The sequence below is a fragment of the Lepidochelys kempii genome, chromosome 6 (assembly GCF_965140265.1).
Source record: "Lepidochelys kempii isolate rLepKem1 chromosome 6, rLepKem1.hap2, whole genome shotgun sequence".
NCBI lineage: Eukaryota > Metazoa > Chordata > Testudines > Cheloniidae > Lepidochelys > Lepidochelys kempii.
The window spans coordinates 107497845-107786202 of NC_133261.1; the positions used below are offsets into that span (position 1 = coordinate 107497845).

At 41.4% G+C, this 288358-nt stretch overlaps 1 protein-coding gene across 4 annotated transcripts; it reads left to right on the forward strand.

Moving 5' to 3' along the window:
* The first annotated feature begins 5672 nt into the window (after positions 1 to 5672).
* Positions 5673 to 124729, forward strand: VRK1 (VRK serine/threonine kinase 1). Of its 4 annotated transcripts, XR_012159554.1 has the most exons (16): positions 5673 to 5795; positions 12781 to 12942; positions 14831 to 14886; positions 21617 to 21686; positions 22477 to 22564; positions 27013 to 27121; positions 27255 to 27347; positions 28401 to 28533; positions 30099 to 30219; positions 32823 to 32881; positions 34465 to 34643; positions 44348 to 44453; positions 44954 to 45029; positions 56887 to 59934; positions 95175 to 95280; positions 124472 to 124729. XR_012159554.1 is itself a non-coding variant. In XM_073349604.1 (14 exons), the coding sequence occupies exons 2-14, from the start codon at positions 12786 to 12788 to the stop codon at positions 56972 to 56974; spliced, it is 1335 nt and encodes a 444-aa protein (XP_073205705.1). In that variant the 5' UTR covers positions 5673 to 5795; positions 12781 to 12785; the 3' UTR covers positions 56975 to 65294. The 4 variants fall into 4 exon arrangements, 3 of the variants coding, with proteins under 3 accessions (XP_073205705.1, XP_073205708.1, XP_073205707.1); XM_073349604.1 differs by lacking the exons at positions 95175 to 95280; positions 124472 to 124729 and having other exon boundaries at positions 56887 to 65294; XM_073349606.1 differs by lacking the exons at positions 5673 to 5795; positions 95175 to 95280; positions 124472 to 124729 and adding an exon at positions 6667 to 6784 and having other exon boundaries at positions 56887 to 65294.
* The last annotated feature ends 163629 nt before the right edge of the window (positions 124730 to 288358 follow it).

Below are 288358 nucleotides of genomic sequence, written 5' to 3' on the forward strand. Positions count from 1 at the left end.
TCACAAGCTTGCAAATCTCACAGAGAGTTTTCAGTGTTTGAAGGAGACAAAAAGTATGCTGCAGGGGTACAGCTCCCTACCTGCAGATTTAGGGGTTCCCCCCCATTTTGCTTCCCTGCCCCCAGTTCACCTAGCAGAGTAGAATATGTGACCCAGAGGAAGGCATTTGAAAAACTCATTTAATTTGTAGTGGGATGAAGTCCTGCAGAACATTTTCAAACAGTTATAAGAGCTGTCTCCCTCCCTCCATTAGCATTTTAATTGTAAACTCAATACACTTAGAGTTGAGCTATTAGAATGGTCTTGTAATTAGGATATAGGATTGGGAGTCAGGAAATTTGTTCTTTTCCCTGTTCTGTTGCAGATTTCCTCTGTGAACTGTGGCAAATGTCTGAACTGTTCTGTACCTCAGTTTCTTCATCTGTAAAATGGGGATAAGTGACTTAAGCTTCAGCAGGATGTTGAAGCTTAAGCCACTATTTGTAAACTGCTTGGAGGAGCTTGAGTCGGTGGTGTTAGAGACATGAAAATTATTCATTTCCATCATTCACTTTCCTTTGAAGGAAAATATCTTTCATTACGGGTTAAGGGCGTTAGCACTCTCACCCTACATTTTTTTTTTTTGGTAGAGTTGGATAAAAACGTTAAACTGTTGTCTAACATCTGTTTACACATCAATTATATTCATCCTCTGCACAACGTTTTCAGTTTCCTCTGGCTTCTTAATCACTGGAAACAGTGTTCTTCACCTTGTAAAAACTTTAAGTTCAGATATAATCAAATGCAATAATTTGTCTACTTCACTAGCTGCAGCTAATGAAAGGAAACATGGGGAAATCCTTAAACATGTGGCAGGAATAATTTTGTTTCTAACTAGTTGTTAATAGCATTCAGACACAATAGGATATTGTACTGACCTATTAATATATACCTTGGATGCATCATGAGGGCTGAGGTTACTGGGCAAACTGCCTTACATACTCTTAAATTGTATACTAATGGAACAACAAAAAGTCTTTGGAGTGTCCTGTTGCTATTATACTATATTTAGTCTTGGAAGAATTAGGTTTATCGGTAAATGTTGGTAAATGTCTATTTTACCGTACACACACAAACTGAAGAAAAAATATTTAATCTAATATTGAAATTTTGGATAGGCAAAGTAGTAAGTTCTCAAGCAGCATTTATTCTTAGTTTGCTTTAAGGATGTTTACTTGGTATATTTTGTGTATTGACAGTTTGTGTTTTAACAGTTAAAGCTTTATAACTTTTTGAACCACAATTTCAACTGTGATTAAATTGTCTGACTCCTCCATCATTTCCAACAACTGTGAAAATTTAAATAAGAATATTTTCTATTTTTATTTCAATAATTTTGCACAACTGTGAAAATTTAAATAGATAAATCTAAAAAAGCTTAAAAATAAACATTGATATTATGTCAGAATTATAATTTTAAAAAATCCATTGAATTCTGCCAAGTCTAAATATAGTATGATTATTATTCTTTTAAAAATAAAAATTAAAGTAACTGCTTCTTGTATACATTCTTTTCACTGAGGAAAACAGTATAAAATGGAAAGGTGAGAAAAAAGTAGAAAAAGAGTGCAGTAAGTGCATTTTTATAGCATTAACAAAACCTATCATAGCTATGAATGGAAGCATCATATATATCCTGAAATGCAGTTTGAATGCTCACAAGTGAGCTTGAAAAGCCTGGATCTACATGCACGGGTACACGGATCTGCATACACTATGCAGTGCAGACATACCCAAAGTAACAGTGCACTTATTGGAAAACTCTCTGGGTGTGAATGGCAGTGCTGTGTTGTATTTGGCAGTTAAGATTCACTATCACTGTCTTCTCACAAGCCTTGCTCGCACCTCTGAGCTAGTTTTTCGGCCAGGATTATAATCCTATCTGATCCAAGCCATTTTAACAACATATTAATAATATCTTTATAGTACTGTACAGATGTCATTCTAGCATCCCTGTGAGATATGTAAGAACTGTTCGCATTATGAAGATGGGGAAAGTGAGGCAGAAAAGTTAAGGGAATGGTCCCAGGTGACAGAGGAGTCCTATGGAACCAGTGTCAGGAGTTTCCAGCTCGCAGTCCTGTGCTCAGACCGTAAGACCACATGTTTCGCAAGAACTTTCTCAAATTCAGTTATGCAAAAATTAGAGATGGACCAAAATTTGCATTTGAGGTGCCACACCTTTGAATTTCAGGAGGAACAGGATTTGGGGTCAAAATGCCACTCACTGAGATTTGGCCCATCCACCCCACCGTCATAACCATAAGAATGATCTTATGGGCAAAGTGCTACAGTGTGTAGCATCTTCTGCTTTCTTTACCTTTATTTTTCTGATTTTTCTATGAGCAGGTTGTAAGATATAGAATTTAAAGCAGTAAAGGTTATTGAAAAGCAGCAGAAATATATTATATGGGAGCAACTGAGTATGTGGGGTCAACCTAGGTTTTCAAAGGGAACAGGTATCTAGGTACTATAATGATGGGCATATTACAGTTTGATTGGTCTTAACACATTCTATCTTTGTTTGGCATCCCTAAGAAAGGAACCTCTTAAGAGCACCCATCAAATCATCTCTCTGTTTAAGAAATCATTGAGCTGAACCCCCATGCCCCCCCAAACAAAGCAGTTTCTTCCTCCCCCTCTTGGCTTTCCTTACATTCCAATCTTCCTGCTATGTGTCTCTCTAAGTTCACAGCTTGAGAGAAGCAAGGGTGGGTGTGTTTTGATTTGTCTCTGACAACAAAAGAATGAAATGTAGTGATATCTGCTGACACCTGGATCAGAGCTCCCAGGTGATCAAGATTTGACTCCCACAAAACCAATATGTGATGAGGAGGACAAATCTGCTTTGACCCTATAGAAGGTCTGAAAGGGGGCAAACTAAAATGTTTCCTTTGCAATTTATCCCTTTATCTCATTCTGTAACTGTATAATCCATTCTATAAAGTGATTTGACATATATGAAAAATATTATGTAGAATTGGTATTTTTTTAACACGAACTGACTTTAAGATTGAATGAAAAGGTTCCTCAGCCCAGCAAACAAATGAAACAATTTACCATAATTATTTTTTGTGAAATTCTTAGTAGTAGGTGTACCCCTAGAATCACAGGAGCTAAAAAGATCTGTTTAGATTAACTAGTGTCCAGTTATGTCATGAAATTCATCCATGTGCCACTGCAGAGCCTGGTATTGGCATGGAAGGAGAGGAGAGTGGCATTTGGCCTTGACATGGGTTAGGGCAGCCCTGGTTGGTAGCCTAACTTGTTTCCTGCTGCCTAAGGCCCTAATGGGGGGAATAATCAGGGTGCAGTACTGCCTTACTTCCTTCTATCTTCCCTGACCGTACCTGACTTGCTCTGTAATGTGTCCTGTGCTGGAGTCCAGTGGCTCTGCACCTGACTGGCAAAAACTGTATGCTGGGGGATAATCCTTGTGGAAGCACTGTGTTCTGCAGCCACTCTGCACCAGCATAGCTGACACAAATGGCACAGAGCAGCCATGACTTGAGCATATAGTTTAGCTCAGCCCAGTTTTAACACGTTTCAAGGATGGGTCTTCCACTACCTTTCTGCTTCAGCCCGAAAGCTTTTGCTGTAGGAATAAGGATGGCAGTGTTGCCAGCTCTTGCAGGTATTTCCTGGTAACTGGTGTTTTTTTTTTTTTTTTTTTTTTAAAGTTCTGGCTCCAGGAATCACATGATTACATGAAAACAAACAAGGAGTACTTGTGGCATCTTAGAGACTAACATATTTATTTGGGCATAAGCTTTTGTGGGCTAAAACCCACTTCATTGGATGCATGCAATGGAAAATACAGTAGGAAGATATATATACACATAGAACATGAAAAAACCTACATGCCTCCAGCTTTACCAGAAACCTACTGACCGCTATACTTACCTACATGCCTCCAGCTTTCATCCAGACCACATCACATGATCCATTGTCTACAGCCAAGCTCTAAGATACAACCACATTACTCCAATCCTTCAAACAGAGACAAATGCCTACAAGATCTCTATCAAACGTTCTTAAAACTACAATACCCACCTGATGAAGGGAAGAAACAGATTGACAGAGCCAGAAGAATACTCAGAAGTCACCTACAACAGGACACGCCCAACAAAGAAAATAACAGAACACCACTAGCTTTCACCTTCAGCCCCCAACTAAAACCTCTCCAGTGCATCATCAAGGATCTACAACCTATCCTGACGGACGATCCCTCACTCACAGATCTTAGGAGACAGGCCAGTCCTTGCTTACTCACAGCCCCCCAACCTGAAGCAAATACTTACGAGCAACCACACACCACACAACAAAAACACTAACCCAGAAACCTATCCTTGCAACAAAGCCCACTGCCAACTCTATCCACATATCTATTCAAAGGACACCATCATAGGACTTAATCACATCAGCCACACCATCAGAGGCTCGTTCACCTGTACATCTACCAATGTGATATATGCCATCATGTGCCAGCAATGCCCCTCTGCCGTGTACATTGGCCAAACCGGACAATCTCTACGCAAAAGAATAAATGGACACAAATCAGACATCAAAAATTATAATATTCAAAAACCAGTTGGAGAACACTTCAAACTCCCTGGTCACTCAGTTACAGACCTAAAAGTTGCAATTCTCCAACAAAAAAAACCTTCAAAAACAGACTCCAAGAAACTGCAGAATTGGAATTAATTTGAAAACTGGACACCATTAAATTAGGCTAGACTAAAGACTCAGAGTGGATGGGTCATTACACAAAGTAAAAACTATTTCCCCATGATATTTTCCCCCCTTACTGTTACTCACACCTTCTTGTCAACTGTTTGAAATGGGCCATCCTGATTAGCACTAGAAAAGTTTTTTTTCCTCCTCCTGATAATAGCCCACCTTAATTAATTGGTCTCGTTACAGTTGGTATGGCAACACCCATTTTTTCATGTTGTCTGTGTATATATATATTCCTACTGTATTTTCCACTGCATGCATCCGATGAAGGGGGTTTTAGCCCACGAAAGCTTATGCCCAAATAAATTTGTTCGTCTCGAAGGTGCCACAAGTACTCCTTGTTTTTTTTTTTTGCTGATACAGACTAACAGGGCTACTACTCTGAAACATGATTACATGAGACTCTCAGCATTCTTCTTTAGAAAAGTTTCCAGCCCTCATTCTTCCGGAAAATTTTAAAACGTGACCTTTAAATGCTCAAACACCAGCGTGGGTGGGGGGAACCTCCCATTCAGTGTTTAAAATCTCATGCTTTTAAGCCAGTCCCAGGATTTGTGAGTGGGGGGGCGGGGGGTTCGGCAATTCTGCAGATGCATCCTCCCTGGCTGTATTTTCCACTTGCCTCCTGAGGTTTTACTCATTAGGTGGATGGTGGCCGAACTGGCGTTCCTGAACACGGCTGCTCCTTTGCACGGCTGCCTTCGCGCCCCCCACCGTGCGGCTCGTGGTCCTTTCGCTCTGGGACAGCACAGGCTGGCGTTGCCGAGCCAGCAAAAACTACAACTCCCAGGGTGCACCGGGCTCGGGGGTGGGGCGGGAGCGACGGTGGCCGGGGAGGTGCGCCGCTGGCGCTGTTCTCTTGTAGGCGGGCTCTGTCGGGTAGGTAGCCAATAGGCTAGGGCGATAGTGGGATATGCGTAGCCCGGCGGGCGGGCTGCCTGAGGGTTTCATGCAGTGCGGGAATTTCGGACGGGGAAGAAGGAGCGGCTGGGTCGGGCCCGGCTCCTGAGACCCAGCAGGTATTTGAAGCTGGGGCTCTGAGGAGGCGGGCTCGGCCGGCTGGAACCGGCCTCAGCCCGCCCCCTCCCCGCGGCGCAGGGCTCCGGCCCGGGAAAGGGGCGGGAGAAGCTGCTGTGTCGCGCTTTGCCCCGCGAGAGAGAAGGGGTTTGGCTCCACTCGCTCCCCGCCGAGGAACAGTCCCGCCAACGCCCCCGTCCCCGCCCGCGGGCAGATCACGGCTCGCTCGGCGCGGGGCTCACTCCTTCTTCGGGGGCTGCCCGGGTTCCCCAGGGGCCCGTTTCTACCCGGGGAGACGTTACGGAAAGGTCTCGAGGTTCATCCCGGCCCCTTAACGTCGGGCGGGGCCTGCCCAGCTGTGGAGCCCACAACCCCGCAGTGCCCGGCTTCTGAACCTGCCCCCTCACCCCCCCCCCCGCCTCCGTCAAGCGGCTTTTGATGGCCGTGGGGTTGGACGCGGGTAATGCTGTTTACTCCAAGGTGTGAGTCATGGGTGGGGGAAGCCAGCCCAGCCCGTGCAGAAAAGAGTGAAGTGTATTTCTCATCTCTTGGGGAGGAGAAGTGTCACGGGGAGGTGGCGGGCAGGGACCATTTGAAATCCATCCTCACTTAGGAGGATGAAGATGCGAGAGAAAATAAGTTTTACCTTAAAAAAATGTATCCTTAAAATCCTGCCTAAATGGGTTAGGCTCGGGCAGGTCCATCCTATTGTGACCGGGATTGTGGAGATGAGTTGGCTCCATTTTTCTACTGTTTATAGGACTCAACTTGCACAGGTGTAGCCTCAAACCTGTTGTCCCCATGGATTTCGAAGGAGAGCACTTCAAGGCATGCCTCACGTTCTCTATCATTCATTAGGAATTTTTGAGACTCTTCTGCTGGTGATAAAGGTTTTTGTGATGTTTGGAGACTTAGTCTTGTTCCTGAATCAGTTTCCCACATTAAAGTCATCGCTGTTTGACACAGACTTTGAGATACCACTTAATTCTTGGTGAGAATCAGCATTGACTCCCCAGGTCATAGAGTGCCCCAAATGAATATCAAAACAGCAGTCCTCACCCTCTGCAAAATCACTTCAAATACCTCAAACTTAAGGACTTCCTGGTTGTCGTGTAGGTGTCTATTGCTGGTCCAGAGATGTAGAGATTTGGGGGTTATATCTGGTCTGGCTTTTAGACATGTTCCCAGATAATAGAAATATATGAAGGGCTTTATCAGTCTGAGAATTGTATGAATGAAAGTTAGAAAGTTGAAGAAGATTTTAAATCTAATTGATGTACAAAGTGTTAATGATGGCTGGAGAAGATAGTTTAAACTGGTTTAAAATTAATCCAGAATCAGGGAGGTTGCCTCTAGAAAGAACTAGACTTGGCAGGTCTAATTCATTCTGCACTGAGGGATTCAAAAATAAAATCTCTTTCCCTCTATGTGAAGAGGTCTGTGTCCAGTTTTCCCAGCTTTCTGCTTGCTTGACAAAACATTATGAAATCCACCAATATAGGTTCATCCTGTCTATTTTGAACATAAATACTGAAAGGGAAAAACTTTTAAATAGCTGTAACTAAAGCAATTACTTTGCTACCTATTGATTTTTAATAACTCTAGTTAATCTGAGATGTGTGGTGTTATTCTAAACATGTAACAGAAGGCCTGAAGGAGGGAAAAGACTTTCTCGCATAAATTGCTGTAGAAACTACCTGTTTTGGCACTAGAAATATCTGAAATATCAGTGGCCATTTTGGTGCCTTTCTCTCTGAAACGAGCAAAATTGTGTTCATTGTTCTGAATAAAACCAAAATCCCAAACCTGCAAACAGTTTAAAATATTTTTAAAGAAAGTGTTTTTGTGGAGAGGAGGAAGGTATTTTTTTCTTCTTTGCTGGCAGACTTGGAGAGTTCTGCTATGAGTAAGGATTATTAATGACGCACAGATTTCATGTTTAGCTGGAACTGCCTATTGACTGAAAGGATCACAGGTCAGCAGCACTGTCCTCTCTCTTCTGAAAAATAAAAAGCAATCCTATTGAGATAAACAAATCTAAAAATGACAGTTTGTAGAAAATAAGAAAAGAACCAGGAAGGAATTCAACAGCGTAGTCATTCTGAATGGCCCCATTCAGAAATACTTCCTTAAAATGAATTTGATTTATATTCATGTGACTTTTATTGAGAATGGAAGAAAAAACAAACTGGGAAATGTCTACTCAAGCTTATTTAAGAGTACAACAGCAGTAACCAGAATACTATTTCAGATTGCATTTATAAAGATCGCTGATGGGGAGACTGAATTGCTAAATTGTGTGCATACCTCAAGCATAGCATGTGGAGAAACAGACAGTCACCTTGTACTCACTAAAGAGGTTTTGGAGAAGAGTTCAGACAAATAAACCTCTACTTCTGTTGTAATTTTTCTATTTGTTAGGAGCAAAATCTAAACTATTCAGTCTATGCAAATTCTGAGTAAACAGCCCTATAAAGTGGTGCAACCATGCGCCTTAAAAATATGTTCCTGTCAGTAAGCAGGGTCAAATCTTTTCAGTACTTAAGAGAGAGTATATTATTTGACATCTACATAGCACCCTACATTCAAGGATTTCAAACCAGTTTGTGAGCACTAATTCAATTAAGCTTCACAATACTGTGAGATAGAAAATATTTCCATTTACTGATTGGGGTGAAGTGGGGAGTGGTAACACACACACAATGATGAAGTTGCAATGACTTATGATGGAGAGGGAGAGAGACTCTAGCATCTCCAGGCGATAGACCATCTCTCCTCTCAAAAGGTATGTCTACGCTAGAATAAAAGGCCCGTGGCGCAGCTGTGGCTGGCTCGGGCTCACTGGGCTCAATCTGTAAGGCTAAAAATTGCTGTATAGATGTTTGGGCCCAGGCTCTGGGACCATCCCCCCTGATGGGAGAGTTCAGAAACTATAAAAAAAGCTACGATGTAGGTAATTTGAAGTCTTCTAAAGCTGTACTAAATGTATGCCCAAGTGTGGTGTTAGTGGGTATTGTGCTTTTTGGATGAGAGATAAAACTGATGTTCTGTCCTTAGTATGTATTGTGCAAGAGGAATACTGTTAGTGCTGGTATTCTGGCAAACTTCTAATCTGAGTAAATTGTATTTGATTATATCTAAACACTCCCCCATCACTTTCATTTTGTTATAATCTTAACTTCCTGCCCTATAAATTCTGTTGGTACTATATTGTAAAATAGCTGCAGCATTCCTTCCTAGAGATGAATGATTTTTGTGTATCATTTTGTAAAGCATTTTAAGATCAGATGGAATGAATGTTTATTTTTTAATATGAAAATATTAGCTGGTGGTTAGTAGTATCCCAGTGAGAAGTAGGTGCTTTGAAACAAGGGACATCCTCCGAATATGGAGAGGGTAATAGTCTAGTCATATATCTAAATTAAAAGGTAGTGGTCTACAAGGTTTAACAGATCATTCAATCTTTGGGTGGCAAATTATGTACAGTAACAAAAGTAGCAATAAAAGGTTGCCTTTTCCTTCCTTTTTTTTGCTGTTTACCTTCTCTTCAAATTTCATTGTCTTAAAAATGTGTTTCTTGTGGGCTGCTACAACTGCTTCCAATCCCAAAATCTTCCTGTTCTTATACTGTGTGGCTTCTGAGAAGGTACATATCTGAACATATGATCTCAAATGTGAAAGCATGGGGAGCCAGAGCTTCAGTACTTCCAGAGGACAGGTTTTCTGCAAAAGAATGCTTAGCCTTGAGCATGCTGCCCTTTTAAAACTATAATTGCTTAGCACCTATGGCCTAGTGATAGCTTGACCAACTTGTGGCACAATGCCATCCTAACAGATGGGTATAATGTAGACAGTCAAGAAACCATGTATGTGTATCTAGTGTATTTGTTAAGGGCAGGATTCTCAGCTGGGAACAGTCAAACCTCTGCCCATTCTGAGCTTTCACTTTTATGGTTAAGGGTATGTCATAATTAATTCATTTATTGACTGAGTGTCTGCAGGAGTGTAACTTTTGACCATGTTGGATAAAGAAAACTGTGGGAGGAGGGAGCACGCTTCACTAACCCCTCTTGTGGAGTTTGTTGAAATGAGCTGGTTTGTTCCCTGTAAACAGGTTTGTCAGCAGCAGATCTAATGGTGAGGTTACCAGGGTGAAGTATATCCATAACTCTTCATTAATAAAACTAATATATATGTTGAATATAAACAGTTCAAGTCTTGTCTCTGGTTGATAGCATTTTACAAAGAATAATCCCAGGAGATGATGTGGCAGCACAGGTCAGTATAGCATTTTCTGAAGTCAGATATATAGTTGTGGGGAAGAAGCAGTAGTTCCTGGTATCTGTGGACCTCTCTCTCGCTCACTGACTCACTCAAGCTAGCCAGGCTAGTTCAAGGAACATTTGAATTTGTACAAACCACACAAGTCAGATTTCTCCGCAGTTATAAATGGAGGAAAAACTTTAACCTGAACCTGATGCTATTGTATCTCATTAAGAAAAACCTGAAGTGTGAAGAGAAACATTTCAAGGGGACCAAGTGCAAATTATGGGTAAACTTTGTTTCATAAATTTAGATGAAGTGTCTCAAAGCTGTGTCTGGATTTTATATATATAAAAAGAAATTTTTATCTTACAGTAATAGCTAGAAATATTGGAAAGCAATTCAGAGTTAAAATAAATCTTTTTGCGTTTTGGATACTGGAAGGTTCAGATGTGATCGGTGTGGGTAATAGTATTTTAGAAATTTTAAAGGTACCTTTCTCTTGAGGTGGTGATTTCATATTTGTTCTGCTGCTGGTGTGCCTACATCTGCTATGAGTATTCAAGTGTAGTTCTACCATCTTATGAAACTTTGCACATTTAGGAGGCTCTTGAAGAGAGGAACAACATATTATTTCTTTTACTTTGGGGGTGGGTGGGGAATGAAAGCATTTTATTTTTCATTCAGGTGACGCATTCCCTGGCTTCAGACTTATTAGATAGGGGGCACATCTCATTTGCCAGGAAGTGGTGCTGGCAGCTGGTGGGAACATGATACCTGTTGTCATGTCTTCCAGGAGAGTGTTGCAGACTCTGGCATGGCAGGGGGCTGCTTGGGGGAAAAGCAGTGGCTATTCAGACCAGGGAGCTGCGGGGATGGAGCGCAGTGATTGCGGCTGCTGCTAAAAAGTTGTAAGGCCCTCTATCTCTCAGATAGAGGGAGCTGGAGAGGGTCCCAAAAGTGGATAGCAGCTAGGAGGGGAAGCTGATAAGTAGGGAACAGAAGTTCAGCAAGACCAAGAAAGGAAAATACAAGGAAAAGGGGGGCACTGGGGAGCCAGAGAGGAAACTGCAGAGGGGTGGGGCAGAAGGGAGCAGAAACCGGCCAATTCAAGCAATTGTTTCAAGCCTTGCTTCCCCCACCCTCTCACTGCTCCTTCTTTGTAATCTTCACTGTGTGTTTGCCTTTCTCTGGTCTTGCTGAGTTCCCACTTACAAGCTTTTCCACTCAGTGGCGTATTGTCCTAGCTTTAGTGCATATTAGGGACCTCTTCAGTCCTTTTCTCCATCTCCTCCCATAAAAATACGGAAGTGAGCAGTAGCTCTGGCATCCCTTTTAATTCAGCGGTGCCTAGTTTGAATGGCGATCAGTATCCATTTGCAGAGGCCCACCAGATGAGTCCTGGAGAAGGGCAATAGGTCGCAGTTTCTCCCCATTTGCTGATCATCTTCAAAGGTGTCACTTTCCACTTCCTGGCAAACAGTATATGGCTCCTACATCATGGGAATAGTCAGGAACTGTGATTACATAGAAGAAATAAAAATAATTATTCTGCTGTTCAGGAACCTCCCAGATTGAGCATTGTTAGGATTAGAAGACTCAAGGCTAACTGTACTTTTATAAAAGTAAGCTCTGTGTATGGTTATATGGTTTTCTTTTTCTTAGGGAAGAGACAAAGCTCAAGTTCTATGTAAAACAAATTAAGAAGGCCTTTCACATGAAAGATGTATATGCATTCCCTGACATATCATGCCCAAACAATCTAGATAGAAAGAATTGATTCAGTGAAAATTTGGTTCCTGTCCCTGTGTTGGCGAACCCAAAGGGGCTTATTATCTAGTGAAGATCTCAAGTCATTCTGGAGGGTGACATATTTATTTGACTGTGATGAAGCCATTAAGTTATTAGTTTCAAAGTGTTCTCTTTGCAAGCTGGAATTTGAAGGTCAAGAGGCAGAAATAAGATTTATATTCAGCACCTTGAAACAGGAGGTTATTTATTGTGCTGTTGCGGTTTCTGGATTATTTTAAATGCTGTCCTGGGATACAGTAAATCCACTGTTGCATTTGTGTTACATACAGATTTGTGGGAGAACATTCTATGACTACTTGAACGGTTCTGATAGGTGTTTGATCTTTTTGTGGCATCATGCCAATCACAAATTTAACTACTGCAAACATGATTAAAGAGAAAGTTGAGAGTTCTTTTTCAGATATATCTAGCTTCAGGACTCCAGTTTTTAAAGACATAGACTATATGAAACATTTGTAAATTTAACAGGCTTGATAAAGCTTATTGTATCACAGCTAAATATATTTTTCATATTGTCAGATCATAATTAATTATCAAATGGAATAGATTCTGTAATTCTCCAGTATGTATTAAATTATGCAAAGCCTTCTAATACAAAATCTTTTGTTCTGAAGCTTCCTTTTTTGCTTTTTATCAGATTTTTCTTATAATCAGCTGAGAAGTTTTTTTTTTTTTTTTGATCCCTGAAGAAATATGTATTGCTTTTCACCTAGGATTCATGCCAACAGGATTACCTTGCAAATTTCTTACAAAGTATTTTTGTAGTAACAATTTGGCAATTTAAACAACCCATGGTTGCTGTGTAGAAGTCTGTCATGAGCGAAAGAAAGCATAAAAACTGGCATATGGAGTAGAATAAGGATGTGAAAGAAAATCTGCTCAGTTTATAACCCTGGCATTTACTTCTTATAGTGAAAATGCCATATATAAAGAAGACATCTGGAAAAAGAGGTCCTGTGAAGAGGAAGCTTGCGGAAGAGTTTGCTCCTGGAGAGGTGTTAACAGACACATCAAAAAAAGAGTGGAAATTAGGCATGCCTATAGGGCAAGGTGGCTTTGGATGCCTATATCTTGGTAAGTTTGTGTGACCCAAACTACAACTTTTTTAAATGAGTCTTGAAGTGTCTGTCCTTCCCCGCCCCCCAATAAATAAATTGGGGGTCGTCCTGTTGTCTTCCAATTAACAACAGTTTGGTTAGAGCTGCTGTTTAGTATTTTTCTTTCTTGAAGAATTGAGAAGTGTCGGTAGAAAATAGTTATTAAAGGCATTTAAGATGCAGTCCTCAATACGCTGTATTTGGAAGCCCCTCCTGGTTCTTACTCTAACCCCAACTACGTCATATGACCGATCATATTTTTTCTTAGCTGAAGTGACATTCTTTATTCCCATATAAATCATCCATCATCTTTATAATAGCCCTCAAATGTTTGTAGACAGATTTCATAATTCCCCCTTTCTCATATTTAATTAGTTTATCATCTTAAAGGTCATTCATGCACTTTTAATTTAAATTTAGTACTTGTGAGAGATGCCAGATTGTTGGTGTGCCCACCAGCACTTCAGGCATCATCCCCACATTGCCTTGCCATGGTATTTCAACTCTGACTTTGGAGGACCTACCTGTAGAGGTGAGAGGATAGCTCAGTCTCCATGCTAATTTGATCTTTGGTCTCTGTTCTGATGGTATTATTTGTCATGAGGATACTTGGCACCTAAATTCTAAACTGAGACTATTGACTCATTTGATATAGGATGCTGATCAGATGACAGCTCTCCATATCGTCTCTGCTGGGTTGCATTTGAACTGACATAGTCAAGTGCTCGATATTATATAACTAATTCCTTGCAATATCTATCAAGTCCAAGAATTTCATTGTCAGGATATCATTTCATTTTGTAGTACTATCTATTGAGTGTGAGAAAACGTGTGAAAAATAGTGCATTTTTTCTTTAATACGGCACCTAATCCTTAAATGTATCTGTGATCTGAATAAATGGGCAGTGTGAAGGTGGTCCTATCATAGCTATCATTCTACACACCAATGTTGAGGGGATGGAACTTTAGATGAACATTCTAGCTAAGAGCCCTTTTGACTATGTGGTGCCTTCATCCAAACTGTGTGACAAGATGTCCTCCCTCTCCTCCCAATCTGTGGCATGATTGCGTTGAATTCTGTGGCATGCAGTCACTTATTGATTACAAAATCATTTGGTAAGCCTTAGTGCTCTTAAAATGAGCTAGCAACAGTAGGAGGGGATTAAGCATTGTACTGAAAGAAGGTAGCTACCAGTGGGGTTTCTAGCCTTGCCATGGTAGGCCTCCACTCCTTCATGTTTTTGCCCATTCAACTTGTAACCCCACCGGAGGTGGAACTCTGCTCATGTTATGCACCTGTGCATTTTAGTAGTTACCTTTTCAGGAACGACTAACCTTGTTCCCGCTCAGAGAGTGCTTAAGTGCCTTCTCCCACTGGTACAGATGTATGCCCTGGCTCTCTGAGTATCTGGTATTTTAAAACTGCCTGCCATGGAATCCCCCATTAACACATCTCCTGTGGAGTTTCTAAAATGGCAGTCAGACAAGCTGAGAGCTGAAAGATAGAAAAATATTTTTTGGATATATATGGTATCTTCGTAAAAAGGTAAATGATGGCCTCCTGTGTGTAAGCCATGTTGTAAATTAGGCCTTCTCTTTAAGTCACTTGAGAAGGTACTGTTGAATGGCAAGAGGGTGGGGGACTCTTTTATCATTTAGTAAGTGGCCCCATTCGGAGAAATCAAGACTGGAAATTTAACTTGGTTTTCTGCATAATTCTGCCACCAAGCTACTGAACGTTATATTCATGTTAATATTTAATTACTTTGTAGAGTAGCTAACCAAGTGACATAACAAGTAGTAGCTGTATGTGTTTTACAATAGTTGCCTCTCATTCTACTGATAAATGCTTCATATTTTAACAGCTGATGTTAATTCTTCAAAATCGGTTGGCAGCGATGCACCCTACGTTATAAAAGTGGTAAGAGAAATTTTGAATCTGTTTATCTCAAGATATCAAATGACTTCTCTCATATAGCATGTACAACGTTGAACATCCCCTCAGCTAGAATTAAGACATATAGTGCGAGCTTCATTAATGTACATTAAATAATAATTGTGATAATACCTAAAAGCCCCAATGTGGCTCAAGACCCCATTTTGCTAGGTACTGTACAAACATGTAAGACACGATCCTTGTCCCAAACAGTTTGCATGCCAGACACACAAAGCGATATATGAAGAGAGGAAAAGAGAAACAATCACATTTGTGCTGTAGGGAGACTAGAGAAGGCTAGGTTTCTGTAACAAGACAAGAGATGTCAGAATCTGAACTAGAGTTTTGGCTGTCTGGACAGAAAAATTGGAATTGAAAATATTGGATAGGAAGGAATGATAAGATCTGAACACAGCCTGGGTGTATGGGGCAGTTGACGAGAAGGAATTGAAAATGACCTGGAGGTTATGGTTCTGAATGACACTCAGAACGATGGTGTTATTAAAAGCGACAGAAAGGAGGGAGAAATGAGTATTGCAGAGGGAAGATCAGAAATTTAGTTTTGGCCATGTTAAATTTAAGTTAATGGCAAGACATCAAGAGAGGCTGAGACATGAGCCTAGATGAAAGGCGACAGATCAGAAGTGGAAAGGCAGATCTGAGAGTCACCAGCATAAAGTTGGTAGTTGATGCAGTGACTCAGATCATGCAGCACAGTTGTTACTTTACACCAGTCAGGCAGCACAAACTGGATTAAATGTCTGTAAATGGCTATTGGAGAACTTCCTTCTGGTGTAAGACTGATATAGGCAGTTCCTGTGCCAGTTAGCCTCTTCCTCCTCCTGGTGGCAGGAGTAGACTGGGTGAAGGCCAGGGACATGGCAGAGCACAGCTTTTCTACACCAATTATCCACTAGTGTAAAGTCCTTTAGGAATTTTATGGTGGGTGTGAATTAGAGTAGCCCCCTGCCTGCACCAACTAATGTTAGGGCAGAACTGATGCTGAATCAGAGCTTTAACTGACTCCCCTATGGGTCCCTGCCCTATGCCACGATGAAACTCAGACATAGGAGAACTGAGCCTAGTATGAGCATGTAACAACAAAACACCTTAGTTTAAATACTGAAGTTTAAGTGTACATCTAAGCTTTGTTGAATCAGGAAATTGTTGCCACTTAGTTTTTTACCTAGCGATGGGAAGGTAAAAGAAAAAGTATACATTTAATTACATTTGTTTTAATTGCTTGCACTAGAGAAAATAGGCTATATATTAGTTAATGATAATAAATTCATGCAACTATTGGCCAGACTTTGTAATATGTATTGCATTTTAAATTTTTTCCAGTTTAACATGTTCTTTTCCCAACCTTGTTGATATGTAGGTTACATTTGATTACTTTGAATGTGGCCCCTAATTTGGGTACTGACTTTAAAAAGTAGCTCCAGGAACTACTTGAGAAATTGGGAACATAGTAATGGACATACTAGATCAGACCAGTGGCCCATTTGGTAAAATATCTTGTCCATGGCAATGGCCAGGACCAGATGCTTCAGAGAAAGGTGCATGACCTTTTAGTGGAAAATTTTGCAATAACTTGTTAGTATGGACTTTTGTTCCTGAGTCTAGCTCTGAAGCATGAAGGTTTATATCATGCTTTTTCCTCTATCTGCTCATTTGTTCAGCAGCAGTGAAATCTACTGCACTAATAGTTGGTCCTCTGTGAAAAATATAAATGTTATAGTAGATTTTTATTCCAGTTTAAAGATCCAATTAATTTAGAATAAAACAGTCTGCTCAGTGTATCACTTTGGAAACTGACAGTTTCACATCATATGAACTATAAAATATACTTGTTTTTTTGACAATTGGTGGTGAGCCTGTTGTTGGAAATGATCATTTGCTGTGAAGTGACCTTTTACATAAGAAATAGAAGGTATTGTAACAGATTTTTGTCGTTCTGTAATAATGGAATTGCCTTTTTACTGCATTTTGTAGTACCTCTATTGCTAAGCTCCCTGAAAGTTAATTCATCTTTTATTCCTGTCTATGTATTCAGGATGTCTTTGCACCAGTATGAAGTGCTTTGCATGCCAGTTTTTGTACTGCTGTTTTCTTCTCTACTTGTTAAGCAGTTAGTGCTCTTCTTTCTGCTCTCCCAGTCCATGCATTTTGACTTCCTCTTCAACAGATATTTGTTATACCTAAGTGAATGACCCATGACTTGTTGCTTCCCCTCTCAACTGGATGCAACTTCTAATAAGGGTCTGTTTTTGATGCTCTGAGAGCCAAGTTAACTCACAGCAGAGATAAAGAGGTTAATAGGTGAAGGATTATTAATGTTCAATAGTTAAACAAAATGTTTGTTCATCCAGCAATGTTCTTCAAATTGTTAGACTATTAAAGCAGGATAGAAATTGGCTTAGTCTTCTGGCATAGAGTTCTTATGGTTTTGGTATCTAATCAGTATAAAATGAATAATTGTAAAGTTTTTCACAATTTTTTCCGAATGAAGAAATGCTTCTTAATGTATGAACTTTCAGATGCCTCTGGGCAAATGTGGGTGCAAAGTTTATTTAATGACATTTCTTATCTTTTCTAGATGGGACAATTTTAACAATATTTGAAGAATTAATGAAAGAAAAGAGTGGCAGATATGTCTTGAGTTTTGACATATATAGTGTAATGGAGGAGAGTGGTATTTCCTCTAGTCACATTTTAGTTTCAGTTTCTTAAAGCTTGGGCATGAACTTCTAGAGTATGTCAGGTTTGAAATCTAAGTATTTTATAAGGTGCCAATCACTGTGGTATTGAACATCGTTATTATAATACATCATGTGCTTTCATCTGTGTTTAGAATACTGGTCATCAACCAGTAGATCGCGATCAAGTAGTTGATCCTGGAGCCTCTTACAGTCGATTGTGATCCGGCGGCACTTTAGCGGGGCTAAAGCAGACTCCCTGCCCCACGCCACTCCCAGAAGCGGCCAGCATGCCCCTGCGGCCCTGGGAGTGGAGGGAGATGTGTGTCTCCATGCACTGCTCCTGCCTGCAAGCACCACCCTGCAGCTCCCATTGGCTGGGAATGGGGAACTGCGGCCAATGGGAGCAGTGGGGACAGTGCTTGCAGGCAGGAGCAGTGTGCAGAGCCACGTCCCTGCCCCTTCCCGGGGCCATAAGGGCATGCTGGCCGCTTTTGGGAGTGGCGTGGGGCCGGGGCAGGCAGGGAGCTGCTTGCAAGCAGCTCCACTGCCTGCAAGCACGGCCCGAGGTAAGTGCTGCCCGGTGGGAGCCCGCACTCCAGCCCTGAGTCACCTCCCGGAGCCAGCACCCCATACCCCCTTCTGCACCCTGAACCCTGTCCCAGGCCCCAGCCCTCAGCCCCCTACTGGAGTTAGCACCCTGTACTCCCTCCTGCACCCCAACACTCTGCCCCAGCCCATAGCCCGCTCCTGCACCCAAACTCCCTCCCAGAGCCCGCACCGCACACCCCCTTCTGTACCCCAATGCTCTGCCCCAGCCCCGAGCCCCCTCTTGCACCCCAACACACTGCTCCAGCCTGGAGCCCCCTCGTGCACCCAAACTCCCTCCCAGAGTTTGCACCTCTTACCCCCTCCTACACCCCTGCCCCAGGCTCAGCCCAGAGCCCTCTCCCACACTCTGAAACACTCAGCCACAGCCCGATGAAAGTGAGAGAAGGTGGGGGAGAGCGGGCGACAGAGGGAGTGGGGGGATGGAGTGAGCGGGGCAGGGCTTCGGGGAAGGGGCGGGGTAGATCCTGGGTTGCACTTAAATTAAAAAAGTGATCTTGTGCGTAAAAAGATTGGAGACTACTTGTTTAGAATTAACTTTATTATGGACGCAGCTCCATAGTTAAGGCTGAGTTCTGCTTTACACTTAAAGCATGAAGCAACCTCTGTTATGACAAAACACAGTGTATGCTTTGCAAATTCATGGCACTTTCTCTGTACAGAATATATTTTCTGAGAACTTATAGGTAAATCTGTTAGTTTGGGTTAAAATGAATTTTAAAATGTGTGCTTTTAAAGAATTTAGCATCAGTCAGCCTTTTTTGTTCCAAATGATCTTAGTAACAGAATAAGACTCTCTTCAAGCTTCCTATATAGTTGCAGTTAATTGAAATCTTGTACATAGGCTATATTTGAAGAAATTGTTATAATTAAGCTTAATTATTGTATTTAATAGTTATGATTATATAGGCAAATATGTGGTCAGGTCAGCAGCTCAGGTGACTGGGGCTGCTGCGATATCCTAGATAACTCAACCAATCACCACTCTTTTTCTACAGCAAATTTGCATGTCACTGTTCTGTTGGTTATAATGAGCATGATGTAAAGAAGACTGGATGAGTGCAAAAGTTCTCAGTAGTGGATTACTTGGCTCAGCTGTCATTGCTCTTTAAAAGTTCCGCAGTCATCTGCTAGCCTGGGTATCAGTACTTGAAAAGTTACCCATAGCACTACTGCTTTGGCTCTACTGTAAACCAAGGCAGTACTACTGGAGGAACTGAGTTAAGGACCATTTGAGAAACCCTGAAAGTGCAGGAGTATTAGGACTTGGGAACAGGACGAATCCTGTCCCATTCTTCACATAATGACGATCTTAACAGAGCTCTAAATCAATAAATAGTTGCAAATTAAGGATCTGATGAAATTCATCCTAGGGTACTTAAGGAGCTAACAGAAGCAATCTCAAAATTGTTAGCAATTATCTTGAAGCACTCGTGGAAGATGGGTGAGGTCCTGGAGGACTGGAGAAGAGCAAACATAGTATCTATCTTTAAAAAGGGGAAACAAAGAGGAACTGGGAAATTGTAGACCAATCAGCCTAACTTCAGTACCTGAATAGATACTGGAATAAATTATTAATCCTTTTGTAAGCATCTCAAGGCGTATCTAGTGGGGACCCATAAGGGCCCATCTTGGGTTGAGTACAAGTCAGTATTTTCATTAATGACTTGGATAATGGAGTGGAGAATGTGCTTAAAAATCTGTGGGTGACACCAAACTGGGAGGGGCTGCAAGCACTTCGGAGGACAGGATTAGAATTTAAAATGACACTGACGAATTGGAGAATTGATCTGAATTCAACAAGGTAAAGTTCAATAAAGATAAGGACAAAATACTACATTTAGGAAGGAAAAGTCAAATGCACAACTGCAAGATGGGGAATAACTTGCTGGATAGTTGTACTGCTGAGAAGGATCTGGGGGTTATAGTAGATCACAAATGGAATGAGTTGTCAATGTGAAAAAGCCTAATATAATCTGGAGTGTATTAACAAGAGTGTTGTGTGTAAGAGTGGGAGGTAATTATCGTGCAGTACTTGGCACTGGGTGAGGCCTCAGTTGGAGTATTGTCTCCAATTCTGGGTGCCAGACTTTCAGAAAGATGTAGGCAGTTGGAGAGAGTCTGGAGGAGAGCAACAAAAATAAAAGGTTTAGAAAACCTGACTTATGAGGAAAGGTTATAAAAAAAAAAAAAATGTAAGCATATTTAGTCTTGAGAAAAGAAGATTGGGGTTGGGGACCCAGTAACAGTCTTCAAATATAGTAAGGGCTGTTATAAAGAGGACTCTGATCAATTGCTCTCCATGTCTGCTGAAAAAAGGACAAGAAGTAATGGGCATAATTTGCAGTAAGTTAGATTTGGGTTAGATATTAAGAAAAATTTTCTAACTATAAGGTTAGTTAAGATCTGGAATAGGCTTCCAAGGGATGCTGGGGAATCCCCAATATTGGAGGTTTTAAGAACAGGTTGAACAAATACCCATCCCAGATGGTCTAGGTCTGCTTGGTCCTGCCTCAGTGCAGGGGGCTAGACTAGAAGACTTTTTGAAGTATCATAATTTAAGGGTAAAACACATTACATGTAGGCATACCTGAGCTACATGTGTTTGAGCTAGCTTGTTAAAAATTGCAGTGTAGTTGCAGCAGCATGGGCTAGCCACCCAAGTTTATTCCCAGGATCCTGGAGGGGATTGTACTTGGGTGGCTAGCTTGTGCCGCTGTCTATGCCACCATGGCTACACTGCTGTTTTTGTGAGCTAGTTTGGGTAGGCTTACATGTGTTGCTGTCACACCGCCAGATGGCAGGATGGACATACCCTAAATATCTTATTCAATAGGAAGAGCTAATACTAACAGGCATTATCTTGTAAGGACATACAATTGTAATAACCCAGGGCTTCAAGACTTCTAAGGGGGATATACTCTAAGCAAGAATATTTAGAGATCAGTTCTGTATACTTTTCAGTCCAACCATTTCAAGAGTTGAGATTTTTATTAAGAGGACAATCTGTTGTAACGTTGGGGTTCATAATACAATACCCTTAATTCAGAGAACCTAAAGATGATGACAGAAGTGTATTTAATAATGCCTGCTAAAGCATTGCTGTAAACAGTTCATCATATTTTCCGTTAACTTATTCTTTAATCGGTATTGGCTGTGGTGGAGGGATACTTTCCTGATACTCCTAACACTAAGTACTTTCTAAACAGTCTCTGGACTTAAAGCCATTTTTAGTACAGAGGGAATGAATTCTTTTTGAAGTATTAAACTGTCCAGAGTTGGGTGGTAAAGAGTGATATGCTTGTTATGTGGGTGTATATCAGCTTATATGGATTTTAAGAGCTATACTTCTTGATAGCTAAAAAACGGCAGCTAAAGCTAACTAATTTTAAATTACTGTTTTAAAGGAACCCAGCCAGAATGGACCTCTTTTTACTGAATTAAAGTTCTACATGCGAGCTGCTAAACCAGAGCAAAGTAAGCAGTCTATCAAAATGAACTAAAAGACCATGTTTCCTTATAAATAATAATTTGTTGAGTTTTTAATAAAATAAAGGCTAAGTGGTAGCCTTTAATGTTAAATGTGTTGGTTGGCTCATCAAGTCTGTTTAGATCAGTTTTTTAAAAATGACCTTCTTATGTTCATTTACATTTCTTAATTGTATTCCTTAATCATAAGTTTCTTTTTACAATGACACAATTTTTTTTTCTAAATGGATAGTTACTGAAGCTAATTGTTTATAAACAAGAGTCACTGAAGTAGAACCATTGCTCTTGTCCTTTCTCACACCTAAGGTCATAAACCTTTGAGGGCTCAGCCTGTAATGTCACCGGAACAAATAGGATTTTCTTAGTGTTTAAAGCCAAACAAGATTTTAATGAGATTAGAAGAAAAATTAGTAATTTGAAATAAATTAAATATAGTTGATGCATTATTTGGAAAAAAACTGAATCTGCTGTATTAAAATGTAGTCTTGCAGTTACATTTTTTTGGTAGGTAGTTTTCTATCAGTAGTATTAGTATCAGGATTCATTACAGTTGGATCTCCTTTATCAAATAACTGTTCATGTTAGGATATATTTCATTATCAGATTTAGCCATAGATAGAAGAGCCTACTTGTTGTCTGGTATGCTTGGTTCATGGTTTCTCACTATCAGATAATGATCAGATCTTTCATGCATAAATTTTAAATGATTTATAAGTAATCTTTTCCACAAGACTCCTGCAGGACAAACTCAAAACCTTGTTTTTATTTATATTTTTAGTTCAGAAATGGACTAGTTCCCATAAACTGAAGTACCTAGGTGTACCGAAGTACTGGGGCTCTGGCTTGCATCAAAAAAATGGAAACAGGTAAAATACAACTTGTTTAAGATATATTAATATTTTCCCACCCACAACCACTACTTCTTTTATATCCATCTCAGAGTCCAGCTCTTAATTTATAAATCCTTGACCATTATGAGCTGAATTTTTGTTTTAATTCTCCTGAACATATGTGCAGAATTAGTCTTTTAATTCACATATATAAAGAAGGAAATGCACTTTTTTACTATACTTTGCCGCCTTAACTTCAGTTTGTTTACTCTTGGGAGAGAGTCTTTTTATTTAATCTGAGAGCTGGTATAGACAGTCGAATTCTTATTTTATTTCAAAAGTTCAAGGCTAGGTTTTTATACAGTTTCGTGTGAGATTGAGAAATCCATTAGCTCAGAGATATACTGACTTTACATGTATTTATGGCTGGTCTGTAATAGCACAGAATCAGTTCTGTATGCCGTCCCTTTCCCCCACACCAGAGCTTTGGGGGTGTTCTGGATGTGGGAAGGAGCAATAGCTTGGGTGATTTTGTGTCCTGGCTATTTCCAGCTGCTGCAATACCCATAGGGTATTTAATATAGCTGTCTGAAAGTATACCCTTTCCCAAAAGTGGAGTCACAGGTGTCAAATCAAGTCCATAGAAATAATGATGTGGGATATACTAAGCAACTGCTGTATCTCTCTGACTGTCCTTCCTAGCATCCCAGTATTAGAATTGGAAGAAAAGGTGGGAGAGTTCAACCAGGAAACCATCTTAAAGGGGTTATGTGGCCATTGCAGTTCTATGTGGCTTACAGAACAGAGCCTCTCAAATAAGGAGAAAAGAGGAGGCCCATTAAGCAGAAGACTATCTTTCCACTTCTATATCCATGCCAGTTGTGATGAATGGACAAGAAAGGGACAGCTTATACATTGATCTACCCCACTCCCCCCCGAACTGGTGATCAGGGACAGAACCCCCGCCCAGCACAAAAAAAAAAAAAATTCCATCTGTGATCTTCCCTTCAGCGAAAGCTTAGTCTTGGAAATTTTGGAATTACAAATGGGGACCTAGCTGAGAGCTAATGGAGGTGGGATGGGGGTGGCTAACTCTTTGGCAAAACAGTAATGGTTACTCCAGCAGGTTATATGACATCAGCAGGGAAAGGTGGTAGAGGAAGAGAGATCCATGCTAAGCGTGGAACTTGTAGAATCAAAACGAAAAGGAGTACTTGTGGCACCTTAGAGACTAAGCAATTTATTTGAGCATAAGCTTTCGTGAGCTACAGCTCACTTCATTGGATGCCTACTGTGGAAAGTATAGAAGATCTTTTTACACACACAGCGTGAAAAAATGGGTGTTTACCACTACAAAAGGTTTTCTCTTCCCCCACCCCACTCTCCTGCTGGTAATAGCTTATCTAAAGTGATCACTCTCCTTACAATGTGTATGATAATCAAGGTGGGCCATTTCCAGCACAAATCCAGGGTTTAACAAGAACGTCTGAGGAGGGGGCGGAGGGTGGTAGGAAAAAACAAGGGGGAATAGGTTACCTTGCATAATGACTTAGCCACTCCCAGTCTCTGTTCAAGCCTAAGTTAATTGTATCCAATTTGCAAATGAATTCCAATTCAACGGTCTCTCACTGGAGTCTGGTTTTGAAGGTTTTTTTTGTAATATCACAACTTTCATGTCTGTAATCGCGTGACCAGAGAGATTGAAGTGTTCTCCGACTGGTTTATGAATGTTATAATTCTTGACATCTGATTTGTGTCCATTTATTCTTTTACGAGGAGAGTGTCCAGTTTGACCAATGTACATGGCAGAAGGGCATTGCTGGCACATGATGGCATATATCACATTGGTGGATGTGCAGGTGAACGAGCCTCTGATAGTGTGGCTGATGTTATTAGGCCCTGTGATGGTGTCCCCTGAATAGATATGTGGGCACAGTTGTCAACGGGCTTTGTTGCAAGGATAGGTTCCTGGGTTAATGGTTCTGTAGTGTGGTATGTGGTTGCTGGTGAGTATTTGCTTCAGGTTGGGGGGCTGTCTGTAGGCAAGGACTGGCCTGTCTCCCAAGATTTGTGAGAGTGTTGGGTCATCCTTCAGGATAGGTTGTAGATCCTTAATAATGCGTTGGAGAGGTTTTAGTTGGGGGCTGAAGGTGACTGCTAGTGTCGTTCTGTTATTTTCTTTGTTAGGCCTGTCCTGTAGTAGGTGACTTCTGGGAACTCTTCTGGCTCTGTCAATCTGTTTCTTCACTTCCGCAGGTGGGTATTGTAGTTGTAAGAATGCTTCCCTCCGCAGGCCCTACGCTACCAGCACTCCCAGCTACCTTCGAGACACCACTGACTTCCTGAGGAAACTACAATCCATTGGTGATCTTCCTGATAACACCATCCTGGCCACTATGGATGTAGAAGCCCCCTACACCAACATTCCACACAAAGATGGACTACAAACCGTCAAGAACACTATCCCCGATAATGTCACAGCTAACCTGGTGGCTGAACTTTGTGACTTTGTCCTTACCCATAACTATTTTACATTTGGGGACAATGTATACCTTCAAATCAGCGGCACTGCTATGGGTACCCGCATGGCCCCACAGTATGCCAACATTTTTATGGCTGACGTAGAACAACACTTCCTCAGCTCTCGTCCCCTAACGCCCCTACTTACTTGCGCTATATTGATGACATCTTCATCATCTGGACCCATGGAAAAGAAGCCCTTGAGGAATTCCACCATGATTTCAACAATTCCCATCCCACCATCAACCTCAGCCTGGTCCAGTCCACACAAGAGATCCACTTCCTGGACACTACAGTGCTAATAAACAATGGTCACATAAACACCACCCTATACCGGAAACCTACTGACTGCTATTCCTACTTACATGCCTCTAGCTTTCACCCTGACCACACCACACAATCCATTGTCTGCAGCCAAGCTCTGCGATACAACCGCATTTACTCCAACCCCTCAGACAGGGGCAAACACCTACAAGATCTCTATCAAGCATTCTTACAACTACAATGCCCACCTGCGGAAGTGAAGAAACAGATTGCCCACATATCTATTCAGGGGACACCATCACAGGGCCTAATAACATCAGCCACACTATCAGAGGCTCGTTCACCTGCACATCCACCAATGTGATATATGCCATCATGTGCCAGCAATGCCCCTCTGCCATGTACATTGGTCAAACTGGACAGTCTCCTCGTAAAAGAATAAATGGACACAAATCAGATGTCAAGAATTATAACATTCATAAACCAGTCGGAGGACACTTCAATCTATCTGGTCACGTGATTACAGACATGAAAGTTGCGATATTACCAAAAAAAAACTTCAAAACCAGACTCCAGTGCGAGACTGTTGAATTGGAATTCATTTGCAAATTGGATACAATTAACTTAGGCTTGAATAGAGACTGGGAGTGGCTAAGTCATTATGCAAGGTAACCTATTCCCCCTTGTTTTTTCCTACCCCCCCCACCACCCCTCCTCAGACGTTCTTGTTAAACCCTGGATTTGTGCTGGAAATGGCCCACCTTGATTATCATACACATTGTAAGAAGAGTGATCACTTTAGATAAGCTATTACCAGCAGGAGAGTGGGGTGGGGGGAGAGAGAACCTTTTGTAGTGGTAAACACCCATTTTTTCATGCTTTGTGTGTATAAAAAGATCTTCTACACTTTCCACAGTATGCATCCGATGAAGTGAGCTGTAGCGCACGAAAGCTTATGCTCAAATAAATTGCTTAGTCTCTAAGGTGCCACAAGTACTCCTTTTCTTTTTGCGAATACAGACTAACACGGCTGTTACTCTGAAACTTGTAGAATCAGGTATCTTGTAGATCTTGCAAAGTAGTACTAACTTTTCCTGACAAAATGTAACTGTCTCAATCCAAATGAGCTTTCCAGAATTCATGTGCAGAGCTTTTATGGGAATGAGCTTTTATACTAAAGTCAAACTTTGGTGACCTTAGAGATGAATATTAAAACATATTTGATAGGGGAGCTTCATTTCAATAAGTAGAATGCTCATTTAAATCTTAGTAATATTACTTTTAAAGCAGCCAAGTTGTGAAAGTAACCACTTAATTAAAATATAAATGACTTTTGGGAAAAAAATATTGGTCTTAACCAGCAGTTAATACTTGCTCTTTCCTGTTGTGAATGAAACACCATAGTACTTTCTGAGATGGGTGCTTGTTTTACTGCATAACTAGCTGGATCTCAGGAACATACCTTTGATGGAGGACGTTTGCTTTAGGTGATACAAAGCAAACGAAACAAATAATAGGGTTGAAGTACAGTACAAAAAATTCTAGTGTTCATAAATATTTGTTTGCCTGCATAACTGATTTTTATTCTAAAAATAAACATGCTTGAATTCAGTAATTAGTGCAATGGGATAAAATACATGGGTAAAATACTGTATGCATTTTAGTTCAGTAACTTTTTTCCCCCCTGATTTGAATTTCAGCTATAGGTTTATGGTAATGGACCGATTTGGGAGAGATCTTCAGAAAATTTATGAAGAGAATGCAAAGCAGTTTGAACACAAAACTGTCTTAATATTAAGCTTGAGAATAGTAAGTAATAGTAATTCCTGAAACATTTTTAAAATGTAACCTTTTGCTAAAAGGCAGTTTATGCTGAATAGTGGTCCTCTGCTGGCTGGAGTTGAGTACTACGCTGATACTCCTGTATATTGTGTTTTGTTAGCTTGATATTCTGGAATATATCCATGAGCATGAATATGTGCATGGAGACATCAAGGCCTCAAACCTTCTCCTGAGCTACAAGAATCTTAATCAGGTATTTGTGATATCTCTGCTTCATTTCTCCTATTTTAATCCTCTTTGACAACAAACTGAGGTGCTTTGAACCTGTGAACATTAGCAGAAGTCTTTTATTTTTAAGAATGAATACAGTGATATTTCTGCTTGACATTTATATTTAATATTCTACATTTTTGATGCAATTTCCTGGCAGTTTATCAAGTTGGCTTTCTGCCCTAAATAATATTCAGGAGGAGTGCTTGTGATACAAAATGAATTTCAAATAGCTATTTGGGGGTGGAAGCTTAAAATTATATAGTACACCAGTAAATTATGTTTGCCTGTCTGCTTTGTCACTTTTTTTATTTCCTTTGTTCAAGGATCCATCAAATACAAGTGTTCTGTTACTTGAAAAATTTGGTTTCTTCACATGTTGATTGTTCAAATCAATTGATTTACAGAAATATATTTAGTTTTCTAATTTTTTTAAACCCTTTAATGTTTGGAAAATGTGCATTTCATTTCCATAATTCTACAGATTCCCTGTCCAAATAGTTTACCTTACAAAGTAGATTAACTATTGCCAATATATTTAGAAGTAGCCAGGGGATAATGAAGACTACTACCTGGCATCTATTCTTTTGCAGTACTCCTTTTGTGGTAATAGGACAACAACACTAGCTTTACATGAATACTCAAGAAATACAGTATGGTAAATTTATTCTAATCTCTGATATCAATACTGCGAGCCTCTTTTGCTGTTGTCTGATAGACCATTGTAATCCAGTCTGCTCCTAGATAAGAACTGAACATTTTACTTGGCACTACCACTAGATCAGCAGTAAATGATTTCTAAAACTGGTTGTCATTTTTCATAGTGCGTTAAGTGACTGAAAACTTGTTGCAGTTTTCAAAATTTTATATATGTGTCTTATGTTTAAGAATGAATAAATGAACTTTTTAATCCAAAGAGCTGACCTTTTTAGACTTTTTCTTCTGAAGAAGTTCTGAGTCACTCATATTTATTTTTATATGAATTCTTCTGTATGAATAGTCCTTTGATCTTTGCCTGGTATATGGGATTTAATAGGTGTACTTGGTTGATTATGGCCTTGCATATCGATACTGTCCAGAAGGAGTGCACAAAAAATATAAAGAAGACCCCAAAAGATGTCATGATGGTACAATTGAATATACTAGTATTGATGCTCATAAGGGTGTGGGTAAGTAGTCAAAACTTTAATTCACTTTGTTCCATACAAGACTGTTTTTATTTTAATCACGAACATTTTATAGCAGACATATTTTAAAATTCCTATTTACTGAGGAGTCCTAACACTGTTTAGAAAACTAAATGTTCCAACTGTATAGCAGAAGTTCAGCTTTGTTTTTTCTGAAATTTGCTGGGCAACAGAATTAGAGCATTTACTAATTTTTTCAGCTGTTACTTTGCTGTAGTGTTGGAAATCATTTGTATTTCTTTGCATATAGACATGATTAGATCTACTTTATGTAAGAAATCCACCTAATTTAAGATTGATCATGTGTATCCGTTAGTGTGAGACATATTTATTGAATTGGTACTAACTGTGTAAGTAGACTGGTGTGTGATGATTCATAGATATTTAGGTCAGAAGGGACAATTATGATGATTCTGGGGTGATTCTGGTTATTTGAGGGAGTTAATGGTCCCTAAATTCAATTTGAAGCATACTTCTTCCATATCTGGCCAAGGCTGAGCCTTAAATCCTGTTTGATGTAAACTACCATCCTTTAAATCTAATCTGTGTCCACTGAAAATAAACAGTGAAAAATATTAAACATTATAGTAACATGACTTTATAAAGAGCAAATCTTGCCAGACCAAGTTTGTTGCTTATTTTGATAAAATTATAGAATTAGTGGATGAAGAACGTAAGAACTGCTATAATGGGCAGATCAATGGTTCATCTAGCCCTGTATCCTGTCTTCTGACAGTGGCCAATGCCAGGTGCTTCAGAGGGTACAAACAGAACAGGTAATCATCAAGTGATCCATTCCCTGTTGCCCATTTCTAGTTTCAGGCAAACAGGGGGTAGGGACGCTTCAAAGCGTGGTTTTGCAATAGAAATGCAGTAGAAGTGTTATATTTGAATGTTTAGGAAAGTTCTTGATGTCTTGCACAAATTTTAATTTAAAAATTAAAATCCGATTGGATGTAAACTCTCATCTGGGCTAAAAATTGACTAACAGACCTTAAAGGGGATTTTCCTGTTGATACGTTTAATACAATTTTAATCAGTATCTTGTGGAACATGTGAAAGCAAATATGTTACATCCCTTGTCTTGTCAACATATAGGATTTCAGAATCTTCTGCAAGCAATGTTTCAGTATTCAGGAAATCTGAAATATTTCCATTTGTGGAATAATAATTTGAAGAGCTCACGTTTCAACTCTATTCGCTGTTTTTGGGGAAAGGGGAAGTAAAAATGTTATGAACATTAAGTCAGTCAGTTCACTCACTCTATTTTGTCCATAATGTGAGGACTTAAAATGTTTCAGATATTGGGATAACTGCAGCATGTCATATTCGTGAGCGGAAGAAAGAGAGATTAATTTCAAATTCCTTTATAAGTCTTCCAGCCATTTGAGCAATAATTCTAGTTTCCTTTCCTTCCTGCTTCCCTCTGAAATAAACTCCAAAGCATACTGTAGTTGTTAATTACTGTTAACTTTGGCTTCCAGTTGTCTTACTGTGTTTACAAACTTTAACTTCAAATGCGTGTATGTATTTATATATATTTGTAGCTCCATCAAGACGTGGTGACTTGGAAATTCTAGGTTACTGTATGATTCATTGGCTCAGTGGCCATCTACCATGGGAGGACAATTTAAAAGACCCCAACTATGTCAGAGATTCAAAAATTAGGTAAGGAACTTATTATATTTTCTCATTTGAAATTGAACCTAGGAATAAAAATATTTCAGTGTAGCAATACTATGTACTCATAAACAATGATTCCTCTTCTGTTAGGAGCTGGATAATACTATGTCTACTCTTACAGGCTGGAATGGAGATTCCAGAGTTATAATGAAGTCCAAAACTGTAGGTTATATTCTCCTTCAACCTCCCCCTTGATTTTCTCTTGAGTATATTCCCTTTCTTTTATTCCTATCCCACCATTTAAGATAATAATTAAACCTTCTCTAATGATACCCCCTTAACTTTTGTACTTGTCAACACCATGTCCCTCTATGTTAAGTATCTTTATAGTAGCTTCTGTTACTCTGAACACCTCACAATCTTTAATGTATTTATCCTCACAGCACCCATGTGAGGTAGACAAAGCATTACCACCCCCATTTTACAGATGGGGAACTGAGGCACAGAAACTAAATAGCCTACACAAAGTCACACTGGAAGTCCGTGGCAGATTAAGGAACTGAACTTGGATCTCCTGAGTTCGTGACTACTGCCCTAAACACTGAATCGTCCTCCCTCATTTCCTCTGCCCACTGTTTGCCATCTTAGCCGAGAGTAAGTTCTGTCATGTGCCTGCAGTACTGCTTTTGCCACCGCTACCTGGCAGTCATTGCTCAGAGCAACTTCTTGTCCCTCCTGCTAATGCTGCTGCCTCAACATTTCTCGGAGCAGCAACTTCTCTGCTCTTTTAGTTGCTGAACTGATAAAAGGCATCAGTGCAAGGAGGAGTGAGGGGGAGTAGTAATAGCTCTGAGCAGGAAAAGCTAGAGCAGAAATTGTCCTTGCATGGATGGAAGAAGGAATTGGCATATGAGGGTTTAAAGTGGAACATCTTCTTCTGAGCCACAGTTTTCTACATCTATGTAGTTTGGAAAGGTTGGTGAGAGAGCTGAAGTCTTTTACATTGACTGGCTGATATATTCACCCATGACCACAAAGGTTCTGGGCTCCCGTTGCTTATTGAATGAAGTGCATCTCAGTATCTTTTGTTAAATTTTATTAAAATAATTCAACAAAAACAAAATAAAAATCACCAAAGCTCTCCACTATTATTATTAAGAATAAAGCAGTACAACTATCAAATCAATGGATTAGTCTCTGCATTGGATTGAAGTTAAGTCATAAAATGAGTTAAATCATCTAATTTAGTCCTAGAAATAATCCTTATAAATGCTAAAGAGAATTATAGGAAGGTGCCGGTCTGAATTCTTTAGTTGGGAGTTATAACCAAAGTCAATCAAATTTGGGACTTAGAGCTGGTTAAAAACTCAGTACTGAAATGAAAATATCTAATAACTGACACATAGCTCAGAGCTAATTGTTTCCTCCTTAGAATTCTGTTCTTGTGTGGTGCCTAATCCTTGATGGTTTCTTGGACTTCCCCTTGATTATTATAGTTTTCAAACTTTGCTTAATCATCCTTGCATCATCTCCCTCCAACGTATATGGACAAATCAGGTGTAAGACCTACCTTGGAGCCATGCAGCAATGTGATCCACTCAGGTTTGAATTAGGTCATTAGCTTGTGTCAATTCTGGGAAAGTCCTTTTTTTAAACTAGTAATTTTAGTTGTGGACATGAAACCACTTGAAGAAGCTGGCATGGTCTTATCTAGGCAAAAGGTCTTTGTGACATGCCATAAATTTATGGAAAATTTATTATGAAAAATGCTATAAAAGTAGCTCATTTTTAAAAAAAAACCAACAGCTTAGCAACTAAATTAAAAATAAATATAAAAATCTTATGACCAATATTGCCACTGTTTTCACAAACAAGACAATTTACAGTAATACTTGGAACTGGGCTATAGGTCATGCAGCTTGCCTTTTGAAAGTTTCATCTTGACACAGGGAAGTTACTTTAAAGCATCTCAAGATGAAACTCACTTTAAATATAAGATGTTCAATTTTATATAGGGTCTGCATTCTTATATTTCTTCTTCCGTTTCTCTCACACCTGGAGCTCAAGCCTCTTCCTTTGCTTATCAAGTCAGGTGCTTGGGAACAGCACAGTGCTGCGACTCTGTTTTCTTAAACAGGGATTTAGCTGGCCCTGCAGAGGGAATTTTCTTTTCTAGGTGAAGTGAAGAGTATGTGATCACAAGGATCCTGCAGAATTTAAAGTGCTTACATTGCACTTTTTTATCCAAAGATCTCAAAGCCCTTTACAAATGTGGATAAATATTCCCCTTTCACAGAAAGTAAGACTTTGATATTGTAAGAACAGATATTGTCATACAAGGAGCCAGTTACCTAGATAGAAACAAAATTAAGCTTTCCAATTTTCCGATTTCTTTCTGTAATCACTAATAAATATAAAAGATAACAGAATCAAAACAAAAGGACTGTAAGAAAAGGATTATACAATATTAGAACTATTTTTATTTACATGTCAATATTTACATTTTTTTCTTAACTTTTAATGTTTTAACGATATATGTTTTGAAAGAAATACAGATCAGCTGTGAATGAACAAGCTGTTTCACAATTATTATTAAATATAATTTATCTGCAATCTAAACAATTGATTCTTCCGCTTTTATTTCTCAGATATAGTGAGAATATTACAGATTTGATGAACAAGTGCTTTCCTGAGAGAGAAAAACCAGGTAGGAAGAGCCTTTTTTTTTAATATTAGTACTTGGGGTTTTATTTTATTAGACAAACAGTTAATCCTTAGTCTCTCAAAAAAGATAAAGCACATTGAAATAAAGCATTAATGATTCATTCTTCAAAGAAACCTGACTGGCCACCTCTACCATACTACTACTAACTTTAATAGGGTTTAGGTAGATTATTCAGTTAGGCCCAGGAATGCACTCACAGCATATCTGAAATTCCCATTTTCATGTGGCAGTAACTACTTTAATATTTGGGTATGTGTAGTAATTTCTATTCTTGAGTTGAATACAAACACTGACAGATGACAATTCAGCTGCTTGGAAAGATTGAGTGGGTGTCAGATTGTTGTCAGCATGTAGTCCATCTGGGAGAGGTGTCTCTGATCTTCTGTTCCTCCTATCGCCTCTTCGGCTATATCTGCACTTGCAGCTATGAGGTGTGATTCCCAGCATGGATGGACAGACTCATGTTAGCTCAGCTTGAGCTAGCATGCTAAAAATAGTAGTGTGGATGTTGCAGCACCCACAGTGGCTTGGGCTGGGCCTCAGCGGTTGGCTAGGTTGCACCTAGGTGGCAGTGTTCTCACTGCTATTTTTAGCATGCTAACACGAGTCCATCTACTCTGTCATACCTCCCAGCTGCTGTGTAGACATACCCTTTAAGTTCTCCCCAGTGACTAGAGCCAGTACCTGCCTCTGCTTCTGCCTTCCCAAACAGCAGTAAAGTGAAACTGATCAATGTTTTGAATAGCAGTAATTAAATTTACAAGACAGGTAAGTTTTCTTTCTGTTATAGGAAAGGTGTGAACAGTAGCAGTCACTAGTTTAATCTGCAGACTAGAAGATATTGCACTGGCTCACGCTCATTTCATATTTGGAAATATCTTCACAACTGTAAGGGTTAGAAATTAATTTTTGTTAAGCTTAGATTCTAAAGAAGCACTTGTCTGGGAAAGCTTGTGTCTCGCCATATGAGAGTTGGCTAGCAGATTTTCAAAGTCCTGACATTAACTATACATGCTTTTTTGCAGAAATTAGAAATGGAAAAATTTTCTTGGGTCACCCAATCCTAATTGTCAATACAGGATTGTTTCATGCTTATTAGTATTTTAGCAACTATAGTTTTAAAGGTGAAATGATGAAAATTCCCTGCCTTTGATTAAAATAAAATGCACGAAAAATAGTTTCTCCTTGACTTACCTGGCAAAGTTCTGGGTTCAGGCTCTTATTTCACCTGTAGTGGATCATCTTAAATGCAGGGAAGAAATATCAGTTGAATAAAAGGCTCACTGTAGAGGAGATAAGCATATTGAAAAATAGTTTTTAAGGGCTGAGTACTTCCTTCAGTGTAATGAATGTAGAAAAGTGGTGCTGTGATAATTTATTAATGAGCCCTGGGATGGTTTTTTTTCTTTCTAAAATATGCTGTATTAAACCGCTATAATTATGTTTAAATATCCATATCAAAGAACCCCAAAAAGGGTGTATACATAATTCTCACATTTTTAGGTAAAACCTATTGATTACCAACTGCTTTAAATAGAAATTAATTTTATGTACCATTCCCTCAGATGAAATAGCCAAGTACATGGAAAAGGTGAAGTTATTGAGCTATGAAGAGAAACCTCTTTATCAGCATTTCCGAGAAATACTTTTGCAAGGTCTTAAGGCGATTGGGAAAAAGGATGATGGCGTACTGGACTTCCGTTTTTCAGAGAATGGAGATTTGCGAACCAAGCCTGTGCAAAAGGTTTCTTCTTTTTACATTTAAAATCAGCTTTTAATGGATCTTGTTTTAAACTAAATAAAAGAATTAAATAAAATGATATGGAAAACGGATGTCATAATTAGCCCAAATCAGAAAGTAAGGAAATAGGAAAGTTAGTCACAAACGTTTGTTAGCTTTACAGCATATTTCATAAGCAGACACATGGGCTAATTTTAATTTAAGTAATTGCTCTGAAAGTTTTTAATATAGCACTATTTTAGCAGGTATACTTTCACATGCAGTAAATAATACCTTGGGAAAGAAAATGTATATTTAGTTGTAATGACATTTGAACAGATGAACATTGCAGTTAATTTACACATTTTTTTTTTCCAAGAGTCTAAAAAATTCCAGATGGGCCAAAGTGTGAGGTAAAATCATAAGTCTAGTTACCTTTTGGTTTCATTTCAGGTTTCTTACCTTACATATCTAGACCTAAATACTTACTTTTAAACGAACATCCTTATGTCATCAATTTGCTATTGGAATTCAGGTATTGTGTACAGTATTATTATTTGTATTATTGCAGCACCTAGGAGACCCAGCCTTGGACCAGGACCCCGTTGTGCTAGGCACTGAACAAAAAGGTGTTCTTTATGTACAATTAGTATAGTACTAGATTAGGGGTATATTAATCTTTTTATTTTGGCTTGGTATATTTTTATTTTTTTATAATTTTGATGTATAATATCAATGTTTGTTTTTAAGTATTTTATCAATTTAAATTTTCACAGTTGGGAAATTGGGTGGGGCAGACAATTATTTAATGAAGTAGATATTGAGATTCAGCAAGTTAGCTTTGTAACTATTAAAATACAAATTGTCAGCATCACATCGGAAGATACAAAGTAAATATCAGTTAATCAAACTCTTAAGTTCTCGAGCAACATTTTTCTTTGCTTATCTGTACATTTAGATTATTAGTAACGAAAATATTTTTTGTTGGTTTATATGTGTATGATGAAATCCATGTTTACTGACAAAAATCTAATACTTCCAGAGGTACTTGTATTTAAGTAGACTGAACTCTAAATTTTCTCTCGCATATGGAATCTTTTGTTGTGCAGAACATTTGCACAAGTAGCTCTTTCCAGTTAGTAAAATGTACAGTCCTACTTGCACAATGGAGGAGATTTTATAATTCACACATTTCAGCAAAGGATCCTAGCATATTAACCCTACAGGTAAATACTGATTTCCTATTGTCAGTATGCAACTGCTTGTGTGGGATCTATGTGGATGTTTATACAGAAGAAACGTATGCTAGTGGGACCAGTTCTTAATGAAAGCTATAGAACTATTCATGTGCAGAAAACCCTCTAGCAAATTTATTTACAGATGTAAATTTAATCATTTCATGAAAACTGCCCCCTAATTTTTTGGGGAAAAGTTAAAATGTGGAATATGTTATGAAGAATGATACTGAGGCAGTCATATAACTAAAATTGAATCTGCATTATCAAATAAGCATTACTGTTGTTGCCCTTATAGGACAAAACTTGATAGACAAAGGTAAGTAACTGGGAGACAGACATTTTAGACTTGGTCCTCACTAACAGGGAGGAATAGGTTGCAAAGCTGAAGGTTGAAGGCAATGTGGGTGAAACTGATCATGAAATAATAGATATCATAATTCTAAGAAAAGAAAGGAGTGAGAGAAGCAGAATAAGGGACAATGAACTTCAAAAAGGCAGACTTTCACAACTCCGAGGTATGTAAGCTCCTATGGGAAGAAAATCTGAGGGATAAAGTAGTTAAGAGCTGGCCGTTTCTCAAGGAGATTAAATGTGCAACAGTAAACTATCCCAAGCCAAAGAAAGATAAGAATAATAAGAAGCCAATATGGCTCCTTAAGGAACTCTTTAATCACCAGAAAATCAGAAAGGAGTCCTACAAAATGTGGAAACATGGACAAATTGCTTAGCAATATAAAAGAATAGCACAAGCATGTAGCGGTAAAATCAGAAAGGCAGAGGCTCAAAATGAGTTACATCTAGCAAGGGACATAAGACAATAAGAAGAGGGTCTATAAATATATTAGGAGCAAGGGAAAGACAGGAAAGTGTAGGTCCTCTATTTAGTGGGGAAGGAGAGCTAAGGGATGACATCATGAAAGCTGAGGGATTTAAAGCCTATTTTACTTCTGTTTTCACTAAAAAGGCAAGTGGTGGCCAGATACTCAACACAGTACTAACAACAACGGGGAAGGAATTCAAACCAAAATACGGAACTAACAGGTTTAAGTGTATTGAGATAAATGAGAGATACTGAAGTTGGCAGGGCCTGATGAAAATCACCCTATGATACTTAAGGAACAAGCTGAAACAATATTGAGAACTCATGGAGTATAGTTAAGATCCCAGAGGACTGGATAAGAGCATACATAATACCTCTCTTTAAAAGGGGGAACAAAGAAGGCCCAGGGAATTATAAGACAGTCATCCTAACTTTGGTACCTGGCAAAATACTGGAACAGATTATATGCTTACAGATTGTTTAATAGAAGATAATTGGGTTATATCTAATAGCCAACATGGATTTGTCAAGAATGAATCATACCAAACCAACCTAATTTCCTTCTTTGACAGGGTTATAGCCTGGGTGGGGGGAGCAGTAGACGTATATCTTGATTTAATAAGGCTTTTGACACAGTCCCATGTGACATTCTTATAGCCAATGTGGTGTAGATGAAATTACTGAAAGGCGAGTGCACAACTGGTTGAAAGACTGTATTCAAAGAGTAGTTATCAATGGTTTGCTGTCAGACTGGAGAGATGTAGCAGGTTGGGTCCATCCTTGGTCCGGTACTAGTCAATATTTTCATTAAGACTTGGATAATGGAGTGGAGAGTATGTTTATAATATTTACGAATGACACAAAACTGGGAGAGGTTGTTAGCACTTGTGAGGACAGGATTAGAATTCAAAATAAGCCTGACAAACTGGAGAATTAGTCTGAATTCAACAATATGAAGTTTAATAAATACAAGTTGAAAGTACTACACTTAGAAAGGAAAATTCATATGCACAGTTACAAAAAGGGGAATAACTAGTTAGGTGGTAGTACTGAAAAGGACATGCGGATTATCATGGATCTCCAATTGCATAAGAGTCGATGTGATGCAGTTGCGGAAAAAGCTAATATTCTGGGGAGTATTAACAAGAGTGCTGCATGTAAGACCTGGCTTTTAAATGTCCTGTTTTTATTCTGTACTGGTGAGGCTTCAGCTGGAGTACTGCATCTAGTTCTGGGTGCCATACTTTAGGAGAGATGTGGATAAATTGGAGAGAGTACAGAAGAGAGCAACAAGAATGATAGGCCAGGTTTTCTAATCCTTTTATGAGGAAAGGTTTTAAACAAACAAAACAAAAACTTGGGCATATTTTAGTCTTGAGAAAAGAAGACTTGGGATGGGGACCTGGTAACAGTCTTCAAATATAGTAAGGGCTGTTATAAAGAGGACTGTAGTCAATTGTTCTCCGTGTCTGCTGAAGATAGGACAAGAAGTAATGGGTTTAATCTGCAGCTAGGGTGATTTAGGTTAGATATGAGGAAAATCTTTCTAACTCGAAGGGTAGTTAAGTAGTGGAATAGACTTCCAAGGGATGCTGGGGAATCCCCGTCATTGGAGGTTTTTAAGAACAGGTTGGACAAACACCTGTCACGGATGGTCTAGGTTTACTTGGTCCTGCCTCGGTGCAAGAGCCTGGACTAGATGACCCGTCAAGTCCCTTTCAGCCCTACATTTCTGTGATTGAGAGATGGGCCTAGGTATTGAAACGTCCTTCTTTGTATGTATTTTGTACAGCCCTATGTCATACAAAGTAATTTTAATCAGTAACATATTTCTAAACCAACTTACAGCAAAAGTGTAAGAATTTTTCACTTTATTGTAGTGAAATAGTATGTTAAAGCTTCATTTAATCTAATAACAAAACAGTGACTTATAAACAAATTGATAAAAACGTTGACTCCACCGATGACAATAAGATCAAGGGTAGTCCACTCTGTTTTGCAGGTGGGATATTTTGGCTGCTCTAACAGCAACAGAATTAATGTGCACAAATGCTTCTCTACAAGTATTGATTGAAAAGATAGTGTCTAATAACTGCTCAGTCAGCCATACATTAAAGATCTCATGCAGAAAGTATGAAACCAAACCAAAAACTACAGGAGATTGAAGTCCTCTGAAGTACTACCTCAAGCTTTTCTAAGGGCTTGTCTACGCTTACATGCTAAATCGCAGCCACTGCATGGATTGCAGCGGCATTGATTTAGCAGTTCTGGTGAAGACACAGTAAGTTGATGACAGAGTGCTCTCCCATCGACTTCAGTATTCCACCTCCCTGAGAGGTGGAAGGTAAGTTGGCAGGAGAGCGTCTCCTGCCAACACAGGGCAATGTAGGCACCGCGTTAGGTCGGTGTAAGCTACTTTGCTAAGGAGGGTAATTTTTTTTCACACCCCTGAGCAACATAACTTACATCAACTTAAGTGGCAATGTAGACCAGGCCTAAGTTATGATTTTGCACTGGAACTAGTCCCCTAGTTAAAAATTGCATTACCATAGTTTCATTGTTAATATTCTGCTGAATCAGGTGTAAAGATCTGCCCAGCAAGGAGAGCTCATTAACATGAGTTCTCCTCCCCCTGTGAATCAATGTGGTTTGGATCTGTGTGCTGAACGAAATCTGTTTCTGTTGTTTTGCTGACTTTGCTGTATTAGGTTGGCCTGCTGCAGAGCTGACATCTGTGACCTTCTGAGTCTTTTGTGTCCTTGTCCAGCACAGAAGACTGTATACATTTCCTATTGAATCAGGCCCTAGGTTTTTAAAACCTAATGTACTTTACTTAAGCCAGGTGCAATCACTTTCATTCCCTAGATGGCGACATTACTTACCTATAGGTGTTTTTGTTTGCATGCATTGAGGTTTTTATTTATTGTGCCCCTTTTTCTGTTTTCTTCTGGTGGGGTGCCATAGGCCTAGTCAGCTTTCATTCATTTGCAGTGGTTTTGTTGAAGTGTTTAAACTGAGAGCAGAATATAGGTCTCATAGCTTAGTGGTTCTTAACTTTTTACTAATGTGACCCACCAACTGCATTTTGTCAGGTTTTTTTGCAGCCCACCCCGGGGCCAGATTCATGTGTGTGGCCCAAAATGGTAGGCCAGCATCCTTCTCTTCTGCCATCACCTCCTCACCCTACTAAGAGGGCACCAGCCACCCACAGCAGCCCAGCACGGCAATTCTAATCCTGGCCCAGCCCAGAGAGGAGGCCCTACAGGGACACGGGGGAGAGTTGGAAAGCAAGCCTGCCTCGCTCACCCTGCAGTAGCAGGAGCTCCTGACCTGCAGGGCTGGGCCTGCTCCCTTCATTGCAACCTGACGCATAAGGTCACACCGCCACTCAGGTTTGACCTGGCTGTGGCAAAGGGTACTTTCTGTTTTCAGTAACATACCATGCCAGAAAGCCCTTGCATCTATGCTAGATTTTGTAGGTCCAGTATTTCAGTTGTGGCTTCAGGATAGAATGGAAGGGACTGTGCTACTCCTACTGCCAAGGGCCTGTCTTAAACCACTCTGGAAGGCTTGCTAGATGGAAAGAGAGGGTTGGTTCTCACCAAGCAAGTCCCCCTTTCCTGAAAGTTGTGTGTTTTGATGGTTGGTAGAACCACATGGTGAATTGCCTGCTGAGTGCAAAGGTAGCAGATCTCCTGATACATCTAGATAGCTTGTAGTAGTGCTTCGGAGGAACCAGTGGTCATGGTACATGTAGATACCAGTGACATAGGGAAATGTAAGAGAGACGTGTTGGAGGCCAAATTTAGGCTGCGAAGTAAGAGATTAAAAGTCCAGGATATCTATGGTAGCATCCTCTGCAACGCTTCCAGTTCCATGTACAGAGCTAGGAAGACAGACTGTAATGCAAGGTCTAAATGCGTGGATAAGATGACAGTGTAGGGGGAAGGGATTTAGGTTTATTTGGAAGTGGGGAACCTTTTGGGGAAGGAAGAGCCTATACAGGAAGGATGAGTGGGTTTCACCTTAATCAAAATGGACCCACGCTGCTGGCACATAAATTTAAAATGGTTGTAGAGGATTTTTTTTAAACTGGTGGCCAAGGGAAAACCAAAAAGTGCAGAGGAGCCCAACGTTTCAGGTGAAGACATCCTTTGATGAATTTATTGAAGAGGGAACTCTGTGTCCTGGCATAGAAGTTGATGGTACAGGTAGGAGCTAGTGAGCAACAGTCACATAAGTCTCATTTAAACATAACACATGAAGGCAAGCAACTAACTATTGACAAAATGTACAAGTGCTTATATACAAAGGCTAGAAGCTTAAATGATAAGATGGGTGAACTAGCACGCCTCGCATTAAATGAGGATATTGATATAATAGGCATCACAGAAACTTGATGAAATGAGGATAATCAATGGGACATAATGATACCAGGGTACAAAATATATAGGAATTACAGGGTATGTTATGTTGATAGACCAGTGGCACTGTTCTTTTTTTGTGTGTTTTGTTTTTAAAAGTATATTCAAATAAGGTGAAAATCTTAAATGAATCAAACTGTACTGTAGAATTTCAATGGATACAAATTCCATACTTTAATAATTAATAGAGCAATAGGAATATGTTACCGACCACCTGACCAGGATGGTGATCGTGACTATGAAATGCTAAGGGAAAACACAATAACAGATTTCAACTATCCTTATATTGTCACCTCAGGCTGTGATGCAGTCATAAAGTTTGTAGACACCATAAAGGGCTGCTTCTTGGAGTACTCTACTCCTGGAACCCACATTGTTGATTTAGTCCTAAGTGGAACACAAGATATGGTCCAAGAGGTAATTGTAGCTGAACCGCTTGGAAATCGTGACCGTAATGTAATTAAATTTAACATCCTTCTAGGGAGGAAGGTACCAAACAAATAGTGAAATTTGGAACCTACACAAGAAGGACGCTGCTTAAATGGAGATTAAAAATAGCAGTCACAAGGGTAAAATGCCTTCAAACAGTATGGAGACTACTAAAAACATAATAGAGGCTCAGATTAAATGTATATCCCAAATCAAAAAAGATGGTAGGACCACCAAAAGAATGCCACAGTTGCTGAACAGCCCAGTGGAGGCCGTTGGAGGCTAAAAGGCATCCTTTAAAATTTGGAAGTCAAATCCTAATGAGGAAAATAGGAAGGACCACAAACTCTGGCAAGTAAAATGTAAAAGTATATAATAAGGCAGGAAAAGAGAATTTGAGAAGCAGTTTGCTAAAGAGACAAAAACTAACGAGATATTTAAGTCCAAAGCAGACTGCAAGGTGTTGGAGGGATCTCACAAAACTGGGTGACTGGGCAACAAAATACAGATGAAATTCAGTGTTGATAAGTGTAAAGTTATGCACATTGGGGGGGAAAAAAATAATCCCATCTGTACATACCCAATGATGGGTTCTAAATTAGCTGTTACCATCCAAGAAAGAAGTCTTGGCACTACCCTGGATGGTTCTCTCAAAAATTCTGCTCCATGTGTAGCAGCAGTCAAAAAAGACTAACAATATATTAGGAACTATTGGGAAAGGAATAGAAAATATTGTAATGCACTATATAAATCCATGATGTGCTCACAGCTTAGAAAAGAGACAACTAAAGCAGGATAGGATAGGTGTATAAAATCATGACTGGTATGGAAAAAATGAACGGAGAAGTTATTTACCCTTTCACACAATACAAAAACCCGAGGACACCCAATGAAATAAATAGGTTAATACACATAAGAGGAAGTACTTTTCATGCAATGCACAACTAACCTGTGGAACTCATTGCTGTGGGATGTGATGGTCAAAAGTATAACTGGTTCAAAAGAGAACTGGATAAATTCATACAGGATAGATCCATCAATGTTCGTTTGTCAAAATAGCCAGGGGTGCAAGCCCATGCTTGGGGTGACCCTCAGTCTTGGACTACCAGAAGCTCAGAGTGGAAGATCGAGGCAGATCACTGCATAATAGCTCTGTTCTGTGCACAAGCTCTAGCATAACAAGAAGATACCAACATTTTATTCCAGAGGAAGCCTCCATAACTTTTAAACTAAACTCCCTAGAGTAAGGGCCATGTCTTATGTTTTTTCAGAGCTTAGCATGCTGACAGCACTCCCTAATTGTTAGAAAATAAACAGGGAAATATGGGTTACAGTGATTCATACTTCCTTCTCACATTCTGTTTCAAACACAAGTGTTGCTTTTGTGAGATGAATACCGCCTGATTTCTGTTGCCATGTGATTCACCTGCATCAAGATTGAGATCCTTTTTTTTATTAAATAATCTTGGAAACAAGATAAATGTACTTTTCTTTTGTGTAGAACGTAATTGATATCTGTTTTTACGAAGAGCGTTTAAAATCTCTCACAGGAGGAATGCATTATCTCCTGTATAAAGGCAATACAGTGCTGAGATATTCCTCCTTAATTTTGGTCAGAACGAACAAAAGCGTCTGTGTTTGTTCCTGCCTAATGCATCACAAATCTGCTGACATGCTAACCTTGGAGTCTTGGCTGGCGTTAATCAGGCCTGTGCACCGGCAGGAAAGATGTACCTAATGCACTCCATCAGTGCAGTTTGCATATGGAAGTTCTCACAGGGGAGCTGCCCTGTGCCAGCTGAGGGTTACCTGCCCACTGCAGTTATTGTATGTAATTATCGAACCAATCTGTTCAGCCCAGCAGGGTTTAGATGGTAATCATGAAGCAACACTTTGGAAAGGAAAGATGTAATGTGCTCTCCCCTTCTCCTATCAGCTATGTGAAGTTGTAACGCTTTTAAAGATATTTTAGGAAAGCAGTACATTCTTATTCAGTTACTAGAAAAGCAAGTTAAACTTTCCCAATGTTTAGCAAAGTTATGTATGTGGGCCAACACATCCTTTACAAAATGATGTGACTTTAAAAAAAAAAAAAAAAAAGTTTCCATAGCCACCTTAAGAATACTTTGCAACAGTGGGATTAATTGTAATACACAGATAACAGTGCTATATATTCAGAAGTTTTAAGATTGTGTCTTGAATAGAGTTCAACATTCCCTTGTAGCTCTCTTTGGAAGAGACCCTGTAGTTGCCATTAGGAAAAAAGAATGTGCTGTCTCTGGGTGTTAGATACTTTTTAGCTGTGCAAAAACAGGCCTTAAGCCTTTGGATTCAGATAAAGTTTGACTTAATACGGTAAATGTTAATTACTAAAAATGAAATTAATTTTAATGTTGGGTAAGAACATTTTCTATATTATTTTAGGGTAGTCAGATTGCTCCTTTGATGATTAATTTTAAATTATTACTAAAATTAGAGAGGCCTTGATTTAGAAATGTGGATTGTTATAATTTAAAATAAAACATTCTTAAAATACGAATAGCTTTTTGTGGAAAGGTAAAACTGAACTGTTTACAATTGTATATTGTAATCAGTACTGTGTCTAACTTTTAGATTAATATTTTGAGTCAGTTGCCTTCTGCATATAGGGTATAGTGAATGTTCAGATCAGGTGTTGTGGAGATTGTGGGACAAATGAGGTTAGATGACTTAGAATCACAGAGTAACACATGTAAATAGCTTCTACCTCACTCTTATTTAGTCAATCTACTTGGAATTTCTGCTGTTGTCTTAACCACTTTCTTATCTTTTTAACAGAAGAAAAGAAAGGCAGCGGCATCAGCAGCAGCCACAACAGAGGAAAGCACTGGAACAGACATGGAAGATGTGGAAAGTCCACGAAAGAAGAGACCTGCTCGTTGTAGTAAGTCAAGAGCCAGACTTCCATTAGTCTGTAAAAAGAAAAGGAGGACTTGTGGCACCTTAGAGACTAACCAATTTATTAGAGCATAAGCTTTCGTGAGCTACAGCTCACTTCCTCAGATGTAGCTCACGAAAGCTTATGCTCTAATAAATTGGTTAGTCTCTAAGGTGCCACAAGTCCTCCTTTTCTTTTTGCGAATACAGACTAACACGGCTGTTACTCTGAAACCTGCCATTAGTCTGTGCTATTCACCCCCACGCTGATGAGAATTAGTCCGACCTTTACATTTTTGGCTTTCATGGCAGATAACTTTAGGAAAATTGAGATTTAGATGTCTGTCTTGCGTACAGCAATTATATGAATATGTTTGCATGTCATATACAGCTGATGGGACTATTCGTTGATAAACATTGGTAGTTGCTGCCTGCCCCTTTTGCCATTGGTCTTTCTCCCCCTTCGTTTTCATTTTTCTCTTCCTGTCTTGTCCAATTCGCTGTCAGGAAACGCTGACTCCTCAGGACCAATTCATCACAGCATGTTACAGCCAGAGGCTAGCAGCAGCAGCAGCTTACAACAGTGAGTGATGTAAAGGAAAGGAGTAGTTTTAAGGATAGAGAATTATGAAAATAGAATTAAAATAATTTGGTACAGTTTGGCATAATTGCTTTTCTTAGAAAAAACTATAGACCAGTACAGGGATCTCAAACTCAAATTACCAGGAAGGCCGCACAAAGACTAATGCATTGGCCTGAGGGCCGCATCACTGATGCTGCCCCCGCCCCCACTCCACCCCTTCCATGAGGCCATGCCCCTGCCCTGCCTCTTTCCAACCCCTTCCCCAAAGTTCCGACCCCAACTCCGCCCCCTCCCTGCCCCTATTCCAACCCCTTCCCCAAATCCCCATCTTTGCCCCACCTCTTCTCCGCCTCCTCTTCCCCGGAGCATGTGGCTCCCCGCTCCTCCCCCCTCCCTCCTGGAAACCTCTAAGTCCTGCCAAACAGCTGTTTGGTGGCAGGAAGCGCCTGGAGGTAGGTAGAGGAGCAGGGATGTGGTGCGCTGCGGGGGGAGGGGCAACGTGCGGGAGCTTGTCAGGCCAAAGCAAATAGCTCCGCGGGTTGTGTGTTTGTGACCCCTGGACTAGTACAATAGGGTTACTGTAAATCAAGATTAAGATTCAGTGGTAGAGCTGTCTGAGAAAATGTGTGTAGTGCATATTCATGCTATTTCTGGCTTTAGCCTACGCTATCTATCCCTCACACTGATGAGAAAAAAAATTCAACGAATTAGAAAAATAGTAAATGATTCTGAAGAATTTTTGTTCCAGATTATATTTTTCAAATAAAAGTGCAAAGCAGTGTCCAGGGTTAAGCACTATAAAAATAACAAAACAGTGGAAGTCAGAGGCACTTGAGTTTTTAACAAGCAAAACTGATTTTATGGCAAATGCAGAAGGGAAGGAAGGCAGGCAGGGGAAAAAGTGATGCTACACTTCAAAGTAGAATTATTTGTAATTTATGAATTGAGCCTGGTATAAATATCTAGATAGCATGACATGAACTACAGGGATCAGACTAGTTTCATACCCGAGTTTGACATTGTCCCTTCATGTTTCAGCTGTTTACATTACAGAGAAGTCTGACCATGAAAAAATGATTTGTGCAGTTTTAATATGAATGTTTCCGTATTGTTGACTTCCATTTATTTATAACTTTTTTTCAGTCCTTCAATGCCTGGAAGGTTGTTAATTAAGTAGATTACACATTATGCAGGCAACAGAGGGATTTAGTTTTATGCTGAATTTTATGCTATAGTTTAAACAGATTTTAATTAAGACCATATAACACAACGTTTTATGATTTTTGTGACCACCAAATCTGTACACTAGCATTGGTTTGGCCACTAATCTGAACCCCAGGTACTGGCCTAAACCTGATCCAAATCTAAAAACTGCATTCTTCGTTCTTCCTAGTTAAAATATTTATGATATCTTCTCTGATGCATATCCTTATTTCATTGCATTGCCTTCTAAAATTTGAGTTCAGTATTAAACAGTTCTTTGTATCAGTTTGGCTCTCTCTGAAGGTGCTCATGCCTCCTGTGCACATGAGCTTGGAATCTTTTCGGAGTAACCGTGTCTGTCTGGGCCATACGGTCCTGTTTCACTTCATGCTTTCATGTGCGGGCTTAAAGGGCAGATTGGCTGCAACACTCCCTCAGTTCCATCTTACCATGTATGCCAGCAAGACAGAACCTGGCAAATGTCTGGCCTGCTATTCTTCCTTGAGCTTCAAACTCACTTCAAATTATATTATGAAGAAAACCCTCTTCAATTCCATGTTTCTAACTGATTTGGATGTTCCAAAAAATTTAAAACAAAACCCAGGTGGTGCCCCACTGTGGGTTGAGGGATTTCGTGCTAACAGTCGTCATGGGGGATTTTTAACCCCCTATGGGTTTAGCTCTGTCCACTGTGAAATGATCTTGTGTCCTTAATTGGCAGGCACAGTCGATGACTTTTCTGTTTTGGGGAGGGACACATCCCCAATCTGTCATTCCTTCTTGGCCCACACTTGAAAATTCTGAGACAAGGCTCAGATTAGACCTCTTTGAGCAAGCCATGAAAGTCATGTCTGATCCATGGAGTCTGAATAGAGGAGACTATCTACAGCAAGTGCTGTAGAAAGCATGCACCTGACCACTTGTTCCAGTCAGAAGTCATCAAAAAGGGCACCAAGACCACTGGCATCAAGACTTAAGACAGTGACTACCCTGACACCTGTACTCTGGCATTGATGACCTGTGAACTGAGTGCTTTGGCACAGACTCCAGGACCAGGAGATTCATGTCATCTGCTTCACAAGGTGCCAAGCAGCAGACCCACACCAAGTGCAAATGCAGCTCAGAGTGTGTAGTGGGTTCATCCTTCAGGAGGACTTAAAACATTCCTCAAAGATGCATCTTCCAAGCCCTCCTTGATGTTGAGGGCTGGGAGCATGGTACTGACTTTGAAGAACATGCAAGAGATGGCGGTACTTGTGCTGATTTTGACACGGGAACCAGTATGGGTACCGAGATATGCCTTGGAGGTGCTGCCATCTCCTGTCTCCTTAGTACCAGGACAGACACCTCACCGGAGGCCCCAGCACTGGATTTACCCCAGCAGGACCACTGTTCCCAGAGGATGTACTTCTATTCACCATTTCCAACTCACTTCTTCTCCCCTACATCATGCAAGGAACCCTCTCCTGTCAGACCATAAAAGGATCTGAGAAGGAGTTCCAGAAATGTTCAATTCTGGGCACTTGTGTGACTGGCAGGGGACAAGTCAACAGCGATCTGGCCAGTATCCTTAATGTTCCACATTGGCCTTTGTGGGCCTACTGATGTTCACCTTCCTGTGTGTCAAGGAGCAGACTATGGTCGCATGTGTCCAGGAAAAGGAGGAGGTTTTGATCATCATCCACCTAAATGGCCAGGCCCCTCACCAGAAATGGAGGAAGCCCCTCAGAAGCAAGTGGAGACTGCCCTCCCCACTGAAGGAGTCTTCAAGTTCTCCTAAAAAGACAGTCATTTCAGCCTCTACACCAGCTGTTGATGAGTCTAGAGCCTTCCAAGACCTGCTCTCAAGAATAGCTGAAACTTTGGATTTGGAGACACTGATCCAAGAGAACACACAAGTTGTTCATCATTCACAGCTACTTAGTGCTATCAAGAATTTCTCTCCCAATTAATGAGGATGTTCTGGACACAGCAAAGTAGAAAGGTACCAACTACCACCTAAGGACTTTTGAACACTTTTATGTGCATCCTGCACCAGGATCATTAGCAGTATTTGTGGTCCAGGAAAAAAAAAAACAGGTCCACTAAGGGGATTCTGAAAGATAAGGATTTCGAGAAATTGGACCTTTTTGGTCATAAATTGTATTCATCTGCCTTGCTCCAGTTCTGTATGGGATTCTGAGAAGTCCAGGTAACTATAGAGGACTTAGTCTTCAAGGGAATGGAGCTGTTCTGCAATAAGACAAATGAGGCACGCCATTCCTTCAAGGATTTGAGGGCAGTGCTGAGGTTCCTAGGGATTTCAAGCCATTTCAGTACCAGCTACTGCAGTGGCATAGAACTCTGTTGTACCTTACAGTCACCAACCAGAATACGCACACTGATATACCAGGAGATGGGATGGTAGTCATCCGTTATCCTTCTCCATTGCACACCAGGCTCCATCCCAAAGGCAGCAGGTTGGATGGGAGCATCAAAAGCCATGTCCGGATCCAACCCAGAGATGACCATCAGAAATTGCTTTTGCCCCTTTCCATTGAGTGTGGTCAGAGATAAAGCCAGCAAATAGGTGGTGGACCTTGTAGCCGAGAGGCACTCTATCCATTTTCATTCTTTGCTTGCTCCCCACTATCCTCCCAGTCCCTCTTCAAGGACCCTTCTCATGAGAAGCTATTACTAAAAGAAGTGGCCTTGTTGTTTCATCTGTGAGCATGGGAGAAGTTTCTTAGGAGTACAGGGTAAGAGGCTTCTACTCCCTGTGTTTCTTTATTCCAAAGAAAGGGTTCTTCATCCTATCCTAGACCTGAGGAGACTGAATATGTGCGTTGCCTCAGATTCAGCATGGTAACGCTTGCCTCCATCATTCCATGTCTTCAGGCTCAAGCCTGGTTTGTGGCTTTTGACTTATAGGATCTGTACTTCCATGTTGCCATCCACCCACCCTATAGGAAGTACCTGAAATTTGCAGCAGAGCCAAATCACTTCCTGAACAAGGTACTGCCTTTTGGACTCTACAGCATGAAGGATCTTTATGAAATGCCTTGCAATGGTGGCAGCATGTCTGAGAAAGAAGAACATCCACATCAATCCATACGTACATGGCTGAGTGAACGGAGAGAGGTCATATCAGGAAGCTCTGACATGCTTCAGTTGTGTCTTATCCTTGTTTCCACAGCTGGGCCTCCTGATACGTTATGAAAAATCATTAATTATCCCATCTGAGATATCAGCATTCATAGGGGCCAAGGTCAGTTCCAGGACAGTGAGACAGCTTACCTGCCAGAGGACAGATTCTCTAATCCCTTTAGGAGCCGTTAACTGTTACATAGGGGTGGGGCTACTCAGGGAGAATGGGGGTTTAAAAAGTCAGCTCCTAAGCAACTAGAGGAGCTAACGAACAGGAGCAGCTAATGGGGGGGTTTTGTGAGAGAGTTCTCCAGGGGAAGGAGGAGCAAATATGTGACCCTTGGAGTGAGTTTGTTGTTTATTTTGTGCTTGCTGCTTGATTAAAGTGTAGAGTGTGGTCTGTTTTGGGGGGCCATTTGCTGAGCCTAACAGCCTGCTAGGCAAGGCTGAGAGCGTCTAAATGAGTCTTTGATCCCTTAGCGCTTCAGGATCCATTAATCAGGGGGCAGAGCTACTTGGACTACAAGGGGTTTAAAAAAACAGCTCCTAAGCAACGGGAGCAGTTAATGGCACATGAGCAGTTACTAGGAGTTTTGTGAGGGGGTTTTAGAGAGGGAGTAGGAGAACCAGATGACACCTGATTAACAATCTCTGAATTTAGGCAATAAACGCCCCCTCCCCTCCCAAAAACCCCAAGAAAAACAAACCAAAAAGCTGCAGAAGTGTAAAGAATGCATGTAGAAGTACAGCAGCAGAGTGGGGGTATCCAGTTCATTGCACTGAATGCAGCATGTGTGATTACCTCTTTTGTAGGCAGTTGGCATATGTGTGCATTCGGTGCAGGGCACTTATGGCCCTCAGAGACCAAGTACGGGCTCTGGAGACCAGAGTGGCTGAACTGGAAGAGCTAAGGGAGACAGAGGTACATATGAGACTTTGTCGTACACCCCTAATCTGACAACCTCTGTGCTGTTGAGGAGGATGAAAGTCTTGGGGAAGGAGAACATCAAACTAGAGCAAAGGGAAACTATCCCATAATTGAGACCCTCCTTCCAGATGAAGTCATGCTGTCCTTTTTCACTGAGGACTCCTCTCTGGGTAAGGAATCCCAGTTATTAGGAAGAGACAGATAATAGTAATGGGAGATTGGATCATTAGAAATATAGATAGTTGAGTTTGTGATGACCAGGAGAAGCGCATGGTGAATTGCCTGCCACGTGTGAACGTTGCAAATCTCTCGAGACATCTAGACAGGCTTATGTGCAGTGCTGGGAAGGAACTGGTTGTCGTGGTACATGTAGGTACCAATGTCATAGGGAAAGGTAGGGGAGAGGTCCTGGAGGCCAAATTTAGGCTGCTAAGTAAGACATTAAAGCCCAGGACCTTCATGGCTGCTTCTAGTTCCATGCGCAGGGCTGGTTAGACAGGCAGAACTGCAGGGTCTCAATGCATAGATGAGACAATGTAGGGATGAGTGTTTAGGTTTATTAGGTGGTCGGGAACCTTTTGGGAAAGGAGAAGACTATACAGGAAGGGCAGGCTCCACCTAAACGGAACCAGATTGCTGGCATGTAGAATTTAAAAGGTCGTAGAGGAGGTTTTTTAACTAAGGGCAGGGGGAAGCTGATAGTTGCGGAGGAGCACATGTATTATAATAGAGGCTCTATTAATGGGGATTTTCTGTATCCTAGTAAAGAGGAGAGGGTAGAAGTTTATAAAGTACAGGAAGGAACTGAAGAAACAGTCAAATGATAGAGTCCCATTCAGTTTCAAAAGTGACAAATGTAATAAATGCTTATATACAAATGCTAGAAGTCTAAATAATAAGTTAGGCAAACTTAAGTGCCTGCTATTAAATGAGGATATTGATCTAATAGACATCACAGAAACTTGGTGGAATGATGATAATCAATGGGACATGGTAATAGCAGGGTACAAAATACATTGGAATGACAGAGTAGGTTATGGTGGTCGGGGAGTGCCACTATCTATGAAGAAAAGCATAGTCAAACATAGCAAAAATCCTTACATAAATCAAATAGTACCACAGAATCTCTCTAGATAAAAATTCCATCCTTAAATAATAAGAGTATAACAGTAGGAATATACTACCAACCCCACCTGACCCAGGATGATAATGGTGATTGTGAAATGTTCCAGGAGATTAGAAAGGTTGTAAGGAGAGAGAACTCAATAATAATCGTGGATTTATATTGTCTCCATATTGACTGGCTACATGTCACCTCAGAAAGGGATGCAGAGTTAAAGGTTCTAGACCACATTAATGACTGCTTCTTGGAGTAGCTAGTTCTGGTACCCAAAAGAGGAGAGGCAATTATTTGATTTAGTCCGAAGTGCAGCACAGGATCTCGTCCAAGATGTGACTATAGCTGAACTGCTCAGTAATAGTGACCCTAATGTAATATCCTTGTGGGAGGGAAAGTACCAAAGAAGCCCACCACAATGGCATTTAACTTCAGAAAGAGGAACTACACAAAAATGAGGGAACTAGTTAAATGGAAATTAAAAGGTTGTCACAAGTGAAATGGCTGCAAGCTGCATGTAAACTTTTTAAAAACACCATAATAGAGGCTCAAATTAAATGAATACCCAAATTAAAAACATAGTAGGAGCACCCAGAAAGTGCCACCATGGCTAAAGAGAGTAAAAGAGGCAATTAGAGGCAAAAAGACATCCTTTAAAAATTGGAAGCCATATCCTACTGAGGAAAATAGAAAGGAACGTAAACTCTGGCAAGTCGAGCATAAAAGTATAATTAAACAGGCCAAAAAAGAATTTGAAGAGCAACCTGCAAAAGTCAAAAAACTAACAGCAAAATTTTTTTAAAGTGCAGTCAGTGGGGCCACTTGAATGATTGAGGTGCTAAAAGTGCACTCAAAGACAAGGCCATTGTGGAGAAGCTAAAAAAATTCTTAGCATTTTCAACTGCCCCTTTCAATTAAAAGGAACTTAGCTTTTGGTTTCTTTGTGAAGCATAGCTCTACATAAAATAGGTACTAGATTATTGTTTTACGGCTCTTTAGGTGAGTTTTTCTTCATTCAGCTAAGACTTACTTATCCAACATTAAGTAATATGGACATGGATTTTGGAGACTATTGGTGACCCACAAGGTACTGTGGAAGGCAGATCATGTGATCCTCTTCTCTCTTGGGTCTGTCTTTGGCTCTACTTGCTTTCTTTTTGAAAAATAGCAATATAAATCTATATCAGGGCATGTTCCAACTGTTAACTCATGGGCTGTGGGAAGAAATTCCTTAAAAGGACAAGTTTTTTCCATAATTATGTTTTACTGGGTTTCTTGCTGCTTCCTTTGAAACACTTGGTATTGGTCACTGTCAGAGACAGGATACAGGAGTAGTAGACATTCCATTGTCCTGATCAGTATAGCAGTTTCTATGACTGTTGTCCAAAAGATTGAGCTCCCCAGCATCCATTTTGTCCTTACCTTCGCTCTCCTCAAAAAGGTTTTGAGAACAAAAGGGCCTTGCAGCATGGCCTGATGATCAATTTTGTTTTTGGCAAAATGAAGCAGGAAGCAAAGTTTACAGTCAAGGGATTTTAACTCAGAATGCTCCATCTCCAGCATCCTCACAGTTAAATCTGTGGGGTTGTAGTCTGTAGTGCCTCAAATGATCTGGCTTTGTAGGTTAAAACCAGCACATTCTAATTACATTTGGAAATTAATAGAAAGCCAGTGCAAGTTGCAGAGCACAGAAATATTGTGCTCACTGCAAGAAATAGTTTCTAACAAACTGTCTGCCGTATTCTGCACCAACTGTATTTAAATGTGATAGGAAGCAATTGTCTTTCTTTTTATGACCTGACCTGAATTTATCTGAGGAGTTTAAAGAGTGGTTCAAATAGAGAAAAAAGCCCCTGGTGTAAGAGGTGTCTTACATTAAAGACCCTTGTAAGTGGAGGAAGGTTGTTTAACTCACTTGAGTCAGTATAAAACTCAACACTTCTTTGTAGTTTGTCCTGGTTAATGTCTTCCCTACACATTTTTAAAAGTGGTAAATATATTTATTGAAAACTGGTTTTAATACACTGTTATAGGAAAAAATTAGACAATAGTTATTTCCAGTATATGAAATATAGGAGTCGTTTTACTCTGTATGTTTGGGAAAATAGGTTTTCTATCAGTCCCCTTATTCTAAGAGCTCTCTGAGACACTAATGGCTTAATTCAGTTTAATTTATAACAGAGAACAGAGCTAGCTCTTGTTGGACCTAATAAAATGTGGAAACCGTTTTGTATTTACCTTCTATTCAAAATTAATAAGGGTAGCATTTTGCATATGATCTGATCCTGTAACCAAGTGCAAAACTTCTGGGGAAAATCTTCCATTGGTCAATATTTTGTGTAATAGAAATTTATGTTCAGCTGAATTGTTTCATAATAATAAATTAATAGTGATCTCTCTTTTGTTAAACCATAGTTAGATATATTGCAGAATGCTGAGTGGGTGTTGCAGTACTTACAGTCCAAACCTGGGTTTAAGGACCTGGAAGTGAAATGTACTGCTAGTGATGGAAGAGGGGCGGGATACTGTACTGACCCTCTGAAGCACTTACAGTGAAATGAAATCTTCTCAAGATTTTATTAAGAACTATATTTAAATAAAATAATTTTTCTGATTGAATTCCCTGCCTAATGGAACGGTTGATTTAAAAAAAAAACACCATACTATATATGGTTATTGACACATGTGAGTATGTCGAATTGGTTGTTGGGATGACTTCAACAAAATAATTGAAATACAGGTTTTCCTTTACAATTGTAAAAGTAGCTTGATTTAAGCTACTTAATATTTTTATTTCATTTTGTAATAAAACACTCGAAACCCCAACCTCAGTCCTATGGCATGTACAGCATAGGATCATGGAATCATACATTGTTTATGTCCTGCTCCTTTTCCCTTGATATCCTCACCTTGTGAAAATTCCAGACAACCTGTGTTATGGTGTCTTCTACCAGGAAACACAGAAGCAAAGAACAATGAAAAGCAGAGTGTGTAAAAACAGACTCTATTCCTCAGTCCTTTTAGTTTTTCTTTGCTTCTTCCTTCCTGGAATCATGGAATTCATTTTTCCACTCTTTTTTTAATTCAATTCCTCCTTTTCCTTTAATGATTTGTGAAAAGCATTAGATGACCACAAGAGAAGATGACTAAATATGGTCTCTTGATCCTACTTTGATTGTATAGGTTTCCAGTGCCTCAACAATCTTGGAGAAACATCGCGCTCCAATGCTTCCTATGTTAATTGTGCAGGCTCTCCTTGCAGGAAAATTTTTGGGGAGAACGCTTCAGGGGAACATATAACTTTTGTACTCCCATTCTTTAAAGGAAAAAGGGCTCTATCACAGATCTTTATTCCTTCTGCCCTATTAATTTGGTTGCAGCTGGTCAGTCTTAATGATATGTCTAGTTCTGGTGCTGTTTTTAGGTCCAGTGCTGCTTTGGCTTTAGCTCTCCCTCAGTCTTTGCTGCTTGACTCCAGGTGCCCTCAGTGCCTGCTGCCTCTGTGTCAGAGAGAACAGAATGTGTGGTGATATGCACATCTGGCCTTCTCTTGCACATAAAATGGCTCCTCTTGTAAGATTGCGTGTCTCAGGCCTGTTCAGTTCAATCTACATTCTAGACACCTTGCCCCTGATTGGGAGCAGCTTTCATTACACCACTGAGTCGTTACTGTCAATGCAGGGAGTTTCCCTATGGTGTATTTTCAGGAAAAGTGTTGCAGTTTGTTCAACAATATTACAGCAAGATGCTTGGATGTTAAATTTCTTAATCTGTTATGACAGTGAGGTTTACGCTTATGTCAATAGTGTTCCCCTCCCCTCTGTCCCCTTTTAGGCTCTTAGAAGATAGGTGTTTAGGACTTCATGACAAAGAAACTTCTTCCCACCTCTTTGTTTTGCTTGATTTAAAAATCCTTGAGAAATGAACTCATGAATGGGGAGCTTGAGAACTCCTGTATCTTTTCCCCACGACCAAAAAGTTTATTTTTCCACTTAACAGCTTCATGCTGGGAGGCCCTCTCTAATATTCAGGTATGGATGAATGGATTCTCTTTACAGCATTCCATCCATCCAGCCCTTCCTTTGAGCAGAAGAAAATATCCCATTTCTCTGCCTTCTTTCTGTGTAAGGGGCTCATTGAATAATGGAGTGTTGCACGTTAAGGAAACGGCTCAGCTAAATCTGGGATGGGATTTTAGTATCTGTCACTGAAAGGGTGAAGATTAGTTTATTTTTCCCTCCAGAAGGGGTGGGTTACTCAGACACTGCTGTTTACCCTTCATCACAATACAAGAGTAAGAAGAACCTCAGTGAAACCGAAAGGTAATAAACCGATAAGTGTTTTTTTAATAGAACACTCATCCTGTGTAAGTCATTGCCACAAGATTATCATTAAATTTAAGAGCTTTGTAGGCTTCAAAAAAAATTAGACACATGTTTTAATGAGAACATCGACAATTACATGAGATATATTTTTTAAAGTTTGGAAGAAATATATACCGTCAGTTAGCAGACGGGCTACTGAAATAGATGGTCACTATTCTGATCCAGTATGGCAGTCCATTTGGTTAATTCACGGGCTGACAAAGCCACCTTACTTGGTAACACTGGCTTCTTCTGGTGAGCAATCAGCCATTCTCTTAAAATGACTTCCAATGAAGAACACAAGCCCAGCTCGACTTAGGTTAGTCACACACACAACAGTAAGCAGTCAGAGGAACTGAGACAAAGTGGATAATTCTGCTTTTTTAAAAAGATCCAGAGGTATACAGTTCATTTCTTGTAGGAGTTCTAGGGAAGAAGTCAAGACCATGTTCGATAAGGCATTAGTAGAGACTGAAGAGCTGAAACAATATAGATTTTGGTTGGTCTCTGTTTTTGAAAAAGGTAACCTATGTTTATTCTATTTTATTTTCCTGTCATGTGACTACCACTGGTACACACAAGTGTGTGGGCATGACCTTAGTCCAGGAGGAAGAAAGGTGTCAGAAGTGATTCTGCATCAATTTCTGCTCCTTTTACACCTGGCAGGCAGGTTATCCAGTTTGCTTCCTGCTTTACTTCAAACAGGAGCTGGAGTCTCTGCCTGAGAAAACATCTTGGCCCGTTTTGTCATATAAGACTGAGCTTTTTATGAAGGAAAAAATGAAACTAAAGAATTTTGTCAGGAAATTTAAATCCTGTTCAGATGGCAATGTTTACCTTTGCTGTTACCGAAGGATTGTGAAGTAACTGATGGAGTCAGGGAGTAAGTGTGGGAGTTATATTTAATTGTATATTGTGTATTTTTAAAGAGCTTATCAAGGATTCCCACAGCCTCGGATTGGGAGCTCCTCTTTAGTTGTAGAGTAGATACGAACTAATTTGAGGTATTATGCTTTTAAAATGCTAATAATATAAACTATCTTCTCATAAAACTTTCCTGCTATCTTTACTGTGTAAAGATAATTTACTTTAATTTTATTCTATTTTAACAAACTACAGATTCAGAAGCCATGAAAACACGGAAGAAGAGTTCGCCGAAAGGCACAAGAACCAGACAGAGAGTCCAGAAGTAGAAGAACTAGAATAATGTGCCCTTGTTCTTTGCTTCGCTTTGTTTGGCTACTGTAGCGCTGGAATCTTTGCTTCTCTTTTTAATGTTTATTTTTACAGGATTTGAAAAATGGCTGTGCTGCAGTTTGTACCTTGTTTGGCGGAATAAATGTTTTATTAAAGTGTATTTGTGTACTCATGTACAAAAATACTATTCATAAATGCAGAAATTTCAGGTTTTGAAGTGAGGTTGTTTTTAATATTTGCATATTTTTTATGCTTTTTGAAGAAACCTGAAGAGAAAATTGTGCCTCTTTTGCTCCTTTAGGATGTAGCAAGAAAACCTGAAACTGTAGACAAATGATCTTTTTTCTGCTTGTTGTTACCTTAAAAAAAGCAATGTCACATCCGGTCTTCCTTGTTTTTGCATGAAGACTTTTTGGAGGCATGAAATATAGACTTAGCATTAACTGAAGGGGAGGGAAAGGGATTTTTGATCATTGCATAGACATCTCTTTTTTTCAGGTATTTCTCAAGTGTTTGAATTAAATAAACATTAACCAAAACAGATTTAAACAGTAAATAAAAATCACTTTCGTTCTCAAGCGTGGCGTACACAACAAAATTTAACAGCGTGAACATAGTTTTGAGCAATCATGTTAGCTGTTTCATCTTGCAACTAAGCTGTGTTCAGTTAGTGTGCATTGCTGAAAACCATTTTTTGACATGTCTAAATTTCATAAGATATTTACTTAATCAAGTTTCATTTGAATGGTATTTGTCTTTGTATCAGTTCTCCAGTTATTCATTATCTTCCAGGAGGGTGAGTAGGCAAGACCAGAATTTCTGCCCCCAGGAATCAAACACACCTCAGGTTTTCTTTTTATATCCTAGGGAAGCAAGAAAGGGTACAAAATTCAATTTGTCCTCTACTTGGACACCTTTTTCCAATTAAAAACTTGGCTCTCATGCTTGTCACATTAGAATGATGCTTTACCTTTGCTTATAGGTGAGATGACATTCTCATTTGAAATTCCAATTTTTTAAAAAAGCACTACTTCTATGCTGAACTTCCTCATGGTAATTCTTAGCCCCAACAGGCATTTTTTGGAAAAATGGAATAAATGGGTATGCTTCATACTGAAAACTAACACTTTTTTGCATTTAGGTAATTCAAAAAAGACCTCTTAATTTGGCATGGACATAGTTCTCAAGAAGGAAATGGTGGTGTGATAAACTGCTTAAGTAGTAGTAATGAACAAATGAAATACTGTACTGTACATCGCCAATTTTTTCTTGCTGATTTAAATACTTGTATAAAGTAGTTATCCAGGTATCCCACACACTGAAATAAATGGGTATGTTAACACACACAGGTCAAAGTGTTCCTTGATTAGGTGATGCACCAGTTTTTCTTCTAAAACAAGGAAATTAATGTTTAAAATTGTAAGATTTTTAAATAGACCAGTGGAAGAACACCTACTGCCTTTTCACTTCTGGCATTATCAATGCGTGAGGGAAGAAATAAACATGAGGCTTTCCTAGGACTCTACTGTTCATAGAATTATGGGAACATGGCTAGATATTTCCAAGTATAGTATCACCATGTGTTAATATTTTGGCTACCTCAGATTTTACCCCTCAATGTCTGTCTAGTGAGCACCTTTCCAGAAGTGAAGGTAAGAGGCTGTGGCAGCCTTTACATTTCAGTCTTTTTTCCAATTAAAGTTTACTATCAAAAGTTAAAGTGAAAGCTAAAGTAATAATTTAAAAGCACAGCACTCGAAAATCCTGCCAGAGAAATATTACAGGCAAGCAAATATAAATTATAATATCTGAATGTGCAAAGCTAGCTTTATTCATGTGTGTGTTCTTTATTGATTATTGAACATTTTAAAAAATTGAATGAAACACCTGTGAATTTTACTGGTATGCCAGATCTCTCTTCCATACCTTCCCAGTCGACAAATACTGTGCTTCCATTTGATGATAACCAAGACCAAACTTACATTCACAGAGACATTTTATGAAGATACTTTCGTTTGTGCTAATTTCTTGATAACAAAAAAGAATGGTCTCTGAGGTGAGGTGTTTATTTCAAAGTGTTCTAGGAAGTGAAGGTGCTTTAGACCCTAGGTGAATGACTTCTTAGGCCCTCTCTGCTCTTGTTTGGTCACAAAAAAGCTAGATTGCAAAAGCACGACTAGAGGTCAAGAATCTCCCTAGGTGCTCCATGTGAATTTACATGATGCTTAAAGTGTGGGCAATAGCAGTGGAAAGCTAAGTGGAAGATTGTGATGAAATAGTGTGATAGTTACACTTGGATGGCAAAAAGGTGGGGAAAATATACCACTTAGTTGAACGAGTGGGGTGGTAGTTTTTGTTGACATCCCATTTGAGTGTAAAACCGGTAACACAAAGGAAGCAAGCTGCCTTTAGACTGCATTTAACTGCTCTTGATGACTCCAGTTGTGTGTAAATATTAGAAAACAGCAGGGTCCTACATTCCAAGAATCACTTGAGCAATGCCATGAAGACAAGTGTCCTTACTGGCATTGTAGTCATACTCCCAAGCTCTCCTGCTGTTTCTAATCTGTGCGCACAGCCGTGAAAAAACTGGACTGACATTTACAGGCACAGCAGGGAGACACTTGAGTAGGGAATGTTAAAGACTCCACTACCTACGTTTCAAAGTGGCCACCATACATGATAAATCTTCACGGGAGAACTAGTGTGCTCTTCAGCTGATGGTGTAATGAGGATATCGATAATGAAGCGGAGAACTCTTCTTTTAGTGCTGAACATTTAGCAGACAGATCGTTGGGGTTTTTTTTTTTTTTTTGTAATGTAAAATATCTGGAGGGAGAATCTAATTTGGGTGCAGGATTTTTTTAGATTGTGCTAGCTTGATGGTCTTACCTTTTCCTGGCTGTTTTACAGGAATATTTCCCAGTAAGGTCCGACATCCCAGAATGAAATCGTTCCTGGAATCTGCTGGTATGTAAAAAAAGAGTTAGTTGCTTTCGTGAGTAGAGTTTGACAGACTTTATTCACTGTTTTGTCCTAGTGAGCTGCCAGATTTGGGATGCCATAATACCAGTAATGCAATTAGGTTTTCTGCACATTGTCTGGTTGACTTCTCAGTTAAGAGTTTCTTTCCCTTTGGGAATAAGACTAGACAGACTGTCATTTGCTATTACTAATTCTGCTTAGCATTATCACTGGAGCTTTTTTTTGTAATTAGCTATCTTAGTTGGCTCTTAAATTTTAATAGCCAATTGAAGCTACGTTTTAGCCAAGTTCCATATCTAAATTGCATTCAGTCCATTAACAAAGTTGGTTAAAAGGCTATTAAAACAAAAGCCAATATATGGTGGTTAGCACTTACATGTTTGCAGTAGAAGCAATGCCAGCTTTCAATGAATTTTCTGAAGAATCATGTTCTTCCTTCTAGTGAGGGAAATGCACAAAGAATGACCAAACTTAGTTTTGGAAACAAAGGCTGATTTTACAAACTACTTTTGAGGCCAGGAAAAAAAAAAGGTGTTTTTATCTTGGGTGGAGGGGGTATTCAGGAGGGGGCAGTTAATGGTCCTGCTTAGATTTGACAGTTTTTTTGAAAAGCCAAATAAATGAAATGTTCCCCCCCACCACCACCCCGCCCCATTTTAGCTGATCAAAATTATTAGCAAAACCATCTGAAGCACCTTCTGGTAGAATTGTAAGCTTGCTGAGTTTAGTTTGTAAAACATCCTGCCAGACATTTAAAAAAACTGTAGGCATGCCAGCACATAGGCTCAGAGTGCCACTTCTCTAATTGAGAGACCCTATTATATTTTTTTATTCTGAAGACCTTTGCTGGATACCTTACCTCCCTTAGCAATTTAATGTAGCATGTTTCTAGATTTTTATCTGTTGTAGCAGTAGTTTAAATTGAAGATTTTGCTTTTTCGAGTTTATAACTTGCGATTAGGACATGGTAGGAGATGAACAGCTTTTGGATCATTCCGTAACCAGTAACTGTTTCTTGGCCATTACCACTAAAAAAAAGTGGAAGGATGGTTGGGCTAGTGTGAAATTAAGGCCTTGGTCCCCACTATAACTTAACACTGAGTTTATCAGTTACTGGCATGGTTGTCTTAAAATATGATTTGACCACACTGTACATGTATAATGCTAGGTTAGTAACCATGACATTTAAGTTTTGCTTTTGCCAGAGGTTGTATTCCATTGGCACAGTATTTGGTTTTTTTGCAGTGTGGGCAGAACCCCTTAACTCTTCTTTCAGTGTTTGCTCATGTCCATTACAGTGTAGGTGTGTGCGTGCCATGTGCACTGCTGCTGGAAAGATTTTCCCTCAGTGGTATCCATCAGGTTGGCTCGGTTGTCCCTTGAAGATGCCCCTTCGTGGCACGGTATATAGGGGCCTGCTATTCCCATGTAACCATTTTGGCTGATTCTTCAATCTGTTATGGTTCCTTTCAATGGCTGTGGCCCTCAAAGGGACAGATTAACTAGCCATCTGTGGAGGAATCCCTGGCTGGCTCTGCTGCTCTGGACCACCTTGTCTCTCAGACATTTTTGTCCTTTGGTTTATTGCAAAATGCCACCACTATGACCATGTATTTATTTATTTTGCCTGATGAGAGGTGCTAAAAAGGAGTTGCACCTTCACTGTGAACTAAACTGAGCTATACCAGGATGTGAGGTACGCTGATGTCCCTTCAGAAGAAACAAAAACTTTCATCGGATGTCACTGAACAGCTGAGGGTTTTCTCTGTTCACTTTACAACGTGTTAAGTTTGATGTCACCAGCTATGTGACCACAATTGTGCTCTTTCATTGTTGCCCATTTATTACCCTACCTTCACCAGGAACTGTCCTTTCACAAGGAAATAATTCATACCCATGCAGGTTTCAGAGTAACAGCCGTGTTAGTTTGTATTCGCAAAAAGAAAAGGAGTACTTGTGGCACCTTAGAGACTAACCAATTTATTTGAGCATAAGCTTTCGTGAGCTACAGCTCATTTCATCGGATACCCATGCAGTTCATCAACCCAAATGTTTAAACTTTTTATGAATCCAACACCTTAAGGCTTATGGCCAACATACAAAAAATAATGTAAGTATTTTCAAAATGGATAATAAGTTCCACAAATTCCAAAGCCACTAGAAAGTTAAACAAAAAGCCCTGAATTTTTGCCTTAACCTTCCAGGAAATTGTGGAAGATACTATGCAAGTCTTGAGCACTCTAATGGGTGCTCCAGGTGGACTCTGGCATATATAGAGAAGGGAAGAGAATTTTGGAGTAGGTGGTCTTTGATGGAAAAGGCTCTGCCTTTCATATTTTTGTCCTCTCTCTACCTTGGGAAGTCAGCAATTCCAGTTCTGCAGACCTCAGGTGTTGTAACAGATTTTTTGTAAGTAATGCTAGAAGAAAAAGTAGCAAGAATACACTAAGACAGTGCTGAAGTACAGTAGAAGCAAAAATAAAGTATGTATTTTATTTATTTAACTCATAACTTTATTCCATTTTTCCGTCCATTCCAGACTGGACAGAAGTTGCACAATAATAATCCATATCCAGAATTTTTAAAATGGGGATAAATGCTACAATTACAAACTAAGCAAAAGAACTAGGGATTAATATGTTCATTAAATAGAACCAGTGCATACACAATAATGCGAGACACATCCAGGAAGGATACATTTAGAAGACAAAACAGCCCTGGAAGGGAAAGTACTTAGCTTTGTTCAGAGAGCATACTACAACATGCAGCTTTGGGAATTAATGAATTGCACTGCAGAATATTAAAAGAAATTGCTTTATACCACAAGGAATGCATGATCTATGTCTTGAAAAACAAAAGGTACTCTCCTATCTCTCTGCAGGTAGAGGAGTGGAATGCTAGATGTGCTTCAAAGCAACAGTCTGCCTCCAGCAAACTTTTAGCTCCTGCCCATGCTAAACCCCAACAAAAGTAGTTTTAGCAATAAAACCAAATCCCTGCCTGAAAGCAGAAAAATCAATATAAAATAAAAGGACCTTTTCTTAATACAGCATGCCTACCAATCTGTCATAAAAAAAATTGTGTCCTTCTGAACTTTAAGGAGGACTCTACACTGGCAAGAATGAGAAGCATAATTTATCACCAACACCCCCTGATAAATTATGGTAGTACCAGTGATAGAAATTACAATGTAGGCTAAGTTCAGGTATAGAGCAGAAGAGTTGTGTAAATTAACTGGTTCACTGGCAGTTCTGAAAAATGTGGAATACAAATTATTTCAGGTCAACTGAAAATTTTCAGAATCTTAAGCAAATGAAAAACTCTGACAATTTCATTTTGGGTCGAACAAAACATTCTTGTTTTGATTTCAGACATTTTTTACTTTTCAATAAAAGCCATGGAAATCTAGACACAAAGGGGGATTTAAGGCCTCATTAACAAAACAAATGCTGGTGGCGGTGCTATGAAAACTTCCTTTTATGCCCATAACTCAGTGATTAGGGCAATTATCTGGCATGTGGGGAACCCAGGTTTGAATCCCCATTCTGGAGAAGGAACTTGAACCCAGGTTATATGGGTAAAATTATCTAGTTATTTTGCTGTAACATGCAAATCCATACCCTATTTATGTATTCTCCAGTTCCTGTTACGGCGTTCCCCATTCTCCTTTTATCACCTCTTCCAAAATTAAAATCCAGAGGTATTGGCCTACTCCTTCTGATTTATCAGATGGCAGTCCTGACATCTTATATCATTCTTGCAGGAATAGAGGGTCTTTCAAGGAATTCTGCTTTTGATTTTTCAGAAGTGCTGAGCATCTGTGGCTGCTGTTGACTTAAAATGAAGTGCTGGGAGCTCAGCAGTTCTGAAAATCAGGCATTCTGTGTCATTCAGTGGAATTCACCCTGACGAGTAAAACTTCCTTTACACGGCGTTCAGAACCACAAAGATCCAAGAATGCATTCTGGTCTGGATATATTCACATACTCCTGTTTACATTAATGAGAGTTCTGCACATCTGTTGAGGGAATACAAGAACTTTTAAATATTTTAATAACTTTATAGTATGATATGAAAACTCTGCAGGAACAAAAATTGTATCCTCATCTTGCAGAGACACCCAGTAGATCCACCGCCACATTCTTTTGTTCAACAGCAAAGTCCTAAAAACAAATGGATATTTAATTAAAATCCCCCCCTTCAATACAAGGCTATACATGAGTCTTGTATGTAGCACAGCAGTAAACTGAACTTCATGCTACAGTTTTTAGTATTTTCTACCACATTAAATATTGCCCTGTAAGGTTAAGAGAAAATTCTGTTCTGTAGTCATGACAGGAAATGGCTGACATATTCAAAATTGTCCTTTTTTGCAATGAGGAATAGAATTTTCAGATAACTGTTCATGTGCACTGCAGTGAAATTAAGTTAAGACGGCACAAATAAGAGTGTTTTTTTGCCATGAAGCAAGTATGTCAATGGACTGTTGGCCTGGATGGTTAGGTAAACTTTGATCCCGCTACTTCCCAGGCCTTATTTACACTTAAAAAAAAATATATATAGGACCTGTAATTCACCACTGATCAGCTCCACCAGTGTTAGCAATGCTATACTAGACCGGCATCACGGATGTGGTTCTGTGAATGGTGCCTAAATACCCTTGTGAATGTAGCCCAAAAAATCAAAATGTTTTCTATCAAAATGAACTGTTTTGACATTTCCAATTTTCTTTTCAACTAAAACAGTTTTTCAAAATCAACACGAATACACACAATATTTTCAGTCAACCCGAATCAGCATTCTTCAGTGAAAAATGCTTTGTGTCCCCCCCCCGTCCCCCCCCCAAAAAAAATTCACCTAGCTCTATATAGGAGACAACACTGGTAAAAATGTCTGAACCAGGCATACCATTAAATATTGTAGTTAAATTTTCAATAGCGCAGAAACTGGAACCCAGGTATTCTCTCTCTCTCTCTCGCTCCAGGAGAGACAGAATGTCCCACTTAGAATAGCCACCTGGTTAGGGCAGTCACTGTGGTTGGAGGAGACCTTATATTTCAAAAAGATAATGGTAATTCATACAAGGGTAATTTTGTTCCCCCAAGGAACAGGCTTTCTTGGAAAATGGAAGTAATTATACTTTATTTGAAAAAATTTGGAAATGTAAATGGGTATATTTGATTGTATCCTCTTCCCATCTCATGTATGTACTTTATGCTGTAAGCTCTTTAGGGCAGGGACTGTCTAACACATTTGTATAGCACCTAGCAAAATGGTGTCTTGTTCCTGACTGGGACTTCTTAGTGCCCCTGTAAGTTAAATATTAAAATAATTGCTTTATCTAATTCCAAGTCTGTATTTCTTCCTCCTGTTTTTCTAAGGCAATCCTCATCTGTTCCAACAAACAGTTACAGAAGCCCCTACAAAAAACTCTTTGGTCTTATTAACTAACATTTTCATTGTGGGTGGTTCTGTAGATAATTTAAAATGACAACAATGCATCAAATGCAGTAACTAAAAAGTATGATTAAGACAGCACAGCACAAAATCAGAAAAAAACAACTTTTAATCGCTGCAGTTCACAGAACATGCTTAGAATCTGCCAGAAAATCTACAGCGCTCTCTCTACAGCAGTACAGTTTTGTCATTGTGCAGTTCTGGATTCCCCGAGAAAACTTCAAGTCACCCTGTAACCCCACTGCCGTAGCAAAAGAGAATTTTGCTGGTGTTATGACAGCTCTTTACCAAGTCTCTTAGCCACAAACTTCTTAGGACCGACAGTCCTAACTTTACCTTACAGGTTAATCCTGGGTGTGTACTTCAGTTTCCAAAGAGAAACTCTCCAGAAGAGTGTCTCTGCAGCATCCAGCTCCTGTCATTGGATGCCCACAGAAATACCAAATCTGTCTCCAAAGAGACAGAATATGCAGCCTGTTGGCTCAGCCGGTGATGCTCACCTCGCTTTAATATACTGGCCCAGAGATGAATTTATAATAAAACAAAAATAAGTTTGATATTAAGCAGAGATAATAGAAACAGAAAAATGGCTACAAACAAAACAAAAATATAATCACGCTTTCTAGTGACTAAATCTTAACAGGTTACAATCCTCGCCAATGAAGTTCTCTCACCTTCAACCACTTCTTAGCATCAACAACTCTCTCAGCCTGGGATCCACTGTTTATGGAATGCAAAGAGCAGTACCTCTTTGTTCCCTCCGTAATGGATAACCAAAATGTCTTTTTGCTTCTCCTTATATTCCCCAGGCTTATTGTCTTTGTCACCACAGTGAACATGACCCCTTGGGGTTCAGACTCCAGTGTCTTCCCATCCTGATTTCACATCCTCATGTTAATTTTCTACTCCTGTTTCACTCCAATACAAATGAACTGTCCATTGTCTTTGGCATCACCATGCTAAATTTACATTAGAGACAAGGAGATAACTGTCATCCCTCTTGTCTGGAAGAAAACCTGTTTCTCCCTTTGTTTAGTTACAGACTTTAAAGCATAATATCACTATGAATCCATAATTCCTTCTACAGTGCTAAATACCTACATTTCAGAACGATATTAATGACCGGTGTGTCACTGGCTTTCATTTGATATCTTACATGACATTCTTTATAAATGGCATGACAACAATGTGTTAGGTGTAGTGAGTTTGTCAGGTTGATAGAAGTTGCTATTACATGGCAGTGAACCCTTTGCCAGTGGGCACGGAGGGGCTCTTCGGGACACAGTCATGGACAAAATTGAAAGGATACCATTATTGTTTTAAAGGGTCATCCAGTTGTGAATGAAGGTACTACTGAGGAAGCTGTTGCTTTTGGGAGACTTATGTCCAGATACAGAGTGCCATTTCAATATCGTGTTTAACTGCCAGAGAATTTCTTCACTTGCTAGGAATGATGGTTTTGTTACTAGAGTATTGACCTGATTATGGTTTCTCATGAGTGTTTCAGAGATTCTCTGTGCTGGTTCCTGAGAGAAAGAATGTCTAGATTACATACCCCTGATTATCTCATCAATTCTCTAGCATCTAGATTGGTGGGCGGACAAAGGTATTATGTTGTCTCATCTCAAATTCCATTGAAAATTTCTTTATTGTGGAAGCTAGTCTGAAAGGCTGGGTAATCTCCTCAGGCCATCAGTCAGTCTGGAGAAGTGGTTAGGACTGGAGAGCATTCAACTTTTTAAAATTAAAAGCTTTATCTATAAGGCTAGGTCTACACTACGTACCTTTGAGCAACACAGCTCTGCCACTAAAAGGTGCACCGTGTAGCCGCTGTTTGTCGGCAGGAGAGAACTCTGCCGCTGACCAAAAAAACTTCCACCCCCAACAAGCAGCAGTAGCTGCTTCTGGCAAAGCGCTGTTTGCAGTGGGCTTTTCGTCAGCAAAACTTTCATTGTTCCGAGGGGTGTTTTTTCATACCTCTGCAGGACAAAAGTTGTGTCAATCAGGTTCCAGTGTAGACAAAGCCTAACTTTCAGACTTCTTGAGAGGAACCTAGGGGGACACTGCTCAAAATGTCCAACAGAAGATCAGTCTTGTACACAAACAGCTAAATAAGGATCAAAAGCTCTAGTAGCAAGGGGTCCTCCTGCTGTTTCAATGACTAGAGAGTGAGTAATTGCCTACTTACAACAGGGAACTTTGACTGAGAAAGGAAATTGGTTAAACTAATTGTTGACACAAGGAGAACAATCTCCATTAGGAAGTTTGACAAGTTGGTTGCATCAGAAAGTAAGACTGCTGGGAACCTCCTATTCCAGGGATGGACATGAATAGGTTCTAACCCAGGCACCCGTAGTAGGATTGGTCAAATGTCCTTTTCTTTGCATTCCCTCCCTCATTCCTCTACCTCTTTTATGTTGAAGACAGAAGATGGAAAGGACAGAATTTTTCATATTCTCTTCTCAAACTGGCTAGGTAGACGATATGGATGTGACCTAGTGTGTATGGTTAGAAACTCATCTTGTAAATGTTTCCACTGTTAAGTAGACCAGGTCCATCCTTGCACATCTGTGGTAAGTTTGGACCAAATTCTGTACTCTGATTTGGGTGCATATAGTCCTCAGAAAATTACAGTGAGATGGATAGGGTTAGCAGAAGGTTATGGGGAATGAACAATGAACAAAGCCAGTCAGTGACAGGTTGTGACATACCAGGGTACAATCCAGACTAATGAGTAGCTGTGTCACTTCTGCCCTGTAACATGGGGTGCCCTTTACAGTGCCTTGCTTCTGTAGCCTCCAATCTGAACTGCTCACAAACAGCTTTTGGCATGTGTCACTCCCAGCTATGTTTGTGTATGCTGCAGCCAGCTAGCCACACCTTGGCTCTTATCAGCCTTAAAAATTACCATATTTCCCCCCAGAAATGTACGTCCTATACTTCCCAGCCCTCTCCTGGCCAGTACGAATATACTGAATCCGTTATTCCTTTAAGAGAATAATATGCAAACAACTTGTTACCCCAAATGGAGTTACCCAGATACTTGAGCACACTGGATTAGATAAAACAATACAACTAGTTTATTAATTGCAAAAAGAGATTTTGAGAGTACAAGTAGCGAGGCATAAAAGTCAGAAATGCTTACAAGAAAAAATAAAACACTTTACTTGTGCCTACCTTAACAAACTATATTAGATTCAAAGCAATTTTCTGACCACATGCGCTTTAGGTCAGGACCCCTCCCTCAGCATCCAACGGCTGCTTCCCTCGTCTCTTCAGGTGCTGTAAATGCGATGGGGGTGTCTTGGGGTGTCTGCCCCTTATTTTTACAGTCTTGTCCCCCTTTGAGAAGAATTTCCAGCTGGGAGCAAGGTGACAAGCAGTCTGTGTGAAAGGAAACTCCATGATGTTTCTTTGCTAAAATGTGGATTTTTCACCCATGCTGTCTTTCCTGCCAAAGAATGGCCATTTAGCAAGTAGTGGCCCACTGGCCTTGTTTACACCTGGCTGAGGCATCAGCTTGTCCCTGAGCAACTGGTTTAGCCATTCCCCAGACTTATCTGGAAAAAATACTTGTAGACCTGATTTTAGCTTACATTCATAACTTCAGCTATAACACTGCTACACGCATTTTGCCATATTATTAATCAGCAAATTATGAATTTTTAAATGATGTCTCAGAAGAGATGCGTTGTACAAAAACTATTACACTAGTGTGCAGGGCATACGGGTATATTCTGTCACACAGGTGAAGGCAGAAGCCTGTCATTTCTTCATTGTGGTGAGAATGAACAAGTGGATGGATCAAATATCCAAGACTTATACCTGGAATTCATTCACATCTTTTGTATTAAGCATTGTATAGTGGTAGGTAGTTGACTCTCTAAACTTTTGTGCCCTTGGCATAAGAGTGCTCTGTGTTGTAATTTATTGCTACTATTTTTAGAATTAATCCCCATTTCAAAGTTAAGGTTGAACCCATTATCTATGTAAATTCTATGTCCTTATCAATAATCCTCATATTTCATTGATGAGATGTAGATAAGAAAGGGAAGAATATGCAAGTTAAAACTCTGAGAACTCCTTTAAAATGTCTTGAATAATAGCTGTTCTGTCCTCACTAGCCTGCAAAAACTAAGCAAGCATCAGGAGAAGGGACTCAATCAACAGCAAACTAAATGATATAAAGAGAGATTATTTTTCACCTGTTTTTTCTGGAAGGGTAATTGAAAGAGACCGAAGTCAACTAAACTGAGTATATTAAAACAATGCTCCCAACCTAATGGATCAAATCTATTGCTTTAAACTGGGGCTGGGCAAACTACGGCCCAGGGGCCTCATCCGGCCCTCCAGACATTTTAATCCAGCGCTCAAACTTCCACTGGGGAGCAGGGTCCAGGGCTTGCCCTGCTCCGGAACTCCTGCCGGGGAGTGGATTCCAGGGCTTGCCCCGCTCCAAGCGGCTCCCGGAAGCAGTGGCATGTCCCCTCTCTGGCTCCTATGCATGGGGCAGCCAAGGGGCTCTGCATGCTGCGCTGCCCCACAGCTCCCATTGGCTGGGAACTGTGGCCAATAGGAGCTGCAGTGGTGGTACCTGCAGATAGGGCAATGCACAGAGCTGCCTGGCTGTGCTTCTGCATAGGAACAAGAGAGGGGACATGCCGCTGCTTCTGGGAGCTGCTTGAGGTAAGTGCTGCTTGGAGCTTGCACCCCTGCCCCCCTCCTGTACCCCTGCCCCGGTGCTGATCCCCCTCCTCCTGCCCTCTGAACCTCTTGGTCCCAGCCCGGAGCACCCTCCTGAACCCCCAACCCCTCATCCCCAGTCCCACCCCAGAGCCCGCACCCCCCAGCTGGAGCTCTCTTCCTCCCTCCTCCCCCCGCACCCTTGCCCTGGAGCCCCCTCCCACATCCTGAACAATCATGGAGCTCATTAAGAGTATCTGGCAATCATGGACCCCTTCATCCCTTCCTGCCATGTCAAAAAGGGCCAAATGTAAATATTATGTCCCATCCAAGGGATTTAAATATCTCAACTCTCATCTTCCCTCTCCCTGGGCTCTCTGTTGGTGTCGGTGGCCAAGGAAAGGAAATGACAGGGGCAACAAGGGCTGACTCCCAAATCAAAGGATGTGCGCCAAAGGAGAAAAAAAAAAGTGGTAGAAAAGTTGCAAGTCAGGACTGCCAGCCAGAAAATGCTTTTGGGTCATTAGGAGTTTAATGTTTGGGACTCTCCTACATTGGGGACATACTGCCAGAGAATGCTTGACAGGAGTTCTCCTTTTTAGTTGATGAGGGGAAATCTGTAGCCAGATCTTCACTGCCAGCTGCACTGGATCCAGTGGTCTTGGTGTCTTGTTAAATAGTAGAAAGCTCTCTACCAAGTCTATTTTCTTGTCAGAGTGGCGTGGTTTTTCTATATGGTCTCATCAATCTAGGGTCTTTCCAATGCAATCCCTTATCCAGCATATCCTGGATTTTCTATTGCACCAGGGTTGGCAATTACTTCTATCAAGGTCCACCTAGCAGCAATATCAAGTTTTCATCCTTACATGGATACTGTTCCATATTTTCAAATATGACAATCAGATTTTTGAAGGGCCTGGAAAGGTTGTACCCTCAGATAAGGGAACCTATTCCATCTTGGTACTTGAACCTAGTTTTGTTGGTGCTCATGGGGCTACTATTTGAGCCTCTAGCAATATGTTCCTTACTACACTTATCACTGAAGGTAAGCTTTTCCAGTAGCTATTACTTCATCTAGGAAGGTGGTTGTGCTGCGTGCGCTGACATCCGAACTGCCTCATGCAATCTTCTTGAAGGATGAAGTATACTTATGCCCTCATCCAAGATTTCTCTCTAAAGTGGTGTCTAATGCTCATATTAACCACTCAGTTTACTTACCCATGTTTTATCCAAAACCACACACCAATACAGAGGAGCACCGCCTGTACACCTTAGATGTTCCTCATAGACAGGACTAAATAATTCTGATTGTCAGCCCAACTATTCACAGCCATCACAGACGGGATGAAAAGTCTCCTGGTCTCTTCACAAAGAATTTCACCTCTGATAACTTCCTGCATTCATGGATGTTACGATCTGCGGCCATTTCCTTGCCAAACAAACTGACAGCACATTCCACAAGATCTCAAGCAGCCGTGGCGGCATTCCTTGTGCAAGTCCTTGTCAAGGAAATTTGCAGAGCAACAACCTAGTCTTCAATTCACACCTTTGCATGCCACATTATGCCATCACTCAGTACTCTAGAGATGATCCTAAATTTGGACAAGTTGCACTCTGGTCTGTGCATACAAGAACTCTGATCCCTCCTCCTACTTCATGGCTTGTGAGTCACCAAGAGTGGAATGCACTCAAAGAAAAAAGTGTTCCTAACCTTCTATAACTTGTTCTTCAGGATGTTGAACATGTCCATTCCATGACCCACCCTCCTAGCCCTCTGCATCAGTGTTGTCTGGCAGAAAGGAACTGATGTGGCTGGGCCCTTTTTACCGATCCACAGCGGCGTGCAGCAGCAGAGGGCACTTGAGCTGCCCTACTGGACACCACTGAGGGAAATATTTCGGACTGTGCACGCAAACCAAGAAATGGAATGGGCATGTACAACACATCTCGGAGAATGGTTACAGAAGGTTAGTAACCCTTTTTTCTGGAAATTCTAATCACCAATCACTTTCCCCTCCTGATTCAGTGATTTATATCCAGTCCCTTTTTGCCTTTGATGAAGAAAAGACCCCTGCTATCCCAGTACATCAAGAGACAACCTGGTAACCCTAGCTCCCTCAACCACATTCTCTGGCCATTAATTGTCACTCCCTCCTTTTAACAAACACTTTCAGTAGCTAGCATGAGTCCTGGCCTCGCCCAGATAGGTTTCCAATACAAGCAGAATACAAGCTTTCTCCATCATCCTTAAAAAGAAAAGGAGTACTTGTGGCACCTTAGAGACTAACAAATTTATTTGAGCATAAACTTTCATGAGCTACAGCTCACTTCATCGGATCCATGCAGTGGAAAATCCGATGAAGTGAGCTGTAGCTCCTGAAAGCTTATGCTCAAATAAATTGTTTAGTCTCTTAGGTGCCACAGGTACTCCTTTTCTTTTTAAGGATACAGACTAACACGGCTGCTACTCTGAAACTTCCATCATCCTTATATCCTTAGAAATATCTTCTCCCCAATATTTCTAGGCTTTCTGTTTTAAGAACCAGTATCTCCCCCTCCCCCCCCCCAAATCTGGGCAACTAAGAAACTTATAGAAGGGAGAAAAAAAGCCATATTCGGAGAGAAGCCAGGATGATCCTTAATGCCAGTAAGTGGTTATTACTGGGAAACTTTGGGGCACCAATGTACGCTGTACCCCCCTCTGCTCAATCACCCCAATTGTTGCATAATACTAACACAAAGGGAACAACTTCCTCTTCCTCCAGCCTATTTTCCCCCTCATAACTAGAAAAGTAGCAGACATCTGGCTTATACTTTTCAGCCTGAAGGAAAGTGTGGGGAAAAAGGAAGCCCCCTTCCTAGCCACATAATTTACAAGGATTAAACTCCAGGGGGACCCTCAAAAACAAAATTAGGTTTTATCTAGCTGGAGAAAACTACCTTCCCCCAAAACCCAAACCTTCCTGAGAGAATCCTTCCTTTCTCCAAAATATCTTTTTGCAACAAATGGTGGGGAAGGTAACATAGTATAAGACCAAACTACATCATATGGTCCAACACTGATTTTTTTTCCTACTGAAAAATGTACATAGTAAGTAGCATGTGCAAGTTAATTACTGAAAGAAAACCTTTGCAGGCTAAAAGGGAACTGGCAAATGAAAAAAGCTGCAGTTAACTACATTTCATAGGTTTCAGAGTAACAGCCGTGTTAGTCTGTATTCGCAAAAAGAAAAGGAGTACTTGTGGCACCTTAGAGACTAACCAATTTATTTGAGCATGAGCTTTCGTGAGCTACAGCTCACTTCATCGGATGTATACCAACTTGATGATCACTTTAGATAAGCTATTACCAGCAGGACAGTGGGGTGGGAGGAGGTATTGTTTCATGGTCTCTGTGTGTATATAATGTCTTCTGCAGTTTCCACGGTGTGCATCCGATGAAGTGAGCTGTAGCTCACGAAAGCTCATGCTCAAATAAATTGGTTAGTCTCTAAGGTGCCACAAGTACTCCTTTTCTTTTTACATTTCATAGCTTTGCTTGTAGTAGTAAAACTTAGTGTCATTTGAAGCAGTCATTCTCAGCCTGGCATTTATGCTATACTTTGTGTCGCCAATTACACAGTGATGGCGATGAATGGAGAATGCCCATTTGCAGATGTTTTTAACTTTGCAATCATGAAAGATGATGATTTGATTTGGAATAAATTCCCAGGGCGGCCAATAGGCATGCTCGGACCCTCTGACTCCAGGGGCCCCTCAATGGAAGCTCAGCTTGAAGTGGGTGTAAGCTTTCAAATATTAAATGGGAGGGAGAAGCTGAGGGTGATTGCATTTGACCTTTAGATTATCACTGGCTAATTCCTGTGCTGCTATAACTATGCTCAGAATCCAAGATTTTGACTGTGCACTGTGCTGGGTTACTGGTAAAATCATTCATGGAGTTGTGACATCCTTCTGCATATATTGTTAGAGGGGAGCAGAGATGTCCTAAGTACATATCCCATTATACATCAGGAGTTCCCACAAAATTATTCTTTGGTTTAAGGATAGAAGCATCCCTCAAAATGTCATGCCTTCATTTGGGAGTCTGCACCCCAAATTAATACTTACAGTTAATATTTCACACAAACACAAAAAGAGCATGTATGTACTGCCTGTTAAAGAGAGAAACCACAGGGAATGAGAAGGACGAATTTATCTCTAGAGTTAGTCTTAATATTGAAAATAATATTGTAAAGAATCTAAATATTACCATGGATTGCTTTGTAAAATAGATGACAGGATTTCTGCATAAAGGCTTTGCATAAATGTGTTCTATATTTGATTTTTAACAAAACAAATATTGGCATACACAGTGATCATTGGCTACTATGGAGGTCAGCAGCATAATATGCAAAACACTCAGGTCTCAAAAATATAGTGTAAATCTAATGCCCCTTTCATCCAAGGATCTTAGTGCTTTATAAATATTAAGCCTCCCAATATGCCTGCGAGTTAGGTACTATCACCATTTTACAATGGGAAAACCGAGGTACAGAGCGGCTGTGTTTTTTTTCAAAGTCAGATGCTAAAATGGATACAAAATCCAACAGAGGACTGTCTCCTGCTCTATCCATTACATAACACTTTCTCTCTTGGTGCACCACACAAGCCCTGGAATTTAATAGTTCTTGGCTGAGTGACAGCCTTAATTATTTTCAAGTGATGTTGGCCTCCTATAGTTGCCCCGTGGAATAAAACAGTTTAGCTCTGTAGCCAAGACTGAGACTAACTATAGCAGAGTTTGGGGTAAAGGGGGATTCCAATTTTTTAACCCTTCAAATTCTTTTATACATGGCACATGGGAGTTTATCCAGATCTGTGCTGGATCAAGTCTCCTTTGTAGCTGCACATGGATGAACTAATAGGTTCAGCATCCAGTACTCTGCTGGACCAGGAATTAGGTTTATCCTTTTAAAGCTGGCAAACATGTATTTTCTGGACAGTCTCAACATTCACTTGACTGCTAGTCCAGAGTCTCCTTTTTTTTTTTTCTTTTGAGTGTTAAAATTGAATTAGCTGGAAGTATGAGGAAAAGGACCGTGACCTGGTCTACACTACAACATTTTGCAGGCATAATGCTATGGCTCTGTAGTGTGAGAGAGTGCTTTGGAGAGCTTTCCACCCACCCTTCAGATCAACAAAATGTGAAGTGTGGAGATTCTCTTTTGATTATCATACAAAACTGAATTGACTCTTAGCTACATCAATGGAACCACACTGATGTTGATGAAGGTAGACTGTAGCCATCTTATTTAGAAAAGGTCAAAACAACAGACTGGACTTCTACATAGTGTTTCCTCCAACATGCATGGGCTGAAATTGTGGAAAAGCAGCATCACTTGTCCCATAACCTCAGCTGTGCAGAACACAGTGCCAGCCACAGCCTCAGAAACAACTCTGACATCATAATCAAAAAGGCTGACAAAGGAGGTGCTGTCGTCATCATGAATAGGTTGGAATATGAACAAGAGGCTGCTAGGTAGCTCTCCAACACCACATTCTACAAGCCATTACCCTCTGATCCCACTGAGGGTTACCAAAAGAAACTACACCATTTGCTCAAGAAACTCCCTGAAAAAGCACAAGAATAAATCTGCACAGACACGCCCCTGGAATCCTAACCTGGGGTATTCTATCTGCTACCCAAGATCCATAAACCTGGAAATCCTGGATGCCCCATCATCTCAGGCATTGACACCCTGACAGCAGGATTTTCTGGCTATGTAGACTCCCTCCTCAGGCCCTATGCTACCAGCACTCCCAGCTATCTTTGAGACACCACTGACTTCCTGAGGAAACGACAATCGATCGGTGATCTTCCTGATAACACCATCCTAGCCGCTATGGATATAGAAGCCCTCTACACCAACATTCCACACAAAGATGGACTACAAACAGTCAGGAACAGTATCCCCGATAATGTCACGGCAAACCTGGTGGCTGAACTTTGTGACTTTGTCCTCACCCATAACTATTACACATTTGGGGACAATGTATACCTTCAAATCAGTGGCACTGCTATGGGTACCCGCATGGCCCCATAGTATGCCAACATTTTTATGGCTGACTTAGAACAATGCTTCCTCAGCTCTCGTCCCCTAATGCCCCTACTCTACTTGTGCTACATTGATGACATCTTCATCATCTGGATCCATGGAAAAGAAGCCTTTGAGGAATTCCACTATGATTTCAACAATTTCCATCCCACCATCAACCTCAGCCTGGACCAGTCAACACAAGAGATCCACTTTCTGGACACTATGGTGCTAATAAGTGATGGTCACATAAACACCACCCTATTACCGGAAACCTACTGACTGCTATTCCTACCTACGTGCCTCCAGCTTTCACCCAGACCACATCACACGATCCATTGTCTACAGCCAAGCTCTACGATACAACCGCATTTGCTCCAACCCCTCAGACAGAGACAAACACCTGCAAGATCTCTATCAAGCATTCTTACAACTACAGTACCCACCTGCTGAAGTGAAGAAACAGATTGACAGAGCCAGAAGAGTACCCAGAAGTTACCTGCTACAGGACAGGCCCAACAGAGAAAATAACAGAAGGCCACTAGCCATCACCTTCAGCCCCCAACTAAAACCTCTCCAGTGCATCATCAAGGATCTACAACCTATCCCTCACTCTCACAGATCCCTCACTCTCTCAGATCTTGGGACACAGGCCAGTCCTTGCTTACAGACAGCCCCCCAAACCTGAAGCAAATATTCACCAGCAACCACACACCACACAACAAAAACACTAACTCAGGAACCTATCCTTGCAACAAAGCCAGTTGCCAACTGTGCCCACATATCTATTCAGGGGACACCATCATAGGGCCTAATCACATCAGCCACACTATCAGAGGCTTGTTCACCTGCACATCTACCAATGTGATATATGCCATCATGTGCCAGCAATGCCCCTCTGCCATGTACATTGGCCAAATCGGACAGTCTTTATGTAAAAGAATAAATGGACACATCAGATGTCAGGAATTATAACATTCAAAAACCAGTTGGAGAACACTTCAATCTCTCTGGTCACTCGATTACAGACCTAAAAGTCGCAATTCTTCAACCAAAAAACTTCAGAAACAGACTCCAACGAGAAATTGCTGAATTGGAATTAATTTGCAAACTGGAGACCATTACATTAGGCTTGAATAAAGACTGGGAGTGGATGTGTCATTACACAAAGTAAAACTATTTCCCCATGTTTATTTCCCCCCCTCTACTGTTCTTCAAACGTTCTTGTCAACTACTGGAAATGGCCCACCTTGATTATCACTACAAAAGGTTTTTTTTCGCTCCTGCTGGTAATAGCTCACCTTACCTGATCACTCTGGTTACAGTGTATGGTAACACCCATTGTTTCATGTTCTCTGTGTATATAAAATCTCCCCACTGTATTTTCCACTGCATTCGTCCGATGAAGTGAGCTGTAGCTCACAAAAGCTTATGCTCAAATTGGTTAGTCTCTGAGGTGCCACAAGAATTCCCTTTCTTTTTACAGATACAGACTAACACGGCTGCTACTCTGAAACCTTCCTAAAACATGTGGCTCTGCTCTGGGTGCTGGGTTAGGAACTAGCATTCTCCTAGGTTCTGTTCCTTGCTTTATCATTGAGTCTCTGGTCCTCAATTTCCCCCTTCTGTAAAAGCTGGGGATAAATAGCACCAACCCACCTTTGTGAAGTGCTCTGAGGTCTATGGATGAAAAGCTCTATATAAAAGTAAATTATTGTTAAATTAGTTGCCTCCCATCTTTCCACTCCTTGTATTCCTCACCACGCAGTGAAATGAACTAATACAACTTTCCCTTGGTTTTTAATGAATTGCATTCTTTTCAAGAGGATGCTTGTTTTAATGCGAAGAAAAAGTTGATAATATATCACCAGAACTGCTATAATTTTTCAGTTTGTGTATTTTGAAGTAGTATTGTGAGTACAACAAATTCATCAGTTGTTGGGGGGGAAATAAAAAGTGTATATTGATAGAAAATACATTACTAAAATAAAAGGAATAGTATAATAGCAAAACGTGTACAACAATCTTCAGTTGTTTATGCAAGTTGGTTTTAAATGAAAGATGTTTTGTAATGCCAACAAAATAGCTGTATTTTACTTTCAAGGTAAAACAAAACAAAACCAACGTTGTAGTACATTTTCTTCAAATTGCGAGGGGAAAAATTAGTTCGGAGGAAAATAGCTTCAAATAGATGTAGAAGCATTGTTAGGAAAGCAAACTACAACCTTCAGCATTCCTACATCTATCAATGTTAAACATAACCTCTATGAGCATACATTCTATGGTCCTGGGTAGGGTGAGCATACATTCCATGGTCCTGGGTAACCTGAATAACTACTGTTCATGCGAAAGTATTCCATCTTTATCTTTCCATTGCTTACCATAGCAGAGTAGAATAAAGTTGACCTTGTTGGCCTGAACTTTATTACTGTGATTTTTTTCTTAATCTTAAATGTGTGTTTTATATGAAAACACTCCACTGTATATTACATTATCCTTTTGAAGCCAAATATTTTGCATACTGTGAAAAGCTACTTTGCAGGGTTCAAGAGAGTGTGGTACAGTAAGGTGGTTAAGAACAGGAGTCTTCAGAACAAATGTTTTGTTGGCAGTTGTGACAGGTGTCTTGGCGGGGCCATGTACATATAATGGAAGAAAATTTTAAATCTGTTTTTTTTTTTTTAAATGTTTCTGTGGATTCCATGTTGCCTCTACAGCAAGGTTCAAGGCAGTGACAGTGCGCTTTTCGGTTCAACAACATTGCAGAAGAAGATTAACTAACAGTCATGATTCCAGACTAGAGGATTCATTGTGTGTATGTGGGAAAACAATGTCCATAAGGCCACAAAGGCAGCTAAAACTTCCCGCTTTTCTGGTGCCCAAACTGCTCCCCATACATAAGCTCTGGAATTGCATCACAGCCCTAAGATACTGCCAAAGCCTGTTAAATTGTAGAAAACTGTAAACATATACAAATGATTTGTCTGCTTGGGGAAAAATTCCAGCCTAGAGAATTCCAGTGTTATGAAAAGACATAGGATAAATACAAAATCTTTTTTTTTTCTTTAAATGAGCATCCAGGTAAAAGATACATGTTTGCTTGTTGAAAGTTGCAGGCACAGCATCATGTAAACACACCCCTGCCTCCCAGGGTGGGAGGCTGAAGAGTTTAGGGCAGAACTAGTTTTATGTTGGAAGTTGATTTCATTTGTGGTGGGGAGTTTTTGAGCTGGATGCAGGAGGATACTCCTATTAGCAGTGTGGCTCCAATTATCTGAGCACCTCATTCATCCAACCCCAATCAGGTATATATTCCAAGAGGTTATTCTCCAGATTCTGAATCAGGTTACTGAGTCAGTCTGACCTGGGTCCATAGATTTATACTCACTTTCCTGATGTTATAATCTCTCCAGTTTATATTTTTAATTATTTCTCCTTATACACTCATATTCTATGGCTGTTTGTAAGAGCTGCCAGAGTCAAACTACCTTCTCCTGGAGGGACAAGCACCCAAACAGTGAGTCAACAGTGTGCCCTTATTGCCAAGAAGGCCAATGGCATTTTGGGCTGTATAAGTAGGGGCATTGCCAGCAGACCGAGGGACGTGATTGTTCCCCTTTATTCGACATTGGTTAGGCCTCATCTGGAGTACTGTGTCCAGTTTTGGGCCCCACACTACAAGAAGGATGTGGAAAAATTGGAAAACGTCCCGCGGAGGGCAACAAAAATGATTAGGGGGCTGGAGCACATGACTTTTGAGGAGAGGCTGAGGGAACTGGGGTTATTTGGTCTGCGGAAGAGAAGAGTGAGGGGGGATTTGATAGCTGCTTTCAACTACCTGAAAGGGGGTTCCAAAAAGGATGAATCTAGACTGTTCTCAGTGGTAGCAGATGACCGAACAAGGAGTAATGGTCTCAAGTTGCAGTGGGGGAGGTTTAGGTTGGATATTAGGAAAAACTTTTTCACCAGGAGGGTGGTGAAGCACTGGAATGCGTTACCTAGGAAGGTGGTGAAATCTCCTTCTTTAGAGGTATTTAAGTTCAGTCTTGACAAAGCCCTGGCTGGGATGATTTAGTTGGGGATTGGTCCTGCTTTGAGCAGGGGGTTGGAGTAGATGAACTCCTGAGGTCCCTTCCAACCCTGATATCCTATGATTCTAAACGTCTATGCTGTTGTTTACCCCTACTAACCTCAGCTACAGGCATCCCCAGCAGAACTGGTCCAAACTTGGAATTCCATGTTTCTCAGGAAATTTCAGCATTTCAAAATTTGTTTTTTGTTTCAAATTGGGATGAAAATAAATATAGTTTTTTAAAATTTGCAATGGAATGAAAATTCTAAAAAAAATTCTGTTTTGGACATTTTTTGCTTGGAATTTTGAACTTTCATTTTGAATTTTTAATGTGGGTTTTTAAATTTTTGTTTATATTTTTTACATTAGTTCATGACATCAGTAATAGTAATGCATACTTTGACAATAGTTGAAATATCCTATTTTTATTTAATTAAAAAAAATGAAGGGCCCCTTCTAGTTAGTACAGAAAGAAAAGTCTTTTCTAGATTCATGTCTCCTGTTTGTGTTGAAATAGTTTGAACTTTGATATATTTGACTGTTACTGCTGACAAGTCATGAAATATAACAATAATATAAAAATGAAAAAATAATTTAAATTTTCAAAACAATGTTTCCTGAAATGAAATTTCAGAATTTTGTGAAATAAACTTTTCTTTAGATTTTTTTTTCCCCATGGAAAATTTTGTCAAAAGTGGTATGACAGATAGTAATAGGCTTAATCTGCAGCAAGGGAGATTTAGGTTGGCTGTGCGGAAAAAAATTCTGATTTAGGGGTAGTTAAACTCTGGAATAGGCTTCCAAGGGAGGTTGTGGAATCCCACCTATCAGGGATGGTCTGAGTTTACTTATCAGCCTCAGCATAGGGGTCTGGATTTGATGACTTCTCAATGTCCCTTCCCGCCATACATTTCTGATTTCACCCCCCAAAAAATGGTTTAATCAAAAGGTTTTTTTCTGACAAAAAAAAAATGGTTTTGATGAAAATTTTCTGACCAGGTCTTAATTCACAGATTATTTCAAAACACAGGTACCCTTTTTGTTGATGACTACCTGAACTCTAATCTAGAATCATAGGACTGGAAGAGTGGGATCAGCTTTTCCATTTTTGCAGGATTAATTTTCTAGTGACCAAAGCTGCGCCCTGGAGCCACACTGCCTTGTTCCTCCATGTTCTTTGTATTTCAGTACTGTCTTGTCTGGGCAACGGAGAAGGATCTGACATGGTTAGGATGCACTCCCTTTTAGTGGCTGACTTGATCTGTCTCTAGCTGTCTAAATAGACCACATGCAGTTGAAGGCATTGATGTAAATTGAGACTGAATATCCCTAAAAGATTTTCTGTAATTCAATGATATTATTGGACTCAGTAGTGTTCACTTACATACTAGTGAAGAGTAATTCCCTCCAGTGTTTTCCCCAGGAATTGAAATTAGGAGGGGTGTTTGAATTTATAGTGGGGGGGGGTCAGGGCTGATGAGGGGTGAGACCATGAGGGTGAAGGTGGCTGTATGGCACTATAGTAAAAACTGAAAAATGTTTCATGACCATTTAATTAGATTTAACTCATGTTTTAAAATCATCACAAAAATTAAAGTTGGCTACTCAAGCCTTCTGTGAAGTACTACATCTTCATCCTTCTTGGTTTCTTGTTATAATTTTGCACAACTCTGTTAATGAACTTCTTGAATGCAATGCGTTCATCTTTGGTGGCTTCTCGTGTGTCCAATACTTCCATTCCTTCAATTGATATGCTCATTAGATCATTCACATGATCAGGCAGAAGGCGACTTCTTTCAGAACACAAAATTCTATTCAATGAGGCAAAAGAACGCTCAACTGTAGCTGTTGTGACTGGGAGTAACAAGAGATGAATTCCTACTTCTTTCATCCCGGGAAATGTAGTACAAAGATTGGGTCAAGCCACCAGTGACGATAAAAAAGAAGTTGAAATCAAATCTTCATTCATTCATCGTGTGATATTCCACTGTGTGTTCAAATTCTCTATTCTGTCCTGAGCACATGGCAGCCCCATTGCTGGTAGTGCTTCACTCCACTCAGCTGTTGGTGTTTTATAAGGACAGAGATCTGTAAAAGCTACGTAGAGGTTAAGTAGAATCTAAAAGTCGCTGTTGTAGACTTTTAAGAATCAAGTCTGTGTACTTTTTCAGTTGTCTTAACAAACGCTTCTTGTCCCCTTCACTTAAGGATTCCATATAAATGCCTTCATTACTCAACTTCTGGACTGAAGTCTTTGCTTCTTCCAGTACTTTTTCAATGGATAGCTCTCTGATTGATCCAAATGTAGCTTCTACTGCTGGACAAAGATCTACTAGTATTGTAGCAGATGCCTGGATGGCATTGTTTAATGACCCAAGTGGTTTCAACAGTAGACTTATAAGGGAGAGAATGGCAATAGTTTTTCTCTGAAAGTAGTAGCAAAAGTAATCCACCAGCCTCACTACTTAGATCCATCCCATCTTGGTAGATACTTTCCAAAGACAGTAATAATGGCTGGAGTAATTTTAAGACAACAGCCAAGGATCGCTCATGAGAAAGCCAGAGAGTTTTCCCAGGTTGGACTAATTTGAACCTCAGTCCCAGTGTATCTTCTATATTTTCCAAGATATTCAGTCTTTTTGGACTCTTTGCTGAAAAAAGAATATAATGAAGACATACATTTATAGCTTTTTAAATGTCTTTTGAAGAGTCTGCAGCTCATACTAGCACTAGTTGTAGTAGATGGCCTCTACAGTGTGTATAGGAGAGATTAGGGTTGCACTTTTCACTGAGCAAAGCTTGTACTCCACCATGTCTTCTAGAGAAGTTTGCAGCTCCATCAAATTCACAAGCAGCCATCTGTTTGGGGTCCAATTGACAAGAATTCAACTCTTCTAAGATGTGGGTTGTCACAGATGCAGCCAATGTGTCTTCTAGAAATGCATCTACTGGCCTACCACTGACGTCAAGATAACATATACAATGACTTAATACTTGATGCCCATTTGCATTGGTGCATTCATCACTTTTTCAACTGTTGAGTCTTTCACTGTTGCACCATATGCTTCTAGCCCAGGGGTCCCTAACGCGGTGCCCGTGGACGCAGTGGTGCCTGCCGGGGAAGTTGTGTGCACCCGCAGGACACCACACTGATGAAATGACACCGTCAAGTGCTGCCACCTGAGAACCACCCACCAAAATGCCACCAAGAAGCGTTGCCATTTCTCTGCAGTATTTTGGCGGCGAGGCTTCTTTCCACTGCCTCTTTTTGGCAGCGGGGTGTTTGGGAACAGGAATGTGCTATTCCCACAGAAAGGTTGGGGACCACTGTTCTAGCCAGTCAGCTGAGTTTCTTGCAGAAAGATAGTGAGCATTTGCTGGTCTTGTTCAGAACCAGTGTTCAACTTCAGGATGAACAAGTGACAATGCACTTAACATTGGTCTCCAGTTTCTAGTGTGTGGTATCTCTTGCTTAAATAGAAAGTATGGTGCCACAGCCATGTTTGTTCGTATGAACTGTGTTGTGTCTCCAGCATTGTTAACAGCCTCGTTAACACTCACCGGTGTTGTCCTTGGTCAGTGGAGACTCAGAGTTCAGAGGTGCTTTCACATGAGTTCACTTCCCAGGTGGGGGGCAAGAAGGCACCTTGCTCGTTCCTCCAGCTGCTCACTGTTTGCTCTGGCCACTGTTGTTCGTTCTGCCGCTGTTCATTCCATCGCTCTGTTGCCAATGGCCCTGCACCGTCACCTTCTGCTGCCACCTGCCACTGTGACCTCTGCTAGTTGGTCTCTTGAGGTTCCACCCAGCTCTCAGTGATTTCAGCTGAGCTCTCAGTGGGGGAACCTCACTGCTAGTGTAGACTGGGCTGTGTCTTCCATAGAACATTGTCCCACAATAGGTCTAAGCACTAAGACCTGATTTCAACTGTAGTGGTCTCTTAACAAAACAAAAGACTGACTATGGAGCCCAATCAGCTCTGTCTTTAAATAGTGGAGAGGGGCAGGTCAAATAGTACTTGTGACTCAGGCAGACCATCAAGCAAAACACCTGTCCCCATCCTCTCTCTTGATGCCTTCAATCAGCACAGGCTAAGTACAGTTCTACTGCCCTTTACTCCTACAATGAGAATAACAGCAGCTCGTTACGCCCCCCCCCAACCCCGCCTTGCCGCATTCAAGTGATTTGTAACCCAACCTCAGCCAAAATCTATCACTTGGGCAATGCAGCTCTGTTTGCTGGATACCTAGGTAGATTAGGTGTGAATGTAAATACAATCTGGTCCTGAAGCCTTTTCCCCCCAGCTGTCAGGGAGAGCTCATTTAGACTTTGCTTACAAATCATAATTTGTAATTGGACTTGAACTGAGCTTTTGGTGGGCTCACCCCACATTTCTTAGTATCACTTTTAAGGCATCCAGATGGGGTGACAGAATGGAATAAGACACTAGCCTTCCATCTGTTAAAAAGAAATTAAATACGAGGTTTCATTGTTCTTTAAGTAAGAACAGATACAGTCTGTATGTCAAGGCCAAGCTATATGCTATTAAATCTACCCTTTGAAGTCTTCCACTGGGCTGACCAAGGACAGATGGTAAACTGTTATCATTTGATATGGGATTAGGTCAAGTCGAAGTTCAAGTTTAAAGGTAACAGTCAGTCTCCACTCAGCCGTCAAATGAATTAGTTTATATAATGAATGGCATATAGTCAGCATCTTTGCTACTGTTCTGCTGATTTAAAAATGTGCGGATTTATTTAGCCACAGATTTCTACATGCTTTAGAAGTTTAAAATGGTAACGAGTTAGTTGCTGTGATTTAATATTTGAATATAATTTTTTTGAGCAGTGGGAGATGATTTCCAGAATTGTGATGTATAATGCATATTTTTATGACTAGCCCATTCATTTTCATTTTTCCCCTTTTGTTTCTATTTTCCTTGCATATCTACCATCACTTGAGAATATAATATCATCATTATAGGGGGTGATTGGTAGTCAGATGTAGTTCAGATTGTGAAACAGTTTCTTTTTTGAACACCTTGTTTTCACAAACAAATTACGTCCCCAGACATTCGCCTTTTAGGTTAAAATGCTCCATACTTGACCTCAGTCCTTTTCCCAGCAAAGGATTTTTTTCAGAAAATGTTAGCACAAGCCCTTCAGCTGTTGTGTTTTGTTTGTTTTTTAACTTTGGCAGAGGATGGGAAAAAAGACTTTATGTATAGAAAGCTAGAGCAAAATTGGCTGATGTTTCCCATCTTACACTTAGCATAGATGGAGCATGCTGAAGTTTGAAGCAAAAAGAGCCTTAAGCGTGCACCAAGTGAATAATGCAGCAGAAAGGAACATAAGAGATCTGGCCCTGAGTCTTTAACCCTTAACTCAAGCTGAATAGCACTCATACAAGTAATCCTGTTACAGCCAAAGGCTCTAATTGTGTGTGCTACTAATGTAAGGGCTGCAAAATCCTCTTCTGGCAAAGTTGGAGCTATATGCCGCTCAAGACAATTTTCTAGATTTTCTTTTCCTTCTGTATACCTCCTTACTCCCTTTTTGCTTAAACCTCTCCCTAGGAAACGAATTGGGGAAATGTTATTCTTTAAACTCAGGATAGCTGAGAATGGGGTGAAAGGTGACTTAGAGCACCTTTCTGCTCCTTTGACCGTTGGTTGGCCAAGGGCATAATTGAAAAAAGCCTATGGGCTGCTTTAAATTACACTGGATCCAGCAGTTCCACGTGACTGCTGTACAGCTGGTGATCAGATGGAGCAGTGTATAGTCTGCTGTGTCCCTCCTACTCCAGCATGTTCCTTCCCTCCCCCTTCGGACAGCTTTCCTTGTAATTTACACTGGTGAGGTGGCCCAAGGAGGGCAGAATGAAGGAATCTAGCCCACAAGGAGGTACAGGACAGATGACAGACAAGAAGTGACGTTAAAGCTTTTTCTTGAGATGTACACTGGATTTGTACCTTCTTCCCTGAAGTCCTGCATCTTGGCAGGAGGTTAGATTAAATGACCCTTGTGGTCACTTCTAACCCTATGGTTCTAAGATTCTACCACACAAAACCTCATGTCAAGTTCCTTAACCCAGTCATCAGTGTCTAGATTGAGAAATCTGGAGGAAATTTCAATTTTACAAACTAGTACTATAGATTTCTGAGATGGAGTAAAAACACCATAAATATAGGTTATTTGGGGTGAATATGCCACAAAGAAAAGATGCAATGAACATATTGATAATTTATATATCTCCAAGAAAGAGAAGTGCATCTTTGAGCACTGACTCGCCTGTCCAGTGAGGAGGACTTTAAATTAGGTTGAAAAGGGGTGTGGTGCTTGCCAAGCAGGTGCCAGCTCATGCCAAGGCCATAGGCTTCAACTTAACACTGACAAATGCATAGGTGGAACACAGTCCGGCTTACCTATGTGTTACTATTGTTAAAATAGGCATTAGGTTTATGAAAATGTTTAGTGTTTAGGCTTTATGAAATGCTTGTAAGTTGATGCATGCAATAATCTGATTTATAGTGTATTTATCTAATGTTATAAGGTAATTAAGGGTTTGCTCTCTAATCATAAATGTTTGCTCTGAAACTGTAAACCCCACAGTCAGGAAAGAAGAAGTATCAAGTGTGAAACACTAGTTTACTACAGGAGGTGTTCTCTCCTACCACCCAAAAGAAGGCCCATAGACAGTAGACAAACCATTGTGGAATACTGTGTGTGCTCCTGCCCACACCCAGGAAGAGATGTGCATGGGACTTGTCACATCAGCTTGAACTCTGGGGGAAGGGAATAAAAATCCCTGACCGGAAGAAATTGCATCTCTACGCTGCTTGGACTTTGAGAGGGCAAAATTTCTAAGCATAAGAAAGGGATCCCCAGCTGGTTAGCTTGGGTTAGCCATAGAGGACATACAGAGCTTGCATATTACAGAAACTTCTATTACCTTTTGGAACCTAAGACTGTAACATATTTGTGTGTATGTTTACCTGCTTCAACCTTGTAAATAACTCTCATTTCTTTGTCTTAATTAATAAATCTTTAGTTAATTTATTATAGGATTTGCTCTCAGGATTGTCTTTGGTGTGCAACTGAGGTGCAGTTGACCTGGGGTAAGTGACCAGTCCAGTGGGATTCAGAGTAACCTGAATATTATTGTGATTTTTGGTATAAGGGACCATCTATTACAAAGGTAAGCTTACCTGAGTGGCAAGATGAATTGGAGTATCCAATGGGACTATCTGTGACTCCATGTTGAGGCTGTTACAGTGCCAGAGGAGTTCACTCTTGATACTTGGTTGGTGAAATCTAAGTATGGTGCTCACAGCCAATTTGGAATGTGTGCCCTGCTTTTTAAAAGTCTGCCCTGAGGTTGGTACTCTAGACAGTATGACAAGGGGCAAGTGCAAAAGCCCACAGGTAAGCATTAAAAAAAGCAGCCTTAATAGAGAGCTAAATGTTGGGGGAAGGGAAGACATGGAAAATTACAATAAGGTCATAGGAGCAACAAGAGTGAAATCACTGGGGGAATCTACTTGATATATTAGATGTCTGGACACAATTTCAAGGAGCATGGAGAATAAAAAAGAATTGGACGTGTTAGTACATAAACTTAATTATTGATTGGTGTCACAGAGATGTGGTGGCAAAAATCTCATGACTGGAATATAGCTTCTACAGGAAGGATAGGCAGGGGAAAAAGAGTGGAGGTGATGCATTATACATCTAAAATACATACACTTGTTCTGAGATGCTGTAGGGGGTGAGAGGCAGACCAACTGAAAGTCTCTGGATAGAGATAAAAGGGGAAAAATATGGGCAATGTCCAGGTAGTGGTCTACTATAAACCACTGAATCAGGAAGAGGAGGTGGATAAGGCATTTCTAGAACAAATAACGAAAATACCCAAAACACAAGACTTGGTAATAATGGGAGACTTTAACAACCCAGATATCTGTTAGAAAAGTAATATGGTAAAACACAAAATTCCCAGTAAGTTCTTGGAATGTTTTGGAGACTTTTTGTTTCAGAAAATGGAGGAAGTTAGCCAGAGGGACAGCCATTTTAGACTTGATTCTTACCAATGGGGAGGAATTGGTTGCAAATCTGAAGATGGAAGGCATTTTGGATGAAAATGATTGTGAAATGATAGATTTTATGGTTCTAAGGAAAGGAGAGAGTGAGAATAAGGACAATGGACTTCAAAATAGCAGACTTTAACAAATTGCAAGAAGTGGTAGGTAAGATCCTATGGAAAGGAAACCTAAGGGATAAAGTAGTTCAGGACAGATGGCAGTTGCTCAAGGAGACAATATTAAATGTACAACTGAAAACTAAAAAAGATAGGAAGAACAGTAAGCCAATATTGCTGCTTCATGAGATCTTTAATGACCAGAAAATCAAAAAGGAATCCTACAAAATGTGGAAACATAGACAAATTGCTAAGCAGGCATTCCAAAAATAGTACAATCCTGTAGGGACAAAATCAGAAAGGTTAAGGCACAGAATGAGTTATATCTAGCAAGGAACATAGAAGACATTATGAGGAAGGTCTATAAATATATTCAGAGCAAGAGAGAGACAAAGTAAAGTGTAGGCCCTTGGAACAGTTATCTTTGAGAACTCATGGAGGATGGGTGAGATTGCAGAGGACTGGAGAAGGGCAAACATAGTACCTATCTTTAAAAAGAGGAACAAAGAGGACCCGGGAAATTATAGACCAGCCAGTTGAACTACAAAACCTGGAAAGATACTGGGATCAAATGATTAAACAACCAGGCTGGAAGCACCTAAAGGATAATAGGTTCATAAGGAATAGCCAATATGGATTTCCCAAGAACAAATTATGTCAAACCAACCCGATTTCCTTCTTTGACACGGTTATGGCCTAGGGGGTATGGAAGCAGTAGATACAATATATCTTGATTTTTAGTAAGGCTCTTGACACAGTCCCACATGGCATTCTCATAAGCAAACTAGGAAAATGTGTGATGAAATTACTCTAAATTGGGCACACAACCGGTTGAAAGGCCATACTCAGAGTAGTAATCAATGGTTTGCTAATAAAATGGGAATGGACTTGTTCTTTGGGAAGTTATGTGGAGAAACCAAACTTTGATTTTGTCCCTTCTTTCTGTAACAAGCTGAATCTAAACCTAGACCCAAACTTACAGAATTTTGGGTTTGTTCCTCATGCTCATCCCTGCTAACTGGTATGCGTCAACTGTTCAAATGATTACTAAAGATATTGTGTCATGTCTTGGAAAATGTAAGGGCTAGTCATGATGTTGAGGACAATAGTGGGAGGCACTATGGGCTAGTGGGTAGGGCATTGGACTGGAAATCTAAAATTTTGACTCTGCCACTGACCTATGTGACCGAGGGCCAGGGGTGGGTAAACTACGGCCCCCGGACCACATCCGGCCTGCCAGCCGCTTTAAGCCAGCCCTCGAGCTCCTGCTGGGGAGTGGGGTCTGGTGCTTGCGCTCCAGCCAGGGCACAGGGGCGGGGGACGACCCCTCCGGCTCCTGCGTGCTCCAATGACTCCGCTCCAATGTCCCCCTCTGGCGCTCCAATGGGAGCTGCAGGGTGGTGCCTGCAGACAGGACAGCATGCAGAGCCGCCTGGCCACAACTCCATGTAGGAGCTGGAGAAAGGACATGCTGCTCCTTCCGGGAGCCACTTGAGGTAAGCACCGCCCAGAGCCTGCACCCCTGAGTCTCTCCCCATGGTCCAACCCCCTGCCCCAGCCCTGATCCCTCTGCTGCTCTCCAAATCCCTTGATCCAGCCCAGAGCACCTTCCTACACCCCAAGCTTCTCATCCCCAGCCCCACCCTAAAGTCCCCACCCCCAGCCGGAGCCCCCACCCCACCTGCACCCCAACCCCAATTTTGTGAGCATTCATGGTGCGCCATACAATTTCTATTCCCAGATGTGGCCCTCGGGCCAAAAAGTTTGCCCACCCCTGCCTTGGGCAAATCATTTTTCTTTCCCTTCTCCCTTGTCTGTCTTGTCTTTTTTAGACTGCAAGCTCTTTGAGGCATGGATGTTCTTTCACTGTTTGTTTGCATAGCACTTTATACAATGGGGCTCTAATTTCAATTGGGGCATCTAGATGGGGCTACCGTATGACAAATAATAAATATAGGAAATCAAATCAACATCCAAGGGTGCATGTGACCCACTGGGCACCTCAAAGCTTCTTTATACACTTAAATGGCAGCGGTGAATTTGTTACTTTGTAGAATGTTGTGATACAATAAGTATAAATAGTACTATAAAAAAAAAAAAAACTCTGTTCCACAATATCCAGGGGCCATGGCTGTGAAGGGCCAACACAGCCATCAGGGAAGTCTAAAATTAAAATAGACATGTTGCCAAAGCATAACAATTGCCAACATTGTGTTCGCTTCCCTCTTTGTTTCAGTGATCACCGCATCTGTGAAACATATTTCTGTGGGACACTTAAAGTGCCGGGTATGAAATGGGCCATTCCCATAAATGCTACAACCTAGGTGTCATTCTGGTTTTAAAAACCTCATGGATGGCTCCATCGCCAGAGAAAAAACCACAAATAATATGGTCTGGGAATATCCCGCAGAAGCATTCAGTAATTGAAATTTACATATTTACATAACTCATTTACTGCAGGGAGAAGTGACTACAAGGTTTACAGCTCTAGCCATAGGGGTGGTGCCACGATCCAATAGGCCTGTGACTTAACTGTTTGAATGGGATAGCTGAGGCCCAGGGCTGGCACTGGTATTTAGAGGATGGTGTGCATGGTTGGGTAAGTGCTAGATGAGAGTTAAGATCACATTCTGCTATCCTGGCAGGAAGGAAAATGCCACAATGGGAGTTTGCTTGAGCAAAGAGGTTGAGTAAACAAATGGGGGGCCTTAGGCCAATCTGATGGGCTCTACATATTTCCCAAGTACATTTCCTCTGAATTCCCCAGGTCTTGGTAATAAATTAGGTGGCTCTGATATCTGTAAGTTCCTTTTATTCCGAATCAGAAATTAAAGGTTTTCGGGGCTATGTCTGGTTCCACACATCCCTGAGACAAGTGTTTACAAAATGAGTTCTGCATATCTGGAAGCACTCCCTGGTGGGAAAAGCGCCGGCTCTGGGAGATTTGTGGTTTTTCGTTTCCTGCTCTGCTACAGACTTGAGCAAGTCACTTAACTTCTCTGTGCCTCTGTATCCTCAGTGGCTAAGAGTAACCTACCGCATGGCAGATAAGTGAAGTGTAATTCACTGGGTTTGGTAACATGCTGGGAAGGCTTCAGACAGCAGGTGCTATGGAAGTGTAAAGTATTATTAGAATAAGAAGATCACTTTGCTTCCTTAATTTTGTTTAACTGGCAGCAGCTTCCTTTTCAGGCATGACTTCAAGCCTTTGCTTTTGGGAGCTGCCTTCTTCCCACCCCCGCCAACCAGTCCGATTTGACTGGCTCTTAAGGTATCAAAGTCTGCTGAAAAAATTCCCAAGTGCCAAAATATGCTGTGAATTTCAGGGCTGTTTCCTGAATTTTCAGGAATGGGGTGGCCACTCCAGTGATGATGTTATAGTGCTTTCCTGTTTTGCAAAGCAAAATGAACACATTGCATTTATTGGGACTGGGGGAGGAGAGGGAAGTCTTCCTTTCGTTTATGGTCAAAAAGGAACTGAGCAATTGTGGAGGCCTTTTGTTTTTCTGTTTGACAACAATTTTAGCAAATTGGCAACTGTTGCTTTTGGTGACAAACTTTTCATGAGTCAAAGTTAATACTGCTAATAGTGCTTTACATTTGTAGTCTTTATGACGGCCCCTTCCATCCACAAAGATTAATGAATGACACTGCCCAATACAAGGGAAGGAAGTATTATCCTTATTTTATAGATGAGGAAACAGAGGCAAAGAAAGGTTAAGTGACTTGCCCAAGTTCAGACAGGAAGTCTGTGGCAGAACGAGGACTTCAACCCATCTCTGTCTCTCTGACTTGGGATTTTGTAAAACGCCCATCACCATACTATCTGAGATCTACCCACATCAATTAGATCTGCAGCATAAGGCCTGTAATGGACTCCATAGCATCATTTTCTACTCTTCTCCCTTACCTGACTTCAAAAGGCTCTGCTTAGGTTGAATATATATTTGACTTCTAGTCCCCTTAACCACAGGATTGACTTTTTTTCCAAAAACTGCCCACTTTGCGACAGTCTCCCCAGGTTTTAGAAGTGTATTTATAATTCATTGTTTATAATTAGTCAAAAGATACTAAGTTTAAAATCATTAAGAACCAAATCCTAAAGATGAAATTGAAAGCCTTTCCACTAGAGCAGTGTTTCCCAAACTTGGGATGCCGCTTGTTCAGGGAAAGCCCCTGGCGGGCCGGGCCGGGCCGGTTTGTTTACCTGCTGTGCCAGGGATGCGGCAGGTAAACAAACCGGCCCGGCCCGGCCCGCCAGGGGCTTTCCCTGAACAAGCGGTATCCCAAGTTTGGGAAACACTGCTCTATAAGAATGACACAACACTGCCATATCCCCTTCTACCTTTAATCCCTACCAACTAAAAAGATAAATTAATAAAATCTTTATATACCTACAGAGAGAGAGAGAGAAAGTAACATCCCCAAAGCAGAGTTTACGCAAAAAGAGACTCCATGATGATCCCTCATGACCTTGGTATTGCTATTGATTCTATGTAGAAGGCACTCAGATGGTGGTGGCTGGCAACATGAAATGCTAAGAGATAGATAAATGATCCATTTTCCCAGCCTTTATAACTCAAACCCAACTTTTTGTAAATAAATAAAAATAAAACTTGTTCCTGTGTTTTATTCATTCAAATATATATTTAATGTCTAAAACCCCATTCCAGTGCATGGAGTCTTAATGAGACCTAGCAACATTGGGAGTGCTGAGAGCACTCGCCCTTCAGCCTCATGCCTCCAAACGCTCTTGAGGCATGCATATATTTCATTATGACCGCACACCCTGTCATGTGTCATTCCTTACTTATTGACAATTTGTCACTGTCACCCTTGACATGTCACTCCACTGCAGAAGAATTGGACTTCAGTGTGAAATGTGACAGTCAGATGAGAGAATTTTGTAATCTGAACTGAAATACTGGACTGAGAGAGACTAATTTCATTCGAACACAAATCTAATGTAACATAAAGGGGAGAGATGTTTGCATTTAAAGAGGGTTTTTTAAAAGATTCTTCCCCCTATCTAGTATTTATTCTTCAGCATAACGCTTTTATTTTTTGAAGGATGGAGCCTTGCATTTTAATACCATGCATTTTCAATTAAGTGCACTAAGATCCATGGATATAACTATTACTTAAACTGTAAGTAATGGTTACATGTAAAAATTAGGAAACATATTGTGCTTTAGATAAATTACATTCAAATTACTTCTTATTATAAATGGGATAGAAAATGGATTTTTAGCTCTAGCTGGCCAAAGAGGCAACATTTGTATCTACTTCATTTGTTTAAATATATTTCAAGCCAGATTGAAATCCATATTGCCTGACGTTAATTGAGTACTTGAAGCATCAGTGTACTCAAGTTTCATAAACCACTGATGAGCAAGTTTTTACAGGCTCGATTTTAAAAATATACCATCCCTTTTATATGAAAATCATATTCTGTTTATGGAATAATTCTTAAAACGCATTAAATGGTATAAAGCTTAATAATGAAATTAATGTACATATAACATTTGTACTGTTGAGCTGATGTCTTGTTTGCTTAGAAAACTATATTTTCCCCACTTGATTTGTTTTCTAAAAAGATCTTTCTACACCATATTCTAAGCAAACTTTTTTTACTTCTCAATAGAGAGAACTAGTATCAGGAAATAATCAGCTATAATATTGAAGTTTTCCCATACAGTCTGTCTGCGTACTTCAGTCTGGATGTGATATTCCAGTCCTGGGCCCATCTTGAGCAGAGACTATCAATCATACCAAATTAGCTAGTAGTTTACTAGCTTTGTGGCACTGACAAATAATTATCCAGTCGTTTCACTAGTGATCTATAGGAAGTCAGGTCTGACCTAAGTTCAGAGGTGAAAGGCCAGGGCATTAACCCATCTTTTCATAACCAGATAATTCTTCTGACAAAAACAGAGAATTGAAAATCATTAATTGGACTAGAAAGCACTACATTAAAGTTAACATTCTGGCCTTAGTAACACTTGAAAGCAAAGAATTTGAAGGCCATGATTTTTGCCCCAAGCCTCATTAAATTTTCTAGCATAAAATAAATAAATAAATTTTAAAAAACAAACTAATCTCTGTCGAACAGCTTTTACTGGCTGAACTGAATGTCCCATGGCTTTCTGCACGTCATGTTCTATCTGAGGAGACTGACTATAGTTAGGCTAAAGCATTATGAAGTATCATCTGCACTGTCGTTGGTTTATTGGACCAATAAAAGGTATTACCTCACCCACCTTGTCTCTCTAATAACCTGGAACCAACACAGCTACAACACAACTACATACAAGTTCTCCTATATGGCTTTTAACAGTACTAACATAATTGTCCGGATGTCATACAATGAACATCAGATAATTTGTACACTTGATTTTTTTTCTAGATTCTCCATGCTGTAATTTCTGAGGAGGGAATGGTGGCTTTGCACTGTACAAACCTTTTGCTGTTTTCTTATTGTATTTACTGAATTTTATTTAAAATCTGTAATGATAAAATTATGTTTAATAATAAAAGCCCTTCTCTGAGGGAAAGCAGCATATGTCGAATACCCAAGCCCTCTGAGAGGAAATCTGCATGATTGGATTCTTTGATGCCGAATTGTACCATTATTCTTTGATGCCTCATTAGCAGCTCCATTGGGGGTTCAAGAGTTAGGAGGAGCGACTTTTTCTGTTTATTGTTTGACTACAGGCATTCCTATTTATTGTTTGTATTACAGTAGCTCCCAGACGAAGGACGAGTCCAGTGGTTTGAGTGCTAGCTTAGGGCTTGGAAGAGCTACATTCAAGTCCCTGCTTTGTCACAGACTTCCCATGTGACCTTGGGTAAGTCACTTAGCCTGCCTGTCCATTCTCATGGGAGTGTTGTCAGGATAAATATATGAAAGACTGAGATGCTCAGATAATATAGTGAAGGGGACCCTGTAAATACCTTAGATGGAGGCCCCCAACCAAGATCAGCATTCAGCAGTTTAGTAAGAGAAGCTCACAATATAAACAAGACAGACAAAGGCAGTGTTATCAAAGGTTAACATAACAGAGGGAGTAAGTGCATAGGGTATCTCTCATTGCTAAAAACAAGAAAGCTCCTCTCCCCCATTGGGATAGCAGTGCTCCCACACAGCTTTCCCTCTTCAGTTAGTGTTTCAACCTATGCTAACAACTGAGTATTACTCCCATTTCACAGATAGGGAACTAGGCACAGAGCAGGTCTAGATTAAAGCACCCATGGGCCCAAGGAAACCCCTCCATGGCTCTTCCCCCCCCCCCCCCATGAGCTGGAATTTTCCAGCCATCTGCATGAGCCATTTTTTGGGTTGGTGGAGGAGCCACTACCACTTCTCATTGGTGAAGCTGTGCATTCCCCTCCCAGCCCCAGAACTACTTGTTTTCAGGCAGGCTGCACTTTGCACAGGGTCCCTGCTGACACCTCCCAGCAAAGCTGTAACAGGAGTGGTGACGTTGAGCCCCTGAGCGCTTTACTGGCATGCTGGCATCTCAGAGCAGTGGATTTCAGAGTTAACCCGTTCAGATGAATGGGGACAGTCACAGCTGAGAACTATTGTTTCAGGCCGTCTGCAGACTCAGGACGGCACCCTGCAGCAAGTTATGCTTGGGATGTGTGTTCAAGCTTTTTCTTCACCATGGTGGGATGTAAAAACAGATATACACCCCACACATAGATTCTGAAGTCACCATATGTCTCCAGGAGCAGAGCCCTGTGCACAATAGTACCACGTACTGCCAATTCCTTAAACTGGCCCTGGCAAAGAGAGATTGAGTGACTTGCCCAAAATTGCACAGGAAGCTTGTGGAATTGAACTGAGATCTCCTGAGTCCTAGGCTATTGCCTCAGCCAGAATGCCATTCTTCCCCTCTCCTTAATGTAGGACAGGTAGAGCTAATCAAACATTTTTTTGCCTAAAAATCTCTCTAACAATCAAAAATTTGGTTTAATTTTTTGACTAAAGTATTCTACACAAAACACATGTTCATTTTCTCTAAAATGTTTAATGGGAACTAATTTGGATTTTTCAAGTGGTTCTAACAATGGGTGAAATGCCAATTTCCCTGTGCAGTGGGACCTGCTAGGGTGATCTTAGAGGCACAGCTGCAGAGGCTGTCTTCTTCCCTGGCTCTAGTATCACTGTGATATGTGATCAGTGATAGCACTGAATTTGCTGGTCCCCCATGTTTCAGAGTAACAGCCGTGTTAGTCTGTCTTTGCAAAAAGAAAAGGAGTACTTGTGGCACCTTAGAGACTAACCAATTTATTTGAGCATGAGCTTTCGTGAGCTACAGCTCACTTCATCGGATACATACCGTGGAAACTGCAGTAGACATTATATACACACAGAGACCATGAAACAATAACTCCTCCCACCCCACTGACCTGCTGGTAATAGCTTATCTAAAGTGATCATCAAGTTGGGCCATTTCCAGCACAAATCCAGGTTTTCTCACCCTCCGCTCCCCCACACACAAACTCACTCTCCTGCTGGTAATAGCCCATCCAAAGTGACCACTCTCCCTACAATGTGCACGATAATCAAGGTGGGCCATTTCCAGCACAAATCCAGGTTTTCTCACCCCCCCCCACCACCATACACACACAAACTCACTCTCCTGCTGGTAATAGCTTATCTAAAGTGATCATTAATCAATTAATATTAGTGAGTAATCAACCTTGATTATCATACACATTGTGAAGAGAGTGGTCACTTTGGATGGGCTATTACCAGCAGGAGAGTGAGTTTGTGTGTGTGTGGGGGGGGGGGGGGGGGGGGGGGGGGGGCGGTGGGTGAGAAAACCTGGATTTGTGCTGGAAATGGCCCAACTTGATGATCACTTTAGATAAGCTATTACCAGCAGGACAGTGGGGTGGGAGGGGGTATTGTTTCATGGTCTCTGTGTGTATATAATGTCTACTGCAGTTTCCACTGTATGCATCCGATGAAGTGAGCTGTAGCTCACGAAAGCTCATGCTCAAATAAATTGGTTAGTCTCTAAGGTGCTATAAGTACTCCTTCTCTTTCTGGTCCCCCATGTACTTAGCTTTCATATGGGACTTTTCAAACGTTTCCTGAGGAAGGGAGTTCTCATTATCATTTTATATATGGGGAAGTTGAGGCACAGAGCAGTGATGGGGCTACCCCAACATTACACTGCAGTGGCAGGGCTGGGATTAGAAGGCATCGAGGAAACCGATTTATCCTAGTCCATGGGATCTTGAATCTGATCCCAATCAAAATTTTTCAGCACTCTGTCCTGCGGGGAAAATCCATATGCAGTGCTCTCCAAAGCCAGTAAATCACTGCATGACATCTCCTTTACAGGCAATTCTGGCTGCAAGGGAGGGCTTTCTACTTCTGCGCTCCCCTGCACGTGTGGTCCATGTTCCATCCATAGACTAGTCCCATATGTGGAGTTAGGTCTGTGTATGTGTGCTGCTGTGACAAGGGGCCATATTTCAATCAGCAAATGCAGACCTCACTTCTTTGTTCTTCGCTTTCTTGAGTACAGTTGGAACATGAGCCTATCTGGCAAAAACTGACTCTGTGACACACACGTGTGAGTGTGTCGGGGGGGGTTTAAATAATTGGTCTATAGGGATAGTCCAATACGAGGTGGATGATCTCATTCGAAAACAAACTCACCCTAATCATAGTCCCCCAATATTGAGTGGGAGACCCCCTTGCACAGTGGTAATGCTGCAAGGTGAGAATGGACAGTGAACTAGACATGAAGCTGCAATGCAAGAGGGCAGCAAATTTTGGTCTTTGTGTACAGAGGGATCATATCACAGAGCTGGGAACTAATAATACTTATATATATGAGCCTGATATGGCCACATCTCTTTGCAGGATGTGTGCCACATCCGGGCACAGCATTGCACCAAAGATACTGGGAAATTGGTGAAAATTCAAAAAAGGAGAAAAGTAACTGGGAAGCTGGAGGAATTTGATTTCTGAGGAGAGATGAAAAGAGCCAAATATACTTTGATTGAATGACTTAAAGGGCTGACCAAATGTAGTTTTAAAATAGTTTCGAGGGGAGTATCTGTATGAATGTAGCAGGCCGAAAATGCTCCTTTGGGGCTTTACCACCATCCCTTTTGGAAATCCCCTGGGGTGACACAAATGTGTTGTGCAAGCTTCAGAAATCCCTTTCTTGAACATGAAAACATGTCAGTGCCATCTCTCCACACTGCAGCTGAGATAAGAGAATTTATCATCTGCTTATCTCACAGCCACCCTACAGACTCATGGGAAGAGCTGTACTCTGTTACTATTGCAATGGCTCAAACTTCATAAGAACTCGTGTATTCTCTTTAAAATTGCCAATAATATGAACTCTGTGATACAATCAAGGTCATTTTCAGTATCCTAATGCCTTGAAACTGATGCTTGTGGGTATAGAAATCTGTTGGCCTGGTCACAGCAGTGCATAAAGTCAACTATTAGTATTACATGCAAGCTGGTCTTTGCATATGGACATATTTGCATTAGGGGACAATTAAATCATATCAGTTTAGACCAGGGACCTTCCTAAGGAGATAGCCTTTAAAGCTATCATGCCACTATGTTTTTTAAACATCAGGTTAATTGAGGACTGCTGTATACTTAATAGGGGGGGCCTCTGGGACAAGACTACAAGGACTGTTCAGCAGTCCATTAGGCAGTAACTGCAGTGCTGAAATGGTCATATAAATCCCAGGAGATGCAATCATTAATGGGACACTAAGCTCCAATTAAGGACATGGCCCAAAAGACCAAGGTGAAAAACATGGTTCTTAGCACCTATCCCAGAGGATCTTTCTAATCCAGTTGCTTGATTTCAGCTTCAGAAACACACCTGCAAACAACAAAATCTTTACTCTGGAAAATCCTATTCCTTGTTGTCCAAAATGTAAATAGGAAAACAAATCACACCCAAGCTATTGAGGGGGTAAAAAACAACTTGTTCTCCTTTTAAATTAATTTTATCCTCTTCCAAAAACACCAACAAAAAACCTCCTGAGTGCCTTAGCGGCATTTCTCAGTTCCTTTCCACATATTTAAGAGTGAGCATTTCATATGCACATGTTGTCCACTCCCTCCAAACCTGAGATTAAGGTTGTATAATGCTAAATTATGCAGTGGAGAACTGCCATCATCCCACCTTTATGTTCTCAGGATGCAAAAGCCTTTTTACTATGAACCCCTTAATGTTATGACCCTATTCTTTCTATTCAGAGTTTCATGACTCAAAGGTTTACCCAATGCTGTTTAATACACTGAACTATTGTGATATTTGTTTTCTAAATCATCTAGCAGCTAAATAAATTATTTTTGGTTGTATAATGGCAAAAGTTCTGCTGTTCTCCATCAAGCTAAAATTAAATAGACGTCCCTGGAAGTTCTAGGAGCTTAACATCTCAGAAAACTGGGTGTTAAATGTCTCAAGCTGGGCACCCAAACTTTGTGGAGACTTTTGGAAATTCTAGCTTTTAACTTTGAAGAGACTGGGATTCTAGGAGATAAATTGGCAAATGATTTGCTACAGCATTTAAATATACTCTATTCTCCTTCTTTGCTTGTGATATAATACTTTCTATCATGCTCTCAGATATAACCTCACTGTCTCCCAACTACATAACCCTCAGGGCGGACAGTGAATTCCAGTGTGTCATATTAATATTATGTTTAGTGAGGAGGCACCAGAAAAAGAAAATTAATTTCACTCATTGACAAGTTTGTCAATTTACTGATATTGACTTTTTGATGCCTATAGTGCACATGGCAAAGTTCATATGCCATAAAATACATCATTATTATTAGTTCAAAATATATATTGGCTCTAAAAGAGGGCTGTTTAATTTTTGAATAAAATGACATTCCTTAAGTGTATAAAAATGCAAAATTATGTAAAATTATGTTTTCAACCAGTGAGTTATTCCTAAGCAGTAGAAGCTAGCAGGATGTTGGATCAATCTGAAAATGCAATTTCTTGTCTTGACAAAGTTAAATGGAAGAAAAGCTGGCTAAGCCACCCTTAACAAACTTGGCCTTGATCTTGCGATCGGATACATGTAGATGGACCCTTGTGTGAAGCTAGGACTCTGGCCCTGGGTCCACTAACATGGATCTGATTGCAGGATCAGGGCCCTTGAATAAAAATTTTTGCTCATAGCTAGTGTTAAACTCTCTGCAATCTTCATCTTTAATGCTGTGGTATTAAATAAACAAGCAGGCCACTGTTTAAAAAACACAGACTCATTCACACAGTGCCGACTCAAAATAGTGTTAGAGATGGGCCTAGAAATCTGTGTTGTGTTTTGTTTTGTTTTCAGGTTTTGCTGTGCCCTGCTTTATCAAAAATGCTGAAGTTTGTGGTTTGGCTAAAAGGTTCTGATTTTGGTCTTTCTTTACATAGCACACAGTGCAATAAAAGTCCACATTTGGATTCATTCCTTGAGTTTCTTGCTTTTTAAATGCAATACGCTCATATTCCCACCTGAGGTCATTAGCCACAAGGTAGGTTTAAAAAAAACAAACAAGCATTTACCTCCATCCTTCAATTGTGCAAAAAATCTCATCAAATCCTCATTACTGTTTAGGCTAATTATTTTGATATCTAGCATGTTACCTTGTTAAATAATTCTCAGTTCTACAGAATGTAATGTTGACTTGTTTACAACTTGCAGATAAAGCCCTTATACTGAGGGCAGCTTGTGATGCTTGGTAAGGAAAGCATATCTTTCTGATGAGGTTTAATCACTGTGAACTTTAACGTACAACACAGATAGCAGCAGCTGAATTATTTTCTTTGGAACCCTATTGTTTTAAAGTCAGTAATATGCACAGCCACATCTCGGACAGACAGTAATATATAGAAGAAGAGTCCATTAAAGAAGTGGATTCTAAATATCAAAGACTAAACAAGAAGTTTTTTCCAACATGAAATATTTAACTGAATTGATAAACATAGGCACATACAATTAGGTGCTGATTAGAGCTGTTCACAAAACAGAATTTTTATCCTGGAGTAAAAATGGGAGAGCGTCTCCTGCCGACAAAGTGCTGTCTACATCGGTACTTTTTGTCAGTATAATTTTTGTCGGTCGGGGTGTGTTTTTCACACCCCTGACCAACAAAAGTTTTATGGACAAAAGTGCAGTGTAGACATAGCCTTAGTTTTTCCATTTTACTTTTGGAGAAACTGAAATAGAGAGGTAAAGTGAATTGTGTAGAGAGTGTCAGCACTAGGATCAGAACTGGAGTTTCTGCTCTTGGTCCTTTGCTCAGGTGTTTCTTTTCCAAGCAAGCTGAAAGAATAAAACCCTAAATTTTAACCTCAGTAATGGTAAAATATTTTGTGTCTGATCTGTAAGGGTGTATTCCATCCAGGAAACCATTGCATCAATGTCTACAGGCATTGGATTGGGCCCCAAGTCAAGTTTTATTAACTATTTACCTCGGTTTCCCCATCTGGAAAATGGGGCTAATAACATCTACCTCTCAGGGTTATTGTGAGAATTAATTAGTTAAATATTTGCACAGAGCCTTGCATGTGTTAAACACTATATAAGCACTAAGTACTAGTATTCACTAGCTATGCATTCTTCAGTGATGTAAGCTCAGAATATGTAACACATTGGTTCAGAGTCTTTTCATATGGATGTCTACTAATCTGTCCTTAAATATTGTATGACAACCTTTTAGAGTGACAAAAGACTATATTTTGTGCTCCTTTTCTGCACTAACAACAAAATAAAATGAAAAGACTGAAATGTGGTGAAATTCTATGTTACCCCAGCCATAAATAAAAGTAGACTTTGGCCATAATGTCTAGATGATGCTTTAAAAATGTTAATTTTATTATCAAGATCTGTGCTCCATTGTGCTAAGTACTGTATTAACACAAGGGCATAGTCCTCATCCTGGACAGCTTTTCAGTCTCAGACCTCAATATACTGCAAGTGGCTCCTCAGAGATGGATCCATGTGCAGCCCCAATGAAGTTTGCACCAAGTAGCTTGCAGGATCGGGGCCTAAGGTGACTGACATAAGAAAGGGGAGGGGATGGAAAGGGATGCAATCAGATATAGACCACATATATATGCGCAATTGTTTGATAGTAATTATAAATATTGAAAGTTAGTGCTAGCTACCCCATTTGCCTTCCAGCTATTATTACATATTGCCATAAAATAAAGAAAAATCTGGTCATCTAGCCCACTCTGACGCAATGGCGTTGTGCAGTTATCAGGGAATGAAGGACTTCCTAAAAGCACATGTTCAATAGACGGTGCTTTGTCAGACGGTTTTTGTACTGTAGCAAGGATTTTTTTTTAAAAGGAGCATTAAATTAATTTTGTGCCAGTACATATTATATATGGACAAGGGATTAGATGAAATGATTAGAATAATAGCCTAAGAAAAGATCACATCTCCCTACTGTGCTAATGTATTTGACTACATATAGCAACCCTTTTAGGCCACTGTTCACAGTGAATTGTAACAACTTCCTGCAAAGATCTAAGTTCTGCATCTTTTGAATGGCAAATTATTAGAACTAGGTCAGGTCTAAGAAGAAATAACCATTTGAAAGCCACTTTTGGTAGTTCACATTAATAAAGCTCTGCAAGTAATATATATATTCCCTGGTTCTAATTACAAACCCACAACAAAGGCATAACACATCCTATTCCATTGCCTTATATTACAGGTAAACTAGCTCCTGGCCTTAGGAAGTCTCCCAGGGATTTTCTCAAAGGCTCTTCATTAATTCTACACTTTGAACTGAGCAAAGGAAAGTACAAAATCCCGAACTAAACCAGAACATTTCACAACGTTTACATAGCAATTTTCACATGTAAACCTCAAAGAATTTTTGCAAAGGAGGGTGGTAAGTATCATCGTGACAAGATAGGGCAACTGAGACAGAGATTAAGTGCCTGATTCAGCTCCCATTACAGTCCCACAGGAGTCTGTCTGTCCGTTGACTTCAATGGGAGTGGGATCAGGCAGTACAGGACTTGCCCCAGATTATAAAGCTGGCTAATGGCGCAGAGTCAGGACTAGCATGCAGGTCTCCTGGCTCAAAGGCCTGTTCCCTGACCACTGGACCACACTGGCTTCCTGGTATCTTTCACTTTTTAAATACCTTTCTATAGTACTGTTAATCCCCAAGGACCTGAAAGCAATGTGTAAACTATGGGACTAGTCCTGAGAGGCACTGTATATTGGCCTTGTTGGTTTTTAAAGCTCCTAAACATTTTAGGCTATGGCTACATTTTGACATCACCACCTTTTCCTTCTCCTACTGGGTATTGGTCCTTGGATGCCTCTAGCATTTAGAGATTGGGTTGCAACCTTTACGCTGCTCTGTATTACATTTTAGTTCAGAAGTGCTTTTGCTGTCATGAGCGTTGGGGAGTGGGCCTCATGTTTAACATCCATCTCAGCTCACCAAGGGATTTTTATTTCAGGGTTTATTATAGTGATCTCATTTATTACTTTCTCCGTTTCCCTCCCCCACCAAATACTTTCCCTTCTGTTTCTCCCGGATTGCCTTTATATGGATAAGTGTGGAGTGAGTTGTCACCCACTCTGCCTGAGCTGTACAATCTGAGTGCCTTGGTTGGGGCGTGCTTGATTAGGAAAAACTACAGTTTTCAAAGGAGCCTGAGAAAATGAGAGGCTCAACTCTCATTGCATTTCAATGGGCTCTGGGTACCTAACTCCCTTAGACACCTTTGAAAATCCAAGCCAACATTATTATTGGAGCCTTCAGAAGGTCAGTCTGTGTTATATGCAATTCATACGATTTGAAAGGCTGCCTACCATATTTTGGCTCCCAGCTACAAGAGTGTCTGCTGTAACTCATTGTCCTTTGTAAAATGCCAGTGCTGTTGGAAACTTGCAGTAGTTTCCTTGTTAGAGCTATGATGAAACACAGTGTAAATGCACTGAATTCTTTGCGGGTTATGTGGAATTCTATGACTAACCGATCCAACTAACCTTTTTATAAGATTGCCTATCTCTCTGGTATCTGATCAGTGGCAAAAGACTGAGCTGCGTATCTAAATAGTCAAATGTTTTTGTTTTAGACAAGGAGGGAATAGTCTTCTACTATACGTGAATGGAGAGAGCAGCTGTAGCAGCAAAACGGGTAGGAAATACTTGTATATTCACTTAGACTCTCCAGCCAAACGGAAGGGTCAAACTGTATTGAGGTACAGTAAATATATATACACCAAAAAAAAGATTTTTGTTTCAAAATAATCTTCATTACATGAGGATTATCATAATTGTCATTTCAATTATGACTTAGTCTAGTCTTTTAAAGGGGGTATAATAGCATTCACTGTCTGAGACTGAATTACTGTCATTATGTTAAAGGTGCACTTTATCACTTAGCTTTCCTCCTTCATAAATGCTTCTAGATGCACGCCATTTTTTCGCCATTACAAAATTTTAAAACATAACGTGACAAAGTTTTGTATTGAGACTCCTTGTCACTAAAACTGTTCAGAGCAAAGGAGTACAGAAGACAATCTACTATTGCTAATCCTGCTCTTTAGCAAAAGCAAGAGAAGATATTACGCAATTGCAAATCCCTATATTCCAGTGGAGGAGCGCACATTGTGGCCACCAAAAAGGTAATTTTGAAAAGATGTGCGCTATTATGTGATTGTTAGTAATTACAACAAGGTTTAAAAGAGGCAGAGATTGTAGTTACCAAACAATGTAAAATTATGTCAGGGAGAAATAGTTCTCCCACACAACAGCACAAATGAGGGAAGTGGTCATTCCAAACTAATGATGTGGGTAAAAATCTGGAACTCTTCTTGATAAAAATCAATGAGTGTTTGGATAACATTTGGATAACATTTTGTTCTATATTTTAAAGCATGTTATAAGCATTAGTTAATTAGACACCCAATACCTCTGGGAGGTCAATAGATGTTGGGTCCATTTTACTAATTGGAAAGTATAGGCACAGAGGGATCAATTCTGATACCTTTACACAGTATAGCACCTTACTCCAGAAGTCCCACTGACATCAGTGCGACTACACCCGGAGTAAGGTGCTATAAAACATGAATAAGGATATCAGAATCTGGCGCAGAGATATTGAGACCAATATTTTCAAAAGGGGCTAAAGTTTTCAGGTTCACAATTAGAGAATTTAAAGAGGTCTGGTTTCCAGAGGATGGGTCCTCAGTACTTTCTGAAAGGCAGGCCCCATTAAGGTATCTAGTGCTGGGCACCTAAAATACTGAGGCACTTAAAACCACTTTTGAAAATCTCATCCGAAGTGACTTGTCCAAAGGCAAAGCAGGGAATGGAACCTCTGAGTGCTGATTCTTAGTCTACTGCTCTAACCTTGACAGGATTATAGAGCCATTTTTTCAAAAGCTATTCCCTAGTGATTTTGAATATCTCAGTTTTTGAGTGGCCAACTTTGAGATAAGTTAAAACGCCAGATTTTGAGGCCGTAATGAGCACCTACCTCTGAAAATGAGGCCACCATAGGGTGCTTCAGCAACAAAAATGGCTACTCACTTCTGAAAATCAAAGCCTAGATTATCCCACTCCATTCAGAGATATTTTTATTCTTGTTTATTTCCTCTCCTCCTCCTCCTCCTAAATCTCAATTACCACCATCAAGTTTTTTAAGCCTGAAAGATTAGTAAGAGGCCGCCTCATGCCAGCACCACTGCAGTTTGGCCAGGCAACCAGCAGCAACTCTGATCGTGTGTGTGTTGACTTCTTCCCTTGTTTGCACATAGAGAAGTCCTTAAGAACCTAAGGATGGGCTTAGATCTAGTTTAATCACTGATTCATGGACTGATGAGTAGATTCTGGGCTAGACAGATTTATTGCACAAAGATTTTGGAGATTCCCCTATTTCATTAATTTTTTTAATCAAAGGACCTAAATTAGAATATTGCAAGAATTAATGGGCGCTTTGAAATATTCGTCTCATAAAAAGAGTTTGTGGCATAATATGAAATGTTTCTCCAGTGATCTCTTTTTTTTTTTAATGCTTCATAATGGGACCGTAAAAATGCCAACAGCCAAATCAATAGTTTCCCCTTACAGAAGGCTCTCAGAAAAAGACTACAGTGGGTGTTGGGCTCACAGGTAGTCAGTTCTGTCTGAATGCAATGAATGAAATAGAGAAATGATGTCATTGATTCGGCATTGTTTCCATCATTCCATGGTGTACCCCAGCACAACACATTTAACTCATCTAAACTTAAGCCAACTTTGCAAGGTGTGGAGTTAGTTCAGTTCAGACGAATATCTAAGGGTTGGGATGCTGAACTAATCTATCTGTACTCCCTGAAACTGAAAAAGTGGACTCATTTCACGAGAACAGACTTTCTCCTGTGTAATTTTTGACATTTTCAGTTCTGGGTAGAAATTCTGTAAACGCAATCTGTTTTGTGGTATTTGGGCATTTCTGGTGCTAGTCCTAGAAGTAATGGGGGATGAGAGAGAACCTTCAAACAACCTTCTCATTTCTCTGACAATTTTGAGGCTCCAAGAGAAGATTTTATTCAAGTTCCGTTATTAAAGGTCCAATGGTTCATGGGGATTCTTATTTAATCTAAATCAGTTCCACTATCCCCAGTCTGGAACTCTAACAGCTTTATTCAAGAATCTTGTTTTGGTGATGTAAGAATGGCCAAATCCTCTGTGTGTTTGCTTCTAACAAGTCGAATTCCACTTTAAGGGTGAAATCCTGCTCTTTTTTCTCAGTTCTTCTGTTCTTACTCAGGGAAAATACACATGGGTTCTTGACCCTAAATGTGGGCCTATGTGTAGTATGAAAATTATGGGAATGTGCGAGCACATCTGGTAATTGAAAAGATGAAAAAAGGTAATAAAATGCTCATTCTGAGGCAACAGTGATGAAGATAATGGATGATAGCTAAGCAAGCCATATGCACTTGGCTAACAGAATTAATCATGGACTGTACAATGCAAAACAAGAAAGAGAAGAACAATAAAACATTTAAAGACAAGAATGGATTTTAATTTTAGGAGGAGTATAAAACAATATGATAATGATGATAGCCAAGTTAGCCCTGTGCATGTATAATCCAAACAGGACACAAATTAAAGCTATAAATAATATTTAATTTGCAATACCAGTATAGTCTAAAAAGTAATATTGACTAAAAAAAATTATCAGAATGAATCAAATGAAGAACCCTACATGTCTGGAATATTCAGAAGGGTTGAGGCAAAGCTGAAAAAAATCTCTCTGACAGGAGGCAGGGGTGGGAAATTGGAATAGCATGTTGTGATTTCCCAACCTGTGTTTAACAAAGGAAACCTTTGAAAACACTTGCAGAGCCACTTAGCTGGATTGGAACTAATAAGGTAGGACTTAGACTTGTGATGAACGGCACAAAATTCTTGTAAAGTAGGTTTGTAAATACTCCATCTTGAAGACATTTTGCAGTATCATCTGCCATTAAGCTTCTAGCTATGGTACCTAAGGGATCATCTTTGCTGTCTCTCACTGTCATATTTATTTGCTTTGTTTTTATAGCCTTGTATTTTAAATATACAGTTGGTGTACATTGTGCCCAACACTAAAGCATTCACTTTGTCTGCTCTGGAATTTCATGCAGCTCCCCAAAGTTGTGAGCAGGCCAGGCTAGCAAATGGATGTATTTGTCCAACGGCATTAGGGCCTGGTTGGTTCACTGAGTTTTTTCTGACTATTTCTGTGGCTTTGAGGAAGCGGGGGCTGGAGACTTGGTTACTCTGACTCTTGAAGTTTAACATTACATATACTGTACTTAAGGACTGGTGAGATAGTCGGTTGTGCTGCTTTGGAGCCTGATGCTGTGAAATGCTACGCGCTCACAAGTCACATTAAAATCACTAGGAGTTCTGGGCGTTCAGCACATCACAAGACCGGGCCCTTTAACACAACAGCTTGAAACAAAACTTGAGAGGCCGTGTGTATATTGAAGGATAGGCTGATGCTAGCTTGATAGAGCAAACATTCCTGTGGGTTCTGTGTTGAATCAAAGTGGTGTGAATCTTGCCTTAGGCGAAGTTATCCAGTGAGTTTCAGAGTGACCTCTGTTCCCACTGTATCAAGGGCACTCTTCGGCCTTTATGGAGACTAACGAGTTCTACAGAGTAACTAGAGAATTCTCTGTTGGGAAGACAAAATGCTGAAAGCCTTTTTGTATTGGGTTGGCAAGGTTTGTTACATTGGCAATAAAAGGTGCAAAAGAAGTAATAATCACAAGTGAGTGACTATTAATTTGAACAATATTAGGTATGATTATGGCTATATTCTGAGCAGTCAGATGCATTTATAAAGGAGACTGAATGCATAAATGTAAGAACAAAGAAATCACAAAAAAGTGAAAGTGGAGAGTAATTACTGATTTGAATAAAAATAATAACAAAAAGTAATAACCCTAAATAATGGAGGGGGAAGATGACAGTCAAGTTAAATCAATGTGCTTGCATGACAGGGTAACACCATTTCAGATGTAAGAACAAGGAGGGAACACAAGTGCTTCTAAAAATATTGTTTTCTGTCTCTACAAACGGAATAATACTGTACTTAATACAATGGTGGAATATGACAGTACAAAAGGTACTTCTGTTCTGAGTGCTTTCTTTGCCTTAAAGCTTTGTCTAATCACACTGTGCACAAACATCGCCAAAAGCTACAGCTTAACAACCTGCATTTTGCAAGCATGAAGGGTCATAATAAAAATGTTATATATTCTTATCTTTTTTGGGGGGGTGGGGAGAACATTTAGCAAGGTTTACATTAAATAGTGGTAGTGTTTTTTTTTTAAATGGACAAGTTTGTTGTAGTTTATCTTTTAATTTGATATGGCCAACTTACTTTTGTATTCCTAACTATTTCCTTTGCTTGCAGTAGCATCTCCTGATCATGGTAAGGGCAAAGCAGATCAGCTGGAGATAGCTCATAGTTGAACTTGGGCAATAAGCCAGCCATGTTGCCAGCAGATGTTTCATGGTATGTGGGTCACTGGGAATATTATTAGCCATTTCCCCCCTTTTCAGCACAGTCGAAACTCTCAAGCTGACAATTTGATACTTGGAGCACAACTCTTCCACCCGAAAACTATTTGTTATAAAAATATACTTAATTGTTTGGTTCCCTTGGGATTGATGTAGCAGACTGAGTAAGCCACTGTTTTGTTGGAAAGGTGCACATCATATATTTTCCTCTAGCGTTCCCTTGCTAGCACACTGACCAGGATTGAAACCATGTTTATGCTTCTGTGAGAGAGGCTGATTTATATCAAACAAAGTGGTAACACATTTACATGGAACTGAAACCTTCACTTGAGATCTCATGATCACAGCCCATAATACTGGGGAAAGGACACCGTTTGGAACAAGTCATTTGTTCTACAAGAGCTATTGCAATTGTTTGCAAATGGGAGACAAGTGATGTGATGCCAGAATTTTAACCACCACCCCCTCCACGAATTATCCACCTCAGTCAGAGATATGTGACATTCTCTGGGTAAGACGATTGCTTATACAACCACTAGTTGTGGTGGTTGGAAGACGCGAGAGAGGACCTCCCTGTGCAGCTGCTGCCTCAGGCTGTGATTCAGGAAGTGCTTAAGTCCATTCCTATATAAAGCCACTTCTGCACCCCTCCCTCTCCCGATGAGCTAAAAGCACAAGCTGCTTCAGCAAGCTGTAATAACTCATATCCTCTGTGGATCGGCACAGAGGCAAACCACACAGTTACCAGTGGGTTACTCAAGCAGTTTGTCCAGGAAGCACTGTGGCCGGAGGCATTAGGTACTGTCTTGGAGGCAACCTGTGTTCTTCTCAAATGGTACCCTACTTTTCCTCTATGCAAAGGGGGCTGTGCTGCAGTTTCCTTGTGCTGACTGAGTAGCTCAGCCATCTGGGTAAACCAAAAACTGCCCTTTCTGGAGTAAACAAAAGTCCAAGTCCTTTATCCAGTCTCTTCCCTGGTCACAGCCCTCCCTCAAGGATCTGTCGGTTTCTGCCCCCTGCTGGTCTCTTGGAGTTAGATGGGAGCTCCAGCCTGGAAGTCTTAAAGTCTGTCTACACTGCATTTTAAAACCTAGGGCAACAATTCTCAGAGCCTGGGTATACAGAATTGGGCTCACATTAAGGTGCTAAAAACAGCCATGTAGACATTGTGGCTCAGGGTCTGAAACCCACATCCTTCCTGGGCTTTAGAGCATCTATACTGCTGTGGGCCCTAAGATTCCCTGCTGCAGGATTTAAAATGCAGTGTAGATGTACTCTTCGACAAGAAAGCCACCATCGTTCTGATCAACAACTTTCCCTGTTTCTCTTCCACTAAGACTACTTCCTGTGCTCTGTCAAAGTCCACTGATTTCCCCTCTTGGAACCTGGCTCTCTCAAGCAAAAGCAACATCCCCTCTTTGGACTCCTTTATCCAGCCATCTGGCTCTCTTTTTAGGCCTCTTTCTAGGCCCTTTCTCTAGCTTCTTTAAAAGCTTTCCCAGGTTTTCTGAGGTCCTTGTCCTGAAGAGTCCCAGAGCTCTTATCCTTTTTCTTAGCCCCGCTGCCTCTCTCTGTTCTGATGGAATAGCTGCTTGTATACCCTGGCAGTCTTTCTCAGCATCCCTTGCTGAAAGGCCTTCCACGCCCATCAGTCTGGGGAACTTCACCTCCCAGAATTCCCCTGTTCTGGATTGAAACCTGGAACAGAGCCATGCTAGGTTAATGCCTCTCTTAAAGGATCAGAATATCCTGTTCAGCAAGTCACTTAACACCCCCACTCTGTTTCTTCATCTGTAAAATTCAGCAGCTGCAATTGTCCTACTTAAAAACTAATTAATGAACATAAGTACCAAGCAGCATTAGGGCCAGACAGAGCTTAGGATCTCCTGGCACCTAACATTATTCACTTTCCTCATCTAGTGTAGCATTTTGGAGAACCCACCTGTCTCTCCTCAACTCCCTCTCAAGTTTGATATTTATTTCAATAGAAGGGCTTTTCAAGTTGCAGCAAGTGATCTGCTACTTTGAAATTTTGTACAAATTGCTTTCCTTTTGCAACTGTTCCCCCATCTCTAGGACAGGTACACCGAGTCTAGCACCATCCTCCACAATTTTCATAGTGGATTTGCTCAGCTCTGCTTATAGCTCCCCATTTTCCCATTCACTAAGATAAGAAAAATAAATGAAAAAGATGAGGTTTAAAGTGGTAATGGTTACATGCAGGACAGGTGCCTGTGACTGGGGGAGGGGAAATAATTTCCATCTGATGGAGAGAGGACTATGCAATATGCACTGAAATACTCTTGTAAGGTAGGGAATCCTACCTTGAAGGCAATCTGACTTCTTGCAGGGTTTTTCACAGGCTCCTCCCTTGCACAGCATTATTCCGACTGCAGTTTTATCACCATAAACTGTTTAGACTGATACTGTGGGCATTTAGTTGAGAAACAGGCTTTAGTGTCAACAGTAGCATGATCCCGTATATCCTGTACCTTGAAATTGATGGGAGATGGCAGCAGGTTCAGCAGCATCATGCTATCAAAGCGCAGGGATCAGGCAAGCTTTCCCAACACTTACATGACTCAGCCCGAGGTGGTAACACTTATTAAGAGGACTGCGAAACACTCATGTGCAGGTTTCTGTGGTAACCATGGTGCTCTGTGTATAAAACTTGCCTTGGCAATAGAAAGAGTTGAAAATTAAACTCCCCTATTGCCATGAAAAAGAGAGAGAGAGAATTTACTTCCTTAAGAACTTTGGATAACACTCCATTACTTCTCCTTCCCACCTCACTTCTTCTCAGTGGATCCTTCTCCTAATGCCCCATACTTCCAAACAGGCGTAAAGCTGAATTATCAGCAGGCTCTGCCAAATTTAACACGTTCAGACCGAGACAGCACTTCCCTGACTGGGTCAAATTCTATTCTTTGTTTAACTCCAGGGAAATTCCATTTGACTTCAGAGTTTGATCCACTTTTTCTTACCAAAAAATGCCACTTTTTATTCTGTTGTGTTGCAGATCTAGCCATTTTCTGTTTGGGGAATGTGGAATCTATTTGGGTCATGGAAGATGGGGTGGGAGGAATACTCGGACATACCTGTTTCAGCACAATCTTGTTTCTTGGCCATGATAACATGAGAGAGATGATGTTGAACACTGGCTGCTCATGGTGCATTCCTTCCTGGTTGTTTTTCTTATTAAGTGGGAGTTGTGCTGAGTTACAGAAGCCTGGCCTACATCTAAAATTTAGGTCAACCTAGCTAAGTTGCTTAGGGTTATAGAAAATTTCCCACCCTGAGCACTGTAGTTAGGCCAGTCTAACTGCTGGTGTAGATGTGGGTAGGTAGATGGAAGGATTGTTCCATTGACCTAGATTCTGCCTCCGAGAGAGGCGGGTTACTTGCTTCAATGGAAATACCCCTTCTGTTAACGTAGGAAGTGTTACAACAGTGCTACAGCAGCCCAGCTGCCATGTTGTTGGTGTGCTGCTTTAGTGGTTGTAGTGTAGATGTACCCTCAGAGGACCCTGGATAAGGGGAAGGGAGAAAGAAGGGGCCTCTTCGCTTAAGGTGGTAGAGGGTGCTAGTGTAGGGATCAGCACTGCATATGAAGATGAAGGTTCTGGGTTGCATTTTATTTCTTCTGTTTGCTCATTTCTTCTCACCTCCACCTACTATCACAGTGAGAATTAATCTCAGGGAAGGTGATACAGGAGCAGGCAAGCTGCTCCCCGTTCTGCATAAAAAATAAAACCCAGAGATGAATGATCTGGAGATGTAGCATTTTTATCAGAGTTAAAGGTGTTTCTCCCCCCACCTCTTCCCCTTTTAGTGTGTGCGCAGGCTGTAAGAATAAAAATTTCAGATGTTATGGTGCTGTGTAGCCTCTCTGTGTATGTAGAAAAATTGGAGAATTAGGGGAGAGAATGAGCGAGTGGTGAAGCCTTGTATAAAAATGACAGATGCCCTGGTTTGAAAGGTGACAATTTACCTACTCAGTGAAATGGTTCTGTCAAGGCATCAGGAAATTTGGGGACTTGAATTCAGAAGGGATGCATTTGAAAATGCCGGCTGCCTTGAGCTCCTGAAGTAGCCTCTGAGCTCCAGAACTGACGTTTTGTAATTTTGCCTTATCTGCTTGGGTTTATCATGGTGGTAATAGGGATAATGACAGAGAGTCAGTCATTTCCACTTAGATGCCAGGTTTTAAGTAATAATAAGCTCACAGCAGGTTCGATTTGGTCTGCGCTGAGAGTACCTGGGGTTATTTTCCCTTTGCTTTCTTATGGTAAATTATCTCAGCCCACCAGGGCCAAGCTGATTTTCTAGCTGTAAAAACAGAGGAGACGAGCATGCAGCACGGCACTGCACACTTAGCTGCTTCCCCCTTTGTTGTTTCCTATATGATATTTAGGAAGAGAAAATTCCCTAAACTGCCCATTGCAGTTGGAAGCCAGGTCATAACAAAAAATGTAAACTCATAGTGGACTATCTCCCCCATACCCTTACCCCACACAGCCCTCCTCTGTAGTGCAGTCCCTAATGGGGACATTTAAAACCAGTGCTTATGATAATGCCCTTGTTCCCATGGACACCACGGCACTGCAGAACCAAGATTAATGGAGGACCATTGAGACCGGTCCTAAAAGATTGTCCCTCTTGTGTATTATGGTCTGTCATGCTGCATCCATTAGCAGAGGAGCAGAGGGGTCCTCATCGTGTTGGTATCTCTGGGACCAAATCGAGCTACTGCAAGATGGCATTTCCATAGCACATCAACAGATCATTTCACCACTGCTTAAGGCATCGTAAATTGGACTTATAGCTCAGCTGTTGGCATAAATAAGTCCCTTTGATAATTAGTGGAAGACGTTATGACACTCCAGGGTACAGGAGGGGACATTGGTACTGTCATTTTTTTCTCCAGCCCTGGCACCCTGGTGCCTCTGATCTTTCTGAAGATTCAGGGCACGCGCTCTTCATTACGGTTTGGGCACCAGGGACTTGTTTTTTTTGCAAGATTAATGAGCGCCACGGAAATTCTCCAGCGCATCTCGATAATTAAGTCTTTGTTTATCAAAAAACAAGTTATATTAGGAGCAGAAAATTCGCAGTAATTATTCATAATTCTAACAATTCAAGTATAGCTACCTCATTTGCCTGGGTAATTCTGCTTTTTAATTTCTTGCATACATTTGCATATTAATTTTGCCCGTCGGCTGCAGCAGGCTTTGACAGTTTGTTACTATGTGATGGTTTTCGCAGGGGTGCGACTCAGTTGGGTGGCATTTCGACTGGGTGCAATGATAAATTATGAATTTTCTAATTTGCTGCATAATGAAGTAACCCTTTCCAACCCAATTAAAAATAAAAAAGCACAGACAGTATCTTTTAAAAAATATTTCCCAGGTATTTCATCTCTCCTTTTGTTGTTGTTGTTCTGAAGGCTGCTGCTGCTTTTTTTTTTTTTTTTTTTTTTACTTAAAAAGCAGATGACTGCATTTGCAGCCTTTCAGAATGACTGTGCCTTTCCATACATCAAACATGATTCATGATTCATGTATCCCCAGACTGTATGCATGCTTTAAATTGGCCACTCCTCAACCCGCAGGGCAATCTGGGATGATAGGAAAGAAGTCCACGCTTCTTTTCTGAAGTCCAATTTGGGCTGGAGTGATCTGTGTCTGTCTGTGTGTCAGGGAACAGAGATTTCAAATGAGGGAAATAAATGCTGTGTATTTCTATTACATACTTACTCAAGAGGCTATGCTCGTATAAATTAACTGCTGAACTATAGTGTGGGCTCCTTCCTCATTTCTTAAAATGGTTATTGAAATAAAAGATATATATTTATTACCTCAGCATTGTAAAAAAGAAAACAATCTGTAGTGTCTTAATTTGTGGGTGAGAGGTAAGAGATTTTAGTTCACTGTTGGTAAGTGCATCAGTACATTTGGTAATTTTATGCCCCTAATGCGGTACTTAGAAAAACACAAGTATTGCTGGGTAGAATTTGTGGTGTTTCATTATACAACTGGAGACATGCAAAACGGTTTAGAAATACCATAGGCCTGATGCCATCCCGACTTTAAAGAATGTGAAATAACCCAGCCAATCTGTTTAGCATGATGCAAATACTGTAATTATACAATTATGCTGTATTTTTAATGTAAAGATTCCTATATATTTTGCTGTTCTTTTAAAATTCTACATTATGAAGGGATGAAGCTGTCATTGTATCAGAGGCTATACCACAACCATACAGCAACAGATCACAGAAGATTTTGACACTAATACACCACAACCAAAAGTAGAGAGCACACATCACTAATGCAAAATAACCACAAAAGTGCAGATCACATTGCATTAATTCAGTACATTCACGCAGCACATAACCATAATGCAATACAAGCATAGAGTCGTCTGTGCTCTTACAGCACAGCCTGGCAACACGTCACACAAGAAACTGACACCACATTGCACTAATATAATAAACAGCACAGCTACTCAAGCGCAATTTAGACAACATTACTATAATACACAGCACACAATATAAATCCAGCACAACCTCTCAACACAGAGTGCACAATGATATAACATTAGCATACCAGCTGAAACCAGACAACATTAATGTAACACATCCCTACACTACAGCGCAAACGACAATAATAATGAACAACTCTACAGCACAGTCACAAAAATATGCCAAAGTAGTGCACAATACATTTATACAACACTGTATCCTGCCCAGTGTTCTCACAGTACATTTCATAGCTGTACAGAACAAAGACTACAATGTTAATACAACTTACCATGATCACACAAAATTAATACAGCCCAAACACCTACAATAAAGCTAACACAGCAAAATGCAGACCATCACACAGAGTGCACACCCTTTCTATGCAATGCAGGCCAACAGTACACAATGGTGGTAATGAGTGAATAAGTGCACAAAATCAGCATCATACAACCGCAATGTGTTGAGTGGTACGACAGCAAAATCACACATGTTGCCACAACAGTTCACTAAAAGGAATAAATTGCAACACAAATGTGAGCACACAGTGTTGATATGTACAATTTACTAGAACTGGTCAAAAATGTTCCAGTGGATCCTTTTTCCATTGGAAAATGCTGTTTTATCAAAATCTAAACCTTCCATGTGTCAATTTCAATGAACCTTTGTGTGTTAAAAAAACCAAAATGAATAAAATTGAATGGAACATTTTGATATTATATAGCGAAATTATTTTTGTTTAGACATATATTTTATATTATAAAGAAATTAAAAAGTCAGCATTGCAAGAAAACTTAGATTTTATTGAAACAAAGCATTTTAATAGACCTGAAATATTTTTTTTGCAGAAAATTTCAAAATTTTGGGTTTTTTTCCCTGATTTGGAATATTTTTTTTAAATGTTGGAGTTTCCCATGGCACAGAAGTTCCAATTTCTGACAAGATCTTCTAATTACATTGCAAAAGGCCAGACACACTAATTCAGCACAACCCATGCTACAGCACCAGCAAAAATAATAAAGTACATCAACACAGCAAAGAATGCATGGTACTAATACAGCCCATCACAGCCTGCCCATTGCTAACACCACTCAGAGCTCGGAACGGTAAACTACAGACTTATGCAGCAGAGCACTACTACGTAAGAGTTGTACTCCATAATATAGCTATGCCAATATTCACAGCAGAAAATGTAACAATATTCATAAGGTAAAAATGTAATAGTGAGTATAGCTTACCGAACATAGTAATGATACACAGACGTGCATATCCAGCATAGATAGCCCAGCCGCACTTCAGTGGGGAAACACGAATATTGAGGGGTGCTGCAGCGTGGCGCACACCACATTAATCTATAATGGTTCCATGTTGCACACAGTATACAATCCCACCACACTGAAGAGCTGATGCCAAAGTGCATGAGGTGTACAGCAATAATGCTGCACCACTGGGTGCCATACGCAGAAGCCTTCAGAGACATGACAATCACACTATACAAACTAGACACTTGGTGAAACAAGATAACAACCATATAAAGTAAGGTGAATGAGCACCAAATGCATGCTAATAATGTGAGCTTGAGACCGAAAACATCACTATAACCTGGTAAAGAGCACGCTTAGTTCAGGACATTAATATTAATTTAAGCTGATGCATGTTAGGGTTTTCTTTAGAGCCCATCACGGTAGAATCTAAAGTGCTGCTCAGGTACCATAGGTGTGCATAGCAAGGTACCCTACCAGATTTCAGTGAGTTGTCTCTATTTCCCTGGTTTTACAAAGATCTGCTATTTATTATTCAAATGAATATAACACTAAACAAAGGAGAACTCATCCCAATCCATGGACAAGCTCTTAAAAACACATCTCATATGATAAACAGACTCCAGCAATTACCCACAGGAAAACTATCTCAGCAGCCCCAAGACTAAACCCAAATTTAATAGACTCCACTAACAAAATCACCACCACAGTCCCTACCTCACCCATTGTCCTGCGGGCTAGAGAGAAGATGTGCCTTGCAGCAAGCTTTAAAAATTGTTATGCACCAAAGGAGGAAGTGAATTTCAAAGGTACAAGGCCCAAATTGAGGAACCCCTGCCATAGCCCTTTCTTTTTTATATTAATGGGGCTCTAGCTGAGGGGACTGCAGGCTGCAACAGTGCCAGCATCACATTGGGGAAAGGGGGGGTGGGTCTTTGTCTTTGCTGCAAGGTTAACTTGAGTTATAACTCAGTTGTTGTCCCTAACTTGGACCCTGACCACCCTTAATTTGGGTGTGGTGGTACATTTAACTCAAGTTGGCTGGCTCCTCAAAAGTATAGGCTAATGCTCAAGTGAGCACAATTTGTTAGCTGCTAACGTTACTGCTCTGTGGTGTGGATGCAGACTAGTCCTTCAATGCCTTCCCATAATTTCTCTCATGTATGCCAAAAAGACAGACCGGTTTTCCCAGGATTCACTGGGAAAGAATTCATAGAGAGGCTCATCTTAATCCATCTCAAAGAACCATGAGCTGTACCCTGTGAATTCTTAGCGCCAAACATGAGTGAATACAGTCCCAGTGTGGAGGCAGCAGCTCGAATGTTATTTTGTAGCATGGTCACACTCTCACTTGCACTATACTAACTCAAGAGAAATAACTCGAGTGTAGATAACCTGAGTTAACTCTGCAGTGAAGACATGCCCTGTGAAGCACTAGTCGCATGTCATCTAGGATCAAACCAGCAGACAGGGTGGCGCTTTTCCCCACCCCCATCTATGGATAACCAAGAAGTTGCAAAAATTTCTTTCAGGTGAGGCCCTTACACCTAGTCCTTTGTCACCTTGAGGTTAGATTGCTACAACAGTCTTTACATGGAGTTATTTCAACATTTGACTCGGTGCTTCCTTGTTTGGAAAAGCCTTTCACCCACCTAATTCCCTGCCTCTCTGTCTGTACTACAGCTAGGCAAAATTTTCTGTCCAAAACATTTTTGGCAAAATATGCAGATTCAATGACACTTTGTGACTTCTTGTCAGTTTTCAGCTAATTGTTTCAGCTGGAAAAAACCAAAACAAATAAAAATGAAAAACCAAAACAACTCTGAAAATGCTGAAACATTTCATTTTGATACTTTTGAAACAAAATGTTCTGATTTTTGGGGGGCCCAGATGACTTTGTTTATAAATTTCCTTCAATTTTATTTTTTTTTAATAGAAAAATCACTAACCCCCCACCCCAGGATTGAAATCAGACAAACATTTTGGGGGGGTCAAAATAAACATAGCCCCAAACTATTTTTTCAACTTTTTGATTTACCAAAATCTTGAAAAATTTAATTTTCTGGTTGACCTAAAATATTTTTTTCCTAATTTTGTGGAAATGCCAGAGAACCAAATAATAATAATAATAATAATAATAAAAAAATCTGCTATTTGAAGAGCTCTAAACTTGATTGCTATAGCAGCTTCTCTGCTCTGTGAATCAATGTGTGTGTTTCAAAGAAGCTAAGTACATCATATTCCATTCATTTGAGAGAAAACTGTAACTTCTTTTGTCATTTGTCTGTTACCTCAATGTGTCTGTGTTTTACCTTCTATAAGAACTACATTTTAAAGTTTCATACTGGAGTCAAAACAAATAAGCTCTAGAGATGCAGTTGAAAAAAAAGCTGGCAAGAGCTTGTGTGTGCGTAAACTGAGGCATAGCATTGAAATGACTTGCCCAAGGTTGCCCAGAAAGACTGTGACAGAGCCAGGATTAGACCACAGGTCTCCTAACTCTTTCTTTCCTCCTCTAACCACAGTATGCTTGGCTTGGTTCTTAACCACAAGACCATATTTCTCCTCCGGAGGGTGGGCAGTCAGTAATTATTTTCTGGCCATTCAGTAATTCACTGAAGGGGCTAGAAGGATTGACTTGCTCACCTATCAGAGTGAGCAATGGTGAGGTTTCTGATATTTTCAAATCAAGCTTTTTCCCTGTAAAAATTGCCTAGGTACATCTTAAAAATTAAAATAAATCTTTCTTTAAAGGAAAGAATCCATTTCTTGTCTAGGGAGAGGGAGATCTGCCATAACAGTCCAGGGATCTGCATGTAAGACTTCAAATAAGACATAGTCACAAGTTCTTCTCCTGACTCTCTATGGGTAAGTTCCTTAGAAGGCTTAGTCCTTGAGATGCTGAGTGCCTCCTGCCAAATGCTGAGCATCTTTGATGTCCATTGATTTCAATTAGAGGTGAAGTTTCCATGCAAGAGGAGCCTACCATCTTGCCCATGTGGGCATTTCACCTTCTGCCTCAGTTTAGACATCAGTAAAAGGGGGGAAATACTCACCTTTCAGGGCTGTGGGAAGGGTTAGTTAAGCAACCCCGACGAGATAATTTGTGACACAAATGAAATTTTTTGCGGTCAAAATTTTTGGGGGGTTGCTGAAAAACCAAGAATTCTTTTTTATGAAAAGAGATTTTTTTCACAAAAAAATCCATTCAGTTAAAAAAGCCATTTTCCCATCAAAAAACATTTTGATAGAAAATTTTCCACCAGCTCTATTAACTAGAGTGTGTGTTTGTAAAGCAATTTCAATATGACAAGCAATGCATACATATTAATTATTATTAATAAAAGTATCAATCCTATGAGATCATTTCAAAATGATCAGGTGAAAAATATATGAGATGGTAAGAAGTTCAGAACTTAAAACTACAAATATGCAAAGAAATATTTATTATTTAACATGGACAGTTATTTTTCACTATTTAATATTAGAGCTGCAGATTTTACATCTCAAATCTAGAATTTCTTTAGAGCTTTGGCAGTATATTGATAAAAATGGTCACTTCTACATGTTATGAAAGAGATTGTGCTGGGTTTTATAGGAAATAAGGCAGTGCATGTTATCTGTGATGTTTTTCACTTTTTGACTAGCTCTGTTTCCATAAGGAAAAAAGATGCTCTGTTTTCCTTATATTTGATAAAGACAAACTGCATTTAATTTTCTGTAATGATCTGCAAAGACTGGCAACACACAGTAAAGTTTGTCAAAAGGATAATATGTGTTGACTTAACCCCCCTGTTAACAGGCTCAAGCCAGTTAATATGTTTGTGACACGGATGAAAATAATCATTTTATGCTGTTTAGGGGATCCATGAATAAAATATAGGGTACACAGTTAAAGGAATCAAGGAGAGGGACTGGGAAAAAAATCAAATCTGGTGTTTAAATAATTTCAGACTGAAAGCAAAGGGATTTGACTGCAGCTCCCCACTTCCCCAGCCATATTTGTATATTGTGGTTCAAAGTTTAAGATTCAGATAACACTCAGTATTCAAATTTGTCTTAAGCCATATGTGCAGGTGAGAAATTACAACATTTTGCACTAGTTAACATTCATTTTATTTGAAACTTCAAAAGCAGAACGGGCCTGCTAACATTCTGATCTTCACTTTACTCTTTAATAATATTACTTGAGATATTTTGAGTGGAGCTGATTTTAAAGTAAAGGTAGTTAACCAGATTTCAGACACCTTCCGAAACTAAACAAAACTTGTCACCCTCATGCCAAAGTCAGTCATGGTTAGGTTCTTTTTGCGGCATCCAGAGATCTTGTGTGTAGGAACAACATTCATTTTTATTACACTGGTAATTAGAACGCAATACAAATAATTGAATAGCAAGTAGGAAATATGATGTTCTAAATGTAGCTGTAACAATGCCCTGCTATGGTGATCAGATTTTGTTGATGTATTAGTGTATAAAAAGAATTGAGCACAAGGCTAGAAATAGACAATCCTATTATGCCATTTTTATATAAGATATAAACCTGAGCCTATGTACTAGCATCATGGGGCTAGCTTATTTCACGGCCTTATATTCTCAATGACCAATTCTGGAGGTAGTTATAAACCAGGGGAGTTATGTATTGAAGTTAAAGCTCAATAGGAATCTGAGCCATTGGGAACTAGACATCCCCACGCTGTGTAACTTCAGTAAATTATCTTTCTTTCCCACCCAGTTTGCTAAAAGTTTTGGAAGCCTATTGTTTCCTAGCCACTGATGATGTATTTTGAAGTAACCCTGTAATTTAGTACCCTGTCTTTATCAGCCCACAGTGCTTTTTGTTCTCCGCAAAAGCAAACTAGTGTTACTTGTTCACTAACCTAAAAGTAGTGGCAATATTGAGAGGAGAAACCAAGACAAACAAAACTGATTAGGGAGAGACTTGCTTTCACGAAACCTTTTCCTGTCACAGGGGGATGGATAACTAAAATAATGTTTCAATAATTTATGCAGTGTGCACATGAAAAAACATTGGAATTGTGAAATGAAGACAACGTATAAAGAGCAACTGAAGTTGATAACTGCTTTAATCAGTTCAGATGATAATTCTAAAATAAATTGGGAAATCACTCTTTCTCTCAGCTCATGAATGGCGATGGGACTTGAATGTATATTCTTATATTGTTCCCCAGAATTTCACTTCAGCTCCTGTCCTGGTGAGATTAAACCCACTGATGTTGGTGCTGGCTTTCTTTGGGGGGAAACTTAGCCTGCAGAACTGGCTATATAAAGACACTTATCACCAGGAATCTATGTGGTCTAGTGGTTAAAATGGAGTTTGAGGAGTCTGAGACTCTTGTGTCCCATTCCCAGCTCTGCTACTGACTATGGGTAACTCATTTAACCTTTCTGTGCCTCAGTTTACACATCTATAAAATGGGGATATTTAGCCACTTCACAAGAATGTCATGTGACATAAAGTGAATGTGTGTAAAGCACTTTAAAGTCTTTGGATGAAAACTGCTACATACCGTTAAATGATTTTTCAGACTTAAAGCATCAGCACCTTCTGTATCATGCTATTCTCTCTCATATTCCCATATCATCTGAATATGAAAACAAATATATTCTGCAACAAGGTAATAAAATATTGATTCTGTCCTAGGCAGCACTCGGGGGAGGAGGGAGAGAGGAACAGAGCAGGGTCACTTAAGGGCTGGCTAATTTCCAGAGTCTTTTGTGTGGGAGACTTGCTGTGCTGGGGGCAAGAGGCTGTTGGGACTTTTGAAACTGCAGTGTCTCTAATCCTCTCTTCAAGGGTTAAATTACAGACGGTTTCTGTCTCTGGAGTTCTCTCTTCAATGCAAACTCAGGGCTCCAAGATCTTGCAGGACTAATATCTGGGTCAAGAAGTGCAGTTTGTTTGTTTTTTTCTGTTCTGGCTTCTCTGTTCTGTGGTCCTGCTACGGACAGGGGCACATCTTCTGTGTCTCGTTCCCAGTGCTTTGAAGAGATCCCAGAGCAGCAGCAGCAGGCTCTGGGCATGTTGTGGGCTTGGGGAAGACGGGGCCCCAAAGCACAGGGCCCATGGAGGTGCATGTTCTCCACTATCTTAGAGACTGCAGAGGAAGTTGAAGCTTTTCTGTTTCTCTCCTCTCTCCCTGTCCTCCTCTCTTTGCTCCCTCCCTCTCCACCAGCCCCTTTGTCGACACTTGATCATTTACATCAAGTTGACATTCGCAGAGTTTACTCAGGGGTCTGTAATTGTATTCTTTCACCGGTTCTGCATTACCAACCATGAAAATGGAATCTTATCATCCCTGACCAATTTTTAATGTACAAAATGATTTGGCCGAGGTTCAAAGGGAGTCACAATTGAAATCAGGTGAATGATACATGTAGGGTTTTTTTCAGTTTCTCCGTGCCTTGATTTGATTTTTCTCGTATGGCATACAGGGAGAAGTAGCTTATTTTTTTTGTCTCTGCAAGCTATATAAATGTATATATACTGTGTGCATTATCTATCTATCTATCTATCTATCTATCTAATCATTTAAATTTACTTATTCACTGTGTGATGGATGACAGTGAAGTTTCCTATAATCTCTAAAAAGCAATCAAACAATTGGAACAAAAAGCAGGCTGATAGTGTTCTGGGATTAAGAGGACATTATTAAATGAACCTCCTTTGCCACATGAAAAGGGACCTCTAAGACAAAAATAAAAAATCAGGGCAGAGTAAATCACCAAGTTGGCACCATAAGAAATGGGGGTTGGGGGTGGCAGGGACCAATAGGGAATCCTCCTTACTGAAATACATACCATCGCCAAAGGAACAGAGCCCTCCTGCTATGAAGAGATGAAAGGGGAGTTCCTGATATCACATGTTGTTTGAATTTTTTTTTATCCTTTGGAAGTTTAGTGTTGTGAATAATATGGACACCAATAACTCAGTCATGCCCCTTCTTTTAAGACTAGTTACTGAAGATCAGGGAATCTGTGTCCTTGCGTAGCTCCTATAGCTGTATTATTGAAGTGCCTCACAAATGAATGAATTTATGCTTGTGACACCCGTCTGAGGTAGGGGAGTATTGTTGTCCCTATTTTATGGATTGCAACAGAGTGACAGAAAGCTGAAAGATGAAATTTTCAGACGTGGTCACTGATTTTGAGTGTTTGAGGTGAGAAACCTTGGGCCTCTCTTTTTTGCAGGTGCTGCTCACCCACTGCTCCTGTTGAGTACAATTGGATTTGTGAGTACTCAGAATTTCTGAAAATCAAGCCCAAGAGAAGTCAAGTTCCACTTCCACAACCAGTGTTCACTTTTGGACCAAGTGACTTGTCCAAGTGCACGCAAGGAGTCTGTGGTCATGCTGGGAGTTGAACCTAGATCTTCCCAGTCAAATACTTTGCTAGAAGGCCTACCAAGTCAGAGAATGCCAAATGGTGTAATAAAATGACTATATGCTTCGTGCGTGTGTATATGTTTGATGGGAACACCTATAGGACAGGGTGCCATAGAGGGGGATTTTTTCCTTAATATTCAGGGCAGATTGATGGAGGGCTGCTGTCTTACCCTAAGTGAGAGTATGGGGGGGAGAGGAGATTTCTAATGGGGGTCACACTAATCTTGAAGTGGTTTTGGGTTTTTTTTTGGAGGCGGGGAAGGAATCACTAACTATGCTAGTGCAAAGGGGCTCAAGGTGTCCCCTTTGAATAAGCCTTTCCTGGGGTGAGAGTGGTGTAAACAGCAAGATGCCATATCTGGTGCTGTCCATTTAATAAAAGGAAAAAAGGGATGTAGGATTAGAAGGTTCTGAGGCTGTTGGGAGAACAGTCCTTCTAAGATACCCTTAAGGTATCTTGGGAACCCAAACCTAAGACAGAATAAAGAGAAATGCTCTCCAGGACCTGGTTTCCCTAGAGGGTCTGATGAGCAGGCAAAAGACTCTGAGCTAGGTTTGGTGTTGTCTCCTACGGCACAGCCCAGGAGGAGAGGAGACAGTTTTACACCTCATTTGTGCTGCCTAGATTCTGGTTGGCTGCAGGGCCTAAAACAAGGCTGTTCTATCTTGCAGTGACCTTACTTGGGCCTTGTGTGAACTGCTCTGCAGCTCAGAATTCCCAGAGTGCCAAGAACAACAAACGCACCTATATACTAGGAGCTGCGAAGGTGCAGCATTGGGCTGCTTACATTGTCCCAGTCACTGGCTTACTCTCCCATGTCTGTTGCTGCCTCCATACAGCTCTGATATGCCACTGCAGTTGCATATAGGGTCAGGAGCAGGGTCCAGAATGTGATCCACTGAGCGTAGAGAAGAGCAAATATGTTACAGGAGCATCCTTGGGGTCCGTCAGAGTTAGGATTTATCCTGGGGCAAGATGTGAAAAGTCACAGGCAGAAACAGCTCTGAGTAAACCAACTTGGCATTACCTGAGCCAGCCAATCAGAAATCAAATAAATAAAAATGCAGGACTGCCCCAGTCTCAAAAAATGTACTCTCTTTAAAAAATGAAAGTTGAAACTCAACCCTAATCACTTGCCTCCAGGGGCTGGAGCTTTATAAAAATATCAAATATTGCAAGGCTTGCAATAAAATTGTGCAGATTGTGAACACTGAAATGTATACAATGAATGCCAAAAAAATAATTGCTGGGACTGCAACATTAAAAGCCAGAACAAAAACCACCACCTCAGCTACATTCCTCAAAACTCTGAGGGGCGACGGGAGAGTGAGACTCCTGTGTAGCGATATCTTCAAAGAAGCAGAATTCCGGGTAAATAATTTCCCTCCTTTGAGCTACCAGATACCATCATCACAGGATTCCCACTTTTGGAGAGTAAGTAGCTTGAGGGATATCCTAAAATAAGAAGTAATGAGAGCTCAGAGTAAAGACAGTGGCAAACATCAGTTAAAGTGCAGTTGATGGAGGTAAGAAAGGTACCTTCTACCCAAGCGGTTCAATATGTGAACGGAATTTCATTGTTTGACTCCTGTATGTGTGGCTGTAGAACATATTATAGCTGAGTAGAGCCAGCATATGAGGGAATGGTATCTGTTTATTAGAGCTGATAAGAAACAGAATTTCTTTCCTGCAACATCCAAATTGGGATAAAAGAAATATCATTTGAGTGTGTGTGTGTAATAAAAAGTTCAGAAAAATTGTATTTTGAAATGTTGAAATGTTTCATTTTGGGTCAGTTCAGCATTAAGTTGTCTGCCTGAAATGCCCCATTACAGAGAGACAAGGCAGGTGAGGTGATATCTTTTACTGGACCAGCTTCGGTTGGCAAAAGAGACAAGCTTTCCAGCTTACACAGAGCTCTTCTTCAGGTCTCATGGGAATGGTAGTTTGGGTGCTTCGTGACCCCATTCAGCCTTGTGGGCACACTACTTCTTCCCCCACACTGTCAGAGGGGTCCTGGTCAGAACCTGACTGGCTCTCAGCTCCCAAACAATCAGCCAGCGGGGAGGTGGTAACTGGCACTGAATGGCATGAGGTGGAATCAGAGCCTGTGTTGAGGGGAAGTGGAGTGGCGCGGTATGAGGCAGCAGCATCTTTACTAAAAGACTGCCCCCCCCCGCCAGTGACCGGGCTTATTCTTTAATTTTTTTTTCTGGGGGTGTGACCTCTAATAATCCCCCTCAGTTTAAGTACTGTGCTTGGGGCTCAGATTTGGGTGGGCCTAGGTGCCAACCCACCCATGGCTCCGCCCTGAGGGGGAGAGAGATTTGGGGGGCTGAGATCCCACTAGCCCTAGCCACCCTGACAGATATCTGTATAACCAGATGACGTCAGTTAGTTTCGCACAGGTGTCATTGACTGGAATTTAGTAAACAACTCCACTGATAATGTAAAAGAAGGAATAGAATCTCACTCTCTTAGAGGTGTTGACTATGCAGTACTAAGAAGAATAAAAAACAACAAAAATTTAATTTTGTCAGGAAAGTAGGCAGATGTGACACTAATTACACACTGGGAGATGATCTGCTTAAGAGGCTGCTAGTCATACACAGTCACTTTTCAGTCTAGAACCACACGTTAATCATGCGCTGTGTAATGGTATCTGAGGAATGGCATGGAAGAAAGTGCATGGTGGCACTCAACTTCCAGGTTCCAGTCAGGTTTGTGTCTGCATGCCAAGAATAGAATTCATTATTGCTTTTTAATCTTACTCCTTATGTGAGACACTGTCAATTCAATTTAAGATCAGAATATAGAATTTTGTAAATCAACTTTATATAATGAAATTGAAAAGCTTCCATGATGTTTAAAAAATTGGCCATGGGAAGCTTAATTTTAAAGGAACAGCATTTCCCTGCATTGTTTATAGTCCAAACATTGCAGCATCCTGCTAATGTATGAGAAACTGAGTAGAAGCAGGCAATAAATACCAATGAAATTGACTCCTCTCTCTTTCATTCTCTGCCTGATGTGCAAAAAGTAAACAAACTACATATGTGGTGTTGAGTATCTTTGTTGTGACAATCTAGTGTGTTTTTAGTGTAACTAGATATAATATTTTTCAATGAAATCAGCCACTTGAAGAGTTCACCAAGCTTTATTGTACCAGCATTTTCTATTAATATATCATTACATGTATTCCTATCATGTATTCTCTATCATGTATCATGTATACCATGTATATCATTTCCCCAGTCCTTGCATTTTTAAAACTGAAAAGTAACTTTTAATCTGAAATTCTTGCAAATATTTGATATGAGGGAGGCATGGAAGGAGGCAGTGATGGTGCCCTGTGCAGGCCACTTATTTAGTGGACAGAGCAGAAAGTTGGTAGCTAGGAACCTCTGGGTTCTGTTTCTACCTTTTCGAGTGAATGACCTTAGTAACACTTTGCAGTTTACAGATAATGTTTAGTTAGCTAAACTTCATGTGAAATTAGGGGCATGCATGTAGGGCCGTGGTTTTGGACAGACCTATGCCATCCATTTAAAAACAATGATCTCAGTAAATCTCCATATGCAGGTCCAATGTTCCCTCTAATTTTTGACAGGCCGTGTGAGCAAAAAATTTCTTCTGTGCAAATTTTTGTGCACGCGGTGTTGCACCGTGTGCATGGGGTTTAGGATCTGTGTGTGCGTGCACACGCACACAGCTTAGAGGGAACAGTCTGCAGGTCCATTTATTACAGCAAATGGGTTTTAAAGGGATAGTTGATGGCCTCTAGAGGGATATTTATAAAATCAGAGACAGTCTTTGTATGGATTCCTCATCAAGCACAAATAGACAAGTCACAACAAATTTTGTTTGCTTTTCCAAACTTATAGCAACCTTTTGAGATTTCCCCGCCCTCAAACCTTCCTCTCTCTCCTAGTTCCATCTTGCTCTTTCCATTGCCTTTCTCACTCTCCCATTCTCCTAACAGGACTACTTACTTCTCACGTCTATCTCCCTTGCCCCAACTCCTTTACCATGATCCCTAACTCACTCTTTCCAACAGTTTTCTTATCATTGCTGGTGTTTCTGCTGGTCTGGCCATCTAGGTCCTAATGGACCTAGAAGGAGGCTGCATTCAAATTTAGGTTTCTCTGAGACCTTCCCATATCAGAAGCATCTCATATGTACATGTCTGTTTCAGGGGAACCTTCTGAGAACATGAGCTAGGCCATGAAGAAAGACCACTGATTGGAAATTGGAGGGAAGACTATTTGAACCTACTTAAAGTAATAGCTTGGGATGAGATTAAGGGTAAATCTTTATTTTTGAAACAACTTTGCTCAGCACTATTTTGATATTTACTGCTCAAGCCAAGATGGGAAAAACTAGGTTTGCAGAAACACAAGAGTCAAATATTTTTGGCTCTAGGTTCTAATTTATCTGGCCCCCATGTTTGGGGCAGCTTGAGTATGGGCAGGTAAATGGTTCTGGTGTTTTTCCCATCTTGAGAGAATACCATCCTGTTTACCCAGAAAATGCAGACAGCCAAACAAGAAATTATAGGGTTTGAACGCTCTTAAATAAATTCTTCCTGTTAGCAAATACTGGTGCCATCAGACTGTTGTACCATGTTTAATTGAAAGTGGCAAGCAAACACTACATACACTACTGCTTCTAAACTGCCTGAAAGCTGTTGAAAGCTTTAGCATGTTAAAAGGAAAATGGCTAGATTCCATCTCCCTTTCTTTTAAATAGTAATAATAATAACCTTCCTATGGCTCTATAATTCCACGTTGTATTTATCAGCCTGTGCATCAGAATACCTTGATTTTTGATCAACTGTATTTCTACTGATAATCCCTATGTGAGGCGATTAGCAAAACATTCAACTACTTGCTAAATGAAAATATGACAATGAGTTTGTTCAGGTGTAATTTATTTTTAATTGGTTATAAGAATTCAAGTGTGTCTGTGTTATAAAATAATATGCTATGTGAGAAATACAGGCCATAACCTGGGCGTTACAACAGATTTAAGAAAGGGTACTCCTTGTTCTATATGCTGAGAGCTAAATGGCAATCTGTTGCCAACAGTAGGGGATGACATTTGTAGAGCCTAATAGTTGCAAAACCTTCAGATAAGTCACCCTTACATTTCCCTGGTTGGAGTCCTTCTGGAAAGGAAGATCACCTTTAAGGGAATGAGATTCCATAGAATAGGTTCAAAACTGATTGATTCTTTTCATATTGAGTCAACACGAGCTCCATAGTTTCTAAATACTATTTAACTATATTTGAATAACATGTTTTTAACTGGCTGGTACATTTTTTCTCTTATCCACATGAACTTGCACTTTTGCCAGTTAAAATTCATTGATATCATCTCTACTGTATGTCAAGTCTCCTAACACAAGCTGAGGGCTTACCCAACAGTTGATTAAATCTATTAAGAGAACTGTACTTGTTTAGCTGACTAACTATTGCGGTTTTAGAATTCCATGATGAGCCTGTAATTAATCCTGTGCTGCAATTTCCAGAACATCATTCCACATGGGAAAAGGTGGCAAGGTTACTGTGTGGCACCAAAGACTACTGATTTAAATACTTTTAGCACTTCTATATGGTAGGGCTTATAGCTCCATTTCATACATAAATGACAGAGCTAAATATTCCATTAGCTCTATTAACATCAGATTAAAGCTTTTTTCCTAGGAGATAATTAGTCAATACCCCATTGAAGTTCTAATTTATTTCCTCAGAAAAGCCTATAATTGGACATTGTTCCCACCCAATACAGAAGAAATCATATGCAGAAGTGGTTGTTTTTATCCAGGCCCAGCTAGGCTTTTCCTAATGTGAGTCTACTTTTACTGTAAGGCAGTCTGATTTCTGTTTATTATGTTGAACCCATGGCCTGTATGCGCAGAGGCATCAAGTCAAGGACCAGAGGTGAGAGCTCAACTACAATACTACAAACTGTTCTAGGCGCTTCCGTGCCACAACAGAGGTCAGTAAGCTGAAGGGAGTGCAGAGAAGAATAACAGAGATGGAGAGAAGGATGGGGCTGGAAGAATTACTGAAAAGGAAAGAGCAAAATTATCTACAATAATTTGGGGACCTTAGTACTAAACAGTTGGTTAGGTTGCTCCAAGAGGGTATTATTGGGAGTGACCTGGAAGAAAATTTTAATTAGCTATAGGGAGAGACTTCCTAAAGTTGAAATCTATTATGGACTGACCCCACAACCCTATGCTCAGGTGAGTAGTTTCATTGGAGACGATTAGACTATTTGTTTGAACAAGGCCTGATCATGTGGTAAGAATTTGCAGGATCAGGCCTCTTACACTGTGGAACAGTCTTGCAAGAAAAGTGGTAGGGGTCTGTAACTTAAGTTATTTAAAACCAGAATGGACAAAGCCCCGGAGAATAAACTGTAGAAGAGAAAATTTTGATGGTGGAAGAATGGATTAGATTTCTTTTTCCCGAGCTGTAACTGTCTATGAGTAGAACATGTGGGAATCTCAGATCAAACATGGCTAAAAGCTATAAATGACAGTAATGGTTATTTAATTTCATAGATAGTAGGTTACCTTTAACATGGAATTCTAAACTTGTGAAATATTAGTGACCAATAAGAGCCCTCATTTCATTTTTATCAGGAGAAAATTCTGTTATTACTCAGTTTTGAAAAACTTTAATTTTTTTATTTTTTGGGTGGGCAGGACATAGGGAGAATTGAATTTTTTGCTTCCTAAATGTATTTGTAAGTAAGTTCTTTAAGAAGTTAGGTTTAGTGGGAGGTAAATGACAAAGCAGGCAAATGCACTAACCATTCATCTTTGTAGACCAAATTTCAACTTCCAAGTGAAATGCATTGGATGTCTCATTCCGGTTACCTATGCACGTTTGTCTGCACCACAAAACTGTCACAGAGTTGGTTTGTCTGTGCTGTGGAAAAGCCAAGGACTTGAAAAGCTGAGATGCTCTGAGTCAGGATTGAAATGCATTATCAGAGCTGTGTTCAGAAACCATCCTCCTCTCTTCCTTTAGCCAGTGCAATCAGTCCCTCAAAGACCTGTGTATGGGATTAATATTTCATGCATGAAATGTTTCATGTACAGTAGTGACATAATAAGAAGAGGCAGTTTATTAGTTTGTGCATGCAAGAAGAATGGATTACAGAACAGGAAGTGTGTAAGCACTTGCCTTAAGATGCCATTTTTATTAACACCTAAGTTCATCATTCTATAGCAAACATGGTTCTGCTTTTCAGTTTTTTATTTTATTTTGCCAAACACTGTCTAAATGGGTAGCACCTCATTTTATTGTGTTTTTCATGCATATCTTGCACAGAAAGCAGCCCATGTGGAAAGACAGTGAACAGATAGCTACAGCTGTTGCCACTTATGCTCCAGAGCACAATTTTAGGAATTAATGGCTTCTAATCCTGAAAATAATATAGATACAGAATGGTGTTAGATTCCAAGCTGCCAAGCTGAAGTCCCTTGCTCTTATTTTATAAATATGTTTATAAGAGTCTGCCTTAATCTCTCAGCTGCAAGGAAAGCTTTAGAGATCCCTCTCAATGTTTGAAGCTAAAATTGTTGACCTTTGGCAACTCATCAGTAGCCAGGAAAATACACTGAGGTATCTCTTTGCTGAAATATTTAAGACAATTGCAAAGCACCAGAGCTATCAATAGATAAAGATTCCTTCTGGTCCTGCCATCTACTTCAGTGACTGAAAATAAATACAAGTGATTTCGGCACTTTTGGGCTATTGTTGAAGTGAGGGAATACACTGTGCTTGTTTTACAATTTCAGGTTATTAAAAACCACTAAACTGATAGGTTTCAGGGGGGTAGCTCTTTTAGTCTGTATCAGTAAAAACAACGAGGAGTCCCTGTGGCACCTTAGAGACTAACAAATTTATTTGGGCATAAGCTTTCGTGGGCTAGAACCTACTTCATCAGATGCATGGAGTGGAAAATACAGTAAGCAGGTATAAATATATAGCACATGAAAAGATGGGAGTTGCTTTACCAATTAGGGTGGATGTGGCCCATTCCCAACAATTGACAAGAAAAAGTGAATATAGCCCTACAAAAATAATTTTCCATCTGTTGATATTCACCCCTTCTTGTCAACTGTTGGGAATGGGCCACATCCACCCTAATTGAATTGCCTCATTAGCACTGACCCCTCACTTGGTTAAGGCAACTTCCACGAAAGCTTATGCTCAAATAAATTGGTTAGTCTCGAAGGTGCCACAGGAACTCCTTGTTTTTTTCACTAAATTGATAGTCCTGAAGTAATTTATGTAAGTCTCTATCTTGTTAGAATCAGCAAAAAATATTTTTTTCAGTCTGAGGTTGTTCTACTAAACTATAGAGTATTAAAAATAATCACATACAACGTGTTGCCAACCCCAATTTTTAAAAAAGAAAAAGCCCCCCAAAATCATGAGATTGGCTTAAGATCATGAGATTTCAAATAATAAATATTGGGTCTTTTTATTTGTCTTCTGGTTTCTGAGTCTTTAGAGGTTCATATCTTCAGGCTTTTCTCTGCTACTGTGATGATTTGAAATTTACTTATTTTTAAATGAAAACCAAAATACTCACCTAATAACATGCTAAGACGTTGCGGTTATAAGAAAAATACCCAATAACATGAGATTCATAATAAAATCATGAAAATTGGAAAAATTGTTACATCTATATACCTTTTATTCCAATGGATCCCAAAGCATTTAACAAATACACACATTGACAACACTTTCCAAACCTGAGTACCTAAACAAAAGTGGTCTGATTTTCAAACATGTTGAGCACCCACAATTTCAGGTGACGCCTCTGACAATCAGGCAATTGTTAATTTTAGGTAACATCTCCAAATTGAGGTGATAGTGACAGGTTATCGACAAATAAATTGCATTCTTATCTGTCCTTTTCTTCATGCTACGTTAGCAGTACTCTCATCAATAAATGTATTATTAAGAATAAAAGTGACTTCCAGGACGATAAAGTAACAGCCACCATGGGGAGCTTGACATTGCCAGGGTTAGTTTTGAAAGCCTTCATGCCAGTCCAGCTGTCTATGATTTACTTACATCTTCTTTGTGTCTTTCGTGTGAATTTCTAAAGTGGCCCTTATTTTTAAGGCTTTTGTCAGTTCCACGTGCGGACAGTTTAGATGAACTCAAATGACAGAACTTTTCCTGTCTTACCTTTCTCTCCTGTCTGATTAATCATTGTTATTGAATGCCTTCTGGAAGTAAGTACTATCCAGATTGGATGTTGGTGGTATTTTGTCTCCTACTGTGAAAGCGTACAGTCATGTTACCCATCTACATCTATTAACAAAGCCTTCTGTAAAGGAGGGATGATCCAGTGGTTAGGCTGTTAGTCTGAGGCTCAGGAAGACTTGGGTTCAATTCTCAGCTCAGCCAGAAACTTGCTGTGTGATCTTTTTGGACAGGTATTTAGGTGTGTAAATAGGCACATAGTGGGATTTTCAAAAGTACTTTAAAGCCTAACTCCCAATGATTTCAGTGTGGGTAACCCACTAGGCACCTACTAAATATCTGTATTAAATCGGGTCCTTGTGTCTTTGTCCATAAAATGGAGCTTTCTTTGTCTATGGAGTTGGGTGCCTCAGTCCCATTGACTTTCATAGGCTCCTTTGAGAATCCCAGCCCTATCTTGTAAACGCTTCACAATATGGTCTGTCTCACAGTGTGTACATAGAGTACCTAGAAAAATGAGGCATGGATCTTGGTTGGGGCCTTTAGGTACTTCTATAATACAAATAATAATGAACAATTAAAAGATAAGTCTGGTTTGAGCACGAGATTGAGAGTTAGGAACTCTGGAGTGGGACTCTATATTTGGCAGGTTACTTGCCTTTTCTGTTCCCTAGATGGAAAATGGGTATGACACTGCCTTTCAGAAGTGTTCTGAGGGTTAATAGTTACATATACCTCTGAAGATAGAATGCGTGATGCAAATGCTAAGTATTTAGCTGATGAAGAAAATGTATCTCCATGAGGTCATGGAGATATTGATGTCAAACACAGACAGTAGTACAGGGCCCAAAGCCTCAACAAGTTATGTTGGAAGAGATGTTACAATAGGTTTAGAAGAAGACAGGTTGATGGAATGTACTAATAATGTGAATTATGCATAGATATGACTTACATGAAAAGAATCCAGTAGGTTGCACAGATAATAACATGTGGAACAATGTGGTTGATGTTGTTCTGACTGATTAGGCCAAATTTAGCAAGATATTACTATGTTCAGCCTGTTAAAGGAAGACAGTACAGGATGGTGAAATATAGGAGCCATGTAAACATTGAGCTGGAGAGAGCAAAGTTAATTAGCAAAGATAATGATGATCTTATGAAAAAAGAACTTGTGAAAAGCAGAAATCGTTTCCAATGCACCACAGATTTCAAGTTCTATCAGCAAAAGCATAAAGAAAGTTATCAAGTATAAAAATTAGATAAAAAATGCATGTAATAATAGAAATCACTGAAAGAATGAGGGGATTAATAATACAGTAAGATAAACAAAAAAAGCAAAAAGAAGCTCATGGAAAAGAACATTGACTGTAATGGGATAAGAACAACAAGGCAAGTGAACATAAATGATATATGGAGAAAAAAGGAGATTGAGGACAAATCATAGGACCCAAAGTTCAGACCATATGAGGGTAGAGATAACAATGGACAATGACTGTGAAAATAATCGCACCCACCAGGGTGTAAGCATGAAATGATTTTTCAGCATTTGCTTGTCATAATGATAAAGGTTTCCACTGATTGTCATACAGTGTGTCTCATAGTGAAGTACCAGCGTTCAACACTGTGGTCTTGTCCACACTATGCAATTAAGTCAACCTATGTTAGGTCAACTTACAGCCACTGCAGTAATTACTGCAGTTTTTCATGTAGAATCATAGACTATCAGGGTTGGAAGGGACCTCAGGAGGTCATCTAGTCCAAATCCCTGCTCAAAGCAGGACCAATCCCCAATTTTTGCCCCAGATCCCTAACTACCCTCCTTCTCCTGGTGTGCGCATCCTCACCAGAAGTGCTTCCACCGACTTAAGTGGGGCAGTGGGGAGGGGGGTATGACAGCCCGAGCTGTCAGCCCTATCCGGGATTCCCAGCTGATGGCCTGGGGTCTCCATGCACAGCAGCAGGTCTCCCAGATGTGAGCTCTGCATGGAGTTGATAGCACGGGCTATTAGCACCAGGCAGTGCGGTGCTGACAGGCAATGTAAGTAACATAGTGTCTACACAGACACTGCACCATCCTAACTACATTGACCTAAGCGCTACACCTCTCGTGGAGATGGAAGTTATTAGGTCAGTATAGTGGGGGGCTTACATCGGCGGGAACGACGCCATAGTGTAGACACAGAGTTAGTTCGACATAAGCTGCCTTATGTCAACCTAACTCTGTAGTGTAGGTCTGGCCTGAGCGTGGCTTAGAAAATTTGTCCTAGTGATACTACTGACCTTGTTACCTCTCAGTCAAGCTTACATTTGGCTGGGATTCATTACTTCATGTTTCAGCTGTTTCTCAGAACAGGGCAGATTTGTGCGAAGATGTTGACTTGTCAAGAGTTAGGCAAGTTCTCTGTAGATGTGTTCTAATACTTAAGCAGACTGAGGTTCAGTAGGGATTTTTGCCATTGTCCTTGGCTTTGTCCAGCATGTGTTTTGCAGTTTGGACTGTTTTCTGAGCAAGACAGTTGCTTTATGGCTTAATAACATGGACATGCTATGACATGGGGCTGTCAAGCCTTTTTAACTATAATTAAAACCATCCCCCAAGGAACATTTTAAATCAGATTGCATTATAATCAATGTGGACTTTGTATCTGTGTAGTAACTTCATTTTCTTTTGCATTAGCTCATCAGATATTAGTTTTCCCTAACATTAGTGTTCCACTCTAGGAATCACTTATCTGCATAAACTTTTCTTGATGCAACCCCATTCCATACTATAATTTCGTATAACTTTATTCAGTTTCATGTCATATTTTCCCAGAGCAGCATCTTTTGCTGAGCAATGAGCTATCAAGATCTCCAGTGCCAAGGAAAAACGGCAAAGAGTCCTGTGGCACCTTATAGACTAACAGACTTATTGGAGCATAAGCTTTCGTGGGTGAATACACACTTTTACAGATCCAGACTAACACAGCTACCCTTCTGATACTTCGTGCCAAGGAAGGTCATTGTGATAATTTGTAGATTTAAAGATTTTTAAGGCCAGAAAGAACCATTATGATCAACTAATCTGACCTCCTGCATAACACAGGCCAGAGAATTTAATTCCTGTCATTTCTGCATCATGCTTACAACTTCTGGTTGAGCTAGGGGATAACTTTTAGAAAGACTGATTGGATAATTTTGATTTGAAGACTTCGAGTGATAGAGTATACTCACATCCCTGGGTAAATTGTTCCAGTGGTTAATTATCCTTATTATTAAAATTTTTTACTTTATTTCTAGACTAGCTTCAGCTTCCAGCCACTGGATTGTGCAATGCCTTTGTCTGCTAAATTCAAGAACTCTCCGCTATCAGAAATCCTATTTCCATGTATGTAATTATAAACTGACGTAAGTCACATATTAACCTTCTCTTGGATAAACTAAAGATTGAGCTTCTTTACGCTCTCAGTGTAAGGCAGGTTTTCCAGGCTATGAATCTGGACACTGAACTGGATATAGTGCTTTGAAATCTATGGATGAAAAGTGCTATATAAGAGCTAGGTAGTATTATTATTTATTTATTTATTATTTTATTTAATAATAATAATGGAGGTAAATGGAGTTCTCTGTTAAATATGAAAAAATATGATGAAATAATTAATTATTTGCCTATGTTAATTATGCAGCTCTGTTCCTGTGGCATGTCCTTTCAAAAGTGCTGAGGGAACCAGTCCCCAGCTAATTCCAAGGGTCTTATCAGCACAAAGTTAAATTCCTTATAGGGAGTGGATCCCATGCTGGAGGTTAAACATGGGCTAGGCACTTAAGCAACCTTTATACTGGGGGTTCTCAAACTGGTGGTCGGGACCCCAAGAGGGGTCACGAAGTTATTACATGGGGGGTTGCGAGCTGTCAGCCCCACCCCAAACCCCGCTTTGCCTCCAGCAGTTATAATGGTGTTAAATATACAAAAATGTGCTTTTAATTTATAAGGGGAGTCACATGCAGTATGTGAAAGGGGTCACCAGTATAAAAGGTTGAGAACCACTGCGTTATACTGTCAGATGAGAAAAACTGAATGCATCTGATGAAGTGAGTTGTAGTTCACGAAAGCTTATGCTCAAATAAATTTGTTAGTCTCTAAGGTGCCACAAGTACTCCTTTTCTTTTTGTGAATACAGACTAACACAGCTGCTACTCTGAAACTTGAAACTCTTTGATGTATGGCCTGGTATAGGTGCCAAGTGCACCCTATTGGTGGCAAAAGAAGCCCAGACTTCTGTACGGACAGCAAATATAATGAAAGCGGAATTAAGCAAGGTCAGTTTTGTTCAAAGAGCTACTTATTCCCCTGCTAGAGCATGTATTTTTTTCTGAGTACAACACTTGCATTTTTCTAGCAGAATTCCTTATACTTTATCTGAGCACTCAAAATCTACATCTGACTGCTGGGTGGTGTGAGCCTGAAACAGGATGGAAGACCTATCGGTGTTTGAGACAAAAGGTCTGGAGATAATGGCAGGAGGAACAGATGTTCCAGTGCTCTGATGAGAAGACCTGAGCATCTGAACTGTTGAGCTGGGATTGGGATGCTCAGGATGATGTGAGCTTTGGGCTATGTCTTCAGTGCAAAAAAGGTTTCAGAGTAACAGCTGTGTTAGTCTGTGAAGTGAGCTGTAGCTCACGAAAGCTCATGCTCAAATAAATTGGTTAGTCTCTAAGGTGCCACAAGTACTCCTTTTCTTAGTGCAAAAAAGGTGACTTGTGGGAAAATGAATACACATTAGCTATTCTGCCATAAAATCCTAGTGCAGACAAGACATTATAACTTTACTATGAGGTAGGTAGGCAGGCAAGGTCTCCCAGTGTGGCGTGGCGTATAGTGTTGGCTTCAACAGTGGAGTTTGCTTCCTCACATATGGTGTGAGTCTGTTGATCTTCAGAGCATGCTGCCAAGTTCACCTGGTTTCCAAAGATGAAGGGTGATTCAACGGCAGCTAACAGGCCCACTGAAACGGGGGGGGGGGGTGCAAAGGGGCCAATTGCCCAGGCGGGCTGCAGGGCTCCCAGGTGTGCGAGACGGCTCCGGGCCCCACGTGCCGGCGTGATTGGCCAGCATGGGCGGTCCCAGAAGTGACATATTAGTCATTTCTGCCCTGGGCCCCGCCCCCCTAGGTACGGCCCTGGCCCTGGGGCCCAGAATTTCTGTTGGTGGGCCTGGCAGCTAAACAGTTGTAGGGCAGGTCTAACATACAGGGTTAAGTTGACCTAATTTATGCAACTCTAGCTACGTGAATAACGTAGCTGGAGTCGACGTACCTTAGGTCGACTTATTGCGGTGTCTACACCGTGCTGGGTGGATGTGAGAAACTCTCCTGTCGACTTACCTTATGCTTCTCGTTTCAGTGGAGTACCAGAGTCGACGGGAGAGTGATTGGCAGTTGACTTAGTGAGTCTTCACTAGACCCACTAAATCAACTCCTGGTCGATTGACCACTGCAGCATCGATCCACAGTAAGTGGAGACAAGCCCTTAGTTGTCTTGGGCTGGCTGGGTGGGAAGGATGTTGTGATTCACATTGGCTATTGATACAGTCTGTGTTTAAATATTTCTAGCAAAAATTTTCATTGCTTTTCTGAGCCGAAGGTTGAATCTTACCCTGACATTTTTTAGTAGCAATGGCTTATTTTAACTGCGACTGAAGTGTTTCATGTCTTCAGCTCCCACAGTGTACCTTCCAGATCATGTTGCTGCTAGTGGGTTTGCTCTTTCTCACTTTCATTCATCTGCACCGTAGAAAGTCATCCAGCACTGGCCTTGTACTTCAAAAACTCTGACTCGCAGTTACTTTGTATAGCGATGCACAAGACAGAGAAGCAGCAATATAAATATCCTACCATTATAAGGCAGTTAGGTGTTTTGGTTCCATATTAATTGTCTGAGGAACAACTTGAATTTCAAGTAGGTGTTGCATTTCATTGTGAATATTTCACACACTTCTAGCTACAGCCAGAATCCGTAAAAGTCATATGCTATTGTTGATACTATAGAGACTAACCAATTTATTTGAGCATGAGCTTTCGTGAGCTACAGCTCACTTCATCAGATGCATACCGTGGAAACTGCAGCCAATGAAGTGAGCTGTAGCTCACGAAAGCTCATGCTCAAATAAATTGGTTAGTCTCTAAGGTGCCACAAGTACTCCTTTTCTTTTTGCGAATACAGACTAACACGGCTGTTACTCTGAAACCTATTGTTGATACTGTGTCATTTGTCACAAAACAGCCAGCTACTAAGATCCCCCTATGACAGACACTACCTGGCAGCTTGGATGGCTTTGGGAGGGCCACGTAGGAAGTGAAGGAAGATCAGCACTAGGATGACACTGACACTGGCAAAATGTCAGAAGGCCTGCTCAGAGACATCAGACTTCTAGCTGCTCTCCTATGTACCTACCCCGCAAACCTCAAGAAGTTAATTTCCAACCATCATGTTATAAGACCTTGTGCAACTCAACAGCAGCATCAAATACAGCTGCTGCATCTCACATGTTAAAGTATACACCCATTGTCCACTGCACTGAAATCTCTCTTTTCCTGTACAATAACCATTTCTCTCATTTATTTCTCCCCTCCAACCCCTCTTGGTGGAAATGCTTTAAGTTTCAAGCAATAAAAAGAACATCTAAGAAGAAAAATAATCTTATGAACAAATGAAAATCATTCTAAGCCAGCCATAAAAGCAAGGGGAGAGGAAAATAAATAAATAAAAACCAAGCAAACGACGCGTCGTACAGAACATTTTTTCCTGAACAAGCAGCCAAAAGTGCACTTGACACAGTAGACTACCTGTGTGTGTTACAATAAGATGATGCTCTTTACCTTGGAGGCAACATAAATTCAGTGTGATAATACACAGGCTGCCAAGGCTAACGCTGCTTTTATTTAAATACTGGCCTAAAAGCAACATACAGCCAGTGTACGTTAATGGCATGTAAATCATTGCTGTGCTGTAGCTGCCGAAACCTATTGCTTCCTACCATTTTCCAGCATTGCCGAAGTCTTGTTTTGTTCCCTTGAATAGATGCTGTTTTCTGTGCTGAGCTCCAAGCAACCCCTTTATTGCTAGTTCCAGTCCTTTGGTACCCAAAGTTAATCACCCTTTGGATACATATTGTTTGCTCTGATGTGTCTACTTAACTGTGGAGGGGGAAATTCCCCTGGTTTATACTGGGGGAAAAATTGCACAAGATTCCTGAGAAGGAAGAAGGGGGCAAGAGGTTGTCTTTGTGGGAAGAAGGGGAATACAGCTATTTTTTTATTAGTATTATAAAGAAATCCCATTCTACCCAGTGTACATGCCGCAGTGCTAGAGAATGTAACATTTCCTATGCTATCAAGACATTATTTAATGAACTCAGTTTCATTTTATCTGTGTTTATGTAGATAAAGAAACAAAGATGTAAAAATAGGAGTTTTTCAGACATTTTTTGTGTGTGAGAAAAAATGACATAGTGGCCTTGACCACAGATATCACGGTCACATTGTCAGAATGGACAGCTCAGCCTGTCATTCGTTGCCCATGGCGGTGAATTGGAACAAGAGTTCTTGATATGACACTAAACAGAGAATTACATTTTTCTGCACTGTATGGAAAACATAGCTGTATTCTTGTTCACTGTGCCTCTGAACAGGAGAACAATGCTGATAGGAGCCCACTACTTTATATCGTTGTTGGCTATTCACGACGTTGACAATAGAAAGCAGTTGTGAACAGGCAACAATTAAATAAATATATAAAATATTGCCACTGCTGAAAATAACAGCAAACCATTTGGCATACATCTAGCAGAAAGCAGGGTTGTTTTATTCAAACATTGGCTGAATCCTTAAGCAGCTGCCAGATTTGACTTGGGGCTTTTGGATTTTTTTTTTTTTTTTTTGCATTTGATTTCAAATTTGTTATATCACTGAAACACATCATACCACAGTCTTATTTTTACGTTTACAATTCCAACAGGGCAAGGTCCACTTATGAGGCAAATGTAAGTTTCAGTATGCACCACCCATTGGCTCAGCTAGTTAGCCATGAAAATGGGGGGAATTACACATGCAAATGACAACTTCCTTATAGGGTCTTATCCTACACTCTTCACCTACATGAACACCTACACAAGATTCTGACTACCCATTTGAATGCACACTTTCACAGGTTGAATGCACATATGCAGATATGCATGAAAATATGGATCAATGCATTTGTTTGCATGCTCCCCATCAGGTTGAAAAACATGGCTCATAAGCTTCACAGAACAGTAAATTGCCTCCTTAAAAACAAAAGTCACATGTTAAGTAATATTTTTTTGCATTTATTTACATATTTTTATGTGCGTTAACTGGCTTGATTCACTCCTGTGGGTACAATGTGAGGAAAGTTGCACTTGCCCCTGACTCGGGAGTGTGTTTGTGGTAGGAAAGGCAAAGGTGGCATGGCCTGTGAAAGGTTTGTTTGATAGTGTGTGGTAACTACAAACTGAAGATTGGAAAGGGGTTTTTAGAGAAATATGTGTTAACAAAAAATAAGGGGCCAGCTCCTCAGCGGATGTATACCGGAGTAGCTCCTTTTATGTCAATGGATTTGTGTTGATTTATGCCAACTGAGGATCTGGCCTTCCCCCCACCTCTGCAAGCTGCTGACTCCCCTTAATTCCCACTGAAATAACTGTCTTTTTTCAATATTTGCTCCATAAACTGCAGGCCCCTAGTGTGGAAAGTCTGCTTGGAGTGGTGGTATGTTAGCGCAAGCCACCTATTACCATGGCAGGTATGGGCTTCAGCACACCTTGCAGGATTGAGTCCTTAATCAGGTTTCACTTCTTGGTATCTGTTGTCATAATTCTACAAGTTCTGTAGTTCTCCATAGAGTCTTCCAGGGTAGAAAAGACAAGAATTAAAAACAGGAAGGAAAATTCTCTTTTTAGTTTTGGAGGGATGATGGTGGGGGTAATCAGGTCTTCTTGCTATAGTGTAAAAAAGTAAAAAGTGCACAAACCCTGCTTCTTTGAAAGTCTCCTTTAAACTCTGGCTAGAGCTTTCTAGGAGACATGCTGAAACTGTGCATCTCACATCTCTCTCTAGGGCTGCTTGCCTCTGGCTCCCGACTCCATCCATCGAGCCAAGGGAGTAGCTGGCTTGGAGCAGTGTGCCTCCATACCATGGAGACTTGCCATACTATTTTCAATGTAGGATTTATTTTTAAAGTAACTTCCTTGACACATGTAGTTTTGTAAGTTATGGACCTGATCCAAAGTCTATTTAAGTCTATTGGCTTCAATGAGCTCTGGATCAGGCCCCAAAAGGAGCATTAACTTTATTATTGAAGAGCTTTTTGGTCTGGGAATGGTGAGGGAACAACAACAGCTGCACATATCACATGATGAAATGAAGATGACTTGTTTCCCTTTGTGCCAATAGACTTTTTTTCAAATGTATGAGAGTGACAGTGCTGGAAACTGAGTTGCTGTGTAACTTCTCAGTCACCTTATCACCCTGACCTGGTGTCTCCAGCCTTAACCAAAGCTAGGAGCTAATTCAGTCTACAGATTGTTCAGTCCCAGAGCTGCTCTGAGGAGGCTGCCCATTATGCTGAATTGTGTTAATGTTCACTATGGATGAAGGGGATGAAATACAGTTGAGATCAGCTTAACTTCTTTTTACTAGAGTTCTGCTCGAAACAGAGAGTCTGGTGGTTTATAGCAATTGTGTTAAAATTAGTGGGAGATGAAAGGAAACCTGTAATTATATAGGCTAACAAGCCAAGCAATACCACTTTAATAATCAAAGCAAGGGCCATTATTTATTGTGCAGTTCATCAAAATTCAGCGTGGGTCAGCCTGTGACAGATGCAGTGGTCGCAGATTGTCTCACTCAACCACAATGCTGGGAGGGGTGTGTGCCTGGAACAAATGGGACCTATCTAAACGTGCAAGGAAAGGCTAAGGGTTTAGATAATATAATACACACATTGTCCTTTTGTTGTTCTCAGCCTTTTCCTCTCTTTGTTATGTTCCTATGGATAAATAAATCTTTGTTTTGAAGAGATTGTTCCGCGTCACTGCATTTTTACACTGATCTTAGACCTCCATAGGAAAGTCTAGAGCAGAGCCCAAAACCCAGCTGGATCTTCTGAGGAACCACAGATGCTGAACAGGATGCTGCCATCTAGGGGCAGTGTGATGAAATTCAGGGTTCCACCTTGAGAGAAGAATACACCTGGGCCTCTCATGGGGAAGAGATACCCTCAGGGATCAAAGGTACAGCTCAACCTGGTACCCTAACTAAGGTTCAGTCTTTTTCTTGGGTTTTTATTTGAAATATTAAATGGCTGTTAAGTAAACAGTACCTGATATGGATTGATTCAAGAGAGGTCCAACCCAAAACTTGGGGGAAGTCCAGCTCTGAACTTTGACTGAGATCTGAACTTTGTGCCTGTGGTTAACATATTGTAAGCAGGGTCTAAATGAGCATTCCCCTGACATCTAGTGAAGAACTGGGGGGGGAAAAGCTTCAGGAGCAGAATGTATTTGCATAGACACACCTATTCTGCCTAGGTGTTCAGAAGACAGAATTGTTTTGCCAAAGTGATCAATTTGGCTGGTTTTGGGTTACAATTCACTTTAGTATTGAAAGCAGGAGTTAAGAAATATTTTTACCTTACTGTATGAATAAAGGGCAGCAGAACTGTATTTAGCATGCCCTAAATTGAACCTCACTCACTAATCAAGGGTTAGGGATGTCAAATTCAAGTGAAAGAGAAGAGGGTGGGGACAGGTGTTTCCACTTGATGGTGTGGACTCTGTTTAAAGAGTCCTGGGCACCATTTGACCCTCCCTATTTCGGTATTTAAAGTCAGAGCTGATTGAACTCAGTTGGAAGTCCTTGTTTCTATTCAGTGATTACGAGAGATGAAACCACTGATGAGCACATTTAGGGGCTAAAACTTAGACCTGGTGTAGGGATTGTTTGCAATGAAAGACAATGCAGAGACAGTGCTAGCAGAGAGATTCCCCACTACCCAGTGAAATCACTAAGATTCATGTGAACCCACCCCTGAACACACCCCTGAACTCTGGGTCTTTGCTGACCAAGGACAGCTGACTATGAGTGGGGTGCAGTGGAAGGAAAGGTAAGTGGCATGTTAAAAGAACATTTGTTTGTCAGACTTTCACACTGCAATATGGAACTGAGGCAAAGGGCACTGCCTGACATACTGTGAGGTGATTGGTTATGGTTACATGCTTTTGAATTGTGGTTGTATTTTCCCAAATTAATGCTGGGTTTCTTTCCCTTTTAATACACATTTTCTTCTGTTAAACACAGACTCAGTGCTTATGAGTGGGGAAGTATTGCCAGTTAGAAGTGCCCAGTGGGTTCTGTTTTGTAATGTTAAGAAGAACCCCTAGATATTGAACCCAGCCCTCATTGCTGCCAACATCACCTGGCAGAAGGATTACAGTACTGTTGTCCTTTTTAATGTGCGTGTGCCCAACGACAATTGTAATGGGCTTGTTTTATAAATGTACAAGTCCCTGATTGTAAAAGATGGCCTCTGCTTGGGCCTAAAGGTAACTAGGTAAGATTCAATTTTCAACCATATTAAATATAGTGAGACAGATTAGATGAGGTAAAATAACAATGCAAAGCATGATTCATGCTTCTCAGAGTTCCTTATCCTCGCAACTGTGTGGTGTGCTTCATGCCAATCTTTGTACTTCTTTAAAAAACAGGCAAAATTGGTGAGAAAATGCATTGGCCCAGCAATTTTGCCCTCTAATTTTCTATGGCGCATGCAAGGGAGCAACTGTAACAGTTTAAAGAGAGTTATGTGCCGCTGTTATCAATCACGGATTCATCACAGTGGCAGTGCATTAGACCGCGCTGTATTTTCAGAGACCGTCTGGGCCATTACTGAATCAGATGTTTTTCCAACTATCTCTAGCTGCAGTCCAGGAAAGGATAGTTTCCAAGTACTCCAGTGATACCAGATGGATTGTGGGGGCTTTAGGCCACATTCCTGGTAGGAGCATTCTCTGCAGTAGCCCTCCAACCCTCCTTTGGGTGTGCCTTCTATTGGTACAATAGCAGTGTTTATTTCTGAGTTAGTCAGAGAATTGGGGGGGGGGGGGAACATTCTGAAAATTTTCTAATTTTTTTCCTCCTTTGGTCCCAATTTCATTTTCACCATGCTTTTGCAGCCAGCTCTAGTTAATTGCCCTAATGCCATAGGTTCTCAATCTGGGACTCACATCGCTCAGGGAGGATGAACGTGACCCCCTGAAACTTTTTTTTTATGGCTAGATGGGAGGGAAGCTCCTGGAACTTGTTTTTAATGTCATAACATGGGATCACAGTATGGAGAAGTTTGCCCTAATGGCATTAGAACTACTCTTAGTACAAATGCAGCAGCAGCCCAGTGCTGGCCACCAGTAAGCACAGGCTAGAGAAAATGTGCATTTATTTCTATATACTAAGATGAAAGGCACCTCATAAATAGAGTCATAGAGTTCAAAGCCAGAGAGGTCCACCAGATCATCTGTTTATCACAGACCACTAACCACCGCCTATTTACTCTAGCACTGAGTCCTATAACCGGGAGTAGACTGTACTATTACCACTTTCAGAAGAGTAAACTGTTGTGTGCCACAGCTAGAGACCAGGAGGGACTAAGGTGAATCGGTGCCTGAAGCCCCTGCAACGGCAGTGAAATGATTTAGTGATTTACCCAAGTACCTGAGCTAGATTCATAACATTATTCTGGGAGCTGGGCAAGGATGATTGGTGTAAGAGGTGTGTGGATTGTTTCCTTGATCAGACAATACATTCTTTTGAAAACATTTCTTTGATCAAAGTTGAGCATGAAACTCACCTACTGTCTGACAGAGAGGAAGGCTGAGGAGCCTGAGAAAAAGAGAATGACCAGAACACCTGAAGGCATTGTAAATCAATCCACTTTCCAGTGCCCAAATAACATGGGATTTGAGAGAGCTCACATCAGTTGGACAACTTCTTGTGAGGTGATATTAATCTTGGAGGCTGAGCCTGTAGGTGAATATTTTTTTTATTATAGAAGTTTGGATTAAATTCAAATGTCCTCCTGGTGGTAAAAAGAAAAGGAGGACTTGTGGCACCTTAGAGACTAACCAATTTATTTGAGCATAAGCTTTCGTGAGCTACAGTTCATTTCATCGGATGCATTCAGTGGTAGTAACAATTGGACAGGCAAATAAGAAAGCCACTGAATCTCAATTTGGAAAGATTAATGTATTGCTTCCCATTGTACAATAACATACTACTGGAACTGGTCAGAAACTGGGGGAAATGCTTTGTGAAAATGTAGTAGAAAAATGTTTTTCATTGGAAAAAAAATCGATGGAGCTTTCTAACCAGATCTACCTATTAGTGATGTCTCATGTAAGATGCATATGTATATGCCCACATGTGCATGCAGTTGCAATGTTGATTTGCTTTGCATTATTTGCAAAGGGGGAAAATTAAGTTACTTTGAAAATCAAATCAAAGCTTTTAAAATAAGATCAAGGGTAACAATGACCATATCCAAATACCAGTTTCATGAATTTGGGAATAATCTAAATTGACTGGAATGTTCAGATGCCTGTTTCACTTCTTTGTGATTGCACTATTGGCACTCACTGGAATTTGCCAGTTTTAGTCAGTCCTTGAAACAGACGGTAATGAAGAGGATCTAGATAGATATAACTCCAGAAGGTTATAAAACCTTGAAGCCTGAAGGCTTTTCAACATTTTTTTTTGTTATGCAGCCTAATTGGGCTATGGTATTAAGACAATATGTTTTTAAGTTTTCATATGAAAGTATGAGCTTTGGTATGACAGGATATCAAAGTGAAAATTAATGTCCGCCACTTGTATATTGCCTAGACGTTACTTTAGAGAGAAAACAACAGGAGCGAGACGAAGCCATACATATGTTAAATTCACATCAGTAATAAAGATTAAGTAGAAGTTAATAGCATCCCAGTCATGCTTGTGGAGGTAATCTCCTTTCTGAAAATTCAAAATTAGATTTGGAGGATCGAAGCAAACAGGGGGTGAGACTTTGGCGTAATATTTTAATCAAATTGTCATGAATGAGTGGATACAATTAAGAATTCTGTCAGTCACAGTGCAGAGCCCCTTTTGTTAGTCAGCTGTTGTGAGGGATGCACTAGGGCATCGTGGGTAGAGATTAAACTTGACCTTTCCCAGGATCTTCATTTTTGACCCTCTGGCTAGGCTTTGCTTGTCAGATGGTCATTTCTTTTTAAAAGAGGGAGAAGCAGAGGTTGGAGGGACAGACAAAGACGCTCTCTCTCTCTTCTCCCCCCCATCCCAAAACAGCGGACAATGCTCAGAATCAACTCCCTGTCAGCTGTAAAGTGTCCATTTAAACCAGTTTCCTTTAGTACTTTTCTGGTGTATATTGTATGTGTTTTTGGACAACATTTTCAGAGTATGAATCTGTGCCTAGGGTGACACAACTGAAGGAATAGGAAATAGTTTCCTGTTTAGTATGTTATGCTCTAACAACACTCCAGGAGGTTGCTTTTTGTTTTTAAGAGTATCTGATAACGAGTGCTTATTTGTACAAATTCTAATTGTATTTCTAATTGCTTTCGAATGGTTTTGGAATTTTTCATATTATTAAGAAATTGTGTTTGACATACAGAGCTCTAGAGAATGACAATCTAACACTGTGTGGGCTTCCCCCTACCAAGTTAACCCTGATCATTTATATTTAATTTCTATTTATCTAAAAATGTCTCCATATACATGTTTTGGGGCATTGATCTACATCGGAGGTGTATTTTATTTAGAGCATGGTTGTGAATTCAGGATTTGCAGGCACCAAACTATATAGGTCTTTGAGTTTGTTTCTCATGGCCTTTTGGGGTTTTATTATTTATCTGTATTACGGTAGTACCTAGAACCTCCAAACAAGATCAGGATCCCACTGTGTTAAGCATTCAACATAAACACAGAAAGAGACAGAATCTGTCTCTTGGTGCTTTGGGGAGCCATTTATGAGCTCAAATAACTTAAGATCTCTTTTAAAATTTTCAAAAGTGCCTAAATCTCATTTCCAAAAGCAACTTATGTACTTAGGATCCTAAAGCCTATTGACTTTCAATGAGTTTCAGGCTCCTAAGTGTCTGTGTGGGATATATTTTCACACACAAATGGCAGCTAGGGCCCTAACTTGGACAGATTTGCAGTGGGACCAAGGTGCCCACTTGCTGTTTGTGCCTTTGAAAATCAACCCCCAAGTTGCTTATGACAATGGGACTCACCCTGTGTGACCTTAGGAACCTATGTCTACACAGCAAAGAAAAACCCATGGCTAGTCCATGCCGGTTGACTGGGCTCACAGGGCTCAGGCTGTGGAGCTCTTTTACTGCTGTGTAAACTTTCAGGCTTGGGCTGGAACCCTCCCACCTCACAGGGTCCTAGATCCTGGGCTCCAGCCCAAGTCTGGAAATCTACACAGCAGTGAAACAGCCCCAGGAATCCGGGTGAGCTGGCAGGGCCAGCCGTGGATTTTTCTTTGCTGTGCGGACATACCCTGAGGTGCTTTTGAAAATGTGACTCCTGGTCTTTTCAGTGTGATATTTCCTCTGTCCAGGCACTGAAGTACTTTGTGTCCTCTCTATCCAGGAATTGAAAAATCGCATGTTATTTCAACCCCATAAATGGCTCTCTGACGCATTAAAATACATAAGCACAGCTACAAGAATGCAAATACTAGAAACCGGGCAGACCACTCATTTATAAGTGAGGATAAATCAGTTGCATGAAATAAACCAAGAGTAACCTGATGCCTGAAGCTTGTTCAGCATTAGAGGGTTCCACGTGCATACATGTAGGTGGCTCTTTTTTTAAAATAACACTGCATTTATTATTTTAAGCTGATCCCAGATGATTCTTTTATCTTCCCCTTCTTTTTAGCTTCTCTGCCTTTTTATACAGCTTGTTTGGTAAATAGAAAGAAGTGCTTTAGACGTGGGGTGACAGTATGTAATCTACATCCCCACTGTTTGTTTTACCTTTTGTTACAGAAAGAATAAAGTCTGAGCAACTTGTGCTAGTACATCAGTTTCTTTGCACTCCTCTGTACTGTAGGACCTAATTATATTTTAACACTGCATTTACTCCATTTGCCTGGAGAATTATTTCAAATAAACTGACAGACCTATTGTGCTGTGACATCACAGCAACTCTCTTTTTTTTTTTTCTTTCCCGGAGAAAACAAGCCCTTCTGTTAATTCAGCAATAGCGCAAGAAATTACATTAACAACATTTAACCAAAGTGTTGAAAACAGACTGAAATAAACACTATTGCACTTCAGGGGTTGAAAGGAATATGCATCAAAATGCTTGGCATTTAATTTTTTTTTTTTCTTCGGGAATTTAGCCAGTGAAATATAGCTGCCAGTGTCTCAGGCCTGCGTGTGTTCTTCTGCAATATGCTCTCGATCAATCAGATTTGCATAACTAAACTGTCGGCAAGCCCGCTCTGCTGCCCAGGTGCAGGGACATTTGCATATAGAACAGTGAGGAGGTCCCAAGAGTCACTTCAGACTCCAGTGACTGCTGAGCCCGCAGTCCACATAGCACTGGAAATGAAATTGGAATGACAAAAACATGGTAGGGCTAGTCTGGAAGGGTGAAATATGCACTTGTGTTTCAAAGGTTATGTAGAGATCACAAGACAGCATTCAGACATGAAAATACACACCAGTCCACAGAAAAGCAAATGCCATTGTGTATATTTTCCCCCCACGATACTTTTTCTTAAACTGTAGAGCTGTGTATCATCAGCGTTTCACTGGTTCTCCAAACCTCTAGTGGGAAGGGTGAGCCAATGTGTGTGCTTTAACCGTATATTTTTCTCACAGCTATGTCCCTTAGGTATAACATTAAAATTAATAAGGGAGCTTTCTACTTGAGTTTACTCCTGTATAGAAAATGTGTATTCGCTGCTCCTACATATATGAACATATGTGTATTTGCTGCTCCCTTGACTTTGTAGTGTACGACACATACAATGAGAAGGAATAGATGTTTGGGTAATTACCACAGTGTATTGGTACAACTGGCAAGAAACTCATAAAAGAAATGATTAACAATATTAGGGGCTTTGTGATCTTCATCTGAGGATCTCCGTGAGCTTATCCCCATTTTACAGGTGGGGAAACTGAAACACAGAGAGGTGAAGTGATTTCCCTATAGTAAAGCAGTGCTTCAGAGGCAATCTGGAATAAAAGCCAGGGAACCTGACATGTTGTCCTCTGTTCTACCCATTAGGAGAGGTTGCCTATTCCCTCACCCCATTTTCTCTAAAATTAAAAAAACAATCATGCTCGTCTCAGCACCATTTATTTAGAATCTATTGTCAACTGTAATTTTCCAGAGGGAATCCTAGAAGGACAAACCCTCCCCAGTGCATCCATATTCCCCCAAAATATCATGCACTCAATTTCCAGGGAGGAAGGAATATAGCAGATTTGGCCCCGGTCAAATTGGTGGGGGAGGGGGAAAGAAATGGTGTCCCTATTGGTTTGAATGTCACTTGTTGTCAAGTTGGCATCCTGAGCAGTTTCCATGACAACAGCTTTTTTGTGCTGTGGGACGAGGTCATGCACCTGTGCTCCTGATGAAAAGGACAACAAGAGAACGTACATTATTTAAAGCTTTTATCTTTCAGTACGTGTTTGAGTATAACCTTGAAATTGGGTGAATAAAGGACAAAGTACATTGCTATGCATAGGACCGAGGCAGGCTAAATCAGTTAGGAAGAGCTCTGAGTGTAGGTTGGAGTATTTTACTCCATGACCGCTTTTCTAACCTGCCACGGATGGGTTATGCTGTTTGACTCCTTTCCATCCTTAATACCAGCAAAAGTTCTTCTCAAGTGAATGGAGTCACTCATTACAGTGGGAGTCTGAAAGGAAGGGAGGAATAGGTAGTTTACTCATCAATCAGCTTTCCAAGCTGTCTGCTGTTATCTTCTCTGATAGCATCCCAGTCACTGTACAGCTCCACATGAGATGTGGGCATTATTATTATTATTAACTATTTGTATTGTGAGAGTGCCTAGAAGCCCCAAAGATAGCCCATGATGCCATAGTGCTAGGTGCTATGCAAAACAGCAGCAAGACAGCTCCTGCCTCCAGGAGCTAATCATCTAAATGATTGGGCATATATCTGGACAATGAGAACAGCAACTTTAAACAAGGAAATAATTTGTTTTTGTTTTGGGGGTTATTTTTAGAAGCGATCAATACTCATGCTTCAGGGCACAAGCCAAACAGCTGTTGATAGGGGTTAGGAAGAAACTTTCACTATGGCTACGGCTGTCCACTATGGGATTTCTTTAATCTTCCTCTGGAATATCTGGTATTGGCGACTTTCAGAGACAAGATAGTGGACTAGATGGACCACTGATTTGATTGGGTATAGTAGCAATCCCTATGTTTCTAAAATGACCTAAATATAACAGGTACGTGGGTGAACTTAGGGAAGAATTTGTCATGGATTGGACTACAGGATTGGAGCTAACATCACATCTTCCCAATCCCAGTTTTACCTCTTATATATAGTATATATCTACTGCTTGTGGTGTGAGACTTACAGACCCAACCTTTGTATCTTTTATCCCTCTCATGTGAATTCCCTGTCTTGTCCACAGTAGTTGCATGGCTTCTCTGTTCTCCTCTATCTGTGCAAGTAGCATCTGTTTGTCTTCTCCTAAATGTACAAGGTATGAATGAGAAGAAATGAATATTGAGTTGCCAGGTAAAGAGCCACTTGTATATTGTAAGTGAAGTGAAGAAGGACTTCTTTGATTATGTGTGTGTCCTTATATGCGTTATGTTCTATATCCCAATGCATAAGCCACACCATCAAGGAAGGAGACATTTTGCGAGCAAATGAACATACAGAGCCAAATGAATTCCACAGGCATCAGGTGGGAATTTGGCCTAGAATTTTCACAGATCATACCCCAAAGTGATACATAGTAGGTGTTTCTGTAAACTCAATGCGCTGAGACACACCATAAAGTTCATTGACTTTTAAAATGGCTGTTGGACCTGTGGATCAAAGGGACTGTAGAAAGGGAGAGGAGAGGAAACCCCACAAAATGGGGAAATGAAATGGGTAGGGTAGCAGGAGGGAATTACCCAACCCCATAAAGCATTCAAAGTTTGTAAGAGACATGAGCCAGAGGTGGTCATGGAAGCAGCATGGGCTTATTCCCCCTTCGCTTCTGTGGTGGGTGGGAGAAAATCATCATTGAGCTATGGCCAGGTTTGCAAAGATGTTCCACAGCCTCCTCACAAGTTAATTCCTCTGGTGCTGCACACCCCTTGCCTAGTGCAGAGCTGGGGGAGTGCATGGGGCATTATGCAGCAGGCTTGGATAGCGTGGAGGCAGGGCAGGGGTAGACTAGACAGGTTGGCGTGGGAGAAGGTGGGGCTTTGGTGGGGTTTATGGCAGCAGGGAGAACATAGAGCAGCTCCAGGTGTGTCCTCGCTTGCGCTGGAGGCTGAAAGCAGCCTCTGCCCATCCAGAACAGGGAAGGCATAAATTGTCTCCTGATCAGTCAGTATCTGTGCTGGCGTCTGCACCAGTGCAATGATGAATCTAGACCTTGATGTTTATGCACCAAACTCCCCACAATCTTACTCTTTCGTGTGTGTGAGTGGCCATCCATCATCTTCTACCCCCGGTGAATTAGCTTCTGCTCAGGGTGCTATTGCACCCTTGCCTACACTATCACTTAAGTCGATGTAAGTTACATCGCTCAGGGGTGTGAAAAAATCACGCCCCCCCCGAGCGATGAAAGTTGCATCAACTTAAAGCAGTGTCTACACCATGCTATGTTGGCAGGAGACACTATCCTGCTGACATAGCTTCTGCCTCTCCTTGAGGTGGAGTAATTACGTCGACGGGAGAGCGCTTTCCCATCGAGATAATGCGTCTTCACCGGATACACAGAATCGGTACCGCTGCATGGATGGCAGTGGTGCAGGTTAGCCCGGTAGTGAAGACCAGCCCTGAGCTAGCAGAGCAGTAAAAGTCACGCAGGATCATTGCTGGAGAGAGATCACTGTCATGGCGTATCTGCTATTTTCAGTTTAATTAGTACTCAGAACTTCATTTGTCACCTTAATCATTGCAGACAGACACCACAGAGACGGAAACCTGGGGGGGAGGGGGGGGAAAAGCTTTCTGTTGCTTTGGGCATGTTTTATTTGTTCCTCAGCTCAGTTCATGTCAGTGCATCACTTCTATTGAAATTTAGGCTAAAAGTCAGAGGGATGGGTGTGGAGGAGGTGGGATGGGAATCTGTAGTCCCGTGTTTAGAAGAATATAGGACTGGGATGCAAGGAATCTAGGGTCTGTTCCTTTCTTCTATTGATTTGTGACCCGGGCAAGCCCCTTAACATCTCTGCATCTCAGCTTTCCCCATCTGTAACACAGAGCTGACAATACTTATCCTGTGTTTGAACTGAGCATACAGTTGTTTTTCCCATTCACCCACTGCAATTACTGCCAGACTGAATATCTGTTCAAACAAAATTAAAATGAAAAAAGTTGAAGAAATTTGGAGCTCACCAGCAAATACTTTTCTCATGGTATAACATAAACAGCTGGGATTTCACAAGAAATTTGCTTATTTTTTTGTTCAGGCATCGGGTAGGACTTTTTGGTGAATAAGACCCTAATTCAGCAAAGCACTTAAACTCATGCTTATCTTTAAGCACATGAGCAATCCCATCCCTATTTACCAAAGCATTTAAGCTTGTACTTCAGTCCCACTGACTTCAATAGTTTCATTGACTTCAACACACACAGCGAATTCCTGGGGAGAGGGGGCAGTTTCCATCCCCTTTATTCCAAGAATCTGGTTCTATATTTTTCAGAGGTTCTAGTCTGGGTGTGGTTTCTGCAGCAAACAGGCCTCAGGAAAAGCAGAGGGCTGTTGCCACAGTGACATTGGCCAGCTTGTTTTGGTGGTAGTGATAGGTTTGCAGATACATGTAGGGGAGCCAGATGCATGTTTTTTGTGCTTTGAGAATTGTATTATTTTGTGAAAAGAAAAGGAGTATTTGTGGCACCTTAGAGACTAACAAATTTATTTGAGAATAAGCTTTCGTGAGCTACAGCTCACTTCATCGGATGCATTCAGTGGAAAATACAGTGGGGAGATTTATATACACACAGAACATGAAACAATGGGTGTTACCATACACACTGTAACCAGAGTGATCACTTAAGGTGAGCTATTACCAGCAGGAGAGCCGGGGGGGGGGGGGGGGACCTTTTGTAGTGATAATCAAGGTGGGCCATTTCCAGCAGTTGACAAGAATGTCTGAGGAACAGTGGGAGGTGGGGGGGATGGAAATAAACATGTGGAAATAGTTTTACTTTGTGTAATGACCCATCCACTCCCAGTCTCAATTCAAGCCTAAGTTAATTGTATCCAGTTTGCAAATTAATTCCAATTCAGCAGTCTCTCGTTGGAGTCTGTTTTTGAAGTTTTTTTGTTGAAGTATTGCTACTTTTAGGTGTGTAATCAAGTGACCAGAGAGATTGAAGTGTTCAATAAAGTTTTTGAATATTATAATTCTTGACATCTGATTTGTGTCCATTTATTCGTTTACATAGAGTCTGTCCAGTTTGACCAATGTACATGGCAGAGGGGCATTGCTGGCACATGATGGAATACATCACATTGGTAGATGTGCAGGTGAACGAGCCTCTGATGGTGTGGCTGATGTGCATCCGATGAAGTGAGCTGTAGCTCACGAAAGCTCATGCTCAAATAAATTGGTTAGCCTCTAAGATGCCACAAGTACTCCTTTTCTTTTTGCGAATACAGGCTAACATGGCTGCTACTCTGAAACCTGTCATTATTTTGTGGTGTTCATTTGTTTCCAAATCCTACTGACTTTGGGTGCTGCAGGGGCACTTGCAGACAGGGCCACAGGTTGTGACTTCTGTGCCAATAATGACTCATGTTTTAATCAATGTTTAGTCTTCACTGCCACTGCAGGAAGTACCTTTAGCCATATTGTGTGAATAAGAGGAAGAGTGTGGACACCTTGTTCTGGCTTCCCTCTCAGGTGTTATGTCTCATCCTTATAATTGAATACTGCTATGAGGGTTGTTGGCCTTTTCCCATCCCTTCTGCAATTCACAGTGAATAAGAAGCTAGACCTCCATTGCTCATCAGCCTCTGTTCTTTGTCCCTCAAGGTGGATCTCTTTTCAGTTCTGTGTTTTATAGTCACATTGCATGATAACCCTGTTAAGTTGTTTCTGTTGTGCAGCAATGGATAAAACACCTGGGCAGTGTCTCTTATCTGAGCTGGGGTCTTGGGCATGCTGTTTTCTATCTGCAATTCTCACAAAATGTGATGGGCTGTAAATAAATATCTGCACTATGGGCCAGCATGCTTTCCACATTTTCATGGAGGCATAAAAAGCCATAGATAGTTAAATTATTGAAGCCTGGGAAACATGGTACGCAAGGAAACGTGCAGCTCTTATTAGTATTTTCACCAGTGTCAGAGATGCTATGGGAAGAGATCAACAGAGTTAGGGGCACAGGCCACTAAAGAACTGATCCTGCATTTCTTACGCATCCCAAACTTTTGGGTGATCAAAGTGTGAGGAATCAGCCCTCCTTAAGTCATCTTTTCACACAGCCATTCCAACACAATCATGCGGACTGGGAAATTGAAGTGGGTTGGAAAGAAAAACATAGAGGTGAGTGGCTGTTCACCCATGGCCAGCCCAGTCCAACTCTTAGTGGTGGGGAATTTCTCTGGCTTGCAGTGTTCTTCAAACCTGGAATACTGGTTATTTTCTTTTTAAAAAAGTGTAGTATTATTTGTACTACAATAGAGGCCGCAACTGAGTCAGAGTTCCAGCCTGAAGAGAAGTATGAATAGACAAGACATGAGAGAGGCAAGAGAGGTGAAGTGACTTGACGAAGCTCACAAGCAGCTGTACGAATAAAATTTTTTTTGGTGCATTGACAGTTCCAAAAAAATCAGTTTCAGGCCAATTTGAACACACTGCCCCACTCTGGGGCAGGGAGCCCATCTGGAGCCAGGGCGCTCAGGTCTTCCAGATTCCCTGTCATGCAGCTAGAGGCCTGAGAGCTCCAGGTCAAGCTGGTGCTACAGGGCTACCAGGCTCTTGGCTGCATGGCAGGGAGTCTAAGAAGCAGGACTGCTGAGTTTCTGGACAGCTCAGGGAACTTCATCAATATCATTTCAAAAAGTTCAAACGAAAAGTCATTTTGAGGTTTTTTTTTTTAAACCGAAATATCGGAATTCCTGCAGGAAATCTCAACATGTTGAGTTTTTTTTCTGTGCGGAATGATTATATGTTTTTATTGCTGAATTGTCCACGGAATGGGAATTTTGGGTTCTGACCAGCCCTATTATTATCATCCCCATTTTACGTATTGGGAAACTGAAGCACAAAGAGATGAAGTGACTTGCTCATACAAATCTGTGCCAGAGCCAGGAATAGAACACCGATAGCTTGCCCCCACATCGTGTACTTTCACTAATAGGACAGATTTATTCTTTTTTATCCTTCCTTACATATCATTGTCTGTCTCTATTTTATGTGTTTGTTCTCTTGAAAACTGGTGTACATTTAGCATTTGGATGGTCAACTGTCACCCTGATTAGCACCAAATATTAAATATAATTTTCAAAAGGACTTGATCTTAGAAGAAATGCACCAACACAAGGGAGGAGATTTGGCCCAGGCCATTGGCTACTAATCCCAGTTGTTAGCTTGATATTTTGGCTCTGGGAAAAGGGGCCCATTTCTTTGGTGCGTTCCAGTAATCTAATTGGAAGAGTGGAATTACCACTTAAAGGATGTGCAAGAACGATGGGAGAGAATATCTTTAAGTCATGAAGCTAAAATGAACTGTGAAGTTATATGCTGGAAAGTGCTGCCGTAGCTGCTGCAGAGAGAGGTTTTATTTGAAATTACAAGATGAAAATTACCGATCAATGCGGCTGGAATAGAATGATTGATATTTCAATTGCACTACTAGAAAATGTAACATAGCCTAAAGATACACTATTTACCTTCTTTTCAATTCCAAGTTTTTGCACATTATAACAATGTATAGAAGTGTATAAATGGACTTTTCTAGAATGTGGGTTGGAAGCAGAAATGAGGGAGTTGCAGTGTATATCCAACTTCAGGCAAGGCAGAGCACTTGAGGCATTTACTTGTAGCAAAATTGTGACAGAATGGTCTTCCATCACAGAAGTTTCCTTATATTTGCAAAGGCCTAAGAGCCTGAAGACCCAGTTGTGCGAGGGGCTGAACATCACCTGCTGACTTCTCTATCCCTCCATAACCCCTTTTCCCTATGCAACTACGGCAGGAGGCAGAAAGGGGTGAGCTGGCTGTTCAGAAGTACAGACCCCATTTACATAGATTACTCTTTCTCCAAGTAGCTCTTGTACAGTAGGTCAGTGCCTCAGCTCTTCCAGATTGCGTCACCATTATTTTCCCGGGATAGGCCAGTACTCTCTGTAAGCCCAATATGAGACTTTCTGGAACTTATGTGCTCTCGAAGTTACATGAGCCATAAGTCTACGTTCCGCCCTCCCCTCTACTAGGTTGAGCCCTCACTGACAAGGATGAAGTACAAAGAGAGGGCCTAAAAATTATCAAACTGTTTCCATTGCATTTAAACAAAATCCATGAAAACATTTTTTTTTTTTGGTCTTGCAAAAAACTTATCTGTACAATACCTAAGTTTCTGGCCAAATCTGACCTGATGCTGTCTCTTCAAAGAAAAGAAGAGCCTCCTGGGAGGCTATGCAAATATTTTATTCAGAAGCTGCCTGTCTGGGTGGTTTTTTAGGAGCTGCCTGCATGGGTGTGGGTTTTTTTCCTGCCAATTTTTAATCAGTTAATGATAGTTGTGGACATGGGTGGAAGCCACCAAATTTGGACCAGAATTATGAACATTCCAATGTTTGGGAGTGCTTGAATCCATGATTTTTAGCTGTGCTGGTCTCTAATAAAAAGAGACGGTCAAATTCTGCACTTAATTACTACTGCGTAAATGTAGAATAATTCGATTTTCTGCTATAGAGTAGCTCTAGATTTACAACAAGCACAGAATTTGGCCCCGAGTCTTTATTTCTTAAGAGTGCACCTGTGTGTACTGTTCATTCCTCACCAGAATCCATAATTTTCAATGACATCATAAATGGTTGCTATGGAAATGATTACAGAGTCACAAACATGATTATGACCTCAGGTGAAGAATATGCAGAGGAATTCTTAGGCAACAGTAATTCTATTTTCATACAAATGTTTCTAGGAACATAAATGAGAGGAAGAAAAATACAGAAAATAGAATAAATAACTAGAATTGCCTCTAAATGAAATGTTTTACTAAGTTTTCCATGAAGCGTCAGCAGCTCTTTAAACATGCTGGTGATGGCCCATTACAAAGCCAGATGTTACCATTTATCAAGTAAAGTAAAGAGCCACTTCTGCTTCCACAAATATGAACTGAATATGAAATCAAATGGGAAACTGCTGCACTAACACTGGAGAAGATATAATGTAACTTTTAAGCTATCCACATACTTGAGAGTAAAAGAAGCATCTGACAGAAACGAATGACTGTCGGCAGTATTACTTGATTCATTTCTCAAAGGCAAAATTGCAGCCATATGTATAGACTTAAATTACTTGATGGATGTCCTACAGGTTATGATTTTCTTCTCCTCTTTTTCTGTCACCTTCTCCTCCCTTTCCATATGTAGGTCAAGTACTTCTTAGGCAAAGGGCCCCTTTTGAAAAGAGCCCCTTTTGAAAAGAGCCTCTGGGCAAGTCTCATAAAGAACAAAAAGGCTAGCAAAAAAGGGACAAAAGACATGACAAAGTAACAGTGGCATCCGCTAGAGTGACGTGGGAAAAACAAACAAAACCAAACACGAAAACTCTTGAGGCTCTCTGTTAGACGGGGTAGAAAATTTTTGTTTGAAAAATATTTTTGATGAAAAATTGCCTCTTTCCTCATTGAAAATTTGTCCTGAAAATGTTTTTCTTTCACCACCTCTCCAACTTTCCAGTTCCTTGGCAAAATAATTGAGAGAATAATGACAGACAAGCTTCCACAACCTGTGACATCTGCCAGCACCCTGGATGCCTTATAATTAGGCTTCAAACCAGGGTACAGTATTGAAATAGCCCTAGTAGCACTAAAAGATGACCTCTTCTTGGGAGTTTAATAGAGGCCATGTCTCAGTGCCCATAATACAGGACCAAGAGAATGGTGATAGGTAATTGTTACTCTTCCCTGAAAGTTCTCCTTTATTGGGTCCATTTTGCCTCCCCTTCTCTTCCACATCTTCCTGAGACCACCTGGCAATGTAGTAAAATGTCATTGCTCTGGTGCCAAAATAAACTCCTGTGTGCATTTCACAGGAAAGGCTGGGTCATCAGAAGGATGTCACAGTGCCTACAAGATTAGTACCTGGATGAAGGTGTAGTTGGCTCAAATTCAGCTGAGCAAGTGGTAAATGCTCTGAAGAGCTAACTAAGTCACGGCCTTCCTATTCCAACAAACCTTCACCTTTATCAAAATGTTGCAAACTCTCAATATCCCAATTAAATCTAGTTGCAGCATCAGTGGCAATAATGTGTTCTTCTGTCTTCAGTCTGCAGTTTGCTAAGAAATTTGTTCCTTCCTCTCAGATGAAAAGTTGGCTACAGTGATTATTTCCTCGCTGGATTACTGTATGTCACTCAATCTAGGGCTGAATATAGAATCAATTCAAAAGCTCCAGCTTGTGCAATAGGCAGCCATCTGCCCCAGAACGTGATGGTTTAGCAAGGTGGGTCCCTTTGCTCTGGTTCCTGCTCCAGCTACCGATCTGCCTCTGCTGCCAGTTTAAACCCTGCTCTTGATCTTTAAAGTAACTCCTGAATCAAGTCTCAACTCCATCCAGGACCCACCAAGACTGCTGGGTTTCCTCTGGGAAAAGCAGCTCACAAAACCTATGATGAATTACATGAGAGTCTGGAGGCAAAGTGCCTTCTGTTGATGGCATATGGCTAAGGAACTAGACCAGATGAGATTAATCTAAGTATGTGACCACAGTTAGGACATGCTATCAAAACTTCCTCTTTGATAAAGTTCTCCCACTGAAATTAAATTAATAAAGTACCCCAAGCAGAATCTTCCATAAACAGAGAGAAAAGTAGAAGTTTCTGTTGCGTCCACTAGCAACCTTGGAAGGCCAATCTAATTTACCTGTGTAATGCTTCAATACTATGGTGATGATGGGTGGTAAAGGAAACCTTAAAACAGTTAAGCAGAACAATATGTTCTCAGAATGAGTTTAGACAATGTTTCATGGTGTGTGCCTTCCTCATCCTCTACTATGCAGAAGATAAAGATAGCAATTAGGAAGAGTGACCAAGCACTACCAAAGTGTTATGAAGAACAAGTACTGTGGTGTGTAAGTCTGGCTACCGCTGTGCATATATCAAAACTACCCAAGTACCAACAAGGAATGTATTAAGCCACTGAAGTTAAATTTGGATGGTTGGGTGGGTGCAAATCCCATTCTATTGAATTCTATCCCGCCACTCCTGGAACCACTGATGAATGCATATTTATAAATGTTTCTAAAAGCACTTAATAATCAGCCAGAAAAATGCAAGAAAAACAAAAGCAAAGTGATACAAATGCAACATGCAGCTTGGAATTCTAATACTAAAATGAACCCATTGTCTGTGTCCCAGTAACTACATGTTGTGGATCAGCTTGTTCGTGGCCAGCGTGCTGGTGTCCAAATGGAGAAGGGCACAAGAGGCCTTCCACCAATGTACCCCAAATACAACAGGCTTCTGCATGGAACATGGAGGGAGGAGCACAGACTGCAGGAGGTAGAGTTCAGAAGAGGCCCCAGCAAGCTAGTCTGTGTGCATGTGGCTGAAATGCTAGCTGCAGTTGCAGCATCTCTGTGCATAGTTATCCTAATAAACAGCCAGTTTAGTTTTAGAGAATGGGAGTGTTTTCATATTATTATCCAGCATGTGGTACATGTGACCCCAAGTACAACCACTCATTGTGCTCACCTTAGTGCAGGCAAGGACTGTTCCTTCTAGTGCTTCCACAGTTGCTACCTACTCCAGGAAGGGCAGGCAGAGAAGAGGCATGGCTCTAGTTCTGCACCCGGGCCCTGCTACATTAGCTAGCAGAACTGGCTGGAAGAACAGAGGGGAGAATATTACACCCCCTGAAGCAGCAGGCACACTCCCACTAAGCAGTGAGACATTCCAAGAGGGACTGCGCACAATTTCTCCCTCTCAGAGCTTCCCCTCAGTGTGGTGTCTATTGTGCATAACTGAGCCCAGTTTGTTCCAGGAGGGTTGTGGGGGGAGGGGAGTCTCTAAGTTATGGTTGCTGTGGGAACTATAACTTTGAATTTCTTGACATCAGTCCAATGACAACCTCAGCATTAACGTTGCATTAACATAGTTTTTTTTGCATTTAATTAAAAAAGATGATGGTCTGGAATCTGTTAAGGAATTTAAAGCCAACATTTCAACTCTTTGCTGGGAGCAGAGATGTCAGAGCCTCTGCTCTTGAAAAGCTCATGTGTTCTTACTAAACATTCTGCCAATGTAAAGTATCCAACAGAGACTAAAAGAGAAAGCAAAATGTGCATGTGGCCATTGTCTGTCTCTCTATCTGCTTCTGACTACCCTCACCCATTCCTCCTGTCTGAATGGAGCCACTATGGCTGGGCTTGAAGCAACTTGAAAACTGTATAATCACTGCCAACTCCTCCATAAATCACCCCAGTATTTGGCCACTCACTCATTTGTGTGCAACTGCTGAGATTTTAGTAACTTCCATCCCCAACCTACACCATCCTCCTCCAGGCTCTAAAGAGCTGCTTGCAGGAGTTCATTGTATGAGTCAAGATACAGACACAAAGTAGTTGTAAATGCCTACTTTCACCCCCTCCCCCGGTCCTGATTGGGGCTCTAAAAATGATATATTTGGGTTTCCCACGACTATTCCAGTACTACTGCTAATTTGACTTTTCATTTTCATCGTTACAGTAGAAAGACCACTGACAGGTGTTTCACCTCCAAAGGTTTTGAGACACTGGGCTTTAAGAGCTCCCTTTTGTAATTTAGTGTTGTTTCAAAATAAGTTCAGCTATCAGACAAATAGACATATGGACTATGCTAAAGTTAGGTACTGTAGATAGGAGAAAGATGTTCATATGGCACCCATGTTATTTAGCCTTCTCTCATAACAGAATACCATACTGTTAAAATTGTCTATTTTTATGTAATTCTTCCACTTATATTGAGATATAAAATTATTAGTCTAAGGTTGGCTCACATCATCAGAGCTTTGGAATGTTGGCAGCTTCCCTACAGTCTGTTGCAGGCAGTAACTGCCAGGGAAGTTGCCTGAACACAAGCAAAAAATAGGTCTTCCAGCTGAGCCACCAACACAGCAATGTAAGGAAGAATTTAATACCTTGGTCTTAAGAAAGTTTACATGTTCTTCTCACAGTCGTGCCTTTGGTAGGGTGATGCATCATATAAAATTCCATAATTTCTGCAAGCCTCAAACAGTTGCGAAAGGCGACTTGGCAGTTGGTGGCTTTCTGTAAAAGATTTTTGCATATAAATTACATATGCATAAGACAGTTTAGCTCAACTTTACATGTGTTTTGGAGGCTGGATGCAATCTTGTCCCTGCCTGTCTGTCTGCTTTTGCCATTGCTGCATCAATATTAGTCCTGCTAGTTTTTCCTCTGATTGAACAGCGAGAGGGGAAATGATTGGTGCTTTTTGTCCTATAAATAAATACATCATTCCTAGGTTGTTTTTTTTAATGCGTGGTTGTATTCAATTCACGCATACTTTATTTTTGCTTTCTGGAGTAAACTGTCCAGTATTACTGCTGGACTCAAGAGGTGGCTAGGGATTCTTTGTGATGAGACAGTATTTCTACACCGGATTTCTCTCCCCCTCTGCCTCTTTAAAGGGAAAGTGCCATACTATAAAAGTATTATTGTCTTCCCTTTTTGATTATATTGTATCTGAGAAATGTTGGCTTTGCTTTAACAAAGTGTTTGAATATCATATTTAGGAAATGCTTTCGACCTGAGCTCAGAGCTGGGCTGATGGTTTATAACGAAATAGTTTGACAAATGTAGCCCTTTTTTCTATTTGTCATTTGCGTGTGAACAGACTGAATTTTTTTCCTTTTATTTGTTGTTCAGATGTTTTATGTGAGCATATTGAACCCTGTGAGTTTATTTTAAATGGTGGCCACGGTGAAAAATCAGTATTCGGAACTTGCTAACTGAGCTGTGATTGGACACCTAAGTCACATGGTATTTTTTCCGTTCATTGATTGGATGTCTGAAACTTTTGTAACTAGGAGGGCTTGAACAAATAATGAGGCTTTTGCTTCTCCTTCTCGTATTGAGAGGTGCAGCAGAAGCAAGGTTACTAGGGGCAGGGGACTTTAGGACACCCCAAACTTTTTTCCTTCAAGGGTCATCCAAAACTTGTTTAAATATATATTTTAATACTATTATTGTCTAGGGTCAGATTAAAGTAACAGGGAGTGTAGCTCCTCCCCCTCTGTTGAAGTTCCTCTTCTCTCCCCGGTTTAGGATAGCATTGCTCTCCCACAGTTCCTCTTTTCTTTGGCTGTGTAGTAAGAAATACCTCCTCCTGTTTCAATCTACTTTAACCACGGCAAGTAATCCCCACTGAAGTCATTAGGAATTACTTATCCCCTCTGGTGGAAGAATCAGGTTGCTCTGAAGATGCTGTATCTCGACAACAATATATATATGGCAGATTGTAATTTACATATAACCCACATTCAATATCAGAACAGTTTGGGAAATTACTTTATTTTCCCATTAAAATTGTTGACAAAATTTATTTGATTTTTCATTTAAAAAAATTTTTCTTTGAATTATTTTCTTATTGAAAATCCCTAAACTAATTTTTTTTCAATTTTAATCAACTGAAAATGTTGAAGTTTAGAGACTTTAGTGCTTATATATATATATTTTTTACAACCTCCAATTTTTGTTGGTGAAAATTTCCATTTAACCAAAAAGCCCATTTTCATTAGAAACTGATTTCAGGCAGCTTTTTGTGATGCACATGTGATTTTAAATGATACCTTGGGATTACAGTGAAGTCCACATCAACTGAAAATCACAGGAGTTCAAGTTACTCACAACTTTTAGCTTGACTATCAAGCACAGAAGAGTTGAATAAGAGAGTCTAGTTGAACATAAGGGTTCTGATGACACATCAAAAGCTATGACATCTCTGCTCAAATAATTTATAAACAGCAGAAGAATTTTGAGAACTGAATTACTACCTTAATCTTCAAAAGAGAGCATGGATTGCTATTAATATAAAGAACAATTGCGGGCTGTTAGCCATTAAGTTATTTGAATTTGAAATCCATCAAAAAGGTGGTGGAGGAGGAATATATCTACACTCTAATGTAGGTAGAGGATTTTGTGTGTGAGGTAAAATTACTTTAGAAGGAAGAGAAGTTTAAAATACTGTACGTGTCACTGCATAAGAGAAGTGTGGCAGGTTTGTGATGGGGCTACCTTTCTATAGGCTGGATCGAGACCTCCAATTATTTTCACATAGGACCCCAAAACAACTCTCAGATGTAACAAATTTTAGTAACTACAGATTAGGACCAGTGAACTAGGGTGGGTCTCCACATCCCTCTGCACATTTTCTAAGCCTTCCAGTCCTCCAAATAGCACTATTTTTTATGATCCTCTCTGTGCAATGACATTGTGATTCTATTCAAAAGGAAGAGTGCAAGCTTTCCCTTTCCAGTCCTTCGGACAACAGGTAGGCATGGAGTGGGGAAGGGGTGCATCAATATTTTGTGGAAGGGAGGAGATATCTACATGGAGGATCCTATATAGAAACTTTTCCCTCCCCAAATCACCACCATGATGATTTGCATAGATTTGCTCCCCTCCATACTGTGAAGCAGGGGAATGTAGTACCCTTTGCAGTAAAAAGACAGGGCTTGATTACAATGTTTTGGCAGAGATACCAAATGATGATCTCTCACACAGACTTACAAGTTCTTTTTCTTAGCATATGAGAGCTGTTCAGTCTTTGAAGAAATGTTTGTAATGTTTTTTTTTTTTGGGAGATTCAGGAGAGTTGACTCTGTCCCTTAATCTCTCTAATTAGAGTCAATTCTTTGAGTAGAATTGCTCCCTGGGAAATGGGCATTCATGTTAGCTGTGCTTACTAAAAGAGAGTATTGCCTGCACAGTGTTTGTAACCATCTCTGTTCAAAGACTGGTTTATATAGTGTAAAATAAAATGAATTCCACTAAGCGTGTAACCATAGAATCATAGGACTGGAAGGGATCTCGAGAGGTCATCTAGTCCCATCCCCTGCACTCATGGCAGGACTAAGTATTATCTAGACCATCCTTGACAGGTGTTTGTCTAACCTGCTCTTAAAAATTTCCAGTGACAGAGATTCCACAACCTCCCTAGGCAATTTACTCCAGTGTTTAACTATTCTGAGAGTTAGGAAGTTTTTCCCAATGTCCAACCTAAACCTCTCTTACTGCAATTTAAGCCCATTGCTTCTTGTCCTATCTTCAGAGGTTAAAGAAAGCAATTTTTTCTCCTTCCTCATTGTAACAACCATGACTGCATGTCACTGATTTCTCTTCCATCAGGAAGATGACATGCAAGATCGTGACATCTGCTACTGCTCAGCAAAGGGGCAATAATAATGACTATAAAGATGGGGATCATAGAACTGGAAGGGACCTCGAGAGGTCATCTAGTCCAGTCCTCTGCACTCATGGCAGGACTAAGTATTATCTTGACCATTCCTGACAGGTGTTTGTCTAACCTGCTCTTAAAAATCTCCAGTGACAGAGATTCCACAACCTCCCTAGGCAATTTATTCCGGTGCTTAACCATCCAGACAGTTAGGAAGTTTTTCCTAATGTTCAACCTAAACCTCCCTTGCTGCAATTTAAGCCCATTGCTTCTTGTCCTATCTTCAGAGCTTAAGAAGAACAATTTTTCTCCCTTCTCCTTGTAACATTCTTTTATGTACTTGAAAACTGTTATCATGTCCCCTCTGTCTTCTCTTTTCCAGACTAAACAAATTTTTATTTTTTTTTCAATCTTCCCTGATAGATCATGCTTTCTAGACCTTTAATCACTTTTGTTGCTCTTCTCTGGACTTTCTCAATTTTGTCCACATCTTTCCTGAAATGTGGTGCCCAGAACTGGACACAATACTCCAGTTGAGGCCTAATCATCACGGAGTAGAGTGGAAGAATGACTTCCTGTGTCTTGCTTACAACGCTCCTGCTAATATACCTAGATTTTTATTCTGGAAGTGGAACACAGATTATATTTTGTAGTTCTCCGGCTTGCAGACTAACTAAACATGGCCTAATCTTACTACACAGAGTGTACATAAGTCCTGGCCTGGACTCAACAGTAATGGATGACTTGAGAATACAATGCAAATAGCTCATGGGCCATAATTTTCATTTTGTTTAAAGATACATTATGGCTTAGAATCATAGAATAACAGGGTTGGAAGAGACCTCAGGAGGTCATCTAGTCCAACCCCCTGCTCAAAGCAGGACCAATCCCCTACTAAATCATCCCAGCCAGGGCTTTTTGTCAAGCCTGATCTTAAAAACCTCAAAGGAAGGAGATTCCACCACCTCCCTAGGTAATGCATTCCAGTGCTTCACCACCCCCCTAGTGAAAAAGTTTTTCCTAATATCCAGCCTAAATATCCTAATATCTAACCTACATTTCCTAATATCCCCCACTGCAACTTGAGACCATTACTCCTCGTTCTGTCATCTGCTACCACTGAGAACAGTCTAGATCCATCCTCTTTGGAACCCCTTTTCAGGTATTTGAAAGCAGCTATCAAATCCCCCCTCATTCTTCTCTTCTGCAGACTAAACAATCCCTGGACTGTATTTTGCTGCTCTCCTTTCTTCCTTGTGTCAGGATCCTGAACATCTCATGATCACTGCCTCCCAGGTTCCCATCCACTTTTGCTTGCCCTACTAATTCTTCCATGTTTGTGAGCAACAGGTCAAGAAGAGCTCTGCCCCTAGTTGGTTCCTCCAGCACTTGCACCAGGACATTGTCCCCTACACTTTCCAAAAACTTCCTGGATTGTCTGTGCACCGCTGTATTGCTCTCCCAGCAGATATCAGGGTGATTGAAGTCTCCCATGAGAACCAGGGCCTGCGATCTAGTAACTTCCGTTAGTCGTCGGAAGAAAGCCTCGTCCACCTCATCCCCCTGGTCCGGAGGTCTATAGCAGACTCCCACCGTGACATCACCCTTGTTGCTCATGCTTCTAAACTTAATCCAAAAAGAAAAGGAGTACTAGTAGCACCTTAGAGACTAACCAATTTATTTGAGCATAAGCTTTCGTGAGCTACAGCTCACTTCATCGGATGTGTCTCTGGATTAAGTTCTCTGAAACTTAATCCAGAGACACTCAGGTTTTTCTGCAGTTTTATACCAGAGCTCTGAGCAGTCATACTGCTCTCTTACATACAGTGCAACTCCCCCACCTTTTCTGCCTTGTCTATCCTTCCTGAACAGTTTATATCCATCCATGACAGTACTCCAGTCATGTGAGCTATCCCACCAAGTCTCTGTTATTCCAATCACATCATAATTCCTTGACTGTTCCAGGACTTCCAGTTCTCCCTGCTTGTTTCCCAGGCTTCTTGCATTGTGTATAGGCACTTGAGATAACTCGCTGATCATCTCGCTTTCTCAGTATGAGGCAGGAGCCTTCCCCTCTTGCACTCTCCAGATCGTGCTTCCTCCCGGTATCCTACTTCCCCACTTACCTCAGAGCTTTGGTCTCCTTCCCCCAGTGAACCAACTTTAAAGCCCTCCTCACTAGGTTAGCCAGCCTGCTTGCGAAGATGCTCTTTCCTCTCTTTGTTAGGTTGCGCCTGTCTCTGCCTCGCACTCCTCCTTCTCGGAACACCATCCCATGGTCAAAGAATCCAAAGCCTTCTCTCCGACACCACCTGCCTAGCCATTCGCTACATTAGCTGAACATTTTTAGGTTTTGAAAAGAAAACAAAACCACCATTTTTGTTCTGTGTAGGAAAATAAAAAAGTACTAATTAATGAAGACGAGTTGAACCTGGATAATGTTACACAAGTTTTACTATAGTGGCATGAATAGTAATACCGTGAAACTACATTGATCCAATTAATTGTATATTCAGTTCTTCTTTTTCCTCAATGTTTTCCTACCCCTGAATTCTCAGACAGAAGGTTATCTTAGCTAATAGTTTTATTCTCTAGAAGATAAATGTGGGGCAGGAAAAAGTCATCCCAAAATGATGGAGGTTCAGGTAAATGGATAGATTAATGGGACTTGTAAAAACCAAATCAGCTTTGGTTTCGTGAATTTAGATGCACTACAGATTGGTAGCTTTGGATCTGGGGTGGGGTGAGCAACTTTGTATAGTGAAATTACGCTCGCTGGAGTGTAGAAGAAAACCATCAAAATATATTTCATGTCTGACACAGAATGAGTATCAAGCCAAAATCTTTTATTGTATGGAGCTAAATCTGAATTTGCATGTGAAGGGAAAAAACGAGAGAGAGAGAGAGAGAGAGAAGCTGGGAAAAAAAGAGAAGGGAGAGGGGGGAAAAAAAGGCCTGTACTAAAACTGCAGTCTTAGCCTTCTAAACCCTTTTGCTTCTCTGATTGATACTTTTCAATTATACCTTCCCATTTCACTGACATTTGAAATGCTATTTTTTTCTAGCGATAACTTCAAATGCTTAAGTTCCAACAGCACCAGTCACCCTGTTTAGCTGTAGTAGTAAATTGGTTCCTTGTACAACATAATGGCAGTGACAGCCTTTTGCTAGGGAAATGAGTTCTCCAATGGGACATGCCTATGATAAGACGTCCGGTTTTGAAATTGTATTTCTCTGTATCAGAATTAAATCTGGACTTTATATTTCTTTGCTGCCACTGCTCTCTAGCTGGTCCCTATACAGTACGACCAAAGACTGACAAGTAATGCTTACACAGGAACCCTTTCACTTAAATTGGATTTGTGCTTTTATGTTTCCTCCTATTATTAGCTATTAAAATCTCTCAAAACCTTTTTTAAACAGCGATAGGGTTTTCCAAACCTGAAACCCACAGACTGGTGGCAAAAATAAAAAAGAATTCTAGTTTTCAGAGCAGGCTTTTCCATCCCAAGGTTGAAATATGTAAAATTAACTCCAATTTAGTAAAATACAGTCTTGATTTCCTAGTTTATACAGTAAGAGATACAGAATATCTTCTTTGCATAGGAAAAGGTCAGGACTTGAATGCACTATCACAGCAGAGCGAAAGGCCCTGTAAAAACGACACCAAGCAGAATGCAAATCAATGCTACTCTGGGTACCTTTTGAAAATCCGGCCTTGCTTTCTTCTGCCTGTCATATTGCGTTTCATAAGAGCCTTTAATGCTTAAAACAAAAGTAAAGTACCTCCTGTGTCTTTTGATTTGCATTGGTGCTTGCCAGTGCCATAAGTGTGTGCATTTTTTTAATGCTATTATTAACATGTAATGTAATGGAACTGCACAATGGAGGTCACTAGGAGATCATCAGCACATGTAATTTCATTTTAAGCTTAGGTTTACTTTATTGCTTAAGTAACAAAATAACAATCAGGCTGGGGGAAGGGTTTTTCTTTTTTGTTTTTGCATTAAAAATAACTCAATGTGAGTCCTCCTTGATCCCCCTGTTCCTGTGCCAGAGCGACCAATGTCATGTTGTCTTCCTTCAAAGAAACACTGCTGGTAAATTTATGAGAGAAATTCTTGAATGGTCTAAAGTTCTTCAGCAAATAATTGTTTCAGTTCCCAGGATGTTATCTCCCTGACTGTGGGACACATTTACAGTATAAATCACTGTCTAAGGTGTGCATTTACAGAAAGGGATCTTGAAGTACAGTGGACTAGTGTAGACTAGCCAATGTAGGCTGAACATGAGGATGATTTTCTGCACTTTCTGGTTCCTGGGGTGTATGTGAAACAGGGAGAATCAGTAACATCTCTAATATTTAACCTAAATAATGGACCAAACCTGCCTTTCTTATGTACATGAGTGGTCCCATTGCACTCAGCCGAGTGATTTCGAGGAGGATTACTCGTGTTTATAGAGTGATCAGGATTTGGCCCTTAGTTGCCATTCTTTGCAAAATTGACAAGAATATAACTTTGATGGCCTTTATCAGTGGGTTTTTTTAATGTCATTAATAATCAGAAATGTTGACTACAGAAGGGCAAGTTAAATCCTGTCATTGAAACAGTAAACAGCTTTAGTCAAATGTATTGGCACAGGATTAAAAATGCATCAAGCATGTATTTGTCTTCTCAATGGGAAGCCCTTATTAATAGTTTGAAGAGTGGAAAGCTTAGCCTTGTACAATAAGCACTGTAGTAGTGTTTTTTTTTTTAAATATGTTTTAATGTGTGAAATTGCAGGATGCCAAGGTTGCCATTAAAGCTTCTCTCCAGTTCCAGTAATTTTCCCACTTAGATTCATTCTTTCCCCTTACAAAAGAGCATTTCATAGTGGTCACAGCAGAAATGCAGTGATACCAGGAAGAGTGCAATCGTCTTGCAAGATTAATTACTACGCCGCTGTCAAAATATTGGACATTGCAATGAGGACATGAGTCAGCTTAATACTGTGGAGAAACTTTCCCTCTTTCTCTCATTTATTCGGCTTCACTAAGGTAATTGCGTTTATTTGTTGTGAACTTCAGCTGAAACCTAGAGATCTGGGAAATGTATTTAGGGAAATCCACCTTGTTTAAAAATCTGTTCTGTGACACTAGTGTAACTCAGTTGTTAAGAGCAGTCAAAAAGGCCAGGTTTAATAGAACATGATTGTCCAGTTTATAGGCAGGAGTTGCCTTTGGAAGTAAACAAAACCATTGCTTTGAGCCCCCACCTAGAAACTTATTCACACTTCTGGTTCTAGGAACTTAAAAGTAAAGCCCTGGTTGCCTTAAATGATATTATCCTTCCTCACTAGCCAGCACATGCAGGAGTCAACCCAATTTTCAAGCTGTTATAAAGACGGCAATCCCTGTCAACACACCACCTCATAAAAAACCCAAAGGGCCTATCAGCGTGCTCTGGGGTCTAAGGTCCTTTACCTCTTTCAGACAAGTTTTGGGGAAGTGAAAGCCAGTCAAGAACTCTTCATTGAGAATTTTTGGCTGGTAGTCCTTTGACCTTTAAATCTGCAGCCTGTTACCTTGTACACATTAGCTGATCTTAGCAGTTGTGAAACAAGATGATGAGGAGGTTAGTATTTTGAGTAGCCAGGACCATTAAGGGCTTTATAGGATAAAACCAATGTTTGAAATAGAACCCAGAAACCAACTGGAGACCAGTGCAAACTGGGAGAGCACTGTTATATTCTCTCTATGGAGAAAAATCCCCCCACTAAGTGAGCCGTGGCATACTGCAATAGATGAATGAATGGAATGTAGTGGAATGTAGCACTTAAATATACAAGCACTTTTCTTCTTCAGAGCTCTTTACAAGTATTAACACAATCACAATGTCCCTGTGAGGTAAATATAGTTACCTGAGTTTTACAGATGGAAAAACCAAGACAGACATGTTAAGTGACTTGCCCAAGGCCATATGCCAGACTCAGGATTGCCAATGACATGTAAGAAACTGGAAGAAACCAAGAAAGCCAATGATCTAAAAACTCGGATGTCAATGAACACTGATGACAACCCTGAGTTTGGCCTTGGGCAAGTCCCTTGTCTGCCTCAGTTCTCCATCTATAAAATTGAGATAACAATACTTGCCTCACAGAGACATTGTGAGTGTGTTAATGACTGTAAAGTGCTACAAAGGTGAAAAGTGCTTCTTATTTAAGTGCTACATTCCACTCAGAAGCTTCATCTTGTGCAGTATGCCACTGTACGGGTGTTTAGTGGGTTTTTTTTCCACAGAATATATAACAACTGTGTTCCCCCAGTCTGCACTGGTTTCCAGTTGCATTCTGGGTGCAATTTAAAACATTGGTTTTACGCTCTAATGTCTTTAATGGCTACTGGAAACGCTAACCTCCTAATCATTTTAATTTGTTTATTTTTCCACATGACATTTTGCTACTTAAGGCTTATTATCAACAAGCTTTTTTCTTTTCCTTTAAAAAATATCAGTGCAAATTTGCATTTTTCTACCCAGACTGAATCCTTGGTAAATTGTTTTGGATAGTTATTGATTTCTTGAATCTATAAGGGTTTTTTTAAACAACATTAAGGTAAACAGAAGTCTCCTTGTGTTCATTTTACTGGATAACACTTATCTAGACAAAAGGAGACATAAGCATAAAACTTATGTATAGAAAAGATACAGTGAATAGTCATCAGTAAAATAAAACAAAAACCTTCCTTCTTTGAACAGAATGGGAAAATTGCTCTCTTGTCACTAAATTTGATTTAATTGAGTCTGCACTTTCTGAAGTGGGTCACTGATACAACAAGCGGTAACATTTAACTATTTCTTGCACGTTTGGGCACAGAAAAACACAGTACATGAAAATTAGAGAGGGCCTCAAAGTCAGAACTTCATTCTGACCTTTTTCTGCTTTGAATTTAGTGGGGGTAGTGGGTCAGATTGGATTCTTAAGATATCGGCTCGCCCTGCATGTTTGATTCTGGGTCATTTCCAAAACTCAGAGGAGTCTATTTTCCTTTTGCAGTTTGGATGCAGACAAAATCTTTTGAAAACAATCATTTTTATAAGATTTCAGGCCAACACAGTGGAAAATGCAGGAGAGCATTTGTTTGTCAGATGGTGGAGATGGATGGCAGGAGAGAGATCACTTGACCATTACCTGTTAGGTTCACTCCCTCTGGAGCACCTGGCATTGGCCACTGTCGGTAGACAGGATACTGGCTGGATGGACCTTTGGTCTGACCCAGTATGGCCGTTCTTATGTTCTTAGCACTTCTTCTTATGAGCTTTCTACCATTTAAGATGGCAGACATCTCCATTGGTCAGAAGATCTCATGAGCTTTCCACCATTTGGGGCCAAAATCTCCACAAAATGGACTGTGAAATTTCAGTTCTACCTAATCCAGAACTGAAACCCTTGCACTGAGCTGACCTTCAGTTGAAGCCCAAACTGTGCCCAAAGCTAATTTAGATCAGGATCCAGGTCTGAAAACTATCTCTTCAGCCCATGCAAATACATTGGGTAGCCCAAGCTGTACCCAATAGCCAAAAGTTATCAATAATGGTGGTGAGATTTTTGTAAACTTTGCTATAATATGGTTGTGTATTAGACATAAACAAGAGGAGACTGAGAGGAGCTAAGAATCCAGGGTGGTGGGTGTGTGGGCAATAAGAACCTTCATAAAGTAGAATGGAGAGAAATACTGTGAGCTTCAGCAGATTAATTAATGGCTACTAGGGATTTATTGGGACTCAGAATAATTACAGGGAACAAGTGATCCCAAAAGTGACTTGACTGAAGCAAACACTGAAGTACAGCGAACAGTCACTCATGAACTCCCATATTTCTAAACAGCAGTGTTTGGCTAGCACAAAACATGCTGCATTTAGGGTTAGGCCATGAACTGGAGCTGCTGTGGGAGCACAAAGGAGAAATTGGAGTTCATTATTGCTGCTACAAAATGGAAAAAAAAATAAAAACAAAATAGGACGTTTCAAAACGTATTTTTTTAAACTTTAATTCTTTTCTGGTTCCCTGTGGAGCCTTCAGTTCCTAGGGTGGCCTGAGGAGAGATCCGCGAAGCTGTGCTTTGTAGTCTATTACAGCACAGCTGTTCATCAATTAGAATGGAGAAAATAATCCTGCTGTTTTAGAATAGTGTGATGTGCATGGTACATTATCAGACAAAATGCAAACTGGATACTTGAAACCCACACAGTAAGGCTGCTATTGTGAGGGGCACCTCTGGTTTAAAAGTTCTTTCTCCCTCTCCACTCCCTCCTAATTTAAAACTATTATTACAGACCTGAGCACCCACTCTAGCTTTACAACATGAGAGCCCATCCACCCCTGCTCTACAGGAACCAGTACAGCAATTAGTGGAATCAGAGCTCAAGAATTAGCTAAGAAATATGAACCGATGCTATACTAATACAGAGTGTCAATTTGTATGTTTGTTCATTTTTCCATCAGTCCCTCTTTCCTTGTAATGTAGCAAAGAGAGATGTGGTGAAAGTAGATTGTTAGTGCCACTTTACCACCATATGCCCTTATATTTGGAAATTTGCTTAAAGAGTAAAACATTCAAACAGTATTTATACCATCCCCCCCTCAAAAAAAAAAAAAAGGAAAATACATTTAAATGTTTAAAAGGAAACTATGGAAGTCAGGTCAAAATCTCCATTTCGACTGTTAACTGGAAAATAGTATTTTATTTACATTCTTAACAGCTACTTATCACATAGTCTCCAGCAATGTTAAGCAATGTGCGTAATAATGTTGTTATGGGGATGAGGTGGCAATATTTATGGGTAATCTTTTGACTATGTTGTAATTGTTCATGTATGAGGCAGCCGCCCAGACCATTGAATGTATTTTAAAAATTGGAAGAAAAATATATATTCTGAGACAAAAGCAGAATTGCCTGCATCCCCTCAGCCTTAACCGCACACAGCATATAGACACACTTGAGTGTAAGATATCACATCCCCTGCAGACAGGTGTGCTCGGAGGGTCAACAAATAGATTTGAGCTCTGAGGATCCAATAGAGGAATGGTGTGCCAAAGCTTCCAACCCGCTACTGACAACACCGTGGCTCTGGTTTTCCAGGAGGATCCAACGCCCTTTATGCTGCTGCAGAGGACTGATGTTTCAGAGCATCCCTGATGAATACCTCCAGTACATAGGGCCTCCTTAGTACCCAACACAGAGCCAGTGTGGAGGCATGTTGGGTTTGGAAAATTTATGTGGCTGGCATATCTGCACTCCAACTGTTCTGGGCTTACAGACAGCCCTGTAGGTGACAGTTGAAAGCTGGCATGAGTTAGAACGGCTCTTCTAACTTGCTTAGGGGGCTGGGAAGATGTCTAGTTTGTCACAGAATTCAGGGGGTGTAAAGATGACTTATAGTCACATTTGCTTCCCAACCCTGGGCTTTAGCTCAGAATCAAGGCCCCTATCTGCAGCCCTCTATTCTTCAAATTTAGGCCTGGTCTATGCTAGAAAATTAAGTTGGCTTAACTGCTTCGCTCACAGGTGTGAGAAATTCACACCCCTGAGTGGTGCAGTTAAGCTGACCTAATTCCCAGTGTAAATAGTACTAGGTAAATGGAAGAATTTTTCTGTTGGCCTAGTACACTGCCTCTCAGGGCAGTGGATTACCTACACCCATGGGAGAACCCCTCCTGTCGGCATAGGTGATGAAGCATCTCATCCGTACCACTGTAGCATTTCAAATGTTGACAAACCCTTAGGAACTGTAAGCAAAAGCTGTCTGATCTGTGTGGATGGTGCAAAAAGGAGAGCAGTGGTCTCAGCCCCAAGCTCACAGCTTCACAAATATTGAATTTGTGAGCAAATAGGAAGTCAGTGCAGTCTTCAGAAGAATGGTATAATGTGTCAAGTATCAGAGGGGTACCGTGTTAGTCTGGATCTGTAAAAGTGGCAGAGTCGCCTGTAAAAAGAAAAGGAGGACGTGTGGCACCTTAGAGACTAACACATTTATTTGAGCATAATTTTTCGTGAGCTACAGCTCACTTCATTGGATGCAGTGAGCTGTAGCTCATGAAAGCTTATGCTTAAATAAATTGGTTAGTCGCTAAGGTGCCACAAGTCCTCCTTTTCTTTTTGCGAATACAGACTAACACGGCTGCTACTCTGAAACAGAGTCTCCTGTGGCACCTTATAGACTAGCAGACGTATTGGAGCATAAGTTTTCAATGAAGTGGGAATTCACCCATGAAAGCTTATGCTCCAATACGTCTGTTGGTAAATGTTAAATAAAATAGGTGGGCTGTGCACCTTAGCTATGGTCTGAGTAGACTTCCAAGGTAGTCCCATGCAATGCTTCCTGCAGTTATCCATTGAGGAGGTCACCAAATAACAGACTAAATTAGGGAGGAAGCTCCTATCCAAATGTAGAGGGAAAAAAAGCACTCCGTGCCAATGTCTCTCTCTTCCGGTCTATCACAGGGCAGCCTCACAAATCTTGTTCCACTCTCACCCCTTAGCCCATGCCACCCATCACTCACCGTTTGAATCTTTTCACGGGCTTTACCTTTTCCTGCACATCAGGTTCAGCTTCTCACTTGCCATTTTAAGGCTCTGCTCACCTCACTCCTACGTCCACCTCTGCTCTAATCTTTTCCTGCACCCTTTGTTCCACTCAAGAGTCCTGCCTCCCTGTTCCCTTTGCATCCTTCTCCCACCCTTGTCATAGTTTTTTCCTCCAGTAAGTAAACAAACTTAATTTGAAAAGCAAGGGCGCTGGAACACAGGTTGTAAATGAATAAAGCACATTGACAATTATAATGTAATGATTAATTATTCATAATGCTTCATGTACTAGTGACTCCACTGCAGAGTATTTTGTAAAAGTACGGAAGTAGTAATATGAGACACTAAGCGACATGAGCCACTACAGCACTGCCTCGGCTATTAAATCTTGGCTCAGAAGTGGGGACAGCTCAGCCATTTTTGGGCACAAATGACAAAGCATGTGGATTAATAAGGGTCATCAGTAATAATAATAATTAGAGCGGAGTGAATAATCCGTATCCAGTAATGGTTTTGATAAATTTTGCCTGTATTTTGTTTCGGAATAGTCTGTGAGCAGATTTTAAAATCCTCAAATGTATTTGTTACCAGGCTTATTTGTGAATATTGTCAGGGACTAATCATTAGTTTGCAGATTGTTCACAAACAGCTGATTGCAGTTAAAGATTTGTATCTCATGCTGTGCTGGATTTTGTCTAGACTATAGACATTCTCACCAGTGTATCTAAATCAGTGGAATTTCACCAGTGTAAAGCTCTAATGTAGACACACTGTACTAGCCCAAAACGGGGTTTAACCTTGCAGTTTACCAGTGTAAAGCACAACATTACAGATGCCCCACCACCACCACACACACTTAACATTGTGGCCGCACACGTGCATTGTAGGGGTTGGTACAAAACCCTGAAAAACCCCTCAGCATAGAGAAGGCTTTTTGGTTATATGGTTTTGTTTATATTCCCTGTTTGGGATAGCTCATGTATGAGGAACTGTGGTAAGCGTGAGTGAGTGTGAGGGTCATGGAAATATTCATGATTATGTGTGGAAAGAAAGAAGAGTTGTGTGGATCATCACTAAAGGTGGTTGCCAATTTTTCTACAAAATTTTTGTTTTTTTGGTCAGACAAGCTAATTTGTTGAAACTGAAACTTTTCATGTTTTGACAAACTGATTTGAATATTTTTTTGAAAAAAGTTTCAAAATTATCAATGTTTCATACTGACATTTTCTAGAAGAAAACACTTTTAACCAAAATTTAAGCAAATTATAGTATTTTTTAAAAGAATATATGGTGGAAATCACAATGAAATATATTCAAAATGATCAAAACTCTGTAAAACATTTCAATTTACCAGAACAAATGTATGTTTGTTTAGATTTTTGGTTCATGAACATTTTTTAGATTTTGAATTTTCATCCCAGTGGGATGGGGGAAAAAGTTCAAATCTTGAAACTTTTCACAAAATGGGAAAACCATTTCTCATCCAGCTCTAATCATGATAGATGTGGCACAAATCAATCTGCAGTCTACTAAAAAACTTTGGGGGCATTTTTTTAAACTTTCCGTTTTCTATCAGCATTATGGAATGAGTTGACCCATCAGGGTGTAGGTAAATAAAAATCCAAGGCAGGAGTGTGAAAATGTTTAGTGTGATGTGACGGCAACAACTCTCCTGCATTCACCTCTTGTAACTAAGCTACCCAGCACAAGATGAAAATTTTACAAGTGATTATACAATTCACTTTCAGGCTGACACTCACAATGTCAGTGCCACTCCTTTATAGCAAGCCAGACCAGTTAAGCCCTCAAAACAGGACATAAATTGGACTGACTGGTACAAGCCTTGCTCTGATGTTCTTCATAGGAATGTGTTTCACCCTTAGTGAATATACCTTTAATGGACTATTGCTTGAAAACTTAGGCCAAAAGTTTGAAACTTGGATGCCTAAAAAATTATTAGTTTCAGAGTAGCAGCTGTGTCAGTCTGTATTCGCAAAAAGAAAAGGAGTACTTGTGGCATCTTAGAGACTAACAAATTTATTTGAGCATAAGCTTTTGTGAGCTACAGCTCACTTCATCGGATGCATGCAGTGGAAAACACAGTGGGGAGATTTTATATACACAGAGAACATGAAACAATGGGTGTTACCATTATTAGGTGCCTCTGTATGGTTTTAGGTTCTTAACTTCAAACATCCAAAGTTTACAATTTTTGTTGACTTTGCTTAATCAGATGCTTCTCCGTATCTCTGTATATGGTACAGGTCATGAGATGGCAGCATGGGATGACCTACAAGATGGATGATCACCCTAAGTATGGTCCTTATGTTATGCCATATGTTTTGAACCAAGAGGCTGGATAGGTCTCCCACACCAGAAGAAAAGCAATACAATGAGGAAGCAAATGCACAAAGCAGTGTATAACCTGAGACTAATCACTCTTTTGTACCCTCTTTGTGTAGAATGACTAAGACTCCTTTTAGGGCTTTGGTAGTTATTAGCTGAATTTCCCTACCTGACTATTTTCATACAGGTCATCAGTTAATGTTTATTCTGCTAGAACCAATGGTTCCTGTCAGATTAGAAAAGCCTCCATTCAGGAAATATTCATTGCAATGGCCTACATACAGTTAATTTCTCCACATACAGTGCAAATGAAGGACAGTGTTAGTCCTACTGTATGGAAGGAACAATGCCAGCTACGTGCTTACAAATTGCCACTGTGACTGTGTGTGTGTATCATATAGGCACAGGAACAGTGTTCATGGGCTGTTCTGACTGTAAAATCTCCCACCTGCGTAAGTTTATGTGCAGGCTGGTGAAAATCCATCCATTCCCAGTGGTATTTCCAAAAAGGTGATTTTTTCCTCATGTTGCCACTTGTTTTCTCTTTAATTCTCCAGTATGACCCAAGTCTCCTTGCTGAATCAGAATAGTGAAAGCATGGCTTGTTGCTGAGCAATGAATACAAGTACTATCTATTTTCGTGCAGGTCCACCTGCCTTGCTTGTTTTCATTGTGCAAAAAGCCCTTAGTCTCAGTTTATTATTTTTAAGCCATTGCCTTAATGAACAAAAGAAATTAATTTACTTTTCTCTGTCTGTCTACTTATTAGAGTTACATTTGTCAAGAAGTGAAAGGCTTAATTCACAAGTGAAATGAGTTTGACACACTCAGACTAATTCTAACTGAATGTCTGTCACCTTCACAATGTAGAAACACAATTCAGCATGACTGGCCGTCTCTGCTCAGGAAAAGATCTGGATTGGAATAGTACAATGTTTGCTCTTTCACAATGCCCTGCTTATGTATTTCAGTGCCAGAGAATTTATACAGCACCGTGCCTTGCACTTCCCAATGTATCAATTGCCACCATAAGCACTTGCATTTACTAGTTAAATACCCAAATCAGAAAAAAATAAAAGAACAGATAACCATGAGCAAAACTCAGAGGAAACCAGAACTTAGGTGAATATTTTAAATAATATTAGAGTGGAAAAATTAAAGCAGCTGTTAACAAAATGTTGGTTTCCAAGTAACCTATAAATAGGTTTTCGCTGCTTCTTTCAAGATCCAGATTTCTTTGGATTAGAGCAAGTGAGCCAGACTCTTGGAAGCAGTAGGCACAATGGGAGCTCCTATGTGAAGAACTGGCATTTAAGAATGATAATGACACACTACCATATATATTTCATGTACAGTTCCCAACACTTAGAAATGTGAAGGTACTGCAAAATTTTGTTTATTCCTAGAGAGAAACGAATATTTCTGAGGCCCCAATTCAGGAAAGCCCTTAAGTAACACTGAGCACATGCTGAAGTACTTTCCTGAATCCGGGCCAAGGGCCTGATCCAAAACCCACTGAATTCAGTGGTAGTCTTTCCGGTGACTTCAGTGGCCTTTGCATCAGGCCCCAAATGCATGCATACACCGGAATTAGGAAAGCTAGAAAAATGATCACCTGGAATAAAAAAGGGAAAAAAAGCATATATGGGAGAGAAGGGGAATTCATTATTTATATATTGCCGTGGGAGTCCCTAGCTATGTTCCGTCCCCTACCACAAAGTGGAGATGTTTTGATAGTAAGCCCAACATAATAGAGAGAAACTTAGTCCATGTGTACTTTTTGAAATGGAAATAAAAACTCACTGTCTCTTTAGTCTGGCAACGTTAAAAAAGATACTTAAGGTTAAAATAAAGACTCCAAAGTCTGGCTCTCTCAAATACATAGACACACACATAATGTAGCCAGTTTAGTTGATCTATTTTCTTTCTTTCTTTCTTTCTTTCTTTCTTTCTTTCTTTCTTTCTTTCTTTCTTTCTTTCTTTCTTTCTTTCTTTCTTTCTTTCTTTTCTTTTTCTTTTTTTTTTTTAAAGGATATAAATTCCAACCATGTTTTGTGTGAAGGGTCTCAGTGCATACTGACATTGTGAGTGTCAGCTCCAGATCACTTTAATCAGAGAGTGGATATGCATGATAAAACGGATAAGGGACTTTAATCAAAAAATCCGCTGGTCTGGAAACGTGACGCACTCCACCAAACACACTTCATCCCACTTTTCTTGTGCCACTGCCAAGATTTTTATTTCATGAATATGCATTGGACATGATATTACATTAAAATGTGACATTGTTGTGTGGCAGCAGGGATTTAGAATTACAATAAATAAATAAATATAGAGACTTCTGCAAAGTTTTTATCATTTGAACATTAATGTCACAGTGTTTTTGTTTTTTCCCCTTGCCCTCCCTAAAGCTTATTTTTGTGTTGAATATTGGATTTGGAACCTTCTATTATCATAAAAGAACTAATAGTAGCGGAGAAATGATTTGTTTAGACTCTATCCAGCAGTATACTGTATAGAGTTCTCACCTAGCGATCATATTATTCCATATAAAATGCTTATATGTGGTTTCGGATCTTTTTGTTTCTATACTGAAGGATAAATCCTAGGCATTGGGGCCTGATCCAGAGCCCACTAGAGTCAATGGAAAGCCATTCACTGACTTTGGATCAGGCCCCTAATGAACAAGGAAGCCCATTGTTTCCCCCTATTTTTGCCATGTTACATTGCGTCCTGGAAATTGGTGAGGATAATGCTACAGTATGGAAATTTACAGCAATACTCTTGTCTTGTTCTGTATATATCACATACACAGGCCAATCAGCTTTTAGTTACACTTTGTTAGCATTTCTGAATATTTCTTTTTGAAAACCCCCGCACCATGATTTCTGAGAACTGATCTCTCAAACAATATACCTTGGAACACAGATCCTAGCATGTGGTTATGCATTCATCAGATTAAAGATGAATGTGTTATCAGACTTTGTTTGCTGTTTTTCAGTTTCTCTGCTATGAATATATACAGGATGGCACTGGGGAACAAAAAGTTCATAAAAAATGAACAGGGTGACTTCTGAAAAATATGGGCCAGATCCTTAGCTGCTATAAATAGCTGTAATTCCATTGACTTCAATGGAGCTACACTGATTTACACCAGCTGAGTATCTGACCCTACGTATGGAAATATGTGCATGTATTGAAATACCAGTGAGTGATCCTGTGGTATATCCAAAGTAACTTCAGTGTGGGCTAGTAGCAAGGACACTAGAGTGGGACTCACAAGACCTGGATGCTACTCCTGCCTCTGCCACTGGCCTAATCGGTGATCTTGGGCAAGTAACTTTCCTGCTGTGTGCCTCAGTTACCCCAGGTGGGGATAATTGTGCTGATCTCCTCTGGAAAGCGCTTTGAGCTCTACAGATGAAAAGCGCTATGTCAGAGCTAGGTGTTGCTTTTCTAGGTTGAGGTGTAGGAGTGGAGGGTCTGTGTTTGCTCACTGAAAGTTACTATGTTTCAGTTGTTCAGTAAGCACCTCTTTTTGTAATAGAAGTTTAGTTTTAATTAAACACAAACAAACAAAAACCCTAATTACTCAGTGAATGATCTGGAGCACCACTATTTCTTTACCTGTATTATTAAGAAGGTAGCATAGTGAAGGTGCCAACGCTTGCTTGCTCTGGGCGAAAGTTTATAGTTTTTTTTAAAAACGACACTAATAATTCATCCTTCCCCCATTCCCTCCCACCCCCCACACTACTGCAAGAGACCGACAAGAAAGCGAGTAAGGAAGGTCACCACTGACAAGGGCAAGCAAGACTGAAGAAAGAATACAACATGCTTTATACTTCTTTCACACTGAAGTTATGGTCATTTCATATAGCGTTTCCATTATAAGACCCAATTTCTCAAGAATTTATATCTGCCATATAAATCTGCTACTGGCTGAAGCTTGACATATGGTATAAGGTATTAATCAGGAAGGGGGAACTTACAAGTTATCCAAAAATTAACTGAAAACTAATAGGCATTAAAGGCTAAAACTTGTTCCCATTGTGCAGCGCTGCAAGCTGGGCTTTATGCTGGAGAAGCCAAAATCCACTTTCCTGCCATGCCCACATTTTAGATTGACAGCAAAGCCCTTCCATCACAGCTATTGTAACATAGGTAGGAGGACTGCAGTACTCCTCACATTTCTCTATCCTTCTCCATCTGTGGGTGGAAGGAATGGCTGGTGGAATTACATAGTCACAGACCCTCCAGCCCTCACCCTATTCCTACCTTGGCCTGTTTGCAAAACTCCTAGGTGCTCTGTGACCCAAGGACTTCCAGAGAGCACAACTGTAGTGCACAATCGTTGTTCTCCCTCTCTCTTGTGCAGCAAAACTGTATTAGTTCAGCTGAGGTTAATGCCCTTTGTGTAGTCTTTGGCCTGGGAAGGGACAGGATCTGTCCCCTAGTGGCTTAGGACCTGAGCCTACAACTTCTGGTGTGCAGCAGGCTCCATGCAGGGATCTGCCCATATACAGTCAATGGGAAAATTAGGACTCTATTGAACAATAATTTTTCTCTCATAAGTTAGTCTACATTATAATCTAATTGCTTTTAGTGTCTCTGTCTTTTAAAACAAAAACATCTTTCTGGAAATGACTTGTTTAGTGAAAGCCGTGAACAGAGATAGAGTGAAACTCTGGTTATAGCATAGTAAAATGAAAAACCTACTGCTAATTCCAGTAACAGTCAAATAGTAAAGCTGTTAATAGGTCAAAGAGGAGTCCACTAAAGGGGGCTGCATGACTTTACCCCTAGAAAGTGATTTCTGAGCATATACCATCACAATTTTGCACAGGGGGATTACTTTTTTAAACCCTGATTAATTAGAAGTTTTAAAACTACTCTTAATAATGCCTTTGAATCTATAATAGTTCGTGAAACCTTGATTAAAAAATCCAACAACAACCAAGAGTGCTGCATGCTATAAGGTAAACCATTCCGGCCAGATCCTTAGCTGGTGTAAATTGGTGTTCCTCCATTGAAGCTAATGTACAGCTGAGAACATGGATAGAGTGAAACTCTGTTTACAGCATAGTAGAATGAGAAACCTATGTTTCTTCCATCCAATGTGCAAGATGCAATTTGAGTAACAGTCAAATAACAAAATTGTTAATAGATAAAAGAGGAATCCACTATAAAGTGCAATGACTTCAATGGAACTACACTAATGGACATCAGCTGAGAATCTGGCCTGGCATGTTTGTAAACATGAATTCCTATTTATAGGACAGATTTTCGTGGCTGATAGAGATATCTGTATATGGAGAGAGAGCAGCTAGAAATACCTAACATAAAAAGAAAATCCCCAAAGGAAACTACATTTACAGAAACTATTATTTAATATTAAAGGTAATTGTAACATAAGGACATGACACATACCCTTGTGTTACAATTACCTTAATATTAAATGCTATTTTTCTCAATGGTAATGAGAGGAAGTTAAACCTGACACTCAGTCCTTAAGCCTTGCTATTGTACCTGACTAGTACTGGGGCTGAGAACAATGTTACATGACACATTGTGTACTAGTGCTTCAGGATAGGGCGTGGAAGTTGGGGACACAGTATCAGCTCTTTAAATTAACAGGAGGATGCTTTCGTTTTGTACTGTTGTACAGAATAACTGAACTCCATAACCAATCTACCAGACCGGGGTACAAAACGGACACATTTTACTGATTCTGAGACCATGTTAGTGTCTTAAACCTTTCCCAATACTGTGGTGATTCAAAGTCCTCCTTCTCTGCACCTCATGCTTTCTTCCTAATATTCATTCCTTAGGGGACAGTTTCATCCTAAACTTGCTATGTAGTCTTTGCTTATGAACAAACAACAAATGTGTGTGTGTGTGTGTGTATATGTGTATATACGCATAAATTTATTTGTTCATAAGCAAACACTTTTTTATGCCCCAGTTCTGTATTTAGAGCCATATTCTACACAATCTTGCCTACATAGTTCTCAAAGCAAAACTGAGGCATTAGCTTACATCATAACCTTAGGAGAACTTGAACATGGTTTGTGTATTCTTTGTATATCTGTAGCTGACATTATTATTGATAGATGAACTATGGTCTAGTCCTGTATCTGATCCCTGAAAGGATTTAACCAGTTAATAGAAGGTTATCGAGGCTGACATAAAAAAAATTCTGACATGCTTAGTCAGAATGAATCATTTTGCATTTGGTTATGCCGTGTTGGGTCATCACAGTGGTTACATCATGTCATGTTTCATTATTTCGCAACTCCTGACGGATATTATATGACATAGCAGAACTGGCAGCATGCAGTATAGCAAATTAAAAAAAAAAAAGAAGCATATAGCCTCCTCTTATCTGGTTTCTGCTGTGGTTTCAGCTAGAAAACTCCCATTGTGAGTTCTTGTTATTAATTAGTGGGTTTGGATATCTGCAAAAGCAGGTACTTCTGAGATATAGGTGCACAGTACATGAATGGAGGCATCTGGGGACTAATTCAGCTCTAAGAAATAGGACTATATTTGAAAGGATGTTTAAATAAATATAAAAAGAGAATAAAAAAGTAGGACTTCAATATATAGTATTATTTTTTCCTTTAAGATAAATATAGGATTTTCTCCTTGTAATCATTTCCGTCCACATACACAGTCACAGTATCAGATGCTTTCACCTTAGGGTTGCCAACTTTCTAATCACACAAAACCAAACACCCCTGCCCTGCACCCCACCCCTTCCCTGAGGCCCTGCCCCTTCTCCAAGGCCCCACCCCCTGCTCACTACACCCCCCTCCCTCCTTCACTATCACTGGGCTGAGGAGGGAAATGGGATGTGGGAGGGGGGTGAGGGCTCCAACTGGGGGTGTGGGCTCTGGGGTGAGGCTGGGGATGCAGGGTTTGGGGTGGGGGAGAGGGCTCTGGGCTGGGCCAGGGGGTTGGGGTGTGTGTGGTGGAGTTATGGCTCTGGGCTGAGGATGCAGACTCCAGGTAGGGCCAGAAATGAGGAGTTCAGAGTCTGGGAGAGGGCTCCTCCAGCTGTGGCAGGGGGTTGGGGTGTGTGGGGGGGTGGAGGTTCTGTCTGGGGGTGCAGGCTATGGGGTGGGGCCAGAGATTAGTAGTTTGGGGTATAGGAGGGGGCTCAGGGCTGGGGCAGGGAGTTGGGCTGTAAGGGGGGTGTGGGGTGCGGGCTCTGGCAGGGAGTTTGGGTGCCAGAGGGGACTCTGGGATGGGGCAGGGGGTTGGGGTGTGGGAGAGGGTCCGGAGTGCGGGCTCCCGGCACATGGTTGCTGACCAACGGGGGCTTCTTAGCCGGCACTTGGGGTGCGGGCAGTGCATGGAGCCTCCCTGGCCGCCCATGCGCCTAGGGGCCACAGGGACCGGGTGGCTGCTTCCGGGAGCCGAGTGGAACTGAGGCAGGTAGGGAGCCTGCCTTCACCCCGGGCCCCTGCTGCGCCACTGACCAGAGATGCCAGGGTCCCTTTTCGACTGAGCATTCTGGTTGAAAACCAGATACCTGGCAACCCTATGTCACCTGCAATCCATTAACACGCTGCATGGGAGTTCGGGGGAATTCTACAATGCAGGATAAGAAAGGACTTTGCCAAGTAGTTTAGGCCCTAAATTTACAGTGCCTGGAAGTTTGTGGAGGTTGGGGAGAATCCTTGGGATTCCAACTGGTTTTAACTATAGGGAAAATGGAAATACTGCAACACAAGAGGACTTTTTTCCCCCAATTGCTATTATTTTTGCAGGACTTGCACCTAAAAGGAATAGTGTGTGTTCCTATGGTGGACTCACTGCAAGTGTTAATTACCACATGCTACCCCAGAGCAGTGCTGACACAGATGAGGCTGGAGTAGATTAGTGCTATGCCAGCTGCATGTGACAGCCAAGATTACCTGATGGGCAGTGGAAACTACCTCATTACTGCTCTGAAAGGGAGCAGCATGCACCCACTCCCCTCGATAGTATATGCTGCCAATCATAGTATATGAATTGATTGGGCTGGGCCTGACCATGGTTCTCAGAGGGCAAGCCAGGCTCCCAAGAGGATGTGATACACTAGTGGATGCAGTAGTGAGGTCCTATCAAGAGGTAGAAATTCTGCATTTCTGTGTGCTAGGGGGAGCAAGTCCCTAAGCCACTTGCGCTAGTGTCTCATAGGACAGGATTTGGTTCTAAATTACATCTGTGCTTGGAGAAGAGAGAGATACAATAGCCCTAACTGTGCCTGCACAGCAGCCTTGGGAGTGATGAGATCTACCATAACAGGTCAGGTCAACACTCTTTATTTTTAAGTCCTTAAATATATATTTAGATGATAGGGAGCTGTCTGTGTGGCAGCAATCCAAGCTTTAAAGCCTCTATAAATATATATTTACATGACAGATTTACATGAATTGCTCTGGAGATCTTGCAGAAGTTTCATGCAAAGTCTCCCAACAGACTGCAATATACTGCAGCAAGACAGAATTGCCATTGCAAATACTGACCCGCACGAACAAAAGTGCAGCCTATAAGGGTATGTCTACATAGCAAAGAAAAACCTGCGGCTGGCCCATGCCAACTGACTTGAGCTTGTGGGGCTGTGTAGGCTTCTGTGTAAACTCTCCCACTTTGCAGGGTCCTAGAGCCCAGGCTCCAGCCTGAGCCCAGAAGTCTACACAGCAGTGAAACAGCCCTGCAGCCCGAGTGCCGCAAGCCCAACTTCTCTGGCACAGGCAAGCCATAGGTATGTCCACACAGCAACTAGACACCAAAGAGATCAAGGCATAACTGAGTGTGGTCAGCCTAATTCGGATTCTTGTTAATTTACTAATAGCTGGGCAGGGCAAAGAAACAAAAATGTCCTGCTATAGAATATGGTTTTAATGGGCCATTTTCTGCCCACTGATGCATAGAACATCTACTGAAATTTTGGAATTGATCAGATGCAGCTTTCAAAAATTACCATGTTACATCCAAAGAGATACAGAGAGCTTTCTGCTTATACAGTGTGAACAAGCAGATTCTGATTTACTTCCCATTCCAATTTATTGGGCAAATAATTCTGAGAGTCTTTTACTCCATAAATTAATTGCAAAAAGTTCAATGTGAATGTTCGATGCTCAGTATTCAGAATATGAGCTGTTGTGATTGGTCAGTCATTTGGTACTGCTTTTTCCCTGGTTGGAGGACCATAATTCTTACAATCTGGGGGCAGGCCTTATAATTCATTCACTGGAGTTTTATTCTCGTAGGCAGCAAAAGAACAGGGTAGCGAAACACCTCTAAATGTTAAACCTTTCTTTTTCTGGGTCTCACAGGGACACCATCAACTTGAAATCCAATCATATTTTAAAAAAATGGATTAAAAGCAGTTTTAGGTACTACATCTGCTCAAGTCCCCTGCCAATTTTTGTGGCTTTATAATCAGATTTTCCAATTTTTTAAAAAATATTTCTTTCCATGCCTCAAGGGATTTTATTAAATGTGCCTATTTTTACCTCAGCATAAATACAGTGGAGTTTCCCAGACATTCCACCTTAATATGACATCCAGAAAAAATAGACTTAGTTGAAAAGTTTTGAATGAAACATTTTCTGGTAAGAAATGGGATTTTGTAGAAAATGGAAATATTCTCCTGGAAAAGATCCATTTTGATGGAATTTTCCGTTAGGAAAATTGAAATGAAATGTTTTGTTTCAGGTTGACATTAATCTCCACATCTGCCTGAGCTGCTGGGATACTCATGGGAAGTTCTGGGTCTCTCTTGAGGCTCCCACGATGCACCGCAGCAGCCTAGCCGTGAATAGAGACTGCAGCACATGTCGTCCAGCTGAGGAGCAAGACTCATATGGGTGAATGGGGCCGCAAGAGACCAGAACTCCAACTCCCATGAGGTACTTCAGCTGCTCAGGTGGATGCGGAGGCCAATGTCAAACCTACCTGAAACAAAATGTTTAGTTTGTAGTTGAGAAACTGAAAGGTTCTGTTTCAATTTCTGAATGTCTGCAAAAAGTTTAAATATTTTGACGTTTTGTCCTGTGTCAGAATGAACACATATGTTAAATATCAGAATTTCCCTTGGGATGGAAATTCCATTTTTCAGTCAGCTCTAATGCCTAGTTATCTTACTCTGCTATTAAAGCTTTTAGGTTATGTGCTCCTTTCTATGGGAAAACCTGTGGGTAGAAAAATAGCCCCCTGAAATCTCCCTGGCTTGAAAACAACAGAGAGTCTGTCACACACTTTCCCCCTCCATAAAGGTGGGATTTTGGCAACATGAATGGAGCAAAAGTTATGGCCCTTTAACTGCCTGGAGACTTTCTGCCACTTCTTTTCACTCCCATGATGTTCATGAGGCCATTATATTTAGTAGTAGGAAATAATATTTTAAAATACTCTCCCCCTCACACACCTCTATTTTTATTTATCTAAAGTTATTTGGTTTCTTATGAAAGTTAGACAATTAACTTTTAATTGCTCTAGTTCTGCAGAGATTGAGAATATCCTCAAAAGGACAGATTTAGAACCAATTGATCTGATTATGTTGAAGTACTAGAGAGAATTAAGTTCAAGATATAATTTTGTCATGTCCCTGGTTTCAAAGAAAAGAAAAATCCTTTCATTTTCCCTCTTCATAAAACCTACTGTAACCTTGTCAGTGCTCACTGAATTGATGCTGCATTGAAAATGGTGCTGAACAAGTTGCATATTGTGAATCTCCTCATACTATAATGTAAGATTAGGCAAAAGATTAAAAAATGAAGATCAACAAGTTAAGATGTCAATAGTTATGCCAAGGCACCTTTTCTCCCCTTTCAAAAGCATTAAAACAAAGCAAATTCCACTATGCTAGTGATTCTGTTTTATCCACCATCTAGTGACAGCCTTGATGATAATTCTCTTTATTCAAATGGTTCCTTCTTGTCTTCCACCTGTTGGTATCCAAGCAACCGTGACAATGCCAAAGCACATACTGCTATATGTTGCAGAGTCACTGCTACTATTCTTTATTGTTTATGGTAGTTTAATAAGAAACATCATCAAACTCCAAATTAAGAGTTTTCACTTCTAGTTGGTACAGCCATGTTTCTAGGAATTTGGAAAGCTATCAAGATGGGCTCAAGCAAACACAATTATGATCCAGATTTTGTGCAGTTCAAAGTTTGAGGCCTGTCAGCTCCAAGGTTTTCCATTTGTAGTAGAAGCGTCATTCATAAAGCTGTACATCATATGATAGAAGATCAGACTTTTCCTCACTCACATTTCTTTCCCCTGACACACCTTTTACAAGCTCCAGGATTCTTCTTCACTTACGAGTACCACTTGGTTGGAAGATCTTCTATAGCTGTAAGATTTAGTTGTATGTTTGCCTCAGTAGCCACACGATAAATGATGCTGCAGTAACTGGGTAACACTTGAAATCTTGCCTTTCTCCCAAAACACAAGGCTTTGTCTGCATTGGGAATTTGACACAATTTCTGCCATTGATAGTCAGCCTTTTATGTAGCTGCAATAACGCAAATCCCAAGGGAAGACAGAGAAAACTAGGATTAATGCTGATGGAGCACCTCCTGTCTGAAACCAAAGTGAGCTCCATTTGCACATATCAAGGTCTACACTTAGGAGTTCCCAAATTTTTTGCTTGAATGACCCTATTTTCAGACTTATTGCTTCCTGTGGCCCCAGACAACAAGAAGGACACCATTTTGTAGAGCACTGTACGTGCAAGGTTGTGCTGTGCAGAGAAATTTGGCATCCTCTGCACAGTCAGGACTGCCACAACCCCATTCACTGATGGCATGACCCCACTCAGGGTTGCGACCCATAGTTGTGGAATTGCTAGGGGTTACCCAGGTGCAGCTACATCAGAGACTTGCCACTGATTGCTAAAATTGGGGCAACATGCCAATATAGACAAGAGCTGGTGTCTTAAATGGAGGTTTGAGTTTAGGTTTTTTGTATGTTAGGAGTATATCCTTGCCATCCTGAGGTAGCAATGATAAAGGAGCTCCACCCCTGAGCAAAAATCTCATTAAGGAAAATAAATACACAAGAGCAGCCTATAGCCCTGCTCCTTAAAACCATGAAATCTTGAGCCAAAAAATCTCTTTGGATTGGATTCTAACTCTACCGTCCTGCCTGAATATGGGGCAGCACATAGCTGGGATGCCCTAGGGACAGGACAAGAACCAGACTGTGACTCTGAGGATCACAATCTGCTTCCTTCTGCCCCCTCGTTTTGGCAGAGAAGCAATCTGTGCCACATCTCACTCTGTGGTGGAGCTGGTACGTAGGCTCGTGTGTTAAGGGGTAGAACCAAAACTCTGCCATCTCCCAGTCCCTGCCTGCCCACTTCCTGCGAAGCGACATGGGAGGGAGAGTAACAGCTTGGTGGTGGCTGCTTTCATCATGTAAGCTCTGACAATGCTAGTAGTCCATAAGGAACTCCTTATGCCTCCCCCCTGCACTATTATCCTTAGCAGGAAGGCTAATGATGGAGCATAAGGGATTTAAGTCCTCTTAGACTGTGTAAATTTAAGAAATTCAATAGGCCCTACAATTATACCACCACTCCAGACAGCAAACAATATAGAAACGTTAGGGACCCTCATGTCCATGAGGGTAGGAGGGGTTGTCCTACTGTATCACCATGGAAAGTATCTCCTCTTTGCTAGCTTGATCATTTGTAACTGGGGCTGGAAAGTGCAAACCAAAATGTAACCTGCATTAAAAGAATTTTGTGGGCTGTACAAATCATAAGGGTAAGTACTTCACAAAATACTGTCAACTGAGGCGTATATTTAAAAGGTTAGATAAAATATCTCCTTGCCATTTTTTCCAGTTCTTTTCTTTTTATAGTCCACTGCAAAACAACAATAGATAAAAAGGCTGTATATAATGCATGTATATTTTTTTATATATTTTTTTTACCTTTCCCAAAGGAGTCTCTATGCTACCCACACTAATTGTAGGTTTTTCTGAAAATGCAGCATGAATCATTTATAAATAAAGAGACTTTAAAATCCCTAAAAGACTCCCTGAGGTATTCAGTATTTCAGCATGAAATAACTGTTAAATGGAGTTATTCTGAATTAGCTTTTACTGGAAAGTGGTGAAAATAAAGTTTTCTTTTCACTGTGAATGTGCAATAATTCTTTTACACAGCTACCCTGGGTAATTGACAAGTGATTTTCATAATTCAGGTTTTAGCAAAGAAATCATCTGAAGTGGCTAACATTAAATGAAGGGAGCTGCTATTAAAACGTTGCTTTCAAGAAAAACTGCATGAGATGTCAGTACCAAGGGCTCTGTGTTGAAACCTAAAAACACAATAAAATAAAAACACAGACATTGAGGCTTAGTGACAAATTTATACACACGTCGTCCTCACACACACACTTAAAAAATAAAAAAGGACTTTTTTATTTTAATCTTTCCTATAAAAGCAGTAATTATTTTAATGCATAGATAACCCCAGAAAGGCACAGCACTCAGAAGTGGTGGTTGATTTGCCTGTCTCCTTTGGACTTCGTAACCTTGGCTGTCCATACCAGTGTACAAGCAAAGGTCACATTTGATCTCGGTGTGTACAATTATGCAGAGGAGGCTTCTTCAACACTTTGTAGTTGATTGACAAATTGGTCTGTCACTCAAATGCTCCTTCAACTTATCGTGAACAGTAAAGAAAATTATCTGTTCTGTGCATATGTGAGGAAAAGCTTGTTCATTAACCTCTAGACTGCTGAAGCTGTGGAACATGTAAAGCTTCAAGGAATATCCACTCTGTATGACAAGTATACTAAAGATACAGGTATATATGTATTTATGTGTATATGTGTCTCTGTTTGACTTTACACAGTATACCTGTCTGATCTATATAATAAATCTGAGGCACGTGTATGTGTATATACATACAGACACATACATGCAAACACATAAATATACCTGGGTAACATTTTATAGTACAACATTCTTCGTATTAGCTGGCAATGGCTTTTATCTTCTAGGGGCATACATTGTAGCCCTCATATGCTGGTCTATTTACAAATATCTCTGAATTGCAAATGCAAGGATTTAAATATAGTCGGTTATTTAGCAGACAATAAAGAGTGAGTTTAATTTAAGGCTGGCATAAACAGGTGCAACTCAGTTGAATTTAGTGGAGATGTGCCCATTTATATCAGCAGTGAATGTCATCCTAAGTATCACAAAGTCATCATCTGGAGTCCACTTTTTACAGTTTGAGAATATGCTTCAAATTTTGTATACGTGTCTCTCCCACTGCCCCACAAGCTTCCAGTCTGTCTGTATGTCTAATAAAGATATATCTCTCTATATCAATATATATGCTTTATTCTCTAGTCAGTTTTAACTATAGTGTCAGTTCCAGCACTTTCTGAAGGCTACTGCCTTTCTCTTCTAGTCATTTTTTTGGATTCACTCATTATTGGAAAGTTTTCAAAGAATATTTTTGCCTTCGTGCCTGGGACTAGTGGACAATGCGATTCTTCTTGTGACAAACAACAGTGAATGCATGTTTTTAGCAGAGATGGATTCCGGGCATCTCTCTTCCCTCAAAACTTTCTGAAAGTTTTGATCAAGATCCCAACTTGGCAGCTGTGGTCCATCTCTGGATCAAACCTAAACAGAATATGACCTCTTTGCTCTCTTCGTATGTTCAGAAGTCTGGTAATTTCTGACGGGGTTTATTTTGCTTTGGATCTATGTTAAAGGATGACATAGGCTTAAATATCATTTAAAAAACACAAAACTTTTTGCTTTCACTATTAAAAATGTTTCTTTGCTGGTGGCTGACTAGCTTGAAGTCTTTGAAACACTGAGCTTTCTATAAAATCCAAATAATTCTCTGTAAATCAAAGTAATTGGCATGCTTGCTGCAAAGCCTGAAGCTGCTATTTTTTTTAAGGTAATCTCTAGAAAGTAGTTTTGTACTCATGTTTTCACAGTGATTAAATATGCAAAGTAATTTTCATGATTATCACCCCGTTCTGAACCAAATCAGATGCGGCTATGCTTCTCTTTGTACAAAGCCAGTTATTGGATCAGATTCCAAAACAAATCCCTTGAATTTGGCGGATCATCATTTTAAAAGGGGGCTTGTTAAGGTAATGATTAAATTAAACCACCCCTTTAAGAATATTTAGATCTGGTCTGCCAAGCGGAACGGTCTAATGGTTTTTAAATTAGGAGCTGCGAATGCTAGTGAATTTCTTTTGTGGGTCAAGTGGGTATTAACAAATGCTAAGACTGTTCTCTCTTTTGTCATCACCTTGAAATTTGCAAAGAAAAGGGAAGAGTGGGAAAGACACAAGGAGAGAAACAGTGTTAGTATTTAACATCAGTGCTTTTAACCAAGGGCAGCTTCAGATTTACAAGGTTGGATAGGAGAAGATATGAGATGATGTTGCTAGTAATCTCTTTATACCTCACTCTTGAGAGAGACTGAAGCTTGAATCTTCAAGGAAGTGGAGAACCCAAGTGCATTGAATTCTGGCAAGCTTAAGCTGCTGCAGAGGTGTAATAGCCCACTAACCACAGGAGCCTGGATAACAACTGATACCTATGTCTGCAAGATTTTTTTAACCCTGTCACGATTAAGTGTACTTGCAACCCCATATGCTGCTGCAATGTTGCAGAGTTTTGTCCTTTGCTTTTTGTGGAGGGTGTGGCTGAGCTCTGTCCAATATCAGCAAATGAGTTTGCCTTTTAGATACTCTAGACAATGTTATGTTGTTGTTGTTTCCACCCCACAACACTAATTGGTACCAAAGTTTGATGAGGGGGAGGGAAGGGGAGGGGCGTGGATCTGTGTAGTCACACTATTCTGCCCTAGTGGAAAAAAAAGCCAAATCACAATAAAAGTCAATCTGGTCAGGTCAATACAAACCTAACCGAACTGATATTCTGCAGCATGCTGTGTGTGCATGTATTAAAGTGAGAGAGGCTGCTACAGCTAAGATTGTTAAATGGTTTTATTCAAACTCCTTGTTTAGTAACTGGCAAGTTTCTGAAAATGGAACCACTTGGGCTGAAATGTAATTCGTGTAATTTGGGGGCTGGGTGGTAAGGGGAAATTTGAGTTACTCTGAGAAGAGTGGGGAAAGTAGTTTTCCCATGTTTAAAAAGGAAGACAATTCTCAGGACCATTTTGTGGCGAAGAGCATTACAGCCAAAATGGCTGGGGGTGGAAAGTTGGCATTTGGTAGGGACATAGATGTAACTGAAGAGATGTGCTTTTTCATGTTCAGAAATTTTAGTCTGCAGTTGACTGAGTTATGTCCCTTTGAATATCTCATGCTCTGCCCATGTAGTACTGTACAGTTTGCATAGGGCTTTTTGCTAAGCTTGTAAAATGTGCGCTTAAGGAAAGTTGTGCTGCATGTATGTGTGGCTAACTTAGCTGTGAGTGTGAACAGTTTCCTGATGCTACAAAAAGGTTAGGGAGGGTTGCTACACGCTGCTGAGCCCTTGGCTCATTCTCTGCAAAAACTGCAAGGTGCAAAGGAGTCAGGGAATGGCTGTTCTGCATTTTGTAAGGTTCACAAAAAGAAGTACCACTCTGATGCTCCTTATGAACTTTGTGCATTCCAGTATTGTGGAGCTGGTGACCAGAGTAGTCACAATGAGCATTGTGGGACACCTCCTGGAGGCCTCTTAGCCCTGGTCTACACTAGGACTTTAGGTCGAATTTAGCAGCATTAAATCGATGTAAACCTGCACCCGTCCACACGATGAAGCCCTTTATTTCGACTTAAAGGGCTCTTAAAATCGATTTCCTTACTCCACCCCTGACAAGTGGATTAGCGCTTAAATCGGCCTTGCTGGGTCGAATTTGGCGTACTGTGGACACAATTCGACGGTATTGGCCTCCGGGAGCTATCCCAGAGTGCTCCATTGTCACCGCTCTGGACAGCACTCTCAACTCAGATGCATTGGCCAGGTAGACAGGAAAAGAACCGCGAACTTTTGAATCTCATTTCCTGTTTGGCCAGCGTGGCAAGCTGCAGGTGACCATGCAGAGCTCATCAGCAGAGGTGACCATGATGGAGTCCCAGAATAGCAAAAGAGCTCCAGCATGGACCGAACGGGAGGTACGGGATCTGATCGCTGTATGGGGAGAGGAATCCGTGCTATCAGAACTCCGTTCCAGTTTTCAAAACGCCAAAACCTTTGTCAAAATCTCCCAGGGCATGAAGGACAGAGGCCATAACAGGGACCCGAAGCAGTGCCACGTGAAACTGAAGGAGCTGAGGCAAGCCGACCAGAAAACCAGAGAGGCGAACGGCCGCTCCAGGTCAGAGCCCCAAACATGCCGCTTCTATGATGAGCTGCATGCCATTTTAGGGGGTTCAGCCACCACTACCCCAGCCGTGTTGTTTGACTCCTTCAATGGAGATGGAGGCAATACGGAAGCAGGTTTGGGGGACGAAGAAGATGATGATGATGATGATGATGAGGTTGTAAATAGCTCACAGCAAGCAAGCAGAGAAACCGGTTTTCCCGACAGCCAGGAACTGTTTCTCACCCTGGACCTGGAACCAGTACCCCCCAAACTCACCCAAGGCTGCCTCCTGGACCCAGCAGGTGGAGAAGGGACCTCCGGTGAGTGTACCTTTTAAAATACTATACATGGTTTAAAAGCAAGCATGTGAAAGGATTACTTTGCCCTGGCATTCGCTGCTCTCCTGGATGTACTCCCAAAGCCTTTGCAAAAGGTTTCTGGGGAGGGCAGCCTTATTGCGTCCTTCATGGTAGGACACTTTACCACTCCAGGCCAGTAACACGTACTCGGGAATCATTGTACAACAAAGCATTGCAGTGTATGTTTGCTGGCGTTCAAACAACATCCGTTCTTTATCTCTCTGTGTTATCCTCAGGAGAGTGAGATATAATTCATGGTCACCTGGTTGAAATAGAGTGCTTTTCTTCAGGGGACACTCAGAGGAGCCCATTCTTGCTGGGCTGTTTGCCTGTGGCTAAACAGAAATGTTCCCCGCTGTTAGCCACAGGGAGGGGGGAAGGTTGAGGGGGTAGCCACGTGGTGGGGGGAGGCAAAATGCGACCTTGTAACGAAAGCACATGTGCTATGTATGTAATGTTAACAGCAAGCTTTACCCTGAAAGAGTGGAGCCACTGTTTTATAAAATGTGTCTTTTTAAATACCGCTGTCCCTTTTTTTTTCTCCACCAGCTGCATGTGTTTCAATGATCACAGGATCTTCTCCTTCCCAGAGGCTAGTGAAGCTTAGAAAGAAAAAAAAACGACATCGAGATGAAATGTTCTCCAAGCTCATGCTGTCCTCCCACACTGACAGAGCACAGACGAATGCGTGGAGGCAAATAATGTCAGAGTGCAGGAAAGTACAAAATGACCGGGAGGAGAGGTGGCGGGCTGAAGACAGGGCTGAAGCTCAAATGTGGTGGCAGCGTGATGAGAGGAGGCAGGATTCAATGCTGAGGCTGCTGCAGGACCAAACCAGTATGCTCCAGTGTATGGTTGAGCTGCAGCAAAGGCAGCTGGAGCACAGACTGCCACTGCAGCCCCTCTGTAACCAACCGCCCTCCTCCCCAAGTTCCATAGCCTCCACACCCAGACGCCCAAGCACGCGGTGGGGGGGCCACCTGCCAACCAGCCACTCCGCCACAGAGGATTGCCCAAAAAAAAGAAGGCTGGCATTCAATAAATTTTAAAGTTGTAAACTTTTAAAGTGCTGTGTGACATTTTCCTTCCCTCCTCCACCACCCCTCTTGGGCTACCTTGGTAGTCATCCCCCTATTTGTGTGATGAATGAATAAAGAATGCATGAATGTGAGGGAACAATGACTTTATTGCCTCTGCAAGCGGTGATCGAAGGGAGGAGGGGAGGGTGGGTTAGCTTACAGGGAAATAGAGTGAACCAAGGGGCGGGGGGTTTCATCGAGGAGAAACAAACAGAACTTTCACACCGTAGCCTGGCCAGTCATGAAACTGGTTTTCAAAGCTTCTCTGATGCGTACTGCGCCCTCCTGTGCTCTTCTAACCGCCCTGGTGTCTGGCTGCGCGTAACCAGCAGCCAGGTGATTTGCCTCAACCTCCCACCCCGCCATAAACATCTCCCCCTTACTCTTACAGATATTGTGGAGCACACAGCAAGCAATAATAACAGTGGGAATATTGGTTTCGTTGAGGTCTAAGCGAGTCAGTAAACTGCGCCAGCGCGCCTTTAAACATCCAAATGCACATTCTACCACCATTCTGCACTTGGTCAGCCTGTAGTTGAACAGCTCCTGACTACTGTCCAGGCTGCCTGTGTACGGCTTCATGAGCCATGGCATTAAGGGGTAGGCTGGGTCCCCAAGGATAACTATAGGCATTTCAACATCCCCAACAGTTATTTTCTGGTCTGGGAATAAAGTCCCTTCCTGCAGCTTTTGAAACAGACCAGAGTTCCTGAAGATGCGAGTGTCATGTACCTTTCCTGGCCATCCCACGTTGATGTTGGTGAAACGTCCCTTGTGATCCACCAGAGCTTGCAGCACTATTGAAAAGTACCCCTTGCGGTTTATGTACTCGGTGGCTTGGTGCTCCGGTGCCAAGATAGGGATATGGGTTCCGTCTATGGCCCCCCCAGAGTTAGGAAATCCCATTGCAGCAAAGCCATCCACTATGACCTGCACATTTCCCAGGGTCACTACCCTTGATATCAGCAGATCTTTGATTGTGTGGGCTACTTGCATCACAGCAGCCCCAACAGTAGATTTGCCCACTCCAAATTGATTCCCAACTGACGGGTAGCTGTCTGGCGTTGCAAGCTTCCACGGGGCTATCGCCACTCGCTTCTCAACTGTGAGGGCTGCTCTCATCTTGGTATTCATGCGCCTCAGGGCAGGGGAAAGCAAGTCACAAAGTTCCATGAAAGTGCCCTTATGCATGCGAAAGTTTCGCAGCCACTGGGAATCGTCCCAGACCTGCAACACTATGCGGTCCCACCAGTCTGTGCTTGTTTCCCGAGCCCAGAATCGGCGTTCCACAGCATGAACCTGCCCCATTAGCACCATGATGCATGTATTGGCAGGGCCCATGCTTTCAGAGAAATCTGTGTCCATGTCCTGATCACTCACGTGACCGCGCTGACGTTGCCTCCTCGCCCGGTATCACTTTGCCAGGTTCTGGTGCTGCATATACTGCTGGATAATGCGTGTGGTGTTTAATGTGCTCCTAATTGCCAAAGTGAGCTGAGCGGCCTCCATGCTTGCCTTGGTATGGTGTCCGCACAGAAAAAAGGCGCGGAACAATTGTCTGCTGTTGCTCTGACGGAGGGAGGGGCGACTGACGACACGGCTTACAGGGTTGGCTTCAGGGAGCTAAAATCAAGAAAGGGGATGGCTTTACATCAAGGAGTATTTCAGGCAGGACTTCACGGAGGGTTCCAATAAGAAATGGTGCACCTAAGTTATTGTTCTTATTGGAACAAGGAGGTTAGTCTGGCCTCTGATTGATACATGGCTAGATTTACCTCGCTGCACCTTCTCTGTGAGTGACTGCAGTGTGACCTAGAGGAATGAGTCCCCTAGACGGGGGAGGAGGCAAATGAGTACAAAACAAATCTGCTCTATTTCTTGTTTTGATCCACTCCATCTTTTACATCTTTGGCTGGCAGCAGACGGTGCAGAAGGACTGCATGCCATCCACATCTCATGGCTGCTTGGTAGAAGATGGTACAGTACGACTGCTAGCAATCCGTATCGCCTGCCTGCTCACCATAAGACGGTTCAATAGGACTGACTGCAGGACTAAAGAGAATGACCTGGTCAAGTCACTCCAAATTTAGTCCCTGCGCCCATGTCTGCCCAGGCGCTCCAAGCCGACGTGGCCAGGAGCACCTCGGACACGACGAGCACAGCTACCAGTCGTACTGCACTGTCTGCTGCCAGAAGGCAGTGGGTTGCTGCTACTGTGTAGCAATGCCGTACCGCGTCTGCCAGCACCCAGGAGACATACGGTGACGGTTACCTGAGCGGGCTCCGTGCTTGCCGTGGTATGGCATCTGCACAGGTAACTCAGGAAAAAAGGCACGAAACGATTGTCTGCCCTTGCTTTCATGGAGGGAGGGAGGGAAGAGGGGCCTGACGATATGTACCCAGAACCACCCGTGACAATGTTTTATCCCCATCAGGCATTGGGATCTCAACCCAGAATTCCAATGGACAGCGGAGACTGCGGGAACTGTGGGATAGCTATGTGTGAGCTACGGAAGTCGACTCTAGCCTCGGTACTGTGGAAGCACTCCGCCGAGTTAATGCACTTAATGCACTTAGAGCATTTTCTGTGGGGACACACACACTCGAATATATAAAACCGATTTCTAAAAAAACGACTTCTATAAATTCAACCTTATTCCGTAGTGTAGACATATCCTTAGGACAACATAAGCAATGCAGTGTCTACACTGACACTGCATCGCTTTAACTATGTTGGAAAAAAGTGCTATGCCTCTCATCAAGGTGGTTTTATTATGACAGTGACCAGTACCAGATGTTTCCGAGGAAGGACCAAGAAAATCCTCAAATATTAATTATTAACTATGTTGCCCATTAGGGGAAGTTTCATCATAACCCCTATTGTTGGATTATATCTCACAGGATGAGGGTTTATATCTGAGCCAAATGATCCTTTCCAATTTAACTGTGGATGTTCGCATTGGCCCTGATTCTTGGTTACACAAAGGCCCCTTTACACCACTCTGGCAGTGGAAAATGCCTTAAAGTGAGTGCTAAGGCACCTTTAAACTAATGGAGTAGTGTAAAGGAGCCTTAGTGTAACTGAGAACCAGGCCTATTCATTATAAATATCTAATTATTTTGACTCCTACTGATCTCTTGATCTCAAGGGAGCTAGATAGATTCATGGAAGATAGGTCCATCAATGGCTATTAGCCAGGATGGGCAGAAATGGAGTCCGTAGCCTGTGTTGCCAGAAGCTGGGATTGGGTGACAGGGCATGGCTCACTTGATGATAATCTGTCTGTTCATTCCCTTTGGGGCACCTGCTATTGGCCACTGTCGGAAGACAGGATACTGGGCTTGATGGACCTTTGGTCTGACCCACTATGGCCGTTCTTATGTTCTTATGTTAACGATATCTCGTGGCAATGAGTTCCACATGTCATAAAATAAATTCTCTTATCAGTTATATTGATTGTCCTCTGGTTCCTGTATTATATAAAAGGGTAAAGAGAAGATCCCAATTTACCATCTCTAAACCATATTTTGTGTACTTTTGTCATGATGCCTCTTGTATGTCTCCTCTCTATGCTCAGTCTTGCTGTGCTTCTAAACATTTTTGTTGCCCCATCTTTGAAGCCCTTCTGCTTCTGCTATATCTTTTCTTTGAGATAGTCTGACCCAAACTGAACATAGTATTCCATGTGAGGATATACCATTATTGTGTGTTATAAATGCAATATAGTACTTTCAGCATTATTTTCTATTCCATTATGTGCATATCTAAACATTTTGTTTGCTTTGTTGACTGCCACTGCACACTGAACAGAGATTTTTCATTGACATGCTCACAGTGAAGCTCAAGTCTTTTTCCAGAGTGGTTACAGTTAATGTAGAACCAGCATTGTGGAGTAATAATTCCCAGGGTGTCCTAATGCATGTGGACAGGGCGGAGATACAGTTGTGCATACAGCCTTAGTTGTGACAGATCTTGGTTTTTGAATGCTCAAATGTGCAACGGTAACATTCCTTTAATAGTAGTTCCATACCCAATACTGTCTACATATCACAGGAACATACTACAGTAGAACCTCAGAGTTAGGAACACCTCGGGAATGGAGGTTGTTCGTAACTCTGAAATGTTCGTAATTCTGAACCAAACATTATGGTGGTTCTTTCAAAAGTTTACAACTGAACATTGATTTAATACAACTTTGAAACTTTACTATGCAGAAGAAAAATGCTGCTTTTAACCATCTTAATTTAAATGAAGCAAGAACAGAAACAGTTTCCTGATCTTGTCAAATCCTTTTTTTAAACTTTCATAGAATCATAGAATCATAGAATATCAGGGTTGGAAGGGACCCCAGAAGGTCATCTAGTCCAACCCCCTGCTCAAAGCAGGACCAATTCCGATAAACTTTCCCTTTATTTGTTTAGTAGTTTACGTTTAACACAGTACTGTACTGCATTTGCTCGTTTTGTTTTGGTTTTTTGTCTCTGCTGCTGCCTGATTGCATACTTCTGGTTCTAAATTAGGGGTGGGGTTGACGGGTCAGTTCATGACTCTGGTGTTTGTAACTCTGAGGTTCTACTTTATCTCAGGTGCCTTAGGAGGTCTTTAGGAAGAAGTCTGCTGCCTTGCAGCCAGGTATGCAGGCGTGTGTCCCATCCCCTTTAAAACCCTGGAAATTTTTTAAATTCCACTTCCTGTTTGCTTGACATGGACAGGACACATAGCATCTTACCAGCTGACCATGCTGGCTCTCTGCAGCAAACACACTTCCACGTGGAGTACTCCAGAGTTGTTGCATCTGCTGGGTCTGTGGGGAGAGGAGGCTCTGCAGTCACAGCTCTGCTCCAGCTGCAGGAACTTTGATACTTACGGGCAGAGGTGCTGTCATAAATATAAAGGGAAGGGTAAACCCCTTTGAAATCCCTCCTGGCCAGGGGAAAGCTCCTCTCACCTGTAAAGGGTTAAGAAGCTAAAGGTAACCTCGCTGGCACCTGACCAAAATGACCAATGAGGAGACAAGATACTTTCAAAAGCTGGGAGGAGGGAGAGAAACAAAGGGTCTGTGTCTGTCTGTAGTCGTTTTGGCCGGGGACAGAACAGGAATGGAGTCTTAGAACTTTTAGTAAGTAATCTAGCTAGGTATGTGTTAGATTATGATTTCTTTAAATGGCTGAGAAAAGAATTGTGCTGAATAGAATAACTATTTCTGTCTGTTTCAGAGGAACAGCCGTGTTAGTCTGTATTCGCAAAAAGAAAAGGAGTACTTGTGGCACCTTAGAGACTAACCAATTTATTTGAGCATGAGCTTTCGTGAGCTACAGCTCACTTCATCAGATGTTTACCGTGGAAACTGCAGCAGACTTTATATACACACAGAAATCATGAAACAATACCTCCTCCCACCCCACTGTCCTGCTGGTAATAGCTTATCTAAAGTGATCAACAGGTGGGCCATTTCCAGCACAAATCCAGGTTTTCTCACCCTCCACCCCCCCACACAAATTCACTCTCCTGCTGGTGCTAGCCCATCCAAAGTGACAACTCTTTACATAATCAAGTCGGGCTATTTCCTGCATAGATCAAGGTTTTCTCACATCCCCCCCACCCCCATACACACACAAACTCACTCTCCTGCTGGTAATAGCTCATCTAAACTGACCATTCTCCAGGTTTAAATCCAAGTTAAACCAGAACATCTGGGGGGGGGGGTAGGAAAAAGCAAGAGGAAACAGGCTACCTTGCATAATGACTTAGCCACTCCCAGTCTCTATTTAAGCCTAAATTAATAGTATCCAATTTGCAAATGAATTCCAATTCAGCAGTTTCTCGCTGGAGTCTGGATTTGAAGTTTTTTTGTTTTAAGATAGCGACCTTCATGTCTGTGATTGCGTGACCAGAGAGATTGAAGTGTTCTCCGACTGGTTTATGAATGTTATAATTCTTGACATCTGATTTGTGTCCATTTATTCTTTTACGTAGAGACTGTCCAGTTTGACCAATGTACATGGCAGAGGGGCATTGCTGGCACATGATGGCATAGATCACATTGGTGGATGTGCAGGTGAACGAGCCTCTGATAGTGTGGCTGATGTTATTAGGCCCTGTGATGGTGTCCCCTGAATAGATATGTGGGCACAATTGGCAACGGGCTTTGTTGCAAGGATAAGTTCCTGGGTTAGTGGTTCTGTTGTGTGGTATGTGGTTGTTGGTGAGTATTTGCTTCAGGTTGCGGGGCTGTCTGTAGGCAAGGACTGGCCTGTCTCCCAAGACTTGTGAGAGTGTTGGGTCATCCTTTAGGATAGGTTGTAGATCCTTAATAATGCGTTGGAGGGGTTTTAGTTGGGGGCTGAAGGTGACGGCTAGTGGCGTTCTGTTATTTTCTTTGTTAGGCCTGTCCTGTAGTAGGTAACTTCTGGGAACTCTTCTGGCTCTATCAATCTGTTTCTTTACTTCTGCAGGTGGGTATTGTAGTTGTAAGAAAGCTTGACAGAGATCTTGTAGGTGTTTGTCTCTGTCTGAGGGGTTGGAGCAAATGCGGTTGTATCGCAGAGCTTGGCTGTAGACGATGGATCGTGTGGTGTGGTCAGGGTGAAAGCTGGAGGCATGCAGGTAGGAATAGCGGTCAGTAGGTTTACGGTATAGGGTGGTGTTTATGTGGCCATTGTTTATTAGCACTGTAGTGTCCAGGAAGTGGATCTCTTGTGTGGACTGGACCAGGCTGAGGTTGGTGGTGGGATGGAAATTGTTGAAATCATGGTGGAATTCCTCAAGGGCTTCTTTTCCATGGGTCCAGATGATGAAGATGTCATCAATATAGCGCAAGTAGAGTAGGGGCTTTAGGGGACGAGAGCTGAGGAAGCGTTGTTCTAAATCAGCCAACAACCACATACCACACAACAGAACCACTAACCCAGGAACTTATCCTTGCAACAAAGCCCGTTGCCAATTGTGCCCACATATCTATTCAGGGGACACCATCACAGGGCCTAATAACATCAGCCACACTATCAGAGGCTCGTTCACCTGCACATCCACCAATGTGATCTATGCCATCATGTGCCAGCAATGCCCCTCTGCCATGTACATTGGTCAAACTGGACAGTCTCTACGTAAAAGAATAAATGGACACAAATCAGATGTCAAGAATTATAACATTCATAAACCAGTCGGAGAACACTTCAATCTCTCTGGTCACGCAATCACAGACATGAAGGTCGCTATCTTAAAACAAAAAAACTTCAAATCCAGACTCCAGCGAGAAACTGCTGAATTGGAATTCATTTGCAAATTGGATACTATTAATTTAGGCTTAAATAGAGACTGGGAGTGGCTAAGTCATTATGCAAGGTAGCCTGTTTCCTCTTGCTTTTTCCTACCCCCCCCCCCCAGATGTTCTGGTTTAACTTGGATTTAAACCTGGAGAATGGTCAGTTTAGATGAGCTATTACCAGCAGGAGAGTGAGTTTGTGTGTGTATGGGGGTGGGGGGGATGTGAGAAAACCTTGATCTATGCAGGAAATAGCCCGACTTGATTATGTAAAGAGTTGTCACTTTGGATGGGCTAGCACCAGCAGGAGAGTGAATTTGTGTGGGGGGGTGGAGGGTGAGAAAACCTGGATTTGTGCTGGAAATGGCCCACCTGTTGATCACTTTAGATAAGCTATTACCAGCAGGACAGTGGGGTGGGAGGAGGTATTGTTTCATGATTTCTGTGTGTATATAAAGTCTGCTGCAGTTTCCACGGTAAACATCTGATGAAGTGAGCTGTAGCTCACGAAAGCTCATGCTCAAATAAATTGGTTAGTCTCTAAGGTGCCACAAGTACTCCTTTTCTTATTTCTGTCTGTGTATCTTTTTTGTAACTTAAGGTTTTGCCTAGAGGGGTTCTCTATGTTTTTGAATCTAATTACCCTGTAAGATATTTACCATCCTGATTTTACAGGGGGGATTTCTTTATTTCTATTTACTTCTATTTTTTATTAAAAGTCTTCTTGTAAAACACTGAATGCTTTTTCATTGTTCTCAGATCCAAGGGTTTGGGTCTGTGGTCACCTATGCAAATTGGTGAGGCTTTTTATCCAACATTTCCCAGGAAAGGGCGGGTGCAAGTGTTGGGAGGATTGTTCATTGTTCTTAAGATCCAAGGGTCTGGGTCTGTAGTCACCTAGGCAAATTGGTGAGGCTTTTTACCAAACCTTGTCCAGGAAGTGGGGTGCAAGGTTTTGGGAAGTATTTTTGGGGGAAGGACGCGTCCAAACAGCTCTTCCCCAGTAACCAGTATTAGTTTGGTGGTGGTAGCGGCCAGTCCAAGGATAACGGGGGTAATATTTTGTACCTTGGGGAAGTTTTGACCTAAGCTGGTAAAGATAAGCTTAGGAGGTTTTTCATGCAGGTCCCCACATCTGTACCCTAGAGTTCAGAGTGGGGGAGGAACCGTGACAGGTGCCAACTTTCTAATTTTCCTGGGCGTGCTTAGCACCTGCTCTGGCTCAGGCCCCACCCCCACTCTCCCCCTTCGCCCGAGGCCCCACCTCTTACCGCCCTGTTCCGCCTCCAATCCCGAGTGCGCCCCGCCCCTGTTCCTCCCCCTCGTCCCCAGCACCTCCTGCTTCCGGCTTCTCCCAGAAAATTCAAACCTGGAGGTGGCACTTGCTGCTGGGCTGGTGAAATTCACCCCTTGGGAGCATGACCCTTGTGCTAGGGGCTATTGGTAGCTCAGAGGGCCAGGGTCAGTTCTCCAGGGGAGGCAGTTTGGAAATTACTGGCTAGGACACCCGCCAGGGCCTGGGAACCCCTGCTCGGCCCAGGTGCCTCACCAGGCAAAACTGCCCTGCTCCTGGGCCCGGCTTGCGGGACTTGGACACCCAGAAATCTTTGTGCCGGGAGGTGGGGGCAGGGCCCAAGCTGGGGACATCCAGTACCAGATCAGCTATGTGGTCTGGCTCCCCAGCTGCCTTGGCCAAGGTCTGGCCCTCTGCCCTGTCAGTGCACTGGGCTGTTCCCTCCCACGCTGCCCCATGGACATGAGCTGTTCCTCCCCCTTTGCCTGGACACTGGCCCCTGCCGATTGCTGCTCTGCATTCCGGCAGCAGTCTGAGAGAGCCTGGCTGGGGAGATAGCTTCTGCTCCCTGACCATGGCTGAGCGAGCTGGAAACGTGCTGGGAAGGTGGTGCTCTGGCTTGCTCGCCCCGGTCTCTGGCACCCGAGCCCGGGGGGGTGAGCAGAATCTGCCTCCCCAGCCAGGCTCCCTCAGGCAGCCACCACCCTGTCATGTTGCAAAGCAGCATCCCAGGGGGTGGAAGGGCTGGTCCTGCCCCTTCCACTCCCTGCTGGTGGGTGCTGAGCACCCACTATTTTTTTTCTGTGGGTGCTCTAGCCCCGGAGCACCTATGGAGTTGGCACCTATGCTTATGGGCAGATTGCTGATGGCATGGAGGAGAAGGGGCACTAAAGGGACATGTAGCAGTTCCATGCTAAGATCCGGGAGCTGAGAAGGCAAAGAAGGCCAGTCATTGGTCTGGTGGCAGAAGTCATCTGCCACTTCTACAAGGAGCTGTATGCCATCTTTGGCAGCGACCCCACCTCCACTGCCAAGAGCCCCATGGATACTTTGGGGGCACTGGCTAGTGGAGTGAACCCCAAGGACACAGTGGTGGAGTTGGAGGAGGATGGGCAACAGGGACGTCCAATGGTGCGGGAAAACAGGACCTCTTTTTAATTCCGGAGGGGGTAGCCAGTCCCAGCAGTTCAGCTCTGGTGCACCTGACGCAGGAGAGGGGAGCTCCAGTTAGTACTCATTGGTGCTAGATGTCTGCTTTATTTGTTTGTTCCGAATGTAGGAGAGGGATAGAAATAACCAACACAGGCACAGTTTGTATCTGGTTCTCATTCCCCTGTGCAGATAGGCAGAGGGGGCCCTGTGGAAAAGTTTGTTGATGCACACTGGAATGTTCTGGGAATCCTGCATAGAGATCTCTAGGAAACTTTCCTGGAGGTATTCTGCAATCCTCTGCCGAAGGTTCCTTGGGAGGGCAGCCTTGTTTCTTCCCCTGCAGTAGGAAACTTTGATTTGCCAATCACAATTATCTCTGCAGGCACCAAAGCAGCACACAGTTGAGCAGCATATGGACTCAGTCTATAGCCACATGCATGCAGGAGCTGTACTCTTGCATGCCTGGTTACATTCAGGAGAAAGATATCAGCTGCTATCGATCCTGCCTGTGGAAAACAGTGCATTATTCAGAATAGTGGGCCTAGGTGCTTGTATTGATACTTCTGTGACACCCACCCACCCCACCCCGTCCCATCTTGCCCCTTCCCACCCTCACCCCCGAGTCAAACTCACTGTGGTTAGGGCTCTCGCTGAGCTGTGTGCCTGTCAAGGGAAAGTGAGAAAGTGGTTTATCTAACTTATGTGAATCAATATTGTGAGTGCACTCACAAGAGTGCCCCTGTCTATTGTTTCTTTAGCTTCTACAGATGTGACCTTGTGGTTTTCCTCCTGCACCTTCCGTGCCTGTTGTTGAAGCGCTCCTTGCTGCTGTTAAGGTTTCTGGTGTAAGACTTCATGAATCACAGGATAGGCTGGGTCCCCTGGGATCATAATTGGAATTTCCACATCCCCAGTTGTAATCTTCTGGTCTGGAAAGAAAGTTCCTGTTTGCAGCTTTCTATACAGACCAGTGTGTCTGAAGAGGAGTGTGTCATGCTTCTCTGACCATCCTGTGTTGATGTTGGTGAAACAACTTCGGTGACACCTCAGTGCTTGCAATACTATAGGAAAGTAGCTCTTTCTGTTGATGTACTCCATTGCAAGGTGGTCTGGGGACAAAATGGGGATATCCATACCATCTATCGCTCTGCTGCAGTTAAGAAATCCCATTGCTGCAAAGCCATCCACTATTTCCTGCACATTGCCCAGAGTCACAGTCCTTTGTGGCAGGAGGCAATTAATGGCCCTACACACTTGCCTGGCTGCAACTCCCATGGTGGACTTCCCAACTCCACACTGATTTGCAACTGATTGGTAGCAGTAGGGCATTGCCAGCTTCTACAAAGTGATTGCCACTTGCTTTTCCACCTTGGGGGCAGCTCTCAATTTGTTGTCCCTGTGCTGGAGTGCAGGGGGGCGAGCTCCACACACAGTTCCAGGAAGGTGGGTTTGTGCACCAAAAGCTTTGCAGCCACTGCTTGTCATCCCAGACCTGCATAACGATGAGATCCCACCACTCAGTGCTTGTTTCCTGAGCCCAGTACTGATGGTCCACCATGCGCAGCTGCTCCTGTGAGCTCCAAAAGCAACCTTGAATTGTTTCTTTCCCTGGCGCACAGCAGGGCAGACACTAGGGTGTCATTATCAGATTTGTAGCTCATGAAATACTGTAGGATCAGCTGCATTGTGTTCATCATGCTCATCACAAAACTGGAGAGCAGTGCAGGATCCATGTTTTCAGACAGAGATGGCGGACGCACAATTTATAGGGGCTGTTCAAAAGTGGCGTGAAAAATAGTTGGAAGCCCATAGAACGATAGGATGGAAAAAACTGCATCATAGGATGGTGAGCTCACCCTATGAGGCACCGCATTCTGTTCCGAGAATTCCAAGCGGCAGATGGTGGCAAGTTGCACAGTGGGATAGCTACCCACAGTGCACTGCTCTCTCTCGATGCAAGAGCACCAGCAGTCAACGCCCTGCACCGTCACTAGGAGCATTGTGTGGCCGTGCAAAAGCAGTTTAATTACAGTGGTAGATGATCATTGATGTAACTTAAGTTGACATAACTGTGTAGTTTAGACATGGCCCAAGTGGTAGATGCTGACGCATCTCATATTGTAAGCTCTTTGGGGTAAGAGCTATGCCTTTTGTACATGGGGGCAGAGCCTGCCACCTAGTCTGGCTAGATGAATATACATAAGGATTATTATTTTTTTAGATGCAGTCATGGCAAATGTGAGTAAATATGCTTTTAAAATGTGCTCTCCATCCTTCCCAAAATGTTCTGAGTTGGAACTTGGTAAATAAGCATCCCTAAAATGGGGAGTGTATACTGGGCCAGTGTTTGAAAATCCAGTTTTTCTTTTTGAGACTACAGTTCGTAGCTACAATTATTTGTATTTGGATGTCAGGGACATAGACATCCAAATGATATCACATGCATCACACATACTGTGGGTGTGAAATTTGCACCCACCAATATTTGTAGGCCCAGAATTGCTGTCACAAAAATGGAAAGCAGGTTGGGTGCCTATGTAAATACAGACTCATTATGTCTGATAGGTTTTCAAACAAATCTTTTTTTTTTAGTAATCTTATAAGACAGCAAGAAACAAAAACTGGTATAAACCCAGTATAATAATAAAGTTTTGAGCATTGCTAGGTTTTGAGATGAACATTTTTAACCCACTGATATCTTACTTGATAGCTAATTTTCTTTGCTGAGTTGTAACTCAAAACTCTGCTTTTGGCTTATTTGCAAAGGAGATCTCAACTGCATATTCTGTCCTTGATCTCTGCACAGATCATTCATTGATGTCAGTATGAGTTTTAGAGTAAAGTTATGTAAACCTTTCACAATAAAATCTGAAGTTATGCAAAACTCTATTTTGAGTTCAAACAGGGAAACAAAACAAGCAGTGTTCCATGCAGAAATTTTCTTAGCTCCAAAAATGTTCATAGAAAAGCTTGTTATTTCTATATAAGCATAATTTTTTCAAGACTCAGTACTATGGTTTTGTACTCTAGTTTCAGCTGGTCCCATGGTAGGTCATCTAGATTAGATAAACCTTTGCAGTTTCATTTATATTGCAGTTGGTTTGAACAACCCTGACTCTTGAGACTAGAGATGGACTCGAACCTCAAAAATTTTATCCCCATTTTGAATCTCACTAAGTCTGGAGCTGGTCAGATAGTTCATAGAATATAGATCTTTTGTGGAGGGGGATCAAGGTGGAATGGGATGTCCATTATTCATATTATGATAACATCAAGTTTAGATCCAGGTATGGGTTTGGATTCCAAGCACCATATACCCTCATCAAAGATGCCTGGATCCAGATTTTTGGTTTGGGTCCATCTCTGCTTAATGTAGAGCTGTAGGAGTGAGCAGAAATGGCAAAAAAGTTAGTTACAACACTCCTGAAACCTCTGAAACCAGTAGGCATTACCCAACTCTGAGGGTAATAGAAAGCAGAAAATGGAGTAGAGATCTATTGTGGAGACTGGGAAAGGAGCTTTCCCTTGAGTGTCTCAAGATCACTGGCTTTCTATGGACAGTATCTTATTTTACAACTTCTGTGATGTGTAGCTTTGCACTGAGATAGTGACAGAGGATAACTTGAAGCCTGGTCCTGAAGTTTTGGGGAGATTTGCTTGAGTAAGGAATGCAGGATCAAGCTTGTACGGTGGACTTTCACAATAGACCAGGGCAGCTTCTTACAGTCATTCTTAGTGATCAGAGAAATAATGTGATTCAATTAAAAATTGTAAATGCATATTTACCTGATTACATAGGAATGGCTACTTCAGAGCAGGTTTAGTCTATTAGGTAACTAATGTACATTTTAAAAAGATTTATAAATATGTATTTGACCGAAGGATTCACTCTGGTGTCTTAGATAATTAATATGCAATGGAGAACATTTCTTTAAGGTTTCTGCTTCTCATTTCCCTTTAAAAAGCAAAGAAGTTAAATAAAAACAACAAACAAACCAAAAATCCATACGCACCATCGTTTGAATAATGGTATACTTGGGACAGAATCCACAAAAAACAGGACACTGGAATTTAAGGCTGGTGCAACCTGTGCTGTGAAGCTGATTTTCTTTTTCCTTCTCCATGACAGCTGGAATTAAAAGACCAAGTATCAATCTAATTTGAAACTTCCTGGCTGTGGTCCATTTGTGTCACCGCCTGAATCATGAAGAAATGGTTGTTTCTCCATAGGTAAGGCCAGATTGTTTCTGACCCATGTGTGGGTGCTCAAGGTGAATGGAAGGGCACAAAAAGAGGTGTAAGCCATACCAGCGGGGTAGGGAGGGATGAGGATGAGCTGAGGTGGTAGTCTCCTAAAGGGTGCTGCAGTAGACATACTGTCACTGTAGGCTGAGGGACAATGCCTCTCAGAGCTCTCCCAGGAGCAAAGCAGCTCTGTGTTGCCCCTTTTGTGGGCCTGTCTATGCCTGGATGGTATGATCTGGATTTGTTTGCAACAAGTTTTCCATAATAGCCCTGACTTTGAGCTGATTTAGCCAAAATGGTACAATCTGCCTGAAATTTCTCCGGTATGCTTCAAGGCTTTTAGACCATAAACTCTTCAAGGCAGGGCCTATCTCTTACTGCTGTCGAGACCAACTAGAATGGAGCTCTGATCCTGACTTGGGTCTTTGAGCACCATTCAACGTAAATGTTAAATAATAATAACAGCATTGATACCAGGTGCCTTTGCCAAAGGAATATTTTTTTGTAAAATTTGTGGTAAGTGGACAAGACATTTGTCAACTGGCTTAGTTTGGATTATCAGAGAGTTTCACTTCTATGAAAGTTTCTTAATTTTTTTTTAACGTCATCTCTCCCAAAGAGCTCTGGCTGGCGTTGCCAAAAAAATAGTTTGGGCCTGGTTTTACTGCATTGTCCTCAGTGAGGAATGGTGCCCTGGACTAGTTTTGTAGACTTTATTGAACTAATTTTGAAGGCGATTGCTACATTACCTACCTTTAAAACAAATTACTACAGAGTAAGAAAGCTGTATTAAGTTCATTGTTGTCTATTCACACCCTTAATTCTGTCTTAGGGTCTGATTAAAAAAAGAAAAAAAGGAAAGACTTCCATTGACTTCAATGGACTTTGCATCAGGCCCTCAATTAACTTTTTTTGTTTGAAAAAGTTACTTAAAGCACCTTATTTAATGACAAAGTGGTGCCTTTTTCATTTCCTTAGTCACAGATAAATGGCATAAGTTAACTGCTATTATGTTAATGGAAGATTGATGTGCTCATATATAAAATTAACATGGCACACATTAAACGGATTAAAAGCTGGCTAACTGATAGGTCTCAAAATGTAATTGTAAATGGGAAATCATCTTTGAGTGGATGTGTTTCCAGAGGAGTCCCACAGGGATCTGTTCTTGGCCCTACACTATTTAACATTTTTATCAATGACCTGGAAGAAAACATAAAATCATCACTGATAAAGTTTGTGGTTGACACAAAAATTGGGGACACGGTAAATAATGAAGAAGACGGGTCACTTATACGGAGTGATCTGGTTTGCTTGGTAGACCAGGCACAAGTAAACAATATGTATTTTAATATGGCTAAACGTATACACCTAGGAACAAAGAGTGTTGGCCATACTTACATGATGGGAGACTGTATCCAGGGAAGCCGTGACTCTGAAAGAGATTTGGGGGTTGTGGTAAATAGTCAGCTGAACATGAGCTCCCAGTGCGATGCTGTAGCCAAAAGGACTAATGTGATCCTTAGATGCACAAACAGGGGAATCTTGAGTAGGAATAGAGAGGTCATTTTACTTCTGTGTTTGGCAGTGGTGCAACTGCTTCTGGAATCCTGTGTCCAGTTCTGGTGTCCCTAATTCAAGAACAATGTTAAAAAATTGGAGAGGGTTCAGAGAAAAGTCACAAGAATGATTAGAAAACTTCTCTTATAGCAGGGATCTCAAACTCGAATCACCACAAGGGCCATATGAGGACTAGTACATTGGCCCGAGGGCTGCATCACTGACACCTCCCCCTGCTATCCCCCGGCCAAGCCCCACTCCACCCCTTCCATGAGGCCCTGGCCTGCCCCACCTCTTCCCACCCCTTCCCTGCCCCCATTCCAACCCCTTCCCCAAAGTCCCCACCCCTTCCCTGCCCCCATTCCAACCCCTTCCCCAATTCCCCGCCCCGGCCTGCCTCTTCTCCACCTCCTCCCCTGAGCGTGTAGCTTCCTGCTTCTCCCCCCTGGAAAACGCTAAGCACCACCAAACAGCTGTTTGGTGGCGGGAAGTGCCTGGAGGTAGGCAGAGGAGCGGGGACGCAGCGCGCTGTGGGGAGGGTAAGCCAGGGGGAGGGGAACTTGGCGGCCCACAGGAAATAACTCCAGGAGGGCGGGGGGAGGAGCCACAGGAAATAACCCCAAGGGCCGTGTATTTGAGACCCCTGTCTTATAGTGATAGACTCAAGAAACTCAATCTATTTAGCCCAGTGGTTCTCAAAGTAGGGCTGCCGCTCATTCAGGGAAAGCCCCTGGCGGGCCAGGCTGGTTTGTTTACCTGCCACGTCCACAGTTTCAGCTGATAATGGCTCTCACTGGCCGCTGTTCACCGCTCCAGGCCAGTGGGGGCCGCAGGAAGGGAAGCCAGCACATTCTTCAGCCCGTGCCGCTTCCTGCAGCCCCCATTGGCCTGGAGTGGCGAATCACGGTCAGTGGGAGCCGCGATCGGCCGAACCTGTGGACGCGGCAGGTAAACAAACCGGCCCAGCCCACCAGGGGCTTTCCCGGAACAAGCGGTGGCCCTATTTTGAGAACCACTGATTTAGCCTAACAAAGAGAAGGCAAAGGGGTGACTTGATTACAGTCTGTAAGTACCCACACGGGGAACAAATATTTAATAATGGGTCTTTAATCTAGCAGAGAAGGGTGTAACATGAGCCCATGCCTGGAAGTTGAAGCTAGACAAATTCAGACTGGAAATAAAGAGTAACAATTTTAACAGTAAGAAGAAAAGGAGTACTTGTGGCACCTTAGAGACTAACCAATTTATTTGAGCATGAGCTTTCGTGAGCCACAGCAAGTGAGCTGTGGCTCACGAAAGCTCATGCTCAAATAAATTGGTTAGTCTCTAAGGTGCCACAAGTACTCCTTTTCTTTTTGCGAATACAGACTAACACGGCTGTTACTCTGAAACCAATTTTAACAGTGAGAGTAATAGCTGTTGGAACAATTTACTAAGGGTCCTCCATCACTGACAATTTTTAAATCAAGATTGGGAGTTTTTCTAGAAGATCTAGAAGGAACGGTTTTGGGGAAGTTCTATGGACTGTGTTATATAGAAGGTCATTCTGGATGATTGCAGTGATCCCTTCTGGCCTTGGAATATGTGAATCATTAAAAGAAGAATTCTGATGTTTTGCTAGAAGTATTAACAAAAAGAAAAGGAGTACTTGTGGCACCTTAGAGCCTAACCAATTTATTTGAGCATAAGCTTTCGTGAGCTACAGCTCACTTCATCGGATGCATACTGTGGAAAGTGTAGAAGATCTTTTTATACACACAAAGCATGAAAAAATACCTCCCCCCACCCCACTCTCCTGCTGGTAATAGCTTATCTAAAGTGACCACTCTCCTTACAATGTGTATGATAATCAAGGTGGGCCATTTCCAGCACAAATCCAGGATTTAACAAGAACGTCTGAGGGGGGCGGGTAGGAAAAAACAAGGGGAAATAGGTTACCTTGCATAATGACTTAGCCACTCCCAGTCTCTAGTCAAACCTAAGTTAATTGTATCCAATTTGCAAATGAATTCCAATTCAGCAGTCTCTCGCTGGAGTCTGGATTTGAAGTTTTTTTGTTGTAATATCGCAACTTTCATGTCTGTAATTACATGACCAGAGAGATTGAAGTGTTCTCCGACTGGTTTATGAATGTTATAATTCTTGACATCTGATTTGTGTCCATTTATTCTTTTACGTAGAGACTGTCCAGTTTGACCAATGTACATGGCAGAGGGACATTGCTGGCACATGATGGCATATATCACATTGGTGGATGTGCAGGTGAACAAGCCTCTGATAGTGTGGCTGATGTTATTAAGCCCTATGATGGTGTTCCCTGAATAGATATGTGGGCACAGCTGGCAACGGGCTTTGTTGCAAGGATAGGTTCCTGGGTTAGTGGTTCTGTTGTGTGGTATGTGGTTGCTGGTGAGTATTTGCTTCAGGTTGGGGGGCTGTCTGTAGGCAAGGACTGGCCTGTCTCACAAGGTTTGTGAGAGTGTTGGGTCATCCTTCAGGATAGGTTGTAGATCCTTAATAATGCGTTGGAGAGGTTTTAGTTGGGGGCTGAAGGTGACGGTTAGTGGCGTTCTGTTATTTTCTTTATTAGGCCTGTCCTGTAGTAGGTGACTTCTGGGAACTCTTCTGGCTCTATCAATCTGTTTCTTCACTTCCGCAGCTGGGTATTGTAGTTGTAAGAATGCTTGATAGAGATCTTGTAGGTGTTTGTCTCTGTCTGTGGGGTTGGAGCAAATGCGGTTGAATCACAGAGCTTGGCTGTAGACAATGGATTGTGTGGTGTGGTCAGGGTGAAAGCGGGAGGCATGTAGGTAGGAATAGCGGTCAGTAGTACAACCAAAAAAACTTCAAATCCAGACTCCAGCGAGACACTGCTGAATCGGAATTCATTTGCAAATTGGATACAATTAACTTAGCCACTCCCAGTCTCTATTCAAGCCTAAGTCATTATGCAAGGTAACCTACCTCCCCCAACGTTCTTGTTAAACCCTGGATTTGTGCTGGAAATGGTCCACCTTGATTATCATATACATTGTAAGGAGAGTGGTCACTTTAGATAAGCTATTACCAGCAGGAGAGTGGGGTGGGGGGAGGTATTTTTTCATGCTTTGTGTATATAAAAAGATCTTCTACACTTTCCATAGTATGCATCCGATGAAGTGAGCTGTAGCTCACTAATGCTTATGCTCAAATAAATTGGTTCGTCTCTAAGGTGCCACAAGTACTCCTTTTCTTTTTGCAAATACAGACTAACACGGCTGTTACTCTGAAACCTAGAAGTATTAAGCCACTGTGTATGTTGTACATAGTCAGACTTCCTCCTTTTTGCTTTTTATGAAAGCATTAGCATGATGGCACTGAAATGTAGAATGAATGGATTTCCTGCTTTACCTGGGACCTTATAAAAAGAAGATGGTTTATCTCATGATGCTGTCCTGGCAAATCAAAGTTTAAATACATGAAATAAATGCTCTTCAGTCTCTCAAGAGCAGTATGTCTCAGAGCAAAGCATTTTAAGTGTTTTATGGGGAATAAGACTCTGTTGCATTGTATCAGAGAGCAAGTGCACAAAGCTCTTTAGTAAGACCAAGAATGCTATGTTGACTTTTTAGTTTGTTTTATTATATGGATGCCATTCATGCTGCTATAGTTAAACTAGTTTCAGGGCCTGCATTATAAATTCTTCCCGTCCCCCTCCCCCCAGATCAAATGTTGGCATACTCTACCTGTTTTAGGACATTGCAGGAACTTTTTTTTTTTTGGCTAAAGTTTTAAAACCAAAATTTTAAGAAGTGTTTGTAGACTCTAGAACAGTGGTTCTCAAACTAGGGCCACTGCTTGTTCAGTGAAAGCCCCGGCGGGCCAGGCCAGTTTGTTTTTTACCTGCCGCGTCCGCAGTTTCGGCTGATCATGGCTCTCACTGGCCGCCGTTTGCCGCTCCAGGCCAATGGGAGCTGCAGGAAGCAGCGCAGGTCAGTGGGAGCCGCGATTGGCCGAACCTGCGGACGTGGCAGGTAAACAAACTGGCCCAGCCCGCCAGGGGCTTTCCCTGAACAAGCGATGGCCCTAGTTAGAGAACCACTGATCTAGAACCCTGTCCGCATTTCAGAGTGCTCAATTGAAGCTCTGAAACATTTGCAGTCCTGCCACTTACTAAAAATTATAATGCTAAAACAAGTGGAAGGGCAGGGCCTTGTGGATAGGTCACAGGAGTGGGACTCCAGAAACCTGGGTTCTATTCTTAGCTCTGCCACAGATTTTCTGTGTGATGCTGTGCAAGTCTCTTAAGGCTTGATCTTTAGAGTCAGTTGGATTCTTTTCCATGACTTATGCTCTTTGTGCCTCAGTTCCCCATTTGTAAAATGGGATAAAAATACTTCCTTTCTCCTACCTGTTTCACCTGTCTTGTCTACATACACAGTGAATATTCTGGGATACGGATTACCTATTGCTATGATTACATACAGTGCCTAGCACAATGAGACCCTGATCTGATTTGGGGCCACTAGGCTCTGCAGTAATTCAAATAATAAATCATTATCTTCATCAAATTAGTCTCTAAGCTCTATCTATTTCTTACCTGAGTAAAAGGAAACTGTCAACCATTAGGGGGAGTATACCTCTTTCCTTCTTCTTCTAACAATCTGACTGTTCAGAAAATATGAACATATTCTGGGTGAAACCCCACCCTTACTGAAATCAAAGGCAAACTCCCACTGACTACAATATTGGAGGGGGAGAGTTTCACCCTTAATGCATAAGACAAGCCCATTCAGAGCTGCCGGTAACCCTTGGACTCCAATGGCTTAAAATGGGCCTGAATTTAGCCCAAGGTGCTGACCACAACAAAATAACTCCTTTGTGCTTCTCTCCTGAGTCTGCAAGGTGTGGATCCTGGGTGTACAAATGCAGGCAGGCACTCTGTGTGCATTGGAAAGGCTCGATACACAGCCCATACCCACTCATGCATGTGCACCCACCTGCGGTCCGTGTCCAGGAGTCAGATCACATTGTTGCATTAGTGTGTTCAATGGTTTGTGTTTAATATTTTTAAAATGAGAGGAGAACAAGAGCAGGAGAGGCAGAGATTAGCTCTGAATTCTTTATTTATTGAAGTAAGTTAAAAAATGCTGACCCTCTTTCCTTACTGGCAACCTTAATGTGCTATTTGTGTTACAACCATAATATCCTTTAGACATTTTCCTGTATTTAATGTTTTAGAGCAATGACAATAGATCAGTACTGCTGTACAGATAATTCTTAGGGGCTAACTGTAGTATATATATTAACCAAAAAACCGATGATCATCAATTCCCTTAAGGAAACAAACTAACATGCACTATCCTATCCTTTAATACCAATGTTTCATGGTTATCACTTTTAGATAGGATTTAGAGTCTAGATTATTTCTGTAGGAATGAGCAAGCAGTCTGTTCGCTACCAGTCTGGCTTAATTTTCTCTCCAGTCTTTTTTTAACCATTTTGTCAGATGCTATTTTTATGGATTTCCCCCCCCCCCCCTTATAAAAGTCCTTGCTTTTGCTAATATCACATTCATCTGTGATTGATCTTTTTTGGGGTGGAGAAATAAGGTCGAAGCATATATTGGCATCCTGATGGCTTAAGCTGGTCACTCTGCCAGCTCTTGATCAGCAGCCAACTTTTCAATTAGGAGGTGAGAGCGAGTGATCTGTGCTTTTTTTTTTTTTTTTTTTTTTTTTTTGCCATTTATCTCATCTCTAAGGAGAGACACTTTTTGCCTTTCTGAAAATGGCTCCACAGACTTTATCACTGCAGTTCTCTCAAGTCCAAATCCATTTTGATCAGTGGCAGATCTCCGACTCCCATTGAAAAGTTCACTGAGGTTCTCAGCATCTTTCAAAATGCTTGGAGGTGAAGCTATGAAACACAGAAAACGATCAGAGCGGTAATGATGATAATACTAGAAAAAGATAGACTGTTGGAGCAGCTAAGATATTATAATCCAAAAAAATGTTATGGGTAATTTTCCCCTCATAACCCGAGGACAAAAAACTTTATTACTCTCTAAACTTCAATATTGCACCAATTAAATTCCAGCATCAGAACCAAGGTTACCAATCCATGTTTCATTTGAAAATCTCTCTTGTTCCCATGTCGCATAAGAACAACTTTTGATTCTTCCTTTTTTTCTCTTCTCATTTCCAGTAATTAAAAACCATGAAGGAATATTAAGTTACAGAAACTTCATAAATGTGCTTTCACTTTGCAAAGTGCACACTTGAAATAATACTATTTTCTCAAAGAAGAAATAATATATATATATATACACACAAAGAAAAGAAGCAAATTTCAGGCTCTTTTCTTTCCTGGTGCATTTAACTTTTCTACCTCATAGCTCAGATTGCTTTTTTTAATCAAAGCAGTAATGGAAGAACAGTCCTTACACTCAAATGCAATCACATTTAATCATATTTAATATCCTTATTTCTCAGCTGATCAGACTTTAAAAATGTGATTGCTTTAGTTTGATTTAAAACTTAAGGTAAGCCAGACCCAATAAAGAAGTATATTTTTGTTATTTCTCTGCTCAGATTGCATGGCTTCTTTAGTTGCTTCAACTCTGTCTATACTATTTTTTCAGTAGAATTCGACAGTAGTATGTTGCACCACCACATTACAGTCTTTTCTTGCATTTCCTGGACTTGTTTCCCAGCCAGTGGGACCAGATTCTGCACTCAGTTATTCTGATGCAAGTTGAGACTAACACTAATTAACATCAGTATCTTAGGTCTGTATGTTCAACCTTGATTTCCAAAGTATAAGGAAAGGAACTGGAGCTGAAGTGACTCTCATCAGGCATTTCAACTACGTTAAAGTCCATTATAATTACTATAATTATCCCCTAACTTCCAAAACAATGTCTTTATAATCTACAAAATGCTTGCTTCCTTCTTGTGTTATTAAAGGGTAAAGGGTATATTCAATGTGTCAGGACTTCTTTTGATGTACTGTATATGGATTCCTTTATTCTCAAAGCAGATTACAGAATATGTCACATGCGAGTACAAAATCTTAGAGTACTCAGAACACTGCAAGCAGCGATCTTGATAAAATACGAGAGGGACTGTATGTTTCTAGTAGCACGACTTCAGGGAGCCATTTGCCCTGCTGGTAAATTGGGTATAGACAAACACTATCTTCAACTCTCACATGTATTTGTGTTTCTTGTAATCTTATGCCCATGCTCATGAATAGAACTTGTCCCTCTCACCAGCATAAATTGGTCCAATAAAAGATTTTACCTCACCATCTTGTCTCTCTAATATCCTGCTACTGACACAGTTACAACTACACTCCTTACATGAATAGAACTGTTATACTTTCCATAAAGAGTAAGCCTGGAGCCAATGTTATAATTTGATCCTCCCAGTCCAGCCACATATATAACATTTTCTAAGCTGCAGAATTTAACAGAGCTAATACAATGTTCCATTCTTTGTTAATTTGATGCAAGTGTTCTGGGTGGGTCTTTTTGTGCTCAAGTTCAGGGTTGAGGTATTACATAAATTCAGTGCAATCTTGAGGACTGATCTACTTTGGATTTCTAGAGCTTTTAGACCAAGCCACCTCAGCAACTTGACAAGCATAAATAAACCATAGGAAAGCTCCTTCTAAGACATAGCTTAAAAGCTAAAAATGGTTGATCCTTCAAAAACAGTAGCAATCAAAAAGAATAAATTTAGTCTACTTTGATATGACAGGATGCTGTTAGCAGCTTCAAATTGGACTTTATGGAAGCCAACATCCTGGTCACTTAGAACACACATAGTACTGGGTGTGGTTAAGGTAGAAGGGAGCACTTACAGCTACTGGTAGCCTGATGAATAAATGAGGTAATTAGTTCAACAGAACCCAAGAAGGAAAACCTTGAAACTCATTCCCTTTAAGAAGAAGAATGGAGGCCTAGGAGAAGGAACCTCAATGGGGAGTACAGGAAAAGAGGAGCTGGACTTAAGTATAGGACCCAGAATCCATGAGGAGAGAGATGAGAAAACCCTAAATGGAAAACAACAAGCCAAGAAAGTGGGGCCCATATAGGAAAGACAAGGGCAAAGGAGAAGCAGGAAAGTGAAAACCCTAGATGAATACCAAGAACATGAGATCCAAGTGGTGAATACCAGAGCAGAGGAGTGGAAAAGTGGGTGAAGGAGCAGGGGACAGCCATGTAAGGACAACCTGAAGGATGGGAGGTGAACCCACCGTATCCCAGTTAGGGGGCCCAGAGGAGGCAGTAACCCCAGATGCCTAACTCCTAAGGGGGAATTAGAGACCCCAAAGCATGAGGGGTTAGCTGGGGAACATACTGCAGCATCCTTGATGAAGGGTGGAGGTAGATTGTCCCTGGTGTGATGACCTGTAGGAATTTCAGGGTTAGGAATTGCTGTCTTCATAAGAAAGATAGAATCCAGTCAGGAAGAAAACTGAGCTCTAGTGGAAAAGAGGGGGCCCCTAGCTGAGCTGGGACAGTTAAAGAGAGGAGGTAGGTGTTGGGGTGCTATTAACAACTTCCAGCTGGGCTCTATGGAAGCCATCACCCAGGTCACGTAGAACACCCAGGACACTGGGTGTGTTTAAGGTAAAAGGGAGTACTGATACCTGCTGATAGTCTGATGAGTTAATGAGGTAATTAGCTCACCAGCTGGAGAACCCAGGAAGGAAACCTGGCAGTATAAAAGGCAGGGAGCAGGAAGGAGCTCTTCAAAACTGCTTCTATGTGGTTGTATTATACCTGAAGTTTAAGAAGAAGACAAACAATAAAAAGGTATCTTTGTGGACTTATGTGCTCTGTAATTCAATAAGAGGGCTTACCAGCCAGGGTTTTCCTAAAGAGGAGCCCATCCCCAACTAGCATTATGAGTCATGGTATTATGGAAAGTAACATTTCATTTATGCCAGCAGCAGAATTAATTTATAGAAATATGGCCACCTTTCTTGGGAATCTGGAAGTTCTGGTCAAACTTTTTGAAATATCTTTTTTTAAGGGAAGACTGTGTTACAGTCTTCACTGAAGACCTATTAACTGCTGTAATCATTGACTTCAGAGAAACTACCCCCATCCCTTCTAGACCTGAGCAGCTAGTAAAATTTTGGGGCCCTGGGGAGGTTCCAGTGGGGAAAAGAAATGGATGGAGCCTGGTAGTTTCTTTGATGCAGACTTGTTTATTTACACGAAATGTACAAAGTCCTCCTTTGCGGAATGCAGGAGGACCCAGGGGAATCTCTTCTTTGCTTATAGCCCCATGCCTCTGTAGCCAACACTAAACCCAGAACTTCCTCTAGGCTTCTCCAGAGTCAGATTGTGCTTACAGGCTGCTGCTTAGCTATTCTGTCCCCCACCCCCACTTACCCTAACAGTACTCAGCAAAATCCTTTTGCCCACCTAATCAAAAACTCTTGGGTGGGTTCCCAACCCCATTGGTCTTAAATGGAGGATTTGTGATTAATTTATCATGCCAGATATGTTAATTGAAGCATTCCTTCACACCTGGTCACAAACCTCTTTAAGACCTATACAGTCAGCTGTACCTCTCAGCATATCAGTGAGCATTTGCAGGATCAGCCCCTTAGGTCCACTTATCCAACCTAGGCAAACTACCACCATCAATGGAAGATTCCAGCCGCAGCGTGGCTTTACCATCTGAGAATTCCATCCCAACGATGTATGCTGTGTCTGAATTCTAGGTTTAAATCAGATGGCTGTGCATAGCCAAACATTCTACAGCGCCTGCCAAGAATAACCGTGCACATGATGCAGTCTCATATTTTTAGTATAGCACTTGCTTATACTGTGTGTTGGAAATAAAAGCGATAAAATAGAGAGAGAGAAAGAGGTGTTCTTTTCTGAGTGGCATTATATAATAATTTTAATAGAATTGTCCATTTGGAGTTCTATTTAGGAGGAATATAGAAAATGGAATGAGGACAATCTGTATCTGCTTTAGCAACATCTTCAAGATATGGGACAAGGGGAAGAGAGTGAGTAACATTTTTCTACGTACATAGAGAATAAAGTGTTGTTTCATGCCAGCAGGTCTGTGAATATTAGGTGTTTACTTATTAATCGGACAGCATATTCCTAAAATAACAGTGGAAGTTCCTAAAATACCAATATGAGTTAGTGTATCTATTTTTTTAAGGCTCTAGTATTCACTGATCACATTTAGGTAGAGATAGGTCTGAACATTTATTCTGGATCCAAACTACATAATATATACTTCTAAAGGCATATTTCATCTGAGGATCACCAAGCACACTTTTTTTTTTTGTACAAAGAAGATATCATTAATTGTTTGACAGACAGGGTGACTTGCCCAACTTCACACAGTGAATCAATGGCAAAGCTGCAAATAGAACCTACAAGACAGATCTTCAACTGATGTTGTCAATGGAGCTATGACAGTTTACACCAGCTGAGGATTTTTCTACTGACTCTTATACTGCATGAGAATTTCAAAGATGACTTAATTCCATTTTTTTCCAAACTAAAAGTCTTAATTTGTACACTATCAAACTTGTGGTGGGGAGGAGAAGGGAAGGTGTTTCAGAGGAAGTATAGTATCCAAACCAGAAAGCATATTTAAACCCAAACTCTGGAACTGAAACCCTCCGAATTTTGATAGGGCTCAAATCTGGACCTAAATGTTGCATCCCAAGTGCCACTTCCTCCTCAAAAAAAGAAGTGTTAGAAGAAATAGAAACTAATGAGAAAAAAGGTGGAGTTTGGGGAATGGGGACTGAATAGAATACTAAGCCCTGGAATTCAAGGGAGGGAGAAAGATGTGAAAGTCAATAGAGCAGAAGTATCTGAAATCTTCAGAAGTATCTGAAGTCCACATTTGAAATCTTTCATTAAGTCCCCTAAACTTGAGTCCTGCCCACTTGTGGTTTATTAAAGAGATCATAGCATTCTTTCCTTTTGTTGTTGTTATTGTTGTTGCAAAGTAGTGATATTAAACCCAGCATCTAGGTTAAATTCTGAATTGGGTAATGATGCTCTGCTTCTTAAAATTCTCCCTGTACTTTCAGTTTGATATGCTTTTCCTGTTCACTTTGCAGCCTAAAATGTTGTGCAGGGTTGTTGTGTGCTGCTGTGTTCTACTCTAGAAGTGGCTGCATTTTGGTGGTATGTGAAAAAATTCCCTTATAGCTTGTCAATTATTTGAGATCCTTTGCGATTGAAGGTGCTGCATAGATGTAAGGCGGTATTTTAGAATTTGGCAGACATGGAGAGTAATTGCCATGCACGCTGTCTCCAAATTCTTTTAATTCTACTTAACAGGCCAGTTAGGCTTTTTCCTCTGATTTCCTGATCATCCCCCATTAACCTGCAGTCTTTGATAAACATGCATTGCCTCATAATGTTGCATAAACATTTTTAGATGGCAAATAAGAGAGTAAACAAAACACATGATAAAATGATATTAAAGCCTTTGATGGCTTATTAAACATTTATATAAAGCTTATTAATCACATGGATACTTTAAAAAAAAGTATTTTCTTCCAAAATTCTGTCTCCCTTAAGAGGTCAAGGTCACTGGGAGCTGATTCTTCATCATCCCAATTCAAAACATACAGAAATAGGAAAAGGATCCCCCGTAGTCATCTCACAGCCAGTGCCACAGCTTTTCATGTTCTTCTGGATAATCAGTTTGCAAATAATGTTGTAGATTCTGGTCCCAGGAACTTAAGTGCATTGCAGTGTTGACTCACTGGTTTCATCTAGACTAGGGTTTAAAGGTGTGTGGGTAGAATGTGTTAGCTAACATGTTCTAGCAAATGAACACATTTAAAAAGTATTAGCAAAACTTTCATTGTCTTCAATGGGGGCAGGATATCAACCACAGTGGAAAAAGGATAGTGTATAATGGAACACATGCTAAACTGGTCACGCTGAAGAATCGGGTATGTCTACACTGCAATCCTGGGGTGTGATTGCAGCGGTGCTTAATTTGTAGTGAAAGAGATGCTGGGAATCAAGCAATTTTTTTTACCCTCAGAACTGATGCAGCAAGCCTAGAAGTGCCGGGGCTATGAACTGCCAAGCCTAAAGGTGCCAGGGCTCAGGACTGCCACTCATGTAGACATACCCAAGCTACCCAGGTACCAGAGCAGCAAAGGTGCAGCAACCCAGGATTCAGCAGGGACCGATCAAGCTCACCTGGAACCCTGGGTAATTACTAGCATGGGTAGCCTGTGCTGAAGCCCATGCTGCTCCTGCCTTTCACTGCTCCAGTACCTGAGCTAGCTAGATTAAAGCTGGCTGAGGTATGTCTACAAGAGCTGTAATCACACCCCATGACTGCAGTGTAGAGATCCCCTATGCTTCAACATGACCAGCTTAGCATTTGTTAAAATATACGCTGCCTCGCCTACACAGATGTTTTGAATGTGTGAGTTAGAGGATGGTTCCAGCCTTCTCAGTGCAGAGGGCTGGAAGCGAGTTTTGGGGCACCTCTGTGGGCACTACACAGAAATAGAATTCAAGATTCTAGAATCAGACCGTTGTTCAGAATTGAGACATGAAGGCATTAATGGAGTTAAGAAGCAAGAAATCTGAGAATAGCTCACATTCCCAAGGCTGGGGTACACCCCCTCCCCCTGGAAATTTTTCAAATGGTATGCATGCCCCTCTCCCTCCTGTGGTCAGTGAGCATGCTCAGACCCTTTGGCCCGTGCAGAGGTAAACATTCCACCCCCCAGCTTGGGGGAAGGGGTGCCAGGTGCACTGACCATGGGGAAGGCAGGGACAGGAGGTCTTGAGATAGGGCAGGGAGGGGACCCAGTCCCCGCCCTTCCCATCCTCCTTCATTGGCCAGCTCCGAATTTGCAGAGACTCACCAGCCAGCGCCTCCCCTCCCCGCCATGCCCAAGACAGCAGTGCAGACAGCCACCCAGTCAGTGACCCATTGCCTGCACAGGAGATAGCAGGCTGGGGCACTTGTCCAACTGGGCAGCCCCTGCTGGAGTCCTAGCACTGCAGGCTGGGAAGGGACTGGGGGCCCTAGGACTTCCCTGTGTCCTCTGCTCTGAGTGGGACAGCAGCAGGGAGAAGGGGGTGCAGCCTGTATGCCTGGGCTTTCCACAGGGAGCGGGGGCTTAGGGGGCCTGTGGGGCTGCATGGTACCAGCTCCCCCTGCATTCTCCAGGCTGCTTCTTGCTCTGACACTGGGGCATGTCCTAGACAGTTGTGCTGGAAGGCCTGAAAAAGTGGGGGGAAAGCTTAGTCCAGCAGTCACTCCTCTGTCATGATGGAGGGGTGGCCGGAACAAATTTGAGTAAGTAGTGTCGCGATCTCTACCATGCATTGGTGTTCCGTGTGGTTGGAATTTTCATTTGTTTCTTTTTCTATAAAAGGTATTCAGCAAGGGAAGTGTTTGAAGTAACAAATCAAATAGTTTCCAACAGCAATTGAACGATGGTTTCTCTTTGCCCTCCCCCCATAAATCAGCCTGACGCTCCCAGAGCCTTCGAGGGAACCCCCTGACTCTGCCAGTTCTGCTCGCCATTCCACAAGCTCCCAGCTCTGCTCCCTATTCCACACTTTCCCTGCTCCCCCAGCTCTGCTTCCTTTCATGCTGTTCTAAGTCCCAGTTCCCACCTCTGCTCTCTCCTCCCACTTTGCTCCCTTGAGGAGCTGTTGGGTGATGGGTCTGTCCTGCTTCCCCTTGGCCCAGCCAGCCCCTGGTGCAGTGGAGCTGCCAGAGGCAGCGAGGGCCGAGCAGGGGCTGCATCATGCAGAGTGTGGGACTCGGCCAGCACTAGGGTTGCCAGGCATCCAATTTTCGACTGGAATGCTGGGTTGAAAGGTGACCCTGGTGACTCCGATCAGCAATGCTGACCTGGCCATTATAAGTCCTGTTGGTGCAGGGCTGGCAGGCTCCCTACTTGACACTACATGGAAGTGGCTACGTGTCCCTTGGCTCCTAGGCAGAGGGATGGCCAAGGGAGCTCCGCACACTGCCCCAGCACGGAGCTCCAGCTCTGCAGCTCCCATTGGCCAGGAACTGCAGCCAATGGGAGCTGCGGGGGAGGCGCCTTTGGGAGGAGACACCGTGCAGATTTACCTGGCCGTGCCTCTGCCTAGGAGTTGAGGGACATGTTGCTGCTTGTGGGGAGCCGCACGAGGTGAGCACCATCTGGACCCCGCACCCCCTCCCACACCCCAATCCCCTGCCCCAGCCCTGAACCTCCTCCTGCACCCTAACTCCCTCCTGGAGTCTGCACCCTGCTCCCCCTCCCACACCTCAACCCCCTCCCCTGCCCTGAGCCCCCGCCCACCCCAAACTCCCTCCCAGAGCCTGCAGCCTGAACCATCTACTGTGCCCCACCCCCCTGCTTCAGCTTCACCCCTGCACCCAGCCCCCTCCTGCATCCCAAACCCTTCATTCCCGGCCCCACCCCAGAGCCTGCACCCCTAGTTGGAGCCCTCATCCCCTCACACCCCAACCTCTTGCCTCAGCCCAGAGTCCCCTGTCACACCCCAAACCCCTCAGCCCCAGCCTGAAGCCTCCTCCTGCATCCCAAACCCCTCATCCCTGGCCGCACCCCAGAGCCTGTACCCCCAGCTGACACCGTAACCCCCTCCCTCACCCCAACCTCCTGCTCTAGCCCGGTGAAAATGAGTGAGTGGGGGAGAGCAAGCGACAGAGGGAGGGGGATGGAGTGAGCATGGGCAGAGCCTCGAGAAGGGGTGGGGAAGGGACAGAGCAAGGGTATTCGGTTTTGTGCAATTAGAAAGTTGGCAATCCTAACCAGCACACGGCCAAAGCAAAGCAGACCACTAACATGCTGTACGTGGCATGATGGTGACATGAGTGCAGGCAGTCTTGCTGTGTGCTCCCTCGCAGCCAGAATGAAGGACTTTACATTTTAAAAAGTTGTGGGGCTGGGGAAATGGAGCTTGGTATCACTATCCCCATTTTACTGATGGAGAAACTAAGGCACAGAGAAGTAAAGTGACTTGCCTAAGGTCATTCAGCAGGCCAGTGGTAGAGCTAGGACTAGAACCCAGGTTTCTTAAGTCCCTGTGTAGTGCTCAGGACTTTAAGGCCAGACTGCCTCCCCTCCAAGTTGTTAACCACTGGAAAATTTATGGTGGATTCTCCATCACTGGACATTTTAAAATCAAGATGGGATGTTTTTCTAAACTAGATATCCTTTAGTGGAAACAGGAATTAATTCAGGGAAATCCTATGGCCTGTGTTATGCAGGAGGTCAGACCAGATGACCATAGTGGTTTCTTCTGGTTTTATAATTAGGCCCCTACCTAATTCAGAGTTCATTTTGGTCAACTTCACGGTCATAGAGTTTTAAAAACTGTAAATTTCATGATTTCAGCTGTTTCAATCTGAAATTTCATGATGTTGTAATTGTCAGGGTCCTGACCCAAAAAGAGTGGTGGGGTGGTAGCAAGGTTATTGTAGGAGGTGGGGTTGTGGTACTGCTACCCTTCTTCTGCGCGGCTGCTGGTGGCGGTGGCCCTGCCTTCAGAGCTGGGCAGCTGGAGAGCGGCGACTGCTGGCCGGGAGCCCAGCTCTGAAGGCAGAGCAGTCACCAGCAGCTGCGCAGAAGAAAGGGTGGCCTGGTACGGTATTGCCGCCCTTACTTCAGAGTTGAGTGCCTGGTCACCAGCTGCCACTCTCTGGCCACCCAGCTCTGAAGGCAGTGCTGAAGTAAGGGTGGCAATACTGCAGCCCCACTAAACACCTTGCAACCCCCCTGCAACTTCCTTTTGGGTCAGGACCCCCAATATGAGACATGCTGGACTCCCCTGTGAAATCTGTATAGTATAGGGTAAAAGCACACACAAGACCAGATTTTATGGTCCATGACATGTTTTTCATGGCCACGAATTTGGTACGGTTCTATTTATAATCTATGAAGAAGTACCGAGCCAAAGTCACAATTTTGTTTCCATAACTGTATACAAAGCCTTAGACAGTGCAGTAAACAAAATATATTTAATTTTCTGAACTGAAGATAATTTTTGCTAAGAGTTATCTGATTTAGGAAGGGAAGGCAGTTTGATCCATTTATTAGCCATGGTCTATTTTCTAAGACTGGGAGAAGGGTCTCTGATATATAATACTAGGAAGTTTTACCAAGCCATGGAGTGCAGAATTGGATTCTAATCCAGACCTGAATTTCTACAGATCTGCTGTGTTTGTATTCTGTGTTCTGATTTTGACCCATTTTAGAGAGAGGCCCAAATTGTGAACTGCCATGAAAAACATGAATTTAGATGGCATGTTCATGTTCAGGCCCATCTCTAATCATACTTAGCACTTACATAACACTTTACACTTCCAAAGCCCTTTAGAGGCATTAACTAATCTCACAATATCACTGTAAGGTAGGAAGGAGTTAGCTCCATTTCACAGATGAAGAAAGGGAGGCAGGGAGTTCAGGGATTTCGTTGAGGCCACAGAAAGAGAGACAGCATCAGTTCTGTGCCTGTTAGGGTCAGTTCCTTTCTTCTAGTGCCTTGCTTAGTCTGCTGCCTTCTCTACAGGAGATGGGGGGCCTGGTCGCCACTGTCCTGTACCTTGGGTAGTTATTTACATCAGTGCAAACTGGGTGTCAAATGCTACCCACTCAGAATTCAGGGACTGAGCGTTGCTCCATTCTATTCTCTTGATTCATTGCAATAGTTGGGGCAAACCAATTAACATCTCTGCCCCTCAATTTCCCCTTGTGTGGAAAAACTCACCTTTGTTAAAGTGCTGTGAGATCTAAGGTTGCAAAGTGCTATGTAAGTGCCAAGTACTCATATGATATATTTATATTCATAAACCATCTTGAATGATGGCATGGAGACAAAAGGAGTAGCTCACCTTAATGTTTGAATGGAAAACATGAAGGTATGGGCAGGTCTACACTAGAAACTTGGTATCATAGCTATGTTGGTTAGGGTTCATGCTTTGCCTGCAAAAGCTGTAGTGTAGATGCAATTATACTGGCAAAAATGTCCTTATTTCACTTGCTGTACTGGTATAAGCTATACTGCCGAAAGTGCTTTTATGACACTATAACTGTCTATGCTAAGAGGTTTTGCTGGTATAATTCTCCTGGAAAAACTTTTCTGGTGCAGGCAAGGCCTACAAACACACATTACATCCTCTGTACATGTGTCTAAAGATTGTTCTCACAAATAAACATAATGCAAACTGGACCTGGGGAAAGAACAAAACACATTTTCCCTGTAAATGCAAAATGCTGAGGACAAATTGCAGCAAAGATTAGTTTAAATAAGCCCCATTGGCTTTCTTCACATTTACATTTATAAGTCTTATTTCAGAAGATTAAAATAAAAGAGACACTATAGCTGCTGTGAGAATTTTACCAGCACCATGTGTAACTTTGATGGTAATAAGTAATACGACAGCCTCAGTTCCCTTGTCAAGGAAAGGGGTGAAAACTTCATTTACTTCTATTCATGGGTGTAATAGATTAAGCTGGAGAATCCATTTCAGTTAGGGAAGGGTGATGAAATTATGAACTTACTGCACCTTTTAAAATGAAATATTTAAACAAGTGGAACCTTATGAGGTTGATGCATTAAGCCGACACTAGATGTAAATCAAACAACACCTAAATGCCCTTTAACAAAGTCAATTATGTTACATAAGCTCAACAGAGATGGAACTCCTTTATCCTGTGCATCTGCCACTTTTTTGTGCTGAGATAAAAATGATTCCACAGACTCCAAATTTCATTTATAACCCCTCAGTGTTGTGCTAGAAACTTAAAAAAAATTAAACAAAAATGTGTTCCTTATTAATGTTATTGAAAATGGGGTTTGCTAGTCTAAACATCTACTGGAAACATTGACTCAGTTCCTGAAATCATCTCTATTAGATTATGTAGATAGTATCTATGAAAATACTTCTAAACTTAATCTGTTGAGATGTCAAAGAGTCTAAAAGCAAATACTTAGATTTGCATTAGATTTTTTACTTTGAAATCCATTATTGTAAGTTCCTTGCTGACTTTGATGTGCTGCATTCACACCTCAGAAAGGAGTTGTAAAAGCAGCACATTAGTTTATAGACGTTCACAGACTATTTTTCAGATAAAACCATTTAAATCTTTTTTGAAGGTCAATCCCAGCTCTTATCATTCAAGAAGTAATAATAACAGAAAGATGCTGCCTACGGTAAGGACTGCTTTAAAACACAAAATAGCAGAGGTGGAATGAACTTACTTAACTCTTGACTTAGCACAATATCAGCATTCTAGTGTTGTGCCTTGACAATGCCCCACTAAGGTATAGTGTGAAGTCTCAATATAGGTGTATGGAATTAAATGATTGAGGGGAATAACAGATTTCAGTTCTTTACAGCTGGTTTATGTTTTCTTTCAAAGGAGCACAAAACTCCGGCAAACCAAGTATAAAGTATAATTAGGCAGGCCAAAAAGGAATTTGAAGAGCACCTAGCCAAAGACTCAGACTCACAGTAAAATTATTTTAAGTACAGCAGAAGCTGGAAGCCTGCCAAACAATCAGTGGAGCCACTGGTCAGATGAGGGGCTAAAGGAGCACTCAAGGAAGATAAGGCCACTGCAGATAAGCTAAATGAATTCTTTGCATTAGTCTTCACTGTAGACCATACAGGATGTGAGGGAGATTCCCAAACCTGAGCCATTCTTTGTAGGTGACAAATCTGAGGAACTGTCACAGACTGTGATGTTAATAGAGGAGGGTCTGGAACAAATTGACAAATTAAACAGTAATAAGTCACCAGGGTCAGATGGTGTTCACCCAAGAGTTCTGAAGGAACTTAAATATGAAATTGCAGAACTACTAACTGTGGTATGTAACCTATCATTTAAATCAGTGTCTGTACCAGATAAGTGGAGGGTAGCTAATTTTAAAACTTTTATTTTAAAGTCTCCAAAGGTGATACTATCGATTACAGGCCAGTAAGTCTAACTTCAGTACCAGGCAAATTGGTAGAAACTATAGTAAAGGACAGAATTATCAGACACATAGATGAGCACGAATTGGGCAAGAATCAACACAGCTTTTGTAAAAGGAAATCATGCCTCACCAATCTATTAGAATCCTTAAGGGGTTCAACAAACATGTGGACAAGGGTGATACAGTGGATGTAGTGTACTTGAACTTTCAGAATGTCTTTGACGAGGCCAGTCAACAAGGCTCTTAAGCAAAATAAGCAGTCATGGGATAAGACAGAAAGGCCTCTCATGGATCAGTAATTGGTTAAAAGACAGGAAACAAAGGGAAGGAAAATACGGTAATTTTTCAGAACGTAGAGAGGTAAACAGTGGTGTCCCCCAGGGAACTGTGCTGGGACCAGTGCTGTTCAACATATTCAGAAATGACCTGGAAAAAGGGGGTGAAGGGTGAGGTGGCAAAATTTGCAGATGATAAAAAATTACTCAAGATAGTTAAGTCCAAAGTAGACTGTGAAGAGTTACAAAGGGATATCACAAAACTGGGTGTCTGGGCAACAAAATGGCAGATGAAATTCAATGTTGATAAATGCAAAATAATGTACATAGGAAAACATAATTCCAACTATACATACAAAGTGATGGGATCTAAATTAGCTGTTACCACTCAAGAAAGAGATCTTGGAATCACTGTGGATAGTTCTCTGAAAACATCTGCTAAATGTGCAGCAGCAGTCAAAAAAGGTAACAGAGTGTTAGCAACCTTTAGGAATGGGGTAGATAATATGACAGTAAATATCATAATGCCACCATATAAATCCATGTTGTGCCCACACCTTGAATACTGCATGCAGTTCTGGTCACCCCGTCTCAAAAAAGATATATTAGAATTGGAAAAGGTACAGAGAAGAGCAACAAAAATGATTAAGGGTATCAAACAGCTTCCATATGAGGAGAGATTAAAAAGACTAGGTCTGTTCAGCTTAGAAAAAAGACAACTATGGATAGGGTGACCAGACAGCAAATGTGAAAAATCGGGACAGGGTGGGGGGTAATAGGAACCTATATAAGAAAAAGACCCCAAAATCAGGACTGTCCTATAAAAAGACCCAAAATCGGGACATCTGGTCACCCTAACTATGGAAGGATATAATAGAGGTCCATAAAATCATGAAGGGTGTGGAGAAAGTGAATAAGGAAGTGTTATTTGCTCCTTCACATAACACAAGAACCAGAGGTCACACAATGAAATTAATAGGCAGCAGGTTTAAAGCAAACCAAAGGAAGTACTACTTTGTACAACACACAGTCAACCTGTCGAACTTGTTGCCAGTGGATGTTGTGAAGATGAAAACTATAACACGGTTAAAAAAAGAATTAGATAAGTTTGTGAGGATAGGTCCATCAATGGTTATTAGCCAAGATGGTCATGGATGCAACCCCATGCTATGGGCGTCCCTAGCCTCTGACTGCCAGAAGCTCGGAGAGGACAATGGGGATGGATCACTTGATGAGTGCTTGTTCTGTTAATTCCCACTGAAGCACCTGGTATTGGCCACTGTCGGAAGACAGGATACTGGGCTAGAGGGACCATTGGTCTGACTCAGTATGGCTGTTCTTATGATCTTTGATTTTTGTAATTGATAATCTGTTAAAATGCATGCTTGAAGCAAACGATCACTGGGTTGCCTATGTTCCAAACCTGTGCAATAAGTCCCTTCACACAAACACCAATGGTTTGAAACCTCGATGACTAAAGTTAGATTCGGGAAACCCTTTTTAGGCACCCAGATCCTATTGCTTTCTAGGGGAATTGTGGTTGCTCAACATCTCCGAAAATCAGACCACTTCTATTAAAGTAACTACATATTGATTTAGGAACCTACATTTTGGTGGAAGTTCTTGTGTTCTTTCTGGGATAGGCACTCCCGATTATGTGTAATGAGGTATTGTAGAGGATTCAGAGTTGTGTTTGACAATGTCAGTGTCAAGGTGAATGTCCTGCTAATGTAATTATAAGAATCTTTTAAATTCATCTTTGACTTTTATTGCTTTGCTTATCACTGTTTTTCTCCGTTTACCAGCTCTGCTTGGTACAGTCAGTAATGCCCAGTATCTAAACATATTCAGAGTCCGTTTCTCATCTTTCTTTGCATAGGTTCATTTTGATTTCATGGATTGGCCAGATTCTTTTGTCTGCCCTATGCAGTTTCCTGATGTAGACTGAAGATTTTGGAAGCTGTTGCAAAGGGCCTTCTTCTCAGGGGATGGTGGCTTGCTTTTGAATACAAAGCTTGGCAAACAGAGCAGTAGGAAATTCAGAAAAGAATTAAATGCAAGTTTGTTAGTGATAAATGGTTACGGATTTTTCCTTTTTCCCTTTTCAGATTTTAGATGGGCTCTGGCTGCAGTGGTGATGGTACATGTTCTGCTAGATGAATGCTAGCAATCTTAACTTCAGGTTAACTACATTGTTTGCATGTGATTTATAAATAGTGTTGCTTACCTTCAGTGATGTGAAGCTTCAGCCATATTCTTTGCCCAGGGGATGAATAGAGAGAAGCTCTGCAAAGTGATGATGTGGTGTAGACGTTTTACAGAAAACCTTGTGTCTGGCCCTGTAATGACCCAGCAGAGTAGCTCATTGGCTAGCCTTGTGCTACCAATTTTTCCTTCCTGCCTGCCTATGCCAGGTGATTTCCCCTTTAGAAATAATATCACAATGTAGTGAGGCATAGTACTCATGAATCTAAGTCTAGATCCATACAGAAATTTCACAGTGGCATTTTCACCAGTTTGTTGTAAGATATTTTTGCATGCCTCAATTTCTGCAACATTGGGGAAAAAGTGGCCATTTTTGTTCGAAAAAGCAACCATAATGTAAAATTTTCAGATTATCTGGACAAAGCCTTCTCCACTCCAAAATGGTCCATTTCACTTGTAAAAGGACCTTTTTTGCTTCAATTCTTTGCAAATTGTAACAAATTGTATCATGAAAATAGGCCACTTTTAGGTTCATAATAAAATATAAATAAACCTTCACCTTGTAACTAAATTTATCTAGGTTCTTATATGACACCTTTCACTGTGGTTACCTGAGCAGTCCCCAGAATTATAAAAGGAGCATAAAAATTAGAGAGACAAGGTGGGTGAGGTAACATCTTTTATTGGACCAACTTTTGTTGGTGAGAGAGACAAGTTTTTGAGCCACACAGAGCTCTTCAGGTCTGGGAAAGGTCCAGCATCATGGCAAAATGTGATGTGGAACAGATTGTTTAGTATCAGTAGTTAGCACATACTGTAAGGCAGAGTGGCCTATTAATACCTGTGCAGTCATAGAACAAAAACTGGAGCTTAATGGAAAGTTACCTAGAAATCATGCAAGAAGTCCAAAACAACTATCAAAAATTACCACTACACTGTAGACGTATAAATAATGATATTTTTCTTTTTCTTCCCTCTAGTCAGCATTGCCTTAATTTTATTGTGGGAAAGCTATGTCAAAAATGGATTTTGCATTTTTGTTGCAAATATTGTATTCACTTCTATCTCTCACATTTCATTGGTATTCAGGAGGGGTTTCCTTCACATCCTCCCAGTGGAGGGAAGGCAAAGTTTGTTCCCCCAAGGAAAAGGCACCCTGAGGATTCCCAGGAGCCTTTGCAATTGCTCTAGTTCCCCTGGTAGACATCAAGTGCTCACCATACCTGGCAGCATGATTCCAGTGGAGTTGCACAGCCAGGGACTCCCTCTGGCCATAGCCATCCCAGGTGTTATCTCCTCCTGGAAATCTGTAGAGGGGAGAACGACATGTGTCTTCCCAGCCCTTCTCTTCCCCTGACTCACCTCCTGTACTTGGCTCACCCAGTCCTCCCTCTGACACAGCCAGTTCCGCCCTCTCATCCCACCACCTTGCAGACCCTATCTATCTTAAGTACTTACCTGGTCCACATTATTACAGTGTCCAAACACCGCACCATCTCAATGTATTTATCCTCAGAATGCTCAGGTGAGGTATGTAAGAACCATTATCCCCATTTTACAGATGAGAAACTGAGGCACAGAGAGGCTGTGTGACTTGCCTGATTTTACACAGGAAGTCTGTAGCAGAGCAGGATCCTGAATACAGGTTTTCTAAATCCTAATCTCGTGTCCCAACCACTGGACCCTGGGCCTCCAGAGCACATTCCATGATGTTTGAAGGAAGCAGGGAGGGAAATTCCACACATGGAGGAGAACTGTTATGTAGACCTAGGGGTCTGGGAACAATCTCACCCTGATCATGGTCTGTAATGGAACAAATTTCCTTTTGACCTGCAGCTAGGGTTGTTTTATGTCAGCACAACAAATGTATTGTGCTGACTTCTCTAACTTCAGAGGCAGGTTGGAGCATTAGTGCCACAATCTTTACTGTGGAAAGTTGGAGAAAAAGAACAGCTTGTAAGAGAAAAGGCTATTATGCCCTCTGCACACCAGAAAACTGTTTCATCCTGAACTTTCCAAGCTGGTCTAGAAATAAAAGAGATCAAAATGTAGGTCAGGAGGAATAGGAGAAGTTTAGTCCTATTACCCTAAGCTTACATACTGTAGTATGCTCACTCACAAGTCATAGATGTCAAACACTAGATTTAGATAGTTAAAACTCCTGTAGCGAAAGCGAGGAATATGCAGGATATACTTAAACAAATGTAAGCTTATATTTCTTAAATGTAAATGAAAAGGAACTAAATCTTGTACTCTTAGGAGACTGGTTGAATTTGACTCAATAACTTCAGTATATAGGAAGATCAAAGAAAAACTACTTTTGCAAATACTTTTCTAAAGATCCATGATTTTAGAACTTAAGAATTATTTTTTAAAAACCTTCTGATGTATCATTTCTTTCCCTCCCGCACAATCAGTTAAAAAATAGAATCATCACAAGCTACCTCAAATTCTGCTTGCCTGCCACGAGGTTAAGCCCAAGGTCCAGTGTTTCCTTATTCCTACTGACCTGACGAGCAATTTATTTTCTGTCTGACTGAGGATCACTGGGGAAGTGTCAATCATGATCTTCCCCTCTATTGATTCTGGTCAGCAACTATTGACAGCTTTAAAAAAGATTATGTTTTAATTGGGGATCAGATAGATGGCATTTTAAAGTATTTAATTTCACTTTGTAACTCGCTATAGATTATCTGAGTTGTTTTATGACTCCAGGAGGATAAAGATGAATGTGTTGTCCTTTTCTTTTGGTGACCCTGAGAGCAAATGTAGCTCAGGCTAAAGTGACTGAAAATCTTTTTCTATCACAGGGCTGAAAAGGTTGAATGTGAATTCATTAGTGTTATCTTTGTTTAAGGCACAATATCTACACATCACAAAGCTCACATTTGTAGCAGCAACACTTGTTCTCCTAAGGTTTAAATAGAAGTAGACTGGCAAGGTGAATGAAGAAAAGTTTCAGAAAATCAAGACAAAGAGCTCAAATTCTCCACTGCCTTGCACCTGAGAGTCATTTATAGTTGCTCAAAGTGGTTGTACAGTGCTACCAATGGAGTGATACTTGCACAACTGTAAAATGACTATAGAAGGTTCAAGGCTATGAAGCATCAGGCACTGAAGGGTGTGTTTTGCACAGTCAAGGGAAGAAGGGTGTTCCTGTGAGGCTAGGCATCACAAGAGCCAAGACATTCAAAAGCAACTAGTGACTTTGAGCACCTCTGTTTCTGGGTACCCAAATTGAGACCCCTTAAAGGAGCCTTATTTTCAGAAAATGCCAAGCACCCACCTCTCCTGAAAATCAGTCCCCTTTAAGTCTCACGCTGAACACGTGAAATCACTATCTACTTCTGTAAATATAGGCCCTGCATTCTATTCATGGCTCTCCCATAGACACGTGGACGTGTCAATATCTGTGTCTTAGTTTCACAGGCTGTAAATAGGGATAGAGAAATAGATCTACCGCACACATGTTTTGTGAGACTAAATTTGTTCATCTTCATGAAGCACTTTGAGACCCTTGGGTGGGCTGTGCCATAGATGTGCAGATTATTATTATTGTTTTCTGTCTGAAGGTCAAAAAAGTACACAGCTTTATTTCTAGGAAAAAACAGGTACTGGTTGTTTATTTTGTGTCCTCCTGATATATTCAATATTTATATTGTATTCATCTCTCTCAGTTATTGGGATAATTGGAATGTTCATATGCTTCCTGCAAATAATTAAAATCTTTGTAACTGAGTGACCCTCATACATCATAATGTGGGCTCTCCTATCCTCTCTCCCTTCATGGCTACTATAAAGTAAATTAGGGAGCTTAAGAAAGATGCTTGGGTTGAATGGAAGAGTTTTTGTTTTTATTTTTGCTATGTATGTAAGAGTGTAATACTTAGGCTGGATGACATTTAGATTCAGGTGATAATCAGATCCCTGAATCTGAATATTATACTATTTCTACAGTTACCACTCGGGACTTTTCTTACATCCCTCCACTTCCACCAAGCTCTGGGATCTTTTGGGGTGTGTGTGTGCATGTGCAGAGGCTTCATTCAGGGGGGTCTCAGTATCCCCAAATGATTTGAACTGGATTTGGAGAGGGAGCAAACCCACCAGTTAGCGCCTCAAAAATGTTAACTGAAGGGAGGAGCAAACTGGTCCTCTCTGTAGAGCCATAGAAGAGGAGAGCAGGTTCCCTGGTCTGGATATGAACGCAAGGAGTGTTTTCATGCAACCAGGCAACTACTCAGCAGATATCAACAGTATGTTGGGTGATCCCAGGACCTGTGAGGAGAGAAGGATACTAAAGAGAAGTGGAGGGGCAGGATGGGTGAACCAAATACCCAGAGATGAATGTTTCTGAGCGATACTTGAAAACACAGTGACTACGCTGGTAATCTGGCTGTTTCAGAAATGTTTTATTCGGGTGCCAGCTCACTGCTCTTTTCTCCCTTCACCATGCTGAGAGCCAGTTTTAAGCCATTAAATCCTTCCACCAGCTCCTTGCCCAGGTGCCATTAGTGAAACCACATCTGCCACCTACTCTCTGGGAAACACCTATGGTAGTGCGTACTTGTCATGCCCACTTTCTTTCTCAGGAACCTCCATAATCAGTCATCCTTCCAGCTGAAGTGCTAAGGTCTCCCCAAATGTTAGATGTTCCCAGCAATTTCCAGGCTGACCCTAATTTTACATACTTTTTATTTCATAATGAAGCATTTTATTTTAGTTCCTCCCATCACTTAAGGTCCATGGAGGGTGAAAGTAGTACCCCACTGTCTGAAATCAATTGTCAGTCACTTCACACCTGTACCAAAAGCAAACAGACATAACTCTAATTGGCCGCCTGCCAGCATTTCAAACTGCCACTACATTAATTAACGCATCTGTGGTGGAATTGTCAGTCAGATTCCACTTCTAACCTGCACAGCCTTCTGACAGAAACCCTGACAATCAAACATATGTTTTAAATACTGTGCGCAATAGAAAATATTGGGTAATGTGATATAAATGGGATATTTCATGTTTGCTCAGTGAATAAATATGCATTTTCCTCCCACTCATTACCACTGTGATAACGTAGGTCACAGTCTCCTAGCAAAACTCAAGAACATACCTTTCTACCAACCAAGGCCCAGCTGGAGGATGCAATGTGGGACAAAGACTCAAAAGAATGAACATTAAAAATGATTCTTCCAGGAAATTACGATTGCTGTGGGATTCACTTCTTTCATGCAAATATCTCTTTCTAGACCCTCAGTTTGATGATTTATTTCTGATGCAAATAATTTTCAATAATAAAAGTGATGGGGCAGCTGATTTGTGTGAAACATAAATAACTTTGGTATTGTAACAAGTAATGCCCCTCAAAAGGGAAGACATTTGATACTTGTGTACCATGATCACCCTTTAAAATCTGGTGCTACTCTGAAAACTAAACTGTATACAAATGGCATCATTTATGTCTATGTTTGTTGGGTCTCATTGATTCCAGATCACATGTGCTCAGTTTACACACAAAATGATGTATTTTCTAAGTGCCAGCCCTGCAGACTCAACCTAAGCTCTCAGAGTCAAGATAGATTATTTCCTTCTCACACTTTATCCCAATAATAAAGATTCTGCAGGCCAAATTTTCCCCTCAGTTATTTTTTGTGTGTATCCCATGGCCCAGGGCTATACAGATCTAACTGATTGGAACTTAGTAAAGAATTCTCTTTACTCTCACAAAGGACCAGAATCCAGCTCACTTTCTCATGGACTGTTTTAGCTTTGAGGCGATAACTGGAATAAATAAGATATACAATGTAATGGTACTCAGTTATACGAGTCAGCTGCAATGTTTAAGTATAACCAACTTCTATTACAATAAGAGAGAGATTTAACTGATAGTTTTGGTTGTAGCTTCTCTGTGATTCATCTGTGTTAGCAAACATGATTCATATAGGAAACATGAATAAGAGTGATTAGATCATGCCATACTCTTATTTCCTCTTCCTTTATTATTATTTATTTATTTATTTATTTATTTTATTTATTATTGTGTAGTTGTGGAGCACTGACAATGTCCTCAGTGCTGTAGAATAAAAAGGACACCTTAGCTCTGCCTACAATGGGACTGTCATCTAAGAAGACAAACAAAAGCACAGACAGTGCATGGGATGCAGAGCAAGTCACTGTGTGACAGGACAGTACACAGGGTTTTCTTGCCTTGCCTTTTATAGTAAAATAAAGAATTACTCTTCTATGTGTAAGTAACCACTGGGACACTTTATCAAGGGTCATGGTGGATTCTCCCTCACTGACAATTTTTAAATCAAGATTGATTTTTTTTTTCTAAAAGATCTGCTCTAGGAATTTTGGGGGGGGAAGTTCTATGGAAGTCAGACTAGATGATCACAAAGGCCTTTCTGGCCTTGGAATCTTTGAATCTATGTAGAGCAGATGTAGGCTGCAAGAGAAAAGGGATCTGAAGTCAGAGGGAATAATGTTCCACTTCTTTGCTCCTTGTGTACTCATTCACACCCCTGCAAAGTGAGCGTAAGACATGACCATTCTAGTATGCTAGTGTTTTATATTCGTCCTACATAGGTGCAGATAGCTGCTTGAGGTGCCTGGCAAAGGAGGCTTAGGCCTGGAGAGGGGAGAAACACTAGACACCATGCAAGAGAGGGAACCAGATGCAGCAGGACCCATAGAATCATAGAACATTAGGGTTGGAAGAGACCTCAGGAGGTCATCTAGTCCAACCCCCTGCTCAAAGCAGGACCAACCTCAACTAAATCATCCCAGCCAGGGCTTTGTCAAGCCAGGCCTTAAAAGCCTCTAAGAATGGAGATTCCACCACCTCCCGAGGTAACCCATTCCAGTGCTTCACCACCCTCCTAGTGAAATAGTTTTTCCTACTATCCAACCTAGACCTCCCCTACTGCAACTTGAGACCATTGCTCCTTGTTCTGTCATCTGCCACCACTGAGAACAGCCGAGCTCCATCCTCTTTGGAACCCTGCTTCAGGTAGTTGAAGGCTGCTGTCAAATCTCGTCTCATTCTTCTCTTCTGCAGACTAAATAAGCCCAGTTCCCTCAGCCTCTCCTCATAAGTCAGAGGAGGCATTAGTGGGAGAAAGGCTATGAAGAGAGTGGTGAGGCCTCTGTGGCCTTTTAACAGTTGTGAAAGAAAACTGCTCATTATTCATTTGGTAAGCTCTGACAATTTGCTCAGCGCTATACAAGACAAAGACAATCTCTGCCCAAAAGAGCTTGCAGTCTAAGGCCCTAATCCTACAAGTCACACTACACAGGCAGAGCCTTATGCTTGCACTGAGTAACTTTCACGATTGGGGACTAAAAGTCCCAGAGAGAGAAGATGGTCAGGAGAAGGTATTACATTATAAGAATTTATTTCTGTAACCTCCAATCCCATACTTCTAAAATTTGTATTCTATCTAAGATACTTAAAAAGCTTCCAGCACCACAGTATTTGAGCACTTCACAATCTTAATTATACTTACGCTTGCAACACCCCTGTGCAGTAGGTATTGGGCTCTGTCCATGTGCAGTTCATGCATAACCTGTTCTTTATAGTCCAAGTTTCTTTTGTCCATTGTCCCAAGCAGTAGGGTATTCCTGCTTATCTTGCATAGCTTAGACATCCTGACTCCAGAATGCTGCTTGTTACAACTTAACCTTCCATTCACCTTCCCAGTCATGCCCAGTAAGAAATCAGGTCTTACTTATGTCAAGTTTCTTATGGCCAGCCAGGCCTACAGTTGTGAAACATGGACACTATGCTGCTCAGACTGAGCAAAGCCGGAGGCTTTCCACATAAAATGCCAATGTTGTATATTGTGCATAAAGTGGAATGACTTCATTTGTAATGCAGATGTTTACGGTTGCTCCAATCTACAGACTACTAAGGCCATTGTCCTCGGATGTTGTTGTACTTTTTCAAACATGTCACAAGAATGCCACACAATGTTCCAGTGAATGCTGTTCTCCGGGTGGCTTGTAACATCTGGGATAAAATTCCACCTACCAAGGGGTGGAGGTGCCCCAAAGTCAGACCCCCTATTACATGGATATATCAAGTCTGTCCCAATGTTAGATTCTCCACCCATCAAGCTCGTGCAGCTGCGCGGGAATGGAGCAAATAGTGAACGATCAGTCAGGCTGACCATTTAGCTAAGTGTTGAGGAAGAAGCCAGGTCTACAGAGGGAAGTGCTATTGTCCCTCATTCTGCAGATGGGTTGCTGAAGCACAGAGAGACCGTAAGTCCTGCGTGACCAAGGTCACCTAGGAATTTTGTGGTAGAGCAGGACCCGAACCCTCCAGTGTCCTAACTAAAAGATTATTTACTACACTTTATGCAAAGCTAAACGCCAAATGAAAGGGAGGTGTGAACATGCCATTTGGCTGATATATGTCAGTTTTCTTGGGCCCTGTGGAAGCACTGAGTCTTTAGAAGTGGCTCCAGTATAGAGAGATTAGAGGCCTCGTGCACCGGGATGGGAAGGTTAGTGTTTTCAGGGTGGCAGACCGAACTCTGCTTAGCAAAGCAGGGTTTTTCTGTGGGACCAGTGGAATGGCACCTGCTAGAACTCTGCATAGCTTTGTGGAGAAATTACTTTGTGGACCAACAGGCCAAGCAACCTATCCCACCCCCTTGCACACATCCTCCCTTTCCTTCCTGGGGATACAGGGAGCAGTCTTTTAACAAGACACCCCCCCACCACCATTTTCCTGGAAGGAGAGACTCTTTAGCAGCTGCCATTGCTAGCAGTACAAGGGGGCAAGGAGAGGGGGGTGCTCTGCCACTTAAGCCAGCAGTACCAGTGAGAGGTGCCCTTGCAGCCTCAGAAGCCCCAATGTTGTCAGGAATTTCAGACTATCTGTGAGCTGTTCTGTGGGGCTGCAGTTTGTTGTGGGGAAATGGGTAATAACTGCATTGGGAGTAAGTAATGGACAAGGATGGAACTCGCTCTAACTAGGGACGAATCAGTGGGAGTGAGGGTGTGTGTTGGAGTTGGGCCAGGAGCCTGGAGATTAGTCTGTGGCAGCTAGAGCAGACAGCGTGATGGAGGGAGGGAGAAGAACACACTGGCAGTGACAGCAGCAAGGAGAATCTGGGGAACGTAGGGTCCAGTACCCCTCTGAGACTGCCTTGGGGACAGGAGCCTGCGTTTCTCAGGAACAAAACCAGGTCCTGGGAGCCCAGAGACTTGAGCTTGCAGACTCCTGAGCAGTTGTCAGGTAGCATGGGGTGTGCATGTAAAGGGAGAACCTCCACTATTCCAAGAGCCTCTCTGACACCAGTAGCTTTTGCTGAATTTCTCCTCTCTTTAGAGAATGGGGAACTTGTGCAGAGGGAGGGAGAAGATCCTTGGCAGGAAGGACACAGTGTGAGGGTCTGGGTTTGCTGCACTGGGGAAGGATGGGGGATTCTGAGTAGATTAGCCAGGATAACAGTGATTTTGGAAAACCTAATTCAAGTACTTTGGGTTTGTAGGGTTGGCTCAGGAACAAATAGCTCCTTCGAGGGGCAGCTGGGGAAAGCTTTTATTTACTAACAAAACAAAGCATGGACCTAACAAGATGTGTCCATCATTTTCTTGCTTGTATCTTGTATGCTGCATCCCTGCCCCCCACTCTTTGTCTTTTAGATAGTGGGCTCTTTGGAGCAGAGGCTGCGTCTAGCACATTTTGGGAGGGGTAGAGTTGTGTAAGGCCTTGAAGGTGAGGTCAAAAGTCTAAAAATTGATGTAGTGGGCCGTGGGGAGCCAATGGGCAAGTTGAACTGTGGAGTTGAGGTGGTATGATGGAGTAAGGAAAGTAATTTTAGCAGCTGCATTTAGTTGATCTGGAAAAGAGCGACATGGATATTAGGGAGCAATTGAGGTGGGAGATAAATGCTACATTGAATTTTAACTACCCTCTAAGGAACGCTAAAAGGACAACCTCTTAGAAATACTAAAAATACAGTGTACAGCCATTTCTTTAGTATAGTCGGTTTAATTGAAATAACCTCCAAACTCATTTCCAGAAGACAGTATTAATTGGCTCTGCTAACCCTATATGTTGCACAGCCATTTATTTCATGCACTAACTCTCAAATGGGCCGAGACCCAACGAAATGCGGGCTTTCCAGTGGATAAAGGATGAGATGGTGCTTTCCCCCACATCAGGCATTGCATGTGCTCCTAGAACTATTTCCCTAGCTTGGTTGGAGTTTTATTCATGATTGAGATCTGGCTGATGGGTAGACACCAAGGGCACAAAACTAAACCATCCCATAGCACCGGGATCCAAACTGCATCCTCAGAAGGAGTGAATCTTATGGACTAAAAGAGTGGTTGTCTGATGCTTTTTTTTTTTTTTTTTACTGTTATTGTTGTCAATCAACAGGAACAAGAACGATGTTGATAATAATCCTGGCTTTAACCCTTATCACCCTCATGGTGTTCTTGTGAGAAACTGAGGGTGCGTATACTTTTCCTGGACATCCTGAGGCTTCAGCCCCATGTGTGCAATTTCTGGCTCATGTACCATTCTAGCCCAGCTCTTTTCCTTTCCAAGATGAGTCTTCCCCTGCTTTCCTAGCTTCAGCTTTGGTCATTTGAGGATACTCCCTTACCCCTAGACTGGGCAGCCAGCCTCTGTGTCTACAGTCCTCTGTTCTTAGTGGTCAGCCTGCTCAATAGGACTCCATGCCAGGAAGTGCTCAGCCCATGGCTTCTGCTGCTGTTTAATGGGCTGAGACAGTAGGACCTGGTGGCAGAGGGAGGCAGCTCTGACACAAAGGCCAGGTCTAATCCCTGAATTTTCTCACTCTTGCTCCCATTGCTGATAAAAACTGTGGGTTTCCAAGTATAGACAAAGTGCTAGTGTCCACTGATATCTTAAGCACTGCATTGGGTAGATCTGCTCTGATAAAGATTAGTCAACCGAGCACTTAAAACTCCAGCAGCTGCCTGGAGCCTGGTCTACACTAGGGCTCCCACTGATTAAATTACTGATGGCAGTAGCAATGGGGCGTTATTTTGGGGGAGGAAAAAATGTAGTTTAGACACCAAATTGGGGCAGAGGAGGGTTTGCTACAGGTCAGAGCCACAGCCCAGATCCTGAGAGCAATCATAGACTTGGTCCCCTGCAGCACAGTCTTCCCTTACGGTATGTCTATGCTGGAATAAAAGACCCGTGGCAGGGCCATGGCTGGCCTGGGTCAGCTGACTTTGGCTCGCGGGGCTCAGACTGCAGGGCTAAAAATAGAGGTCCCAGAGCCCTTGCTTCAACCTGGCCTTGAATGTCTGCACCACAATTAAACAGCCCGAAGGCCTGAGCCCCGGATGCTTAAGTCAGCAGACATGGGCCAGACCCGGCTGTTTAATTGCAATGTAGATGTGCCCTCAGTGGCCTCATTAAACCCCTGGTAATTCACTAATCCCCAGGTTTTAACTACATTTTAAGGGTTAAAATCTGGTTCTCTGGTGCTAGCAATTTTGTAATTCTTCATCCATGTACAAGCCCAAATCAGCTCACATTCAAACCTTCCTTTCTAACAAAACAGCCGGATTTGTTTTAATTGTGTAAGTGAGGCTGTACTGAAACTTCCTCCCACTCCCCAACATTTGGTTTTGATGTTGATCATTTTTTAACTTTTTGATCTGAGCTGTGTGTTTGCTAGCAAGGTGGGGCCATGCCGGGCTACAACATAGCACTGCAAAACAGTAAGATGAACATCTAAGCATTGATGCGATGCTGTAGGAGATGTCATTTTCTGTTGCCCATATCTCTTGTAATGGCTCCTCAGATATGAGCCTGCATGATTAAGCATGTTTAATCACTCAACTCCATCTCCTTTTAGACAGAACAATAGTCAAAATGGCCTCATTTCACTCAGAACAATTGTAAAATATTCATTTCCTACCCAAAATGGAGAAGAGACTGTGCATGCCATTGCAGTATTTTGGGGGAATTAAGTGAATTCTTCCTAGGAATCTTTTAGTGACAAGTAAAGCACTGTATATTCTTTGACATTCAGTGAAATTATATAACTATGAATTGTGGGTGTTGGTTACAGATGGGTATCTCATACACCCTGATATTATGTCCATTCAGAATTTGCACAAATAACACAGCCTAAACCTCTACAGGTCACCCACGGTTTCTCCTCAAAGTGCAGGCTTTTTGGTGTGTTTGTACAGGAATGAGACAAATCATTTTTTTGAATCCTTGGTCTCTGTGGTTCAGATATTCTCCTCTGCCCAGCTCAGGAGTCAAAACAGTTCTCTTGATTGGTGTCCCACTGACCAAAATGATGCTGTCAAAGGAAAGTATAGTATTTATCGGCAAGTTCCAAGTCTTTGTTCATGCTACTGGACAACTCCATAACAGGTTAAGAAAAAGATTCTTAAGTCTGAAAAAACATGGCTTTTTTTCTGTCTTAGAAACTGATGGGACTGCTTACCCAGTCTGAGAGAAGCAGAAAGAAGTTTGTCTCCCTTTGTTCTTCAGATTTTAATTCCTCAGCCTCCATTTCCTCTTCCCCTCTTACAGAAGTGAGGCTAGAGCTGTATGAACCCCTGATTAACCATTCAGCTGGGTTCATTTAGACTACCATACCCTTTTAGCATGCACGTTTCTCTGAGAGCCTGTAACAGTCCTTTTCCCCAAGTGCTAAGGACTTTATTACTTGCATACTTCCCTCCATTTTGCTAGGGAACTCCTAGCTCATGGGAGGGTCAAGTGGATACAGGAGTTTTTGCCCTTCCGTGTGCAGTTTTCATGTGGTTCACTGCTCTGCGGTAGATTTAGCTTTGGGAAATCCAAGAGCGAGTCACACCAGGTGAACTACGAGGCATCTCAAGAACTCCTTGCCCCCCTCAGATTTTCCAAATTCAGAATGGTTAACTAACAACTCAACCTTTCTCAGACTTGAAAGACTTTCAGTTAGTTTCATTCTCATGGTACAAGGTGTGTGTGTGGGTGGGAAATGCCGGGGGGAAAAAACCTACCGGGGCAGACTGAGTAGAGTTTGTAGGGTTTTGAAAGATGCCTTGAATGATACTTGGGTTACTGTGATGGCAGAAACCTTCACAGCAGAGACTTTGAAGGCCCAAATCACAGTTGGCCCGTGACCCTTTTACATTTGTGCTGTGGGCACAGAATCCACTCCCTTGAGGAATACTCCTGGCACCCACTGAACCAGCTCTGTGTCCCACCCGCTTGGCAGGAGGTCCCAGGTCCAGGAGGCATTCCAGGGCTGGGGAGAAGCATGTTGGGGTAAAATTGGAGAGGAAGTGGCCAGAGTGCTCTTATGCCCACTGATTCTACACTTCTGCAATGGCATTTAGAGTTAATTGCATCAGGGCTGCCCTGGCCTGGGCTGGGACTGAACCTGTCCTCTGTTCCTGGCTGGCCCTGGAACCAGTGCAGCAATGAATTGCACTGTGAGTGTGGAATTACTATAATTTGTAGCAATAGCGTGAAAGTAAGATATTTTACACCCCATCTGAGGAATCCCCATCTCCATTCATCCTGCAGAAAGCAAAGTTAAGACTGAAAGCTAATTGCTTGGCTTCGTTTTCTGATTTGTTTTGCTCAGTAGTAGAATATTTTACCTGCAGATAGCAGCAGACTCCTATGGATTGAAGCCTGATAGCTGAATTGTGGGGAATTACCCATTTTTTTAAAGAGTAAAATAAAAAAAGAGAAGTAGCATTTCCCCACCTGACTGATGAATCACGGCACATCCACCTTGTTACATCAGGTCTTGTTAGATCACATGACATCCTATATCCTGATACAGTGCCATGCACTTGTTACAGTAGCTACTTCCACCTTGATAGGTGCAGGTAAGAATGAATAGGAGTAGAAGTGTGTAAGTCTTTATGTGGCTCGCACTTTGCTGTAATAAAATCTGATAAGAGAAGAGTCTACAGAAGATTGCTAAGACTGCAGTTTTAGTTTTGTCTGTGAGTATAAACTGGCATCTTGAGTGTCTAAAGAAATATATATATGAAATAGAGATTCTTCACTGGTTTAATCCCTTAGGTATCAATAGAGAATAAAATCCAGAAGCAGAGTTGTTGCTGAAGCAAGGGGCTATAAAATGGGGTGAGAGGGAAAGCAACAAACCTCATTCATATTTTTTTTTAAAAAATCCTTTTCGAAACCCCTGGTATGGCTTGTTGCTACAGCATTGCCTCTAATAATATTTTAATTTTTTTACTTTCATAATTAATATTTTCTCTCAAAAATCAGATTTTTAATATTATACAAAGTGAACCTGCTCATACTAATTGTATATTTACTTTGATGTGACTAACATGGTATTGAAAGAGTTTTCCAAGCCTTAAGAAACTGCATGTAAGCTAAAAAAACAACAACTTTAAAAGAGCTGTACAGGCATCTAATACTTATTTTCCACAAGTCCTGGTCCCCTGACACATGATATATTTTAAGTACCGTGGGTTTTTTCCCCCATTTTTTTTTAAAAAGCCCTATAACTCCTAAATAACAAGCAGTTAGGATAATAGTTCAAGTTGAAATAGTATTTTATAGCACAGTGTACTATTGTCATTCTGAGTGGCTGTCAATATGTAGATGGCAGTCACTCCCAGAAAAATATATGAAGGTAAAATACAAAGGCGTTCCTTCAAAATCCAACTGCACTCTTTGACGAGAACTTATATTAGGAAGATGTGGACGACTTAAGAATTGTCTTTATCCTATTTATTGAAGGTCCTTCTAAGTATACATGGCATAGAGATGAACAGGGGAATTTTCAGAAGGTAATTCAAAGTCATGCAATGTAAGTTTTGGGTATCCAATTGTGGGTGCTGACATAAAAGAGAGAATTTTCAAAGCTGAATGTGGCCTGGGCTCCTATTCCGAAAATTTGCTTTGTCTTGGGTTCTCAAGGACATGAATGCACTCAGGTAGATAGTGAGTCAATAGAATCCTTCAACACCTCACTATTCTTTTATGGTTCAGTTTTTACTCCTGTTCTGTTCCCTGTTTCATATTATAGGTGATTTTCCCACCTAACATTGAGGAATCAGGAAATGAAAGATCATTTTCCTACAGCCATATACCTTTGGCCATATTGTACATATCTATTATTTTCTATGGCTATATTTTGGTAAAATGTATCCTGTAAAATACTATAGGTAGGCAACATGGCCAAGTTGATGTCACTAAAGAAATTCTAATTTTTGCATTTCCTTACATTTTTTCTCTTTTAATTGCTTAAACTTGCCATAACATTGACAAAATATTTTGGTGTAAATAGTCTCATAGCTCCAACAAAGTCAATTGGGCTTAGGACATGCTCCCCTTTGTAATTAATCAATTAAGTATTTCCCACTGTGGAAAATCTTGTGTGTAGAATTAAAAATAAATACTCCAGTCCCTTTTGTGCCCATATCTTTCTTGCCAAAATACAGTGTCATCTTTTCCCTTAGAATTTTTTATTTTGACTTACTGCTACATGGCTAATCAACAAATGACTTGATCAGCTGCCCACAGACATCCTACATGCTTCCTATAAGGTTGTAATAACCCCTTGCATCAGATGCAAAAGTTCTGGGAACCATGTGAACTCAAAGGATTGAAATATGCTGGCCCTAACGATAAATGGAATACTGAGTAAAACAAACCTGGATCAATGCATGTTGCTAGGTTGTACTTTAAAATCTAAAACCTACTCTTTGGCTAATTTTTTTGATTTCAAATGCTGCTGTGTTGTTAGTCTCTTTCCAAAGCTGCCTGGGAATTAACATGTGCCGAATATCTAAGAGTGTTTGTTTCAGGAGCGCTTAATTCTTTTTTGAACTGGATTATCATGTTAGTCCTTGACATAGTCTAAACTTGTAGCCTAAACCTTGCTGGCATAAACTGGTCTCAATCCATATGTATATATATATTTTTTTGTATCCCATGCTATCAAATGCTAGTATGCCCAAATGACTCCATAATTTTTGCCCGGTCTATCCGATGTATTTTTAAGACACCTACCACCATGGTATATTCTTACCTTATTTTTCACCCCAAAAACTACCAAATAACCACATACCTAAATCTTTTTTTGTAATGTTTGTGTATATTGTCCAATAATAATAATAATTAATAAAAAGCTTACTATGTGTAAGAGGACTGTTGCCCCCTTACTAACATTCAGTGGGGGTGTATTGGTTGGCTAGCTCCCAGTTCTAAAAGGGGGAAGGGTCGATGGGGAATCAAGACCTTGAGACTGACAGCCCCCAGATACAATGGGGAGAGGCCAATGCTCCAGGTCAGCCTGAATGATAGGGCGGGCAGGCTAATCAGGGAGTCGGGAGGCCAGGGAGGTCTGTCCTCTGTGTGAGCTGGATTTGCCTGGGTTAGACAGAGGGGGGCTGAGCTAAGCTGGGAGCAGAGCTGTGCCAGATCCAGAGGGACCAGAAAAGCAGCCCAGAGAGAGCAGACCCTGTCCTGGGAGCAGAGCTGCAGCAACCAGAGCCAGAGGGGCCAGAAAAGCAGCCCAGGAAGCAGGTCAGTGCTGGGAGCAGAGTCACAGAAGCAGCCTGCAGAGCAAACCTGTCCTGGGAGCAGAGCTGCAGCAACCAGAGCCAGAGGGGCCAAAGAAGCAGCCCAGGGAGCTGGAGGCAGAGCAGCAGAGACAGAGTGGTGGAGCTGGGGCTGGAGCAGTCCGGAGCTGGGTGCAGTGAGCAGTTGGGAAGAGCGAGAGGGACCCTGGGCAGCGGGCCCAGCACAGGGAGATGCCTCAGCCAAGGGGCTCTGCAGGCCAGGCTTGGATCGTAGCCCCGGCAGGGTGGGGGCGACACTGGGAAGAAGGGTCCTACCACATAGAGCCTGAGAGTGTGTGGCAACCATCAAGCAAGTGTCCAACCCATAGCATCCCTGCAGCAAAGCCAGGGCCTGAGAAGAAGGCCTGGGACTTACAAGGAACAGACTGTGAAGTGCCCAGACACTCCAGAGACACTGTTTGTGATGTTCCCTGCCACAGAGCAGGGTGATGTGTTTCCTTTAACCTTTCCCACTTTTTCTTATTCTTTTTAAAATTAATTGTTGACTAAATAACTTGCATTTGCTTTAACTTGTATGTAATGGTCAGTGGCTCAGAGAAGTGCCCATTGCAGAGAGAGTACCCCGGAGTGGGGACACCCTAGCCCCTGTCCTAGGTGACTACAGCAGGGTTGGGGGTTGAGCCCCCCAGGAATCCTGGGCACAGCCTTGTTGGGGTTACGAGGACTCTGCCAGACAGGAGAGTGGAAGGGGAGTCCTCAAGGGCAGGGAGGCCACTGGGTAAAGGAAGTGGGAGCGAGGACTCAGATCCTTTCGCTAGCCCACTTCACCAGGGTAGTGCAGAAGCCAGGAAAGTTCCCCACAAGAGCGGGACTATTCCCCCGCTTACATACGCATGTCCCTTATGCATAACCTTCTACTGGTCCATTAACCGGTTGGTTTGCAATTGGTCTATACTTCAAATGTAATTTTTCTGGAGACCTGCCTGTACTATGGAAAGTAGCTGTACCAGTTTATTTCATTCACAGAAAAAGCACTGAGTTTGTAGTGGATTATATTAGTTCATAGAAGACTGCACTAAATGTGTATCTAGCTGATGAATCCTTTCTATACTTTTTAGTTTCTTTATGTATGTGGCCAAGAATATCTCCATATACTTTTTTGGGGCAACTTTAAATAGTCTTCTAAATTTCCTATTTATTTCATTAAATTTTTGGACTATGGTAGAACCTCAGAGTTATGAACACCAGAGTTACAAACTGACCAGTCAACCCCACACCTCATTTGGAACCAGAAGTGCGCTATCAGGCAGCAGCAGAGACCAAAAAAATAAAAATAAAAGACAGTACAGTACTGTGTAAACGTAAACTACTAAAAAAAATTAAGGGAAAGTTTAAAAAAAAAGATTTGACAAAGTAAGGAAACTGTTCCTGTGCTTGTTTCATTTAAATTAAGATGGTTAAAAGCAGCGTTTTTCTTTTGCATAGTAAAGTTTCAAAGCCGTTTTAGTCAATGTTCAGTTGTAAACTTTGGAAGAACAACCATAACGTTTTGTTCGGAGTTACAAACGTTTCAGAGTTACAAACAACCTCCATTCCCAAGGTGTTCCTAACTCTGAGGTTCTACTGTGTTTAAGTCTGTCTCCAAATGTATCTTTGTACATTTTTTCCTTCATTTTCAAGCCCATGCACAGCTCCACAACTGCCCACATCTGCTCCTCTGCCTGCTTCCTACAGCCCTTCCAAGCTCTGTGGCTAGTCACTCACAATATGAGCAAATAAATAGCTGACATGATTTCTCCTCTTGCCGTGAGAGCCCAACAGCCTCATTGTTGGATCAAGCTTATTGCCTGGTCCACCACTGAGTATAAAACTGTAAACAGCTGTGGATCGTTGTAGTCATTAACGGACTCCTCTTGAGTGGTGCATAAGCCTGCACTCACCAAGGGAATGGCCTTGGCAAAATGCCTAATGGTGATTCTTGCAAGTTTTAGAATGGGGGATCTGAAAATGGGCCAGCAACCCTGTTAAGCTGAATTCCATTATTTATTTTCCTCCTAATGCCCTGTATTTCCTGGTCCAGTGCACACTGCTGGAAAACTGAGGAATCATACATAGGCTGTATACATCAAATACTGAAACCCACATTAAAACCATACAAATGGTAGCTAGTGTACATTTGCTCCTGCAAAGGTCCTCCTGCCCCAACTGTTATGCCCACGTGAAGTCTCATGGAAGGCAGTGGGATTCCACGTGGGCATAAGGGTCCATGAGGGTGCATCCCTTTGTAGCATCAGAGCTATAGTTTTTATATTTTAACCACAATAGCCAATTTTCAACCTCATTGACGCCCGCATAAAACTAGAGCAAATCCATGAGAGTAATTCTGGTGTCAGTCAGGTTTGAATCTGACCCTATGTTCTTAAAATAATCACATCTACCTCAGTTTAAAATTTACCATGGGGTGATCAGAGATATTGGAGATGGAAACAAGTTCTTAGATCACCCAGTCCATAGCTTTGCAAACGTAGGATTAATAGATTTGGTTTTTGTCTGCCTCCATTTTGAATTCCTGGCCTGCAGCCAGAAACTGCCCATTTTCAGTGTTTGTACAGAGGCACTCTTATCAGGAAAATGCTTACATTATGGGTCAGAATAAATTGTAAGAAATGTAATCCAATTGTCACCAACTTTTGGCTTGTGTTTTTTTGTTGTTTTTTTTTTGCTTCTCTCCCTGACTAGTTTTTCCGTATGAAATGGTGGGAGAAAAAAATCTTACATGACTTTTTTCTTTTTCTATTCTAGTCTTCTGTAAAAGTCCTTTCAGCAGAGGTCAGTATATTAGTGCCTAAGTATGATCATATGGTAGCTTAATTACTGTCGTATGAATCCATTGCTGCCTGTATTGGGTAGCTGTTTTCTGCCTTTAATATTTTACTCTTTCCCTCCCAAGCTGTCTGCATATGGGATTACAACACGTCCTGACATCTGTGTTTATTCATCATACTTAAAAAGCTGCAGATTGCCTTAGCAAGACCCACTGAAACTGGTGGACCATTACTATACACATTGGGGTTGTGATGCAACTGTTGATGTGCAGTTTAGATAGCATAGTGAGAGGAGAGGAAGGATGGTGCAGTGACTCGGGCATGAGGCTGGGACTTGGGAAATCTAGGTTTGATTCCCTGTTCCACCATACACTTTCTGTGTGACCCTGACCAAGTAAATTAGTCTGCCTGCCTCAGTTTCCCCTATCTACATTGGGGATAAAAGCATTTTCCTACCTTTCATGGGTGTTGTAAGGATAAATATAGTAAAGATTTTTCTGGCACTCTGACAGCCCTGTGATGGGGTATATAAATCCCACACTAGAATAGAGGAGGTTAAGGGCAGATCTGGGACCATGTAGACCCATCAAGCTTGTTCCAGGTAGAGGAGGAGTTTAAAGAAAGACAAACAGCGGGTAGAATAGGGGGACAGACGTATCCTGAGAACTCCCTGAGGAAGGGTACAACAGGAATCCTTGCTGCAGGGAAGGGAGATCCACAAATGGCAGCTACCCCAGGCCAGAGGAGGTAGTACTAGCTTTTCCTTAAGGGCTAAGGAACCCTTCACTCTATCTTTTCTTGGATTGCTTGTGAGAATTTGACAATGTCCTCAGCTGAGAAAGTAAGTGGTAGGAGTGGCCCAGGGAGGCAGCATTAGAGCACTACTAAGTGCTTGATATTGCTGCCACTCATAGGGCCTGGGTCACAGCCCAGTGGAGAAGGGCCAAGGCTCCCCTACTATCCAGTTACAAAGGTGGCATAACTCCTCCACCCCTTGAAGTCGGGGGATAAAGACATTGAAAGCCTTGAAGTACGGGTGTGATGCCTTTGGAGGCGCAGAGCTGGGCCAGAAACTCCTTTTGGGGGGTTGTCAGACTTTTGTAATTTATTGGACTCTGGAAAGAGGTGGACTTCTGTGGTGACCTGGCCGGAGGGCCAAGTCACTACCTACTGGAAGAGAGACCACCACAGCGACAGAGTGACTATTCGCAGAGGAAAAGTTGAGATGAGGAGAGTTATCACTAGCGGTTCCACCAGTAACTGCAGCCCTGGCACAAGGCAATATAATTGAGATATTACTGACTGATTTTTTTAAAAAAGGAAAGTCAGAGATCCAGGTACACTCCAAGTACTGTCTGCATATTGGAGCTGATGCCAAATAAAAAACATCCATTATTTGCCTATTTGCAAGTGCTTGGTGCTTTCGCAAAAAGTTTTGGATGAATATTTTCATATCAGTGAAACTTTTGTCAAAGATGGGTATTTAGTTGGCTTTGGGTGGGGATAAGGCACATGGGTTTTCTTGGTTAAGCCTACTTCATGGGCACACCAGGGATAAAGAGAACTATCTTCACTAATCTTCTCTGGGGAAGAAGTGTCTATATTTCGTGTCCTCTCTTTGAGGGAGTTGCTATATCTCTGCGCTCATTCTGAGTGCACTTTCTAGGGGCCTAAACCTTGGGTTTTCCCTAGCAACCACTTGCAGATGCTTATGCAGGTACATCTCCAAACCAGATTCCTGTGAACAAGTGGCAGCAGCACAGAATGCCCCTTTCCTCTCTCAGCTGCTGGGGAAGGAGGTGAGAGCCACTGAAGGTTATCCTGGATCTGTGCAGTGTCCCTGTGCATGATGCAGTTTCCAAAGACAACAGAAAGAGGTAGATGGTGGAGGAGGTTAGCAAGCCACCAATCTTTTCCCATCCCTTGACACCCACAAGAAGACAATGCTGACTATGTGGGTTGTCCCCCCGCAGGAGGTCTGTCAAAGAGCCCATTGGAAGGGATAGGATTGTATGGAGACAGAAGGCCTTCAGGCTAAAATAAGTTTGAATAAAGCATGCAATCCTGAACCTTTTGAAATCTCCCATCATGAAATTTATAAAAATTCTTGCAATAGAGAACATTGTTTACTTCATACTCTTTAAATCTAGCTCTGCTGTTTTAGTGTTGAGTTTTACTTTATTTTATTTTTTTCTTTGTAATATATTAGAAGCATATTAAGAAATGATTTCAAGGGGAAAAGGAGATTATTATTCCAATTTGGGATTCAAGGTATTTTTAAAATGTATGATCTGTATTTCAGTGGTGATGAGGCACATGGGGGCATACACATACAACTGTAGAGATATATAGCTGAAATCCATTGAAGTAACTGGTTTTGTGAATCTTAAATTGGAACAATAATCTCCTTTTTCTGTTCCTGGGGGGAATGGCTGGCCTGGCAGGAGGAACTCGGGATCTTATAGTCTTGTACCCCGTGATTCTCTCAATGGTAACAAAATCATAACACAGAGGACACACAGTCCTGAACAATACAATGCAGACTTTTGTTCTCATGTTTTTGTCTTTCCTTTTAAATTGACGAAGGCAAAGAAACAAACTGCAGAAAATGAGTTTAGAAAATAAATGTCAAAACTCAATGAAAACATTAGTTTCATCATGCTGTTTCCATAGACCTTCATCCATTGCTGATGTTCACTCTTCTGTGGGATGGCGAATGCCTCTTGGCAGGCACGGAGCACCTTAATCTGCCTGTGACTTCAATGGCAGCCAAGCAAGCCCACCATCTTGCTAGACTGGGCAACTTGTGTTTAATTCTACTCCCAGTGAAGTCAGTGGTGAAATGCTCAATGGCTTCAATGACCAGTATCTCAGGGGGCATAGCTATTTTTGTACTGCATACAGAACTGCACTAACCTAGTAGTGTTATAGTAGCACTTATACGTGTCTCTCCATCCATGGGCTCACGTAGGCTATGCCATGCCACACTGTAGATGTTAGAACTATGTTTTGGACATTTGCCTTTCTTTCTGATGAACAAGTAAAGCTTTAATGTTTGAAGGAGGGTCACTGGGTTGCTACTGTGCCTCTGTAGAACACAGCTGCTTGCACAGGACAATAAAACCGTTTTCTCTGCACTTTTTTCTTGGGACTATGCAAAAATCCCATGTGCATTTTTTTATGAATTGGACCCTTCTATTTTATAGCCACTACTAGTCATGCTTATTACAATGCCATATTATGGCCTTAGCCACTTTTTATGTCCCTGTAACATAGTACCCTAGAGAAAGATGCTTCACTCAGCAAGAACCAGTAAACTTGCTACAGAATCAGCGGAATACTTTTCACAAAAGTGCATAAACTTCTGTTCTTAAACATTGTCATCCTTCACCTTAACAAGCACAGCAAAAAGGTTCCACTGGTTTCTATGCCTTGTTAGGTCTATCATCTTTTTAATTAATAGTGTTTTTACGAAGCCGTCTGAACTGTGTCATTTCCATTATCAGGAAACCATTGCCATTAATGAATAATTTTCATTTCTGATCCTTGATATCATGCTAGTTGATCTCCTGTTTCCATGCCGCCGAATGATAGCATCGTTTTCTGCCCACGATCAAATTTAATTTGGACTCTGATTATATTATGCTGTTGCGACTGAAGTGTCAATTTTTGTCAGGCAATTAGGAGCTATAACCTGTGAAGTTAAGTTTGATAGGCATTGTAATTGGATTGTTACAGTAATAGCTTGGAACATTCCTTTTTTTCTTGCTTCTTTGATTCTTGATGCATACTTTAGTCATGAGAACAAAGGCATTTTGTTATTATGCAACCATAGGACATTCAAGACAACAAGATGGAGACAGGGTTTTTGCTGCTCGCCTCTCATGGACTTGATTTGGATTTAGGTTTGACCACAAATCATGACAGGATTTTGAAAAGAATTCTTCTGGGGTCAAGGAAATCTGCAAAAGTCAAATATAGAATCAAAGCTTTTAGGATCATAATTTTTTGTGTGGTTCTTTAAATGAAAAGGTCACACACAGAAAAAATAAATCAGAACTGGAAATGTGTCAAATTATTCTTTACGCCATTCTCACTTCTTTTTAGCAATTTAGTGGCCTCCGTGGGTTTGTAATCTCGGCAAGTACCAGCTACTGTAATTTTGGAACACATTGTGGCCCAAATTCTTTTCTGGGTAAATGGGCACAGTTCCATTGAACTCTCACTAGCAGAGAATTTGGGCCTATGGAAAATAGTCACAGCACGATAGCTAGTATGTAATGGAGAACACATTTATTTTTATTGGATCCTTGTTGTCAGTTCACTCTCCAATGTCAGACTGGAAGTATCTGGTTGTACATTTTTTTTCTTCTTTGCCGACACAGTAGTTCACAGATTGGCTGTTTGTCAAAAGAGAATTGTTCTCAGTGTCTTTGGCATGTGCTCAGCCCTTCCCCAGGCTCCTCTTCTGATCATCTCTGATCAGAGACACAATGAATAGACATTTTAAAAAGGACAATGGAAAGGGGCTACCATATCCAGCACTCATCTGATTAGGAATATGTTATAGCCACTGCCATGGGACAAGTAAAAGAAGGAGGAAAACAAAGGAACCCCAGCTGCTGTAATATATAAGAAATAATATACACACAGGAACCTATCCCTGCAACAAAGCCCGTTGCCAACTGTGTCCACATATCTATTCAGGAGACACCATCATAGGGCCTAATCACATCAGCCACGCTATCAGAGGCTCATTCACCTGCACATCTACCAATGTGATATATGCCATCATTTGCTAGCAATGCCCCTCTGCCATGTACATTGGCCAAACTGGACAGTCTCTATGTAAAAGAATAAATGGACACAAATCAGACGTCAAGAATTATAACATTCAAAAACCAGTCGGGGAACACTTCCATCTCTTTGGTCACTCGATTACAGACCTAAAAGTGGCAATTCTTCAACAAAAAAACTTCAAAAACAGACTCCAACGAGAGACTGCTGAATTGGAATTAATTTGCAAACTGGATACAATTAACTTAGGTTTGAATAAAGACTGGGAGTGGATGGGGCATTACACAAAGTAATTTCAAACTATTTCCCCATGTTTATTCCACCCCCTCCACCCCCTTCCTCCCCCACTGTTCCTCAGACTGCTTGTCAACTGCTAGAAGTGGCCTACCTTGATTATCACTACAAAAGGTTCCCCCCCCCGCTCTCCTGCTGGTAATAGCTCACCTTACCTGATCACTTGTTACACTGTGTATGGTAACACCCATTGTGGGGGGAGGGATAGCTCAGTGGTTTGAGCATTGGCCTGCTAAACCGAGGGTTGTGAGTTCAATCCTTGAGGGGGCCATTTGGGATCTGGGGCAAAAATTGGGGGTTGGTCCTGCTTTGAGCAGGGGGTTGGACTAGATGACCACCTGAGGTCCCTTCCAACCGTGGTATTCTATGATTCCATGATTGTTTCATGTTCTCTGTGTATATAAATCTCCCCACTGTATTTTCCACTGAATGCATCCTATGAAGTGAGCTGTAGCTCACGAAAGCTTATACGCAAATAAATTTGTTAGTCTCTAAGGTGCCACAAGTACTCCTTTTCTTTTTACACCAAGGTGTGATTATAGAAAATGGAAAATTCAAACTGGAGTTGCAAGGTGAGTGGCTAAGCGAAGTTAAAGCTTTAAAACTAATGAAAGGCAAATCTGAAAAGGGTCAGATGTCTGTATGGTTTAGGTAACTCCCTCAGAGATTAGGGTTCTTAATGGAATTAGCTGAACATTCGAGGACACCTTCCTCCCACCCCTTCAGACTTCCAAATCACCTTCTCTGAAACAGCACTAGTACCTTCCACCTGCTATTGTTTCATTGGGGAGTAGCCTTCTGTGATCTGGTGGGCTCATGTTCCAAACACACATCTCATGGTGTGGCCTAGTAGACCTGCCCCTCTCTGCTTCAGGGAGTAGAGTCTTCAGGGACAGCCAGTTCTGTCCATCTTGTTCTCTGTGATCCTGAGTGGGCTTGCTGAGCTTGCTTGCTCTTGAAGATAATCTGGTGCGTCTACTGCATCCTTTGGCAACTTTAGTGTGCTCTTTGTAGGCCTCTTCCTTCTCAAATACACTCTGCTGATTTTCTTCTGAGGCTAACTGAATGATCCTCATCCCAATCCGGAAGCATTACGTCCCAGCAACTCCTCTGTTAGGCCCCGAAGCTTTATCTTTTGACAGTGTAAATTCACAATTAAGTTTATGCTCCCATAATGCTTTGTGGGATTGCGACACTCCCTCAGTTCCAGCACAGATCATGTGAGACTAACAGTTCTTGAGATGACCCATGACCAGGACTGCAGATCCAGACGAGAATGTGGTAATATCAGAAAACTCTGGGTAGCTGTGCTTGGTAGATTCTGTGTAATATAACATCATTACTAGAGGCTGTGGGGTGGGAGTGCTTTCTTTGTGCTTTGAATTTCAGCTTGGACAGTGAAACTAGACTGGTCTGTTAGTCAATTTCACTCTTCTGTTTAAAATCCCTTCTTTTTTCTGTTTATTTTGTTAAGAGTTAACAGAATATTTGGGTTAAATAAAACAAAACATGAACATTTCCATTTGATTATTAGATTAAATTAGTATTAGATTTTCTTTAAAACCTTTACTTTCATGCACAAAGCCTAAATTTTGGGCCAAGGCTACTTGATGTTGTCACTTTAGTCTGGTGGTGTCAAAAAACGAATGTTGAGAACCTGGAAGAATGCATCAAGGCCATCAAAGAGGGAGTGGATTGATGAAGTGACACAGGCAGCTGCATATGAAAAAAGTAATATACGGAATAGAAAGTAAGTTAAATGAATTTGAAGATATCTGTAATCTATCCTTTAGCTGTATCAGAAGAGATGCCCTGACCTATGATAGGAGATGGTGGAGGAAAATTCAGGGGTGAATGAAAGTTTTTGGCTCTGAAGATAAATAATATTTTCTCTAAAAGAAAAGGAGTACTTGTGGCACCTTAGAGACTAACAAATCTATCTGAGCATTATTTGTTAGTCTCTATGGTGCCACAAGTACTCCTTTTCTTTTTGTGAATACAGACTAACACGGCTGCTACTGTGAAACCTGTCAATATTTTCTCTCTCTCCTTTTCTACCTCCTTACATTCTCTTTTGCTTTGCTTTTCTTTCTCCCTATCAGACAAGGAATGTGGTGGAATTATTACCTGAAAAAGAAAGTAAAAGTCATGTAAATCATTATATATGTATGTGCCATTTTCAGGAATATAGACTAAAACTCTAATGACAAAGAGAAATAGATAGATTAGCAGGCATGAAGAAATTCACCCCAGCGGATGCATGCAACTTTCTGGAGTCTCACAGCAATAAGAATCGTTATTAATTTTCCATTTTTTAGTTTATCTGATACAGGCCAAGAAATTACTGTAAGGCTTATTATCCGTAGCTCATTATTTGTAATGTACTGTGGCAATAGTCAATGAGCTCTGTTTTCTGAAAACTGATTCAATCTTTTGCTGTTAGTACTCTAATGAAGTAGGTGCAGTATGTACTTGCATAAGAACTGAGAATCGTGTGAGCACCTATACTGCACAGTAAAGCTGCTGATACTTTGCATGCACATTTTAAGCATCAGCTGAGGATCAGCAGAGTTCATAGGTTCAATATTCTCTCCCTTTCAGCCTCCTATGTCAGCGATGTTTTAACCAGCTGGGGGCAGAATGACGTTTTGGAAATTAAAGAGAAAAGAAGTAAAAATGACAAATCCACTGGTATTTCTGCATCTGAGCCTCACCATTAATAATATAACATGAAAAATTCTATCAGGTAAAAATGATGTCTGATTTATTTTTGAAGTGTCAATGCATGGGTAGATTTACATTTGACATGCCATTTAAATACTTCAATATATTTTTATATTTTAAAAAAAATCTTTGTCAGGATAAAACCTAGGTGAAATCTCTTTATTTTCATACTCGTGTAAGAAACATTTCCAATCTTTTTGACATGCTGATATATTAGAAGTTACATAATTCTTTATAATCTTTCCAAATATTTCGTTGTCTGAAGATATTTCATTGACAACTTCTGTTGTTTTTACTATACTTGTCCACCCCTTCACATTTAATACTCTGATTACACACCTACTTTATGTTGGGTGCAATCTGATCATTATGGTGACATATTTTTTCTTTAACTATTGAAGGGAATTTATCTCCAGTGAAGGGGATTTAATTTTGTCACCCCTAGGATGATAAATCCAGTGTCCAAAAATACAAATAGCGTGGGTAGCAGCACACACTTCCCTCACAGTGTTCTTCATCTCTAACCTGGAAGAAATGCATTTTAGGGTGAAAGGGTTAATCAATTCCCATCCCCAGTCAATCTAGAGAAACTGCAAACAGGCAAGTAAGTTAGTTTCAGACAAGGTGGTGGTTTGTGTGATGGGAGCACCCATTGCGAACTGGGTTGGGATCAAAAACTCCTTTCTCATAAGCCACTAAACTGCTGTTATTGTAATATCTACCTAGCAGAACTGGATTTAAACTGGTTTCAGAGTAGCAGCCGTGTTAGTCTGTATTCGCAAAAAGAAAAGGAGTACTTGTGGCACCTTAGAGACTAACAAATTTATTTGAGCATAAGCTTTCGTGAGCTACAGCATCCGATGAAGTGAGCTGTAGCTCATGAAAGCTTATACTCAAATAAATTCGTTAGTCTCTAAGGTGCCACAAGTACTCCTTTTCTTTTTGGATTTAAACTGACAATGTAGAGGCAAAAGGATCTGTATTCTGTAACAAAGCCCCGTGAGCCATCACTTCTTGAGATTATTTTACAAGTTGCATGTCCTGTCCATCACTGCTTAGCTGACCACTTTTTCCCATGTACATATGCCTTAATTATTATTGTTTATTAAGCACTGACAGTGTACTTGGTACTGTACAAGACATAAATAGAAGACAACCCCTACACTGAAAAGCTTACACTTAAAGCTGAGCAAATAATGTTTCACAAAACAAAAAATTCAGGAAAAAATCCACGTTGATTCAAACTGAAACCATTTAAAATTTTTTTTCATTGAATCAAAAGACTTAAAAAAATTCTAATTTGAGTAAAAAAAATGTCAGGTCGATTTGAAACTTTTTTTTTTATTTCATTTCTACTTGACTGAAGTGTTTTGATTGTCTCAGAACTGTTTTGTTATTTTTGAGGTTTTCATTTTGATTCGGCCATTTTCAGATATTTATCACCCTTTTTAAAATTTTTTTTTCATTGGTCAAATTTGAATTTGAAAAGCCATTTCAAAATGAAATGTCAAAATAAAATGTTTTGAAATATTTGAATTGTTTTTTTTATTTTTTTATTGGCAGAAACTATTTGTCAATTTGACCAGAATTTGCTGTTTATTTGGTAGCACCAAAAATGCATTCTAAGGTGAAAAAGCTGTTCATCAAAAAAATGTATGTCTGGCCCTACACACAATGTAGAAGACCGACAGAAAGACAGGACACACCAGTAGTTCCAGCGATTGGCCAAAAGGCCAAAACAATCTATTGAAAGTAGATTGTGTGAAAGTAAAGTTCAGAAAAGCACATAAAATGGAATAGTTTTATTGGTCATATTATGGCAAACAAATAATTTGCTTGCCTAACTGTCTGTCTGGCAATAGATTCATGCTAGATAGCATTAAGGATTACTTCATGAACACATACTAAATCGGTTTCATTCCTGGTTGTGTAAACTAAATGGATTTAAAAAAATTATGGGAGAATATTCACGCTCGAGATTGCAATGAATTGGAAAGACCTCAAAGTAAGAAAAACAAATATAAAATCACAACTGCATTAAAAGCCGAATTACAAAAACACATATAGTGTTCCCAATTCTTCATTTACAGACCCTGATGAAAATTAAAGATGACCCTTGACCACAACCTTCAAATCTGGATGTGAAACCTTTCCAGAGTGTGGGGGTTTGGGTATATGGAGTTTTGCTTTAGTCCCATGAAGATAAGAATGCCCCACAAAGTTTGAATCCACATTCAAACTTTCCCAAAATTCAGGGACATTCAGATCCAGAATTTTGATTTGGGCACTGTAGTGGGGTGGTTACCCTGCTCTGGCTGTGAATGGCGTAAAAGCAGCCCTGGGGAGGGATTAAGAACAGCTGGGGGAAGCTGACTATGTAGCTGACCACAGGTGTGGCTGGCTTAATCAGGGCCCAGCTGGCCCTTATAAGAGGGCTGTGAGCCAGAAGCTGTAGGATTCTCTCTAGCACTGGCAGGAGGAGGACCTTGCTGCCTGGGAGCTGAGAGGGTGAGCTGGGAAGCTCCTGCCTGGTGAACCCCCAGGCTGCAGGCCTTGGTGAAGGCCTACATAGGTACTGGGGTTGCAGAGATGCAGCCTGGGGTTAGGCAGAGGCAGCTGGTTCTATCCCCTTGCCTGTGATGAGTGGCCATTACAGACTGCAGTCTGCCCCAGTGAGCAGGGGCTAGATGATGACTGGCCGTAGCCACTGAGGCAAGGTGGGTTTAGAGGGTTGGGGGTTCCCTGGGAGGGGAGACCCAGAGTGTGGAGGTACTGTTGGGGCAGAACCTCAGGGTATAGAGCACCGGGGTCCAGGAGGAACACGGGGCCAGCAGCAGGCGAGACACCGGCCTGCAGAGGGCGCTCCATACATTGGAGAGCTAATTCCCTAACTGACCAACAGGAGGCACCGTATCGGTGAGTCGTTGCTTGGCTACAGGCCCCTCTTTAAAAATGAAGCCATCAAACACTCTTAAACCATAAACTGAGAAATGTAATATGGAATATAATATTTTGAGGGAAGCCCAGGGGGTGGGAGACTGGATATCTCATGGGATTTGTACTGCTATATAGAGAATATAGAGTATCAGTTTGAAACCAACCTATGTCAAAAATGACTCAAAGTTGTTAATGTTTGATTTCTGTTTAGTGGCCTAAGAGAAATAAGTTTGCATTTTCAGTCTGATTCCTAGCAGACAAGTGTCTGCATCACAAGTGGCAGCCTCAGATCAAAGACAGAATGGACATGGAAATGGAACTATCTTCTGAGGTTATCTTTTCAGTCAGGGTAAAAGTATACTGGTTTGCAAAGTGAGGAAGATTATCCTGCCAATGCATCCATGCAATGGATAAACAGAGGACTTGCATCCTAGGATAGGATTTTCCAAACATGCTCTGAGCATTGGCCTAACTCTACTCCCAGATTTCATTGTTAGTGGAGTTAGATCACTGGCGAGAACTTCTGAAAATCCCACCCCTAATGTTTCCAGCTGACAAGAAACTGCTGGCTGAGAACTGAACGTAGATCAAGTGCTTGGAAGGCACCCATGCTAGCTGCTACATCAACAATGCAGACCTCCGTGCCTAGGGTTTCCAGTCTGCCATGATCATGGCATTCACTTATAAAAAGGGGGTGGGAGGAAAGAGAACCAAGCTAGTCTACCCACAAAGGACAGCGGTTGTAAATAATCAGAGAAACGGCAATACAGGGAAGATATTTGTCTTATAGCCGCGATCAGTTGCTTCCTAAGGACTTAAGTGTGGAGATATTACAAGCCCTAAGCAAGGGAACGTGTTTAGTTGGATTATCCAAAGAGAAGGCCAGGGACTGAATTAGGACTCAAAATTTGGCTTGAAAATTGCCAGTTTACTGAGCAGGTATAAGAAAATTACTCTGAATTATCCAAATGGTCCTTGAGTAGACTTAACTTTTTTATTTTTGTTTGTTTGCTGGCCAAACAATAGGAAGGGAATCAAGTTAGTTTTGGCTTGACCAGAAACAAAAAGCATTTTTTGGGGGCGGGGACTATAAAAATAAAATTGTTTAGGTTAACTTTTTAAACCTATTTTAAAAATAAAATTGGAATACAATTGAAACAGAAGTTGTTTCAAATTGAAACATTGAAAATTTTTATGTAGAAAATGGCAAAACAAAACACCGAAATAGTTTTGGAATTCTTTTTTACTGGACTGATTAGGTGAATTTGGCACAAATTTGCGAAATGTTTTGGTCTGCCCGAATCTGCTTCTTTTGTTGAAAAAAGTTTTTGTCTGAAAAATTTTGCTCACCTTTATTCTTGAGTCCAGTCATTTAAAAACATACCCTGACTGGCAATGATGAGTTTTGCCTAATCTTTCTTTCTTTTCTCTCTAGATCAAAAATGGCATGCTACTACCCCTTCAAACTTTTCAAACAGTTAAATTGCACTGAATTCTTATTATCTGGCTCTTTCTGATGGGAATTCTTAGCCCAGTCCTGCTCTCATTGATATTAATTGAATTTTTTTGCCATTAAATCTTTGCAGGAGCAGGATTGGACACACTGTGTGCATATATTTGCACATGTGCCCTTTTCTGGATGTTCGAAAGAACTTAAGGCTTTTTCCATAGACAGCAGCGTACAGAGATCTTTCAGCTTGAGTGGTAGAAGCCTGTGTTTTGGATCTATCTATGACAATTATATGGCCCTCAATGCTATAGCATCTGAACACTTCACCATCTTTTTTTAAATGTAGGAACTGTAGACCCAGGGTTCTGGTCATAGCTATATACCTGTGTGTGATTTATTTCTATACCTTGTTCACAATTAAGCATGCAGCCACAGCCTCATTATAAGGCCGATTTTGAGCCCCCCCCCCCGCCACACCTTTGAAGTTCAAAAAAGAAAACTAAAACCCCTCATTGCATCACGTTTTTAGAGTTAAGACTTATTGACAACGATAATGCTTTCTGAAAATTGTGATTAAATTGTGTCAGTACTTTTTCAGATTAAAAGACTTAAAATAGCTTCTTTTTGAAAAATGTGCAATGTCTATTGTTCCTTTGTGTCCTTCTCTCTGCCCAAGGAAATCACATAATACCACAGAATCTGAAACATAAGCAGATTTTGGTACTGACTGTGCAAGAGGCAGTTTTTCAGGGCAGGAATAGTACAATGTTTAAGAAATGCCATTATTTGAAAACTAGACTGAATTCTTTGTCAGTGAATTCAAGAGGGAAAATATCAGGGAGACAAAAGGGCTTGTCTACACTGTGTGGCAGTGTGCATTATAGGGTGTGACTCCTAAAGTGCACTAACTTGTGGCTCATTAATTAACACAGTACTATTTCAGGGAGCACTAGGGAACTTTTACTGTGCACCAGCAGGGCCTACACAGACCAATTAATGTGCCACACGTCAGTGCTCTTTAAAAATCACAACCCCATAGTGCACATTACCCCACCTCGTACACAGGCCCAAAATATTTTTGTCATCCAACTTTGAACTGCACCAGGCTGCTTTTCAAAAGTGGGAGGAAATTACAGCATCTGGTAAAATGATTTTATCTTTCCACATTCCTCACAAAATGGCTCCATTTTCCAGATGGGGTACCAAGGAACAGAGGCAAGACCCAGATTCCCAAAGATATTTTGGTGCCTAACTCCCTTTGAATTCAACTCACCTAACTCCCATTGAAAATATGAGCCCAAGTGATCTGCCAAATGTGAGGTAGAAACCTTGTAGCAGAGCTGGGCAGAGAATCCTGCCCTTTGCATCCCCCTATCCTTCATTCTACTGTTGGTTGTTGCTGAGAATCAGAGCTGGAGTGTTTATTATGTGGGCTGTGTAAGATTTCTGATACCCTTAACTACTCATTTCCTTGCTTTTCAGTGCTTGGGTTTTGGAAGTGATGTGGTTGTTAGGTACCCTTCTTAACTCTAAGGCCTTGTCTACACTACGAAATTAGGTCGAATTTATAGAAGTCAGTTTTGTAGAAAGCGTTTTTATACAGTTGATTGTGTGTGTCCCCACACAAATGCTCTAAGTGCATGTAGTCGGCAAAGTGTGTCCACAGTACTGAGGCAACCGTCTACTTCTGGAGCATTGCACTGTGGGTAGCTATCCCACGGTTCCCGCAGTCTCCACCGCCCATTTGAATTCTGGGTAGAAATCCCAGTGTCTGATGGGGCTAAAACATTGTCGCGGGTGGTTCTGGGTACATATTATCAGGACCCCCTTCCTTTTCTCCCTCTGTGAAAGCAAGGGCAGGCAATCATTTTGCACCTTTTTTCTTGAGTTGCCTGTGCAGACGCCATACCACGGCAAGCATGGAGCCCGCTCAGCTAACCATCACGGTGTGTCTCCTGGGTGTTGGCAGATGCGGTACTGCATTGCTACACAGCAACAGTTTATTGCTTTTTGGCAGCAGACAGTGCAGTATGACTGGTAGCTGTTGTTGACGTAGTCCAAGGTGCTCTTTTAACTGAACTCGATGAGGTCAGGGGCGCCTGGGCAAACATGGGAGTGACTCAGCCAAGTCATTTCCCTTTTAAGTTTCATCTCATGGCGATTCAGTCCTACCGGCAGTGCACTGTCTTTTAATCTGCAGCCAGCAGAAGACGATGGCCAGCAGTCATACCTGCGCCATCTTCTGCCAAGCACCCAGGAGATGAGGATGGCTAGCAGTCGTACTGCACCATCTGCTGCCAGCAAGATGTATAAAGATAGATGAAGTGGATCAAAACAAGAAATAGACCATATTTGTTTTGTATTCATTTTCTCCTCCCTCCCTCTGTGAAATCAACGGCCTGCTAAACCCAGTTTTGAGTTCTATCCTTGAGGTTTTGAGTTCTATCCTTGAGGGGGCCATTCTGTTTCTCACAAAGCCACCCCCTTTGTTGATGTTAATTCCCTGTAAGCCAACCCTGTAAGCCATGTTGTCAGTTGCCCCTCCCTCCATCAGAGCAAGGGCAAACAATCATTTCATGCCCTTTTTCCTGGATTGCCCGAGCAGGAGCAGACGTCCTAGCCCAGCAAGCATGGAGCCCATTCAGCTCACCGCAGCAGTTATGACCATTGTAAACACCTCGCGCATTATCGTGCAGTGTATGCAGAATCAGCACTCGAAAAACCAGGCGAGGAGGCAACGGCAGCGCAGTGATGAGACATGAACACACTTTTCTCTAAAACTGCGTTCCCCCACAATTTGGAGATCATGGTGTTAATGGGTCATGCTCATGCCGTGGAATGCTGATTCTGGGCCCAGGAAACAAGCACAGAGTGGTGGGACCGCATAGTGTTGCAGGTCTGGGATGATTCCCAGTGGCTCCGAAACTTTCGCATGCGTAAGGGCACTTTCATGGAACTTTGACTTGCTTTTCCCTGCCCTGAAGTGCAAGAATACCAAGATGAGAGCAGCCCTCACAGTTCACAAGCGAGTGGCAATAGCCCTGTGGAAGCTTGCAATGCCAGACAGCTACCAGTCAGTCGGTAATCAATTTAGAGTGGGCAAATCTACTGTGGGGGTTGCTGTGATGCAAGTAGCCAATGCAATCATTGAGCTGCTGCTATCAAAGATAGTGACTCTGGGAAATGTGCAGGTCATAGTGGATGGCTTTGCTGCAATGGGATTCCCTAACTCTGGTGGGGCTATAGACGGAACACATATCCCTATCTTGGGACCGGACCACCAGGGCAGCCAGTACATAAACCACAAAGGGTACTTTTCAATGGTGCTGCAAGCACTGGTGGATCACAAGGGACGTTTCACCAACATCAACGTGGGATGGCCGGGAAAGGTTCATGACGCTCGCGTCTTCAGGAACTCTGGTCTGTTTAAACGGCTGCAGGAAGGGATTTACTTCCCAGACCAGAAAATAACTGTTGGGGATGTTGAAATGCCTATAGTTATCCTTGGGGTCCCAACCTACCCCTTAATGCCCTGGCTCATGAATCAGTACATAGGCGCCCTGGACAGTAGTCAGGAGCTGTTCAACTGTAGGCTGAGCAAGTGCAGAATGGTGGTAGTGTGTGCATTTGGACGTTTAAAGGGTCGCTGGCGCAGTTTACTGACTCGCTCAGACCTCAGTGAAACCAATATTCCCATTGTTATTGCTGCTTGCTGTGTGCTCCACAATCTCTGTGAGAGTAAGGGGAAGATGTTTATGGCGGGGTGGAAGGTTGATGCAAACCGCCTGGCCGCTGAATACGTGCAGCCAGACACCAGGGCGGTTAGAAGAGTATAGCAGGAAGTGGTGCGCATCAGAGAAGCTTTGAAAACTAGTTTCATGACTGGCCAGGGTACTGTGTGACACTTCTGTTTGTTTCTCTTTGATGAAAACCCGCCCCCTTGGTTGCCTCTAAATTCCCTGTAAGCCACCCGCCCTCCCCGCTTCGATCACAGCTTGCTTGCAAAGGAAATAGGGACTATCATTTAAAAAACATGTATTCTTTCTTTATTAATTGATTATAAAAATAGGGAGATAACTCACAAGGTAGCCTGGGTGGGGTGTGGGAGGAGGGTAGGAGGGAAGGAAAAGGCCACTTTAAAACTTGTTGAATGCCAGCCTTCTGTTGCTTGGGCTGTCCACTGGGGTGGAGTAGTTGGGTGCCCGGAGCCTCCCATCCCGCGTTCTTAGGCATCTCCATGAGAAGACTATGGAACTTGGGGAGGACGGAGGGCAGTTAAGCAGGGGCTGCAACGGCAGTCTGTGATCCTGCTGCCGTTCATGAACCTCCACCAGACGCCGGAGCGTGTCCGTTTGATCCCGCAGTAGTCCCAGCGTTTCCCAATCATGCCTCCTCTGATCTTCCTGCCACCACCTCTCTTCACGTTCATCGGCCACTGTCCTGTACTCTGCTATTGTGTCCTTCCACACAGCTCTGTCAGTGCCGGATGACTGCATGAGCTCAGAGAACATGTCATCGCCCGTGTGTTTGTTTTCACCACCTTATCTGAGATAGCCTTTGGGATGGAGGAGGGAGGCTTGAAACATTTGCAGCTGCTGGAGGAAAAAAGGGAGTGAAGTATTTAAAAAGATACGTTTTACAGAACAATGGCTATACTCTTTCATGGTGAACAATGCTATTCACATTACATAGCACAAGTGATTTTGGTACAAGGTCACATTTTGCATCTTCTGTTGAGTGCCTGTGGCTTTGGTGTTAGAGATCACACACACAGGGCTGGGCAACAGAATTCGGCTTGCAGGCAGCCATGGTAAGCCATAGTCTTTCAGCTTCTGCGATCTTCATAACAGCAGCCCCCTCCTTTCCCATACCAAGCAAAGCCCATTGAGTTGGCCATTTAGTGCTGCAGTTTTCCTGTTAACGGGCAGCAGCAGAAACCAAACTAACCCCCTCCCCCCATCCAATTCTCTGGGATGATCGCTTTTCCCCTCTTACCCCCCCCCCCGGCCTGGCTGGTATCAGGGAAGATTCCTGCTGGCCAAATGTGAACAGCTCAGTGCCAATAGCCCCCGCTCCCACCGCATGGCTAACTGCGGGGAGGATTTCTTTTCAGCCACAGGCAAACAGCCTAGTAGGAATGGGCACCTCTGAATGTCCCCTTAATCAAATTCCCCTATTTCAACGAGGTTACCATGAACGATATCACTCTCCTGACGATAACACAGAGAGATAAAGAACGGATGTTGCTTGAATGCCAGCAAACACCGGGACCATATGCTGCCAGGTTTGTCATGCAGTGATACCAGATTACTTGCTACTAGCATGGCATGGTAAAGTGTCCTACCATGGAGGACGGAATAAGGCTGCTCTCCCCAGAAACCTGCAAAGGCTTTAAGAGTACCTCCAGGAGAGCTTCATGGAGATCTCCCTGGAGGATTTCCACTCCATCCCCAGACAAGTTAAAAGACTTTTCCCATAGCAGTACTGGCCACGAATGCATCCCAAGTCCTCAGGGCTACTTAATCATTAAAAACAGTTGCTTTTATAACATGTATTATTATATTAAAAAAGGTACACTCACCAGAGGTCCCTTCTCCGGCTTCATTGGGTTGGGAGGGTGTCACGGTTCCTCCCACACTCTGAACTCTAGGGTACAGATGTGGGGACCTGCATGAAAAACCTCCTAAGCTTATCTTTACCAGCTTAGGTCAAAACTTCCCCAAGGTACAAAATATTACCCCCGTTATCCTTGGACTGGCCGCTACCACCACCAAACTAATACTGGTTACTGGGGAAGAGCTGTTTGGACGCGTCCTTCCCCCCAAAATACTTCCCAAAACCTTGCACCCCACTTCCTGGACAAGGTTTGGTAAAAATCCTCACCAATTTGCCTAGGTGACTACAGACCCAGACCCTTGGATCTTAAGAACAATGAACAATCCTCCCAACACTTGCACCCCCCCTTTCCTGGGAAATGTTGGATAAAAAGCCTCACCAATTTGCATAGGTGACCACAGACCCAAACCCTTGGATCTGAGAACAATGAAAAAGCATTCAGTGTTTTACAAGAAGACTTTTAATAAAAAATAGAAGTAAATAGAAATAAAGAAATCCCCCCTGTAAAATCAGGATGGTAGATATCTTACAGGGTAATTAGATTCAAAAACATAGAGAACCCCTCTAGGCAAAACCTTAAGTTACAAAAAAGATACACAGACAGAAATAGTTATTCTATTCAGCACAATTCTTTTCTCAGCCATTTAAAGAAATCATAATCTAACACATACCTAGCTAGATTACTTACTAAAAGTTCTAAGACTCCATTCCTGTTCTGTCCCCGGCCAAAACGACTACAGACAGACACAGACCCTTTGTTTCTCTCCCTCCTCCCAGCTTTTGAAAGTATCTTGTCTCCTCATTGGTCATTTTGGTCAGGTGCCAGCGAGGTTACCTTTAGCTTCTTAACCCTTTACAGGTGAGAGGAGCTTTCCCCTGGCCAGGAGGGATTTCAAAGGGGTTTACCCTTCCCTTTATATTTATGACAGAGGGTATTTCAGTCAGGGTGATAAAAAAGATCCTGGCTGTCGGGGAGAGCTGTGTGCTCTCCCCAAGCTCGTCATCATCGTCCTCCTCCTCATTTTCCCCATCTGCAAAATCCTCAGCCATGGTGGAGAGTACCCCATCATCGGAGTCCATGGACAGGGATGGGGTAGTGGTAGCGGCCCCCGCTAGAATTGTATGCAGTTCAGTGTAGAAGCGGCATGTCTGGGGCTCTGTCCCGGAGCATCCGTTTGATGCTTTGGTTTTCTGGTGCTCTTGTCTGAGCTCCGTAAGTTTCACGCGGCACTGTGTTGCATCCCTAATGTAGCCTCTGTCCCTCATGGCCTCTGTGATTTTTTTGAAATGTTTTGGCATTTCGTCTCTTCAACTGTAGTTCTGAAAGCACGGATTCCTCTCCCCATACAACGATCAGATCCAGTACCTCCCGTTGGGTCCATGCTGGAGCTCTTTTTCGATTCTGGGACTGCATGGTTACCTGTGCTGATGAGCTCGCCTGGCTAAACAGGAAATGAGATTCAAAAGTTCCTGGGGCTTTTCCTGTACACCTGGCCAGTGCATCCGAGTTCAGAGCGCTGTCCAGAGGGGTCACAACTGTACACTGTGGGATAGCTCCTGGAGGCCAATACTTTCAAATTGCATCCACACTAACCCTAATTCGAAACAGCAATGTCGATTTCAGTGCTAATCCCCTCGTTGGGGAGGAGTACAGAAATTGGTTTTAAGAGCCCTTTATGTTGAAAAAATGGCTTAATTTTTTGGATGGGTGCAGGCTTAATTCAGATTTAACGCTGCTAAATCCGACATAAACTCGTAGCTTAGACCAGGCCTAAGAAAACAGTGTCCAAAGATGACTGTAAAGAGTTACAAAGGGATCTCACAAAGCTGGGTGACTGGGCAACAAAATGGCAGATGAAATTCAAAATTGTTAAATGCAAAGTAATGCACATTGGAAAACCTAATCCTGACTTTACATACAAAATGATGGGTGTCTAAATTAGCTGTTACCACTCAAAGATCTTGGCGTCATCATGGATAGTTCTCTGAAAACATCCACGCAACTGCAGCAGCAGTCAAAAAAGCGAACAGAATGCTAGGAATCATTAGGAAAGGGATAGATAAGACAGAAAATATCATAATGCCACTATGTAAATTCATGGTATGCTCACACCTTGAATACGGTGTGCAGTGTTGGTTGCCCTGTCTCAAAAAAGACATATTAGAATTGGAAAAGGTACAGAAAAGGGCAACAAAAATGATTAAGGGCAGTGCTTAATTTGTAGTGAAAGAGGTGCTGGGGATCAAACAATTAGGTGGTGTGGCTCAAACTATTTTTTTACATTCGTAACTGATACAGCAAGTCCAAGCTCAGAGGTGCCAGGTCTCAATCCTAGCAAGCCCTGGCACAAATTAAGCACTGATTAAAGATTTGGAACAGCTTCCATATGAGGAGAGATTAAAAACACTGGGACTGTTCATCTTAGAAAAGAGACGAGTAAGGGGGGTGGGATCTGATAGAGATTTATAAAATAATGAATGGTGTGGAGAAAGTGACAAGGGAAGTGTTATTTACCCCTTCACATAACCCAAGAACCAGGCATCACTCAATGAAATTAACAGGCAGCAGGTTTAAAACAAAGATAAGGAAGTACTTCCCACAACACACAGTCAACCTGTGGAACTTGTTGCCGGGGATGTTGCGAAAGCCAAAAGTATTACTGATTTCAAAAAGAATTAGATACGTTCATGAATGATAGGTCCAACAATGTCTATTCACCAAGTTGGTCAGGGATGCAGCCCCATGCTCTGTGTCCCTAACCCTCTGACTGCCAGAACTGGGACTGGATGACAAGGAATGGATCACTTGATAATTGCCGTGTTCTGTTCATTCCCTCTGAATTATGTGATGTTGGAATGCCCTGTTTTGCCAGCCTGCTTTGACTCTGTTGTGCTTTACTGATGGGAAAATTAAACCCTTATGTGGAGTTCACTGGCATTCTTTTCCCTTTACCCTGACACCTGCCCAGCCTAAGTCCTTTGCACTGCATCAAGATGACATGGATTGATCTATGCTTAGGATTTCTTCCAAAAGTCTTTTCCTGTAGAGCAAAGCAATGAACCCAACGTGACTTCACTGAGTCAAAGGCTAGGCAACACCTTTGTCCTCCCAGATGTGGACCACTGCAAGCACTATAAAGGGAAGCCTTTGAAATACTGTGCTTCCTCCTTACCTATAAAAGGCATAGTGCAAGAGTAAGGACTGATTGGTACAATTAGCACCAACATCACAGTAATTGGGTAACCGCTTCCTTGGAGGACTGACTGTTAGTGGACTGTGTAGATTAATGGTAAAATAGATTTCACACCATTATAAATACATACATTAGCGCCTTGAAATTTCTTTTATTGAATTCCATGACAAAACTGCATTCCAAATACTTTACAAACATCTGCTATGAAGCTCCATTCCTCAGAGAAGTGGGATTGGCTGCTCTGTCTTTCAGCTAAAATATTCAGCAGAAACATTCCTCACTTCTTTCTCCCAATGAAGAATTCTGACTTTTGACTTACAAGTACAATTTTCTGTAAAGATGGGTGTGTGTGTGTGTGTTTCCTAGCTTGATTGTGACTCCTCAAGCATGTTCTCTTGTCTAGGGCATATGGTAGAGTAAAACTGAATTAGTGAGAGTACAGTACAGCAAGTTAGAGTGTTTAGATGCAATAAGCAAAAAAAAGACAATTTAATAATCAAAACTAGGACAGCTTTTCATTGTATTCATTTAACGCTCATTCCAACTTGCCTTTGAATAGCAAATTTATATCACTGCAAGTCCTAGAGTGGTGCTGCTGAGTATTCAGGCTAGAATTGCTAGATAGACAGATCCTGCTTAGCCCTGGAGTTAAAACATGCTAATAGTTTACGCGTGTACAAGTCACTAGTTAATAAGCATCTTTGTATTCACCTTTAGAGTCATTGTCTCTTCCCCCCTCCCCCTCCCACCTTCCTTTTCTTAATAATATCTTAGGGCAGACATCATTGTTAATGGTCAGAACAGGAGACTAAGAGACAGGGCTCCTGGCTTTTGTATCCAGCTCTTCCAATGAGTCTTTATTAGAGATGGTGGAAATTTTTTATTCAAAATGTTTTTGATGAAAAATGCCTTTACATAGTAACAGTTGAAAATATCTGTTTTCTTTTAAAGTGTTCATTGAAAAAACAAAAAGGAAAATGAGAGAACCCCAAAATGAAAATGTATTTCATTTTAGAGATTTTTTTAAGGATTTTTTTGAGTAAAAGAAATCAAAAATGTAAAGGATTTTTTAAAACAAAAACTCAAAAAATTGTTTATCTAATTTTTTCATACTTTCCTCTCACTCCCAATGGTTTTTCAAACAGCTATAGTCATTTCGTGACTTTAGACAAGTTGTTTCAATTCTCTGTGTTTTACCCATCTGTGAATGGGAGAAAGGGAATACTCACCTACTTCCCAGGGTCTTGTGAGGCTCACTCAGACTGTTTGTAAGCACTTGCAGACTTCTTGATGAAAAGCATTAAGATCTGTAATGTATCATTATTAATGTGTATTGCCCATTATTTTTATCTATGGTGGTTTTCCACTGCTTTAGAAAATTAGTCTAGTCTAATGTATTGGCCAGATAGAACCACTGAACTTCCTTTGGTAGAAGTTCTGTAATGGAGTCATGTTGAGTTTTATCTTCAGCAATCTTCCTTTACAAGCTTCCCAGAAACATACAGCTTAAGCATTGCTTTTAATTGTTGGCTTCAGGCTAAAATTTTTGATCACTTTATTCCTGCTATTTTCAGTGAAATTCATTCAATGAAAAGACTGGATAACATTTTATGCTGTTTAATGCTTTATTTTTTTGGCCACACAAGGGATGAATATGACCTTTTGAATTTTAGCATAACTTTGGTAACAGGGAGCATCCTCATTCTTATTTTTTATTCATGTTAATACTGAATCTATCTCTTTTGCCCTGTAGAAAGCTATTAATATTGTTCTATTAACCTCCTTTCTAAGTACTAATGACCTTTCCCCGAAAATGCAGTCATTGGATGTTTTTCCACAGTAAATCTCATTTATTAGAAAGTTTTGCCTCATACACTTTGTTGGCTGCCATTTCATTTAAAAATCATGCTTTTTGTTATTTTCAAATAAGTAACTTATTTTTAGCAAAAACCCCACACACACATGCATGGAATATTTTGAGTTTTGCTTGACATGGTTGTGCCATTGACTTAATGAAGCTAGAGGGCCACAATGATGACGGAGCTTTCCACAGCCTGTCCCCCCTCAATCACAGCTGGTCTGCTGCAGCTGGAATAGTACAGGCACTATAGAGACTAACCATCCAAAGCACTGCCTCAGAGTTGGGTCCCCTCTAGTGTCCGCCCCATGATGTCTGAATCCTTCGCCAGAGCTTCTGCTTATTCTCCATGTAGAAGTGGTGATGTCTGAGCTGCTGCTGGGCAGCTTTCTCTGCTCCACTTTTGGCCTATTCAAGGGACAGAAAGAGGGCCTTTGGCTTGTGGGGATAAGGGCAGCAGCCCTTTTGAGAGGGAGAATGAAAAAATATCTTATGTAGTTCTTCCAGGTGTGGTTATGGGGTGTAAAGAAAGCTCTGTACAGACCCTCCTTCTCTTCCCTCTAAGGGTGGAATAAGAAGATAATGCCCCTGTAGGTCTCCTCTTTGAGGGGCTGGTGGCGACCGGCCTGAGGGGAGAGGATAGACTATCTTCCCAGCTCTCCCCTTTGGCATGGTGATAACATTATGGTCAGAGGGGGCTTCCAATAGCTTGCGGAGGGAGAGAGAATGAATACTCCATCAGCCTTTTCCCCTGGCTATAACAGATTAGCAAAATTAAAATTAAAGAATTCTTCAAGAAAACATACTACTGTGTGAAATATTGTAAATATTGTCATCTGGTGTCTAGATGGGGTTTGATTCTATTGTATAGAAACACTTCAGGACACAGCATCAATAACCATGTATACGAACAAGGCAGGTCAGAGAGGAAGAATGATTTTGTGGTTATAGCACTAGAGTGGGGCTTGGAAGTTTTCTGCTACAGACCTGGGACAATTTACTCAAGCTTTCTGTGTCTTAGTTCCCCATCTTTACAGTATGGATAACACTTCTTTTTGTCACCCTTTGTCTTTTCTCTTTGGATTATAAAGTCTTTAGAGTAGAGACTGTCTCATTATGCATATAGATCAGGGGTTCTCAAACTTCATTGCACTGTGACCCCCTTCTGACAACTAAAATTATTTCACTACCCCAGGAGTGGGGACTGAAGCCTGAGCCTTTCCAAGCCCCACTGCCCTGGGTAGCGGGGGCAAAGCCTGAGCCCCACCACTCTAGGCAGGGGGGCCAAAGCTGAAGCTCAAGCGCTTCAGTCCCAGGTAGGGGGCCTGCAACCTGAGCTCCACCACCCAGGGCTGGAGCTCTTGGGTTTTGGCTTCGGCCCTGGGCAGTGGGGCTTGGGCTTCAGCTCCGGGCCCCAGCAATTCTAAGCCAGCCCTTGTGACCCCATTCAAAGGGGGTCGTGACCCACTTTGGGGTCCTGAACCACAGTTTGAGAACTGCTGGTATAGATTGTACCTTGTGCAATAGGCTCGCATATTGTTACTTTAATAGATGTAAGAAATGACAACACATACATGGCTACGATTTCAGCAAATGGAATAAACTACATACAGGTTTCAGAGTGGTAGCCATGTTAGTCTGTATCAACAAAAACAATGAGGAGTCCTTGTGGCACCTTAGAGACTAACATTTATTTGGGCATAAACTTTTGTGGGCTAAAACCCACTTCATCAGATGCATGGAGTGGAAAATACAGTAGCAGGTATATATACACAGTACATGAAAAGATGGGAGTTGCCTTACCAAGTGGGGGGTCAGTGCTAACGAGAGAATTTAATTAACAGTAGAATACCAAGGGAGGAAAAAATCACTTTTGTAGTGGTAATGAGGGTTATTATTAGCCAGCCTAAATTCAACCAGTTCAATCCTGGGGGTGGGCCATCTAGGCAGAAAGTCCACCTAGTAGTGGAAAAGGCTGTGCTGCTTTGGAGCAAGGAAGTTATAAGGGCATGGGCAGGCTCGCTGGGGATGCTCTGATTCTGTGCATCATCTGAACCACGGCTCTCATGAAGTCTGTGGTGCAAACAAAAGCAGTTCCTTCTTTGTATGGTCTGTCAGGGTTCCCTCCCCACTCTGAACTCTAGGGTACAGATGTGGGGACCTGCATGAAAGACCTCCTAAGCTTATTTCTACTAGCTTAGGGTAAAACTTCCCCAAGGCACAAACTCTTTGCCCTTGGAGGGTACGCTGCCACCACCAAGTGATTTAACAAAGAATCAGGGAAAGGACCGCTTGGAGTTCCTATCCCCCCAAGTGCTTACACCCCCTTTCCTGGGGAGGCTTGAGAATAATATCCTAACCAATTGATTACAAAGTGATCACAGACCCAAATCCCAGGGTCTTAGGACAATAGAGAAATCAGTTAGGCTCTTAAAAGAAACAGAACTTTATTAGAAAGAAAAAAGGTAAAAGAAGCACCTCTGTAAAATTAGAAGGGAAGCTAATCTCACAGGGCAATCAGATTTAAAACACAGAGGATTTCCCTCTGGGCAAAAACTTTAAAGTTACAAAAGAAAAAAACCAGGAATACACTTTTCTCTCAGCACAGAGAAAATCACAAGCCAAAACAAAAGTAAACTAACGCATTTCCTTGCTAGTACTTACTAATTCTAATGGAATTGGATTGTTTGCTTTCTTGATCTCTCTCCAGCAAGTACACAGAACAGACAGACAAAAGCCTCTCCCTCCTCCCCCAGATTTGAAAGTTTCTTGTCCCCTTATTGGTCCTTTTGTCAGGTGCCAGCCAGGTTACCTGAGCTTCTTAACCTTTATAGGTAAAAGAATATTTGTGCTTCTGGCCAGGAGGGATTTTATAGTACTGTATACAGGAAGGTTGTTACCCTTCCCTTTATATTGATGACAGGGTCCATGGGTGCTGGAAAGAGAGTTGGAAAGGAATGGGAGTAATTTTCACTTCCCAGAATCAGTTTAATCAATCTGGCCCTTTATGGAAAAAATACCACGAGGCTGAGATTTTCATGTTCTAATTTGTGTTAAAATGTGGGTGTCTAAATCCCCTAGGCAGTTTTGAAAATGTCAGCCCAGATGGTCTGACTGAACTGAGGGCACCTGTAACAGGTATAGGGGATAAGGGTTTTCCCCTCAACCCAACTAGCTACACTACTTGTAACAGCAACAAAAAAATTTGGACGCTAACATTTTACTATCTGAAACTTTGTTTGCACTACGTAGGACTTGTTTTGGTTTTTGTTTAAAAGTTCAAGCATTTTATTTTAACTTTGTTTTTCCAGCAGATATTTGGACTGCACTTTTCGGAAAACCATATCTTCTGTACATTTCCTGGCTCCGTGACTCATCAAAATGAGCTGTGTTAGTCACATCATATTATGTGTTTCATAGAATAAAACAGGAAAAGGAATGCACTGAGTCATCGCCATAGGGAGTGTGACTGCTAAGTCACTTACCTGACTATATAGGGAGAGGCAAGCACACAAAGTGACCCAGCTCACACGTGTGACCCAGTGCCAGGAAGTCATTTTTAATCAGGTGAATATGATCCTGTTAATATTTGTTAAAAATATTTTTTAATAGTTCAAAATCTTTAGAGTAGAATTATCTGTCAGGTGTTTCATTGTCCTTTTTTCTTAGATTTAGTAAGAAATCTAGATTTGATTAAATAATCTAATCAAGCCTTTTATAACATGGTCTCTGAGTGCCTGGTTATTCTGTACATTAAAGCAGGTTGATTTTTTTTTTTAAAAACAAAAATTGCAAAACCTTCACAACATTTTTCATCAACATTTAGAATGTTGAGGGGGAAAATAAACAGGGGAAAATGTTGCAAAAATTTTCACATAGAATGGTTTCCATTTTTTCACCAGCTCTACTCTCCACTTGTTAAAAGCTCATAAGCTGGAGATTTCAAAGTGAATGGTCTTACAGGTTGATGACCCACTGACAAGGTTGTGGGGATTTCTTATTACAAAGACAGTAAATATAATTCACCAGCTTCTCTGAGTTGCCTTAGCAAAGTCATGGAACATCAAGTGACATTTCCAGCTGATTCCAACCTCTGTTTTAACTTCCTCTTTTTAGTGCAATCAAACAGAATTTCGATTTTTTTTCTCACTGTTACCATGAGCTGAGTGTACATACTTTTAAAATAGCATTGATGAGGCAGAAAGGTACAACAGCAAACAAGCACTGTAGCAATCTGGACTCAGAAATATAGAAATATGACTTGTCATTCAGAATAGCCACACTTGCCACATGAGTTATTAACTGAGTCAGATGATGAGTCCTCAGTTAATTATATTTGTACCATTAACTACTTTTTAGCCATGATTGATTTGGTAGTGCTTTTTTTTCTTTTACTGTTGCTTAAGCTTGAAGTATCATCTTTATAATACATCACACCTACTTACACTGGCATATTGTTTTTGTTGCATAACACCATCTATTAATATAACCTGGCATGATGTATCATCCCATTCATTATCTAGCTCATATTTCTAAATTTTATTTCTGACAGAGATTTGCCAAACTATTTTGTTAGTGTTCAAATGCAGGAGAATATATTGTTGGGTTGGGGTTTTTTTGGGTTTTTTTTTTTTTTTTTACTGTAGACTTATGTTCATAGGGAAGAACCTACTTTCCACTTTTTGGGGGGTTGGTGCTAAAAAATATAGGGTGTGTCTACACTGCAATTAAATACGCATGGCTAGCCCATGTCAGCTGACTCAGGCTTGCAGCGATCGGGCTAAGGGGCTGAAGGGGCTGTTTAATTGTGGTGTAGACGTACAGGTTCAGGCTGGAGTCCAAAGTCTAGGACCCTCCCACCTTGTGGGGTCCCAGAGCCTGGGCTTCAGCCTCAGCCCAAACATTTACACTTCAATTAATCCGCCCTGCAAGCCCAAGTCAGCTGACACTGGCCAGCCATGGGGTTTTAACTGCAGTGTAGACATATCCATAGGCACAATTATCTTTCATCCTAATTCGGATAAACAGAAACAGACTCTGGAGGGGAAAGAATGGACATTCTTTTAGCCACGTGGCAGCTGACTAGCTGCTGCTGCTGCATCTGCAAAGCCAGCTCTGCTATTTAAAGAGCTGTTGTTTTACTCTTTGTCACTGTACAATGTCAAAATAACCTAGGAACAAGTACAGGCCACTCTATCTCCAAATAGAGGCTGGAGATTAGAACTGCTGATACAGAAGGTCACTGCGCACTTTACTCTCTTGCAGGCTGGGTTTAGGTGCCCAAGTCCCAGTTTTGGCTCCACTGCAATCCCCAAAGCTCTCACCAAACCCTGTAGCAACCTAAATTTCTGCCTATGGGCATGCACACTGCTACCTTACTCTAGGCGGTTGGATGTCTGTCTCCCACCTAAGCCCCAGAGCAATTCACGAACCAGGGAAAGGTGGCCGTTTGGCTACCTAAGTGTAAGGGCCCAATCTGGTAGGCATACTCAGAGACTGCATGCTGAATCCAATCCCATTCAAAATCTGGCTGGAGGAGGTGGACGCTTCCTCCTCCGGCCATTTTATGTGGCGGGGGCAGGTGCCTAACTCATTCTCTTAAGAAATGCCTTAGGTTCATGTTCATGCATTGCTTAACAGAACGAGGCATCTTCCAGCAGCCTAAACTTAGGCACCTATCTCCAAGAAAGGGGTGGGGCCTAGGGCACATCTGTCTTCAGTATTTCCCGTTGACTACGTTAGCAGCTCCCCACCTAGAAAGCTGGCTTTGGTGGATCACATTCTTAGGCAACTCTCTCTCCCCATGCATTGTGTAAGGAGTCTAGGCATCTAACTCAGATTTTGTGTATTGCAATGTGGTTCCTCTGATTCTTCTAGACACTCAGCATTGCAATGCCTAAGTTTGCATGCCAAGGCTTCTTTAAGAGGTCTCAGGTTGGGCCCCCCACAAACTGAGTCTCCCAAACCTCTAGTCCCTTTTGAGACCTGGATTATGGTGCTGTCTCTCTGGTTTTCCATTGCCAAATCTCATTTTAAAAAAAAGTTAAAATTGCATCAAACATTTCCCTGTTTCCACTATTTCATGTAGGCAACTGTTGTTGTTGCCACAGTGATGTTTATTTCATCACCAGTTTGAGGGCAGATGGTTCACATGGAAAAATACATGAGACTTTCTGATTGTTATAGATTATTGAATAAGCATTACAAAGAATTATTTGATTATTGAGTTAAATATATATTTCTTTTCAACAGGAGGATTTTGCCTTAGATCATTTATATTGTACTTGCAGGCAGACTTCCTGCTCTTGGACACAAAAGGCTAAATTCAACCATGGTATAAATGGGTACAATGCTATTGATTTCCCTGCACTTGCTCCCACTTATACCAGGACTGTATCCAGAGTATTTCTCTGGAGGCTGCAAGGACGGTGAATCATAGCAGCAGATAGAAAATATCACCTTGCCTCTGGGAAACAAAACGTGGCCAACTGAAACAGAGACTCCACCATGGACTGAGAAGCAGCTTCTATGCATCTAACAGAAGCAGAGAGAGAACTGAAGCCAGAGGCTTTTCCAGTGAACCTAATCTTGAATCTCTTCTCCCTTTTCAGCACTAAACTGCATTATCTTAATCTGGGACTATGATTTATCTGTGAAATTCCTAGTGGGTGGCAGAGGTGTGAAAGGGAGCTACTCAAAGTTCCCCAGAGCTGCAGGCTGAGGTAAATAGTGTGTCATAACACATTTATCAAATGATAATGGAAACCATATAAATATATACAAGAGGGAGGGGGGAACCCATTCCCCACTGGGAAGTTACGGAACATTTTGACCAGTTTAAAAAAGTGTGTGTGTCTGTGTTTGTGGTGGGGGTGGGTGGGAGGAGTTCCCTGGCTTTACCTCTGCAAATAAATCATTAGTCTGGGAAGCCTGAGCAGACAACTGAAATGGATGATCCCATTATGGATCAAGGTGGTGGTATTCCTGTCCTGGTGAGTTTGAGAGAGACCACCCAAGCACTGTGGGACAGGGATGAGACTGCCAGTTCTGTCTGTGGAGCTTTGAAAGGCTCAATCTGCAGCCTCTGACATGGTGGGAAGGGGAATAAAATAATTAATGGCGCTTCTCGAATAGCGGGTATGACATTAGTCATTTGTCTGAACAAAATCCCTCCATCAGGCTCATTTGGATTCTGGTATTTTCCCTTCCCCTTGCATGGATTGTCAATGTAGATAAAGAAAGAATGCAAAGTGAGGTAAAATATCTTTTGAAGGTGTGCAATAGTTATGCATACATTGGAAATATGTTGACATTTACAACAAATTCTGAGGACAAAGTATAAATGCCATATCATTTAAATGTTATAAGTGTATGCCACTCTGTTTACAATGTAAGGGCCAGCTTTGAAACCCTCACTTACAATGAGTAGTATCTTACTTCGTAAGTAGCCTCATTTTGAAATTGAAATCAGTGGGGACTACTCAAGGAATAACGTACTACTTAACATGAATATGGCTTTCAGAATCTGGCCTCATATTACAAGATAATACAGAGATACACAGGGCATGAGAAAGAATGGAATATTGTTAATTATCTACCTAAATACATGTATGAGTCCAGATTTCCAACAATATGTGTAGGGAGAGGGCGGGAATTTTGGAATCAGCTTCTTTCAAATAAAATGATACTGGGGTGAAATTGGGTGCATAACATACTGCAGTAATTCCTGAAGACTTGCCAGTCCACTTCTGTTGACGCGGGATGAATTTGGGGCTATGTGCGGGTTTTCTCCATTAAACATTATAAAGAAAGCTGATCAAAATTTCTTATCAAAGTTTTTGTCATCAAAAATGACCTTTTCTTAAATAAAACCCAAAACTTCAGGAAAAATTGTCAACACCATTGAAATTTTCCATCTTTTGTGAAATTTTCTATTATACATTTAATCAGAATTGTTTTTGAAATTTTTTGTTTACCAAAAGCTGAATTTCCTTGCAGAAAACTGGGATTTTCAGTAAGTCAAACATGATTTTAAAATCAATTTCAGTAAACATGTCGGTAAGAAATATCACAGCAAATGTTGGAGGCACTGGAAAAGAGGCCCATTCTGAACCTTCTGAGCCACTTTGAAGTTTTTCATGAAATCATTTTCCTATTCTTTGATCACCGCCTAATTGTAATAATCTTACAACATTCTAGGCCAGATCCTGGAGCTCAGCTCTGTTGTGCCCAGTGGAGTTCGGTGGTAAAGGATTTGTGCAAAAGTGGTTGTAACTGGGAACCACTGAATCAGTTGGTGTGTAAGGCAAGATAGAGCATCTTCAGGACACAGGAAGTGGTGCTGGTGATTCTGTAAGTGGCTCTTTTCCCCCAAACCAATGTCCCTGAATGGTGCTAAAGGACCTTGTGATCCTAGAAATGGAGTGTTTTGGACAATGCATGAAAGTGAGATGCTGATCATTAAAAATTCTCATATCGCATTCCTTAAGAATAGAGATGTTAAGGCCAATATTCAGGCCAAATTTCAACTTGGGTACATAATATTGCACCTAAATCTCCCCTAAAGTTTCAATTAGATGCAGTATTCTTCATTTATTGCCGTAAACTGTAGTGCAGTGTTGCTGTTCACATTGCTAAACATGTGCGGTGTTTCACCTCAGAGAACATTGCATTTTAATTGTGGGTGAAGAGATCCTTTTATGTACTTTAAGGAGAAATTCTTATCCCCAATGCAGAGGTTGAATAACTGGGGATTATGGAGGGGTCCAAGGCTGGGACAGAATGAAAAAAATACTTCTCTTCCCAAATGTTTAGGGCATTCAAACAATCTCTCCACAATTAATACTATAAACCATTGGCTATAGTAGCAACTGTGACCTTTCCATGGGATTTGTAGCCAGTGGACATGCCCCTGCTACATCCCAAGCCTGCCCAAAGCAACTTGCTATGTTCCCAGCATGCTCCTGTGGACTGAACTATGTGTATCCTTGTTTGTGGCTGCTCCATGGCCTGGCAAATCCATGCAGCCTACCCATGGCCTGTCCACATGGGTAGGCTGCATGGCTGAGAGGGTTCTCCCTAATTTCATATAACTCTTGGAGTTGAATGTTATCATATCAAAAACTATAGATGCTTAGATACTGTAGTGATGAGCACTATAGAAATGGCAATAAATAAATGTCAGATGATATTGTTGCTGAAGCTCATAAGGGAAATGTCTTGGGGATAATTTACAAGGAGGTGTATGGAACTGTACCAGCCCAGAATAGGGGAGAACTCTGTCAACCCTGTCCTGCAACCTGGGGTGCTTTATAGTGCCTTGCAATAGTAGCTCCCACTGGGATTGCAAACAGCCTTCCAGCATGCAAGCCGCATCCCGAGTGTCTGTGTGTAACTGCAAACTGACAGCTGCACCCTAGCTCTCACCAGTTTTGATTATATTGCAGGGTGACCCCAACACATCCCGAGTCCCGGATCTTCCCCTAGAAATGTATGTCCTGTACTGCCCAGCCCTCTCCTCGATAATACAAATATATTAACTCCGTTATTACTTTAAGGGACTAATATGCCAGTTTATTGTTGTCACTCCAATTTAAACACACTGGATTAGATAAAACAGTAAAACAAGTTTATTAGCTATAAAGAGAGCAATTTTAAGTGAGTATAAGTAATGAGGCATAAAATTCAGAAATGGTTACAAGAAAAATAAAGATAAAATATTTACTAGTATTTACTTGAGAAACTATCTTAGTTGCAAAACAAACTTTCTCACCTCTCAAAGAAAGAAACTTTCTTTCTGTAGAAACTCCCAGGTCAGGACCCCTCCTCCAGAGACCAAAGATTGTTTCCTTTTGTCATCTCAGTTGAGGTGACTGTGATGGGGAAAGAGAAAGAAAGGGGTGCCGTGGAGTGTTTGTCCATCCTTTCTATGGTTTCAGTCCCTCTATTGAAAAACACTTCCAGCTGAGACACATCCTTTTCCTATGTGGCAAAAGGAAACTCCATGCTGCTTCTTCGCTAAAATGTAGATTTTTGTCCCTGTCCCCTTTCATGCCAAAGAATGGACACTTAGCAGATAATGGTCCAAAGATATTGACACCTGGCTGAGATGTCAGCTTGCCCTTTGTCTCTGAGGAACTGGTTTGGCCACTCTCCAGACTTATCTGGGAAACATACTTCAGTCATTATTTCAGCTTATGGTCATAACGTCACATATAGTGTTTATATGTGCATTGCACCATGATATTATTGATCAGCAAATTGAGTTTTTAAATGACACCTCACAAGACAAACCTTCTACAAATATTATTACAATAGTGCATAGGGTGTGAACACAAGGGTATAGTCTGTCACAGTGTATTATTACTAATATGTACCATATACATTGTGTATATGTGCCATACCATATGTCTGTACACAGGGGAAAATTAGTTCCATGCCTCTAAGGTCCTGGCAATGGTACCAGTGGGTTTTACTGTGCAAGGGGAAAGAGGGCAGGTTTTGGGTGTAGGAGGTGCACCAGGGGCAGGCTGAGAGCAGTGACAGAGGATCCGTTGCTACCTGGATGCTCCCATTTTTTCTGATTCCCCCCATGTAAAGGCCAGCAGAGGCCATTCCGGCCATTGGATTTAAGTAGTCTTCATAGAGGATTCCTCCTGCCAGCTCCACCCATGCATCTGCTCAGCACCTTCCCAGCAATTA

Excerpts from the sequence above, each read along its gene's own strand:
- VRK1 (XM_073349604.1), top strand. The coding sequence starts at position 12,786 with ATGCCATATATAAAGAAGACATCTGGAAAAAGAGGTCCTGTGAAGAGG. Across the intron at positions 21,687-22,476 it reads AGCTGCTAAACCAGAGCAAA|TTCAGAAATGGACTAGTTCC; the intron begins GTAAGCAGTCTA and ends TTATATTTTTAG. Across the intron at positions 27,122-27,254 it reads TAATATTAAGCTTGAGAATA|CTTGATATTCTGGAATATAT; the intron begins GTAAGTAATAGT and ends GTGTTTTGTTAG.